This window comes from Rhinopithecus roxellana, chromosome 20, assembly GCF_007565055.1.
Source record: "Rhinopithecus roxellana isolate Shanxi Qingling chromosome 20, ASM756505v1, whole genome shotgun sequence".
NCBI classification, from domain to species: Eukaryota; Metazoa; Chordata; class Mammalia; order Primates; family Cercopithecidae; genus Rhinopithecus; species Rhinopithecus roxellana.
Window position 1 is genome coordinate 47310340 of NC_044568.1, and position 286628 is coordinate 47596967.

A 286628-nucleotide genomic window follows, 5' to 3' on the forward strand; every position below is an offset into this window, starting at 1 on the left:
AGGTCTCTAAGAGCTGCAGTATAAAGCAGACACTAGTCATGTTGATGACATAATTGCTTAGAATAAGACTGGCTACCCTCAGGAAGAAGGACTCAGGAGAGGGTCAAGATCAAATACAGGTAGTGGAAAACTCACTCTAGGCTCAGTTGAATGGTGGAGTCCGATTCTTGGAATGTTATAATTGAGTCTTAGGACTCTGGCACTTTAGTATTCCTTTCCCTACCAAAGAAAGATTGCTTGTCTTTAGTTTAAGTGGGAAGGTAACTAAGTCCTTTTAAGCTCAGGAAAGTTATAAGCTTGAGTGTAACTTGAGTTAGGAATTACCCTGAAGTAGGTTCTTGTATTACTTTCTTAGGAACATCTGGTATCCCTTCCCTTAAAAAAGGAGGGTGGGATTTCTGCCAGTAATCGTGGGTAGCTTGCTGGCTTCTTATCCTATTTAAGAGATTGTAGACTCAAGTGTACCCCCAGAGGTGGGCTGTAGCTCAGCTCTACTGTTGACTGGGAGTGTCAGAGGACTCACGTATTAGGGTTAGAGAATCAGAAGGGGCCAAATGACAGGAAACAATTATACCATGAATTTCTCTATTTGTATCTATACACAAATCCTGCCCAGAGGATTGCCGAGGTACTGCCTCTACACTGAGGAACAAAAGAAATTATCCCTTGTCATCTAATCTTAATGAGAATATAGAAGGCAAGAGACTTATTTTGACTGCTTTATTTAGAAGCCCATTTAGTGGTTTGACACAGTCCTTTTCTTGTACAGGTAACAGATGAAGCCTAGAGTTGCCACCACACCTGCCAAGGCAGCCACAGCAGCCACAACTTTGGAACCAACATCTCCAGCAGTCTTGTGCCCTTTGGTGTCCATAACATCTACAAAGGAAGATGGCATTTGAGTCTTCAGTATTTTTAAGTAAAGGTAAATTGAAGCCTTACATAAGGCTCCCCAGAAAAGGGGGTAAAACTAAGCCTTCAACAGGCTTATTTCAGAAATGTGCAACACTGAATAAACTTACCTCGTGAGCCAACCTCCTCCCCTGTTTCACTCCTACTCTTCTCCCCACTGCTCCCACTTGCTTTTAGATCAGATGAGCCAACACCTAGGAAAGAACCTGAGAGTTTAGCACAACATCTTCATGCTAGTCGATGTGGTTAGCTGTCCCCTGAGGGTGTGATCCCACAGGTTGTTCATTAAGACTATCTCAGGTAAGGATATGTGATAAAAGGAACATAAACTAATACAGACTTAAGTTTGGCCATAGCATGTTAAGATGTACATGCTCTGACCTAATCCTACTAGAAACGTACCTTGAATTTCTTGTATAGTAGTTAGAGACTTAAGAGGATTTTTTTATGTGTATGTGGCCAGGTGTGGTGGCTCACGCCTGTAATCCCAGCACTTTGGGAGGCTGAGGCAGGTGGATCACCTGAGCTCAGGAGTTCGAGGACAGTGTGGTCAACATGGTGAAACCCCATCTCTATTAAAAATACAAAAAAAAAAAAAAAGTAGCTAGGCACAGTGGCAGGTGCCTGTAATCCCTGATACTTGGGAGGCTGAGGCAGGAGAATCACTTGAACCCCGGAGGCAGAGGTTGCAATAAGCCAAGATCACACCATTGCACTCCAGCCTGGGCGACAAGAACGGAACTTCATCTCAAAAAGAAAAAAAAAGGATTCTATTATGGACTGAGGACAACACTAGAAATAAACCTATAGATATCCATGAATGAGGATCATGACTAAAGTAGAGCCACATGGAATCCTATATGGTTCTTTATACAGATATAAGGTAGATAAGACAGGTTAAAGACCAAGTTCTAGATCAGTAGGTAGAAGATATGATCCTACTTGTGAAGTGATTTCTAGAAGAGTACACAGGAGACTTAATAGAAGCCTACCTCTGGGAAGAGACTTAGCCTTTTATTCTTCTATTGTTTAGACTTACCATGGGTACATGGTATATGTAAACACTGACCGCTTGGCATAAAAAGCTAAGAACTTGAATCCAGGAAGTACTCCAAGTTTTAGGTCCATACCTCTGAATGAGGAGTCATCTGACAACAGGAGAATGGGTCCTGGGAGGCTGACTGTCATTTTCTCTGCTTCAGTGGCCCCTGTGGCTGGAGACAGGGGATCAAGTTTGTGTTTAGCCTCTGGAATAGTGGTTTGAGAGGTATGTCAATGGAATGCTTAGAAGTAGAAGCTCTCTGGAATATTTTGTCCATGTGGTTTGTCCTGCCTTTGCAGGATAGGTTATGCCCTTTCCTGTAAAAGTGGGATGGATTCTTGGGGTCAGGCATGGTGGCTCATGCCTGTAATCCCAGCACTTTGGGAGGCTGAGGTGGGTGGATCACCTGAGGTCAGGAGATTGAGAACAGCCTGGCCAACATGGTGAAACCCCGTCTCTACTAAAAATACAAAAAAACTAGCTGGACGTGGTGGCGGGCACCTGTAGTCCCAGCTACTCGGGAGGCTGAGGCAGGAGAATGGCATAAACCCGGGAGGTGGAGCTTGCAGTGAGCTGAGATCTGGCCACTGCACTCCAGCCTGGGCGACACAGCGAGACTCCATCTCAAAAATAAAATAAAATTAAATTAAAATTTAAAAAGTTAGCTGGGTGTTGTGGTGGGTGCCTATAATCCCAGCTACTTGGGAGGCTGAGGCAGGAGAATCACTTCACTTGAACCCAGGAGGCAGAGGTTGCAGTAAGCCGAGATCACACCATCTTACTCTAGCCTGGGCAACAAGAGCAAAACTCTGTCTAAAAGAAAAAAAAAAAAGATTTTTAAAGAACTCATCTATAGAACTAGACAACAACCTGTTCATCTTAGACCTGTCACATGAATAAGCTAGACTGGGCCAAGAAGTTTTGACTGGGCCAACAAGAGCTCTTGGCACTAAGTGAAGAGTAAGTTATACCTGTCTTTAAGATCTTCTATTCTGAAAAGTTGATACTTGCTTTGAATTAGACTCACAGAAACAGGAATTTGAAATTTTTACCTCGCCTGTGCCTAGATGACACAGGGCAGGTCACAGAACACAGAGGGGAGTCTGGAGAGAGTCGATTGCAGATTAAGGCACTGCAGTGGAAGTAGACCTGGTGACAGAAGAGAGTTAAATGGAATTGATGCACTAACACTTAACCTGTCCCTAGTGACTTCTGAATCACTTACCAGGCTAGAGAGCACATGGGCTTCTGATACAAAGGCAAAAGCCTTCATGTCAAACCTCTGATAGTGATCAGGATGGGTCACAGAGGAGCCGACTGGATGGAAGGTGGTCTGGTAGTTGTCCAGGTCATATGCACAGCTAGGAGGTATGCACCAGGGAGAGATGTCAGTCACATGCATCTTGGAGTCAAATTCAATGTCTGCCCAGATTTAGTCATGTGTAATGTCTTCAGGACTATTGCCACATTTACCTTCTACCAGCATCTTCGTTTTACTCAGGATTTCTTACCTGACCTATAATGCCTATGAAGTCATAAGTTGTATAGGCTAGTTGTATTTTAACAATTTTAGCAGTACCTGTTTGCCAACTAAATGAGAAGTACAAGTTATATCATTTCAGAAGACACTGGTTTCTTGGTCAGGCACAGTGGCTCACCCCTGTAATCCCAGCACTTTGGGAGGCCGAGGTGGGCAGATCATCTGAGGTCAGGAGTCTAAGACCAGCCTGGCCAACATGGCGAAACCCTGTCTCTACTAAAAATACAAAAAGTAGCTGGATGTGGTGGTAGGTGCCTGCAATCCCAGCTACTTGGGAGGCTGGGGCCGGGGAATTGCTTGAACCTGGGAGGCGGAGGTTGCAGTGAACCGAAATCATGCCAGTGCACTCCAGACTGGGGTACAAGAGCGAGACTTCATCTCAAAAAAATAAATAAATAAAAAATAAAACAAAAAACAAAACAAAACAAAAAAGGCTTAGCAACTGAGCTACCACAGCTTCAAGAAAGCAAAAGTAGTTTTAGCCAAGTACACACTATTCTGTAAGAATGAGTAAGATCCAGTTGTAGGACAGGACACGGCAGGAGAGCTATGAGGATGAACACCGATGTGTACAATTGTGTGGCTGCAACCTCAGAGCATCATAGTGCTCAGATTCTAGAGTCAGATGGATATTCTAATCCAAGCTCCATTGTGTAAGTACTGTTTTGGGCTGGTTATCTAGGCAGCAAGCTGGGGTTTCTTCATGCAATAAGATGACTAGTACAACTAGTGGATGTGGAATACATAGCACTGTGCCTGGCATATGGTAGGTGTTCAACAGATGGGAGGCTGGAGATCGGTTTTTCCGGATGATCATCACCATAGTAGAGTCAGACTTTCTGGGGCTTTGGAATTCATTCCTTAAGATTCAAAAGGTGATAGGAAGGCAGCACGTGGCCAAGCGTAGTGGTTCACGCCTGTAATCCCAGCACTTTGGGAGGCCAAGGTGGGTGGATCATCTGAGGTCAGGAGTTCCAGACCAGCCTGGCCAACATGGTAAAACCCTATCTCTATTAAGATTGCAAAAATTAGCCAGGCTTGGTGGTGTGCCCCTGTAATCTCAGCTACCCAGGAGGCTGAGGTAGGAGAATTGCTTGAACCCAGGAGGCAGAGGCTACAGTGAGCTAAGATCACGCCGCGGCACCCCAGCCTGGGTGAAAGAATGAGACCCCATCTCAAAACAAAAACAAAAAACAGAAGGCAGCGTTGAGTCCTGATTAGAAAACAAGGACTAAATCCGGGTCTAACATGGCTGAATGCCCCTCTAAACCCCAAGAGGGTTTATTTCCATTACTGGCAAGTTCTAATGGATTAGCTGGGCAAACTGATAGTACAGGGAGTACCTACCCATCCACAATAATGTTCCACTGAGGGAAAGAGTCTGGATCCATGGTGGACGTCGCCCAGCAGTCATCTAAGACCAGCTTGATGTTGGGGTCATCCCTGTTTAGGACTCTCACTTCCATGTAAATTGGTTGACGGAGGAATCTCACTAGAGGGTAATCGTTTTCCCCATAAGGTTGTTGGTAGGAATTGTCTGAAATTGAATGGTATTCAAGTAGTTAATGGCTGCAACACGTATACATAGGTCACCACCGCTCCATTAGTCTGGCAGTATCAGGATGTTCATTTTAGGGGGAAGTTTGAAATTATTTAAGCAATTTCACAGACTACAATCTCTTACCTGGGTAGCTTTGCAGGATCAAGGTAAATGGACCCAACTTCACTGAGGCCACTGGAGGAGTAAGGCTTTCAACGTTGATGTTTAGTAGCATGTCATTCCTGCTGTAAGAACACTTCACTGTCATTCTGTAACAGTTTGGAGGGAGGGTAGGTACAGAGAACTTCAGGTTAAAAAATTGCTCGAGTTTAAACTAGAGCTTAAGAGTCAAATAGCAATTTTATCTCACCTGAACTCACTGTCTCTAGATATTTTGCTTGGAGGAAGATCCGTCCATAGAGCATGTATTTCATTTTCATAGATGACTTTATCATCTTCGAACTTAAATGTCAGAGATAGTGGGTTAGCAGCCAGTTATATCAAAGATGAGTCTTAACTTCATGCCATCCACCAGTACTAACCTTATATCTCGTTCCACATCCATTCAGGGGTATGTGGAACCGTACCAGCCCCTGAGATTGAGCCTCGAAGACAGGCTGGCAGGATGAGTTTCCCACCCTCAGAGTATCCAGGTCGAGAGCTGGTTGTGTTTGGTAGCTGTAGACCTCGAAGTCCATAAACCCATCCTGGGTGCACAGCTCCCCTGTAACTAGACAGCAGTGAAAGTTTAGAGAAAATAAGGTTGTCTGTCCTGTGATACTGTCATCTCTCAACCTGATATGCTATGAGGGAGAAATTCTAACTTAGCAGGAGGCATCAGAATTTGTCTTAAGACTTTGTGAAGGAACCTTGATCTGCAGCTTTAATTACAAAGGGGGCTGAAGTTAGTTGATTGTTCTATATGAAATGAGGACTTTTCATTCAAAGGAGGGACCAGTAGACAAGGAAGAGGTGCTATATAGTATAAGACCAGTGAGAATCCTGATGAAGGGCAGAAGTTGATTTAAAATTAAACTTAATGTGACTTTAAGTACAGCACCGATGTTATTGTATCCTTTCTTTGTATACTCACAAATCCTGAGTAGTTCGGGGAGAAACTGAGGCAGGAACTGATTTTTCTATTTGATCTGACCTGTGCAGATCAGATTAAATAGAAGCACATGGTGGAGGCAATGTTAAACAAGAGATATTCACTCTGTATTTCTTTATGAATTTGTAGGAATTTCAGGGTCAGGTGGGACTTAAACTTTTAATTCTAATTAGAAGTTTGAACATTCTTACCTAGATGGCAGGTTCAGGCTCCTAAGCCAAAATATCTAGGTTACTTAACCATGGGACTGTTACCATAAAATCTACCTATGTAAGGGATCTTAAAAATATTGTACTTAGGACCCCATCATAGCAGCAAGACTGTTTCTAATCTGACTAGTCTTTAGTTTCTTCAGTCTATAAGCAATACATCAGAATCTGACCTTCTATACATTTGCCCGCATGTACAAGAAGAGCCATGGGAGAAAAAAGGTAGAATATGGTTTTAATAAAAGGTCTTTACCTATGGAAACTGGTGACTCACAGACACACTCAGGATAGATCACCATGGATACTGTCTCCAACTGAAGGAGAAAGGTCAGCTTGAGTGAAGCTAAGTAGAACTGATGGAGTAGGCATTTTTCAGATAACTGAAATAAGAAAAGAATGTCAATTAGCAGCCACAGCCTGTTGGGGCCCGGAACTATCACAGGGAAGCAGGAAGGAAGTCCTCTGAATACTTGTAGGACACACTCCAGACTTATCTGGGTTCTCTTTAAGCCAAAACAAGAGAGACCCTATCACTTCCTCACATCTGGATGTATTCCCAGGCAGATTTATTGCTTTAAACTCATGCCCTGGAATACCTAGCACTGTATTCTTTGTACGAGGCACTAAAGTTTGAATTAACAGATCAAATTCCAAAGAATAGTGGAATCCTCTGCCAAGCCAGGCCTGAGTCAAAAGGACTCTACAGATGTTATAAAATGGTAGTGCATAACATATACTCCCAACCTAAGGTTATTCTCTGGCATCCCTGGCAGTCCTAGTGAAGACTAACCTCAACAGCGACACTACGGGACCCTTTTGTTTAGATCAAGGTGTCCTGTTCGTTGACCAGGACAGATTCATCATTAGGTGTTTGACAAGTAGTTGCTACTACTCAGTTGGGGCCTTAGACGGTTTTAAGACTTAGAAACACTTAGATGATTTTTCATGGCAGAACTTAAAGAGGTTTTATGTTTAGAGAATGAACATCAGTTACTTGGTATTTCACTTATGCAAGATGATCAAATGAGGCCTTCTGGCATTTGAATCGGTTATGTTGGCAATTAGAACTCACGGGCAAGTTACCAGCCATATCAGGACTACCCACAAGAGTACACTTCAAGTAAGGACCCGGTAGAGTTCAGTGGTTGACAATTGAACATACTTTCGTTTTGAGCAGAGTTTTGCTGAAATGCAATTTTGTGCCATTTGTTGCTTCTAGATCAATTCCATTGTCATGCAGCTGGCTCACATCAATGTTCCGGTTTTCAAAGCTCACAGACTTAAGCTTCCCAGGAAACTCTGGTATGGTGAGAGTCATGTGTGTGGCATTGCAGGTCACGGGATCTAGAAGGAATGACAACAGAATGCCCATTATCAGCCTTGATTAAGCTTCTAGAACAGTGTCTCCCACAGTGAGGTTGCAGCTATCTGGGACCTTACCTGGTGCACAAATAGCTTGTGAGGAGAAGATCACCATCTGTCCAGGAGATATAAATGTAAGCTTCAGAGACACCATGTAGAGATGACTGTTACCTTGCTAGGGGGAGAAATAACATTGGTTACTTGAATCTCTAACCAGTAAGAATCCTCTCGGCAAGTATATATCCAAGTAATGGGCACTACTTTGACACAAGTAGGATTTAAGCATTTGTCTAATGACTGTTCTGGAGGTGCACTAGTTTTAACCTTGTTCTAACATCTGGAAGAATGTTGTCTAGATCACCTATAGCCAATCACTTCTAGGCAGATAAGATCTGTCCTTACCCCATATGACTGTTTTAAAGTATCAGCAGCCAGACAATGTTTTCAAGCTTCAATCCATTTGTGTTCTTATTGGGAAATAGGACCGTTCTTGAAGTGGTTGGGATTTGAGCACTTATGTGTCAGGACCTCTCCTAAGTACTTTAGGAGATTAATTCATTTAGTGCAGTGTTCAGACTATTAGGCTTGAAAGCACCAATATTTGCTATAAAATATAGGACAATGACAACCCAAACAGAACCCCTTAACCTAAAAAGTTTTTAGGAATATGCTTGTTCTATGTTGTACTATAGATTTAAGACTATGGGAAAGAGACTAGATTGAGGTAAGGATTATGTCTATTTTTGAGAAATGGTCTTGCTCTGTTGCGCAGGCTGGAGTGTAATGGCACAATCTTGGCTCATTGCAACCTCTACCTCCTGGGTTCAAGCGATTCTCCCACCTCAGCCTCCTGAGTAGCTGGGATTATAGGCACTCACCACCTCACCCAGCTAAGTTTTTGTGTTTTTAGTAGAGACAGGGTTTCATTATGTTGGCCAGGCTGGTCTTGAATTCCTGACCTCAAGCGATCTGCCCGCTTCAGCCTTCCAAAGTGCTGGGATTATAGTCGTGAATACCCAGGGAAGTGTTTTGCACCTAATAGGCATTAAAATGCTTAAATGGGTTGCATTATAAGTTAATGTGAAGACATAGTTGAGATCATGCTTGGATTTAGGAATACTGGCCTGTGCTTTGGTGGTACAAAGAAAGACTTCCACACCTACCACATAGTGAGTCACTCCGGTGGCATTGAATGGCACGTGGAAGATCATCCTGTGGTTGTCAATCAAGAGGCTGAAGCCTTCCTTCATGGCCTCTGGCAGGGTTAGAGTCTTGACTCTTGCACCATCACCAACCTCAATGCTCCATCCCATCTTAAGTTTGGTCACCTGAAGTCAAAAAGCTTTGTTTAGAGGGCTGGTGCTCCCTTAACCAAGTCTCTGGTAGCCTAATGATTGATCAGGTTGAAGGTAATATCACCTTTAACATAGAATTAAAGGTTATTAAGGTCTGATTTTTAAAATTTGCTTTCATACCTTATTGTCATCAGCCAAGCCAGAGAAGACCCGTGGCAAGGAAAACTGGAAGAAGAGAATTGTGATGTAAGACTGATTTGGAGGTAGATGTTTCTGAATTCATGTCACCTGCCAGAGAAATTGCTGTGTGGTTATCACACCAAAAGGCCTGCTTGTGGGATGCAGTGGAAGAAGCACATGAACCCTGACTATGCCCTTAGATGTCATTATACTTCTTTGAACTTCTGATCCCAAGAGGCAGCTGGAAGATCTAAGCTCCTTTCTAGTTGTAAGTTGGGACACCTTTCCCCCCAGCAAGTTGGAGTTTCACTCGTCACCCAGGCTGGAGTACAATGGTGAAATCTCAGCTCACTGCAACCTCCGTCTCCCGGGTTCAAGCGATTCTCCTGCCTCAGCCTCCCAAGTAGCTGGGATTACAGGCAAGTACCACCACACCTGGCTAATTTTTTATATTTTGTAGAGATGAGGTTTTTGTAGAGATGAGGTTTCACCATGTTAGTCGGGCTGGTCTCCAACTCCTAATATCAGGTGATCCACCTGCCTCAGCCTCCCAAAGTGCTGGGATTACAGGCGTGAGCCACTGCGCCAGACCAGGACAATGTTCTTAAACATTCACCCGTTCGACCTATGTCCATATAAATTAGGTACTATGTAAGGCCATGCAATCCTATCCTTGTTATGGAGTTGCTTTTATATCAGTGTTTTTTTTTTAGTTGTCCATGGTTGACATTAGCCATGTTAGACTCCAAATCCATGAAGATGTGATTGGGCCGTTTTGTTCACTTATTATATCTTAGCATCTAGGGTAGGGCCTAGAATATGGCATGTATTCCATTTGTCAGATGATTAATGTGAGTGCAACTACCAGTAAAACCCTATTGCCATGCATGATATGCCAAGTACCATGTATACACTCTCAGTCAATTCTTAGAGCCACCCTGAAGTTAGCATTATTGTCCCATCACTTTGGACTTGAAAACAAAGCCTCAGGGTGGTTAAAGTTAAACTATCATCACACAGAAAGTTAGCAAGTACAGGATTAAATCCTGGTCTGATTTCTAAGCCCAGCCCCGGTTAGATCGTCATCATATCCCCCCTACAGTAGCCATATACCCCAAGCAGTCAGCCCACTTCACTCACAGACATGAAATCCTTCTTGCAGATTGTAGATGCTGAAAGCCCCTGGGTCTCTTCTACTTGCATAGCTGGACAGAAGAACTGATACATGACAGCTCCATGTCTTAGAGCAGCACTGTCATTCATGACTCTGATGGTCATCTGGTATCCACCATGCTGTGTAGAAATAGCATAGTGGGAACACTAAGTGCTGTACCTCCATGGGATTCTAGAATACCATCTGACCCATCTGAGTGGCAAAACCCTTAAAGTTACCAATATCACAAGTGCTGGAAGGTACCTCATTCCTGTACCAGGAGACTAGCTAGCCCATTGCAATCTGCTAGCGAAGACTCACACTGATAGGCCAGTTTTAGCATCAGGAATGGAGTTCAGTTTCTATTTCTCTTGTGTCTGCCCTATGTCTCAGTACCATTGTCCTGGCTGAATGGGGTTGGTTTGAGGCTTCTACCAAGGTTATCTGAATACTTGTTAAGTACCTAAGTAGCTGCCATTGTGCTGGGTAGAGCCACCCTTGCTATTACCCCTGACTTTAGGGAACTCAGTCTAAAAGCAGGGGTCAGCCAACCTTTTTCTGTTATGCATTAGCAACTGTTTTAGACTCATGTGAGCCACATGAAATCCATAGCATGTTTCCTTAAAATAACTTTAAAAAGCTAAGAGCCAGTTGGGCATAGTGGCTCATTGCCTATAACCCAATCACTTTGGGAGGCTGAGGCAGACAGATTGCCTGAGCCCAGGAGTTCACGACCAGCCTGTGCAACATGGTGAGACCCCGTCTCTACAAAAAAAAAAAAAAAACCCACGAAAGTTAGCTGGGTGTGGTGGTACATGCCTGTTGTCTCAGCTACTGGGGAGGCTGAGGTGGTACTGAGAGATAGGGGATTGCTTGAGCCCGGGAGGTGGGGGTTGCAGTGAGCTGAGATTGCGCCACTGCATTCCAGCCTGGACAACAGCAAGACCCTGTCTCAAGAAGATTGAGATAAAACTCATTCTTAATTTGAAGACAAAAAAAAAAAAAAAAAAAAGACATGAACTAGGCAGAGTGGCTCATGCCTATAATCCCAGTGCTTTGGGAGGCTGAGGTGGGAAGATCCCTTGAGGCCAGAAGTTTGAGGCCAGCCTGGACAACATGGTGAAATCCCCATCTCGACAAGAAAGGATTAGATAGGCATAGTGTTGCATGCCTGTAGCCCCAGCTAGTTGGGAGGCTGAGATGAGAGAATCCCTTGAGCCCAGCAGTTCTAGGCTGGAGTGAGCCATGATTGCAGTCACTACTTTCCAGCCTGGGCTACAGAGCAAGCCTGCCTCAGAAAGAGGCCATGGACTGTATCTGGCAGTCCACAGGTTATGGTTTGCAGACCCTTGGTCTAAGGGAATGCAACTCTAAACCCTCTAATGTTGAGAAGGTCTGTTTTAGAAGGAAATTATGAGATTTTTCATGAAGGACATATAATTACTTCATTGGTTGATCATAGAGGGCTTTGGGAACCAGATGACTTACAGTTCAAGCCTGTTTACAGAGTAGGGTCTAAGAATGTATCTGCACAAAGCTTATATTGCAGACCACCTGCATCATAATCAGATGGTGTAGACTGTTAGACATGCAGATTCCCAGAACTCACCCCAGGCCTATGTCCAACTAGTCAATTAAATCCAAACTTTCCAAATTGCAACTTGCTAGCTTCTGCTTAGACAGGTTGCTTTTATTGCTCCTAATATTCCTGATTGGGCAATACTGTTGCTTGGCAATAGAAAAAACCTTACTGTTTGGCCGCTGTTTGCCTTTTAACACCTGTTTCTACATGTCAGATTTCTATTTGCTGGCACCAAAATAGCCTTCCATCTCACGTGGGGGTTTACAGATCAAAATAGCTCATGTTTGGTCATTTGTTGTATCCAGGTGCTGCACCAGGTCTTAATCTGTAGATCATCATTAGTCTTTATTACCCTCATGGAGCAGGCACCATTACTCTCATCTTCTAGTAGGCAAACAGGCTTGAAAGGACTAACTTGCTGGAAATAACACCTAATTGGTGGTAGAGCCAGGGCTCAAGAGCTCAAGTACTTGAATGCCAGGGTTTCTCATCCTCAACACTGACATCTCAGGCCTGTTAATTCTGTGTTATGGGGAGGAGACTGGGGTAATGTTTTTTTCTCTGCCAGCATCCTTGGCTTGTATCCATTAGATGCCAGTAGCAGCTCTTCTACCCCCAGTTGTGATAACCAAAGATGTTTCTAGATGTTGCCAAGTGTCCCCTGGACAGATTCTCCGCCACTACCCCCCTACCCCAGACAGTTTTGTTCTTGTTGCCAAGGCTGGAGCACAATGGAGCAATCTCAGCTCACTGCTACCTCCGCCTCCACCCCCTGGGTTTAAGTGCTTCTCCTGTCTCAGCCTCCCAAGTAGCTGGGATTACAGGTGTGTGCCACCACATCCAACTAATTTTTTGTATTTTTAGTAGAGATGGGGTTTCACCATGTTGGCCAGGCTGGTCTCAAACTTCTGACCTCAGGTGATCCACCCACCTCAGCCTCCCAAAGTGCAGAGATAACAGGTGTGAGCCACCACACCCGGCCTGGACAGATTATAATAGAAAAGAAGAACCACACACGAGACACCACCCCCTTGGTTGAGAGCCACTGCTTTACTCCAAAGAGTAAGTTCTTAGCCAAGTTTACTACCAGTAACTCTTAGGTTACTACGTACTTCCCCAAGAACTGCTCAAAGCAATGCACTTACCACTCTCCTGGTACAGTTTTCATAGGTAACCCTCAGGGTGAACTTTCCTGGGTCCAGGATGTAAGTGCAGTTCGGCATGTGGAGACCAAGGGGATCTGCCAAGACCAGAGCAGGATTAGACAGGATGACTGAGTACATTTTAGTGACAGTCCAAGCTACAGAGTTAAGACCACCAGTCCATTTCTAAGGCACTTCAGTCCCTTCACTTCCGCCCCAACTCGATGATAGGACTCGAGCTTTGAGATGGTATGACTTGCAGCCAGAAGCTTCCCAGAGATACTGATGTAAGACACTTTCAAAGAAAGATAGGTCTTCCCTGCTGGGTGGCCTCATGCAAATCAGGTATCCCCATGGCATCATGGGAGTTGGATGCCGTTGCTGCAGGAATTTGGGTACTCTGCTCCCCAGACAAACAGGATTGGCCCAAGCCAAAGGCTGTCTGCTAATCAGGACTATGATGAGATAATAGTTACTTACCCACCACAGATGCATGCCATTTCTTGGTGCCAGGACTGCTTGGGAACTCCACTGTTATTCCCCTTTCATCACAAATGACAGTGCCTAGGGAGCAAAGGAAGCATCTGGGGGCTTTAAGTCATAAATGATGCAACTCCCACAAAAATGTATAGACTCCTCTTGGATGGGAAGGATTCCAGATGAGGGAGGCAAGAATCGTCCCCTACCGTGGGAGAGCTCACAAACAAGTGAGCAAGATAACGATACAATATACCAAGAACTAAGGAAAATATCAGGCACCCAGGGCTTTTGAAGTATTCCAGGAAGAAGCCCAGGTTAGGGTTGACAAGCAGGTCCGTAGAAGCCAGGTCAACACCTTGACAGTGGAGCGGATAGAGGCAGGTCTGGAATACTGACAAAAGCTTTGTCAACACATTTTGCAAACTGGCGTTAAATGAAGTCCTGGGTAAGTCCGAGGACACCCTTTTTTTCTTTTTTCTTTTTTTTGGAGACGGAGTCTCTGTTGCCCAGGCTGGAGTGCAGTGGCGTGATCTCGGCTCACCGTAACCTCAGCCTCCCAGGTTCAAGCGATTCTCCTGCCTCAACCTCCTGAGTAGCTAGGATTATATGTGCCTACCACCACACCCAGCTAGTTTTTGTATTTTTAGTAGAGTCGGGGTTTCACCACATTGGCCAGGCTGGTCTCAAACTCCTGAACTCAAGTGATCCGCCTGCCTTGGTTTCCCAAAGTTCTGGGATGACAGGCGTGAGCCACGGCGCCTGGCTGCATTTTTTTTTTTTTTTTTTTTTTTAGATCAACTTTTGCCCATCATCTGCTACTCTGCAGCCTCTGGCTCAGGTGAACGTCAAGTGAGCAGGTCCAGTTTTGCCTGTTATGTCGATGTTTTCCTTAAGCGTGAGTTTGTGTTTGAAGTTAGTTGTGGTGGTTTGCTGTTCTGGGGATACCATAAAGCTTGAGGCAGTGAGGGATTGGGAGGCAGTGAGGGATTGGAAGGCAGTGCAGGTGTTCTGAGTTTTCATTTAGCAGGTATAGTAAGTCTACAGGTTAGCAGAGGAAAGATCCAGTAACCTGACCAAGGTAATAAAGGGGGTGAATGGAGGTTGTCTGAGCCAGGCCTGTGTCTCTTGGCCGTCTAGGCCTTCCAGCTGCAACCTGTTTTTCTCCGCTAAGAAGACTTCCCTCACCCAAGAGACATACCTGGAAAGGCAGGATTTACCAACTGAAAAACATCTATGGAGTTCACTGAAGTCACAAGGGCAAAGAAGAGAGAAATCGACCTGTAAGTGCTAGAAAAAGACAGGGAGATAGTCAAGAAGAATGGACTTCAGCAAACACAGCTATCATAGCCGCTCCCTCCACTTCCAGAATTACTCACCTCCAGCCTGCATTGAACCAGCCCCAGGGACTCCAGGAGCCTCCTCTCTGCCTGCACGCCATAGCAAAAGGCACTACCAGATCAACCGGGTAGAGGGTGGGCTGCTGTGTGTTTTTATAGCAAGAAGCCAGCTGCATCAACACCCTCTCCCCATTGTGGGCACCTGAATCTTCTCCCATTCTCCCAGCTGAAAGGGAAGGGTTGGGGAAGGAAGTGGCCTCTCTGATTCCTGACAGATTGTGCTGGGTATTCTGCCAGCTGCCCCTGTGGGCCAGGCATGAAATCAGAGTTTGCTGAAATCAGCTCCAGGTGAGTGAATTGGTGTTTTCCCTATAACTTCGGGGGAAATTAGGATCTTTTGGGCAAATTATTTACAACTGCAATGTAGAGTGAAAGAGAAATCATGGGCTTTATTGAGGAAAAAAACAAGTCTTGTTCACATCACTAAACATTTTTTGAGATACAGTTTCACTCTGTCACCCAGGCTGGAGTGCACTGGTGGAATCTTGGCTCACTGCAACCTCCACCTCCTGGGTTCAAGCAATTCTCCTGCCTCAGCCTCCTGAGTAGCTGGGATTACAGGTGTGCGCCACCATGCCTGGCTAATTTTTGTATTTTTAGTAGAGGCAGTGTTTCACCATGTTGGTCAGGTTGGTCTCGAACTCCTGACTTAGGTGATCTGCCCACCTCAGCCTCCTAAAGTGCTGGGATCCCAGCCATGAGTCATTGCACCTAAACTAAAACCTTTTAAGTAACAGCTAGTCTCCTGGCTACTGCAGAAGTTACCCTGATAATGCACATGAAGATGAATGAAGCCTTATTGACCCCAAAGTATAAAAGCTTAAGCTTACAGCAAAAAAATGCAATTACAGAAGGATACAGAGAAAAGGCAAGAGTCACTCATAATAGTGCCACTGCTAATATTTAGGTGGGTAACTTTACAGACATGTTTCTACAAACACCACACAATTTTTTAAAAAACTGGGAGGAAAGTTTAAATACTGTTTTGTGATCTGCCACTGTCACTTTATAACATATTAAACATGAAGCTCTCTGTTACCATTTTAGGGTGGCCTAGTATTCAATGTTGAGATAAATCTGTGTTTATATAACTTCCGTAATTATGAGCATTAAGGGGCTTGCAATTTTTCATCATTATAAACAATAACATTATGAGCACTCTGATACGTTTCCTTGGTTAACCCTAAAGATAAATTCCTCAAAGTAAAACTTCTGGGTAAAAGGGAGTAGTGATCTAATAAGAATGTTTTGTTGTTGTAAAGCACTTGGAAGTTTCCCAGTGGGGAAACTGAGGCAAGGAAACTTGCCCCAACAGTGTTAGGGGCCGGGTGGAGAACTCAGATTTCCTGAGGCCTGATCAATGTATTTTTTCAACATCTCTCATTGCTCTTTGAGATAACTAGATGTCTGCAGCCCATGTTCTAAAATAGGTGAATATAATGCCTAGACTCTGTACAAGTGACGGGTGACATTTGCAATTATTAGGTTGGTGCAATAGTGATTGTGGTTTTTGCCCCTACTTTTATTTATTTATTTATTTGAGATGGAGTCTCGCTCTGTCACTCAGGCTGGAGTGCAGTGGCGCGATCACGGCTCGCTGCAGCCTCCACCTCCTGGGTTCAAGCGATTCTCCTGCCTCAGCCTCCCCAGTAGCAGGGGAGATAATTTTTGTGTTTTTAGTAGAGACAGGGTTCCACCATGTTGGCCAGGTTGGTCTCGAACTCCTGGCTTCAAGTGATCCACCTGCCCAGATAATTTTTGTGTTTTTAGTAGAGACAGGGTTCCACCATGTTGGCCAGGTTGGTCTCGAACTCCTGGCTTCAAGTGATCCACCTGCCTCGGCCTCCCAAAGTGCTGGGATTACAGGCATGAACCACTGTGCCTGGCCCTTTGCCACTACTTTTAATGGCAAAAAACAATTATTTTTGCATCAACCTAAACAGTATTGATTCATGTGTTGCCTTTGAGGTGTAACCCAAGGCATCTGAAATAACACTGTAGATTAAAATGTTTCCCTGACTTCCTTGATCAAAAGGATCACATGGAGCTCTCATTAATGTCACAGATTCCTGAGTCCCACCCAAAAGCTACTGAATTGGACTTTCCAGAGGACGAGCCTGGGAAATAGTTGCTTAACGAGCACCACAGGTGATTCTTATAATCAGGAAAACCTGGAAAATACCTGGAGGGAAGGAGGCGAGAAAATCTGTGGTGGCCAGTGGTTAACCTCTTTACGGGAATTGGGTAGATTATATCCCGGCGGAATTGGGGAGAGGGAGCAAAATACAGACAAGTTTTTGGGGATAGAGATGGTAAAATGATTTCATTTTATAGCCAAAGCATGATAGCAATAGTTTCTCCTTCTATGCATATTTTCTGAAAAGTAGCACCGTTTCTACAAATGTAATTCATTACCACAACGGTTAAGACTATGAGGAGAAGACATTAGAGGGAAAAGCATAGATGTGAGACTCAGAGCCCTATTGAGAAGGTGGTCAGAGAAGTGATGGGTTAATGTGCTTATTCAGCCTCCCTCAGACCCCACCTCCCTCTCCACCCTGCTACGCACTCCCCTCAAGATGGCGTCTTTTCTCCAGAGTGGGAAGTTTTTGTCTTGGAAAGGGCAATTTTGGTCAGAGCCCCCAAATTATGGGTTTCTAAAAGGTTAAAGGGTAGCACAGAGACCCCCAAGCAGGAGATGCGGTGAGAAAGCCCACTGTGGGCTGGTGAAGCTGGTATGTGCACCAGAGATTAATTCTGTTCGTCTCACCTAACCCAGACCTGTGGTGTGCTAGGGACAGCCCCCGAACAAATGGCTCTGGGCCCATGAGCATCAATGTCTAGGGTTCTGCTCTGGAAAAAGCAGGAAGCTACAATGTGTTCAGCAGCTGACTTTGAACACAGGAAGAAATAGCTGCTCCGTAAAACAGTGTCTTCTATCAGGAGGTAGGAAAAACTAAAGTCTTTACAAAAATGATTCTTAATATTCTGTTCTCACTTATAAGTGAGAGCTGAACAATGAGAACACAGGGACACAGGGAGGGGAACAACACACACTGGGTCCTGATGGCAGGGGTCGGGGGCCGGGGGATGGAGAGCATCAAAATAAATAGCTAATACATGCGGGGCTCAATACCTAGGTGATGGGTTGATGGGTGCAGTAAACCACCATGGCACACATTTACCTATGTAACAAACCTGCACGTCCTGTACATGTATCCCAGAACTTTAAATTGAATTAAAAAAATATTGCACTAAATAAGCCCAGTGCGGTGGCTCACACCTGTAATCCCAGCACTTTGGGAGGTCAAGGCAGGCAGATCACCCGAGGTCAGGAGTTTGAGACCAGCCTAGCCAACATGGTGATAACCTGTCTCTACCCAAAATACAAATATTAGCTGGGCATGGCAGCACACACCTGTAAATCCAGCTACTCAGGAGGCTGAGGTAGGAGAATCGCTTGAACCCAGGAGGCGGAGGCTGCAGCGAGCCAAGATTATGCTCACGCCATTCTCCTGCCTCAGCCTCCAGAGGAGCTGGGACTACAGGTGCCCGCCACCACACCTGGCTAATTTTTTGTATTTTTAGTAGAGATGGGATTTCACCATGTTAGCCAGGTTGGTCTCCTGACCTTGTGATCTGCCCGCCTCGAACTCCCAAAGTGCTGAGATTAGTGGCTGATACAGTGTTTCTTGACTCATTGATTTACAGAAATAACACTGATTAGCTGGGTACAGTGGCTCACACCTGTAGTCACAGCAATTCAGGAGGCTGAGGTGGGAGGATAGCTTGGGCCCAGGACTTTTAAGACCAGTCTGGGCAGCATAGCAAGACCCTATCTCAAAAAAAAAAAAAAAAAAAGAACACTGATTAGTGATTAGCTATACATTGTTGAACTATAGGGTACGAGTAATGGCGTCCAGTGTATGGTATGAGTTATAGTGTCCAGTGTATGGCATGGTTAGGTTAATTTTATGGCTACTTGGTGTCAGTCTAGAGCCCATAAATATATATCAAGTAGCACCAAGAGATAATTACTGAGCCCTAGGAGGAAGTAAGGTATGATTGCTGTCACATTTCAATGGCTCTCTGGCCCTGATAATTTAAAGGGGCTTTGCATTCTTCAGATACAAAGTTTATTTTCTTTCTCAAACCTATGTGCATATTTATACTTTATGTGTCTGCATGTGGGTCTATACATATGTATTTGGATTACAAGTCAAGAAAGTTGTCCCAGAGAGTTGAAGCGTCATCCAGGAAAGGAGAGAGTTGCCAGGGTCTGGGGAGTCCACGTAGCTGTGCTGGGCATTTGCAACCATTGTCTATTCTGATTTGTTCATGCTTTTGCTGTATGGGTTTTAAATACATTGAATATCATCCCCGGGAATAGGATTAAGAAGATGCGAGGGTTGGAGCACAGAAAACATTTCCCCAAAGTATGGTGCCTGGGCATGCCGAGTGCTTTGGAAAATCAAAAGGCTTTAGAAATAAGCCTCAGAATCAAGGTCTCTCTATCCTTGCCTTTTTCCCTTTCCACCCACAAAGTACAGGAAGCAACTCTCTCTGGAATTTCTTTATTTGACCTAGAAAGCTTTTTTTGTTTTGTTTTGTTTTGGTTTTTGTTTTTTGTTTTTGACAGGGCTTTGCTCTTGTTGGCCAGGCTGGAGTGCAATGGCATGATCTGGGCTCACTGCAACCTCCCCCTCCCAGGTTCAAGTGATTCTCCTAAGCCTGGCTAATTGTGGGCTTTTTGTTTTTGCTTTTGCTTTTTCTTTGTATTTTTAGTAGAGAGAGGGTTTCACCATGATGGCCAGGTTGGTCTCAAACTCCTGACCTCAAATGATCCACCCGCTTCGGTATCCCAAAGTGTTGAGACTACCGGCATGAGCCACTGGGCCCAGCCAAGGCAGCTTCTTAACAGAAAAAACACTATTGCCTTCTGTCCCCTCCCTGAAATCTCATTATCTATAGCAGGAAAGAAGACTAAGTAATGCAACCACACATAGACATACTTTTCCACAAGATGATGTCAGCCTCTGAAGCTCATTCAAATTCCAAAGATAATTATGTATAAGCTAATTTCTCTCTCCCTGGTCCATTCATTCTCCCTAATAATCATTACTGCCCCTCAAGAGAATTGTCTACAGTCCCCATCTCCTCCATCCCCCATGAAAAACCTGGTGGCTCACGCCTGTAATCCCAGCACTTTGGGAAGCTGAGGCGGGTGGATTACCTGAGGTCAGGAGTTCAAGACCAGCCTGGCCAACATGGCGAAACCCCGTCTCTACTAAAAATATAAAAGTTAGCCAGGCATAGTGGTGTGTGCCTGTAATCCTAGCTATGCAGGAGTCTGAGGCAGGAGAATTGCTTGAACCCGGTGGGCAGAGGCTGCAGTGAGCCGAGATTGTACCACTGCACTCCAGCCTGGGCGACAGAGCAAGACTCCATCTCAAAATACAAACAAACAAACAAAAAACAGTATATATGCATCTGTGCCCCATTGAGAGCTTAGGAACAATCACTGTATGATTCCCACCTTCCCCTGCACATTAATATTTTTTTTGAATTTTTCTCCTATTCATCTGCCTTTGGTCAGTTTATTTTCAGTGAACCTTCAGAGTGAAAAGGTGGGAGTTTTCCTCCTTCAGCCCTTAAAAGAATAAGGAACTCTTGCCTTTCTGACTTTGAGGGAGAAGAAAAGGAAAAATCATTTGGGAAAAACAAGCTGCACCTGCACACAGATAAGCACCTTTGTCTAATTAGCGAGCTCCTAGGAAAAAGTTTCCTCCCCTTTTCAGGCATATCCATTGTGGACACTTACACAGGGAGGAGGGGGTCTTGCCTAAAACAAACCCACAGCTATCAAAACAAGAGACGCAGGCTTTGTGCTTGCCTAGATACATGTCCACAGCTGCTGTAAGATACGGGGAGTTGCACAGACAGCTTTGCTGATGAGAAGTTATTCAAACTGCTAGAGATGAGAGAGGAGTTTCTTAAAAAAGCTTTTGAATTCAGCCGTAACCCAGCAATCCACTTGGACTCCCCTCTCTGCTGCAGATAATCTTTTTCTTTCACTTATTATTATTCTTTTTTGAGACGGAATTTCACTCGTGTTGCCCAGGCTTGAGTGCAATGGTGTGATCTCGGGTCACTGCAAACTCCGCCTCCTGGATTCATTCTCCTGCCTTAGCCTCCCAGGTAACTGGGATTACAGGCATGCCCCACCATACTTGGCTAATTTTGAATTTTTAGTAGAGATAGCGTTTCCCCATGTTGGCCAGGCTGGTCTCCAACTCCTGACCTCAGGTGATCCGCCCGCCTCAGCCTCTCAAAGTGATGGGATTACAGGTGTGAGCCACCACACCCAGCCTCTTTCACTTATTAAACTTTCGTTCCGACCCACCTTTGTGTCCATGTTCCTTAATTTTCTAGGAGGTAGGAAAAAGAACCCAGAGTACTAGTTCGGACAATGAGAAATGTCTACATTAAGATGCATTGGTGAGACTCCAACAACTTTATTCACCTCTGTTTTTGTTGAATTGTTTTAGTGATACAATAACCAATTAAATAATTATAGACTGGGCATGGTGGCTCATGCCTATAATCCCAGCACTTTGGGAGACTGAGGCTAGAAGATAACTTGAGGCCAGGAATTCAAAACCACCTTGGACAGCATGGCAGGACCCTGTCTCTTAAAATTTTAGTTAGTTAGTTAGTTTTAGTGTTTTGAGACAGAGTCTCACTCTGTTGCCCATGCTGGAGTCTAATGGCACGATCTCTGCTCACTGTAACCTCTGCTTCCCAGGTTCAAGCTATTCTTGTGACCCAGCCTCCCCAGTAGCTGGGGCTATAGGTGTGCACCACCACACCTGGCTAATTATTGTATTTTTAGTAGAAACGGGGTTTCATCATGTTGGCCAGGCTGGTCTTGAACTGTTGACCTCAGGTGATCCGCCTTGGCCTCCCAAAGTGCTGGGATTACAAGTGTGAGCCACCCTGCCTGGACAACAACAAAAAAATTTAAATAATAATTTTGACTGATTTCTGAGTGAGCTACCTAAGCTATAGAGTCTAAGGCTCAAGGATGAAAACTCAACAGTATAAAGGTAAAATGTTGAAATGAATGGATCCGGAGCTTGAGGCTTTGATTTTTTTTTTTTTTTTTTTTTTGTTTGTTTGTTTTTTTTTTTTTTTTTTTTTTTTTTTGAGGCGGAGTCTCGCTCTGTCGCCCAGGCTGGAGTGCAGTGGCCAGATCTCAGCTCACTGCAAGCTCCGCCTCCCGGGTTTACGCCATTCTCCTGCCTCAGCCTCCCAAGTAGCTGGGACTACAGGCGCCCGCCACCTCGCCCCGCTAGTTTTTTGTATTTTTTAGTAGAGACGGGGTTTCGCCGTGTTAGCTAGGTTGGTCTCGATCTCCTGACCTCGCGATCCACCCGTCTCGGCCTCCCAAAGTGCTGGGATTACAGGCTTGCAAAGTCCAACTCACTATGGTAAAATTAAGATATTGAGAGGTTTAATATCTAAAGAGGTTTAGTGACTTGCTCCAGGTCAATTACCAAGTGAGTAGCAGACAGAGGTCCAGTGAGAAACCAGGTCTCCTGATGCCTCTCTCTGCCCTTTCTAATTGATTTTGATTTTCTCTCTCTTGCTGTGTGTGTGTGTGTCTGTGCATGTGGGGGTGTTTTAAAACTCTGTGCTTCTCTTGCAGTTCACTTGTCTTTTAAAAGTACAAGATGACATTAATTAGAATTTTAGCAGTATAAGATAAATAATATAAAAACTTCTACCGGTTATGCTAATACATCTCAAAATAGCTTTCAAATATCAAATATGAATTTAACTTGGAAAAATAAAATAGACTATGTCAATGAGAATGTTCTTCAACATCATATGGTAGTTCCTTTACCAATCTAATATACAATGTTAATGTTGTTTTCCCCTTAGGTTCTTTAGAGAGATCCAAGTTGAGTGAGCCTTCTGACAGTAATAAATTCAGAAAGAACTAGGATGAAAGCTTTATCGATCTATAAATATAAAGGTAGGGCGGCATCAATATATGGAAGACAGAAGGCCCAGAAGTCCTTTTTCTTTTCTATGAGACGGAGTCTCACTCTGTCGCCCAGGCTGGAGGGCAATGGCGTGATCTTGGCTCACGGCAACCACCACCTCCCAGGTTCAAGAGATTCTCTGGGCTCAGCCTCCCGAGTAGCTGGGATTACAGGCATGTGACATCACGCCCAGTTAATGCTTTGTATTTTTAGCAGAGACTGGGGTTTCACCATGTTGGCCAGGCGGGTCTCAAACTCCCGACCTCACATGATCCGCCTGCCTCGGTCTCCCAAAGTGTTGGGATTACAGGCGTGAGCCACTGCGCTCGGCAGAAAAGTTCTAAATAAAAACTCATTTACGTATAATGTTAACTAAAAACTCATTTTCATACAGATGTTAACACAGATGACGCTATGGCTAAGTAGCTAGGGCAATGGTTACTCTTAGCAATGTAGCGTATTCCTTTGAGTTGGCAGAATATAAGATATGTTCAGTATTGAAGTTCTTAGGGGGAAGCAGTAGATTGAGTGTAAAAGTCCCAATCTTGTGCCCCTCTCTGTGCTCCTACCATTTGTAATGTGCCTCTACAGTCAGCCTATTATACCACCACCACTGTAACCATAAGTCAATTGCCCAGTGCCCACAGCAAGTCAATATGCCAAGACACTGGTTGCAGCAGAGAAAGAGGTTTAATCATAGGTTCACTGAATAAAGAGATGGGAGGAAACCTCAAATCCATCTCCCTAAGGAGTTTGGGGCTAGGGTTTTGAATGGGCCAAAGTATGGAGATAATTGATTGGTGGAGTGTGGGGGTAAAGTCATGGGACAGGGAGATAAACTATTTTCATGGTGATCCCATTCCTCTGGGCAGGGGTGGTGAGGGGTCCTCCAAATGGTTGCTGGAAGGCAGAACATGGTGGCTCACACCTGTAATCCTAGCACTTTTGGGAGGCCAAGGCAGATAGATCATTTGAGGTCCGGAGTTTGTGACCAGCTTGGCCAACGTGGTGAGACCATGTCTCTACTAAAAATACAAAAATTAGCTGGGCATGGTGGTGGGCACCTGTAATCCCAGCTACTGGAGAGGCTGAGGCAGGAGAATTGCTTGAACCCGGGAGGTGAAGGTTGCAGTGAGCCGAAATCATGCCACTGCACTCCAGCCTGGGTGACAGAACAAGACTCTGTCTCCATTTAAAAAAAGAAAAAAGAAAAACACAGGCCAGGTGCAGTGGCTCACGCCTGTAATCTCAACACTTTGGGAGGCTGAGGCGGGTGGATCACCTGAAGTCAGGAGTTTGAGATCAGTCTGGCCAACATGGTGAAACCCTGTCTCTACTAAAAATACAAAAATTAGCTGGGCGTGGTGGCAGGCACCCGTAATCCCAGCTACTTGGGATACTCAGGCAGGAGAATTGCTTGAACCCAAGAGGTGGAGTTTGCAGTGAGCCAAGATTGCACCACTGCATTCCAGCCCGGGCAACAAGAGTGAAATTCTGTCTCAAAAAAAAAAAAAAAAAAAAAAAAAATTGCTGGAATTTGGGGTCTGAAAAACATCTTAAGTGATCCTTAAGCAAAAGCCTTATGATTCTAATATCAGAGAGCCTGTCTACAGGAACAAGAGAGGTGCAAATCAATTCGTAAACAGTCTCATGTCCCTAATGTCAGGGATCCTATCTGCAGGAACAATGGGAATACAAATGGTCAATATCTAGTGCTATGTGACTTTCAGCCACAAGAAAGTGGGCCAAAGTGCAGCCTGATTAATGCTTAATTATAGCTACATTTCTGTCCCCAGCCTGGCATGCCATTCTTGTCAGCCTAGGTTTCGCTACCCCAACCATCAAAATCTGGCTGGCTTTGTGACTTGCTTTGGCCTATAGAATGTGGTGGAAATGACCATGTGTCAGTTCTGTGACTAGGTCTCAAGAGGTCTTATACACCCTGCTGTCTCCATGAGAACAGGCCCAGGATAACCTGCAGATAATGAGCAGTCTCAAAAGGCAGAGACAGGGCATCTAAGCTGAGGCTATCCTAGAGTGACCAGTCCTCAGCTGACTTGCTGGTTAACTGGTGAGCCCAGCCACTCAATCATCCCTGCACTCCTGGTACATAACCCATTTGATCATGGTGGATTATCTTTTTGATATGCTGTAGGATTCACTTAGCTAGTATTTTGTTGAGGTTTTTTGCATCTATGCTCATCAGGAATATTGGTTTGTAGTTTTTTTTGTATGTCCTTTCTTGGTTTTGGTATTAGCGTTTGTAGAATGATTTAGGGAGGTTTCCCTCTTCTGCTATCTCGTGGAATAGTGTCAATCGGACTGGTACCAATTCTTTGCGTGTCTGATAGAATTCAGCTGTGAATCCATCTGGTCCTGGATTTTCTTTTTCTTAGCCTTGTTTTTATTACCATTTCAATCTCGCTGCTTGTTATTGGTCTGTTCAGAGTTTCTATTTCTTCCTGGTTTAATCTAGGAGGGTTGTATGTTTCCAGGAATTTATCCATCGCCTCTAGGTTTTCTAGTTTGTGCATGTAAAGGTGTTCATAGTAGCCTTGAATGATCTTTTGTATTTCTGTGGTGTCAGTTGTAATATCTCCTGTTTTCTTTCTTTTTTCTTTTTTTTTTTTTTTTTTAAGACGGAGTCTCACTCTGTCTCCCAGGCTGGAGTGCAGTGGCGTGATCTCGGCTCACTGCAAACTCCACCTCCTGGGTTCACATCATTCTCCTGCCTCAGCCTTCTGAGTGTAGCTGGGATTACAGGAGCCTGCCACCACGCCCGGCTAATTTTTTGTATTTTTAGTAGAGATGGGGTTTCACCGTATTAGCCAGGATGGTCTCGATCTCCTGACCTCATGATCCACCTGCCTCGGCCTCCCAAAGTGCTGGGATTACAGGACGTGAGCCACCTTGCCCAGCCCATTTCATTTCTAATTGAGCTTATCTGGATCTTCTCGATTCACTTCTTGGTTAATCTCACTAGCAGTCTTTCAATTTTATTTATCTTTTCAAAGAACCAGCTTTGTGTTTCATTTATCTTTTGTATTTTTTGTTTGTTTCAATTGCATTTAGTTCTTATTTCTTTTCTTCTGCTGGGTTTGGGCTTGGTTTGTTACTCTTTCTCTAGTTCCTGAGATGTGACCATAGATTGTCTATTTATGCTCTTTCAGACTTTTTGACGTAGGTGTTTAAGGCTATGAGCTTTCCTCTTACCACCGCTTTTGCTGTATCCCAGAAGTTTGATAGGTTGTGTCACCATTATCGTTCAGTTTGAAGAATTTTTAAATTTCCATCTTGATTTAATTGTTGGCCCCAGAATCTTTCGGGAGCAGGTTATTTAATTTCTATGTATTTGTGTGGTTTTGAGGGTTCCTTTTGGAGCTGATTTCCAATTTTACTCCACTGTGGTCTGACAGAGTACTTGCGTGATCTTGGCTCACTGCAACCTCTGCCTCTCAGGTTCCAGCAATTCTCCTACCTCAGCCTCATGAGTAGCTGGGATCACAGGCGTGTGCCACCACGCCTGGCTAATTTTTGTATTTTTAGTAAAGATGGGGTTTCACTCTGTTGGCCAGGCTGGTCTCAAACCCCTGACCTCAGGTGACTTGCCCACCTCGGCCTTCCAAAGTACTGGGATTATAGGTGTGAGCCACCGTTCCCAGCCTTAAATTTGTTGAGATTTGTTTTGTGGCCTATTATGTGATCTATCTTGGAGAATGTTTCATGTGCTGATGAATAGAATGTTTATTCTGCAGTTGTTGGGTAAAATGCTCTGTAAATATCTATTAAGTTCCATTTGTTCTAATGTATAGTTTAAGATCATCATTTCTTTGTTGACTGTCTTGATCACCTGTCACTGGAGTACTGAAGTCTCCCACTATTATTGTGTTGTTGTGTATCTCATTTATTAGGTCTAATAGTAATTGTTTTATACATTTGGGGGCTGCAGTGTTAGGTGCATATATATTTATGATATATATGTTTTCCTTTTGACTAGTCCTTTTATCATTATATAATGTACCTCTTTGTCTTTTTTTTTTTTTTTTTTTTTTTTTTTTTTTTTGAGATGGAGTCTTGCTCTGTCACCCAGGCTGGAGTGCAGTGGCATGATCTCCGCTCACTGCAACCTCTGCCTCCCGGGTTCAAGCGATCCTCCTGCCTCAGCCTCCCAAGTAGCTGGGACTACAGACACATGATACCATACCCAGCTAATTTTTGTATTTTTGGTAGAGATGGGGTTTCACCATCTTGGCCAGGCTGGTCTTGAACTTCTGACCTCAGGTGATCTGCCCATTCCAGCCTCCTAAAGTGCTGGGATTATAGGCATGAGCCACTGCACCTTGCCTTTTTGTCTTTTTTAACTGTTGTTGCCTTAACGTCTGTTTTGATTGACACAAGAATAGCTACTCCTGCTCACTTTTGATGTCCATTTGCATGGAATGTCCTTTTTCATCCCTTTACCTTAAGTTTATGTGAGTCCTTACATGTTAGATGAGTCTCTTGAAGACAGTAGATACTTGCTTGCTGAATACTTATTCATTCTGCCATTCTATATCTTTTAAGTAGAGCATTTAGGCCATTTACATTCAGTATTAGTATTGAGAAGTGAAGTACTATTCTTTTCATTGTGCTAGTTGTTGCCTGAATACCTTGTGTGTTTTTTTCATTGTGTTATTGTTTTATAAGTGCTGTGAGATTTATGCCTTAAAGAGTTTCTATTTTGGTGTATTTTTGAGGATTTGTTTCAAGATTTAGAGCTCCTTTTAGCAGTTCTTGCAGTGCTGGCTTGGTGGTGGCGAATCCTCTCAGCATTTGTTTGTCTAAAAGAGACTGTGTTTTTCCTTCATTTATGAAGCTTAGTTTCACTGGATACCAGATTCTTGGCTGATAATTGTTTTGTTTAAGGAGGCTAAAGACAGGACCCCAATCCCTTCTGACCTGTAGAGTTTCTGCCAAGAAATCTGCTGTTAATCTGATAATTTTTCCTTTATAAGTTACCTGATGTTTTTGCCACACAGTTCTTAAGATTCTTTCCTTCATCTTGACTTTAGATAACCTGAAAATTATGTGTCTACATGATAATCTTTTTATGATGAATTTCCTGGGTATTCTTTGAGCTTCTTGTATTTGGATGTCTAGATCTCTAACACGGCTAGGGAAGTTTTCCTCAATTATTCCCTCAAATATGTTTTTCCAACTTTTAGATTTCTCTTCTTCCTCAGGAATGCCAATTATTCTTAGGTTTGGTTGTTTAACATACTCCCAAACTTCTTGGAGACTTTGCTCATTTTAAAAATCCTTTTTTCTTTGTCTTTGTTGGATTGGGTTAACTTGAAAGTCTTGTCTTCGAGCTCTGAAGTTTTCTTCTGCTTGTTTGAATCTTGCTTGAGAATACCTGGATACTGATTTGGTTGTCTTTATCCTAGATGGTTATGTGGCTTTGCCTGTGCTGAGGTTGTTTCAAGAACCAAGAGAAGTCGATATTGTAAGAGATTAGTGATACGTATGTGTGTGTGTTTATGCATGTGTATAGATACATATATATGTTTTTCTAGAGTAGCTTGCATATAAAAGAGCAGTGATATAGCAAGAAATAAGCTGCTGTTTTTAACTATGGCAGGACTCTATTTGTTCACAGTGTGTAAGGTGCCCACATAGCAATGACACTATGGGACCAGGATAAAGTGTTACTAAAACACATAGCAGCTCATTTTGCTCTGTGTAGCCACTTCTGTATCCTTGGCTAACCTAGGAAATTATCCTGCAAGTGTGTGTGTGTTCTTTCTACTGATCAGTAATTCACCTGCAATTGGGCAATATGTAAGTTTGCTTAAGTCTTATAACCCTGTGAGTGCAGGTGTAAATATCCCCAAGAAAACAGCCTTTTTAATGCTTGAGAATTGACCAGAAATGCTGGAAATGGGGACTAGGAGAGCTTTCACCCAGATGCACAATATGTATTTGGTGACTGACTGGCACAGAAGGAAATGAGGGAGGGTTAAGATGTAACTGATGTGATAGGAAATGATAGGACATTGTCACACTCAAAAGGTCATTCGACATGGTTACTGGAGTAAGGCAAATACTGTACATGAGTGAAGTCAGTTGGGTGCAAGGAAATGGCTTTAGTGTGATGAGAATGGCAAGTGACTAACTATTGCCCTCAGGGTCAGGATTACAGCTCTGGGCAGCTGGGGGTGAGGTGGACTGTTGAGTCCAGGCTGCATCTAAAGAAATAACTGTTTTGGCTGGGCACAGTGGCTCATGCCTGTAATCCCAGCACTTTGGGAGGCCGAGGTGGGTGGATCCTCTGAGGTTGGGCATTCGAGACCAACCTGACCAACCTGGAGAAACCTCATCTCTACTAAAAATACCAAAAAAGTATCCGAGCGTGGTGGCCCATGCTTGTAATCCCAGCTACTCAGGAGGCTGAGGCAGGAGAATTGCTTGAACCCGGGAGGCGGAGGTTGTAGTGAGCTGAGATCACGTCATTGCACTCCAGCCCAGGCAACAAGAGCAAAACTGCATCTTAAAAACAAAAACAAACCCAAAAAAACCTGCTTCTCAGCTCAGGCAGAGGTAATTGTCATGATCTTCAGTTTCGCATCTGGAAGCTGAAAATCCAGATTCCATTCAATTTCCTCAATTTTAATGTTGATATTTCATGTTAAAAAATTTTCAAAATCCTATGCCTGCCAAACGAGACATATCTCTGGCCATATTTATCCCATCCACCACCAGCCTGTAACTTTCAAAACCATAGAGAGACCATGTATATTGTGGCTAAGCTGCTGCTCACCTTGTGGGCGTGGGGCAGGAGGCAAACCTGCGGCTCCTCCCACTCTATCCAGATCTCCCCCTTCAGCTTCTCTGAATCCTAGGCCAGGTGCATTTGCAGCTCTGTCCATGGTGAAAGGTGGCAGCTTATCCTGTAGACACCTGTGTCGTCCAGGTTGGGGGTGGTAAGAGACAGGCATGGGTTTCGTATTGTTCTCTGGGGTTCCAGTTTGTCCCTGCAGATTCTAATTTGTTCTTTTTCTTCACTTCCCCTCCATCTTTACTTCCCAATTGCTGGCCCTACGGACTTTGGGTCTAACATCTGGTGCAGAAGAAATAGCCTTACTAGACAGCTTACCTGGCTTCCAGGTATAAGCTTAATCTCTGCAATAAACCCTTTATTCTGTATCACTCAGAATGGTTCTGCTTCTCTGATGAAACTTGACTGATAACAGAATTTGGTTGCTACCTCCTTATATGAGAGGCCAGGAACCTGGATTACAGATAGGGACAATAACTCTAGGTCCTGCAGTTACTTAGTGACAGTACTGGGAATTGAATCCAGGGCTCCCCTCATCTCTGCTTTTTACTTTTCCCCCTATGTTTAAAGAGGTTGATTCTCACCTTTGTATAATCTTTTTTATTTTTTTGAGACGGAGTTTCGCTCTTGTTGCCCAGGCTGGAGTGTAGTGGCACAACCTTGGCTCACTGCAACCTCCATCTCCTGGGTTCAAGTGATTCTTCTGCCTCAGCCTCCCAAGTAGCTAGGACTGCAGGCGCATGCCACCACACCAAGCTAATTTTTGTATTTTTAGTAGAGACGGGGTTTCCCCATTTTGCCCAGGCTGGTCTTGAACTCCTGACCTCAGGTGATACACCCACCTCGGCCTCCCAAAGTGCTGGGATTACAGGTGTGAGCCACCAGGCCTGGCCACCTTTGTATAATCTTTAAAGCATCTTTTCCATAAAATGTCCCCCACCATTCAAATAACAGCTGAGTCCTGCTAAGTCTCCTTTGATCATAGCTCTATAAGCCATTCCTTCCTCATTGGGTCCTCCGCAGGTTTTGTAAGCCACATGTACATCGTTCGTGTTTCATGCAGAGTTCTGGGAAAGAGTAGGTGGTTCCCAGAAACAATGTGAGTCCATGAGTCTTTCTAAGAAGAAGGCCACCATGTATAGACCTTGTGCTAAGCACTGATTTATAAATAATCCAGATAGGAGTAAGAAAATGAAATGAAGTCTCCTTGAGGTGAATTTTCCTTCAGTTGATAGTAGTAGAAAGTTATTATGGGCTGAAAATATATCTCCCCCACCACTTACGTTGAGGTCCTAATTTCTAGCACCTCAGAATGTTACTTTATTTGGAGATAGTCTTTGATACGTTTGACTCTGTGTCCCCACCCAAATCTTATCTCAAATTGTAATTCTCATGTATTGAGGGAGGGAGGTGATTGGATCATGGGGGTGGTTTCCCCCATGCTGTTCTCGGGATAGTGAGTTTGTTCTTATGAGATTTGATGGTTTTATAAGTGTTCGGAAGTTCCTCCTTCATTCTTCTCTCTCCTGCCACCATGTGTAGAAGGTCCTTGCTTCCCCTTTGCCTCCGCCAGGATTGTGTTTCCTGAAGACTCCCCACCCATGTTGGAACTGTGAGTCAATTAAACCTCTTTCCTTGATAAATTACCCAGTCTCGGGTATTTCATTACAGCAGTGTGAAAACAGACAAACACCGCCTTGACAGAGGTGATGATGTTAAAGGAAGTTATTAAGGTGCCCTAATCAATATAACCATCTTATAAGGACCAAGTGTCCTTATAAGAAGAGAAAATTTGGACACAGACATGTGAAGAGGAAGATGGCATGAAGACCCAAGGAGAAGATGGCCATTTACAAGTCTTTCTCCAGGAGAGAGGCCTGGAACAGGTCCTTTTCTCACAGCCCTCAAAAGGAACCAACCACGCTCACACCTTGATTTCAGATTTCTGGCTTCCAGAACTGTAAGAAAATAAATGTGTTTAAGCCACTCAGTCTGTGGTACTTGGTTATAGAAGTCCTAGTAAACTAGTACAAAACCCCAGATTGAAATTCAGTTCTGTGTGACTATAAAATATATATTATTTTTATTATACCATGATAAGGGGTGGGGAAAAAAAAACTAGGTCCCGGCTGTTGTTATTGAGAATGAAAACGCAGAGAAAAGAGAAGTTTTAAGAAAATGCTGTATTTATATAGGATTGACTTAAAGGAGAAACTTTCTTTCTCCTAGTGCTAGTACTAATACTAATCTACATTCGTTGAGTACTAGCTACACACCATAAACTGTACTTAAGTATTTTACAAATATTCAGTAATTACTTTCAACAACCCTGTGAATAATTCCCGTTTAAAGAGAAAAGTACTGTCTTTATTTTACTGATGAAGAAACCGAAGCTCAGGGAGAAGTAATTTGTCCAAGTTAAGGGCAAGATCCAATGTGGGGCTTAATATCTGTCAGTCTCTGACTTTAATGTTCTCAATCATTACTCCACTCTGGCTTTATTTCAACACAGTGCTTGGAGTTTACATTTGCTTGTCTTTCCAGTCCAACCATCAGCTTCGTAAGAGTTGAACGGTTTTGATGGTATTTGATGATCTGCTAATGGGTGCTGTAACACACCTCCTTGTCGTAAATTCTGCCATCTTGAAACAGAATGGTACCTAACATAGGTTTTTCCAATGATTGTTGTTCCTGCCGTTTTTCTGGAACTTGAGTTATAGAGGGGACCTGTTGGTAGAAGAATTACAAGGATTGAAATCTTCAAGTCACAGAACCAATAATTAGGAAGGAGGAAAGACATAAGAAAAAAAAAAGAAATTTGTTCAGCTAACAAAGCCAGTTTAATCAAGTGTAGAATTTAAATTCCTAGCCCCTGCTTAGACTATCCAGTATTCAAATTTGAAAGAATTTGTTTTTGGAAGCCTTTATAAGACTCTTCACTGTTACAATGTATGCCATCTGGGACTTAGCATTTATAAAATGTGCAGTTAACAGATGCCAAGAGACTCCTCATGCAAACCAGATGGTACAATAACAGCTCTGTCTTTAGTTTTCTGCCAGAAAAATAGGCCTTTGAATGACTTGAAACTTATATGAATAAATTAAGCTCAACCAATACTTCAGGGACATTACAATTTCAATAGGCAACTTATCCACCTAAATATTTTAATAAATGTTTTCATTTAGAAAAGAAGAAACAAAAAAGGCAGACAATGGTTCTTTTGGATTGTTAAAGAATACAGACATGATGCAATGCTTTTAAGGAAAACATCAGTGACTTTCAATGCGGGAAAGAAAGTTTCTCCTTATTTTGATGGTGTTATATGTGTTTATTTATTTATTTTTTGAAACGGAGTTTCACTCTTGTCGCCCAGGCTGGAGTGCAATGGCACGATCTTGGCTCACTGCAACCTCTGTCTCCCAGGTTCAAGCGATTCTCCTGCCTCAGCCTCCTGAGTAGCTGGGATTAGAGGCACCTGCCACCATGCCCAGCTAATTTTTGTATTTTTAGTAGACACGGGGTTTCACCATGTTGGCCAGGCTAGCTGATTTAAGTTAGAAGTGAAGTTGTTGAAATTTCTTCCTAATAGGAGAAATCCATATCAAATAGATTGAACGGTTGTATCATTGTGCTAAAGAGAAAAGAATATACATGTAAGTGACATTTTCTGGATAATATATTTGAGCACGTCTTTACCTTAACAGATAGTCTCTCATAAACCCAAGTGCAGTGCATACAGCAGTGTATTACTGATGGCTTCTCTTGTCCTTGCATGGTTCCTATAAGTTTTCTGTGGAACAACAGGACTTTTGTAATACCCTCTAATTTCTCTTACTTTGTTACTGTTTTTATTTTCATTAAAATTCATAATAAGATCCTCATTAGATGAAGTAATCTTGTTAAAAGCAGTATTCTACTCTGATCTTTTCCCTTCTTATGTAAAAAAAAAAATGTGCTTCCCTACCATACAAGTGAATTTCTTCTCTAATTAGACATGAATAGCTTTAGAGATCAAACACAGGCTGCTTTTGAAAACTAGATCTCTTAGGACACAGGGGCAATCTCATTAGTAAAAATATGTGTTTCTGGGTTGCACAAGCCATTGAATTTCTTCCCCAATTAGCAGCAAATGGTTTTTCAGAACAATGAGGAAGAAGTTTGGTTTGTACTTTGCAAGTGTTGTTTTTTTTCGTGGAGGTAGACTGAAAGTATCAACTACCATCATCTCTGTCCCTTCTTTTCCTCTCCCTGAGCAAAGGGACACACACGACTCTGTTTTATAGATAGTCAGAGTCCCAGGTAAATTCTTCATCCAAATGCTGCTTCCTCTGGGCCAGGATTGGACTCCGTGGTAGAAGGAACACCTATTTAGACCACCTAGTTGTCAGCTACTGTCAGCTATTATGATGTTAGGGGAGACTGTAAAATCATAAACACAATGAGAAGCTGACAATGTCCTTGCTCTGGGGAGAGGAGAGGACCCATTCATGGGCGAATCTCTCCAAGTGCTGCCCCAGAAGTGGATTAACCATGTTTTCTCTGGGTCTTTGGCAGAAAAGAAGTGGTGTGTATGGAGAAGGCTTCTTATTAAATAAGCAAATGCTTGGAGTTCCAGATAATGGTTTGAGTTTCTAGAGTTTCAGCACAGTGCAGGAGGAAATAAAACCTACCTGTCTAAACCTAAGTGTCAGTCACGGTCAAGGGAACATAGAGGTCATGGGCAGGATGTTTCTCTAAGTTGAGATACACTAGTAGTGCAGGAGTATGGGGAGATATGAGGAGCACGGCGAGGCTCCAACAGGAAGGTTGATTAGAGCCTTGACTTGGGGTCACTGCCAATCAAGTCTGAGCCTCAAAGTCTCTCCAGTGTGTGTCTGGCAAATACTCTTCTCCGGCCTTCCAAGAGCCCATCTGTACACTGCTGGAACACGCTCAAATACTAATTTCCACAAGATCAGTACAGTCAAAAAAATCCACAACTGCCCCCACAATTACCATGACTCCTCACAAGGAATTAATGTCTACATTATATGCAAATTTATATTAGCTCTTTTTATTAATTTCTGCCCTTACCATCTCCCACCAATTTTGTTTCATTTGGGCTTTGAGGAATTCAAAAATGATTACTGGGCTAAAACTTTCTCTGTTCTCTAAGCCACAATCACACTACTTCTAGTTTGTAAAAACATACTTTATGGGTTGTAAGAAATTTTATTTCTTTCTCTTTACTACAGTAAAGTTACTTGATGATGATGATGATGATGATATGATGATATGATCACTAGCAATATCCCCCAATTTCATTCACAAGGATTTGGAGACTCAAATAGATGGAGTAACTTTCCCTGAATTATATGAACTCTAGGTCTTCAACCCTCTTTCCCAACCTCACCTTGAAGGGATGGGATAAGGAGGATCTTCAAGTTCGGAAGAATGTTTTAAATCCTTATCTCTGCCCCCACCTCCCTGCCCCACCCCCATCACCCCATTCTTCTCCCAGGGAAGAAATTTTCCCAAGGGTGTTCCAGAAGATGCCAGTATATTTTCCATTTAAGAAAAGTTTGGTTATTTCACCATTTCACAGGAGACTTTAAGTTCAAGTCCTAAGTACTACTGGAACTGAGAAATTCTCTTTCTTGACTTCTATCTCCAATCCTTCCTCATCTCGATAATTATCTTGTCTTCTTTACCCTTTGCCTCCATCCTGTGAAAGTCAATCACGCAAATTGCATCATTCTTGTCATACCCAACTAAATCAGGGTTGAGAAGCTGGGTGGCAGCACTCTTGAGTACAAAAAAAAACCCAAAAAACAAAAAGTTTGCTCCAAGAATGTAATTCTCTGCAAAACTGACTGCTGGGACTGCCTGCTGTAACCCAGGAGCAGTTTTATTTACAGCTGCTGAGATAACTTGCTGCAACTCTAAGACGAATTTTGCCCACTAATCAGAGCTTACCAGCTCTCCAAACCCTTACTAGTGCCAATGAACTTTCTTGAAGAGCAATGTGTAACATTTCTCTCTTTAATAAAACCTCTAAACTTCTCTTCTTCAGACATACTGAAGACCACCTGGTCTATGTATATATCCCAAATTGCAAGTCTTTTTCCAAATAAAACATTAAATTTAGAGATTCAGCTCTAGATTTTTACTTTGACTTTGACAATCCTCATCCTCATTTTGTTTATGACCATCCTAGTGGCCACCATTCTTCTCTTCCTCTTCCTCCTCATCTTCTTCTGAGAGCAGACCCTTTGGATGGAGTCTTAGGATTCTACTACAAATAATACATCTTTGAGAAGTTCTCTATCAGGTTATATATATTTTTTTATTTTTTATTTTTTTGAGACAGAGTCTTGACTGTCACCCAGGCTGGAGTGCAGTGGTGTGTTCTCGGTTCACTGCACCCTCAGCCTCCCAGGTTCAATCGATTCCCCTGCCTCAGCCTCATGAGTAGCTGGGCTTACAGGTGTGCACCACCATGCCCAGATAATTTTTGTATTTTAGTAGAGATGGGATTTTGCCATGTTGGCCAAATGGGTCTTGAACTCCCGACCTCAAGTGATCCACCCGCCTTGGCCTCCCAAAGTGCTGGGATTACAGGCGTGAGCCACCACGCCTGACCTATTTTTATATGTCAAAGTGCATTAATGAATGCAGTTGTATCTAAATTAAAGTGGCTCATATAAAAATTGAGGAACTACCTTACCGTTTTCTCAAAGTATTCACAATTGTGTTTGGATATGTCACTTTCCCTGACAATGTTTAATAAAAGCTAAATAATTCTGCCCTCCAGGCTGCTTCTACTGCTGTTCACCTAGAAGCCAGAAAAAGGAACAAACAGTGACTCTTGGAGCTCATTATTATTGTGAAGAAATTGCAGATGAAAGCTTGGAGGTTTTTCTGAGTGAGTAAATAATTTATCTTGGAATAAAAACTTAGACAAAAAGAGATAAGACGAATATACAGTTACAGGCTTCAAAAATAGATATTTCTCACATCAATTTAGTGGACAATTATCCAAATATATTAAAGATTGTGCAACAGTATGGGAATCTATTTATGATGGATTAAAGAGTGGAAAAGACGTAATGTAAAATTATATGTATTTGATGAAAACAATGTAAAAAATACACCACCGAAGAACATATGCATAGTTGATGAGTTATGTAAGGATGGTGGTTTCTAATTTAGTTACAGTGTCTTCAGAGAACATGGTTTGCATGAACCCTGTTGTTATTTGTTGAGAACTGCACTGCTTCTATTCAGTGGTCAGGTTTTATAAATATTCTATGTGTGCTTAGAAAAAACATACATTTACTATTGGGCACAGGGTCCCTTCTCCATGTGACTGTTAGATCAAGCTTGTTAATTGTGTTCAAATCTTTTTTTTTTTTTTTTTTTTTTGAGATGGAGTCTCACTCTGTCACCAGGCTGGAGTGCAATGGTGCTCTCTTGGTTCACTGCAACTTCCACCTCCTGGGTTCAAGCGATTCTCCTGCCTCAGCCTCCTGAGTAGCTGGGACTACAGGCATGTGCCACCACGCCCAGCTAATTTTTGTATTTTTAGTAGAGACGGAGTTTCACCATGTTGGCCAGGATGGTCTCGATCTCTTGACCTCGTGATCCGCACCCCCTCGGCCTCCCAAAGTGCTGGGATTGCAGGAGTGAGCCACCGGGCCCGGCCAAAATATTTTATAGCTATACCAATTTTTAGTCTGATATAGAACATTATGATGATGTCTGAAATCTTCCCTTATGATTGTGGTTTTGGTTTTTTTCTGTTTAATTTTTGCTTTCCCTTTTTTGCAGCTATGTTATTCAATTTATACAAGTTTAAAACCATCATGGTTTCTTGATTAGTTGTTCCTTTCATTATCATGTATTATCTCTCTTTATGCCTAGTACATGTTTTGGCTTAAGCTATATGTTTCCTTGCTACCAGTACAGGTGCTCTTCAACTTACAATTCAAAACCACCATAAGTTGATATAATAACTCAGTTGTGAGCTGAGAAGCATACTAAATTCCTGTCATTTTTGTACCATCATGAAGTTGAAAAATTAGGTCAAACTCTCATAAATTGCAGACCATCTATATGGGTACACAAATGTTTTGTTAGTACTATAACTTTTCCATTTTTTGCTTTCAATCTTTCTGCAATTTTATCTTTTAGATGTGTCTATTATAAACAAGACATGGCTGAGTCTTCCACACCATAAATTTAGACCATTTTCTTTTGTTTTTATTGCAGATAGATCTGAAATGTTTTTGGTCTTATATTGTACTCCTTATAGTCATTTTTCTATACTTTTTCTCCTTCCCTTGAGTTATTGATAATAAGTTTAAGTTATTGATTTGAGATCTTTTTTCTTTCTCATATATGCATAAAAAACTACAAATTTTGCCCTAAGCTTTTCTTTAACTGCATCCTATAAATCTTGATATCTAGTACTTTCATTTTCATTCTGTTCCAAATATATCTGATCTAGGACTTGTATCCAGAGTATGTAAATAATTCTTATGATTTATTAATAAGACAACCCAATTAAAAATTGGGCAAAAGATTTGAATAAAAGATGTAAGAATGGCTGATAGGCACATGAAAAGATACTCAATATCTTAGTCATTAGGAAACTTAAGGTTAAAGCTATAATAAGACCATTTCACATCCACTAGGATGGCCATAAACAAAAAGACAGGCAATAATAAGGCTGGTAAGGATGTGGAGAAATTGAAACCCTCATATGTTATTGGTGGAAATGTGAAGTAGAACAGTCTGGCAACTTCTGAAATTTAAATGTAAATTGCCATGCAACCCAGCAATTTCGCTCCTTGATATATATGCAAGACACATGAAAATATGTGTCCACACAGAGACTTGTATGTCAGTATTCATAGTAGCATTATTCATCATTACTAAAATATGGAAACAACCCAAATATTCACCATATTCATGAAACATTGAATGGATGAAGAACATTTGGTATGTTAGCACAGTGGAATATTATTCAGCAGTGAAAAGGAAGAAAGACACTACTGTTACATGCTATACATGACAAACCTCAAAAAAGTTGTGAACTGAAACAAGCTATACGCTAAAGACTATATAGTGTAGGATTCCATTTATCTGAAATGCCCATAAAAAACAAATCTATAGAGACAGAAAGCAGACTGGTGGTTTCCTGGGTTTGGGAGTGGAAATGGGATTGACAGCAAATGGCACGAGGGATCTTTAAGGGATGATGGAAACTGGATTATGATAATGGGCATGCAACTTTATAAATGTCCTAAAATCATTGAATTGTATACATAAAATGGGTAAATTTAATGGTGTTATACCTCAATAAAGCTGTTCTTTTTGGAAAAAACAGCTAGTGAACTAGACTAGCTCTGCACTTTTTTAGAAATGATTTCTTAGATCCTGTGCCTAGATGGCCAATATTAACTCAAGAAACTAATGGACATAGAAAAATTAAATGTGCCTCAAAACACTCAAGATGAATACAGCAGTCTTCAATAGTCAAAGTCATGTCTATTCCAGAGAGAAAAGGTCCAAGTTCAGTGGCTTGAACCTTGTTGCCTTCCACAAAAGGAAGCAGTTGGAATGAGCTTTGCCCCTGGTGACACTCTTCCTTGTCACTAATTAACCAGCTCTATAGGAAGATTGCTCCGCCAACACCCTTCTCTGCCTGGAGAGACATCTGGCCAAGTTCTGGTGAGCAGGAAAAATGTCTACTCGTTACCACCAAGCTGCTAGTGATAGTTACCTGGAACTTCTAAAAGAAGCTACCAAGCGAGATCTAAATCTTTCAGATGAAGATGGCATGACTCCCACTCTCTTGGCAGCCCACCATGGGAACCTGGAAGCCCTAGAGATAATCTGCAGTAGAGGGTAAGTTCAACCCAATGGTTTCCGTTGGAAACAGTGTTCACAGTAGGTTTAATAGCAGCAAGAGTCAGGGACGTCAATACAAATACTTTATCCTCTTTCTAGATTGTCTAAATGATTGGATTTTTAGAGAAAGAGAGAAAACTATGCCTAGAGATGCTCTCTTTTCTCACTGAGGACTGGCAATATGGGAGTGGCTCATCCCTTAGCCCCAATCAGAGGGGAGACTCTGAGCTCTAAGGCATTATCTGCATGGGAAAGAGGGAAGATATTTTAATTCTATGCCTTTAGAAATGCTTTTCATGAAATTTAAATAGTTTTCTCTTTTAAAAGAGGCCATTATTTTACTTGGTTTTAAGTTGTCAACCTTGGTTGGAACAAATGACAGTTTTTAGTTTTGTGTGTTTGTTTGTTTGTTTGTCTATGCCATCAAAATCCCACAGTCTTTTATTAACTTTCAATCCCAGTGCAAGCTCATGATTTTTTTTATTTTTTATTTTTGACACAGGGTCTTGCTCTTTTGAGTGGAGTTGCTGGCTCTACAAGGAATCTTTAGCCTGTCTTAGCTCTATCACTTGTTTGGCTAGTGGATAGACACACACACACACACACACACACACACACACACACACACACACACACCATCTCTTTGCCCAGATTTTAATGGAGGAGTCAGCTAGCTCCTCTGCTTGTTCTGCTTATTATCAGAGGGCTAGGTTGTGTTGGCAACCGTAATGCAAGAGGGTAAAGAAAGAGAAAAGGACAAGGTAAATAAAGGAGCCAAGTGAATCCAATTCAATATACCCATTTATTCAGTATCTGTTATGTGCCAGCTACTTATCTCTTAAGAGATATTTTGCTAGCCACTGGGCACACTGTGATCAACAAGACAGCCACAATCCCTGTCATAGCGATCAGATTTGAGAGGGGAAGACAAGACATCTATGATGTGTGTGTGTGTGTGTGTGTGTGTGTTTGCTTTGAGACAGGGTCTCACTCTGTTACCCAGGCTGGAGTACAGTGTCGAGATCATAGCTGACTGCAGCCTTGAGCCCCAGGCTTAAGTGATGCTCCCACCTGAGCCTCCCAAGTAGCTGGGACTAGAGGTGTGCACCACCATGCCTTGCAATTTTTGTATTTTTTGTAGTGATGGAGTTTTGCCATGTTGCCCAGGATGGTCTTCAACTTATGAGCTCAAGCGATCTGACAGCCTCAGGCTCCCAAAGTGCTGGGATTACAGATGTGAGCCACTGTGCTTGGTTCATCTATGATATTTGTTACAAAAGGGGAAACAGAGGGCACTAAACAGGCATTTACCTCAATCTCAGGGGTGAGGGAAGGCTTCCCTAAGGGGAAAGCATTTAAGCTGGGATTAGGAAAATGAGAACAAGTTGGCCAGATGAAAGAGTGTTTTCCCTAAGACAGAAAACTGCGTTCTGAGAACTAGAGAAGCTGAATATGGCTGGACGTGACTCAAGTAGGAGTGGGGTCAGGGCAAGTGTGAGAGATAAGACCAGATCACAAACAGCCTTGTCAACTCTGGTAAGGACTTTATCCTAAGGGCCCAGGAAGCCATGTCTTGGGTTTATGCAGGGAAGCTTCCAAAGTAGATTTATGTTTACAAAACTCACTGAGGTAGATGGATAACAGTCGGAGAGAATGTTTGGGGACGTTTTAATGGTCGAGATGAGTTGGACTAGGGTAGTGACATTGGGAATGGGAAGATATAGTTGGATTTGAGTGGCAGTTTGGATGTAGAATCAATAATGATTGACTGGACGTGGGCAGATAAAGAAAAAGGAGGGTTAAGGTCCCAGGTTTTGGATGTTGACACCCTTTATTAAAATAGGGGACATTTAGGAAGAGTCAGAAGAACCCAGGATTGGGAGAGTTCTCCAGTTGAAGATTGAATGAGGAAGTGAGTGAAGCAGATCTTCCCCATCTCTCTTGTCTGATGAAAGCTTTCTTTTCTCAGACACATCGATCCCCATCAGCCAGCCTTCTCTAGTCATCTCATCTCTTCTCCTACGCAGCCTAGGGTTCCCCAACTTTCTCCATCTACAGAAAGTCTACCTCATTCCACAAACTGCAAGATGTCAGTTACTTTAAAATCAATGTATTAGCCTATTCTTGCATTGCTATAAGGAAATGCCTGGGCCTGCATAATTTATAAAGAAAAGAGGTTTCACTGGCTCATAGTTCTGCGGGCTGCACAGGAAGCATAGTAGCTTCTGCTTTTGGGGAGCCTTCAGGAAGCTTCCAATCATGGCAGAAGGAAAAGACATCTCACATGGCAGAAGCAAGAGCAAGAGAGCAAGGGGAGAGGTGCTAGAAACCAGATCTAATGAGAACTCACTATCATGAGGACAGTACCAAGGGGGATGGTACTAAACCATTCATGATCCAGTCACTGCCCACCAGTCCCTACCTCCAACATTGTGGATTACAATTTGATTTGAGATTTGTTCCCCCATGAAATCTCACAGACCCAAACTGTATCAACCACTGAGTTTGTCCTCCTAGAAGAGGGTGTGGGGTTCTTCTCAGTCAACAGAGAGCTCTTGTTCCATTTGAGGACCAATTTGAACAGTAATGCTTGGGTGTTCTCTCTCTCTTGCCTGTGAAAGCATTAAATATTCTCTGACAATCACTGTTCTGCTGGTCTTTATTTCTTTTTTATTTTTAATAGAGACAGGGTCTTGCTTTGTTGCCCAGGCTGGTCTCGAACTCCTGAGCTCAAATAATCCTCCTGCCTCAGCTTTCCAAAGTGTTGAGATTACAGGTGTGAACCACAGCACTCAGCTTGGTTCTGCTAGTCTTTAATTACAAAAGTAACATGAGCTGAACTCAGAAAATTAAACCTTACATATGCACACAAAACATGAAGAAAAAATGTCCTATAATGCCATGCTACTAAGATGTATATAGTTCTCTCTATATATAATATAGTGTGTATAAATACATTTTAATATTCTTCTGTAAATTTCAGGGACTTTGTAGGACTCTAGTCAGCAAATACATTTCTTAGCCAACCCCTCTCCTGGACACATAGTTTGTTTTCCCTAGTTTGAATAGTGCTATGATGACTATCCTTGTACATAAATCTTTGCTGACATTGTCTTTTTTTTTTTTTTTTTTTGAGATGGAGTCTCTCTGTCGCTAAGGCTGGAGTGCAGTGGCATGATCCTGGTTCACTGCAACCTCCACCTCCTGGGTTCGAGCAATTTTCCTGCCTCAGCCTCCCAAGTAGCTGGGACTACAGGCATGCACCACCACGCCCGGCTAATTTTGTATTTTTGTATTTTTCGTAGGGACAGGGTTTCACCATGTTGGCCAGGCTAGTCTTGAACTCCTGACCTCAGGTGATCTGCCTGCTTCGGCCTCCCAAAGTCCTGGGATTACAGGCGTGAGCTACCGGGCCCGGCCATATTTTCTTGAGAATAAATTCTCCAAAGTGAAATTTCTGGATCAATTTGCATTTGTGTTTGTCCATTTGTACTGCTATAACAAAATACCTTACATTAGGTAATTTATAAAAACCAGAAATTTATTTCTTACCATTCTGGCAGCAGGGACATCCAAGATCAAAGCACCAGCAGGACTGGTGCCTGGTGAGACCCCTGTCTCCGCTTCCAAGATGGTACCTTGTTGTTGCACCCTCTGGCTGTGTCCTCACATGGAGGAAGGGAAGGAAGGGGCAAAAAAAGAGGCAAATTCCCTGTGTCAAGCCTTTTCATAAGGGTGCCTAACCCCATTCATGAGGGCAGAGTCCTCATGACTCAATCGTCTCCTAAAGGCCACACTGCTTAACGCTGTTACATTGACGATTAAGTTTCAGCATGAATTCTGGAGGGGACACAAACATTCAAACCATAGCAGCATATGTGCAATTTAAAGACTTTGTGTGTGTATAAATGGACATGTTGTCCTTCAGAAAGTGAGTACCCATTTTGGCCAACATGATAGGTCCAAAATGATATATCAGGCTAGGTGTGGTGGCTCACTCCTGTAATTCCAGCACTTTGGGAGGCCAAGGCGGGCAGATCACTCGAGGCTAGGAGTTCGAGGCCAGCCTGGCCAACATGGCGAAACCCTATCTCTACTAAAAAGACAAAATTAGCATGGTGTGGTGGTGCACACCTATAATCCCAGCTACGCAGGAGGCTGAGGCACAAATTGCTCCTGAATCCCTTGAACCCAGGTGGCAGAGGTTGCAGTAAGCCGAGATCAGACCACTGCACTCCAGTCTGGGCAACAGAGTGAGACTCTGTCTCAAAAAACAAAACAAAGAGAAAATGATATATCACTGTGGCTTTAATGTTCTTTTCTTTGGTTACTGATGAGTTCGAAAATTCTTTTTATGCTTAAAAAGAATTGGCCATTGGAATGCCACTTTTGTGAACTGTGTATTTATAACCTTATTCCACTTTTATATTGGGATTTTCAACATTTCTTCTTGATTGATAAAAATGCTTTTGAAAGTTAACAATATCAACTCTTGTCATATAGGTTACAACTACTTTATAATACACAGTTTACATTTTTGACAACAGATTTTTAAATATAAATATAAACAAATATATATATTTGTATATAAGTCTATCAATCTTTGTTTTGTGATTCTAACTTTGAGGTCATGACTCAATATTGACTGATCCTTTAGTGCTATTTTTAGTTTCATTTGTTATTTTAAATACTTTGTATAATTTAAGATCTGAATTATGATCTAACTCTGCATTCTCCAAGTGGCTACTCATTTGTTCCAACACAATTAGTTGTTACAGTCTCTCTCTCTCTCCACTAAATTGACATGGTAACATCATTTCTTTCAATGTAGTATCAATATGCAGCCCCCCCATTTGCTTATGTTAATATTTATTAAACACTGGCTATGGGTGCAAATATTCTTCTAATCTTGCTTTTCCTAGTCCTTCCTTCTCAATTCCTGTCTTGGATCTAGTAGATCTCAGATTTGTTTTCTTGCCCTCAAAAGCATCTCAGATCTGCTGTGTTGAGTAGACCTGACGTAGGCTAAAAAAAAGAGAAAAAGTCCTGTGAGGTCCCTTTTTGACCATAGCTAATCCTGGGAACCAGTGTGACGCCAAATTTCCAATTAGATTTAAGGAAATTGAAAAGGGAAGAAAATTACCATCTCACATCAGTCAGAATGGCTATTACAACATCCAAAATTGACAGATGCTGGTGAGGTTGAGGAGAAAAGCGAACACTCATACACTGTTGGTGGGAGTGTAAATTAGTTCAACCATGGTGCAAAGCAGTGTGACAATTCCTCCAAGAGCCAAAAGCAGAACTACCATTTGAGCCAGCAATCTCATTACTGGGTATATACCCAAAGGAATATAAATCCTTCCACTATAAAGACACATGCCTGGATCACGCCTGTAATCCCAACACTTTGGGTGGCCAAGGAGGGAGGGTCATTTGAGGTCAGGAGTTCAAGACCAGCCTGATCAACATGATGAAACCTCATCTCTATTTAAATAAAAATACAAAAATTAACTGGGTGTGGTGGCGCATGCCTGTAATTCCAGCTCCTCAGGAGGCTGAGACACAAAAATTGCTTGAACCCACAAGGAGGAGGTTGCAGTGAGCCAAGATTGCGCCACTGCACTCCAGCCTTGGGAACAGGAAGACTCCATCTCAAAAAGCAAACAAACAGACAAACGTGCACGTGAGTGTTCATTGCAGCACTATCACAATAGCAAAGACACGACATCAGTCTAAATGTCCATCAATGACAGATTGGATAAAGAAAATGTGGTACATATACTGCATGGAATAGTATGCAGTTGAAAAAGAATGAGATCACATCTTTCTTGGGAACATGGATGGAACATGGATGGAGATGGAGGTCGTTATTCTTAGCAAGCTAATGCAGGAACAGAAAACCAAATACCACATATTCTCACTGATAAGTGGGAGCTAAATGATGAGAACATGTTGGCTTAGTGCCTCAGTGACAAAATAATCTACAACAAACACTCGTGATAAGAGTTTACCGATATAACAAACCTGCACATGTACTCCTGAACCTAAAATAAAAAAAAAAAGAAAATTAAAAATTGAATTTAGAAGCTAATCAGCTATTGAAGTCCATTCCAGTCTGATGATTTAAGAGTTTATCTGTCATTACCTGATAGACAATGAATCCTATAGCAATCATTTATATAAAAACTCTGGCTTTGTTAGAAAACTATTTTCCTTTCTTTCTTTTTAAAATTTAAAGATGGAAAGCCATCATTAACATGTATTTTCCTGCACTAGGAAGCATAATGGCCCAATTACAAAAAAAAAAAAATTCATTTTACCTTTAAAGTGTATGAAATTTCTTGGTTTTATTTATTATTATTATTATTATTATTATTATTATTATTTTTGGGATGGAGTCTTGCTTTGTCGCCCAGGCTGGAGTGCAGTGGTGCGATCTCGGCTCACTGCAAGCTCCCCCTCCCGGGTTCACGCCATTCTCCTGCCTCAGCCTCCTGAGTAGCTGGGACTACAGGCGCCCACCACCATGCCAGGATAATTTTTTTGTTTGTTTTTAGTAGAGACGGGGTTTCACCATGTTAGCCAGGATGGTCTCGATCTCCTGACCTTGTGATCCGCCCGCCTCGGCCTCCCAGAGTGCTGGGATTACAGGCATGAGCCACCGCACCTGGCCAGTTTTATTTTTTAAAATGGAAACTAGACTTTTCCCCGCTGCGGATTCTCTCTTTTTTTTTTTTTTTTTTTTTTTTTTGAGATGGAGTCTTGCTTTTGTCGCCTATCCTAGAGTGCAATGGTGGGATCTTGGCTCCGCCACCTAGGTTCAAGTGATTCTCCTGCCTCAGCCTCTGGAATAACTGAGACTACAGGTGCTCACCACCACACCTGGCTAATTTTTGTATTTTTAGTAGAGACAAGGTTTCACCATGCCGACCACGCCGGTCTGATTCTTAAAGAAATACGTACTTATTGTAACATTTCACATCATATTGAATAGAATTGATAAAGTAAAAATTATACCAGTTCCCACAGTCATCAACGTTTGGGTATATATCCTTTCAGACTTTTTCCTCTGAGTACATGCAAACACATGTACATTCTCTCCCTTAAAAAGACAATCATATAAACTATACTGAAACCTTCTAATTATTTAATAATATATCATGGACCATTTGCACTTAAAAGTTGAGATCCATGCCACTATTTTATTTTATTTTTTTAATAATTTCAACTTCTTTTTTTTTTTTTTTTTGAGACAGAGTCTTGTTCTGTCGCCCAGGCTGGAGTGCAGTGGCATAATCTTGGCTTACTGCAGCCTCCACCTCCCGGGTTTGAGTGATTCTCTTGCCTCAGCTTCCCAAGTAGCTGAAACTACAGGTGTGTGCCACCATGCCCAGCTAATTTTTGTATTTTTTAGTAGAGACAGCGTTTCACTATATGTTGGCCAGGCTGGTCTCAAACTCCTGACTTCAGGTGATCCACCTGCCTCGGCCTCCCAAAGTGTTGAGATTACAGGTATGAGCCACCATGCCAGGCCAATTTCAACTTTTAGATTTAGAGGGTACATGTGCAGGTTTGCTACGTGGGTACACTGCAGGATGCTGGTGTTTGAGGTATGATCGATCTCATTACCCAGATAGTGAGCATGGTATCAAATAGTTTTTCAACTGTTGCCCTCCTCTCATAGTCCCCCATGTCTGTTGTTGCCATCTTTATGTCTGTGAGTACCCAATGTTTAGCTCTCACTCATAAGTAAGAATATGTGGTATTGGGTTTTCTGTTCCTGTGTTAATTTGCTAGGGATAGGATAATGCATGCCACTATTTTAATGACTTCATGGTATTCTGTTTTATGGTTTTTGTTAGTTTGTTTTTGAGATGGCTTCTCACTCTGTCATCCAGGCTGGAGCACAGTGGTGCGATCTCAGTTCATTGCACCCTCAGCCTCCCAGGTTCAAGCAATTCTCCTGCCTGTCTCCAGAGTAGCTGGGATTACAGGCGCATGCCACCACCCATGCTAATTTTTGTAGTTTTAGTAGAGACGAGGTTTCACCATGTTGGCCAGGTTGGTCTGAAACTCCTGGCCTCGAGTGATCAACCCACTTTGGCCTCCCAAAGTGCTAGGATTACAGGTGTGAGCTACTGTGCCTGGCCAGTTTCATTATTTTTATTAGTTAACAAAAATTGTATATATTTATGGTGTACAACATGATTTTTAAAAATATGTATACATTGTGGAATTAAATCTAGCTAATTAATATATGTGTTACCTTCTATACTTTTTGTGATGAGAACATTAAAGTCTACTTGGTAGGCAATTTTCAAATATACAGTGTATTCTTATTAACTGTAGCCACTGAGCTGAGTGGCTTATCATGATGGCTCATGCCTGTAACCCCAGAACTTTGGGAGGTTGAGGCAGGAGGATTGCTTGAGGCCAGGAGTTCGAGACTAGCCTGGGCAACATAGCAAGGCCCCATTTCTATAAAAAATAAATAGATTAACTAATTAAAAAACTATAGTCATCATGTGTTACAATAGATGTCTTTTACTTATTCCTCCTGTCTCACTGAAATTTGTATCCTTTGACCAACATCTCCCCAGTCTGCCTCTCCCTAGTTATCACCATTCTACTTTCTGCTTCTAGGAGACTTTTTCTTTTAGACAGAGACTCACTCTGTCACCAGGCTGGAGTGCAGTGGCATGATCTTAGCTCACTACAACCTCCACCTCCCAGATTCAAGCAATTCCCCTGCCTCAGCCCTCCCAAGTAGCTGGGACTACAGGCGCCCGCTACCACGTCCAGCTAATTTTTATATTTTTAGTAGAGACGGGGTTTCACCATGTTGGCCAGGATGGTCTCAATCTTTTGACCTTGTGATCTGCCCACCTCAGCCTCCCAAAGTGCTGGGATTACAGGCATAAGGCACCGCACCTGGGCTCTAGGAGACTTTTTTAGATTCCACATATAAGTGAGATCATGTGGTATTCATTTTTCTGTGCCTGTCTTATTTCATTTAACATACTGTCCTCCAGGCTCATCCATGTTGTTGAAAATGACAGGATTTCTTTGTTTCTTAAGACTGGATGGTATTCCATTGTGTGGAGCGACTGTGTTTTCTTTATCCATTCTTCCACTGATGGACACAGGTTGATGCCATAATATATTTAATCAGTTGACTATTCATGATGCTTAATTTGAATCCAGTCTTTTTCCTGTTATAAGTAAGATTGGGAGGAACATTCTTGCTCATTCATATTTGCACAAAGGTCTTCTATTTCCTTAGGACAAATTCCTAAAGGTAGAATTGTAGATTCAAAAGAGTGCCTCATTTTAAAGACTTTTTGTGTATATTGCGCCAGGAAATTTGAACCACTTTCTGCTTCTTCCAGCAGTATTTCTTTTCCCATACTCCTGCCAAAACCAAGTATTCCTATTCTTTTTAATCGTTGCCTATCTGATTGGCAAAGGGCAGAGTATTGTTTCAATTTGCATTTCTTTGATTATTAGTGAGTTCAAATATTTCTTCTTATGCAGAAAAACATTTTTGAAAGAATAGTTGTTTTCTGAGAACTTCACAAAAAAACAACTTCAGGAGGAGAAATTGGAATGGAACAGATGCTCAGAGTAATTTAAGAAAATTGCCTACTTAGTGACAATAGTGCTAAGCCAGCTTTAAAAATTAGTGCCCAAATGCACTGATCTACCAAAAATCAAGGGATAAATGGGTTATTTGAAATCTCTTCAGTGAGTTCCTCTTTTGGGGAAAAGGAGAATAGAAAAAAGTCACACTAGACTGAGCTTAGCCCAAGAAAACCATAGAGCATCAATGTTGAACTCAGATGATCAAACGAGAGAGACCAGTTTGCCACCCGGGCAGTTATATGCAATGGTTCTATCAAGAAATGTGAACAATGATAAGTAAGGAATTTAAAAGGACTCCATGCAACTTGTCTGTAGAAAATATTTTCATTTAAATTGTACATCAATTCGGAAATGTGTCTGTAAATAGAATTTTTGCAAGTTTTGTTTTGTTTTGTTTTGTTTTGTTTTGTTTTTGAGATGGAGTCTCGCCCTGTCGCCCAGGCTGGAGTGCAGTGGCGCGATCTCGACTCACTGCAAGCTCCGCCTCCTAGGTTCACACCATTCTCCTGCCTCAGCCTGTCGAGTAGCTGGGACTACAGGCACACGCCACCAGTCCTGGCTAATTTTTTTGTACTTTCAGTAGAGAAGGGGTTTCACCGTGTTAGCAAGGATGGTCTCAATCTCCTGACCTCGTGATCTGCCCTCCTCGGCCTCCCAAAGTGCTAGGTTTGCCGGCGTGAGCCACCACGCCCGGCTGAAGTTTTGTGAATTTTAATAGCTTAAAGCCACTAGGAAAACCCATGAATTGTCTTACAGTTTCATCTGTAAATCTGGAATTTTGCATTTGAAATTTTCTCAAAAGAAGACCCACCTTTGGGCTCATCTCAGGTTTACTGTTCTTCCTTCTGTCTTGAAAGCATCATTCTTAAGATTCAGTGAAATGGGTGCAGCCGTAAGAAAAAAAAAAACAATGAGATCATGTCCTTTGCAGGGACATAGATGAAACCGGAAGCCATCATTCTCAGCAAACTAACACAGGAAGGGAAAACCAAAGACCGCATGTTCCAACTCATAAATGGGAGTTAAACAATGAGAACACATGGACACAGGGAGGGCAACATCACACACTGGGGCCTATTGGGGGGTGGGGGGCAAGGGGAGGGAGAGCATTAGGATAAATACCTAATGCATGAAGGGCTGAAAACCTAGATGATGGGTTGATGGGTGCAGCAAACCACCATGGCACATGTATACCTGTGTAACAGACCTGCACGTTCTGCACATGTATCCCAGAACTTAAAGCAAAATAAAGATTCAGTGAAATGGGAAAATTCCACCACTCTATGGTCTTAAGCATATACATTTAGCCCAGACATCTTAGTGCCCTTCTGCATCCCTCCTGCAGCTCACCGCTCCCAATAATTTTGTTTTCAACTTATCCAATCCAAGGATAACTTCAGGCAAATTTAATCAGTATGTTTGTGTTTCTGTTTATAGTAATGTCTTGGGTGTTTTACAATCCCTCTTTGATGTCTAGGATACTTCAGGAGTCTTTTGCATCTAGTGTTTATTTAAAATAAAAAGTGAAACCACGTGTTTAGCGGGGAGGCACAGCGGTCCCTTAAGATGCAGGTCTGTGCCAAGGTTGAAGGATCTCCTTTCATCCCAAACAGTTAAATCAGGGTGACTGACCAGAGCCTTCTGGAAACTGGCTTCCCAGCAAAACTATGTTACTTAATATTTGCTTTCCTTAGATTTGATTTCATTTTCTTTCCTTTTCCACTCTTCTCCCTTACCCCCAACTCCACGCACTCTGGTCACGCTGATCTATACTCCTGGTTCTCCAAATATGCCTTGTAATATCAGCCATCTGTGCCTCTGCTCACACTGTTCTCTCTGCTCAGAAGGAGGTTACCAGTTGCCAGCTTATGGGCTGGAGCTGGTCCACAAATGTGTTTTATTTGGACTTTACTATATTTTTCTTTTAAATTGGAGCCAACACTTAAAAATCACAGAATTTCTCATGAAATTCTGGATTTGTGGCTTCATTTGAAAAATGGGAACTCTGGCAATATTGTTTCTGCTTTTATTCAAGGGAGCTGAGCTGTGGCTGTCCTTTCTAGGTGGAGTATGCTTTTAACTGTGACTTCGTTGACAGAACAAACTTGGCCCCATTCAGTCACTTACATGACTTGCTTGGCCTCTTTGGGTTGGGTTTGAGACTTTTGCTGGGACATGTGGGTGACCCAAAGGAGAAAGAGACACAGGCTTTGCCCTTTGGGGCATATTATCCAATTAAGGAGACAAGACATAAATATTTGTCAAAACTATAAGTGATTGATTGATTGGTTTTTATTTTTAATTTTTTTGAGATGGAGTCTCGCTTTGTCACCCAGGCTGGAGTGCAGTGGTGCAATCTCAGCTCACTGCAAGCTCCACCTCTCAGGTTCTCCTGCCTCAGTCTCCTGAGTAGCTGGGACTACAGGTGCGCACCACCACACCTGGCTAATTTTTGTATTTTTAGTAGAGATGGGGTTTCACCATGTTGAATAGGCTGGTCTCGAACTCCTGGCCTCAAGCCTCCCAAAGTGCTGGGATTACAGGTGTGAGCCACCTCACCTGGTCTATAAGTGATTTTTAAAAACCCACAAGAGTTATTGTGCTCCAGGAATTTACTAGTTGAATACAAGGAAAAATAAATACATGTAATCAAGGATTTTGAGTTTGGGGGCAAGGGGAAGGATAATAAGTAATGTTTATTCAATATTTACTATGTGCCAAGCAGTTTTCTAATGCTTTATGTAGATTAACTTATTTAATTCACATAACTCTATGAATAGGTGACAGTATTATCTTCAATTTACAGATGAGTGTTAGGAATGTTTGCTTTTTGGTGTTGTAAAGAAATAGTATTTAAGCATAAATGTAATTCTTTTAGTAAGGCTATTTTTACTTTTTGTAGAAAGGGTTTATTTGTTAGCAGTTTTGTTGTAAGAGTATAGTGAACAAAGGAGACAGGGTTATTTATAACTTCACATGTTTACTTTATTGTTGTGTTTGGTTTTTATTGGCTGGAATGGGACTTTACATTTTGTATTTGTCTTGATAGGTTAGTAACTTAGAACTTCTTAAAAGAGGCAAAGGCAGAGGAGAACAAAGGAAGGAGGAAGTAACTTGTGGAATGTTGAAAAAGGTAAAAACACTTTTAAATAAGGAAGAGGAACAGGCTATGACTTAATGTTTGTTTGGACTAGTATAAATATGTTAGGGTAAATATTTAGGCTAAATTGTGGGAGTTAAGAGTATAAAGTATATTGATTTTTTTATTATGGCTAGTCGATATTTAAGAATGTTAGTACAGGTTTTTGAATACATTTTGTTTTTAACAGAAGTTATTATCTATTTTTAATTAGATGGGGAGGAAAGTTTTTGAAGATGAACCTTTATTTTACTTTTTACATAAGGAAACCAAGTCCTAGAAAAATTAAGCTTGAGGCCATGTAGCTGGAAAAGCCCAGTTGTGTTAATCTAGGATGTATTGTGTTGGAAACAATTTGACTTGGAGACCAGCCTGATCCAAAGCATGCTGCCTGTTACCCTTGAGTGAATCAATTAAGCTCTTTGAGTTTTATTTTATTCCTGCGATAATGATTCTTGCCTGCCTTCTCTAAGAGGGAGATTGTGATGGTTGAAGGCAAAGAATGTGAAAGTGCTTCTTTGTAACTAACACACACCAGAGAGCCAGGAATTCCCATGGAGCAACTACAAATCTGATTTATCAAATTATTGGACCCTGGTTGGATCACATTAACCTGTAGCAGAACAAGCTACAGACAAAACTCCTCAGGAACCAAGTTAAAGAAGGAAGAGGCTTATTTGGCTGGGAGCATCAGCAGGACTCCTGTCTCAAGAGCCGAGCTCCCCAAGTGAGCAATTCCTGTCCCTTTTAAGGGCTCACAACTCTAAGGAGGTCCACAGGAGAGGGTCGTGACTGATTGAGCAAGCAGGGGATACGTGACTGGGGGCTGTATGTACTGGTAATCAGAATGAAACAGAACAGGACAGGGATTTTTACAGTGCTCTTCCATATAACATCTGGAATTTATAGATAACATAACCGCTTCGGTCAGGGGTTGATCTTTACCAGGCCCAGGGTGTGGCACCGGGCTGTCTGCTTGTGGATTTCATTTCTGCTTTCAGTTTTTACTTCTTCTTTCTTTGGAGGCAGAAATTGGGCATAAGACAATATGAGGGGTGGTATCCTCCATTATTCCCCCACCCCTTTGAGACTCTCACTCATTTTATTAGTGGGAGCTCTGACCTTCATTTTCACTACCTATGTCTTTTTGTATGACAGATCGATAGTGATTTAGGTAGTACACTTGTGCTGAAGCATTCTGGTGAACTAGAGTAGTGATGAACCCTTTTACTATTTGAATGAGTACAAGTAGTAAATAAGGGATCAGTAAGCAGGTTCCTATTACTACTATAATTTTTATTATAAGAGTTTTAAATCCTCATAATGCTGGGAACCATTTTCAAACATGGCCTCAGGGTCAAATCCATGCCACACTTGTACAGTTCCAGCTCCATCAATTTTAGTGGGAAGCATAGTCAGGGAAGCCCAGGATTTTGCCTGTTTTTATGGGCAGTAGGAAGAAAGATGGTTTAATAGTGGTTTAATGGTTTAAGTAGTTCAATAACACAACTACTTGTTTGCTGGACAGGCAGCTTAGCATAGGCTCTATGTCCACAGTATAGCCCAGTGGGGACCATCCAGTCCCAGTGGGATTCTGGGTGGGCCTAAACGGTCTGCAACTTTGGAAATTTACTGAATGGATTTTTCTCTGTGTGGTTTGAACTCCACCATATAGTCTTCCTACAGGAAAGGTGAAGTCCTTCTCCACTCTTGCTATACAGTATTGTCTAATGATTGAGGCTTTTAGGACCTAGACGTGATCAGGGTGATTCTTTTGGGCCAGAAATTCATCAGGAACTGTGTCTGTAGGTACCAATTCTCGGGCTTCCTATGGCCATTGATCTCCTATTACAGTTCCTCCACATATATAACATGAAGTGACATTGAGAGACTGGGCTACATGCTCAGCTAATTGCAAAAACAAATACCTTGTTTTTCCTGGAATTTCTGGTACTGGCACATTTAGTTTATCACAGAAGGTTTGAAATACTGGCTCAGGAGAGCGTTTATAAACTTTTTCTCAAACCACAATGTTTACTTGAAGATCCAGTTCCAGCTCCATCAATTTTTAGGCTTACACATTCTCCTTTTTTCTAGCGAGGATTAAGGGGGTTGGTTATTACTAGTTCTAAGGGGTTACACTGACCACTGGTACAGGAAGGGCCACTTTTCCATTGCTAAAGGTGGACAGGATTTTTTCATTTTTTAAATCTAAGTAGCCTAAATGACATAAGACCAGTATCTACATTTATTTTTACACAGTCCTAATTCATGATAAATGTACTTATTTTCTGCCATATAGCCTCTTTCCTAATTAAGAGAACCACATCCTATTTTTAACTTATTATTATTAACGACAGCATAGGCATCAAATTTTAAGGTGACTTGTTTGGGCATTTCTTTTTTTTTTTTTTTTGGCTAACACTTTACTCATATCGTTTATGAGCCCCTACCAGTCTTTAGTCCCTAATCTTATTTTAAAAACTGTGGTCATGGGAGGCTCAGATGGGTCATAACACACATCAGGTTGGTCATTTCCTGGGCTACATATCTTGTATAGAATAACATTATACAAACAAGTTCTTTTTAGAGTTCCAGTACACTTACAATAACCATAAAATAATAGGACCATAGCAACCTTTTGTCTTACTTCAGTGACTTGATGTATACACTGGGAACAGCCCTCAGTCTGAGGAAGGTCAGCTGAAGACCTTACTGTACAAATCCAGAATTTAAGGAAAATGAGTCCCGCGATGATTTTCCTTATGCTTCTGCCATGTGTGGACCAGTCAGCTTCCGGGTGTGACTGGAGCAGGGCTTGTCATCTTCTTCAGAGTCACTTTGCAAGGGTTGGTGAAGCTGCTTCCGTCCACGTGCTGCTCACGGTCTACTGATGTTTAAGGATGGTCTCAGAGGTTGGGCCTGCTAGAATAAACTGAGTCCAATATGTCTACACAGTTACGTTCAACTGGGCTCTCTGATAGTGGGAGTAAGGTGGTGGGGTTTAGGGTGTTGCAAACTTCAATGATTATGCAGGGATTTTCACAGAGCAAGCTTTGGTATCTAATTAGTCTAGCATTCATTAGCTAATGATGTCCTTTGGTATTTATTAAAGTTACCACAGCATGGGAGGACTTTATGTTTAGGTTTTGCCTAAGAGTTAGCTCTCTGCTTCTTGTGCTAACAGGGCCGTTGCTGCCAGGGCCTTTAGACATGGTGGCCAGCCTTTGGAAACCCTGTCTAGTTGTTTTGAGAGATAGGCCACTGGCCTTGGCCAGGGCCCCACAGTCTGGGTTAAAACTCCAACTGCCATTTTTTTCTCTTTCTGACACATAGGGTGTAAAGGGTTTTGTCAGGTCAGGTAGCCCCAGGGCTGGGGCCAACATGAGTTTTTCTTTTAACTCATGAAAAGCTTGTTGCTATTGGTTGTAATAGATGTAGTTTATCTAATCCACATTTTTATTAACTGTCACCCACTAAAATATTGACTTAAATCCTGTAGCTATTTTATTTCAAGCTTTAAATTGATCTGGTATTCCTTGCGGGCCTCCAATTGCATCTAAATAGATGTGAGAGTTGAAAGACCCATAAGGGGCTTCTCTCACTTTACGATGTCTTATTTTTTCTCTCTCTGATTGATGAAATCTCAGGGTGAACGGGATAGCCAAATGCACTAAAGCACAAATGCCACTCCAGTTATTCGGCAGAGTGCCCAGTAAAGGTCTACCATGATACCACCACACATTCACTCGAGGATGAACAAGGGCTGACGGATTGATAAGCTCTTGAAAATTCTTAAGCTCATTGCACCCTTTCAGGGTCTCTAAGGAATACTAAGCTTTCTCCCTGTTGTGAGAGACATGAAACAAACTTAGTGTTGGGAGACAGGAAGCTGGATGGCCCTTGGGGGCTGAACCGCAGGGTGCCGGACTTTGGGATATAGCAGAGAGAGCTTGGCATGACTTATTATTCCAGGATGTAGAATCCTGGAAAAGAGCTACCATGCAGCCTACGCCTGGTCGACTGGAGGACCACCTTAGTGGAAGGGGGACAATCTGGGCCTCTGGCCTGCCATGTGCACAAGCATAACAATTGCTTTTGTTTAACATGCAGATGGAATATTTGATCCATTTTAACCAGGCATTTGCATCTTGGTATCCTGTCTTAATTGCTAAAGTTTGTTTTAAGTCTTTAACTTCTATGATCTTCTAGTAAAGTGAATGTATGATTTTAGGAAATTACAAAAACTGGTTGGGGCAGTCCATCCTTGCTCTTTAGTGGGCCACAGAACATTGGACCAACCATGGCATGAATGCTCTACATTGGGGGACAAGACTCCTGGTTGGCACTGGGATCTTTATCAAAATCTCCCCGGATTAAATGGTCCTAGTTTAGTAATGCCCAGTCAGGAGGGACAGAAGTACTTTTCTGAAGTAGAGAGCTGTCTTTGACTTGGCAAGTCTCCACAGAGTATAACAAGGCAAGCATTAAATGCAATAGTTGGAGGGGAAATTGACTTGGTTATGTTAATAACAAGATGGTCAGCAAGAGAACGAGAAAAGAAGAAAGAGTAATAGAGATGAAAAGAGTTAAATTTTTCTTAGCTTTAGTTTGGTAGGATTTTCCTCTGGGACTATGGCCCATGACTCTGGAGGGGGTGGCACTTTCTTGACTCGGGTGTGATGAGTCCATCCTTTTTTGCTGTACGAACAGCAGTCTTGGTGGTTAGCAGCACAAGGTAGGGTCCTCCCCAGGCTGGCTCGAGATTTTCTTCTTTCCACCTTTCGATGAGAATGTGATCTTCAGGCTGGTGCTGGTTTACTGCAAATTCTAGGGGTGCTACATGTGCTAAAAGACTTAGTTTTGAGGGGAAGGAAAGTGGAAGATAAACCAAGTATATAATTTCTAAGAAATTGACCTTTTGTTTTAAATGTGGGGACCTTGGCAGTGGACTTTATAGTCCTTAGTGCCTTTTTACTAAGAAATTTCCTTTAGCATCTCTTTTTATTAGTTTTTAGACCAAAGAAAGCTAAACACCATTGTAATAATGCTTTTTCTATGATTTTTATACCAGATAAGCTAAATTTCACCTTTATATTAGTATATCATTAATGTTAAACTTAATTTTAATAAAAGCTTGTAGACATATTTAGCTAATTTTTAATCTTTGACCATAAGGTAAGATTTTATAGACTCTTTTTAACCTTTTATAATTTTTGCTAAAGAGCAGGTTGATGCTTTAAGAAAAACCTATTATGCTTTTATTTTAATGTCCAGTTTACAGAAAAACTGGATGATGCCTCTTTAACATTAGCTGATATGTTTACACACAGAATTTACACACAATTAATGTTTTAAAACTTGCTTAAAATTTTATAACAAAATATACATATTTTTAACCTTTTAATGTAGGTAAAAATCCACATTCTTATGCCTACTTATAATCCTTTTACCAAAGGTATACCTTACTCTCCTTATACACCTTGCACATAAACCGTCTCTTCAATAGTTTTACATTTAGGAGGCCTCATTACTTTTAAATTATACAACATTTCTTGCATAAATTCTTTTTTTAACACACTTTTTTTAATAACTTTTTTTCTTTCACAACTTTTACAGGCAATTTTTTGACATGCCTTAACTTTCTGATTTATTACAAACATTTCTTTCTTTAAACAACCAGGTAATTTATTTCAGGACAAGAATTTACCATATAACACTCTTTTTGTATAAATTCCGCCCCTCATTCCCCCCCCCCTTTTTTTTAATCTGTGGACTAGACTGTCTAAGGCCACAAGAATAGAAGTTACTATAATACATGTTACACTATTAACTTTTAGCAAACTTTACTTTTATTGAAAACCTTGTAAGTTTGGGATTTTAATTATCCTTTGCGATTAATAAGACCTTGTTTTGTCTAAATTAACTTAGAATTGGTATAGATGGCTTTTTTTTTTCTTTACTACTTGTACACCTCTTTCTCACTTTTTTTCTTTCTTTGACTTTGTCTCTCTTTGACTTTCCTTTTGCCTCTGTCTCTTCCTCTCTCTCTCTGCCTCTCTCTTTTTTTCTCTCTCTCTCCTTGACTCCCTCTTTGTCTCGTCCTCTCTGTCTCTTTCTCTCTCTCTTTGCCTCTTTTCCTCTCTTTCTCTTTCTTTGCATCTGCCAGCCGCTTAGGCTGCTGTTCTCTCAACCACTGTGTGTTGGGGGTGGGGGGTGTAAAACCAGCTGTAACCAACTGGCTGTCTATAGGAGTTGGTCTGGGTGCCCTGGCTTACAGGTTACCTTGTGCTATACCTTTGAAACAAGGGACCTGTCCAGGCTTCCTGCTAATGGCCAACCAACTCTAATGCTGGCCAGTCTTACACAAAGTTTTAAGTTTTCCTGGTGTCATAGTACCCCATAGTCTCCCTTAAATCCTTTTTTGAAAATTTTCGACATAGTTCCTAGTAGAGTGGGCTTATTTGTGCCTGATCCATGCTTCTTCGAGACAAAACACCACGCTCACACCACACGCACAGCACAAAACAAAGAATGGGTAAAAAGGGCACACACACACTTTTGCAGTTTACACCAGACCAAAATCAAAACTAAAATCATAGTGTCCAGAAATCCAAGCCAGGTCAAAACCAAAACCAAAGTATCAAGCAATCCAAGTCAAGTCAAAAACAAAAACCAAAGTGCCGGTATGGGCACACCGTGGGTGATCAGACCACACTTCCACTCAAATGGAATAGGCAAGTTCCTAAGACCAATCCTGTCAAGCAATTCAAACCAAGTCAAAACCAAAACCAAAGTGCCGATAAAGGCATGCCATGGGTGATCAGGCCACGCTTCCACTCAAATGGAGTGGGCAGGTTCCCAAGACTGGTCCTGTCAAGCAATTCAAACCAAGTCAAAACCAAAACCAAAGTACCGATAAAGGCACGCATGGATGATCAGGCCATGTTTCCACTCAAACAGAGTGGGCAAGTTCCAAAGACTAGTCTCACCAAGTTTTAGATGTCCAGACTCCAAGTGCCCATTCCTTCCCAGTGTTCAGCCTCTGCATTGACCCTCCACTGGGGCCTGCCACACACTGCTATGGCGAGGCATCCCACCGGGGCAAATGCCTACCAGGGAGTGTTCTCAGGATCCATGTCGCTCAGGCTGGTCAGAGTACCCCACAGGGATGTTCCACAGGGCAGGCTTAAGCCGCCTAAGGAGCTGCCTCAACTATCCACCAATCACCTCACTTCCTGGTCAGGGAACCAAGAAATGTAGCAGGACAAGCTGCAGACAAAACTCTTCAGACACCAAGTTAAAGAAGGAAGAGGTTTATTCAGCCGGGAGCATTGGCAGGACTCCTGTCTCAAGAGCCGAGCTCCCAGAGTGAGCAATTCCTGTCCATTTTAAGGGCTCACAACACTAAGGCGGTGCATATAAGGGCATCGTGATTGATTGAGCAAGCAGGGGGTACGTGACTTGGGGCCAGCATGCACCCGTAATTAGATCAGAACAAAACAGAATAGGGATTTTCACAGTGCATTGCTATACAATGTCTGTAATCTATGGATAACATAACTGATTAGGTCAGGGATCGATCTTTAACTACCAGGCCCAGGGTGTGGCGCCGGGCTGTCTGCCTGTGGATTTCATTTCTGACTTTTAGTTTTTACATCTTCTTTCTTTGGAGGCAGAAGTTGGGCATAAGACAATATGAGGGTGGTCTCCTCCCTTAAACCGGTGAAGTCCTTTTCAATCTTTAGTGAGCCCATGAATCACCTGCAGATCTTGCTAAAGTGTAGGTTCTGATTCAATAAGTTTGGTTGGGAGTCTTCTGTACTTTTTTTGGTGGGGGGGAGTGGAGAGAGAGTCTCACTCTGTCGCCCAGGCCAGAGTGCAGTGGTGTGATCTTGGCTCACTGCAACCTCCGCCTCCTGGGTTTAAGCAATTTTCTGCCTCAGCCTCCTGAGTAACTGGGATTACAGGTGCATGCCACCATGCCCAGCTAATGTTTGTATTTTTAATAGAGACAGGGTTTCACAATGTTGGCCAGGCTGATCTTGAACTTCTGGCCTCGTGATCCACCCACCTCGACCTCCCAGAGTGCTGGGATTTCAGGCGTGCGAGTCTTCTGAACTTCTAACAAACTCACAGGTAATGCTTCTGGTCTGGAGACCAAACTTGGAGCAGCCAGGAACTAGTAGAAGGGTCATGACGCACTAACAGGTCATTTGCAAGGGTGCAGATCTCTTCTGTTTCTGCCCTCTACTTCCCGGGAATGTTAAGAGGACTTCTCAGACTCACTGTCCTCTTTCCATGGGGCCAGACTGGCCAGAGTTTAGTGAGATCCTGATTTTGCAGTCTAGACTAGGGCAAAGGAAGGACCCCGTAGTATCTGTATTACAGTTCTCAGCAGTGGTACATGGCTCTGGCCATCATTAAAAAAAGTTACTCGACTTTTCATCTGTTCCTGTTTGTAACTCAAGTCCTTGTAGGAGAGGAGGGTTTGCTGCCTTGAGCAGGATTCCAGTAGGTTTTCATTCATTCCACAAATACTGGAGCACCTACTATGTCCCTGTTCTGTGCCAGGCATTGGGTTTCTGGCCTTAATACCATCTAATAGTATCTTCAATTCCTCCTTAAACTTTTGTAGAACAACACACTTATATGAACCTGTAGTCATATAGAAGTAAGTGGAGAAATAAATAGAGATGTAATGCCCTTTTAATGAATAATGTTTATAACAGAGACTGTTTGCTACCTCCCCAACATCCATTTCTTACTTCTTTTCTGCTGATGGGGACTAAGTTTGGTTCAGTTATTTATTTCCCCACATGTGACTCAATTCGGGAGGGTAGCAGTAGCATGCTGGAACCAGCTTGTCAGGAGTTATTTCTAAATTTTAGAAAGTTTGGCAGTTAAACATAGCCATTCTTTTTTACTTTTTATTATTTTTATTTAAAAAGATATTTAATGGAGACAGGTCTTGCTGTGTTTCCTGGGCTGGTCTTGAATGCCCAGCCCCAAGCAAATCTCCCACCTCATCTTCCCAGTGTTGGGATTATAGGCATGAGCCACTGAGCCTAGCCTTTTTTTTTTTTTTTTTTAAGACAGGGTATTGCTGTGTTGCCCAGGCTGTAGGACAGTGGTTCAATCATAGGTTACTGTAAGCCTGAGCTTCTGAGAACATAGCCATTCTTAAAAATAAAATTACAGGTTGGGTGTGGTGGCTCACAATTGTACTCCCAGTACTTTGGCAGGCTGAGGCGGGTGGATCACTTGAGGTCAGGATTTAAGACCAGCCTGACCAACATGGTGAAACCCGTCTCTACTAAAATTACAAAAATTAGCTGGGTGCAGTGGCGGGTGCCTGTAGTCCCAGCTACTCAGGAGGCTGAGGCAGGAGAATTGCTTGAACCTGGGAGGCAGTGAGCCAAGATCGCACCACTGTACTCCAGCCTGGGTGACAGAGCAAGACTTCATCTCAAAAAAAAAAAAAAAAAAAAAAAATTTAACCTTTAATTTAACAAATTATATTAAAAAGGTTACACAAAAGTCTTACTTTCTACTTACTTTAATACCTTTCACTCTTACCTATCTCTTAAGGTAATTCGTGTCCATTATATCTACATGGTGGAAATAGTTGATAATGGTATGCTACTGTGGATCTCTTCCAAACTCTGTGTCCAGTGATGTCACATTAGTAGCTTGAAATCTGCCATGGTGGATGTATTTACACCACAGAAATTGGCACATGCTACAAATTAGGATTTTGATTTTATTATTTTCTTGAGGAGCCATTGAACAATCCTATGCCTAGTTTCAGGGCAAAATCCAATTGATCTAAGTTAAACACAGTACTATGTTTCCCATCTCTTAGGCATGTGACCCAGTGCTGGCCAATGAGACAAGAAAGTTGTTTGGCTGGAGAATTTCTTAGGAAGTTTTTCTTGCTTCTTAAAAAGGAGACACAGCCAGGCATGGTGGCTTACACCTGTGATCCCAACACTTTGGGATGAGCCAAGATGAGCAGATGGCTTGAGTCCAGGAGTTTGCAACTAGCCTGGCAACATGGTGAAACCCTGTCTCTACAAAAAATTAGCCAGGTGTGATGGTGCATGCCTGTAGTCTCAGCTATTTGGGAGGCTGAGTGGGGAGAATAAACTGAGCCTGGGAGGTCGAGGCTACCAATAAGCTGTGATCACACCACTCCACTCCAGCCTGGGAGATAGAGTGAGAAGCTGTCTCAAAACAAAACAAAAGAAACAAACAAAAAGGAGACACAGGGTAGAGATGGACTCTGTTTCTGGCCGTGTGGTTTTAAGATGGGACGGTTTTAAGATAGCTAGACTTGCAGCCAGTATCTTATAACAATGTCAAGTCAGGATGAACATGTTTGCATTAACATGCCTTTTGTTCTTTATTTTTCTTTTGAATTTTTGGAGCCCAATTCAGAAAAAAATGTCCAACATGTTGTTTATTTATTTTTTTTGTATTTTCTCTTCTAGAGGGGACCCTGATAGGTGTGACATCTGGGGAAACACTCCTCTACATTTTGCAGCCTCCAATGGCCATGCCCACTGCGTCTCATTCCTGGTCAACTTTGGTGCCAACATCTTTGCCCTGGATAATGACTTACAGACTCCGCTGGATGCTGCTGCCAGCCGGGAGCAGAATGAATGTGTTGCTCTCCTGGACAAGGCTGCCACTGCGCAGAACATCATGAACCCCAAGAAGGTCACCAGGCTGAAGGAGCAGGCTCAGAAGAACGCCAGGAGGCAGATCAAAGAGTGTGAGAGGCTCCAGGAGAAGCACCAAAATAAGATGGCCCGCACCTACAGCAAGGAGGAGTCTGGGACTCTCTCTTCTTCCAAGGGTACCTTCTCCAGGTCATTCCCTTCAAATGCTTCTGCTCCTGGCACATTCGGGTCACTATCTAAGGGCATTAAAGATACTTTCAAGATCAAGTTCAAGAAGAACAAAGATACAGCAGAACAGGTGGGGAAGGAAGGCAGAAGTGGGCAGAGGAACGTGATGGAAGTGTTCAGAGAGGGAGAGGAAGACTCGTTCTCAGGGGACTTCGAAGAGAAGCTCCAGTTATCAGCAGAGGAGGACAGCAGTGTGCACCATGAATCCATTCTCAATCGTCCAGGTCTAGGAAGTATTGTTTTTAGAAGGAACAGGATATTGAGTCCTGAAGACATCTCAGATAGCAAGAGGGAGTTGGGTTTTAAACTGCCCAGTGAATTGTTTCAAACACAAGGAACATCAGAGGCTGATGAGGGTGCAGCTGATGAAGAGGAAGAGGAAAACGGCCTCAAAGATGATCTGCCGTGGGGTGAGGATGCAGTGGAGTGGGAGGAAGATGTGGTCGACGCCACGCCCCTGGAAGTGTTCTTGCTGTCTCAGCACCTGGAAGAATTCCTGCCTATCTTTAAGAGAGAGCAGATTGATCTAGAAGCTCTGCTGCTCTGCTCTGATGAGGACCTTCAGAGCATACAAATGCAGCTGGGTCCCAGGAAGAAAGTTCTGAATGCTATAAACAGGAGGAAGCAGGTGCTACAACAGCCTGGGCAGCTGGTCGACACCAGCCTGTGATGGAGGGTTTTGGCCTGGAGCATTGGGTGATGCTGTGGTCTGCTGGCAGCACTCCAGGCAGCACCCCCTCTTTACCTAATGCCAGATCACTGGGAATGGATTCTAGGGCATCGGAGATGCCGACTTGAGAGAGAGGCCCAAAGTTTACTCTGGGAGGTAGGCTATGCCCATCCAAATAAATCTCCATGAGAAACTTGAGGAGACTTCATAACAAGAAAATGGCATTTCTCTTCAGTTATCTTATATGTGTGTGTGTGTGTGTGTGTGTATTTTTTATTTTATTTTTATTTTTTGGAGATGAGGGTCTCACTCTCTTACCCAGGCTGGGTTGTAGTGGTATGATCATAGTCCACTGTATTCTCAACCTCCTGGGCTCAAGTGATCTCCTCCCACCTCAGCCTTTCAAGTAGCTGGGACTACAGGTGCACACCCCCACACCTGGCTTATTTTGTATGTTTTAGTAGAGGTGGGGTCTTACCACATTGCCCAGCCTGGTCTCAAACTCCTGACCTCAAGCAGTCCTCCCACCTCAGCCTCCTAAAGCATTGGGATTGCAGGTGTGAACCACCATACCCAGCCTATCTTTTTGATACTTTTGAATAAAGAAAGGGTCATATGCATGACAGGAAAATGAAAGAAACTTCCTTTACTTTTCTATCTCTGGATTTAAAATTATAATCTCATCTCATTATCCTGCTGCTTGCTTTCTGATCCGTATAACCTGGGAATTCTAACTCTTTTTCTCTCCTGAGCTCTATGACTTTGCCTAGTGGTAGAGACTAAAGTTCTTTCCTGGCCTGAGGCTTGATGCCCAACTTAAATGCATCTAACCCTTTAACAAATGTGTACATGTTTACAAGTAATGGAAATGCATCTATAATACTCCTGCCTGAGAATAGAGACAGAGTGGCGGTGGGGAGAGTGAAGAAAGAAATAGAATACAGATGGTACCTGTTGTTGACTGACTTGTGTCAAATTCGTGTGTTGGCGCTCTAACCGCTAATGTGACTGTATTTGGAAATAAGGCCTTTAAAGAAGTGATTAAGGTTAAATGAAGTCATAAGAATGGGACCCTAATCCTATAGGACTAGTGTCCTTTTCTCCTTTTTTTTTTTTTTTTTTTGAGATGGAGCCTTGCTCTGTCACCCATGCTGGAGTACAGTGGCATGATCTCAGCTCACTGCAACCTCTGCCTCCCAAGTTCAAGCAATTTTCATGCCTTAGCCTCCTGAGTAGCTGGGATTACAGGTGTGTACCACCACGCCTGGCTAATTTTTTGTATTTTTAGTAGAGACAGGGTTTCACCATGTTGGCCAGGCTGGTCTTGAACTCCTGACCTCAGGTGATCCACCTGCCTCGGCCTCCCAGAGCGCTGGGATTACAGGCGCGAGCCACAGCACCCAGCCTAGGACTGGTGTCCTAAGAAGAGGAAGAGACACGTAGGTGGAAGGGACACAGTGAGGCCACGTGAGAAGGCAGCCATCTGCAAGCCGAGGAGAGGGGCCTCAGGAGAAACTAACCCTGCCAACACCTTGATCTTGGACTTCCAGCCTCCAAAGGTGTGAAAAAATAAACTTCTGTTGATAAACTTCTGTTGTTGAAGCCACCCAGTCTGTGGCATTTTGTTACGGCAGTCCTAGCAGAATAATACAGTCCTAAGTAAGAGGGGCAGGGAGGAGACCAAGAAAAATACAGAAAAAAAAGTCTGGCCAACTGCAACTGATGAGTTTTTTAAAGTTAAACACCTACTGAAACTTAAGGAAAAAAAAAAAAAACGACAACTAAGTTCTTTGGAGGGAAGATTTGATTGTAAAAGGAAATTTCACATTTTCATACTTATTATGTACACGTTTTATTTACTGTTGTTTGTCACCACTGCTGCATATCTGAATACCTGTAGCTTCCGCGATAGAAACTGACAACACTTGGCTCACTCCTGTAATCCCAGCACTTTGGGAGGCCCAGGCAGGCAGATCACTTGAGGTCAGGATTTCAAGACCAGCCTGACCAAAATGGCGGAAACCCATCTCTACTAAAAATACAAAAATTAGCCGCGCGTGGTGGCGTATGCCTGTAATCCCAGCTACTCGGGAGGCTGAGTCAAGAGAATCGCTTGAACCCAAGAGGTGGAAGTTGCAGTGAGTTGAGATCACACCACTGTACTCCAGCCTGGGCGACAAGAGTGAGACACCATCTCAAAAAAAAAAAAAAAGAAAGAAATGGACAACGCTGCTGCTGACATTTTTTTCGTGGCAATCCCAAATTCAAACTGAAACCCCACTGAATAGCTAAGCTCCATTAGATCTCCACAGCCTGACTTACATCCAGTGGAATTTACTGTTGCTTCTGGATATAATACAGAAACAGCTGTTTATCTTCAGCTTGCTTTCTGATGCACATCTGTTTGGGTTACTTCAAGAGGCATCATGGAGGATTCAAGTTTAGGGGAGGATACAAATGCTCAAATCTGATGAACAATTGGCTTATTCTTCCTCAATGAATATATTCAGAAAGCTTGTTAGCCATTGAATAAATATGTTGCATTAGGGGATGATTGTTTACAAATACCATATCTTGTGGAATAAACTGAAGTTTTGCTTGCCTTCATTAATGTGCACAGAAGCAGTTGGCAAATAGAAAGCGCCAGAAAAGTTTGTAGTCTGAGCCTGCCACTGTTATATTTCATCATCATAGATGCCAGAATCTCCGCTTCACCTATTGTCCGGAATCTGCCTAATGAGATACTTGCTCCCCGTCCTGCCCTAACTACATCATAGCAAGAGAGCCATCACTCGGGTTAGTAGAAATGAACTTGAACATTGACTCTCATCCCTTTTTAGGAGATGTTTGTCCCTAGGGGTCTCATCAGGTACCTTTATGCTCTTCTTGGAGGTTCTTTTCTTTTATGATTGACAGAATTAATAGGTGAGGGTTCTCCAAAGTTCTCAGCATCAAGGATATAGTCTCTCCATCACAGAGTATTGCTATATAATAAAAAAGGTGGCCGGGCGCGGTGGCTCAAGCCTGTAATCCCAGCACTTTGGGAGGCCGAGACAGGTGGATCACGAGGTCAGGAGATCAAGACTATCCTGGCTAACATGGTGAAACCCCGTCTCTACTAAAAAATACAAAAAACTAGCTGGGCGTGGTGGCGGGCGCCTGTAGTCCCAGCTACTCGGGAGGCTGAGGCAGGAGAATGGCGTGAACCCGGGAGGCGGAGCTTGCAGTGAGCTGAAGTGAGCTGAGATCCGGCCACTGCACTCCAGCCCGGGTGGCAGAACGAGACTCCATCTCAAAAAAAAAAAAAAAGAAAAAAAAAAGGTTTATACCATGTTATAAGAGGTTATCAATGTTCTAAGAATTCCAGATCTTTCAAACTAAATACCAACTACAGGGGCCTAAGAGAAGATGCCAGAGCAATATAAAGGCCTTGATGAGAGACAAAGACAAGAGGATTATGAACCAGGACGAGCTTCAAGTACTCACTGATCTCAAACTTCCATCTCTTAAACTAGATGCTCAGAATAGATCAATCCAATAATATCTGATCACCCCAGCCACCTGGCCCCTCTTTTTCACCTCTATGTAGCTTGACATAAAAGTCAACAAGAAGGAAAAGCTGTTGGGAGCATTTCACTAAGAGGAGAGTTTGAGGAGTTATGGTGTGGTAAATGTGTATTGTGCTTATATTCCAGGCCATTGTGTAATACAGGTCAGTTAAATGCTCATAATTCCTAAGTCCAAGTTACCAGCCCAGACCATTGCTTTGGGCACCGAATCCATAAGCCCAAGTCTTACCTGACATCTCTTCTCACACGTCTCACAAGTACTCCAGATGCAGTGTATCCAGGACTGAACCCATTTTCTTCCAAGTTGGCAATTCTCAACTTGGATGATTTTGCCCTGTGTCTCCTAGAGGACATCTGGCAATATCTGGAGACATTTTTGATGGCCATGATAGGGGAACAGTGGTGCCACTGACATCCAGTCAGTAGAAACAATGGGTGCTAAACATCCTAGAATGTACAGGACAGATGATAACCATTGTTATCATCTGGATAACAATGAGTTATCCAGACCCAAATAGTGATCGTGCTCTGTTTCAGCTGCATTGAAACACGCAGCTCTAAATCTCCATTTTTCGTAAACGGAAAATTTAACCCAATACTTCTTTTCATCACCCAATTGGTCACCAGGCCCTTTCAACCTTTCAATATGTCTCAGAGCTAAATCCTCTTTGATGTTTGCAAGATGACCTATTGGTTCCTGCCCCCGACCATCACTCACTAGATTGCTGTAAGTATACTTATCTGTCTTATTTCATTCTCCACAAGGCTGGTTGAGTCATGTAATCTTTTTTTTTTCTTTTTTTTTTTTTTTTTTGAGATGGAGTCTTGCTCTGTCTTCCAAGCTGGAGTGCAGTGGCACGATCTCTGCTCACTGCAAGGTCCGCCTCCCGGGTTCGCACCGTTCTCCTCCCTCAGCCTCTTGAGTAGCTGGGACTACAGGCATCTGCCATCATGCCCAGCTAATTTTTTTTTTATTTTTAGTAGAGACGGGGTTTCACCGTGTTAGCCAGGATGGTCTCGATCTCCTGACCTCGTGATCCACCTGCCTCAGCCTCCCAAAGTGCTGGCATTACAGGCGTAAGCCACCGCGCCTGGCCGAGTCATGTAATTTTTTTAGTATGCAAGTCTCTTGTCATTTTCTACCTTCCTATTGCTTTTCTTTTTTCTTTTTCTATTTTTCTTTCTTTATTTCTTTTTCCTCTTTTCTTTTCTTTTTTTTTTTTGACAGAGTTTTGCTGCTGTTGCCCAGGCTGGAGTGCCATGGTGCCATCTCAGCTCACCACAACCTTGGCCTCCTGGGTTCAAGCGATTCTCCTGCCTCAGCCTCCTGAGTAGCTGGGACTACAGGCATGTGCCACCAAGCCTGGTTAATGTTGTATTTCTCCATGTTGGTCAGGCTCGTCTCGAACCTCTGACCTCAGATGATCCACCCGCCTTGGCCTCCCAAAATCCTAAGATTACAGGCATGAGCCACCGGGCTCAGCCCCATTGCTTTTCAAACTCTCACCACCACACAGGAGGCCCACATGTTAAAGAGCCCTATTCTCTCCTCCAAACCTCTGGTCCCATCCTCACCATTCCTCTCCCTGTCCCCTAATTTCAGCTATACTAGATTTCCTGAATACACGCCTCTCATATGCCTGTGCCTTAGCACACCATCACCCTTCTCCCTGGAAAAGTCTTCCTCCATATAGCCATCCTCATTGGTAGACATACCCTCTCTCTCTGCCCCTAGTCTGGGTTGAGTAACTTCCTAGCTGTGCAAGCTGTCTTTGTTTGCCTCTCCAGAACTTCTCTCTACTATTTTCCACCCTACTTTGTGTCCCAGGTGGTTGGGCTCTGGACTGCATCAAAGGACTCCTTTGCCCTTGGGATCCTGGTTGGGTTTGGCCAATGGGAGCTGCTAACAAGAGACCAGAAGGTGGAAGAAAGATTGAGGCATTTATTCCACCTGTTTCTTCTTTTCAGGGCAGCAGCTGCCTTCATCTAAGCTCACCTCTCCCATCTGGCAGCCCTCTGCTACAGTTCTAGTTGTTTCTGGGTTTCACTAACCGCTCTTTCAAGCTTAGCAGTGGTAGTGATTTCCTACTGTTGCTAACCCTGGGGTGCTTCTTCCTAAACAGTCTCTATTCTCTTCAATCGCGCCTTTTGAGTGTGGCATCTACAGACAGTTCCTGACTTACAGTGGTTCAACTTAAGATTTTTTGACTTTACGATGGTGTGAAAGTGATATGCATTCAGTGGAAACTGGTAAGATACTCTCTCTGTATGCTGGGCAGAGGCAGCAAGCCACAGCTGCCAGTCAGCCACGTGATCACCAGGATAATCAATTGCTAGTGAACAGTGTACTGTGTTACCGGATGATTTTGCTCAAATGTAGGCTAATGTAAGTGTTCTGAGCACATTTAAGGTAGGCCAGCCTAAGTTATCATGTTTGGTAGGTGTTTTAAATGCATTTTTGACACATTTCCAACTTTTTTTGAGACAGGGTCTCGCTCTGTCACCCAGGCTGGAGTGCACTGGCATAATCTCGGCTCACTGCAGCCGCTGCCTCCTGGGTTCAAGCAATTCTCCTGCCTAAGCCTCCTGTGTAGCTGGGACTACAGGCGCACACCACCACACCCAGCTAAGTTTTGTACTTTTAGTATAGACAGGGTTTCACCATGTTGCCCAGGCTGTTCTAGGACTCCCGACCTCAGGTGATCCACCCACCTCAGCCTCCCCAAGTGCTGGGATTACAGGCATGAGCCACCGTGCTCAGCCACATATTTCCAACTTTTGATGGATTTATTGGGACACGACTGTATCATAAGTCAAGGAACATCTGCATTTCCTGCAAGGACCCTGAACCATGTTCCTGTAACACCAAATTATTGTAATTTTTTTTTAACATCTGTCTTCTCTTTGGGGTTGTGTTCTCTGGGACTAAGGACTACTTTTCTGTTGTATCTTAGTATCCTAGCACAGGGTTATGACAGGGGCTCTTGTGAAAAGAATGAAAGAAAAAAATATGAATATTCTCATCATTCCACGCTCTTCTCTAAACATGCTTTAGGGTGGTGACCATTAGGATTCCCCAGAAAGACTCCATAGTCACTTGAGATACGCGGAATCAGATCATGTGGGCATTTTGTTTCAGCACAAAGATCCCTGTCCAGACAGTCTGGCAAATATGATAAACTTTTGGCTAAGCCACCTGGAGCGTGAGTCCTTCCCAGGAGGAGTATGGGCAGAAAAACAGAGCCAACCATGCTTTGCTGCTGACTTACCTGAAAACCAGCCTTGGAGTAGCAATAAGCAAAGGGGTGGGGTGAGGCTAGTGTCAGAGTGGGGTTTGAACAGGGCCTTTGGCAGGACAAGGATAACACAGTTCTAGTGATTCAGGGGCCTGGAGAAAGCATCTCTGCACCTCAGTTTCCCCGTCCATAAGTTGAAGATCGACTAGATGATCTTTAATGGCCCTTTCAACACAGATACTGTAGTGGATATCTGTAGATTTTGCCTTTCAACTATCCAGTCCTCGTTTTGGTAAGACACCTTCCCTCCGTCAGCTCATGTGGGCAGATGTGCAGATTGCACTTCTGACTCAAGGGTGAGCATGTGATTCCCCTGGAAAATGTGATGGTTTGAGAATAGGTAGAAGGCTTGAGTCTGGCCAGAGTATTCCATCTCTTTAAGAGATGAGGTCTTGCTATGTTGCCCAGGCTGGTCTCAAACTCCTGGGCTCAAGCGATCCTCCTGCCTTAGCCTCCCAAAGTGCTGGGATTACAGGCATAAGCCATCTCGACCCATCTAGTCCATGTCTTTCAGCCACAATGTTAGGCTCAGGAATAGACATGTGACCTAGATGGTCCAGTAACTCTCAGTTCTGGAACATCTAACTGTAAGAGAAGAGAATATTTATGCTCAGTTGCTCAAGAGGACAGGATATAATTCAGGAGCTGCTGACCAATGTCCTGCCACTACCAGGGAGAATTGATAATGGAGCCAATGGGGAAGAAGACCAGGCCCTGGTGACAGTTGGAGCCCCTGAATACAGCTGTAGCTGAAACCAGTTACCTGTGTGTTCCTAATTACAAGAGCCAATAAATCCCATTCTCCATTCATTCAGCTTAAGGTAGTTTGAGTTGTAGTCTCTACCACTTATGACCAAAGGAGCCCTGATCTATACAGAAATTCCATTTTTCCTTAAAATGTTAAGAAGTCAGACACAAAAGACTACATATTGTAGAATTTCACTTATAAGAAATGACTAGGCTAGGTGGGGGGCTCATGCCTGTAATCCCAGCACTTTGGGAGGCCAAGGCAGGAGGATTGCTTGAGCCCAGGAGTTTGAGACCAGCCTAGGCCACATAGTGAGATCTCATCTCTCAAAAAAATAAAAAAGTTGCCTGAGGCCAGGTGCGGTGGCACATGCCTGTAATCCCAGCACTTTGGGAGGCTGAGGTAGGCAAAGTACGAGGTCAGGAATTCGAGACCAGCCTGACTAACATGGTGAAACCCCATCTCTACTAAAAATACAAAATATTAGCCAGGCATAGTGGTGGACACCCGTAATCCCAGCTACTCAGGAGGCTGAGGCAGGAGAATCGCCAGAACACAGGAGGCGGAGGTTGCAGTGAGCTGAGATCGTGCCATTGCAACCAGCCCAGACGACAGAATGAGACTCCTTCTCAAAAAAAAAAAAAAAAAAAAAAAAAGCCGAGCATAGTGGTATGCGCCTGTCATTTCAGCTATATGGAAGGGTCGCTTGAGCCCAGAAGGTCAAGGCTTTACTGAGCCGTGATCACATCACTGCACTCCAGCCAGGCGACAGAGTAAGATCCTGTCTCAAAAAAAAAAAAAAAAAAAAGGCCGGGCGCGGTGGCTCACGCCTGTAATCCCAACACTTTGGGAGGCCGAGGTGGGCGGATCACCTGAGGTCAGGAGTTCGAGACCAGCCTGGACAACATGGTGAAACCCCATCTTTACTAAAAATACAAAAGCATGGGCATGTATTAGCCGGGCATGGTGGCGTGCACCTGTAATCTCAGCTACTTGGGAGGCTGAGGCAGGAGAATCGCTTCAACCCGGGAAGCGGAGGTGGCAGTGAGCTGAGATCGTGCCATTGCACTCCAGCCTGGGCAACAAGAGTGAAACTCCATCTAAAGAAAACAAAAACACTGAATTGTATACTTTAAAATAGTAGATCTTAGAGTATGTGAGTTGTATCTGTAAAAAGAAAAAAGAAAAGAGGCTGGGCACAGTGGCTTACACCTGTAATCCCAGCACTTTGGGAGGCCAAGGCAGGCAGATCACGAGGTCAAGAGATCGAAACCAGCCTGGCCAACATGGTGAAACCCCATTTCTACTAAAAATACAAAAATTAGCTGGGTGTGGTGTTGCACGCCTGTAGTCCCAGCTACTCGGGAGGCTGAGGCTGAGGCAGGAGAATTGCTTGAACCCGGGAGGCAGAGGTTGCAGTGAGCCAACATCACGCCACTGTACTCCAGCCTGGGCGACAGAGAGAGACTGTCTCAAAACAATAATAAATATAAAAGAAATTTCATTATAGCCAGTGGAGCTGCCCCAGGGAGTGAATAGAAGCATCTGATCCCTCTCAGTTTCTTTGTGATAGGAATAGAAGTTACCGAAGCAAACACTGCAGAATTGGAAAGTGCTTTATTTCAGGGAAATATAAAGGGAAATGAATGCTATTATAACTTGGTATAGCAGAAGAAATGGCTAGTTTTGCTTTCCAATGACAAACATAAATGAGGATCTCAGCACTTAAGGTAAAACGCAGTAAGCACAAAAGGAGAGTTCACTGGGGACTGGACTCCCTCATTTACTCTAGAAATTATGAGAACCAGCAGCAACATTCCTCGAGCATCCATCTCAACACCAAGTTCCTTTGTTTTATTTACCAGATGACCAGGAATCATAGATCAGTTTGGCTGCAACTGTGTCTTCCACTGCCATTCCTGGAATAGACAGAAATTTGGTTCACCTTTGGTCAGAACAACTTTTCCTGAAACACCCCAGGCCCCATGGCTGGCAGTTTCCTGATATGTGTCCATGTTGCCAATGCCCATTGGAATAATGAGGACTGATACTCAGAGGTGAGTTCAGGCTTAGATGGTCCACAAAGGGGCAGAGAATATGACACTAAGAAACACCCACCAAAAAATTGTGTGTCCTTCTAAATCTAGCTCAGGGCTGAGCAAACTTTTTTTTTGAGACAGAGTCTTGCTGTCGCCCAGGCTAGAGTGCAGTGGGGTGATCTTGGCTCACTGCAACCTCCACCTCCCAGGTTCAAGCGATTCTCCTGCCTTAGCCTTCTGAGTAGCTGGGATTACAGGCGCATGCCACCAGGTCTGGCTAAATATATATATATATTTGTATATTTAGTAGAGTTGGGCTTTCACCACGTTGGCCAGGCTAGTTTTGAACTCCTGTCAGGTGATCCACCCGCCTCGGCCTCCCAAAGTGCTGAGCTTACAGGCATGAGCCACCAGGCCCAGCCTGAGCAAACTTTCTAAAAGGATCAGACAGTAAATCTTTTAGGCTTTGTGGGCCACAGGGTCTCTACTACAATTATTCAACTCTGCCTTTAGAGTAGAAAGTACAGCCAACAGGTAGACAAAAGAGCCTGACTCTGTATCAGTGAAATTACGTATGGAACTGAAGCTTGAATTCTGTATCATTTTCATACATCATGAAATATTTTCTCCCCCCGATCATTTGAAAATCTAAAAACCATTTCAAGCTCATAGGCCACACAAAAGCAGGAAGGCGGGCGGGTCTGGCCCACAGGCTGCAGTCTGCTGACCCTTGGTCCAGTTCGAACGCTGCATCCTTTGGCAGCTCCCCTCTGTCTTGTAGTTTTGGTAGACACCTTAACCTCTGCACCCAGCGCAGATACATAATTAGGTGCTTGATATGCATCCATTAGGTGAAATGATGTGCCAATAAACTAATCCCCAAAAGTAAGAAAGCAAAAATTGCCAGAAAAAACAGAACAAGTTTCTGCAGCATTTTGGCTCCTTAAGTGGGGGCTGGCTGACCTCTGATCTGCCATGACCTCTGAAGCTTTCAGACAAAACTGGATCCATGTGATGTCTTTGAACCAGGCTCCAGATAAAGTTTTATTGCCTTTGTCTTCCAGTATATGAGAGATTTTAAAGACATTTACCAACCTGCAAGGTATGCATACTTAACCAATGGCATAGGCTCTGGGTGGTCAGAACACTCTTGATGCTCTGCCAGGCATTAACTCTTTTGCTGCTTGATTATGAAGTATGGAAGGTCATGAGAGGTGACAGAGGACACTCTTTTTTTTTTTTTTTTTTTTTTTTTTTTTTTTGAGACAGAGTCTCGCTCTGTCGCCCAGACTGGAGTGCAATGGCGCGATCTTGGCTCACTGCAAGCTCTGCCTCCCAGGTTCAAGTGATTCTCCTGCTTCAACCTCCCAAGTAGCTGGGATTGCAGATGTACACCACCACGCCTGGCTAATTTTTGTATTTTTAGTAGAGACAGAGTTTCATCATGCTGGCCAGACTGGTCTCAAACTCCTTAGCTCAAATGATCTGCCCTCCTCGGCCTCCCAAAGCTCTGGGATTATAGGCGTAAGCCACCGAGCTCAGCCTATTCCCATGTACTTCTGTTTCCTTCAATCTCATAGTGTGGAAGAGGACCTGGGGCAAGGGACAGACTGGCCACCGGGACCCCACCCTTTGTTGGGCTTCTATAAGGTACCTCATACAACTCAGGTGGTAGGAGGCTCCCGGTGGAAGCCCTCCTCGAAGCAGCAAGTGAGAGAGTAGGGAAGGAGGGAATGAACAGGGCTCAGGCTATACTTTCCATCTGACTCTCTTTCAGGTTGGGTCTCTGCCATTTCCCTTAAGGATCCTGTCTTTTAACATCTTAGTTCCCTGCCCGCTCCATCTCTGAAGGGTACCTTCTGAGTTTCATTAAGATCTGCACCTAACTGATTCATTTTATATGCACATCCCACCTAATCCTCACTCGTAACAGGTGGTGAAGAAACTGTGACCTAGAGAGGTCAGATCACTTGCCTAAGGACACATGCCTTTGAGTGGCAGGGAAGGGACTCTGACCCAGGACTGCTCAGTTCCAGAGTTCATGGGCTTCATCACTAGGCTAAGCCATGTAAATAATTGACCTGAATGATGGAGCACAATGATTCAGCTGCAGAGTCTGGTGGTCATTGCTCTTCCCACCAGCGGGTGAACCTGCCTTGTGCTCTAGTTGGATTTGTGCCCAGGGAGCAGTGGATCTTACCCAAAGACTTGAACACCGTGGTCTTCTCACAGTGGGCTGGCTTCACTCCCTTAATCACTTCTCCCAGCTCAGCAAAGATCTCAGCCTAGGAAACAAACATACGCTGACCCAGGCATGAAGCTAAAGTCTGTTCAGGGTTGACTTTTGAAGCCAGCCCAGGGAGTCCCTGAACTGGATAAGAGAGAAATTTGATTCAAAAAAAATTATTCTTTGTATACTGAATGATATTAGGGAAGAGGCTGGCCCCCTAAATCCTTTTGGGGTGGCATTTGCTTTTGGGATACCATAAACACAGAGATTCAAGTTGGTGTCCAGGGAGTTGTCCTGCCAAGATCATTGTGTCAGTGAGGAAATAGACATGCTCTTATCTGAACATGCATGCCAGCAGCTCCCTTCTTGTTTTGATGCTGATTATAACAGTAAAATGAGGCCAGAAGGTGGGCAACACAGTCTTATCGTGTTGGCCACATTGGGAAGGTTTCCAGGTTGCAAGAAGCTTCCAATCCCACTGCTTTATAGGACAGCCTAGCAAAAAATTAAAATCCATTGAGCTTCTTCCAGGAACACACATGTCACCACCTATAATGCCCACATTTTTCTGCAATGGAATTAAAGAGGGTTGCAAAATGTTTAGGAGCTCCCTCCCCTAAAAGTAGATGGGGTGACTGAGGTCTCGAGCAGACCTAACTGGAAGGGAAGTTAATGAAACCCTGGGATTCAGGTGAGGCCAGCCAGGTGGCAGCCCTGACCCGGGTCAGAAGAGCCTCACCCCTGACAACAGGACATCTCCAGACTCCTTCAGGGCAGCCTCCTGGGAATCCACGTACAGCACAGCTTCCTTCATGAGCTCATCATCCAGTTCTCTCCAGTCAGGTCGGCTGGCTCCGACAGCTAAGAGACAGCAAAACAGACCCTAAGCCCAGGATTAGTGCCAAAGGCTACAAAGAAAGCCAAAGCATAGGAGAGAGGTGAACAAAGGACCTGTGAGCACACTCAGATTCAAAATACCCCCTCATCCCCCAGGCCATACCTCTCCCAAGCAGTAAGACCAAATACCTTATTAAGAAATAGGCCGGGTGTGATGGCTCACACCTGTAATCCCAGCACTTTGGGAGACTGAGGCAGGCGGATCATTTGAGTCCAGGAGTTTGAGACTAGCCTGGCCAACATGGTAAAACCCTGTCTCTACTAAAAATACAAAAAATTATCCAGGTGTGGTGGCTCACGCCTGTAGTCTTAGCTACTCTGGAGGCTGAGGCACGAGAATCGCTTGAACCTGGGAGGCAGAGGTTGCAGTGAGCCAAGATCATGCCACTGCACTCCAGCCTGGGCAACAGAGTGAGGCTGCATCTCAAAGAAAAAAAAAAAATACTACCTACCATTTTGCCTTTCTAGTCCATATCCCACGTCATTGCCAAAAGATTTTGAGGCGACACAGCATTCATTTACAGGGTGTCTACTATCTGTGGGATGTTTTGCACATACTATTTATAGTTCTCACAAGTACATTTCAAAGTCTGGTTCTCACTTAACAGATGCACAAATGGAGGCTCAAAGAAGCAAAGGTGTTTGCCAAGGTGAAGGATCTAATGGGTGAATCTAGGTCTGAGAGAGCCCCTGTGCTTTCACACCTCTTCTGCTTAACGGGAGCAACAACTTCCTCACAAAAATCCTGAAACAGAGACATCACATGGAGTTTATTCATACCCCACTCTCCTCTTGATCTCCATCATTCCCATTCCTCACCCTTAACCAGTTCTTTTAATATCTATTTTTTTCTTTTTGGAGAGAGGGTCTCACTCTGTTGTCCAGGCTGGAGTGTAGTGGTGCAATCAGAACTCACCACGGGCTGGGCGCAGTGGCTCACACCTGTAATCCTAACACTTTGGAAGGCTGAGGTGGGTGGATCACTTGAGGTCAGGAGTTCAAGACCAGCCTGGCCAACATGGTGAAACCCTGTCTCTACTAAAATACAAAAATTAGAGGGGCATGGTAGCACACGCCTGTAATCCCAGCTACCTGGGAGGCTGAGGCAGGAGAATCTCTTGAACCTGGGAGTCGGAGGTTGCAGCAAGCCAAGATTGCGCCACTGCACTCCAAACCAGGCGACAGAGCGAGACTCCATCTCAAAAAACAAACAAACAAAAACTCACCACAGCCTCAAACTCCTGAGCACAAGTGATCCTCCCGCCCTCAGCCTCCCAAACTGTTGGGACCACAGGCACGTGCCACCGTGCCCCTTTCCTTCTCCTCACCCCCAGTTCTCTCTTAACTCATGACCAAAAAAAAAAAAAAAAAAAAAAAAAAAGCCCAGTATCAGGGTCATGGAGAAGTCTTAGCAGAAAGAAAACTGACTTCTGACTTCATCCTGGCCCTGAATTATCCTCATCCTCTGTGGAGTCCAGGACCAGAATGATGAATCCAAGGTGTCTTGCCCCCTGGCACTGGGACACAGGAGAATGCAGAGGCTGCCACCAAATGACTGCAAGGCCAGGGAGGTAATGAAAATGAGCAAAGCTGGTCAGAGGGACTGGATTAGATGTGGTGGAGACTGAGGGGTGGAGAAGCCAGCGGGCCCTTCCGAAGGGGACAGTCATTGTTCAGCTCCAGCTAATCATTACCATGTGTGAATGTAGATCCACTGTTACCAGATACACCCCAGTTGTTTTCGTAAAAGAGAAACAGGAAATCTATTTGCATATGTCACTCCTTGAGTTTTAGATCACTCTATGGTCCAAACCAAACACATCTGCTGACTGGATCCAGCCCCTGGCCGGCTAGTCTTTGAAAACTGCTATAAAGCCTTATACAAATATAAGACAGCATTTATATGCCTTCTTCCGCTGCCGCCCAGTTTTCTCCATTTGTTCCCTCCCGTTCTGTTCTCCTTCATTCTAATTTCCAAAGACAGTTGTGTAAAAATGTCCATCTTGAAGGTTGTTTGTGCAGAGAGTTCTATAGAACAAAAGCACTAGCTAAGGAAGCTTGTAAATAAATCATAAGCTGGTGGGAACAAAATCCCCCTTTCTCAGGCCACTCCTTCTCACTGGACTCTTTCTGCCGCATAACCACCGCTTATGAGCGGGGCAAGTTCTCAAAGGGTTGTGTGAGGTCACTCAGGCGGATGGAGGTAGGCCAGGCAGTGAAGAGAGAGAGGCCTGACTCAGACAAGCCTCTGGCTTGGCTATGATGAGGCTAAATGAGTGAGGGTCGAAGACAGGCTGACAGGGTGTAGGGGCAGGAGGAGGGAGGCATGGGGGAGGTTGGAACTGGGCCTGTCACTCCGCCGAGCTGTAAACTAAGTAGAATCTGTTGGTGTTTCCCTGTTGTCTGCGCTTGTGACACATTTTTCTTAAATGTATGTGTTGCCTCTGTGAACACATAAACCAATCTTGTCCCTGGGCCAGGAAAACAGAAGTGATGGCTTGACTCAAAATCAAGTCAGCCCTTCCTGGAGGGTGATTCCAAGTGAGAGAGGGATCCAACATAAGGGAGATTCTCTGTGGATAGATGTGAGGATGGAGAGTCCATATGACAGGGAATTTGGGTCTTCTCTGGGAGCTGAGAATGGCCCCAAGGAAAGGGGCTCCCCCATCCTCCAATGTAAGGAACTGAATCCTGCCACACTGTGGGAGCCTGGAAGAGGATCCCCTGAGCATGAGATGAGATTGTAGCCCGGGTGTCGCCCAATTTCTTTTTTCGTGAGACTTTGCACAGAGGATCCAGCTACCTACGCCCAGTCTCCTGAACCACGGGAACTGTGAGATGATAATAATGTGTTGTTTTAAGCTGGGGGAAAAAAGAATCAAGTCCGTCTTCCTGAAGGTGCAGCCTTGGAAACCCATTTCACCATGAATAGGTTTCCCTTTGATTTCCCAAGTCCTTCCAGAAATGGTCTTATTGTCCATAAACTCAGCCCCGACTCACCTCTTACCCATTCCCTGGACCCAATCTGACCACAAGTCCCATGCTGGTGGAAATCTGAGACTTTCAAATTACTTTGATCCCTTCCTCAAACATGCCATGTTCGCTTCCACACTCAAGGCCTTTGCATCTGCTGTTCTCTCTTGGGGACAGCTTCAGCTGATCTGATCAGCTATTGGCATGGCTAGCTCTTCCTCTTCATTCAGGTCACAGCTCAAAACCCACATCTTAGAGAGCTTCTCAGATAACCCTATTGAAAACACCTCTCTCTGCTTCTACCTTCCACTTCCACCACCAGCCTCTATCACTCAGGGCCTTGTTCTTTCCAGTCTCGTCTTTAGCCAGAACTATCTAATTCCTCTAGGTGTTCGTTTGTTGTCTATCTCTCCTCACTGAAATTAACCACCAGGAAACCAACGACCTTGACTGTCTGGTTATTGTGGCATCCCCAGCATCTAGAAGAGTGCCTGGCACACGGTAGAGATTCAGTCAGAATGTATGATTGAATACGTCATCATTTTACTTGGCTCTCGCCTGCTCATCTGCCCACGTGTGCAAAGCTCTTAGCTTCTGAGTTCACACCATGTGCTTGTCACTAAAACACAGGGCACCGAGACCATCTTTAAATCCTCTAGAATTTGCCTGCTGTGCTCACCAGAATTCAGTCTTCCTGTTGGAAGGCAATTATGAGTATTATTTAAAGCTTGGACTCTGAGGATAGAGTGCCTCAGTTCAAATCCCAGTTCTGTCATCAAGAACCTCTGATTTTGGGCTGGACGCAGTGGTTCATACCTGTAATCCCAGCACTTTGGGAGGCTGAGGCGGGCAGACCATCTGAGGTCAGGAGTTCGAGACCAGTCTAGACAACATGGTGAAACCCCATCTCTACTAAAAATACAAAAAATGTAGCTGGGCATGGTGGCGCGTGTCTGTAATCTCAACTACTCGGGAGGCTGGGACAGGAGAGTCACTTTACTTGGGTGGCAGAGGTTGCAGTGAGCCGAGATCATGCCACTGCACTCCAGCCTGGATGACAGAGTGAGACTCCATCTCAAAAAAAAAAAAAACCAAAAATGTGTGACTTTGGAAAAGTTATATAATTTCTCCATGCCTTGGTTTATCCCCCTGTAAAATGGGGTTTATGATAGTAGTTCCTGCCTTGTAAGTTAGTTATAAGTATTAAATGACATTATACATAGAATAATGTCATTTAATATAAACTGAATAATGTCATTTAATATACAAAGAATTATACAAAGAATTTGGGACAGCACCTGCAATAGTATTAGATATAGACCAGCTCTTGCTATAACACCCAGAGCCATCTGAAGGTCTACAGAGGCCCCAGGCACCCTCATGTCTGGAGTAGCCTCTCCTGCCCCTTGTCCTATCACACATATTAAAAAGCATATGCGTGTCACATAAAAAATTACAGAACAAAAGAAATTTAAAGTTTTATAATTCTTAGTGTTAAGAACAAATGACTCATTTGGCCTCTGTGATTTAAACTCCATCACAGTTCAGAATTGAGCTGTGAATTACCATTTACCATAATTTTACATATTATGGCCAGGCGTAGTGGCTCATACTTGTAATCAATCCCAGCACTTTGGGAGGCTGAAGTGGGTAGATTGCTTGAGGTCAGGAGTTCGAGACCAGCCTGGCCAACATGGTGAAACCTCGTCTCTACCAAAACTTACAAAAAATTAGCTGGGCATGGTAGCACATGCCTGTAGTCCCAGTTACTCGGGAGGCTGAGGTGGGAGAATCGCTGGAACCCAGGAGGCAGAAGTTGCAGTGAGCTGAGATCTCGCCACTGCACTTCAGCCTAAGTGACAGAGTGAGACCCTGTCTCAAAAAAAGAAAAACAATTTACATTTTATAGAACATTAAATATTCATTAGTTTCAGATTTGTAATTTCCCTTTTACAGTTTTTGGAGCAAATATTGTTTGTTTGTTTTTTAAGACAGAGTCTCACTCTGTTGCCCAGGCTAAAGTACAGTGGCACAATCTTGGCTCACTGCAACGTCTGCCTCCTGAGTTCAAGCCATTCTTGTGCCTCAGCCTCATGAGTAGCTGGGACTACAGGTGCAAGCCACCAGGCCTCGCTAACGTTTGTATTTTTAGTAGAGACGGGGTTTTGCCATGTTGACCAAGCTGGTCTCAAACTCCTGGCATCAAGCAATCCACCTGCCTCAGTCTCCCAAAGTGCTGGGATTACAGGCATGAGCCACTGCACCTGGCCAAATATTGTTTTTTTCAATCTCACACATTTTCAAGGCCCTTAAATAGCTTGGGCATTCTGCATGAATAAACTAACTCTACAGATGGAGCCAACTGGTCCAGTCTAGAGAGTAGCCTGGCCACCACCCATCATGCCTTATGGAGCCACTCTACTTACCATTGATGTGAGCCCCTGGCTTCACCCATTGGCCAAACAAAATGGGCTCTGTTGCCAGGGTGACTGTGATGATCACATCTGCACCTGCCACAGCCTCCTGGACCGAAGAACAGACCTGTACCTCTCCTTGCACTGTGTCTGCAAACTTCTCTGCATTTTCTTTGGTGCGGTTCCATATCCTCACCTTCATTGGGAGTAACAAGAAGGACACTAGTGCCATTTTTTGGCTGCTTATGTTACACTGAGCCCAGGGATGCGAAGGGAAAGTTGAACTACTCTGGGATAGAGGCTGATGGTTATCTAAATCACTCGTAAATCATTCCCCATGGAGAATGGACATTTGATCAGGGGTACAGCATTAACTTAGACATCTGGCCAGGTCTTTGAAAATCAGCATTCTCTACCACTTTCCCGTTTTAAAAAGGGTAGAAGTATTTCACTTCTAGGCCAAGATGCACAGCCTCAATAGCTAAATAGCTATTATATATTAATAGCATAATAATTAGCAGAGCAAGTTCTGGAGCCAGGTAGACTTGGAACCAATCTCTGCTACTTCCTGAAATTGCTTCATGTCATTCAGCCTTAGTTTCCATGTCTGTAAAATGGAAGTGATAACTGGTAAAGTCTGTGTGGAACTCACACTTTATGTCCGAGACCCCGTAAAGGAGTTGTAATGGGTGGGAGATTCATACAAAGGATTATTTATGACAATGTTTTTCATGGAATGACTTGATTGGTGAAGGATACTTAGGAAATTCAAGATCAGAAGAGTCTGAAGGTAAATGGCACAGCCAATGAAAAGGCCAAGAATGGTAGCTACAGCTGGAATCCTGAAAGCTGCTGGGGTTAGGGGGTGGGACAGTGGCCCTGCCAGGAGCTGGGGACTTGCCGACTTGCTTGACAGGTTTCGATGTTTGGGTCAAGGGCTTCTCACCCGTCAACTGAAAATAAGGCCTACAGAATTTCTTATAAGGCAATATAATACATACAGAAACAAACTTTATGTCTAAGCATGTTCACCAAGCAAGGTGAAAAACAGAACATTTTGCCCAGCCAGAAGTGCATAGTTAACCTCTTCACCCTTCTTAATAGAAGACTATGCAAATTTTATGCAAAAATTAGATAACCTGAAAAGTGATGTTAAAACATTCAGTAAGAGAGGATATAAAATGGTGCGTATCTAACATGACTAAAACTATGTTATAAAAAGCTGAAGAGGAAAGATCAGAGAACATTAACTGCCTTTGAAAACAGATAAAAGGGCATTTTTCTTTTGTTTTCTTCCTTGTATTAAAAGTAATGGCAACCGGGCGCAGTGGCTCATGCCTGTAATCCCAGAACTCTGGGAGGACAAGGCAAGTGGATCACCTCAGGAGTTCGAGACCAGCCTGGCCAACATGGTGAAACCCCATCTCTACTAAAAAATACAAAAATTAGCCAGGCGTGGTGGTGGGCACCTATAATCCAAGCTACTGGGGAGGCTGAGGCCCAAGAATCACTTTAACCCGGGAGGTGGAGGTTGCAGTGAGCCGAGATTACGCCACTGCACTCTAGCCTGGGCGATGGAGCAAGACTCCATCTCAAAAGAAGAAAACAACAACAACAACAACAACAACTGCAATTACTTTTGCACTCATCTAATTTTAAGTCTATATTTCCCAAGGCAGTGGTTTTATTTTCATCATTAAATCATACTTTGAATCTGCTCCATCCCTTTCATACACACACATAAAATAAAAGAGCATCAAACATTCCCAGAGGAAGCATGAGCCACAGAGAAGGGAAGGTGGACCAGTATGGAGACTGCAAAAGAGAGAGGCTGTGGCTTACTGGTCTCCAGGTCTCATCCCACCCAGTTTCTTGATCCATAACCTTGAATACTTAAAAACTCTGGATTCTCCTAAGAAAAACATAATAGACAGGGGCTAAAAGGACAACTGAATGTATACAAGAGATATAAAAGAATCTTTTAACCGAGTAGGCTTGCTGTATCCTCAGACAAATGCCCTATGAACTGAGGACTGGAAACAGGTAACCAGATCTTCCCCGGACTCTTATCATCCATCCCCTTCTGGGAAGTCATGAAGATACAACAATGGTCTAGGTGGGGCTCACAACTTAATTATTTCAGAATAACCTGTGGTGCAGTGAAGGAGTATAGACAGCTCAAGGACCGCCCCCTTCTTCTCTCCCACCCCCGCCCCGGGACTTACCTCCTTAAAGGAGAACTGCTCTGTGAAGATCTCATAGTGGCTGTAGGCCTGGACCCCAGCTCCAAGGATGCACAGTACTTCACTGCTGGGGGGTTTCAGAAACTATGTGAGAGAAATGAAGTGGCAAAGGTCAAGGGAGACCCTAGCAGATAGGTACAAAACTAAGACGGTTTGAGTATCAGGTGACTTCTGCCTTCTCTTCTACCGCCCCCAAGAGGGCAATCTTGCAGGCAATCAAGAGAATTCCCCTGTGTCGAGTGGGAAGAGAAGGAAGAAGGCTTCACTGAACAGCTAATGTATGCCAATGCTTTACCCCCATGATCTCATTTAGTCTAGACATTGGCCCTACAAGTGGGGGACTCCTATTATTGTCTTCTTACAGATGAAGAGACTGCGGTCCAGAAAAATGAACTTGCTCTGGGTCTTACAACTATTTTTAAAATTTATTTATTTATTTATTTATTATTTGTTTGTTTATTTTGAGACGGAGTCTCGCTCTGTCACCTAGGCTGAAATGCAGTGGCAAGATCTCAGCTCATTGCAATCTCTGCCTTGTGGGTTCCAGTGATTCTCCTGCCTCAGCCCCCCAGGAGCTGGGATTACAGGTGTGCACCATCACAACCAGCTAATTTTTGTATTTTTGATAGAGATGGGGTTTCACCATGTTGGCCAGGCTGGTCTCCAACTCCTGACCTCAGGTGATCTGCCCATCTCGGCCTCCCAAAGTGCTGGGATTACAGGCGTGAGCCACTATGCCCGGCCGGGTTTTAGAACTATTAAAGGGCACAGGGAGGCTCTAAAGTCACATCTTCCATACCCCAAAGCCCATGTCCTTTCTTCTATGCCATTGTGTCTCAGGTGCGTGCTCAGCCATACCCACTTCTCAGAGCTCTGAGCTGCTTCTAAGAGCTGCCTGGATGCTGTGAGCCCTTCCTTCCCAGGATTCTACCTATATTCGCCAAGCCCACTCTGTTGATCCTTTCGTAGCCTCTGTCTTCCTCTGAAGACGAATGTAGAATTAGCATTTGTGGCACCTCCTGAGGGTGTCTGTGTTTGAGAGCAGGGTTCTGTGATCAGCTCATGTCCAGTGCCACCTCTCCAATGAGGCCTTTCTGACCTCCTTGATAGAATGCACAAGGCTATAGCCTTATTTGTTTGTAGATTTTCTTCTACAGGCTTAAGCCCCATGAGGACAGAGGTAGTCTTATTTGCACAGAATTGGTACAAGAGGTAGCACTAGGCTTCTCAACCTTGCTACTACTAACATGTGGGCTGGACAATTCTTTGTTGAGGAGGGGCGCCATCCTGGGTATTATAGGATATGCAACAGTATCTCTGGTTTCTATCCATTAGATGTCAGTAGCATTTTCCACCCCTTCAAGTTGTGGGAACTAAAAATGTCTGCACTCTCCTAAATGTCTCTGGAGCAGGTGACAAACTCATGCTCAGTGGAGAAGCACTGGCATAGAGAAAAGACATCACTTGGCCCTCGACACCAAATATATTAAATAAAACCCTCTTCTGTCTTTTCTCTATTTCATTTAGTGAACTTTGAGTTCCCTGGGGTCTGTTCTTTCATACAATGCTACTCACTGGAATTCTGGAGTATAATATTTAAAAAGTGAAAAATCTTCTTAACTACAAATTACTAGCAAAATATCATCTCTGAAATATTAGGGATTAATTTTATCTCCTGCAGCTACCGAAGGAGAGATACCATTCTGTGCCATAAAATATAGTTCGACGTCTCTGATTTGAGAAGGTTTCAAAATGATAATATCCACAAGACTAGAAATCTTATGTTTCTGTCTGATAAGGATAATTAGATGATTGTTTTTCCTTAATTGTTACCATTTTCTTCTGTTCTCAGTTAATATGAATCTATTCTTGCAAGTACAGCTGAGCTTCAGAAATTGTTACAGTATCCCATAAAAATAACCTTCAATTTCCTAAACTAAATGTGTAATTGTGATTGCTTGTCTTACTTGATAATTTGTTGCCCTGGTAATAGTGTGATAATTGAGATTTAAAAAAATTTTTTTTTTTTGGAGACAATCTGGCTTTGTTGCCCAGGCTGGATTGCAGTGGTGTGATCTCAGCTTACTGCAACCTCTGCTTCCTGGGTTCAAGTGATTCTCGTGCCTCAGCCTCCTGAGTAGCTGGGATTACAGGCATGCACTACCATGCCTGGCTAATTTTTTTTTTTTTTTTTAGTAGAGATGGGGTTTCGCCATGTTGGCCAGGCTGGTCTCGAACTCCTGACCTCAAGTGATCCACCTGCCTCGGCCTCCCAAAGTGTTGGGATTACAGGTGTAAGCCACTGCACCCAGCCGATTTTTAATGATACATTTATAAGATTTATTAAATAGCATTAGTGGCACTTCAATCTTTTCTCATAAGCATGTAGGTTAAGTACATGTGTATGAATCTGCTAGGTTTCTCACTTAAAGAGTCTGAAAGTCTGTTTCATTTGCATTTTCCAAGGCCTTGCATGGTCTGGCCCTCCCATCTCTATAGTCCTCTCTCATACCATCATGCCATGTTCCCCTGTACTTCCTGTCTTCCAGCCATACTGGCTTCCTTGCAGCTTCCCAAGCTCATGTACTTCCTCCAACCACAGGGCCTTTGCATGAATTAATTCCTCGCCATAGGATGCTAGGCTGCTTTGTCCCCTCTGCCCCTCACAAGTAACTCCTATTATCCTTCAATCTCAGCTCAAATATCCCTTACAGAGGCACAGCCACAGACTAGATCAAGATATACTGCTTTACACGCTCATAACACTTGTCAGCATTATAGTTTCATATTTATTGGCGTGATTTTTTGTTTGTTTGTTTGTTTTGAGACTGAGTCTCACTCTGTCGTCCAGGCTAGAGTGCAGTGGTGTGATCTCGGCTCACTGTAACCTCTGCCTCCAGGATTCAAGCAACTCCCTTGCTTCAGCCTCCCCAGTAGCTGGGATTACAGGCACCCGCCACCTTGCCCAGCTAATTTTTTTTTTGTTTTTGTCTATTTAGTAAAGATGGGGTTTTGCCATGTTGGCCAGGCTGGTTTTGAACTCCTGACCTCAGGTGATCTGCCTGTCTCAGTCTCCCAAAATGCTGGGATTACAGGCGTGAGCCACTGCACCCAGCCTGTTGGTGTGATCTTTGGACTATATCTTGTCTCCCCCACTGGACCCTGTACTACATGATGGCAGGTATTGTATCTGGTTTTGCTTACTCCATGCTGAGCATAGAACCTTGCACTTGGTGGACACTCAAATATTTGTTGAATAAATGCATGTCAGTGCTAAACCCTGATACATACTGTCACCTTGAGAAAACATATCAGTCTTCAATGAAGCTTATGTGAGACCCAAGCACAAAAAATGTATTATGTTCATCAGACCCTAGAGCTCCCTATACTTATTCTACCCCACAAAAACCCTAAATAAAAGAGAAATGGTGGACAAGATTCAAGGCAACAAGTAAAATAGACCCTTTGTTCCTTATTGAAAGTGTTCATCTGAGCCCCTGGAAATAAAGCTGTGAAGTTTCAGCCTAAACTTTGAAGTGTCTAAACTTTGAAGTGTCAACCCGAGGCTTCTTGATTCTTCTGGGAGCACAGATTTTTATTAATGCAACAAAGCAGTGTTATTGCAGGCTGGGTCTACCAAAAGTGTGGTTTCCAGACCTGGTTGATCCTTACTCTCTGTGTTTTGATTCAGTAGGCATGGGAATTGGAGTTTTTAAAAACTTCCCTAGCTAATGCTGCTGCATAGCTTGCTTATGTTGGAGACTTCTCATCTGGGACAAGACCATGTGGCCTCAAAAGAACCCACAGGCGTCTGGTTGTATGACTTCAGTAAACCCAAGTTTCTATTCTTCGCTGCATAAAATGAAGCCATTAATACTTTCCCTGCCTTCCTCACAGAAACTCATGGTCCAGACAAGGGGCTGGAAATGATTCTGAAAAAGACTAAAGCTCTTTATAAATAGCCGGGCGCGGTGGCTCAAGCCTGTAATCCCAGCACTTTGGGGGGCCGAGACGGGTGGATCACGAGGTCAGGAGATCGAGACCATCCTGGTCTACACGGTGAAACCCCGTCTCTACTAAAAAATACAAAAAACTAGCCGGGCGAGATGGCGGGCGCCTGTAGTCCCAGCTACTCGGGAGGCTGAGGCAGGAGAATGGCGTAAACCCGGGAGGCGGAGCTTGCAGTGAGCCGAGATCGCGCCACTGCACTCCAGCCTGGGTGACAGAGCGAGACTCCGTCTCAAAAAATAAATAAATAAATAAATAAATAAATAAATAAATAAATAAATAATAAAAAATAAATGACAGGCAGTAATAGGAGATTCATTCCGTTCCCAAATTACCAGCAAACATAGCAAGGGGTCCTTGATTACTTGAGTCAGGTCTGGATATAACTAAAAACCAGTTCATTGAGGTGGGTGCTGTTGGTCTACTCCCTTCGTATACAATTACCAGATTAATCCTCCCATTCTTCCCCCCACCCCTCCAGGAGGTACCCTCCAGGAGGTACATAGAAAACACCTGGTCTTTGCTGCTACACCTTTCCCTGGGTTACCATGTTCCCTTTATAATAACTTAGGAAAACCAGTGTCCCAAGACCTTGTACTTCCACATTTAATGTGAAAGACTCCAGATTCCAATCGTTCCCACAAACACCCTGTTTTCTAAGCCTGATCCTCTTAACTCTAACTTCTAAAAATGCTGTTTTTCTTATAGGATGACTTGACATTGCTTACCATTCCCTCTGCCCGGAGCGCCCCTCCGCATTTCCGCATGGTTCACTAACTCACCTGCTTTCATCTTTGACTCAAATGTCACCTTCTCAGCGAGGTCTTTCTTGGATAATGTAAAATGTGACACCTTCTCCCATACTCTCAATTCTGCTTTATCTTCATCTTTCTAACATGTTATGTGACTTTTTGGGTTGTTGTTGGTTTTATTTTTTAGCAAATTCTAAGCACACTATTCATCATTTATTAATATGTGCTAATTATTTAATTACATATTATTTATTACTATTTAACACATTATTAAACTCAAAAGGTTTTTTTTGTTGTTGTTTGTTTGTTTTGTTTTGTTTTTTAAGACAGAGACTCACTCTGTTGCCCAGGCTAGAGTGCAGTGACTCGATCTCGGCTCACTGCAACCTCTGCCTCCTGAATTCAAACGATTCTCCTGCCTCAGCCTCCCGGGTAGCTGGGATTACAGGCACCCGCCACCAAGACCAGATAATTTTTGTGTTTTCATGAGAGATGAGGTTTCACCATGTTGACCAGGCTGGTCTCCAACTCCTGACCTCAAGTGATACTCCTGCCTCAGCCTCCCAAAGTGTTGGGATTACAGGCATGAGCCACTGAAGCCGGCCTGTGTTTCCCTTTTTATTGGTATTGTCTACCTCCCCTATGTGTGCCCCTCTGTTTTGCTCATTGCCATTTCCCTAACATTTAGAACAGCACCTGACACAGGATAGGAGCTCACTCAATACTTGTCGAATGAACACACGGATCTGGCTTGGCTCTGTTCAGTTCACTCTGCCTCTTGTGTAGTACTAGCTTTGGTCTATGGGACAATCATACTGTCTTAACAGGGGCAATGTGGTACAGGGACAAGAAGCCAGTCCTGGAAGCCAGAGAGGTCAGGTATTAAATTCTTACTCTAGCACTTATTAGCTGTGTGATCCTGGGCAATTCACAGAACCTCTCTGAGCCATATTCCTTGACCTGGAAGGTGGAGAGAATTTCTCATTTCTATTCTTCAAGACTGATGGGAAGATTGAGAATTATGCACGTAAGGTACTTTCAATCTGGTCATGCACATTAAATGGTAGCTAATAATTTCATGAATTACTGTGCTTACCTGATATATCTAACATCTGGAGTCCCAGCTATGTCCAACAGGAAACCAAAATAAGTTCCCCACTTCTCCTTTAGTCTCTCAAGATTGAGATACCAGACCCCACCCAACAGCTCACCTTCATAGTACAGCCAGCCATTCATCTTACCTTGGTGGCAATGGCAGAAACTGCAGCTGTTCTCTTTGCAGTTATGACATTTCCATCCATGACCTTGGAGGAAAGGAGAGACAGTGAGCAAGGGGCACCCCGTCCACTACTTAAATTAGAAGAAACAGTTCTAAAATATTAGCCTAGGAAGTTTTATAGCATCCTACAAACAGCACGGGTTTGGTGTCAGACCTGGATCCAATTCCTCCACTTAAGAGATATGCAACTTTGAACAAACACTTTAATCTTTAAGCACTGGTTTCCTCACCTGTAAAAACAAAGATAATGCCAGCCATTCAGAGGGTTATTGTGAGGATTAAATGTACTGGCTTATCTGGAAACATCTAGCATATGCTGAGCCCTCAAGAACTGCCCGTTTTCTTTTCTTGCCCTAGGATTCTCAAAACACCAAATTAAGAAGGAACACAAGAGAGAAGGTTGTCATTCGACATTTGGACAAAGGTCATGAAACTCTTAGTGGCTCTCTGTTCCTGCTGCACATGTGGAAAGCTTCGTGAAGAGGCTCAGATACCACCCTTAGATTAACCCAGTCTGTATCTCTTCTAGGAGTCAGACCGAGACAGGTGATTCTGATACACAGCGAAGGTTGAAAATTATGCCTTGCTAGTAACAGCCACCCTCTGCACCCTTCTCTGTTTATAAGTTATTCATCTCAGCTGACCATCAAAAAAAAAGCATCATCAACCTCATTTTACAGATGAGGAAGTGAATCACCAAGTTACTGAACAGATTCAGCTGTCATCTAGTTTCAAATCCTCGGGTTCTACCCCCCTGGGGAACCGCTGTTGGCAGGTGTATGAATGCCGTCTCCATTGGATGAGTTGGGAAGAGCTAGATATTCTCAAAGGAGTGTTGAACAGCCAGATTCTTTGGTGATCCAGAAATTCAGGGGAAAAGGAAGGATGTTGTAAGACCCAGCTTGGAGTGCACAGACCACAAGAGTTAACTATCAGACCTAGGATTGACTCTTGAGTCTTTCACTAACCAGCTATGTGACCTCAAGCAAAGTGACTATACTACCCTGAGCCTTGAGGACCTCAACAGAAGTTGAGGGGAAGGAGAGTTAATAAAAACACCCATAGAGGAATTTCTCAGAATTGAATATGATCAGTGTCTCCTTCTTGGCACATAAGTGCCCAATATATGGCAGTTAAAATGGCAGTGGTCTTAGGAGAGTCTGGACCGTTGACTTAGATTGAGCAGCTCTGAAGTCCAGCCATGCTAATTGTTGGTTACATAGACCTCAGTAAGTTGAACATGGTTGTTCTGACTCAATTTCCTCATCTATAAAGTGGAAGCAATCATATTACCCATCTCATAGAATGGTTTTAAGTATTAAGAGGATTAATAAATGTGAAATGTTTAGAACAGTGCCTGACACTTTAAAAAGTACTCCATAAACGAGAGCTACTGCTACCTTTTGATACTATGATTAGATATTAAAACAGGTCACACCGTATACCCCTCTGAAAAGGCTTCCAAGGATTACAGAACACCCCTTCTTTTCCATGTCGACAAGGATTCAGTAAGTAAATCTTCCCTTGGCTAATGGGTTCATTCAAGCTGTGTATTTGGGTAACTGAGTATAGGACAAGGACATATGCAAGAATGACAAGATTATTATTTCCACACTGTCACATGCTTGAGGCAGCAGTGGGCGCTGGTGCTGTGTTATGCATCTTCAGGCAGTCCTAGAAATAGATACATGAACACAGATAACCTTCACTGTTGCTGATATCCAGTCACTTGCAGAGGGGCACATGTAGTCACAATCAAGACTCCCCCTGCTTGTGGAGAACTCACTTTTGAACTTAAATCTGGGCCCAGGGGCCCCATTCCACCCCGGGACAGGAAGTTGCTCACCGCCAGCAGGGTGCCATTGCTGGGCTCAAAGAGTAGCACGGTAGCCTGGTGGGAGGGGACGACCGCGGTGATGCCGCGGTCCTCGTAGAAGGTGACCAACTTGGTGGTCAGGGCATCCTCTGCAGCACTGTAGGCGGGCATGACCCCCAGGTAGCTACAAGGAGAGAGGGAGCAGCTTCAGCCCGTTTCCATCAATGCTGGGGTCTCTTAGAAAGTACCCATATACCTTCCTTTCTCTTTCCTTCGTCACCGCCCCACTGGCCCTCTCCCAGCCCCCGCATCCCTCTGCCCTTCCCTTGGACACTATGCATAATATGTTCAGAAGTCTGATTCTGGATCAGAAAACCATTCCAGCTCTGCCACTTAGTAGCTGTGTAAGCCTAGGTAAGTCACTTAACCTCTCTGAGTCTCAGTTTTCCACCAATAAAACGGTGGCATCAATATCTCCCCAGGTGGAGAGTGCGCTGAAATAAACAAGGTAACACCCGTAAAGCGCCCACAAGGTAACACCCGTAAAGCTGTCCACCGGGTAGCGCCTATTAAAAGTGGCATCTGTTAGCAACAATTAGGCAAGCCGTCTCTTCCCTTCTTCCACCGCTTCTCTTCCTGCTCCTCCTCTTCCCCCTTTCTAGTTTCTCCTGCCCCTGGCCCCGATCCTCCTCACTCACCCCCTGTGCTTGGTCACCGGCACCACGGTGCGCACGGGCTGCATGACCCCTCCTTCGGGACCGCTGGAGAAGTTGGCCAGGGCAGTCTCTAGAGGCGGGATGAGGAGGCTGGAGCTGCGGAGGTGTTCCTCCACCTCGGCCGCGCTCAAGAACGCTGGTACGCGGTTCATCTCGCCACTTGCCTTCTAACCTCAGTCTCCGCACCGCGATCCACGTACCCTCGGCTGTGCCCTATATGAGCGCGCCCGCTGCGCTGCGGAGCCGCCTGCTGGTCACAGCCCAGCCTCCGGGGGCGGAGCAACCCTACCCCGCCCCGCCAGCTCTCTCCTCCCGCTTCACCCACCTCGACCCCTAAGGGTGGGCGAGATGGGTCCCTTCCAGCGACAGATTCCCCAAGATGGGCATCGAGGTGGCGTGCTGGGAGTCAATATTGTTCGATCCACTTTCTCAGTTCCTATAATCAGCTGTAGCCACATTCCTTGACTTTTGCATCCTACCTAACCCCTCCCCGTTAACTCGCTTTTTGCTGCTGTCTAGGTCACCGTGCCTGGGAAAGAATGGACAGGGAAAACGGTCATGGGGCTCCTTTATTCCTTAAATTACTGCCTACTGCTAGGAGATAAAAGGAGACGGAGGCTTATTTAATTTTTTTTTTTTTCCTTTTAATTCTGTCCCCATCTGGAGTCTCTTATCCTAGTCTTCCACCCACTTGTACCCCCAGATGTCTGGTCTTTGATTGCTAAGAATGCACAATTTTCTCACAGGCTAACTAACATAACAAACCTTCACCTTTAAAGGGGGAAGTTTGCAGGGCAGGGTGTAATCGTTTCCATCTCACGAAAAGCCAAATTGCAGGATCTTTTCTTCAAGGAGTTTTTACCTGAGATGGGGAAATAAAATTCGAAACAAATGATGTAAAGCTTAAGGCAATAAATCCAAGCCATCAAATCAGTAATAGGAAAAGTAAGTTAATTCAAAGAAAAGAGAGATTATTTTGACCTGGAGTGGTTAGATAAGGGCTTCATGAAAGAGTGGGGGCGAAACCAAGGTCTGAAATAATAATAGTGACAACAACAATGGTAACATCAGGTTATTGATCTTTACTATGTACCAGATACTGCACCATGCACTTCATGTATCATCTCATTTAATTATACAACAACCTCTAAGGTAGGGGGGTGTTGTTATTAGTTTTACTGTCCATTGGAGGCTCTGAGAAGGGAAGAAATTTAGTTCAAGATCATCCACCAAGTCAGCAGAGGAGTTGGCTTTGCCCCTTGGTTGGACTTCAGAATTATATGCCTAATCATTAAGCTACTTTGGCAGAAAGAGAGGAAGAGGCCATTACGGGCCAAATAAAGCCCTGGGGTGGAAGACAAGTTGAAAAGCTCTGGGAACAGTGAGTTGCCAGACGTGTTAGGCTGGAATAAGTTGCTGAGGTCTAGGAGGATCAGGAGATAAAACTGAGAACAATGCTTGGAGTCAGGCAGCTAAGAATGGTGATTCCTAGGAAAGAAATTACATGCTTCAAGAGAATAAGCATTTAGAAAGATGGATCTTCTGCCAATGCGTAGGATGGAACAGATGAGTGAGAGCAGAGCCTGGGAGACAGGTCAAGAGGCAGGACTGCTTAAGTTGTGCTTTGTGGTATTTTGGTTGGAAGATACACAGAACATTTTGTAGGAAATGGTCACATCATGATAAAATACAGTGGATGAGTAAGTGTCAAAATCAGTACCAATGAAATGAGAAATTGTACATAATGTGTTTAGCAACAGTGCTTGGCGCAGAGTAGCCACATAATAAGTGAACACTTACATTAGAGAGAGAGAGAGAGAGAGAGAAAGACACTGGTGGTTGGGAAAAGCTGATTTCAATGCACAATTTTGTTTCTTCAGTTCACCATCCCTAGAAATTTATGCCCAGAGCCGCTGGGCTTATAGAAATGTTTCTGGCCCATTATGTGTTATTAGCATCATTATTACGTAACACTTATTGGGTTTAGAAAGCACAGAGATATAGCCCTGGCATGATAGCTCACACCTGTAATCCTAGCACTTTGGGAGGCCCAGGTGGGCGGATTACCTGAGGTCAGGAGTTCGAGACCAGTCTGGCCAACATGGTGAAATCCTGTCTCTACTAAAAATACAAAAATTAGCCGGGTGTGGTGGCGGGTGCCTGTAATCCCAGCTACCCAGGAGGCTGAGGCAGGAGAATCGCTGGAACCCGGGAGACGGAGGCTGCAGTGAGCCGAGATTGCGCCACTGCACTCCAGCCTGTGTGACACGGTAAGACTTTGTTTGGCCCTTCGTTTTTCTGAATGTAAACTAAAAACAAAATCCTATGACCCCCACCTACTGAATGAACCCCTCTGGGCCAAGGGGACCCCAGCAAAATCTTAAAGACTTAGTTTCCAGCCATGATGGGATGGCAAGTCAGACATGCTTCATTCATTACATCCTCTCCCTTTTGGAGTTTAGACACAATTGAGCAGCCTTAATGTTAATACAGAGATCACAAGACTGACAGAACAGACTCCTTGTGGTAATACGATAACATACTATAAACAGGATCTAAGGCCATGCCAGGCAAAGGTTAAGTCATGCACCCTTACACTTGAAAGAAAAAGACTATGTTCTAACTGCCACAAAGTTTGTTTTCTCCAGCAGCTAAACAAGCACTGGCTTGAAGATAAGCAATATTTTTGTTTTTCTTTTCCCCAGCCCTGCTCAAAGAAGATAGGGAACATGGCTGGGTGCAGTGGCTCACACCTGTAATCCCAGCACTTTGGGAGGCCGAGGTGGGCAGATCACTTGAGGCCAGGAGTTTGAGACCAGCCTGACCAACATGATGAAACCCCATCTCTACAAAAAATACAAAAATTAGCCAGGCGTGGTAGCAAGTGCCTGTAATCCCAGCTACTTGGGAGGCTGAGGCAGGAGAATTGCTTGAACCAGGGAGGTGGAGGTTGCAGTGAGCCGAGATCGTGCCACTGCACTCCAATCTGGGTGACAGTGGTTCTCTCATTCTCTCTCTCTCTCTCTATATATATATATAGACACTCACGTATACCTATATATATATATATATATATATATATATATATATATATTTTTTTTTTTTTTTTTTTTTTTTTTTTTTTTTTGAGACAGAGTCCCTCTCTGTCACCCAGACTGGAGTGCAGTGGCATGATCTCGGCTCACTGGAACCTCCACCTCCCGGGTTCAAGTGATTCTCCTGCCTCAGCCTCCCAGGTAGCTGGGATTACAGGCGCATACCACCACCCCTGGCTAATATTTGTACTTTCAGTAGAGACGAGGTTTTGCCACATTGGCCAAGCTGGTCTCGAACTCCTGACCTGAGATGATCCGCCCACCTTGGCCTACCAAAGTGCTGGGATTACAGGCGTGAGCCACCGTGCCCGGCTGAAGATAGGCAATATTAAGACAATTACAACTCATCCAGATCACAGACATTGACTAACTGATTCCTTGTTCCACCAGCCATAACTACAGCTTGATTGGACAAGAGACTGATTTCAGTACCTTTCTCCTGATAAGACTACCAACCATAGGATAGTTCTGGCTGACTTACAGAGGTTGCACACTTCATGCCTTCATGTCCTGAAAAGACCTTTTGACGTATCAGGCTGAATTGTAATACATTTAAATGTTGCATCCACCCCAGAATGAACATAAGTTGTATGTAACATGCATGTTTGTTAAATACGCATGCATCAGGACCACTTTCATGAATATTCATAGCTTCTTCTCTCACCTGTTGAATATGTATATTTAGCCAACCTGTTCAGCATAAAGCTCCTACCCCATCCCTCCTCCTTCAAAGTGCCTGTCTCTGATCTTGGCCAAGGCATGTGATATGGTTTGACTCTATGTCCACACCCAAATCTCTTCTTGTAGCTCCCATAATTCCCACGTCTTGTGGGAGGGACCCAGTGGGAGATGGTTGAATCATGGAAGTGGGTCTTTCCCGTGCTGTTCTGATGATAGTGAATGGGTCTCATGAGATCTGATGGTTTTAAAAATGGGAGTTGCCCTGCACAAGCTCTCTCTTTGCTGTTGCCATCCATGTAAGATGTGACTTGTTCCTCCTTGCCTTCCACCATGATTGCGAGGCCTCCCCAGCCATGTGGAACCGTAAATCCAATAAACTCTTTCTTCTGTAAATTGCCCAGACTCAGGTATGTCTTTACAGACAGCATGAAAACGGAATAATACAGCATGCTTCCCAGCATACGATCCCACCTTGCAGGCTGTAACCTCGTATAAGGAAGTCTCTTCCCGTCTAAATTTATAAATTGTGTGTGTGTGTGTTTTTTAAGTTAACAAGGAGAAAAAAAGCAAAACCAAATACTCATCAACTAAAAGAGATATGAAATAAGAAAGCCAGATATGTATTTGTTTCCATAGTAAATTCAGGAATTTAGCCCTGATTAAATAGAAATCTTATTTCTAACTCCTGCATTACTAGAAAGTTTATTAATCTTCTTTCTGTTAAGTCATGATTATAATAGTAATTTCATTATTTTAACAATGCCAAAATAAGAAACCTCAATAATAGGAATTCACTCCAGTGAATCCTGTAGAAACAGGACAACTCTGCAAATCATCTCAAAGCTTCTTCCTTATAAAGCTTTGGTTCACATCACCCAGGTCCTCAGTAAAGTAGCACTGAGAAAACCAGTCTTGGTTGCATCAGTTCTGTTGAGACCAGAGGCACAGAGAACTAACTGCCCCAAGCCTCCAATAATAAGTATTATTAATAAGTAGCATATTAAATATTAGGTATTATTGAGGTGTCTTCTTTTATTACTGTTAAAATAATGAAATTGCTATTATAATCATGACTTAACAGAAAGATTAATAAACTTTCTAGTAATGCAGGGGTCAGTATTGAGAAAGCTGGTGTAAATCTCTTCCCTGCCCTTCCCTGAGACCTTGTCCCAGGACAAGCCTTGGGGGGCTTGTAAGCTCCTGTGCCTGAGCCTCTGGAAATTTCCTGCTAACCCCTAACAGACCCTGCGAAGGAGGGGGTTACTTGCATCCCCCGAGACTTCTGCCACTACCACAGTGAAGACGACAACAGGGTAGAGCTGTACCATAGTGAGGCAAGTACAATAACTGAGGTACTCACCTATGGCACAAAATTTATAGGATTCACTCAGCAGTCATGATAAATATTAAACTAAAACTTTATCTAAATGCAATATTTAAAATAAAAATCAATGCCAAAAAATCCGCAGTGAACAGAGTATAAAAATTTTAAACAAAGACGGCTCAGGATTACTGATTTTTCCTTTCGCTGTAGATGCCAACATAGCTCCTTCTGAAATTTTATATTTACATTTTATTTAAAAATTTAAAAATACTGTATGAAAGTCTTTATTTTGACTATTGAGTTGGCTTCACCTTGAATGCTGCAGCCAAGGCCGGTGTCTCATTCTTCTTATCCCTAAGCTCTGTCGTCCTAGAGTTGGGGGACTGAGCGGTGGGCCAGGAGAAGCAAGGGATTAAATATTTGGGAAGCCAGAGAAGGGTTGTCTGGGGCTCTTGGGAGCATGCGCGGGGTGGTGCGGTGGGCGGGGGACTGAGGTGGCGCTCCCGGCTCCTCCGCGCGCCCCCGGCTTTCCACGCTCACACCCAGCTCAGCTCTGCCCCGCGCGCCCTCAGTTCCCCGCCTCCTCGTGTGCCTCTGGCAGGTCCGCGCAGGATCAGGCCACAGACCTGCCCGCGGGCGGCTGCGCGGCGGGCCGCTGGCGAGGGTGTTGGGAGGAGGAGCCCCAACCGGGTGGATGCGCGCCCCGCAGCGGCGGAGGCGGCGGCGAGGCTTGAGCAGTGAGTTCCTGGGAGCCCCGGCCGGCCCTTCCTCCTGTTCGCGTCCTCTGCGCCTGCAGGTGCTCCAGACGCCGGGGGGCCCACCTGCTGCCGGTGGTCGGCGCGCAGAGCTGGAAAGCGCGCGCCTCCAACAAATGAAAACCCATAGGGACTTAGGGTTGAATTTTAACTTGTTTTGTTCGAGCGGTGTAGTCAATTTTGGTGCTAGTCTGACCTGAGGCAACGTGACAGTGACCTACGCGTCTCATCAGTAATGCAGAAATAACATTTTATCCATTTCATCGGGTTTTTCTTTTTCTTTTTTAGAAAATTGAGGTAAAATTCAAGTAAATTTCACCATTCTTACCCTTTCAAAGTGCACAGTTCAGTGACTTTTACTATATTCACGATGTTGTGCGACCAACACCACCATCTAATCCCATTTTCATCACCCCCCAATAAACCCTGTTCAGTTACATCCCATTCTCCTCACTCCACTGCCTCTCCCAACTGCCAATCTACTTTTTTGTTTGTAGATTTGTAGGTTCTGGACATTTCTTTCTTTTCTTTCTTTCTGATTTTTTTGTTTTGTTTTTTTGTTTTGTTTTGTTTTTTTTGCCTCCAGCTGCATCTACATTGCTGCAAAGGACATAATTCCATTCCTTTGTATGACTATATAGTATTCCAAAGTGTATATGTACCACATTTTCTTTATCCATCCACCATTGATAGGCACCTAGGTTGATTTTATGTCTTTGCTGTTGTGAATGATGCTGCAATGAACATACAAATGCATGTGTCTTTTAGTATAATGATTTATTTTCCTTTGTGTATATACCTGGTAATGGGAATGCTGGGTCAAATGGTAGTTCCAAGTTCTTTGAGAAATCCCCAAACTGCTTTCCACAGTTGCTGAACGAATTTACATTCCCACCAAGTGTATAAGTATTCCCTTTTCTCCACTGCCTCACCAGCATCTGTTTTTTGATTTTTTAATAATTGCCATTCTGACTGATGTGAGATGATATTCCATGTGGTTTTTATTTGTATTTCTCTGATGACTGGTGATATTGAGCATTTTTTCATATATTTTTTGGTTACTTGTACGTCTTCTTTTGAGAAATGGTTGTTCCTTTTGCCCATGTTTTATTTGGGTTGTTTTTGGCTTGTTGAATTGTTTCAGTTCCTTGTAGATTTTGTATATTAGACCCTTGTCAGATGCATAGTTGCAAAATAAATTTGGGGCTTATGATACTTGGCCTCGTTATTTACATAAAACGCAATGGGCATAGTGAATGGCCATATAGGCTTTTAAAAGTTGACTTTGCTGGGACTTTTATAAGAAATTTTGGGTTAGACTTTGAAAAGTCTTGAGGCTAGGAAGCCAAGCCACGTATTTGCTTGGCTGTATCTGAAATACCTGTATGAACTGGGTTCATTTCTCTCTTCTTGAGTTCCCAAAATATACTGAGGCTCGTGGCCCTGCCAGAAAGTGACATTCTTTACTTACTGCAAGGACAGAAACCATGTAAGGGAACTGTGTAGACAAGGAACCATGCCAGACTTTCAAAAGGGCTTTTTATCAGCACTATAAAATTGTAAAGTTAATCTCAATTCCTCCAAGCAGTCTGTAATATGCCATTCCAGCCAAAGCCTTGATAAAATAGCCAGTGTATCTAATTATGTCCTGTTATAAAATAAAACAGATCCTTATTGAACTTATGCAAATAACTATTTTGCCATAAATTAAGAATACTCACAGTTTACAGATTTTGGAGAAATCCAGTAGTGAGAAAGGCAAATGCTTCACATTTGCCCACAAAGGTATATTTACCCAATTTTTGTAAGCTATGAATAGCTCAAAAGAAAAAAGTTTTATTAACTCTGGAAACAAAACATAAAAAGAATCAGCAATGTTTCAAGTAAAAAAGTTATTCAAAATCATCTTTGTCCTCTATCAGTGTAGTCCCATGTGGTTAATTATTATCCCACTTGATGTTGGTTTAGCAACCCTCATGAATGCATCAGCTTTTTTATTAGAGCCCTGGAAGTTTTTACGCACTCCGATGGTGTGATCTCCAAAGTTATCAGAAACCTGGATTCATGAGTACTTGTCATAGTTCTTTCCATGAAGTTCCTTAAAGAAGAAGCAAATTTTGGACTGTAGCTGATTATAAACCACTTTTTGAGAAGAATCAAAGTAAAACAATAATTGAGAATGAGAAATCTCTTAGAATAGACATGGTTAAAGACAAATTTTTTTTCTTTTTTTTCTTTTTCTTTTTTTTTTTTTTTTTTTTGAGACAGTCTCACTCCATCACCCAGGCTGGAATGCGATGGTGTGATCTCAGCTCCCTGGAACCTCCACCTCCTAGGTTCAAGCAATTCTCCTGCCCCAGCCTCCCAAGTAGCTGGGATTACAGGCGACTGCCACCATGCCCAGTTAATTTTTTTTTTTTTTTTGCATTTTTAGTAGAGGGTTTCGCCATGTTGGCCAGCCTGGTCTTGAGCTCCTGACCTCCAGTGATCCACCTGCCTCGGCCTCCCAAAGTGCTGGAATTACAGGCATGAGCCACCGCACCCAGCCTAAAGACACAATTGACAAGGAAATTTGATTATTTCTGTGGCATACAATTTAACATCATTATAATGATTACTGATAACATATACCAAGACAGATCAGAATTGTAGGAATTTTTTACAATTTTGGAACATACTTTAATACTACATTTATACAAATATAACTCAAAGAAAGTCAAGCACCATTTCTTATTTGACAGTGCTTCCTATATAATTTTAACATATTAAATAAGCCTAATATGTCTCTCTTGGACATCTAGGAGCTCCTTTTGGAAAATACTTAATTTTAGAATTTGAAATTTGATTTTTGGAAGTATGTCAAATATTAAAGGCTTAAAACACTTCATCAAAAAAGGATCACAGGTCACTGTAAAATAATAGTCATTCATTTAGTCAAAGTGATAATTCAAAGATTTCAAATAGAAAAGCCTGTACTCTTTGTTAGAGAGGAAATTGTTTTCCAAACAATCATAAGACCTATTTTTTGGTAGTGTTTGAGAAGGTATGATATAATAGAAATATGTATTTGGTATTCATCTCTTGTTCCTGGCACAGAGCTCCCACAGTCCTTGGAATTTCTGGAATGAATGGAATGTCTTTTCTTATTCAAAACTTGACCATACCTGAGTTTATGCTAATGAGGTGACTCCTGGAAGGCTGTTAGATAGCTTGAGGATAGGTGCTGGTTGGCAGAGGAATCAACCATGTGACAAGGATTGAAATTTTCAGCCCACATCCTCACCCCTGATCTCCAGGAGGGAAAGAGACTGGAGACTGAGTTCAGTCACCAAAGGCCATTGCTTTAATCAATCATGATTACATAATGAAGTCTTGCTACAAACTCTCGAACAATGAGATTTGGAGAACTTCTGGGTTGGTGAACACATCCCATTGTGCTGGGAAGGTGGCATACTGGAGAGGGCATAGAAGCTCTTTGTCCCATGCCCCTTGCCCTGTGTACTTCTTCATTTGCCTGTTCATTTGTAATAAACTGTAATTGTAAGTGTAGCACTTTCCTTAGTTCTGTGAGTTGTTTTTAGCACATTATCAAACCAGATGAACAATTGTGGGAATCCTAACATTTGTAGTTATCCAGGTAGAAGTGCAGGTACCCTGTATTCCCTATTTGTGGCTGTGTCTAAAGTGGGTGCAATCTTGTGGGATTGGTTCTTTAACCCATGGAGTCCGTGCTAACTCCAGATAAGTAGTGCTAGAATTGAATTCAACTGTAGGACACCCAGTTGGGGTGTCAGAGAATAGGACAATTGGCTCTTTATTTAAAAACCAAACAGGAGGACCAATGTAAACTATTCTTTAGATGCTTGGTGAAATTCACCACTGAAGTCATCTTATCCCAACCTTTTCTTTGCTGAGAGGTTTTTAATTACTAATTAAATATCTTATTATGGGTCTATTCAGATATTTTGCTTGTTCTTGAGTTAGTTTGGTAGTTTGTGTGTTTCTAGAAATGTTTCCTTTTCATCTAGGTTATGAATTGTGTCCTTTTCATCTAGGTTATCAATTGCCCTACATTTGTTCATAGTAGTCTCTTGTAATCTTTTTTTATTTTTGTAAGATTGGTGGTAATGTCTTCACTTAGTTTCCTGATTTTAATAATTTGAGGCTTCTTTCTTCTTATTTTGGTCCGTCAATATAAAGGTCTTTGACTTGTGTTGATTCTTTAAAGGGATTGTATAGTTTCCCTGGTCTATTGTTTTTACATTCTCTATTTATCTCTGTTTTAGTCTTTATTATTTCCTGCCTTCCACCGCCTTTGGGTTTGGTTTGCTCTTCTTTTTCTAGTTTTTAAGGTGGAAGACTACATTATTTATTTGAAATAGTTTTACATGTAAGAATAAATGTGAAAAAGCTATACTGCTTTCCTTATATCTCATAAGTTTTGGTATGCCATATTTTTGTTTTCATTCATGTCAAAGTATTTTCTAATTTCCCTTGTGATTTTTTATTTGACTCATTTGTTGCTTAAGCTTGTATTGTCTAATTTATATATATTTGTGTATTTTCAGATTCCTTCTGTTACTGATTTCTAATTTTGTTCCATTGTAGTCATATAAGACACTTCATATTATTTCAGGTTTTTAGAATGTATTAAGACTTCTTTTGTGGCCTAATTAATGGTCTATCCTGGATAATTTTTTTATGTGCACTTGAGGAAAAAAATGTGTATTTTGTTATTGTTGGTTAGAGTATTTTATATATGCCTTTAGGTCAGGTGGTTTATTTTGTTGTTCATATCTGATATTTGTTTGATCTGTGTAGTTGTTCTGTAATTATTTAAAGTGGGGTATTGATATCTCCAACTACTATTGTTGAAATGTTCATTTTTCCCTTAATTCTGTCCGTTTTTGCTTCATGTATTTTAGGGCTGTGTTGTTAGGACCATATATGTTTGTTATTGTTATATGTTCTTCATGAATTAACACATTTAATAGTATATAATGTCCTTCATCTCTTGTAACAGTTTTTATCTTAAAGCCTATTTTGTCTGACATTAGTAGAATAATTTCAGCTCTCTTTTGGTTACCATTTGCATTGAATATATTTTTCTGTCTTTTAAACTTTTAATTTATTTGTGCCTTTAAAATTTAAATTGAATCTGTTGTAGGTAGCATATGATTGGGCCATGCTTTTAAAAATCCATTCTGCCAATCTCCTTTAATTGGAGCAGTAATTTATTTCTATTTAATGTAATCACTGATAGGGAAAGACATACTTCTACCATTTTGTCATAAGAATGTCATAAGAATTTACATATTAGGTGCAAACTTATCTTCTACCTCCTCACTCAGGTGGCACCCTCTCTTCTCTCCAAGTGAGAGGTGAAGCCAGCTGGGCAGCTGGCTTGGGTGGCCAGCTTTTATTCCCTTATTTGGCCCTGCCCACATCCTTCTGATTGGTCCATTTTACAGAGCACTGATTGGTCCATTTTACAGAGTGCTGATTGGTCCATTTTACAGAGGGCTGATTGCCAGTTGGGCTTCTGGGTCGGGTGGGGACTTGGAGAACTTTTGTGTCTAGCTAAAGGATTGTAAATGCGCCAATCAGCACTCTGTGTCTAGCTAAAGGATTGTAAACACACCAATCAGCACAGCTGGACCAATCAGCACTCTGTAAAATGGACCAATCAGAACTCTGTAAAATGGATGAATATGCGGTTTGTAAAATGGACCAATCAGCAGGATATGGGTGGGGCCAAATAAGGGAATTAAAGCTGGCCACCTGAGCAAGCAGCAGCAACCCACTGTGGAAGAGTTGTTCTTTTGCTCTTCACAATAAATCTTGCTGCTGCTCACTCTTTGGGTCCGCACTACCTTTATGAGCTGTGACACTCACCACGAACGTTGTCGGCTTCATTCCTGAAGTCAGCAAGACCATGAACCCACCGGGAGGAACAAACAATTCTGGTAGCGCCACCTTTAAGAGCTGTAACACTCACTGCAAAGGTCTGCAGCGTCACTCCTGAAGTCAGCAAGACCACCAACCCACCAGCAGGAAGAAACTCCAGACACACCTGAACATCTGAAGGAGCAAACTCCGGACACACCATCTTTAAGAACTGTAACACTCACCACAAGGGTCTGCTGCTTCATTCTTGAAGTCAGCGAGACCAAGAACCCACCGGAAGGAACCAATTCCACAAAAGCATCTTACAAATATACTTTTTTACTCAGACTTATAATTTCATCTTTTTTTCCAGTAATCTGAAGTCAGTCTTTAAGTCTTACAGTAACAGTTCAGAACCTTACCTCTTGAAACATGTTTCCTATTTTCTCGTATATATTCATAAACTATTATACATATTTAATTTAGTGTTTAGAGAAATCTCAGCATCAAGTTTGTTTCTCTGAAGATGTATGTCCTTTCAACTGATAATATATTTCTTATCCTTTTTCCACTGTCGAGTCCTAGGCTACATTTCCTATCACAACTTTGCTTTTTCACTGCTTACATAGAATAAAGGGTAAGAGAATAATCAGCATTGGTTTCTTGTTCACATCAGATGACAGGAAGACAGATGATATGGACATCAGCTTTCCCAAAAGGATTTTCCAAAGCTGTAATTATCAACACAAACTATGTTTCAAGAAATCAGGTGTAATATACTTTATGCTAAAAACAGAGGGTTTGTGAGAATAATGTTACAGTTTTCAATTTTCTCTGTTTAATTTTATCAACTTGGGAGACTTTTTGTTATCCTGGGACAATTCATTTCATATAAAGCATGCTAACGTTATCTTTTTCATTGCGGATTAGAATAATACTTTTAAAAACTTTCTCCTTGATTCATTCCTGCTGTTACCCGTTTATAACCTTGGGATGAGCATCAGCAAATACTGATATCCAAGAGGTGAATATGTTGTGTCCCTGCTTGAAAAGTATTCCTAACTCCATAAATTACAGTAAAGAAAGTGAGTATCTGAGGCTCTACAAGTCTCATCAGAGCTACTGGTCGTCAATTACTTATTACATGTGAATAATTCTACATACATTACTGTGAATCTTGACAATAACTCAAGTTATATGTTATCCTCATTTTGAAAAAAACTAAAGTTTACACAATGTAAAAACTTGCTCAGTATCACAAAATTTGTACAAGATAGCACTAAGATTCAAAGCTTATATGCATAATGCGTTTTCTCGGTGGGAAACAATCTCTGTGATTAGTATCTATATTGATTATACATTAATCTCAATAGAGGGGAAAGTACTTGAAAAAATTTAACACCCTTTTATGATGAAACTTCTCAGCATCTTTTCATGTGCTTATTTGCCACATGTGTATCATCTTTGGTGAAGTGACCAGTGAACTTTTCTTTCGTTTATTGTTGAATTGGTCTTTTTTCTTACTATTGGGTTTTGAGAATTCTTTGTGCATTCTAAGTATCAGTCCTTTGTCTAGTATGCCATTTGCAAATATTTTGTCCCAGACTATGGCTTGTTTTTTATTTTCTTCAAAGCATCTTTTAAGAACCAAATGTTTTTAATTGTGATGAAATTTATCATTTTTTGGGGAATTGTACTTTTAGTACTATATCTAAAAAACTTTGCCCAGTACAGTCACAAAAGCTTGATTGGATGTTTTCTTCTAGAAGTTTTAAGAGAAATGAAAGCATATGAGCGTAGAAAGACTTGTATGCAAATATTCATAAATAGCTTTAATTGTAAAGCCCCAAAATTGAAAATAACCCAATGTCCATCAACGTGTGAATAGGTAATCAAACTGTGAAGTATTCATGCAGTGGAATACCCTCAGCAATAAAAAGGAATGATCTACCAAAAAAGAGACTTTTGAGCAAAGGAAGACTAGAATGAAACATCTTCAGTTTGAGTAAGGGAATCTAGAAATATCTGTTGCTAATATCATTTTCAAGGCAATACCATTGCAGTAGCATGAAATACATAAAACATTTAGGGAAAATTTTAACAAAAGATGTGCAGTGCCTGTACACTGAAGACTGAAAACATTGCTGAGAAAAATTAAAGATAACTTGAGTTAATGGAGAAATATACCTTATTCATGGATCAGAAGACTCAATATTTTTAAACTGTCAATTGTCCTCAAATTGATTTATACACTCAAAACAATCTCAACATCCTAGAGACTTTATTTTTGGTAGAAATTTAGCTGATTCTAAAATTTATATGGAAATTCAAAAGAACTTGATTATCCAAAAATATATATTTTCTTAATTGCAAGATTTTGTGCCAACTCATTTTAAAACTTATTTTAAAACTACAGTAATTAAGATAATGTGGTATTAACATAAGTAGAGACATAGATGACAGATGGATAGATGATAGACAGTTAGATAGATAGATAGATAGATAGATAGATAGATAGATAGATAGAATAAGATACAGAGTTCAAAAGATTCACATGTGTATGGCCAATTGATTTTGGATTCAAAAGAACTTGATTATCCAAAACTGTATATTTTTTTCACTGCAAGACTTTGCATCAACTTATTTGAAACCTTATTATAAAACTATGATAATTAAGACAGTGTGGTATTAGCATGAATAGAGACATAGAGGATAAATGCATGGATGGATGGATGGATGGATGGATGGATGGATGGATGGATGAATGGATGAATGAATGGATGGATAGGTAAATAGATAGATAGATAGATAGATAGATAGATAGATAGATAGATAGACAGACAGACAGATAGATAGGTAGAAAGAAAGAATAAGATACAGAGTCCAAAAATACATTCATACATGAACGGTCAATTGATTTTAGATTAGGTGCCAAAGTAATTCAAGGGAGAAAGGATAGTCATTTCAATTAGTGGTCATGACCCTAACCTATAAAAGCTTGTGATTATTTACTACCTAGCAAACAGACAAACAAACAAAATCCCTATAACCTCTTAACCCTGTCCCAGTAGGAAGAAGGTTGTGAAAACTGTGCATTCTAAAAGACAGCGTAGATTGAAACACCCACTTTAGATGCATCTAGGGAAAAGCAAATCTGAATGCTACAGGAGACAGTGAACAAGGGAATCTCTCATAGAGGGCAGGTGAGGATTCTGCAGAAAAGAGAATACGGAACACGGTGCCAATGGTGGTAGATCCATCATGAGCTGGGAAATACTGAAAAAAAAAAAAAAAAAAAAAAAAGGCTGAGAACTAGACCTAGTCAATCAAAATCCTGGTTATAGGGGGAAATAAATAAAGAGACTTGAAAATGTGTAAAGCTATAAATGTTCATCTTGAGAGGTATTACTTTGGAGGTAGAGAGAAGCAACTTAGAAAATAGAAGTGCCCATTAGAATAAGGGTAGCAAAGAGAAATAAGGACACGGCCAGCATAATTTAACTTCATACAGATATTAGCCAGAATCACAGAATCGAGTCTCTTCATTCCCTTAGAAAAAGTTCTATTTGTTAAAGAAACCGCACTTCACTGCATTAATAGAAGAGGATGAATATGTACTAAGAAGCTTAGCAAACTAACCAAAATATTACCATTCATCCATTAAATCACTTGTTATTGTTGGTTCAGATAGTCAATTTAATATGCCATAAGAAGGAAACAGAAGAATATCAAAATACTTCAATTGATGAAAATTCCTGTCCCTCGCCTGCCAAAGAAAACTAACCACAAAGCAGAGGGAAATAGTAACTAAATATCAACATACAGGAAACTGGAGAACAATTTGTCAGCAAAATGGTAAAATAGGCATAACTTCTCATTCCCACCTCACAAAAACTTCAAAACTTAGCAGACACTGTCCAAACCAATTTTGTCAGGACTATGGAAAACAATCAAAAGTTTATAGCAACCAAATGAATACTGAACCACTAAAAAAGTCACTTCAAAACAGTGGATAGTTTTGTGATGATTTTACATGCCCTTGCCCCTCTCCCTCCCTGGCACTGGAGTGGTCGTGGTCTTGAAGCAGGGGTAGTCTGCAGTCCCAGTGTAGGACCGTTTTCCCTGGCTCTGGAGGGTGCAGAGCAGAACTTATTCGCAAATTATTTTCTTTTTTTAAAAAAAAATTTAAGTTCTGGGATACATGTGCAGAACATGCAGGTTTGTTACATAGGTATACATGTGCCATGGTGGTTTGCTGCACCTATCAACCCGTCATCTAGGTTTTAAGCCCCACGTGCATTAGGTATTTGTCCTAATGCTCTCCCTCTCCTTCCCCACCACCCACCGACAGGCCCGTGTGTGATGTTCCCCTCCCTGTGTCCGTCCATGTGTTCTCATTGTCAACTCCCACTTTGAGTGAGTACATGCAGTGTTTCGTTTTCTGGTCCTGTGTTAACTTTGCAGAGAATGATGGTTTCCAGCTTCATCCATGTCCCTGCAAAGGACATGATCTCATTCCTTTTTTTTTTTTTTTTTTTTGAGATGGAGTCTTGCTCTGTCGCCCATGCAGAAGTGCAGTGGTGCGATCTCAGCTCACTACAATCTCCACCTCCCAGGTTGAAGGGATTCTCCTGCCTCAGCCTCCCAAGTAGCTGGGACTACAGGCACATGCCATCACGCCCAGCTAATTTTTTTGTATTTTTAGTAGAGACAGGGTTTCACCATGTTGGTCAGGATGGTCTCGATCTCCTGACATCGTGATCCACCCACCTCAGCCTCCCAAAGTCCTGGGATTACAGGTGTGAGCCGCCACACCTGGCCGATCTCATTCCTTTTTATGGCTGCATAGTATTCCATGGTATGTATGCACCACATTTTCTTTATCCAGTCTATCACTGATGGACATTTGGTTTGGTTCCATGTCTTTGCTATTGTAAATAGTGCTGTGATAAACATACGTGTGCATGTGTCTTTATAGTAGAATGATGTGTATTCCTTTGGGTGTATGCCCAGTAATGGGAGTACAGGGTCAAATGGCATTTCTGATTCTAAATCCTTGAGGAATCATCACACTGTCTTCCACAGTGGTTGAATGAATTTACATTCCCACCAACAGTGTAAAAGCGTTTTATCCTATTTCTCCACAGCCTCGCCAGCATCTGTTGTTTCTTGACTTTTTAATAATCTCCATTCTGACCGGCATGAGATGGTATCATTATGGTTTCGATTTCCATTTCTCTAATGATCAGTGATGTTGCGCTTTTCTTCATGTATTTGTTGGCTGCATAAATGTCTTTTGAGAAGTGTCTGTCATATCCCTTGCCCACTTTTTTATGGGGTTTTAGAATAGGTAGTTCTTTTTATGTCAGTTTTGTATGTTGTGCTTTTCAAGGAATTCATCCATTTCATTTAAATTGTTAACTATAGTAATACAATGGTATACAGTTATTTGTAATATCAAAAAAAGAAAATTAGGCCAGGTGTGGTGGTTCACACCTGTAATCTCAGCACTTTGGGAGGCTAAGGTGGGCGGATCATCTGAGGTCAAGAGTTTGAGACCAGCCTGGCCAACATGGTGAAACTCTGTCTTTACTAAAAATACAAAATTAGCTGGGTGTGGTGGCACACGCCTGTAGTCCCAGCTACTTGAGAGGCTGAGGGAGGAGAATCGCTTGAACCCGGGAGGTGGAGGCTGCAGTGAGCCAAGATCACACCACTGCACTCCAGCCTGGGCAAGACACAGCAAGACTCCATCTCAAAAAAAAAGAAAAAAAGAAAGTTATTTTGTTGCACCCAATCTCCTATTTATGAAACTCTTTCCAAAACCAGAAGAAAATTCATCTCACTAAAACATGAACAACTTGAAAGATTATAATTGAAGTCCATAGAAAAATATCATAAGTAAAAGACCGTTTTCCACCATGCCCAGCTAATTTTTGTATTTTTAGTAGAGACGGGGTTTCACCATATTGGTCAGTCTGCTCTCCAACTCCTGACCTCAAGTGATCCACCTGCCTCAACCTCCCAAAGTGTTGGGATTAAAGGTGTGAGCCACTGCACCCAGCTGGATTTTTTAAAGTAAACATTTAAGAAACACTTTTCTTTTTTTTTTTTTTTTTTTTTTTTTTTTTTTTTTTTTGAGGCGGAGTCTCGCTCTGTCGCCCGGACTGGAGTGCAGTGGCCGGATCTCAGCTCACTGCAAGCTCCACCTCCCGGGTTTGCGCCATTCTCCCGCCTCAGCCTCCCGAGTAGCCGGGACTACAGGCGCCCGCCACCTCGCCCGGCTAGTTTTTTTTGTATTTTTAGTAGAGACGGGGTTTCACTGTGTTAGCCAGGATGGTCTCGATCTCCTGACCTCGTGATCCGCCCGTCTCGGCCTCCCAAAGTGCTGGGATTACAGGCTTGAGCCACCGCGCCCGGCCAAGAAACACTTTTCGAGAGCTAATAGTGTGGAAAGGGTAAGGGAAATGGAGATTGGAAAAGAGAAAACTAGAAAAACAATCAAATGGAAATATAGTTGAGAACTTGTCAGGGAGAAACAAAGGAATATCTATTCAAAACAATCATGAAAGCAGTCCACAAAGATGAAAAGCAAAACCAGAGAAGAAATACTAAAAACTATCATTCAAGAAAATTTCCTGAAATAAAAGAACACAAGTCTACTCATTGAAAGCACTTGACGAAACTGACCCCCTAATCACTAACACCAAGGAGTAGTCTAATAAACTGCTTCACTTTAATAATAAAATGGGGCAAGGACATTTATATATATAGATGAAAAAGACAAGTATTTCATAATAGAAAAAGTCTGATTGAGTGCAGACTTTGTAACAAGAAAGTCATATGCTAGGAGAGCAAGTCAGATGTTTGAGATACTCATTGAAAGAAAAGCACAAGCAAGGTTTTTACCTCCAGCCAAAATGACCTTCAAGATTAAAAGTCACAAAGGGCCAGGCGCGGTGGCTCACACCTGTAATCCCAGCACTTTGGGAGGCCGAGGCAGGTGGATCACCTGAGGTCGGGAGTTTGAGACCAGCCTGGCCAACATGGTGAAACCCTGTCTCTATTGATAGTACACAAAATTAGCCAGGTATGGTGGTGCATGCATGTAGTCCCAGCTACTCAGGAGGCTGAGGCAGGAGCATCACTTCAATCCGGGAGGCGGAGGTTACAGTGAGCCGAGATCATACCATTGCACTCCAGCCTGGGCAATGAGAGCAAAACTCCATCTTAAAAAAAAAAAAGTCACAAAGACTCATGAACACAAGCAATATTGTTTCCATTAGCTCTTCCTAAAAAACATGCAAATGAAAAAATTCCCATTTACTAAAAATTGATTGGCAGAGCTTGTGCATAAGAATTAATGGTGGGCATCGACTATATGTACCTCTAAAATTTGGGCTAAATGAAAGGTATCTGTGTGATAAAATATAACAATTGATACGTATTTTTAAAATGCATAAATGTTTCTGTGTCATGAATATAACAATAAATAGAATCAACCAGAGTGGGGATATGTGTCACGTGTGAGTCTTTACTTATGCATGTATGTAGATACGTGTATTTCCATTGACATGTAATTATAGAACACTGTGGGAGAACTTCTGTTGAACATATTGGTCCTCTCAATAAACATAGAAAGGCTTAATTCTCTCACTAGATGAAAAAAATATTTTTCAGATTGGCTAAAAAGCAAAATCCAACTCTCTGCCGCATACAACTAAAGCAAACTGTATCACAGAGGTTAAAAATAAAAGAATGATCTTTATGTTCTCATGCTAGACCAATACTTGGCCTTTAGCAATGCGTTAAAAAATGTTTAAGTCTTCTTACCAATTGATACGGCATTCAGCAGTGTCTGCCCGGTGTAAGTAGGTGCTCTTGTCCTGTTGCTCCCTGCAGGCACCTGTCTCTCCCCTGATGTTGGGTTAGGTGTTTGTCCAGAATTTGCCCAATCAGAGAACTGATACGTTAAATAAAAGCTATTAATTTGCAGTTTGTCCAGGCTTTTTTTATGTGAAGAGGACACTCACCAGTTCTGTGTACCTCCGAGGGAAAGCTAAAGTTGGCATAACCAGTTTTACAAAATGCAATGACCCAAAAATTCTACCTTTAGGTATATACCTGAGATACTTGCATCCACTTGTGCCAAGAGATACGTAAAATAATATTCAAATAAGTGATATTCACAAGAGTCAACAAACACTAAAAACAACCCATGTCTATTAGTAAACAAATGGAAAATATACAACATTCATATACCAGATTACTGTGCAGAAAGGAAAATGATGAATTATAATTACATGCAACATGAGTGAAGTTTACAAACATAATATTGAGTGAAGCAGGAAGAAAAGAATGAATACTGGATGATTCCATTCATGTAAAGTTATAAAGTAGAAAAAGCCAAATCACAATTTTAGAGGTGCATGTGTAGATAAAAAGATAAAAAGAGAACTTCTAGGGGACTGCTCAAATAACAAAGCAATGGCTACTTTTTATAGAGGACAGAAACTGGGAAGTAGCACATGGGAATGTATGGGTTATTATTACTTGACCTGGATAGGGTGGTTTTGTGTGTATTTGCTTTAAATAATTCATTAAGCTCGATATTTGAAATATTTCGTATTTATTTGTGTGATCATGAAGGCAATACATGCTTTAAGACTAACATTAAGAAAAATCCCCCACCATGACAAACATGTGTTTTTTCTAACATTTATAATCCCAGTTAATTTCATTTGCTATAATCTACAAATATGCAATAAAAGTGTAAATACAAATGTTTATTTTAAATTAGGAATAGACACCACCCGCTTTCCTCCTACTCCACCTGTGGATCATTACTCACCTGTATAAGAAACTAGAACAAGTGGTCTGACTTTGGTGATTTATACGTGATTTCCTGTTTCACATGGCATGGGTTGTATAATTACAAGAATAGTGTGAGGCTATTCGTACTGTGATTATTCATACTATGATTAATCCTTATGGTTATTAATCTTGTTCTTATTGTGATTATTCCTGTTGGCCTCCCCACCAAACACACTGTACATGCACACATACCGCCGGTAGGAAAACATCCCGGTTCAGATTCTCAGCACTGCGTTTAGGAATAAAGTCTCGTAGTAACATTAGGCTTTTAGTTACTTTTTTTTTTCATTTTATTTTTTACTTTTTGAGACAGAGTCTCACTCTGTCACCCAGGCTGGAGTTCAGTGGCGTGATCTTGGCTCACTGCAACCTCCGCTTCCTGGGATCAAGCGATTCTCCTGTCTCAGCCTCCCAAGTAGCTTGCATTACAGGCATGCACCACCACGCGCGGCTAATTTTTCTATTTTTAGTAGAGACAGGGTTTCACTATGTTGGTGAGGCTGGTCCCAAACTCCTGATCTCAGGTGATCCGCTCGCCTTGGCCTCCCGAAGTGCTGGGATTACAGGCGTGAGCCACTGCACCTGACCACATTACAGTTTTAGAAGGCTCAGGTGTTTTACACTGGGCAGGTGAACTGGCTAGTATTTATACTCTCAATCATTGCTATGAACTCCACATAATAAGACTAGTGCATGAGGAATAAATCTGCCAAAACCATTAACTATATCATGGATACCAAAGAGATTGGGTTAGCGGGTCATATCTCCTTTTGTATTAACCTCCTTTATCCACCCCTCCAAGTATATAATTAAGTAAATGTAGCAATATTTTGGCGATTTCAAATGAAGTCTGAAAGATTATTCACCTGTCCGATTATCCTTTCTTAGGTAGTGTCTTAAAACACAAGAACCAAGGGGTCCTTAACTACTACATTCCCAGCAAGGACTGGGGAAAGGTGATGGTAGAAATCTTGCCCTTGTAACATTGCATGTTAAGAGAGCACTAAGGGTGGGGAGTATTTGGGATTCGGGCATTAGGAATGGGAACCTGGCATTGTTGGGAGGAGCAGCAGCGTTAGGTTACTTTCCAAATACCCCTAGAGTTTAATTGCCTTGATTTCTTCCCCTAAATCCGACTATTAGTCCATGTCCATCAAGAGAATGGGAACAGAGAATGGCCTCCTCTCACTTTCTCAATTCTCTGTTCTTCCGCTTTCTCACCTCCCCCTTCTGTGCCTTTTGTCCTCCAACATACACTTAATAGGAATGGGGGAGTGGAAGAGAGGCTCATCTGAGTTGGGGGCTGAAGGGGAGATTGCAATGGTAACTGCTTTTTTTGTTGCTGTTGTTAACGGTGTTCGGCATTTTGGAGGAAGCTAAAGAGCAATTTGATTTAGAAGACTATTCCGTCAGTCAGATCACTCCGGAACAAGTCTTCTTGACCTTTGCTAACCCAGAGAAAGCATCCAGTGACGATGAAAACGAGGTGCCATGAGATTCCCTCTCAAAAAAAAAAAAAAAAGAAAGAAAAAAAGGGAAAAAAAGAAAGAAAAAAAAAGGAATGGCCTATACGTGAGTCCCAATAAACTCATCTACTCGTCAAGCTGGACTGGTATGAGTCATTCTTTGGTCTGCTGGCTCCTTCCCAGTTTGGGGCGGAGGATGTTCTATATAGTCCTGGATTTTTCCCCAACTAGAAAGAGAGCGCCTTGTCCTGCAGTGTTCCTCTAGCGCCCTCTCCTGACAAAAGCTTAACTTCGGAGCTGGAGCAAGTCGTACCCGGCATCGCAGGGGACAGTGAATTTGGCCTGTGATCGAATCAAAACCTACGATTCTAAACAGACACTGGACGCGAGAATTGGGGTTGGGAGGGCCAAGAGGAGCAAGCATTATAGAACTTGGGAGCATGAGAAATATACGGAGGTAGAAACGCCGGGGTGGCTAAGCGGGTAAAGGCAGCGGGCGCAGATGAAGCGGGCGGGGCGTCCCCCGCGCTGAACCGTCCGGGACAGAAGCCGCGGGGGCGGCGCAAGCTGGAGAAAGGAACGCGAAGACAGCGCGCGTGGCGCGGGGACTGCCCCAGGACGGAATCTTTTGAGTGGCCCGTATGAGGTGTTTGCAGGACCCCGGGACTTTGGGAAGTTGTCTGCTAAACCCCAGTAGACCCTGAGGAGCAGCGGCTCAAGAATCTTCTTAAACTTGTCATCAGTGGCTGGGCCTGCTGAAGGTGACCATGGCACACGAGGGAGAGAGGAGCCCGCGAGAGGCGGAGGATTGTGGGGTCGTCCAGGAGGGTCCATAGGCGAAGAACCTGAAAAGCATCCAAAAGGGTACCTAGGTGGGGCCCTTTCAGGGACTTGGGGCGTAGGGCAGGGCGCGTGGAACGAGATGGGTGTGCGCATGTGACGAGGTGGGTGGGGCGGTGGGTGAGGACCCCGACCCCTGTCGGGCTGTAGGGGAAGCAGGGAAGAAGTGACGTTGGGCGGGTGGGGCAGCAGGTGGGCGCACTGGAGCTGCGGCATAACAGGTGGAACAAACTGGGGACTACACTCGTGGTCGCACGTGCGGAGGAGGGACTGAGGAGGATACTGCGTGCTCCCCTGGCGCACCGCCGATTGCTTCAACCGCACCTTCCGCTGTCCGTACCGCTGACTCGTACCGCTCTGCTTACTGCGCACCCTCAGCCCTTGTGCAGCCAGCTCCCAGCCAGTCCGCGCGAGGGCCAGGCTACAGACTTGCCCGCCGGCTGCCGGCGGTTGGGGAGGGCGTTGGGAGGAGGAGCCCCGCCCGGGTGGACGCGCGCCCTTCAGTGGCGGAGGCGGCGGCGAGGCCTGAGCGGTGAGTGCCCAGGAGTCCCGGCCAGTCTTCACCCTGCGGGCGTCCCCCTGCGCTGGCCGCTGCTCCTTGACGCACTGGAGGCGGGCGCGCAGAGCCCAAAAGGGCGACCCCCCAAACAAAACTCACTCATATAAATCTCCAGAGACTTCCTCATTACCCCACCACCACCACACGCATACATACACATGATGAAATCAAATAGAAGCACTGTTTGGAATTTTATATTGACTATGCAAAGTGCTTGAACGCACTGACTTTGGAGGCGAATGCCTTGTCCCTAGTCCTGACTAGTCTAGAATTTATTTGCTGTGACCTATGGCAAATTGCTTGGTTTCTCTAAGCCTCCATTTCCTAAGGCTTATATCTGAAAATGACTATAAGAGGAAAGGATGCTATTGTATCCAACTCAGAGGGCGGTCCTGATACTTACATTGCAAGAACATGTTAAGTGTTGCATAAATGGCAGCAGGGGCTGTGGAAGTTCAGTGATGATAGGTAGTTTAATTTGTCTTAGTTTTCCTTTGTCAAAGCATAAATCCCACCAGAGAAAGTCACATATGCAAGGAATACTTTACGCAAAGATGTTGTCCTAGGGAAGGGAGACCAGAACTCAGTCTAAACTAACTCTGAAACAAAGTCGGGTAGGGTTTTTAAGCTTTAGGATGAGAGTAGAAAGGGGCTGGACGGCTGTAGGAAGCATACTGAGTTGTTTGCTGAGTTTACAAAGGTTTCCTCTGTGATTAGGCCAGCTGTGTTTGCTAATTGGCTCTCAGGGAAGTTATGCTCCTACCCTCCCATAGAAACTGGGAGATAGGGGGACTGTCTTCCTTGATGATCGCAATTCAAAGGAATGGCTCCCAGGTCCTTGACAAAGATTATTCTGGTTTGTAAAATTAGTAAGAGGCTATTAAAAAGAGTTACGTATATCTCAAGACAGAAAAATGATTTACAGTGAAAAGCTTTCTAAAGAAAATGCTCTGTATTAGTCCGTTTTCACGCGGCTGATAAAGACATACCCAAAACTGGGCAATTTACAAAGAAAGAGGTTTATTGGACTTACAGTTCCACGTGGCTGGGGAGGCCTCACAATCGTGGTGGAAGGTGAAGGTTACATATCACATGGTGGCAGACAAGAGAGCTTGTGCAGGGAACCTCCCCTTTTTAAAACCATCAGATCTCATGAGACTTATTCACTATCATGAGAACAGCATGGGAAAGACCCTCCCCCATGATTCAGTCATCTCCCACAGGGTTTCTGCCACAACACACAGGAATTATGGGAGCTACAAGATGAGATTTGGGTGGGGACACAGAGCCAAACCATATAATTCTGCCCCTGGCCCCTCCCAAATCTGATATCTTCACATTTCAAAACCAATCATGCCTTCCCAATAGTCCCTCAAAATCTCACCTCATTTCAACATTAACTCAGAAGTTCACAGTCTAAAGTCTCATCTGAGACAAGGCAAGTCCCTTCTGCTTATGAGCCTGTTAAATCAAAAGCAAGTTAGTTACTTCCTAGATACAATGGGGGTACAGGCATTGGGTAAATACACCCATTCAAATAGGAGAAATTGGCCAAAAAAGGGGGCTACAGGCCCCATACAAGTCCAAAATTCAGCAAGGCAGTCAAACCCTAAAGCTCCAAACTGATCTCCTTTGACTTCATGTCTCACATCCAGGTCACGCAGATACAAGAGGTAGGTTCCCATGATCTTGGGTAGCTCTGCCCCTGTAGCTTTGCAGGGTACAGCCTTCCTGGTTGCCTTCATGGGCTAGCATTGAGTGCGGCTTTTCCAGGCACACGGTGCAAGTTGTCAGTGGGTCTACTATTCTGGGGTCTACAGGATGGTGGCCCTCTTCTCACAGCTCCACTAGGCCAGTGCCCCAGTAGGGACTCTGTGTGGGGGTTCCAACCCCACATTTCTGTTCTATACTGCCCTAGCAGAGGCTCTCCATGAGGGCCCCACCCCTATAGCACAATTATGCCTGGGCATCCAGGAGTTTCCATATATCTGAAATCTAGGCAGAGGTTCCCAAACCTCAATTCTTGACTTCTGTGGACTCACACGCTCAACACTACATGAATGCTGCCAAGGCTTGAGGCCTGCACCCTCTGAAGCCACGACTCAAGCTCTACATTGGCCCCTTTCATCCATGGCTGGAGCAGTTGGGATACAGGGCACCAAGTTTCTAGGCTGCACACAGCATGGGTAATGTGGGTCCAGCCCATGAAACCACTTTTTCCTCCTAGGCCTCTGGGCCTGTGATGGGAGGGGCTGCCATGAAGGTCTCTGACATGCCATAGAGACATTTTCCCCATTGTCTTGGTGATTAACACTCAGCTCCTTGTTACTTATGCAAATTTCTGCAGCCAGCTTGAATTTCTTCTCAGAAAATGGGATTTTCTTTTCTATTGCATTTTCAGGCAGCAAATTTTTCAAACTTTTATTGTGTTTCCCTTTTGAAACTGAATGCCTTTAACAGCACCCAAGTTAACTCTTGAATGCTTTGCTTCTTAGAAATTTCTTCCACCAGATACTGTAAATCATCTCTCTCAATTTCAAAGTTCCACAAATCTCTAGGGAAGGGGCAAAATCCCACTAGTCTCTTTGCTAAAACCTAACAAGAATCACCTTTGCTCCAGTTCCCAACAAGTTCCTCATCTCCATCTGAGACCACCTCAGTCTAGACCTTACTGTTCATATCACTATCAGCATTTTTGTCAAAGCCATTCAACAAGTCTCTAGGGAGTTCCAAACTTTCCCACATTTTCCTGTCTTCTTCTGAGCCCTGCAAAACATTCCAACCTCTGCCTGTTACGCAGTTCCAAAGTTGCTTCCACATTTTCAGGTATCTTTTCAGCAGTGTCCCCCTATGCTGGTACCAATTTACTGTATTAGTTCATTTTCACACTGATGATAAAGACATACCCAAGATGGGGCAATTTACAAAAGAAAGAGGTTTATTGGACTTATAGTTCCACATGCCTGGGGAGGCCTCACAATCGTGGCGGAAGGCGAAAGGTAAATCTCACATGGTAGCAGACAAGAGGGGAAAGCTTATGCAGGGAAACTCCCCATTTTAAAACCATTAGATCTTATAAGACTTACTCTCATGAGAACAGCACAGGAACGACCCACCCCGTGATTCAGTCATCACCAACAGGGATCCTCCCATAACACGTGGGAATTATGGGAACTACAAGATGAGATTTGGGTGTAGACACAGAGTCAAACCATATCATGCTCTAAGAAAAGAAAGTTTTGGGCCTAGAGTCAGGAAAAAGCCTTTTCAAGTCAAGCCGAGGAGAACTTTAAGGCTGTCTTGTCTACCTCATTTTGTGCAAAGTAGGCAGAAAGTTTAAAAGAAAAGAAACATATATTTAAGTATAATTAAGAAAATTACAGTGTTTCAGTTAAAGCAGTTCAGTGATTTTTAGAAAAGGAGCTGAAATTAAATAGTATAAATTTAATTCTAATAATTTAGGGCTATGAACCATGTAATTGCTTAATTTTCAATAACTAATTGTTCTTTTGCAACTACAGTTTGGCAGGTTGCCCTAATAATTTTCAGGCATTTTAGGTTCATGCTCCTTCCAACCCTCCTTTCCCTAACAAGGGTTGCATCTAAGTTATCAGGGATAAGGGTGGGGGGTGTTACATATTTAGGACCAGGATGTTGATGTGCACTTGTTCCTGGCCAGACTCTTCTGCTATAAATAAGATCCCCAAATCTATTTTGGGAACAGTGAAAGGGATGGGATGATGCTGAGCAGCTGGACTTCGGCATTTCCTTATTGTGCATTATTTCCAATCCATTGTTTTACCCTGGAAAGGGTCAACTGAAAGAACTGGCCATTGTCTTTGTAGGTTTAAGTATTGCTCTGTCTTCCCTGAGACCAAAAAATAAAAGATTGAATGAAGGATGTTACTGAATCGAAAACTTATGGTTAATATTCTAAAACATTACCCACTAAAAGAGCAAGAGAAAAAAGTTAGTGGGAGAGTGTTTCAGATGATTCCTTCTTCACAGGTTTACCTGTTCCCCCATCTGAAGAGTTAATTAGAAAAACAATACAGGTACATCATATAAAGTTCAAACTCTATAGACATACAATTTGTAAAATGTGTAAGTCCCCCATTTTCCACCTCCTGAGGACATACTATCAACAGATCTTCTACCACTTTTCTTTTCTATACATGTACTTCTTTTCTATACATATATATTTTTCCAAACAATGTGTTTATATCATGTATAATGTTTTGCAATTTACTTTTTCTACCTTAACAATATATTATCCTCTCATGACAGTACATCTATATCTATCCCTTCTTTGTAATAGAGGAACAGGATTTTATTGAAGGTATTGGCATGATTTATGTAATCATTCTTTCTGTTTTCATTTGATCTTACTGTTTTCCAGTGTTATCATGAACATCTTTCTGCCTGAATCTTTGTTTTGCTATGGTTTTACTTTTTCAATTTTGTTTCTAGGTTTGTTTGCTCTTTTTTTTTAATCTTTAAGACTTGGATCTGCTGCATAAATTCCTTTAAAGTTTGCAGACATGTATTGAGTGTATTGATCAGCTGCACTTAGGAGTATGCACTTGATGTGACTCCCCCTTCCATGAAAAATCCTTTAAGAATGGCATAGTTGCAAAGTTGGAAGGCTGTGTGAGTCATAAACTGATTTTACCCCATCACCACATCAGCCAAACACCTGCTCTGCCAGTTTGATTAAGATTAGTCATGTATTTCATGCCTGTAATCCCAGCACTTTGGGAGGCCAAGGCGGGTGAATCACCTGATGTCAGGAGTTTGAGACCAGCCTCACCAACATAGTTAAACCCCGTCTCTACTAAAAAACAAAAAATTAGCCAGGCGTGGTGGTGCACGCCTGTAATCCCAGCTACTCGGGAGGCCGAGGCGGGAAAATCGCTTGAACCCGGGAGTTGGTGGTTGCAGTGAGCCGAGATCGTGCCATTGCACTCCAGCCTGGGTGACAAGAGCAAAACTACATCTCAAAAAAACCCAAAATTTACTCATGTATTAATTGAGATTTGCAGGGCCATGTCCTTTATATAAAACAATGTGCAATGCACTAAGCTCCATGGTGTTTGAGACACAAAGGAGAACAAGATACCATCCCCACCACTGGGTAGCTTAAGATTATTGTCTGTATCCAGTATATAGCAATTGTAATGATTTCTAAAATGTTTTCTATTGAGATACAGTTCACATGAAATGAAGTGCTCAGATTTTGAGTGACAGTTTGATCAGTTTCAAAGAATGTGCACACCTAATCAAGACACGGAACATTTCTGTAACACCAGAAAATTCCCTCTTGCCCTTTCCTAATCAGTCACAAACCCCTCCCCTATAACCATTGATGTGGTTTTTGCCTGTACCTTTATATGAATGGAATCATGCAGAAAATACTTTTTTGGGTATCTTACTTTGTCTTCCTTATACCCCTTTGTGCAAATCCTCCCACCCCTAGACCTCGACAACTTCTGGTCTGTTTTCTGCCCTTGAAGTTTTGTATGAATTCTTTATGTATTCTGTTTGCCCCAGGCTGGAGTGCAGTGGCATGATCTTGGCTCACTGCAACCTCTGCCTCCCAGGTTCAAGCAATCCTCCCACCTCGGCCTCCTGAGTAGCTAGGATTATAGGCACATGCCACCACACCTGGCTAATTTTTTTGTTGTATTTTTTATCAGATATGTATTGTGAATAACATTTTTTATCAGATATGTATTATGAATATTTTCTTTCTCCACTTACATTTCTGTTTCCTTAGCAGTGTCTTTACAAGAGTACATTTTTTTATATTTTAATGGAATTTAATTTACCAATTTTTCCTTTATGGCCCATACCTTGGGTGTGCAAAGTAAGAAATCCCTACCCACCTAAAGGTAACCGAGATTTTCTCCTATGTTTCTTCATTTCATTCATTGCTCCTGTTTTCTTTTAAATTTGTATACTTTTAGCTTTTTTCATTTAGGTCTGTGACCCATCTCGAGTTAATTTCTTGTGCCTAGTATGAGGTAAAGTTGGTGCTATTTTTTTCCCCCATAAGGATATTCAGTTATTCCGGTACTGTTTTTTGGAAAGGCTTCCCTTTGTTCCTTTGGTACTTTTGTGGGAAAAAAAAAATTGACCATCTTAGTGTGGGTCTATTTCTGGACTCTGTTCAGTTTCACTGATATATGTATCTGTGTCTTCACCAATACCACACAGTTTTAATTACTGTAACTTTATATAATAGATCTTGAAATCAGATAGTATAAGACCTCCAGTTTTGTTCTTTTCTAAAGTTGTTTTTGACTATTCTAGCACTAGAATTTCTATGCAGTTGCTTATTGGAACTTTGATGGGATTGTATTTATTTTCTTAAAGCCTCACCTACAATGTGTTGAAAGCTTCTGAAATTTTGCCCATCTGAAAGTAAGTAATGACTTGTCAGTTTTAATTGACATTACTCTTGTTATGAGTGAATATGAAGATCTTTTGTTATGTTTGAGGACAATTTTTCTTTGAACTGCTTTTTTTTATTAACATTTTTTACTATACTTTGAGTTCTGGGGTATATGTGCACAATGTGCAGTTTTGTTACATAGGTATACACACGCCATGGTGGTTTGCTGCACCCATCAGTCCGTCACCTACGTTAGGTATTTCTCCTAATGCTGTCCCTCCCTTAGCACTCCCCCTCCCTACCTCCTGACAGGCCCCGGTGTGTGATGTTCCCCTCACTGTGTCCATGTGTTCGCCTTGTTCAGCTCCCACTTATGAGTGAGAACATGCGGTGTTTGGTTTTCTGTTCTTGTGTTAGTTTGCTAAGAATAATGGTTTTCAGCTTCATCTATGTCCCTGCAAAGGACATGAACTCATCCTTTTTATGACTGCATAGTATTCCATGGTGTATATGTGCCACACTTTCTTTATCTAGTCTATCATTTGGGTTGGTTCCAAGTCTTTACTATTGTGAATGGTGCTGCAATTCACATACATGTGCATGTATCTTTATAGTAGAATGATTTATAATCCTTTGTGTATACACCCAGTAATGGGATTGCTGGGTCAAATGGTATTTCTAGTTCTAGATCCTCGAGGAATCACCACACTGTCTTCCACAATGGTTGAACTAATTTATACTTCCACCAGTAGTGTAAAAGCATCCCTATTTCTCCACATCCTCTCCAACATCTGTTGTTTCCCGACTTTTTAATGATCACCATTCTAACTGGCGTAAGATGGTATCTCATTGTGGTTTTGATTTGCATTTCTCTAATGACCAGTGATGATGAGCTTTTTTTTCATGTTTGTTGGCTGCATAAATGTCTTCTTTTGAGAAGTGTCTGTTCATATCTATCACCCACTTTTTGATGAGGAGAACATTTTTGCAATCTATCCATCTGACAAAGGGCTAATATCCAGAATCTACAAGGAACTTAAACAATTTTTTTTCATTTTTCTAATTGTTATCCCTCCCCCTTCAATTTATAGACCTCTTCACATATATATATAGGAGAGATTAGCCCTTTATCTGTGATACATGTTATTTTCTCCCAGTTTGTTATTTATCTTTTGGCTTTGTGTTGACATTTACTTCACAAAACATATTTGTACATACTATGTTATCAGACTTATCTTGATAATAGATTTTGATTCATGGAGACTTTTCCCACTCCTACATTTTACATTTTTCCAAATGGCTATTTGTTACAGCACCATTTACTATAAAGTAGAATTTTTTCCCAGTTAGTTGGGATGTTACCTATATAATAAACTAAATTTCTATATGTGTTTTGGTTCATTTCTAGACTTTCTTTTCTGTTCCATTTGCCTGTCTTTCAATTCACATACCATACAACACATTTTTAACTATAGAGACTTTGTAGTATGTTTTAATATTTGGTAGAGCTAGTTACACATTTTTTCCTATATGTTGTCTTCTAGTAGTTTTACAGTTTCAGGTATTACGTTTAAGAATTTGATCTGAATGGCCAGGCACGGTGGCTCATGCCTGTAATCCCAGCACTTTGGGAGGCTGAGGCAGGCAGATCATGAAGTCAGGAGATCGAGATCATCCTGGTTAACACAGTGAAACCCCATCTCTACTAAAAATACAAAAAATTAGCTGGGCGTGGTGGTGGACACCTATAGTCCCAGCTACTTGGGAGGCTGAGGCAGGAGAATGGTGTGAACCTGGGAGGCGGAGCTTGCAGTGAGCAGAGATTGCGCCACTGCATTCCAGCCTGGGTGACAGAGCGAGACTCTGTCTCAAAAAAAAAAAAAATTAATCCATTTTGAGTTGATTTTATACATGGTATAAAAGTCTAATTTCATTCTTTTGCATATATAATCCAGATTTCTAAACTCCATTTATTGAAGACACTGTCTTTTCTCCCATTGTGTGTTCTTGACATCTTTGTCAAAAATCAATTGATGGTAAATGTGTGGGTTTATTTTGGGGCTATCTGTTATCTTCCTTTGGTCTATGTGTCTGTTTTTATAGCAGTACCATGCTGTTTTGATTACTGTAGATTTGTAATATATTTTGAAGTCAGGAAGTATGATGCCTCCATTTTGTTCATTTTCCTCAAAATTGTTTTAGATATTGGGGTTTTGTGGTACAATAACAATTTTAGGATTTTTAATCTATTTCTTTGAAAAGTGTCATTGGGATTTTGATAGGGATTGCATTGAATCTGTAGATCACTTTTGGTAGTATGGACATTTTAACAATATTGTTTCAATCCATGAACATGGTATATCTTTCTCTTTATTTGTGCCTTCAATATCTTTCATCAATGTTTTATGATTTTCAATATACAAGTCTTTCACTCCCTTGGCTATATTTGTTCATAAGTATTTTTCATAGCTATTGTAAATACAGTTGCCTTTTTTATTTCACTTCAGATGGTTTAATGCTAATGTATAGAAACCTTTTTTTTTTTTTTTTTTGAGACAGTTTCGCTTTTGTTTCCCAGGCTGGAGTGCAATGGCGAAATCTTGGCTCACTGCAACCTCCGCCTCCTGGGTTCAAGCGATTCTCCTGTCTCAGCCTCCCAAGTAGCTAGGATTACAGATGTGTGCTACCATGCCCAGATAACTTAGTGTTTTTAGTAGAGATGGGGTTTCACCATGTTGGTCAGGCTGGTCTTGAACTTCTGGTCAAGTGATCCACTTGCCTCAGCCCCCCAAAGTGCTGGGCTTACAGGTGTGAGCCACCATGCCCGGCTGAAACTACTATTTTTGTAGGTTGACTTTATATCCTGTAACTTTATTGTATTTTATTAGTTCTAGCAGTGTTTTCACTGACATTTTAGGGTTTTCTATACATAACATCATATTATCTGCAAACAGGAACCATTTGGCTTCTTTTCCAATTTGGATGACTTCTCTTTCTTTTTTTGCCTGATTGCTCTGGCTAGGTCTTCCATTACTATATTGAATAGGAGTGGTAAGAGCGGACATCTTTGTGTCTTTCTTGAGATGCTTTTGGAAAAAGCTTTCTTTTTCTTACTCTTGTGTGTGATATTAATGGTGAGCTTGTCATATATAGTCTTTATTGTGTTGAGTTCCATTCTTTCAGTGCCTAATATGGTTAGAGTTTTTATCATGAAAGGATATTGAATTTTGTCAAATGCTTCTTCTGCATCTGTTGAGATAATATGTGGTCTTTGTCCTTTATTCTGTTAATGTCGTTATTAACATTTACTTGCATATGTTGAACCATCTTTGGATCTCAAGGATAAGTCTCACTTTATTGTGATGATTGAATGATCCTTTTAATATGCTGTTGAATTCAGTTTGCTAGTGTTTTGTTGAGGATTTTTGCATATGCGTTCATCAGGGAATTAGCCTGTAATTTTTTTTTTTTTTTTTTTTTTTTTGAGATGGAGTCTCACTCTGTTGCCGAGGCTGGAGCGCAGTGGTATGATCTCAGCTCACTGCAACCTCTGCTGCCTCCCAGGTTCAAACAATTCTCTTGCCTCAGCCTCCCGAGTAGCTGGGATCACAAGTATGTACCACCATGCTCAGCTAATTTTTGTATTTTTAGTAGAGATGGGGTTTCACCATGTTGGCCAGGCCGGTCTCAGACTCTTGCCCTGCTCATCTTGGCCTCCCAAAGTGCTGGGATTACAGTCATGAGCCACCGTGCCTGGCCAGCCTGTAATTTTCTTGTATGTCCTTGTCTGGCTTTGGTGTCAGGGTAGTGCTGGCTTCATAAGATGTGTTTGGAAATATTTTTTCTTAAACTTTTTGGAGTTTGATAAGGATTGGTCTTATTTCTTGTTTAAATGTTTTGTAGAATTCAGCCCAGAAGCCATCTGATTCTAGGCTTTTCTTTAATGGGAGACTTTTTTATTACTGATTCAGTCTTTTTTTTTCATCAGTCTGTTATCAGTCTATTTTATCAGTCTGTTTGTTTGTTATCAGTCTGTTCAGATTTTCTTTTCTTTGTGATTAATACTTGGTAGGTTCTATGTGTCTAGGAATTTTTTCATTTCTTCTAGATTATCTAATTTGTTAACATGATTGTTCATCATAGTCTCTAGTGATAATTTTGTATATCTGTAGTATCCATTATAATGTCTCCTTTTTTATTTCTGATTTTACTTAAAACTCCTCTCCTTTTTTACTAGTTATTCTAGCTAAAAGTTTGTTTTATCTTTATCACAAGTTTTGTTGATTTTTTCTATTGTTTCTCTAGTCTATTTCATTTATTTCTGTTCTGATCTTTATTTTAACTTTCCTTCTGTGAACTTTGTGCTTAGTTTTTCCTTGTTTTTCTAGTTCCTTGTTTTCTAGTTTCCAATTCCAGTTCCTATACCTAGTTTCTAGGTATAATGTCAGGGTGTTTGAGATCTTTCTTCTTTTTTGATGTAGATGTTTATTGCTATAAACTTCACTCTTAGAACCACTTTTGCTGTATACTATATAACTTACATATTTTTGTATGTTGTGTTTCCATCTTCATTTGCCTCAAGATATTTTTAAATCCCTTTAATTTCTACATTGACTCATTGGTTGTTTGGGAGAATGTTGTTTAATTACCATATGCTTCTGCATTTTCTGAAATTCTTTCTATTTTTGATTGTTAGTATAATACCACTGTGGTTGGAAAAGGTATTTGAAATGGATTTCAGGCTTCATAAATGTACTAAGATTTATCTTGTGGCCTAACATACGAACTCTCCTGGAGAATGTTGTGTGTGTGCTCGAGAAGAATGTGTACAATTGACCCCCCCTCCATATCTGTGTGTTCTACATCCACAGATTCAACTCTGGGCCAAAAATAGTAAAAATAATAATAATAAATAACAATATGACAAAAATACAAATAAAAAGCAACGCAGTGTAGCAAATATTTATATAGATTTTATATTAGGTATTATGAGTATCTAGAGAAAATCTGAGGCATAAGGAGTATGTGTGCAGATTATATGCAAATACTACACCATTTTATATAAGACACTGATCATCCATGGAATTTGGTATCCTCAGGGGTCCTAGAACTAGGCATTAGCATTGTGCCTAGTTGGGGCTTACCTGTAGCCTGTGTCCACTGGTGCCAGCCTGGAGGTTGGGTGTATGGTTGCTAGCCCAGAAGCTAGGTCTATGAAAAACTGGGTCTTGGAGCCATCTTAGGACCTGGGTTCACAAGGGTTGGCACAGGGAAGGCCTGGGCCCTGTGTTTGCAGGTGCATGCCAGGTGTTTGAGCCCAGGTGTGCCATCCTTATTCTGGGATGGGGCTGAAGCCCAGGGCCACTGGGACATGCCTAGTGCTTGGGTCAGCCTAGTGCAGGGGCAGGCCCAGAGACCAAGTCCACCAGGCTGGGCTGGAACCTGGGACTGCAGAATCTGGCCTGGCATTGGTATGGGCTTGGAGGCTCAGTTTGCTGGTACTAGCCTGGCAATGGGTAAGCCTGGAGCCTGTATCTGTAGGGGCCAGCCTGGCAGCTGGGTCTACCAGGTAGGCCCAGAACCTGGAGCTGTGAGATCTAGCCTGGTGCTAGGGCAGACGTGAAGGCTCAGTCCCCGACTTATTTTCTTGATGTTAGGTTAGATTTTGATGGGCAGAAATTTTAGATTTTGATAAAACCCCTTTTTTATGATTTGTATCCTTAGTATCCATTTTAAGAAATCTCTGCCTACCCCAAGGGCAGAAAGATATTCTGTAGCAATAGTAGAAATGTTAAAGTATCTTACATTCATCTCATGTCATATTCAGAAAAAATTGCTTGTAGGAGTAGTTGACTATAGCATTTTGTTATTTTTTTTCAGAGAGGATTCATTTTTTATGTTAGGCAGCTGTCAGTACTTGCAATCTTGGGAGCGCCCTCATCCTGTATCGAGGATTGAGATTATTTGAAGTTGGGGTTTGTAGAAGCTAAAAGGATTGAGATTATTGGCCGGGTGCAGTGGCTCAAGCCTGTAATCCCAGCACTTTGGGAGGCCGAGACGGGTGGATCACGAGGTCAGGAGATCGAGACCATCCTGGCTAACGCGGTGAAACCCCGTCTCTACTAAAAAATACAAAAAACTAGCCAGGCGAGGTGGCGGGCGCCTGTAGTCCCGGCTACTCTGGAGGCTGAGGCAGGAGAATGGCGTAAACCCGGGAGGTGGAGCTTGCAGTGAGCCGAGATCCGGCCACTGCACTCCAGCCTAGGCGACAGAGGGAGACTCTGTCTCAAAAAAAAAAAAAAAAAAAAAAAAAAAAAAAAGGATTGAGATTATTTGCAGTCCCAGGGAAGGTCAATCTCCTTTAGGTTCCTCCTTACTTACAAAGTCAAGTCCTAATCTAATCCCTTCCATTCCTGGTCCTGAATTCCAGCTCTCTTTCTCGTAGTCCCAAGAATTTAGGTCAGATATTCACGGTCACATAGTTGTGAAATCCCACATGGTAGTGGTGTGATTTCAACCTAGGCAGTCTAACTTCAGATCCTGGGTTGTTAAAAGGAAACTTCCATGTCACCCTTACCATGAGGGGTGAATTTTATTTGTTTTGCTTCCCATTGTATATCTACACCTCACATGACATGTAGTAGATATTCAGAAAATATTCATTAAATATAAGAATGAATCTTCTCTTAGACCATTTGGGATACTATAGCAAAATACCACAGACTACGTGGCTTAAAAACAGCAGAAGTTTATTGCTCACAGTTCTGATGGCTGTGAAGTCCAAGATCAAGGTGGCAGCACATTCCATGTCTAGTGAGGACCCCTTTCCTGGTTGGCTTGTCTTTTCTTTGTGTCCTCAGATGGTGGAAGGAATGAGAGATCTCTGTGGGGCCTCTTTTATAAGGGAATTCATCCCATTCTAATCACCTCTCTAAATCCCCACTTCATTTTTATTTTCATTTATTTCTTTAATTTTTTGAGATAGAGTTTCACTCTTGTTGCCCAGGCTGGAGTGCAGTGGTGCAATCTCAGCACACTGCAACCTCCACCTTCCTGGTTCAAGTGATTCTCCTGCCTCAGCCTCCCGAGTAGCTGGGATTACAGGCGCCTGCCACCAGGCCTGGCTAATGTTTTGTATTTTTAGTAGAGACAGGGCTTCACCGTGTTGACCAGGCTGGTCTTGAACTCCTGACCTCAGGTGAGCCATCCGCCTTGGCCTCCCAAAGTGTTGGGATTACAGGCATGAGCCACTGTGCCCAGCCCCAAAATCCCCACTTCTAAATACTTTGACCTTGGGTGTTAGGATTTAACATAAGAAGTTAGGGGAACATAAACATTCAGTTCATTGCAAATCTGTTCCCCTTAGCAATACTATTAGTGGTAGTTACTTCCAATCTGATAGATTATTGAATAGCATTTTGGGCTTAGAGTTGTGCTGTGATTTTATATACTGTTTTGTTGCTTTGCCATTGGTGGTGACTTACTTGTTTTTTGTTGTTTTTAAATTAGTATTTCCATGGGGATTGGGAAAACTACTGGCAAAATTTATCTGGAAACTTGCATGAACAACTTATCGATCTTTGTTTTGTGGTTGGCATTTTATCCATATTAGAAGCTCCATAGATGTTGACTAAATTAAAAATGTAGGTTGGGAGGCTGAGGCGGGCGGATCACTTGAGGTCAGCAGTTCGAGACCAGCCTGGCCAACATGGTGAAACCCCATCTCTACCAAAAATACAACAGTTAGCTAGGCATGGTGGCAGGTTGTAATCCCAGCTATTCAGGAGGCTGAGGCAGAAGAATCACTTGTGGGAGGAAGAGGTTGCAGTGAGCTGAGATTGCACCACTGCAGTCCAGCCTGGGTGACAGACGGAGATTCTGTCTCAAAAAAATATATAGGGATAAACAATTTCTCAAATACTTTAAATCCTTATATTTCCTATTTTAAATCTTTATTAAATATTTCTTGTCTTTAAAGCTTGATTATAAAATTAAGTAGTTTAAGTAATTTACTTGTCTAAAATTTACACATCATTAGATAATCTTTTCTTTTTAAAAATCTTTACTCCCTCCATAGAGTTGAACGTCCTCTCTTTTTAGAAGAATGGATTTCTCAGAGGCCAAAAAATTTATGGTTCTTCTCTGGAAGAATTTTATTTTAAAGGTAAGTTGAACTACCTATAGGGTTATTACAACAGCTCAGAGGCCACAGGGGGAAATTCTGACAGCTTGATCATTGAATTTCAATTTTTATTGTTTTACTTTTTTCAGTACGAAGGCTGGGTTATCTCTGCCAAATATAGAGTTCTCACAGAGAGAGATAATAGCAGGCTGTTATGTAGAAAGCAGAAAAAAGACAGTCCAGGAAACTGCTGCTATTATAGAGTGAAGCTGTGTTTTTGGCAACCTATATATTCTTTTATGAAGTATCTTTTATCTTAATATGAAAGAATTATACACAATATAGGACTATTCAGCCATGAAAAAGAATGAGATCCTCTCATTTGCAACAATATAGATGGAACTGGAGGTCATTATGTAAAGTGAAATAAGCCAGGCACAGAAAGACAAACTTTGCATGTTCTCACTTATTGGTAGAAACTAAAAATTAAAACAATTGAACTCATGGAGATGGACAGTAGAAGGATGGTTAACAGAGGCCGGGAAGGGGTAACTTGGGGTAGGTAAGGGGGAAGTGGAGATGGTTAATGGGTACAAAAAAATAGAAAGCATGGATAAGACATAGTATTTGCTAGCACAACAGAATGACTAGAGTCAAAAATAATTTGATCGTACATTTAAAACTATCTAAAAGAGTGTAATTGGATTGTTTGTAACATAAGGGATAAATGCTTGAGGGAATGGATACCCAATTTACCTTGATGTGATTATTATGCATTGTGTGCCTGTATCAAAATATCTCATGTAACCCATAAATACATATACCTGCTATGTACCCACGAAAATTAAAAATTAAAAAAAAATTCAAAAATGAACTTTAGGGCAATTAACACAATCTTTTTTCTTCTTCTTCTAGAGACGGCGATGTATTGCTTTAGTTGTGGAAATGGTCCTCACATTTCTGTTTAGTGCCGCACTTTTGGCAGTACGCTCTGTTATTGTTATAAAGAAGAACGGACCTTTTGATTTCGCTGCTCAGCCTGTCGATGAAGTGCCTTTCTACATCACAGCTTCCTTAGCTTCTGCTTTCCCTTTGGAATTGGCTTATGTGCCTTCCAGAAGTACTGTGGTTCAGGGTATTATCGAAAGGGTGAAAATGGATTTAAACCCCCAAATGAAAGGTTAGAACTTCACGTTTTCTGAAAAAACACACAGAATTACTAAGTTGATTTAGTGAAGACATACTTACAACCTTATTAACTGGTTCTTAACCTCCCAAGTAAAACACCATTGGAATCCTCATACTAAGTGTAAATATTATGGACTTCGTTACACTTGAAAGTTAAATTTCCAGAAAATATTTTGTTTGTAGAGCCCAGAACAAATAGTAATATTTCGAAATGAGATGACCAATTATGATGATGATTCTAAGCTGTTATCCAGTTTTGTGATACTGTTTTTTTCTATCTGGTTGTGCTTCTTGAACCTGGGTAAGTATACCTCCAGGGGTGTGTGATTTTGTGCCACAGATCAGTGGTCAGTTATTTAAAACAATGTTTTGTATTAAAATGTGGTGTGAGTAACATAGGAAGGCTTTAGAAAACACTCAAGCTGTGTAGAATTATTTTAAAAGCCTTCAATCCCTCACTTACCTTCATATTCCCAGATCAGTTTCTTATCTCTTTCTCTCAGAGGTAAATACTGTCAGAAGTTTGGGCTGTCCAGGCACAGTAGCTCACACCTGTAATCCCAGCATTTTGGGAGGCCAAGGCGGGCAGATCACCTGAGGTCAGGAGTTTGAGACCAGCCTGGCCAACATGGTGAAACTCCATCTCTACTAAAAATATAAAAATTAGCCAGGCGTGGTGGTGTGCACCTATAGTCCCAGCTGCTCGGGAGGCTGAGGCATGAGAATCGCTTGAATCCAGGAGGAGGAGGTTGTGGTGAGGCAAAATTGTGCCACTGCACTCCAGCCTGGGTGACAGAGCGAAACTCTATCTCAAAAAAAGAAAAAAAAAGAAGAAGAAGAAGAAGTTTGTGGGCATCTTCCTAGCATACCTCTCTCTACACATGTGTGTGCATGGGTGCACACACACACACTCATGCAACTTTTCCATCATTTTTTGTCTTTTAAGAGATATGAGAGTCCTTGAGAGTAGATGCCATCTCAAAGCATTCTTTTTTGTTGTTTGCTTTTTTATCAAAGCATTCTTATTTTAAAATAAAGACTGAAACAAAAGAATACGAAGTTCCCAGTAATTTTTAAATTCTACAACAAAAATATCCCAACAAATTTAGAGTCTATCATGGGTTACTCCAACAGTCTGTTTGGGTTACTCAAAATATTTTCTGATTTCTACTCTGATGTCTTCTTTGATGCATGGAATTTTAAAATTTTTAGAAATGTGTTACTGAACTTCCAAACACTGGGGGCTTCTTGTTATCTTTCTGTTGTTGATTTCTGTTTTAATTTCCTTTCATCAGAGAGTATACTCGATTTCAGTTCTTTGACATTTTGAGAATTGTTTATTGACTAGTACATGGTATATTTTGACAAATGTTTTCTGTGCATTTGTAAAAACTGTGTGCTGTAGGTTTTGCTTCTGGTGTTCTATAAATGCCACCTAGGCAAAGCTGGCTAAGTGTCATGCTTTTCAAGTCATCTGTATTCTTTTTTTTTTTTTTTTTTTTTTTTTTTGTCTGCTTATTATATCCGTCATTGAAAGAAGTATTAAATTTCCAATCAGGTATTATTAGGATTAAATAAGTTATATACTGCATATATTAATTTTTTTTTTTTTTTTGAGACGGAGTCTCACTCTGTCACCAGGCTGGAGTGCAGTGGCACAATCTCGGCTCACTGCAACCTCCCACCTCCCAGGTTCGAGCAGTTCCCCTGCCTCAGCCTCCTGAGTAGCTGGTACTATAGGCACCCGCCACCACGCCTGGCTAATTTTTTGTATTTTTAGTAGAGATGGGGTTTCACCATGTTGGCCAGGATGGTCTCCATCTCCTGACCTTGTGATCTCCTGCCTCTGCCTCCCAAAGTGCTGGGATTATAGGTATGAGTCACCGCACCCGGCCTCTATATATTCAAATTTATATATTTTTAAGATATTAAAATTTCCAACTGAGATTTAGCTATTTTTCTTTTTGCTTATTTATTTTGAATTAAAGTTCATGTGATCTTTCCATTGAATCATTTTAAAAACAATATTTTTCAGTTCCAGAATTTCCATTTATCTCTATTTTGAATAGGTTCCAGGTCTCTTAGAAAATGTACCATTTTTAAGTTTATTAACCATATCAACTGTAGTTACTTTAAAATCTCTGCCAGGAAGTTCTGGTATCTGGATCACTTGTTTATCTTTCTTTTTTTCTTTTATGTGATTGAGTTCTATTTTGTAACATGCCTTGTATATTTTTATCAAATCCAAGATGTTGCAGATGAAAACTTTTGAAGGCTTTTGGGGATATTTCTTTATCCAAAGAAGGTTACATTTTCTTTTGGATCATTATTGTACTGGTAGCTCCCCCTGCCCCCACTGAAGGCTAGTTTTAGCTTCACTAAAGACTGCCCTATTTCTGTTTTCTCTTTACTTCTGGGCATAACCCTGGTACTAGTGTGTGATTGATCCTTACTCCTAGGACATGACCATTCCATGACTCAAATGAAAGTCGGGGGTTCAAGAAGGCTCCTTACCTTGTGGGGCTTGAGCTCCATCCTGTCTCCCCAGCCTGGTGCAGCTACTGAAATCACTGCTCAGCATTTTAGCCCTCCAGCCACTGTCATCTACCTGCCTGTTCTCACTTGGAAGACTAGAAGTTCATACCCAGGCTTTCGCCCCTCTTTCTGGGTACACATGGTTAATTAAGGCAGCTGACAGTCAAAGATGAATACCCAGGCCGGACCCAGTGGTTCACATCTGTAATCCCAGCACTTTGGGAGGCAGAGGAGGGAGTTCACAAGGTTGGGAGATCGAGACCATCCTGGCCAACATGGTGAAACCCTGTCTCTACTAAAAATACCAAAATTATCCAGGTGTGGTGGCAGTTGCCTGTAGTCCCAGCTACTCAGGAGACTGAGGCAGGAGAATCACTTGAACCCAGGAGGCGGAGGTTGCAGTGAGCCAAGATTGCACCACTGCACTCCAGTCTGGGTGACAGAGTGAGACTCCGTCTCAAAAAAAAAAAAAAAAGAGAGAGAGAGAGAGAGAAAGATGAATACCCGGGAAAATAGTTTAGGTATCTGAGGAGCCCAGGAACAATGAAAGGAAGAAAGAAAATGGAACCTCCTATACCAGGAGAAGCAGAACTCGTGTAACTACTGGAGGGGTGAGGAGAAGAGCTGCTCAGGTGTCTGGAGTTTCAGCTGGGGTTCAGCTGTACCCCATCATCCTATCATCATTGTCATCATCCCAGGCTGCGGCATTTGCTTTCTTATGCATGACCATGATGGAAAGAACAGCTATCCCCAGTCTAGGCTTTCAGGACATGGTTACATGTTTGTGTGTGTTTAATGCTCTCCTTATTGGGGCTAAGCAAGTTGGGTATATGTTGGAATGAAAAAAGTTGAAAGTTAGATTCTTTTAGGGTTGGGTTTTTTGTTTGTTTTGTTTTGGCCAGGTCACTAGGATTGAAGGTGGGAGAGACAAACGAATTGAAGAACTGGAAGAGTTATTGAAGAGATGGGTCCTGGAATCTAAACTAGAAAGGAAACCAAGTTAGGAAAACAATGATTTCAGATGTCAAGTGATGGGAATGTAAAATGGCTCTTGATCAAAGACCTCTGAAACTACACATCATATGACCAGTACACCACCAGCTCCACACATCAGTATCTCTCTACAGCAGTTTCTCTAGGACAATGGTCCCCAACCTTTTTGGCACCAAGGACTGGTTGCATAGAAGACAGTTTTTCCACAGACCAGTGGTGGGGGGATGGTTTCAGGGTGATGCAAACACATCACATTTGTTGTGTACTTTATTTCTCTTATTACATAGTAATATATAATGAAATTATTATACAACTCACCATAATGTAGAATCAGCAGGAGCCCTGAACTTGTTTTCCTGAAACTAGACAGTCCTCTCTGGGGGTGATGGGAGACAGTGGCAGATCATCAGGCGTTAGATTCTCATAAGGAGCACGCAGCCTAGATCCCTCATATGCGCAGTTCACAATAGGGTTTGCGCTTTCATGAGAATCAAATGCCTCTGCTGATCTGACAGGAGGCAAAGCTCAGTTGGCAATACAAGTGACAAGGAACATCTGTAAATGCAGATGAAGCTTCGTTCGCTCACCAGCTGCTCACCTCCTGCCGTGTGATGTGGTTCCAGTCCATGGCCTGGGGGTTGTGGACCCCTGCTCTAGGGGGTCTAGGACAAACCAAAATAGACAGTATACTTCCTCACTTGGAAAATGAAAATAATAATAGTGTCTTATTTATAGGGTAGTTGTGTATATGTGAAGTATTTAGACCAGTTCTCTGCACATAGTAAGTGCTCAGTAAAGACTACATTTATTGGGCAGGCACAGTGGCTCATGCCTGTAATCCCAGCAATTTGGGAGGCCGAGGCGGGTGGATCATGAGGTCAGGAGATTGAGAACAGCCTGTTCAACATGGTGAGACCGCATTTCTACTAACAACACAAAAATTAGCTGGACGTGGTGGTGGGCACCTGTAGTCCAGCTACTCAGGAGGCTGGGGCAGGAGAATCGCTTGAACCTGGGAGGTGGAGGTTGCAGTGAGCCAAGATCATGCCACTGTGATCCAGACTGGGTGGCAGAGTGAGACTCTGTCTAAAAAAAAAAAGACTGGATTTATTATGATTATAGGAAACACAGCTTTCTGCTCTGCCAGCCTCTATGCTGAGTATCACCATAAGGCCAGCCTACCAGTGACTATTTGGAAAAGCTGTAGCATCTAGCAATACTTCCAATGTGTCTTCTATTTCACAAATAATGATGCAAAATATGAAACTAAATGAACAGTAGAGGAAACATTTTGAACAGGAAACCATGTCTATCTCTGTAAACCTGTCCATTTGAAATTTGGATTACTGCTTCTTGGATTCATTCAAGGCAATAGAAATAACCAAACTTTCTGCCTTTAACTACCTGGTCCAAGGAAATCAGCCCTGTGTTTCCTCTCTAATCTTAATCTTACCACCTGGATCTTGTGGTTTTAAGCCTGCCTAGTCATAAAGGACAACTGCAAATATTTCAGCTTTATTGGAACTCAAGAGCATTCTGGGTTTGTTCTTTGTGATTCTTCCCTTTTATTTCACTTCCACCTAACTTTTAACCTTTTCACCTTTTTTTTTTTTTTTTCCCTGAGATGGAGGAGTGGAGTGTCACCCAGGCTAGACTTCAGTGACACAATCTCGGCTCACTTGGCAACCTCCACTCCCCGAGTTCAAGCAATTCTCCTGCCTCAGCCTCCTGAGTGTCTGGGACTACAGGCACCTGCTACCACATCTGGCTAATTTTTTTGTATTTTTGTTAGAGACGGGTTTTCACCATGTTGGTCAGGTTGGTCTTGAACTCCTGACCTCAAATGATCCACCCGCCTCTGCCTCCCAAAGTGCTGGGAGTACAGGTATGAGCTATTGCATCTGGCCACTTTTAACTTTTGATGTTATATTCCATTTCCAGCATCTAGCTCTTAAATTTTGATGTTACGTTCTATTTCCAGCTATGTCCCTTTTTCTTTCTTTCTTTTGTTCTTTTTTTTTTGAGATGGAGTTTCACTCTTGTTGCCCAGGCTGGAGTGCAATGGTGTAATCTCAGCTCACCCCAACTTCCACCTCCCGGTTTCAAGTAATTCTTCTGCCTCAGCCTCTTGAGTAGCTGGAATTACAGGCATGTGCCACCACATGCAGCTAATTTTCTATTTTTAGTAGAGATGGGGTTTATCCATGTTGGTCAGGCTGGTCTCAAACTCTTGATCTCAGGTGATCCGCCCGCCTTGGCCTCCCAAACTGTTGGGATTACAGGTGTGAGCCACCACACCCAGCCTACTTTATTTTTTCTTAAGAGTGGACTTAGTTTTACCAGCTTTGATGATTTGAATTCTCTGAGGCCCTTGTCTCCTCCTGCTCCTGACCAACCGTGTAGGTGCCCCCCTGATTCCAGGCCCCAAGAAGCTACTTTCAGCTTTGAAATGTATGTGCCAGCTTTGCCTACCCCCCGAGAAAGGGAGATTATTAGATGAGGTGCTTTGCACCTGGTATTTTGCAGTTTTACCAAAAGTGATGATTATGACCCCTTAGCATAATTTCATAGCCACCAACAGTGTTCTCAGGTTTGGATGGCAGTCCAAATATACTTTAAATATTAAGTATTTGGCAGTCCAAATATACCGCCAGATTAAACTATCTTGAGAAAGTAGAATTGACTGTCATTATTTGTGGATTCTGAATTTGTGAATTCAGTGACTCACTAAAATTTATGTGTAACTCAAAATCAGTAACCATTCACGTTTCACTTTTGAGGTCATTTGCAGACATGCAGAGAGTGGAAAAAAATTTGAGTCCTCCAAGGGTGGTTCCCAGCCTTGGCCAGGTCAAACAAGATGACACCCTGTCCACCTTGTTTCAACTCTCATACTACTAACAAGTATTCTTGACTTGATATAGTTGGTGCCTTTTTTTTTTTTTTTTTTTGCATCTTTATTCTTTATGTTGGTGATTTTGTTGTTTAATGTCACCCCCAGGCATAGTGCTGAAGTACTGTCTCATGTTCCTAAGTGCAAAAAGGCTATGGTTATATCTTTTTAAAATTTTTTAAAACTTTTATTTATTTATTTATTTCTTTATTGAGACAGGCTCTTACTCTGTTGCCCATGCTGGAGTGCAATGGCATGATCTCGGCTCACTGCAACCTCCACCTCCCCCAGCTCAAGCCATTCTCTTGTCTCAGCCTCCTGAGTAGTTGAAACTACAGGCGCACATCACCGCGCCCGGCTACAGTTTTATATTTTTAGTAGAGATAGGGTTTCACCAAGTTGGCCAGGCTGGTCTAGAACTCCTGATCTCAAGTAATCTGCCCACCTTGGCCTCCCAAAGTCCTGGGATTACAGGCGTGATCCACCGTGCCTGGCCCTGATTATGTCTTTTGGAGAAAGTACCTGTGTTAGAGAAGCTTAATTCAGGCATGAGTTATACTGCTGCTGGCCATAAGGTCAGTGTTAGTGAATCAACAGTATGTATTAAATAAGGTGTCTTTAGACAGAAGCACCCCAAAAAACGGCTTATGTATTGATCAGTTGATGAAAATGTGACCAGAGGCTTGCAGGAACCTAATTTTGTATTTTCCCTAGGAATAATCATTCAGTATTCCCTAACTCAAGTGTCTGTGATGACTTTATAGAATATAACCGTGAATAATGAAAATGGATGGTGTCCAGGATGGGAACATAACATGTACAGCATCAGCACTTTCATATGAAAGTCTCCCAACAGCACAGGTGCAGCTGTACGATCCCCCAGTACACAGGGCACATGCAGTTCAAGAGCTGAGGTCGATACGGTGTAGACCCTGTAATTATAGGGAAGCCGCCACTTTTGTTTGCCAGAATTTGTGCAAAGTCCTAGTTACTTTCTTCTCAAGCCAAGTTCAGTCTGTAGATGAGATGTATTGCAGCAAACAATGTTGATAATGGGTTCCAGGCACTGCTAACATTCTATATTTTTAGCTCAGCACATACCTAGGCACAGTGCTGCCAGAGAGTAAACTCATAGCTATCTTAGTGGGTACATCTGGGTCCGGGAAAATAGGATTTATGTTTGCTATTAACCCTTTCCTCACAATAATAAATCTGCAATCTTTTTTTTTTTTTTTTTTTTTAATATGGAGTTTTGTACTTGTTGCCCAGGCTAGAGTGCAGTGGTGCGATCTTGGCTCACTGCAACCTCCGCCTCCCGGGTTCAAGGATTCTCCTGCCTCAGCCTCCCAGGTAGCTAGGATTATAAGCCACCACACCCAGCTAATTTTTTGTATTTTTAGTAGAGACAGAGTTTCACCATGTTGACCAGGCTGGTCTCGAACTCCTGGCTTCAATTGATCCGCCTGCCTCTCCCTCCCAAAGTGCTGGGATTACAGGTATGAGGCACCACACCTGGCCAAAATCTGCAGTTTTATATCAAAATGTATCATCAGTGACAGTCCCTAAGGGCAATCACATTTTTTTCTGACACCATAATTGTATTACAATATATCACAACTATTAGCATTGTGGACCAGAAAAGCAGTACATTTACTGTTTTTCAAAACTAATTGGGTTATCCTTGATACCTCCCATCCCCAGCCTGTTTGAGATGCAGTAAAGGGCTCAGGTTGGTGCCAAAATCTTGGACACACCCTCAGTCATGAGTTACTATGATTAGCGGCAAGCACAGATCAAGCCTTGTCCTGGTCTGTGCCCTGGGGTTCTTTGAAGCTGATGAGTGATTTAGAAGAACATTGGCAGCCAAGTATAAGCTGGTCATATGGAGTCACACATGAGGCTGAGAGATGACTGATTCATCTCATGATGAAAGCTGTTACTCTCACCAACATTTCGTCGATTTTGGGGAATGATTATGTTGCTGACTAGAGATCAACATGGAAATCTGGGTATAAAAAGCAGTCAGGGAGGCCGGATCCTTTCCTCTAGTGGCTGCCTCAAATCCAGCAGGCCCTTGAATAACGTCATTTTGTCCAACGTCATTTTGTTATAACTTTGATGGGAAAAAAGAAATTGATTCCCAGCCCGGACTGTTGTCTGTGTGGAGCTTGCATGTTCTCTCCATATCTGTGTGGGTTTTCTCTGGGCATTCCAGTTTCCTCCTGCATCGAAGTATCTGTTTTACTTTTGAGGTCAATTTGCAGACATGCAGAGAGTGGCAAAAAATCTGAGTCCTCCAAGGGTGGTTCCCAGCCTTGGCCTGGCATGTGCACTTTAGGGCAATTGGCATGTCGACATTGTCCCAGTCTAAGTGAATGTGGGGTGTGCGTGACTGTGCCTGGTGATGGCATTCATCCAGTCTAGGGTTGGCTCTTACTTTGTGTCCTAAGCTGCAGGGACAGGCTCTGGCCCCCTGCGACCCTGAACTGGAATAACTAGCTAAATGATTATTTTACTTGTGTTTGTTAATCTGTCTTAAATGTATATATGGCTCACATTATTTATTCCAATGTTTAATATTAGAAGTGTTTTGGTATTTATTTAGATGTTTGGTGATGTTTTTTCTGATCATAAATATACCATAGGCACTCCAGCCTAGGAGTACAGAACAAAATCCCATCCCCCCGAAAAAAGAAAACAGTAATATGCAATAAAAACTTAACTCTTTTTTTTTCCCAGAGACAAAGTCTTGCTCTGCTACCCAGGCTGGGGTGCAGTGGTATAATCACAGCTCACTGTAATCTCAAACTCCTGGGCTCGAGCGTTCCTCCCACCTCAACTTCCCAAGTAAATGGGATGATAGATGTGGGCCACTACTCCTGGGCTAATTTTTTTTTTTTTTTTTTTTTTTGTAGAAATAGAGTGTCACTATGTTGGTCAGGCTGGCCTCAAACTCCTGGCCTCAAGCAATCCTCCTGCCTCAACCTCCCAAGTGCTCGAGCCACGATGCTGGCCCTTAACTCTTGTTTGTATCAATTAGATTATGGCAAAGTTAGTTTCGTTATACATCATTTCACTTAAAGTTAGTTTCCAAGAGCCTATTGATGATGATAAGTGAGGGCTTACAGTACATGTCTTGGAGATAAATATTGTGAATGCACCATCACCCCTCAGGCTAAATAAATATTGACCCAGGAACACCAGAATCTGACCTCATTCTTCCCTCTTCCCTTTGGATAAACCTGTTTCTTTGTTTATGAGAACTATAGGAATGCCTCATTTTTATGCAAATATAAAGCGAGTGCCCAACCACCACATTTACCTAAATGCAGATGTTTTGGAGGCTCAAAACTCAAGGGTCTCCACCCAGGATCCATACATACAGAAAAGACACTTGTCCAGGATGGGGGCTAAATCTTTGGAGTTGAGTGTTACATTTTTATTTTGCTTTGTTTTTCATCGTTTTTTTGTGCAAAAAATGAGTGGAGCAAAGTAGCTGGGGGAACTGACTGTATGCTCGTCTTTTTGAGATTCAGAACTAGCGATACATTGGAGTCCAGGTGACAAGTGTGGCAGGGAGTGGAAGCCCTGTTGAGAAATGGGGACTTGAGAAGCATGGAATACTACCTTTGGTGAGGATGTTGATGTTCTCTCAAGCTATTCCGTCTACGTTGGCAATAATGAGGCTCCCGATGGAAGCTTTTGAGAATCAGATAGTTGGGGATTTGCTGCAGGAAGAGTTGTGACAATCAAGCCATTTAAATCTTAGTGATAAAACCACATGATATTTCATTTTCCCCTGCAGGTTTTTGAAGCCTTTGATATCCTGCTTACATCAAACATGTTACTCCTAAGAAAATCTTTAGTGTATTCAATTCCACATACAGATATTTTAAATGACTACTTTGGCTTAGAAGAGTACAAATGACACCCCGGTCTTTTAAAATTTCAATTAGATTAAGTTTAATCTAGGCTAAATTCATTGATTGATCACCTCAAATATTGAAACGTAATTGCCTCAAATATTGAAACAATAAAGTTGTATCATTCCTTAATTTCTTAGTGTTTTCTATAGTAGAGATTCTCTTAATGTGGATTTTGAGTAAATTTTGTGGATTTTTTCTTTTCTTTTCTTTTGAGAGGGTGTTTTGCTCTTGTTGCCCAGGCTGGAGTACAGTGGCACGATCTCGGCTCACTGCAACCTCCACCTCCCAGGTTCAAGCGATTCTGCTGTCTCAGCCTCCTGAGTAGCTAGGATTACAGGAGCCCACCACTATGCCTGGCCAATTTTTGGTATTTTTAGTAGAGAAGGGATTTTGCCATGTTGGCAAGGCTGGTCTTGAACTCCTGACCTCAGGTGATCTGCTTGCCTCAGCCTGCCAAAGTGCTGGGATTACAGGCGTGAGCCACCTTGCCCAGGCAGATCTGTTTTTTAATTTCCCTTTAAGATGGAACTTCCCTTTTTTTTTTCTTTTTTTTAAATTATACTTTAAGCTCTAGCATACATGTGAACAATGTGCAGGTTTGATACATAGGTAAACATGTGCCATGTTGGTTTGCTGCACCCATCAATTCGTCATTTACATTAGATATTTCTCCTAATGCTATCACTCCCCACTCCCCCAACCCCACGACAGGCGCTGGTGTGTGATGTTCCCCGCCCTGTGTCTAAGTTATCTGATTGTTCAGTTCCCACCTATGAGTGAGAACAGGTGGTGTTTGGTTTTCTGTTCTTGTGATAGTTTGCTCAGAATGATGGTTTCCAGCTTCATCCATGTCCCTGCAAACGACATGAACTCATCCTTTTGTATGGCTGCATAGTATTCGATGGTGTTTATGTCCCACACTTTCTTTATCCAGTCTATCATTGATGGACATTTGAGTTGGTTCCAAGTCTTTGCTATTGTGAAGAGAGCCACAATCAACATACATGTGCACGTGTCTTTAGTTTAATTAGATCCCATTTGTCTATTTTGGCTTTTTTTTGCCATTTCTTTTGGTATTTTAAACATGAAGTCCTTGCCCATGCCTATGTCCTGAATGGTATTGCTTAGGTATTCTTCTAGGGTTTTTATGGTTTTAGGTCTAACATTTAAGTCTCTAATCCATCTTGAATTAATTTTTGTATAAGGTATAAGGAAGGGATTCTACATATGGCTAGCCAGTTTTCCCAGCACCATTTATTAAATAGGGAATCCTTTCCCCATTTCTTGTTTTTATCAGGTTTGTCAAAGATCAGATGGTTGTAGATGTGTGGTATTATTTCTGAGGGCTCTGTTCTGTTCCATTGGTCTATATCCCTGTTTTGGTACTAGTACCATGCTGTTTTGGTTACTGTAGCCTTGTAGTATAGTTTGAAGTCAGGTAGCGTGATGCCTCCAGTTTTGTTCTTTTGGCTTAGGATTGTCTTGGCAATGCAGGCTTTTTTTCAGTTCCATATGAACTTTAAAGTAGTTTTATCCAATTCTGTGAGGAAAGTCATTGGTAGCTTAATGGGGATGGCATTGAGTCTATAAATTACCTTGGGCAGTATGGCCATTTTCATGATATTGATTCTTCCTATCCATGAGCATGGGATGTTCTTCCATTTGTTTGTGTCCTCTTTTATTTCGTTGAGCAGTGGTTTGTAGTTCTCCTTGAAGAGGTCCTTCGCATCCCTTGTAAGTTGGATTCCTAGGTATTTTATTCTCTTTGAAGCAGTTGTGAATGGGAGTTCACTCATGATTTGGCTCTCTGTCTGTTATTGGTGTATAAGAACGCTTGTGATTTTTGCACATTGATTGTGTATCCTGAGACTTTGCTGAAGTCGCTTATCAGCTTAAGGAGATTTGGGGCTGAGACGATGGGGTTTTCTAGATATACAGTCATGTCATCTGCAAACAGGGACAATTTGACTTCCTCTTTTCCTAATTGAATACCCTTTATTTCTTTCTCTTGCCTGGTTGCCCTGGCCAGAACTTCCAACATGATGTTGAATAGGAGTGGTGAGAGAGGGCATCCCTTTCTTGTGCCAGTTTTCAAGGGGAATGCTTCCGGTTTTTGCCCATTCAGTATGATATTGACTGTGGGTTTGTCATAAATAGCTCTTATTATTTTGAGATACGTTCCATCAATACCAAATTTATTGAGAGCTTTTAGCATGAAGGGCTGTTGAATTTTGTCAAGGGCTGTTGAATTTTGTCAAAGGCCTTTTCTGCATCCATTGAGATAATCATGTGGTTTTTGTCTTTGGCTCTGTTTATATGCTGGATTACATTTATTGATTTGCATATATTGAACCAGCCTTGCATCCCAGGGATGAAGCCCACTTGATCATGGTGGACAAGCTTTTTGATATGCTGCTGGATTTGGTTTGCCAGTGTTTTATTGGGGATTTTTGCACAGCTAAGATGGAACTTTCAAAACACTGTTTGAAGCATCCTTTATTCCTTGGTTTACTTAACTGTATTTATTATAATAATTCATTATGATTTTAAACTTGTGGTCAAATTTTTTAAAACCCCTAACATTTTTATGCACTCAAGGTATCCATTAGTTCATTATGTCAATGTTTCAGCAATAGTGTTTTGAAATTTAATAACAATATTTTGGTAGCCTTTTATCCATGTAAAATAGTCTCCCATCTTACATGTAGGAAGAGCTATCATATATTTTGCTCTTATATGGACAACTCACATATTAGACTTTTGTCTCTCTACAGTTCTAGGCTTTTCCTCAGAAGAAGAATTTGAAGATTACGTGAAGGAAGTAAATAACTCTGAAAAGGTTCTGGCCGCTATTGTTTTTGACCATGACTTCAAAAATAGCAATGATCCCCTGCCACTGAAGGTGAGAAAGTTTTATGCAGAAACCTCATATTTCTACTTCCAGTTTCCAGAGATTTAATGAAGTAGAGGTATTGTTCATTTTTCCATTTTGTAAGTGGAGAGACCATAGCTTTCCCAAGATCGTAGTGCTTATGTGTGGTACAGCAGGGATTGGAATCCAGATCTAACTAACTTCAGTGTCCGTGCCTTAATTTAGCTAGTGCCTCATGCTGATGTGGAAGGAATTTTATTAACTACCTGCCAGGCTTTATTCATAAACTGGACTCATAGGAAACGCTGACAGTTGTGGACATTGCCTCTGCTATTGCATCTGATAGGGCAGCTGTCTGTAGCCCTACAGATGATGGTAAAGAAAATGCACATTTCCTGGGACAAAACACCTGATGCAGTAAATAAAACATACGCATCTTCATTAGCAGGGAACATAACATGAAATATTTCCTTTTTCTTTTGAGTGAGTCTCATAATTTCTCTTCTAATTATAAAGAAAGAAAATAACTCGAGGACTGAAGCAGGCTGAATCAAAATTAGAACATCTGCAAACACCAAGGAAGATTCTGATAACAACCCCCCAAGAAGGAGAAGCAAGGACAGTGCTTTGAACTTAGGGTCTCTGGTGTTGAGTAAAATAACCAAAGTACAATATATAGATATGCCCAGAGCCAAAATTCTGCATTTAGGATACAGATGGTTGTCAATGGAACAAAAAAGTAAGGAAAACTGCCAGGTTTTAACTAGGGTAATAGGTATCCTTTCATTCCACCCCATAACTTCCTCCATATAGGTCAGTGTCCCTCAAGATGGTGACTCCTTGTAAACTGATGCTGATCTAGGCTCAATGGTATACACTGTGCTTGGCAATTTAAATTTAAATTGGTGCAATTGAAAACTTCACCTCTTCTGTCTGGCATGGTCTCCCTCTCCCTGCCCTATATTTGGCTTGCACATGCTTACCTTGTGCAACTGCTGCTGTGACTTTTTCTGTGTTGCCTCTTCTGACCACATGTACCCCTTCCCTCCTGCATCCTTCCATGAATACCTTAACCATGTGTCTGTCACTGAGTTTATACTACAATGTAAGTATGTTTCGTCAACTGGAATTTGAGCTCCTTGAGGAATAGGGGCTGCCTCCTTGAACATGGGATAAGTCCCTAAAACTTGTGTCTAGATAACTGAGTATATGAATATTCATCCAGACCTATGGCCTCTGCCTGTCCCTCCTACTCTTCCTGATTTCTCTGGTCTGAGCCTTCTGACTTTTGACAACTCTTGGTCCATTTGCTATCTTATTTTTTTCTTTTTTTTGAGACAGAGTCTCACTTTGTTTCCCAGACTGGAATGCAGTAATGTGATCTTGGCTCACTGCAACCTCTACCTCCCGGGTTCAAGTGATTTTCCTGCCTCACCTCTGAAGTAGCTGGGATTACAGGTGCCCACCACCACACCTGGCTAATTTTGTAGTTTTAGTAGAGACAGGGTTTCACCATGTTGACCAGGCTAGTCTCGAACTCATGACCTCAAGTGATCTACCCACCTCAGCCTCCTAAAGTGCTGGGATTACAGGCAGGAGCCACCGTGCCTGGTCCATTTTTTATCTTTTAAAGTTAGTTAACCTCAGCATGACATTTACTCAGTTCTCCAAAAGTAATACTACCTTTTCATTTAATAATTGGATTATGCAACACTCCACACTTAGATCTTATCACATTCCTCCTCTATTCTCATATCGGAGTCTGCCTTATGTTATCATTGCTTTTAAGAGAGGAAGAGATTTTCCTCTTAGAACACTACACTTGACTGACATAAAGGGAAGGAAAATTAATAATGCCGGTACATTTCATTTTAGTATGCAGCCATCTCTCTGTTTAGGGAAAAAAATTCATAATTATGTACAAATTGCCACTATATTTGCTTACCACAAGCCTGTAGTATACATCTAAGTATTGCTGACACCTCAATAAAAAATTTCACAAAATTAACAAAGGATGGATTTAAAGGAGGTGGGCTTGAGTTTAGATGTAGTCAGAGCATGAATGCCCTAGGACAAATTTGCTCTCGTTTCCTGGTGTCCAGAATATACTTCAGCCTCATCAGGCAGTCTACCTCGAAATCACATATTCCCAGTTGTACTTTAACTTTCTTTTGTTTCTGATCATTCTTTAATTATTTGCGGATTAGGGGGAGTTCTTAGATATTGATTGTTTCTTATTGCCCCTTCTAGGTAAAATATTACCTGCGTTTTAGTAATGAAAAGAAGAGCAATATGCTGGAAAATGTTTATGAAGAAGGAAGCTGGTTGACAGATTTTCTCTTTCCACCTATCCCTTCGGTGGGACCCAGAAACCAAGATGAAAATGGGGGGAGTCCTGGTAAGCAGATCTTTATTCTTAATATCCCAGTCATATAGGACAAGCCATTACATATTTAAATTTCTGTTTCTTTACTCTTGCAATGGAAGCTGCTTATTTTTAACTTACTATTTTGGTAATTTTTAAATGTGTCCAAAACCCCATATGAAGGATTCTGTATCTTTGAACAACATATTTTTATTGCCTTTTATCCTTTCCTGGTCCTTACCATTGTGTATCTTTATATTTTCATGTAGTTTAATTGTGAACTTTTGACTTACATGACGTAACGAACATTTGTAGGTACCAACACAACCTGATTAATTGTAACTGTGTGTTATACTGTTGGATTGATGAGTGATTTTTAATATAACTATAGTAATTTTAAAATGTCAACTTATTATACAGCCTACCATTTATAAGGATTTAATGTGGGGGCTTTGCTTTTACCAATAACTTTGCAAATTTACCTTTAGGAAACTATTCAACCAAAGAAATAAACTGATTGATTTAGCATAATTCTTAAAAATGTGAAATAACCTACATCTTAGGTATGGTAAGTTAATAGTACAAATATAAATATAATTTGACAGAGCATTGTGCAGTCATTAAAATATTCATGAGATCTTTTTGTAGAAGCCAAGTTCAGAACTCTGTTATCAAATTATAGCTCTGTTAACTGCATATTCATCAACATAAAACCGCGACAGATACCCAAATATAAAAACAATTGCTCTGTTAGGGTGGCAGAATTGTGATGTATGTTATTCTCTTTGAAAATAATTTCAGGCTGGGTGCAGTGGCTCACACCTGTAATCTCAGCAATTTGGGAGGCTGAAGTAGGTGGATCACTTGAGGTCAGGAGTTCAAGACCAGCCTGGCCAACATGACGAAACCCTGTCTCCACTAAAAGTACAAAAATTAGCTGGGTGTGGTGGTGGGCACCTGTAATGCCAGCTACTTGGGAGGCTAAGGCAGGAGAATCGCTTGAACCTGGGAGGCAGAGGTTGCAGTGAGCCAAGATCATGCTACTGCACTCCAGCCTGGGCAACAGAGCGAGACTCTGTCTCCAAAAAAAAAATTAATAATAATAATTTTCAAATATTATTTTTCCAGTCATAAAATTTGAAATGAAATCTTATGTTTCTTATGCATTATGTTATTGCATTATAACCTTAGTCTGCTAGTAAGAAAACATTAAACCCAAATTGTGGAACATTCTCCAAAATGGCTGACCAATATTCTTAAAAACTCTCACGGTCATGAAAAACAAGGAAAGAATGAGAAACTTTAACAGCTCAGAGGAGAGTATGGAGACGTGACAGCTAAATGCAATGCAGTATTCTGAATGGGATCCTAGAACAGAAAAAAAAAAGACATTCAGGAAAAACTGGTAAAATGCAATAAAGTTTGTGTAAAATATAAATGCTGTTGCATGCACCAATTTTTGTTTTGTTTTGTTTTTAGTTTTGACAAATGTATGATGGTAATGTAAAATGTAATATTAGGGAGTTAGGTTTCATGCAGGATATATAGTAGTATTTATCAATCTTTTTATTATTGCCTTTCTAAGGAGACCTTTAGACATTTTTTCCATATCTGCTTCCCCATGAAATATTAATACCACAGATACACTGTAGGTGTGTTCATATACTGTGACCCCATTGAGAATGCATGGTATATGGAAATTCTCTGTATTGCCTTTGCAACTATTCTGCAAAGACTATTTTTCTTCTAAGATTATATATATATATATATATATATATACACACATACACACACACACACACACACACATACACATATATAATATTTATTTATTTAGAGACAGTTTCCCTCTGTCACCCAGGCTGGAGTGCAGTGGCGTGATCTCAACTCACTGCAACCGTCGCCTCCCAGGCTCAAGCGATTCTTCTGCCTCAGCCTCCCCAGTAGCTGGGATTACAGGCATGTGCCACCATACCCAGCTTATTTTTGTATTTTTGATAGAGACGGGGTTTCACTATGTTGGCCAGGCTGGTCTCGAACCCCTGGTTTTAAGTGATCTACCCACCTCCACCTCCCAAAGTGCTGGGATTACAGGCATGAGCCACCGTGCGCAGCCAAAAAGTACCTTTTTAAAAATTTTCCTACCCGAGGTACCAAAAAATGAATTTCTTCAATCTGATAAAGCACATTGCCAAAAATTTGTAGCTTACTGATAAAATTGAACATTTCCCTCCTGATACCAGGAATGTTTGCTCTCATCAGTTCTATTCAGCATATTCCTGGAAGTTCTCATCTGTACCAGAAAAGAAAAAGAAATAAAAGGCATTAATTTTGGAAAAGAAGGGAAGAAATTATATTTCTTTGCAGGTGACAGAATCATGTATACAGATAAAGGAAATTGAAAAAAAAAAACCCTACTGCAACTAATGTGTTAACTTATTAAAATCCCAAGATACAAGTATAATACATGAAAATAAATTATAATAAGCCTACATCAAAAATAACAAAGCACTTCTAAAAGAAAAATTTAAAGAACCTCAACAAGTGGTAAAATATTTTAACTTCCTTGATTGGATGACTCAAAATTGTTACAACGTAAATTCTCCCTAAACTGAGCTACAGGGTCAATATACACACAGTCAGAATCTTAGCACGGGCCGGGCTGTGGTTGTTTATGCCCGTAATACCAGCACTTTGGGAGACCAAAGTGGGTAGATCACCTGAGCTCAGGAATTCAAGACCAGTCTGGGCAACATGATGAAACCCCATTTCTACAAAAAATACCAAAAAAAAAAAAAAAAATTAACTGGCACAGTGGCGTGTGCCTGTAGTCCCAGCTACTAGGGAGGGTGAGGCGAGAGAATTGCCTGAGTCCAGGAAGTGGAGGTTGCAGTGAACCTAGATCGTACCACTGCACTCCAGCCTGGGTGACAGAGTGAGACATTGTCTCCAAACAAAGACAAAAGCAAACACAAAAAAACTCAGCATGCTATTTTGGAGAAATTGACAAGTTTATTCTAAAATTTACATGGAAATGAAAAGGATCTGGTTTGGGAACGGGCACCCAAATCTGGCCATAAACTGATCCCCAAACTGGCTGTAAACAAAATCTCTGCAGCACTGTTACATGTTCATGATGGCCATGATGTCCACACTGAAGGTTGTGGGTTTACCGGAATGAGGGCAAGGAACACCTGGCCCACCCAGGGCGGAAAACCGCATAAGTCTTTCCTAAGCCACAAACAATAGCATGAGCAATCTGTGCCTTAAGGACATGTTCATGCTGCAGATAACTAGCCAGACCCATCCCTTTATTTCGGCCCATCCCTTTATTTCCCGTAAGAAATGCTTTTAGTTAATCTCTAATCTATAGAAACAATTCTTATCACTGGCTTGCTGTCGATAAATATGTGGGCAAATCTCTGTTTGAGGCTCTCAGCTCTGAAGGCTATGAGACCCCTGACTTCCCGCTCTACATGCTATATTTCTGTGTGTGCGTGTCTAATTCCTCTAGTGCTGCTGGGTTAGGGTCTCCACGACCGAGCTGGTCTCAGCAGATCTGAATTAGGAAAAGTAATCTTGGGAAAGAACAATGTCAGTGGACATATTCTGCCTGATTTCAAGATTTTCTGTAAAACTACAGTAATTAAGACGTTGTCATATAGGTGTGAGGATGAACAAATAGACCAACAAAGAATAGGACGTCCGGAAATATACACATATGGTCGCGGGGTTTTCTACGAAACTGCCAGTATGATTCACTGGGGAAAGAAAATCTTCTCAACAACTTTTGCTGGAGTAACTTGGTATTCCTATGGAAAGAATGAATCTTGATCACTTCCTTACAGCCTACACAAAATTAATTAATTCAAGATGATCCTAAAGCTAAAATGATAAAGCTTCTATGGCAACATTGATGAGAATATCTTTATGATTTGAGGGTAGGCAGTGATTGGTTAGGGCACAAAAGGCACTTTTGAAAAAAATTGGAAAAAGAAGAAATGGATAAATAGGACTTTATCAGTTAAATACTTCTCATATGTAAGACACTATTAGATAAAAAGGCAAGATTGCTAGGGGAGAAAATACACACAATATGTGTATCTGACACAGGAATAACACTCAGATATATCAGGGACCTATGTGAATTAATATAAAAAATAGTTTTTGGGTGCCTGTAATCCCAGCCACTTGGGAGGCTGAGGCAGGAGAATGGCGTGAACCCGGGAGGCGGAGCTTGCAGTGAGCTGAGATCCGGCCACTGCACTCCAGCCTGGGCGACAGAGCAAGACTCCGTCTCAAAAAAAAAAAAAAAATAGTTTTTAGATGTTATGGCAATGCTACATTTCTACACAAGTTTTAAGTGCTTGTCCTTAATTTCTGTGCTCAATTCATGCACCGCTAAGAAACTGTTTGCATACTGTCACCAATCAAAGGACCACACTTGGTGTATCACTGACTATCAGACGTCAGCTCATGTATGTCGCTCAGCTGTGGCACTTCAGCATCACTCACTGATGTCACTTAGTTGTATGAGCTTCATTTCTCTCTTCAAGTGTCCAGGATACAGAATCAAAGTCTTTACCTATCCAATAATTAATCCAATTCTCACTTATTTAAATTAATTGAGATTGCAGAAAGCAGCTCTCCAATTTCACGCAATATTTCACTTTTGGTAAGCTGGGGGTTAGGATCATTTTAGAAAGTATTATGTCTTTTTGTGGCAAAACCATGATAGCTGCTCTGAAATTTAGACTATCGGAAGAGCCTCCTTACACTTAGCTTTATCTCTGACATACATTAATTCCCTTTCTCTTTGTTCAGCTCAGCTGTTTTTTTGGTCTGTTGTACTTATCAATCTTTGTTTTCTCATTTAGGGTACATCAGTGAAGGGTTCCTGTTTGTGCAACACTCCCTGGATAAGGCCATCATGCAATATCATAGCGGCCAAGCTGCAGAAATGCTGTTCAGCAGTGTCAGCGTTTTTGTTCAGAGATTTTCCTACCCATCGTATTACCATGATTTCTTCTTTATGTTTTCTGGCATTTTCATTCCTTTAGTACTTGTATGTATCTTCTCTCTGAATCATCTTACCCTTGTTCAATCCCTTGTGTGGGAAAAGGAAAATCGACTGAAGGTAACTCCCCTTTTCTTGTGGTAGATGAAGCTTCTGTAGAAAATTCTGAGTGTGGGGGGCAAATTTATTTGGTGGAAGGTTCAATTATTTCTACACAGTCAACACTGATAGATGGTTGTGTTTCAGTAGCAGGCAAGAACTGAGCACTTAGGCTTCTTGGCAATATTCTATAACTTTGTTTTTAATTAGAATTCTAGGTATAGTTTTTCATCTTAGTTCTAGAAGTCTACTTCACAAGAATATTACTGTTAGAATTTAAATGCCAACTGCCCTAAAATCTCTCTGGAATAAAGTAATAATCAACTGGACTCTTGGAATTATACCTGAATGAATTAAGATACAATTCACTTCCAATATTCTATGATGCTGTGATTTTTATTTTTATTTTTATTTATTTATTTATTTATTTAGAGACCGAATCTCACTTTGTCACCCAGGATGGAGTGCAGTGGTGTGATGTCAGCTCACTGCAACCTCCACCTCCCAGGTTCAGGCAATTCTCATGCCTCAGCCTCCCGAGTAGCTGGGATTACAGGTGTGAGCCACCATGCCTAGCTAACTTTTCTTTTGTGTTTTTAGTAGAGACGGGGTTTCACCATGTTGGCCAGGCTAGTCTCAAACTTCAGACCTCAGGTGATCCGTCCGCCTCGGCCTCCCAAAGTGCTGGGATTACAAGCGTGAGCCACCGCGCCCGGCCGATGCTGTGATTTTTTAAAATCAAATTTCTGATCCCTGAATTATTTAAAATACATGACCTCTTATTGTCCCCTCCAGTATTATGTCTTAGCCCAGAATATGTTGTCTTCAAAATCCAGTCATCATGAGCCATTTAATCAATGATTCGTTCAATGATTATTTCTTTATTCCTTACTGATTTATTAAGTATCCACTTTGTTTCAGGGACTCTGATAAATCAAAGGTTTGAATCCTTGGCTATATTACTTATTATTTCTGTTACATGGCGTATATAACTTTTCTAGCTTATTTTCTCAGATGTAAATTGACACTAATAATACCTGACATACAGGGCCGTCATGATATTGGTGAGATATTACCTGGAAAATTATCACCCTCCGATTACCCAGACCTACTATTGCAAGGCAAAAAAGGGAAATTCACGTACAGTGTTTTGTACAGTGCCTGGCACATAGCAGGGGCCCAATAACTTTGGGCCTCGGCTATTAGTATCACTGGTCTCTCCATTTCACTGATCTCTTCTGTATCGTCAAAGGTCATGTCATTTTCTTTCTTTCCTTCATGAATGGCAACACCATTCTACAGATCAGGTTCACGTTACTTCTCACTAGCTCTTCTCATCTCCTTACCCACTCGCTCACCCCCTAATCTACCTCACACGTTGTTGCCAGGGTAATTATCCTGTAATGCAGATGGCTAGAAATAATTTTAGAGATTGATTTATTCTATCATCTGCTGAATGAAATCCATTTAAGCAAACAGATTTCCTAAGATTTAGCACCTAACTACTTCCCGTTTTGTTGTTGTTGTTTAGCCCAGTAACTCCCTTTTCTTCCAGTGAAAATGACCTGCTGATTTTCAAGCTTGCTTATGTTTATTTCTTCTGACTGTAATGTCTTTCTTGAACGTGCTCTCTGATTGGTGAACACAGTTAACTTTCTGCCTCATCCTTCACAGTTGCCATCTCCTTGCTGATGTTTCTCTTTAATCCTCAACTATTATTTAATCCCTTTTCCTTTGTGTCGCCCAGAGGATGTTAGACAGACTTCATTCATATGGCTTATGCTATTTATTCTTTAATTTTTTTTTAAATTTAAGCCTGTCATACACACAGAGAAAAGTACACAAATCATAAGGTTATGGTTAAATCAATTTATCATAAAGAAAGCAACCCCATTTCATTATGGCTCTGTTAAAAAATAAAACGGGGCCAGGCGTGGTGGCTCACGCCTGTAATCCCAACGCTTTGGGAAGCCAAGGCAGATGGATCACGAGGTCAGGAGTTTGAGACCAGCCTGGCCAACATGGTGAATCCACATGTCGACTAAAAATACAAAAATTAGCCAGGCGTGGTGGCGCACGCCTGTAATCCCAGCTACTTGGGAGGCTGAGGCAGGAGAATTGTTTGAACCCGGTAGGCGGAGGTTGCAGTGAGCCGAGATCACACCACTGCACTTTAGCCTGGGTGACAGAGCAAGACTCTGTCTCGAAAATAATAATAATAACAATAATAATAATAACACTGCCAGCACCACAGGTGTCCCCTTGTGTACCTTCCAAATAACTTTTCCAAAAGTAGACACTAACATCAGTTAATTATGTCTGTTTTTGAACTTAAAATAAATGGAATCATGCATTATATTATTTTGCATCTGCATGAGTCATTCAATTAAATATGTAGCTATAGTTCATTTATATTAGTTGACTTCTATGATTCCATAGTATGACTGTATCACAATTTATCCATTTAATTTTGATATTTTCATTTGGATTGTTTGATTATTATAAGGAATGCTGCCACGAACATTTTATAGGTGTCTTTTTTGTTGAATGTTACATTGTGTATAGTTGCCATTAGTAGATAATGCCAAAGTTTGCCAATAAAGTTCTATCAATTTTCACACCCACTAGCAATGCCTAAATATTGTTTGTTCCACATCTTTACCAACATTTGGCGTTACCAGTATTTTCTAATTTTATCAGGTCTTGTGAGTGTGTCATAGTATCTCATTGCTCTGGATTGTTTGAGTGCCAACACATTTATCCTGAGAACTGTATTTCCTGGAAAATTCTTCCCCATGTGGTTCCTGTTTGAAGCTGGCCAGAAGCAAAGTGGCATGAGATTTGGGAGGCTGAAATGAAGCAGTAGGCATTACATTCTAAAAGTTGTGTTGATAAGAGTTGGAGAGAGACAGATTTAGGGTTGCAGGTACATTCCAGTTTGTCCTCACTCTTCTGAGCGCTGTCGAGCTCTCCTTTGCACGGTGGTTTTAATTGTAATCTCCTTAATTATTAATAAAGCTGAGCATATTATGACATTTATTGGCTCTTTGAATATTCTCTTCAGTGAAACGTCTGCTCGGACCTCTTGATTATTTTTCCCATTCATTACATTTCTTTTTTTAAGAAATGAGGTCTTGGCTGAGCGCAGTGGTTCACGCCTGTAATCCCAGCACTTTGGGAGGCGGAGGCGGGTGGATCACTTGAGGTCAGGAGTTCAAGATCAGCCTGGCCAACATACTGAAACCCCGTCTCTAGTAAAAATACAAAACTTAGCCAGGCGTGGTGATGCACGCCTGTAATCCCAGCTACTCAGGAGGCTGAGGTAGGAGAATCGCTTGAACCCTGGAGGCAGAGGTTGCAGTGAGCCGAGATCATGCCACTTCACTCCAGCCTGGGTGACAGAGTGAGACTCTGTCAAAAAAAAAAAAAAAAAAGAAGAAGAAGAGAAAGAAAAGAAATGGGTTCTTATTAGGCTGACTGAGACTTTTGGGCTCAAGCAATATTCCTGCCTTAGTCTCCCAAGTAGCTGGGACTACAGGCATGTGCCATTGGGCCCACCTCTATTTTTCTGTTTGGTTTCATTTGGTATTCTTTTTTTCATTTGGAGGTGTAAGAACTTCTAGTGTATTTGGAAGACAGTTATTTTGGTAGTTGATATGCATTGCGGATATCTTTTCCTAATGCCTTTTACTCTCACAATAGGACCCTTTAATAATTAGGAGTTCTCAATTTTAAAGCTGTTTACCCATTGTTTTCATTATTTTAGCACTTTTCAGCCACCTAAATACTTACTTATTTCTCCTAATTGAAACCTTGCACCCTTTGACCAACATTTCCTCATTTCTTCCACCTCCCAGACTCTGGTACCCACCATTCTGCTCTCTCTTTCTGTGAGTTTGATTGTTTTTGGTTCCACGTATAAGTGAGATTATGCAGTATTTCTGTTTCTGTGCCTGGTTTATTTCTTTTAGCATAATGTCCTCCAGGGTCATCCTGCTGTCCCAAGTGACAGCATTTCCCTCTTTTTAAAGCATGAATAATATACCATTTCATCTATATACCACATTTTCTTTATGCTTTCATTTATTTATTAAAATTTCCATTTTTAGTTTTGGGGTACATGTGCAGGATGTGCAGAATTGTTACATAGGTAAACATGTGCCATGGTGGTTTGCTGCACCTATCAACCCATCACCTAGGTATTAAGCCCAGCATGCATTAACTATGTTTCCTAATGCTCTGCCGCCCCACATCACACCCCCCCAACAGGAGGGTGTGCCATTCCCCTCTCTGTGTTCACGTATCCACGTGTTCTCATTGTTCAGCTCCCACTTATAAGTGAGAACATGCAGTGTTTGGTTTCCTGATCCTGCATTGGTTTGATGAGGATAATGGCTTCCAGCTCCATCCATGTCCCTGCAAAGGACATGATCTCATTCCTTTTTATAACCGCATAGTATTCCATGGTGTATATGTACCATATTTTCTTTGTCCAATCTATCATTTCTATCATTGATGGGCATTTGGGTTGATTCCATGTCTTTGCTATTGTGAACAGTGCTGCAGTGAACATCCGTGTGCATGCATCTTTAAAATAAAATTATTTATATTCCTTTGGGTATATACCCAGTAATGGGATTGCTGGGTCAAATGCTATTTTTGGTTCTAGATTTTTGAGAAATCACCACACTATCTTTCACAATGGTCGAACTAATTTATATTCCCACCAACGGTGTAAAAGTGTTCCTATTTCTTTGCAACCTCACCAGCATCTTTGTTTCTTGACTTTTTAATAATGCCCATTCTGACTGGTGTAAGATGGTATTTCATTGTGGTTTTGATTTGCCTTTCTCTAATGATCAATGATGTTGAACTTTTTTTCATGTTTGTTGGCTGCATGAATGTTTTCTTTTAAAAAGTGTTCATGTCCTTTGCCCACTTTTTTAATGGGGTCATTTGTTTTTTCTTGTAAATCTGTTTGAGTTCCTTGTAGATTCTGGATATTAGACCTGTGTCAGATGGATAGATTTCAAAAATTTTCTCCCACCCTGTAGGTTGCCTGTTCACGTTGATGATAGTTTTTTTGTTTGTTTGTTTGTTTTTTGTTTTTTGCTGTGCAGAAGCTCTTTAGTTTAATTAGATCCCATTTGTCAATTTTTGCTTTGGTTGCAGTTGCTTTTTTATGCCTTCATTTATTGATGGACATCTAAGTTGAGTAATATCTGGACTATTGTGAATAATGCCTCAATTAATGTGAGAGAGCAGATCTCTCCTAAACATATTAATTTTATTTCATTTAAATATATAATTGGATGGGAATACCGGATCATATGGTCATTCTATTTTTAGTTTTCTGGGGAATCTGCATAAAGTGTTCCATAATAGCTGTACTAATTTACATTCCCACCAACAGTGTACAAGTATTCGCTTTTCTCCACATCCTCACTAACACTTGTTACCTTTTGTCTTTTTGCCATTGTAACAAATGTGAGGTGATATCTCATGGTGGTTTTAATTTGCAATTTTCTAATGATTCGTGATGTTGAACATTTTTTTATATATGTTAGCCATTTGTACGTCTTCTTTTGAGAAATGTGTATTCAGATCCTTTGCCCATTTTAAATTGGGTTATTTGTTTTATTGCTATTGAGTTGAGTTCCTTACATAACTTGGATGTTAACTTCTTATCAGGTGTATACATCGTGTTTTCCTCCAATACAAGGTTGTCTCGTCACTCTGTGGATTTTCACGTGTCTGTGTATGTGTGTGGGTTTCCTTTAAGAAACTTTTTAGTTGAATGCAATCCCATTTGTCTATTTTTGTTCTTGTTCTTGAGCTATTGGGGTCAAATAAAAAAAAAATAATTGTCCAGACCAATGTTACGTGGTTTTCCTTCTAGTAATTTTATAGTTTCAGGTCTTACATTTAAATCTTTAATCAACTTTGAGTTGATTTTTGTATATGATGTGAGATGAGACCAACTTCATTCTTCTGCATATGGATAGCCATTTTTCCCAGCACCATTTATTAAAAAGACTATCCTTTCCCCATTGCGTATTATTGGCACCTTTGTCAAAAATCAATTGATGGCAAATACATGGTTTTGTTTGGGGACTTTCTGTTCTCTTCTGTTGGTCAACATGTGCATTTTTATGGCAGTACCAAGCTGTTGACACTATTTCTTATTAGAAACACATTTTCACTTCTAGGTGTAGGACTTTCTTAAGCATTTCTTTTAAGTCCAGTCAGTGGTGAATTCCCTCAGTTTTGTTTATCGAGGAAATAATTTATTTCCCTGTTACTTATGAAGATTAACTTTGCTGAGTATAGTATTCTTGCCTGGTACATTTGTTTTCGTTTTTTGTTTTTTCAGCACTTTGAATATATCATTCCATTCTCTCCTGGCATGTAAGGTTTCTGCTGAGAAGTCCACCATTAGTCTGTGGGGTTTTCCTTATTTGTGACTAGATGCTTTTTCTTGTTCTTTTTGGAATTCTCTTTTTGTCTCTGACTTACCACAGTTGACTACAGTGTTCTGTAGAGAACACCTTTTGGGGATGTATCTACTTGTGGATTTCTGAGCCTTCTGTATCAAGATACCTAAATGTCTTACTAGACTTGAGATGTTTTGATTATTATTTCATTAAATAGGTTTTATATGCCCTTTGGCTTCTCTTCACCTTCTAGAACTCTCAAAATTTGAATGTCTAGTCACTTTATGGTGTTACATGTGACACAGGGGCTTTGTTCATTCTTTTATTGTCTTTTCTTTCTTTGGTCTGACTGGGTAATTTTAGAAGACCTGTCTTCAAGTTCTGAAGTTATTTCTCATGCTTGAGCTAGTATTTTTTGTTTTTGTTTCTGTGTTTTCGAGACAGAGTTTCACTCTTGTTGCCCAGGCGGAAGTGCAATGGCACAGTCCTGGCTCACTGGAACCTCTGCCTCCTGGGTTCAAGTGATTCTCCTCCCTCAGCCTTCCAAGTAGCTGGGATTACAGGTATGTGCCACAATGTCTGGCTAATTTTTTGTATTTATTAGTGACGAGGTTTTACCATGTTGGTCAGCCTGGTCTTGAACTCCTGACCTCGGGTGATCCACCTGCCTCGGCCTCCCAAAGTGCTGGGATTACAGGTGTGAGCCACTGCACCCAGTCTGATCTAGTCTTTTTTTGAAGCTCTTGAGTGAATTTTTTATTTTCTTAATTGAATCCTTAGTTCCATGATTTCGATCTGATTTTTTCTTTTTTAAAAATTTTTAGTTTTATTTTTTTATTTTACTCTAAGTTCTAGGGTACATGTGCACAATGTGCAGCTTTGTTACATATGTATACACGTGCCATGTTGGTGTGCTGCACCCATTAACTCATTTACATTACGTATGTCTGCTAATGCTATCCCTCCCTCCTCCCCCTACCCCTAGCAGGCCCCGGTGTGTGATGTTCCCCTTCCTGTGTCCAAGTGTTCTCATTGTTCAATTCCTACCTATCAGTGAGAACTTGAGGTGTTTGGTTTTTTGTCCTTGTGATAGTTTGCTGAGAATGATGGTTTCCAGCTTCATCCATATCCCTACAAAGGACATGAACTCATCTATTTTTATGACTGCATGGTATTCCATGGTGTATATTGCCATATTTTCTTAATCCAGTCTATCATTGATGGACATTTGGGTTGGTCCAAAGTCTTTGCTATTGTGAATAGTGCTGCAATAAACATACATGTGCATGTGTCTTTATAGCAGCATGATTTATAATCCTTTGGGTATATACCCAGTAATGGGATTGCTGGGTCAAATGGTATTTCTAGTTCTAGATCCTTGAGGAATTGCCATACTGTCTTCCACAATGGTTAAACTAGTTTACGGTCCCACCAACAGTGTAAAAGTTTTCCTATTTCTCCGCATCCTCTCCAGCACATGTTGTTTCCTGACTTTTTAATGATCACCATTCTAACTGGTGTGAGATGGTATCTCATTGTGGTTTTGATTCGCATTTCTCTGATGGCCAGTGATGATGAGCATTTTTTCATGTGTCTTTTGGCTGATTAAATGTCTTCTTTTGAGAAGTGTCTGTTCACATCCTTTGCCCACTTTTTGATGGGGTTGTTTGTTTTTTTCTTGTAAATTTGTTTGGGCTCTTTGTAGGTTCTGGATATTAGCCCTTTGTCAGATGAGTAGATTGCAAAAATTTTCTCCCATTCTGTAGGTTGCCTGTTCACTGTGATGGTAGTTTCTTTTGCTGTGCAGAAGCTCTTTAGTTTAATTAGATCCCATTTGTCTATTTTGGCTTTTTTTGCCATTTCTTTTGGTATTTTAGACATGAAGTCCTTGCCCTTGCCTATGTCCTGAATGGTATTGCTTAGGTTTTCTTCTAGGGTTTTTATGGTTTTAGGTCTAACATTTAAGTCTCTAATCCATCTTGAATTAATTTTTGTATAAGGTATAAGGAAGGGATTCTACATATGGCTAGCCAGTTTTCCCAGCACCATTTATTAAATAGGGAATCCTTTCCCCATTTCTTGTTTTTGTCAGGTGTGTCAAAGATCAGATGGTTGTAGATGTGTGGTATTATTTCTGAGGGCTCTGTTCTGTTCCATTGGTCTATATCTCTGTTTTGGTACCAGTACCATTCTGTTTTGGTCACTGTAGCCTTGTAGAGTAGTTTGAAGTCAGGTAGCGTGATGCCTCCAGTTTTGTTCTTTTGGCTTAGGATTGTCTTGGCAATGCGGGCTCTTTTTTGTTCCATATGAACTTTAAAGTAGTTGTTTTCCTATTCTGTGAAGAAAGTCATTGGTAGCTTGAGTGGGATGGCATTAAATCAATAAATTACCTTGGGTAGTATGGCTATTTTTATAATATTGGTTCTTCCTATCCATGAGCATGGAATGTTCTTCCATTTGTGTCCTCTTTTATTTCATTGAGCAGTGGTTTGTAGTTCTCCTTGAAGAGGTCCTTCAACATCCCTTGTAAACTGGATTCCTAGGTATTCTATCCTCTTTGTAGTAATTGTGAATGGGAGTTCACTCATGATTTGGCTCTGTTGTCAGTTATTGTTGTATAGGAAGCTTGTGATTTTTGCACATTGATTTTGTGTTCTGAGACTTTGCTGAAGTTGCTTATCAGCTTAAGGAGATTTTGGGCTGAGATGATGAGGTTTTCTAAATATATAATCATGTCGTCTGCAAACAGGGACAATTTGACTTCCTCTTGTCCTAATTGAATACCCTTTATTTCTTTCTCCTGCCTGATTGCCCTGGCCAGAACTTCCAACACTATGTTGAGCAGGAGTGGTGAGAGAGGGCATCGTTGTCTTGTGCCTGTTTTCAAAAGGAATGCTTCCAGTTTTTGCCCATTCAGTATGATATTGGCTGTGGGTTTGTCATAGATAGCTCTTATTATTTTGAGATACGTCCCATCAATACCTAATTTATTGAGAGTTTTTATCATGAAGGGCTGTTGAATTTTGTCAAAGGCCTTTTCTGCATCTATTGAAATAATCACGTGGTTTTTGTCTTTGGTTCTGTTTATATGCTGGATGATGTTTATTGATTTGCATATGTTGAACCAGGCTTGCATCCCAGGGATGAAGCCAACTTGATCATAGTGGATAAGCTTTTTGATGTGCTGCTGGAGTCAGTTTGCCAATATTTTATTGAGGATTTTCGCATCAATGTTCATCATAGATTTTGGTCTAAAATTCTCTTTTTTTGCTGTGTCTCTGCCAGGCTTTGGTATCAGGATGATGCTGGCCTCATAAAATGAGTTAAGGAGGATTCACTCTTTTTCTATTGATTGGAATAGTTTCAGAAGGAATGGTACCAGCTCCTCTTTATACCTCTGGTAGAATTTGGCTGTGAATCTGTCTGGTCCTGAACTTTTGTTGGTTGGTAAGCTATTAATTATTGCCTCAACTTCACAACTTCAGAGCCTGTTATTGGTCTATTTAGGGATTCAACTTCTTCCTGGTTTAGTCTTAGGAGGGTGTGTGTGTCCAGGAATTTATCCATTTCTTCTAGATTTTCTAGTTTATTTGCGTAGAGGTGTTTATAGTATTCTCTGATGGTAGTTTGTATTTTTGTGGGATTGGTGGTGATATCCCCTTTATCATTTTTTATTGAGTCTATTTGATTATTCTCTGTTTTCTTCTTGATTAGTCTTGTTAGAGGTCTATCAATTTTGTTGATCTTTTCAAAAAGCCAGCTCCTGGATTAATTGATTTTTTTTGAAGGGATTTTTGTGTCTCTATCTCCTTCAGTTCTGCTCTGATCTTAGTTTTTTCTTGCCTTTTGCTGGCTTTTGAATGTGTTTGTTCTTGCCTCTCTAGTTCTTTTAATTGTGGTGTTAGGGTGTTGATTTTAGATCTTTCCTGCTTTCTCCTGTGGGCATTTATTTGGTGCTATAAATTTCCCTCTACACCCTGCTTTAAATGTGCACCAGATATTCTGGTATGTTGTTTCTTTGTTCTCATTGGTTTCAAAGAACATCTTTATTTCTGCCTTCATTTCGTTATTCACCCAGTAGTCATTCAGGAGCAGGTTGTTCAGTTTACATGTAGTTGTGCAGTTTTGAGTGAGTTTCTTAATCCTGAGTTCTAATTTGATTGCACTGTGGTCTGAGAGACAGTTTGTTGTGATTTCTGTTCTTTTACATTTGCTGAGGAGTGCTTTACTTCCAACTATGTGGTCAATTTTGGAATAAGTGTGATGTGGTGCTGAGAAGAATGTATATTCTGTTGATTTGGGGTGGAGAGTTCTGTAGATGTCTATTAGGTCTGCTTGGTGGAGAGCTGAGTTCAAGTCCTGGATATCCTTGTTAACCTTCTGTCTTGTTAATCTAATATTGACAGTGGGGTGTTAAAGTCTCCCATGATTATTGTGTGGGAGTCCAAGTCTCTTTATATATCTCTAAGGACTTGCTTTATGAATCTGGGTGCTCCCATATTGGGTGCATATATATTTAGGATAGTCAGCTGTTCTTGTTGAATTGATCCCTTTACCATTATGTAATGGCCTTCTTTGTCTCTTTTGATCTTAGTTGGTTTAAAGTCTGTTTTATCAGAGACTAGGATTGCAATCCCTGCCTTTTTTTTTTTTTTTTTTTTTTTTTTTTTGCTTTCCATTTGCTTGATAGATCTTCCTCCATCCCTTTATTTTGAGCCTCTGTGTGTCTTTGCACATGAGATGGGTCTCCTGAATACAGCACACTGATTGGTCTTGCCTCTTCATCCAGTTTGCCAGTCTGTGTCTTTTAATTGGGGCATTTAGCCCATTTACATTTAAGGTTAATATTGTTATGTGTGAATTTGATCCTATCATTATGATGTTAGCTGGTTATTTTGCTCATTAAGCAGTTTCTTCCTAGCATTGATGGTCTTTACAACTTGGCATGTTTTTGCAGTAGCTGGTACTCGTTGTTCCTTTCCATGTTTAGTGGTTCCTTCAGGAGCTCTTGTAAGGCAGGCCTGGTGGTGACAAAATCTCTCAGCATTTGCTTGTCAGTAAAGGATTTTATTTCTCCTTCACTTATGAAACTTAGTTTTGCTGGATATGAAATTCAGTGTTGAAAATTCTTTTCTTTAAAAACGTTGAATATTGGCCCCCACTCTCTTCTGGCTTGTAGGGCTTCTGCCAAGAGATCTGCTGTTAGTCTGATGGGCTTCCCTTTGTGGGTAACCCGACCTGTCTCTCTGGCTGCCCTTAACATTTTTTCCTTCATTTCAACCTTGGTGAATCTGACAATTATGTGTCTTGGGGTTGCTCTTCTCGAGTAGTATCTTTGTGGTGTTCTCTGTATTTCCTAAATTTGAATGTTGGCCTGCCTTGCTAGGTTGGGGAAGTTCTCTTGGATAATATCCTGAAGAGTGTTTTCCAACTTGGTTCCGTTCTCCCCATCACTTTCAGGTACACCAATCAAATACAGATTTGGTCTTTTCACATCGTCCCAAATTTCTTGGAGGCTTTGTTTGTTTCTTTTTACTCTTTTTTTCTAATTTTGTCTTCTTGCTTTATTTCATTAACTTGATCTTCAGTCACTGATACCCTTTCTTCCACTTGAATGAATAGGCTACTGAAGCTTATGCATGTGTCATGTAGTTCTCGTGCCATGGTTTTCAGCTCCATCAGGTCATTTAAGGTCTTCTCCATGCTGTTTTTTCTAGTTAGCCATTCATCTAAAAACCTTTTTTCAAGGTTTTTAACTTCCTTGCGATGGGTTTGAACATGCTCCTTTAGCTCAGAGAAGTTTGTTATTACCAACCTTCTGAAGCCTACTTCTGTCAGCTTGTCAAAGTCATTCTCTGTCCAACTTTGTTCCATTGCTGGTGAGGGGCTACAGTCCTTTGGAGGAGAAGAGGCACTCTGGTTTTCAGAATCTTCAGCTTTTCTTCTCTGGTTTCTCCCCATCTTTGTGATTTTATGTACCTTTGGTCTTTGATGTTGGTGATCTACAGATGGGGTTTTGGTGTGGATGTCCTTTTTGTTGATGTTGATGCTATTCCTTTCTGTTTGTTCATTTTCCTTCTAACAGTCAGGACCCTCAGTTGCAGGTCTGTTGGAGTTTTCTGGAGGTCCACTCCAGACCCTGTTTGCCTGGGTATCACCAGCGGAGGCTGTAGAACAGCAAATATTTCAGAACAGTAAATGTTGCTGCCTGATCCTTCCTCTGGTAGCTTCATCTCAGAGGGGCACCCAGCTGTATGAGGTGTTAGTTGGCCCCTACTGGGGAGGTGTCTCCCATTTAGGCTACTTGGGGGTTAGGGACCCACTTGAGGAGGCATTCTGTCCATTCTCAGAGCTCAAACTCCATGCTGGGAGAGTCACTGCTCTCTTCAGAGCTGTCACAGAGGGACGTTTAAGTCTGCAGAAGTTTCTGCTGCCTTTTGTTCAGCTAAGCCCTGCCCCCAGAGGTGAAGTCGGCAAAGGCAGATAGGCCTCATTGAGCTGTGGTGGGCTCCACCCAGTTTGAGTTTCCTGGCTGCTGTGTTTACCTAGTCAAGCCTCAGCAATGATGGATGCCCCTCCCCCAGCCTGGCTGCTGCCTGGCAGTTCCATCTCAGACTACTGCACTAGCAGTGAGCAATGCTCTGTGGACATGGGACCCACAGAGCCAGGTGTGGGATATAATCTCCTGGTGTGCCTTTTGTGAAGACCATTGGAAAAGCACAGTGTTAGGGTGGGAGTATCCCGGTACTGTCTCTCATGGCTTCCCTTGGTTAGGAAAGGGAAATCCCCTGACACTTTTCACTTCCCAGGTGAGGCAATGCCCCGTCCTGCTTCGGCTTACATTCCATGGGCTGCACCCACTGACCAACCAGTCCCAGAGAGATGAACCAGGTACCTCAGTTGGAAATGCAGAAATCACCTGTCTTCTGCGTCAATCACGCTGGGAGCTGTAGACCTGAGCTGTTCCTCTTCGGCCATCTTAGAACGATCCACGTGCCACATTTTCTTTATCCAGTCTATCCTTGATGGACTTTTGGGTTGGTTCCAAGTCCTTGCTATTGTGAACAGTGCCGCAGTACACATACGTGTGCATGTGTCTTTATAGTAGAATGATTTAAAATACTTTGGGTATATACCCAGTAATGGATCATTATTTATGTTTTCTCAGTGGCAATTGTCTCCTGATCTGTTGGCTTCACTATACTTGAGTAATAATAAAATCTGCATTTTAAAACGCTTGAGATGTCTTTAATGTATATTTGCCTTAGTTTCTTTCAGCAATGTTTTGTGGTTTTTTGTGTTGAAATCTTTTGTCTTTAAATGTAATAAAACTTGTTTTGTAGAGTAATATGGTTTATCCTGGATGTGTTCTATGCACACTTGAGAAAAATCTGTATTCTGTTTTTGCTGGGTGGCATGCTCTGTGTATGTTAGGTTAAATTGTCTCTCTTTTTCCTTATTGATCTTGAACCCAGGAGATGGAGGTTGCAGTGAGCCGAGATCGCACCACTGTACTCCAGCCTTGGTGACAGACCAAGACTCTATATGCTTGTCAATCTATGTAAAATAACTACAGAGATTTTGAAAGGGATTGTGCTCAATCTGCAGAACAAATTGAGGTGTATTGCCATCTTAATAATATTAAGTCTTCTGATCCATATAAGTGAGGCATCTTTCCATTTATTATGCTTTAATTTCTTTCTTTCTTTCTTTTTTTTTTTTTTTTTTTTTTTTTTTTTAGAGACGGAGTCTCACTTTGTCACCCAAACTGGAGTGCAGTGGCCGGATCTCGGCTCACTGAAAGCTCCGCCTTTTGGGTTTGCGCCATTCTCCTGCCTCAGCCTCCCGAGTAGCTGGGACTACAGGCGCCTGCCACCTCGCCCGGCTAGTTTTTTGTATTTTTTAGTAGAGATGGGGTTTCACTGGGTTAGCCAGGATGGTCTCGATCTCCTGACCCTGTGATCCGCCCGTCTCGGCCTCCCAAAGTGCTGGGATTACAGGCTTGAGCCACCGTGCCCGGCCTAATTTCTTTCAACAGTGTTTTATAGTGTTCTGTGTAGAACTCTTGCACTTCTTTTGTTAAATATACTTTGTCATTTTAATTGTTCGATAAAATTTGTTAAGTCTGGTTCTAGCACTGATCCCTAGAAAATTTAAAAGAGACACTTTCTCTATTTTTGTCCCCTATAAGTAATAAAGTGGTCCTGTATTCATTTTTTAAAACTGGAAAATGGCCGGGCGCGGTGGCTCAAGCCTGTAATCCCAGCACTTTGGGAGGCCGAGACGGGCGGATCATGAGGTCAGGAGATCGAGACCATCCTGGCTAATACGGTGAAACCCCGTCTCTACTAAAAAATACAAAATCTAGCCAGGCGACGAGGTGGGCGCCTGTAGTCCCAGCTACTCGGGAGGCTGAGACAGGAGAATGGCGTGAACCCGGGAGGCGGAGCTTGCAGTGAGCTGAGAGCCGGCCACTGCACTCCAGCCTGGGCGGCAGAGCAAGACTCCATCTCAAAAAAAAAAAAAAAAAAAAAAAAAAATGGAAAATACGCATATTTCCAAAGATTCTCATGTTCATTCATTTATTTATTCAGTAAACATTTATTAAACACCTTTTATGTGCCAGGCAGATACAGTTATCTGCCCTTATACAGCCTAAAGCCATAGAATTTACTACTGACATATTAATAAAATTCAGTAAAAATATTTAAATTAGCCTCTGAAAACTTATATCACTTATTTGAATCTTCTTAACAGACTTACACATTATATATTCAAGTTTTTTTTGTTAAAACTTGAAATACCACATATGTCTATAAACAACTACCTCTAAAGAAAATGTATAGTTCATAAAGATTATTGCTAAAATTCTGTGAGCTTTTTCTTCCTTACCTGTTATCTTATTTTTAATGTTTGTTTCTAACCATTGTGAGTGAATTAAAATATATTTAAAATTTTTAAATTCCTTCTGGGAGAGGATATAAAAAGAAAGGAAGTGATAATATAGATGGTTTATAGCTTTATTTAACTGTTTTACATGTCTTAACAATATAAGGTGAATTACTGGGGAAATTATTTCTGGGCTTTTAAGAATCACAGTACTGCCACTCACTAGCTGACTAATTTTGATGAAGCTACTTGACTTTCTGAGCCCTGATTCTATCCTTTATAAATTAGAGATAATAATACTCATTATTTAACCCATTTTGATTGTAGACATTAAACTAGATAATATTTGTGAATGTATTTTGAAAACTCTAAGGCACTGTATGGATGTATTATTTTACATGATATCTGATTTCTGTCAACTCTCCCACAGGAATATCAGCTCATGATAGGAGTCAGTAATTGGATGCTCTGGGTGGCCTATTTCTTCACATTCCTCTGTTTGTATTCTATTATCATCATTTTTATGTGCATAGTTTTCTTTGTCAAGGCAAGTGTCTATTTGATTGCAGCATGTTGTGAATAAACTTTGAGAGGGAAAGCAGAAACGTGGTGTGGGACCAAATGGGCCTTGGGTTTCTAGGGGATGAAAATGTGGCTTTTGTTGACCCCACGGTGGAAACTCAGAGACTGCTTAGTCTCTCAGCAAAGAAAACTTTAGACCTAGAGGGATGGGCCATCTGTAAGAAATAAATTGTTAACTCTCCATTTCACTGAGCAAAGTCATCAGTTTCACTAAGACTCTTAAAATACTTATGGATGTTTCATTTTTCCTCTTTGGTTTTGGTGCAGTACCACTTAGAGCATGACTAAACTGGTTTCCTAATTGTTTTGCTAGGTTAAACCGGCACCGGTCATCCAAAGCAGTGACCCAACCCTTATCGTTATCTTTTTGCTGTTTTATGCCATCGCCACAATATGCTTCAGCTTTATGGTTAGCACTTTCTTCAGTAAAGGTGAGTCTGAGATTCCAGTGGTGAAATATTCTCAGTAACTACACTTTAGCTGCCAACTCATCTACAGCCTCTGCTTACACACTCTAACCGAAAAGACAAATATCATATACATGTGAAATGATTTGGAAGGGAATGAAGAGAGCAATGACAATTAACATAGCATAGGATACATGCGAAAAAAGACAAAAACCAAAATAAGATCATGTCTGGGTGTTCTTTCTAACCTTTAGCTGCTACTTCATGTATGGTATTTGTCAAACCCTTCCACCAGGAAGGGTTGAGATGGAGATGGCTCCTGTATATTCCGTTGGAGGGACTGATGTTTGCTAGTATCTGATGATGAGAGTGGTATATGTGAAGAGAAAGAAAACAGCAGTACTGCTTCAATGAAAGAAAGGGTTCTTGCACTTGATTAATAGATCCTCATTGTTTGTCTTCTGTGTATTTGTGTGTTTTTGTTTTGTTTTGTTTTGTTGTTTGTTTGTTTGTTTTGAGACAGAGTCTCATTCTGTGGCCCAGGCTGGAGTGCAGTGGCTCAATCTCGGCTCACTGCAACCTCTGCCTCCTGGGTTCAAGCAATTCTCCTGCCTCATCCTCCCAAGTAGATGGGACTACAGGTGCCTGGCACCATGCCCGGCTAATTTTTGTATTTTTAGTAGAGATGGGGTTTTACCATGTTGGCCAGGCTGGTCTTGAACTCCTGACCTCAGGTGATCCGCCCGCCTCAGCCCCACAAAGTGCTGGGATTACAGGCATGAGCCACCGTGCCCAGCGTATGTATCTGAAATATACTGTCTGCCCCACAGAGCTAATATTGACCTTGGGGACATGAATATTATATGCAAACAAAGTAGTTTATGAAATACATTAGCGATAGTCACATGATTTGCAGAGTATGAGCTAGGTACCCAGGAAAACCAGCGATATAATTCCAGTCTGACTCTGAAGGCCTGGGAACCAGGGGAGGTGATGGTGTAAATCCCAGTTCAAAGGCTGGAAGAGACTGATGTCCCAGTCAAGCAGGCAGCAAGGAAGAAATGAGAGAGAATTTCCTGCTTCCTCCACCCTTTTGTTCTTTTTAGGCCCTCAACACATTAGATGATGCCTGCCCACATTGGGGAGGACCATCTGCTTTACTGAGTCTACTAATTCAAATGTTTATCTCATTTGGGAACCTCCTCACAGACACACCCAGAAATAATGTTTAATCTGTATACCCCATGGAGAGTCAAGATGACATATAACATTAACCATCATAAGAAGACATGCAGAGAACAACGAAAATTAATGAAGTATAGTGTACACATTTAAAAAAAGGAAATGGATTAAGATATTCCAGGTTGAGAAAGGCCTGGAAATGCTTCAATTGAGGTAGGTTTGTGAAGGATTGGAAGAAGGGAATGAATAGGAAGTCTAGTCAGTGGATGCAACTATACATTCATTCATTCATTCATTTAAATTTTTGGATATCTGTGACCGGGAGTGGTGGTTCACACCTGTAATCCCAGCACTTTGGGAGGCTAAGGTGGGTGGATCACTTGAGGTCAGGACTTCGATACCAACTTGGCCAACGTGGTAAAACGCTGTCTATTGAAAATACAAAAATTAGCCATGTGTGATCGTGGGCACCTGTAATCTCAGTTATTCAGGAGGCTGAGACAGGAGAATCACCTGAACCTGGGAGGTAGAGGTTGCAGTAAGCCGAGATTGCACCACTGCACTATAGCCTGGGCAACAGAGTGAGACTCTGTCTCAAAAAAAAAAAAAAAAAAAAAAAAAATGTGGATATCTGACCTTGTATAGGGTCTAACATACAAAGAACAAGAAAAATCGTTTCCTTTCCCGTTGAGGGCTTATGTGCAAAGTGGTTTTATGAATTTGTAGCCTCACTGGAAGAAGATGAGAATCATCAAGCTCCATATTCTTGCCAATATTTAGAATTGCCAAGCTTTAAGTTGTGCCAAATTAGGGCTGTGAAATGTTATTGCATAGCAACTTAAATCTGCATTTTCCCAATTGCTGATGAAGCTGAGCGTGTGTTCCTAATATGAGTCATGTGTGTCTCCTCTTCTGTAACTCTGTTAATGCATTCTAATATTTTATAGTTATTGAAAATTTCTCACAGAAATTTTCTGAAAAGAAGTTGGATGTAATTATCTTTGTTCCTCTATAAGTAAGGTATTTCCTTCCTCTGGCTTTTTTCAGGCTTTTGTTTTCTTTATCTTTGATTTTCTGTAACTTGAAAATGATTTGCCTAGTTGAAGTTTTCTGGCATTTATCCTTGGTGTTCTCTGAGTTTTCTGGGTTTCTGGTGTGGCGTCTGACGTTAATGTGGGGGAAATTTGTAGTCATTATTGTGTCAAATATTTCTTTTGATTCTTTCTGTTTTCTACTTCTTATGTACTCATTATGCATTTATTTTACCTTTTGCAATTGTCACATGGTTCTTGGATATTTTGTACTGTCCTTTTTTTTTTTCAGTCTTTGTTTTCTTTGCTTTACAGTTCTTGAGATTTTTATCCATAAGCTCCGAGATTCTTTCCTTAGCCATGTCCAGTCTATGAATAAACCCCTCAAAAGCATTCTTCATTTTGGTTACACTGTTTTTAATCTTTAGCATTTCTTTTTCATTCATTCTTAGGATTTGTATCTCTATACTTATATTGCTCACTAATTTTGCATGCTGTTTACTTTATCTATTAGAGCCCTGTGCTGAGGGAAGCAATGTTGTATAAAACAGACAAGTTTCTGTTTCTCACAGCACTTATTTTCGTGCACTCATCAACAAAAATATTTGCATGTTAGATTCTTGAAGATTGCTTAAATTGACCTTATAATTTTCTTCTTAATTGCAGTGAATATTGCAGTTGCTTTGGGAGGTTTGTTTTTTTTCGCCGTCTACTTTCCAGCTGCTGGCATCCATCTTTACTATGGAAATATGACATTTATCCAGAAGCTGGCAGCCTGTCTCAGCTCAAATTTTGCAATGGCATTGGGAGTTAAATTTCTAGCTGATGCAGAAACATGGAGTGAGTATTCACCTTGTAATTTTTACAATATTTCTAGTAGATATATCTTTGGTATCTGATTGGATATTTCCAATTCTAATATTGATTGAGATTGCTAAACTCCCCTTCAAAAAACTGCACTACTTTATACCACCACCTATAGACGTGAGTGCTTCCGCATTCTGTGTTAGTATTTCCAAAATTTCCTGCAAGCCTCCTCCCACTCCTTTTGGAGTTGCCACCTGCTGTCTAATGATAGATGGAAAGTGACACGGTCTGCTTTTAGTATCCTCCTTCCTTTTACTATCAGCACAGTATCTATGCAAGAATTCTTCTAGTCTTCTGTCTTTTGGTCAGCATTCATCCCTACTTTTCAATAGTTATGTTTTTCTAAAATTTTTTATTTCCATGAACATTTGGCATGAGGAGGGGTGGAGAGAGAGGAGCCACTTTCTTAACAACCCATAAGCCTGCTTATTTTTGTTAAATATTTTCCTGACTTTTATATATATAACAAAAAAAAAATTTTTTTTTTTTGCCTATGTGCTGGGAATGTTTTTATTTAATGCTTTCTTGTATAGCCTTGTGGCCTGGTATATAGAAGCTGCCTTTCTAGGAAGCTATGGTGTGCCCCAGACATGGAACTTTTTCATATATATATATATATATATATTTTTTTTTTTTTTTTTTTTTTTGAGACAGAGTCTTGTTCTATGGCCCCGGCTGGGGTGCAGTGGGGTGATCTCAGCTCACTGCAACCTGTGCCTCCCAGGTTCAAGTGATTCTGCTGCCTCAGTCTCCCGAGCAGCTGGGATTACAGGCACCTGCTACCATGCTCAGCTAATTTTTGCGTTTTTAGTAGAAATGAGGTTTCACCATGTTAGCCAGGCTGGTCTCGAACTCCTGACCTCAGGTGATCTGCCCGCCTAAGCCTCCCAAAGTGTTGGAATTACAGGTGTGAGCCACCACACACAGCTACATTTTGTTTTTGTTTCAGTCTTTTCCAATTATTTGCTTGTTTGGGGTATAATGGAAAGCACATTACCTGATTAGTTACTGAGATGCCCTAAGGGGCAACCTAAATTCTAAGGGTGCAAGAAATGACTGACTGTAGTAGGGATCTCCAGAAAGCATCAACACAATTATTTTCTTAAGTATTTAATTTGATATAGATAAATAACTGTTTTAATCTCAGTTGGCACTAAATGAATCCTCTCGTGTTATGTCTTAGGAGTTGGACTTAAATGGAGTAACATCTTCTCATCAACTACACTGGATAACATTTTTTTTGCCCATGTGCTGGGAATGTTTTTATTTGATGCTTTCTTGTATAGCCTTGTGGCCTGGTATATAGAAGCTGTCTTTCCAGGAAGCTATGGTGTGCCCAAGCCATGGAACTTTTTCTTACAGGTAACTTATAATTCTTCTGTTATTGATAGAGGCACCATCCTTATGAACTTCATTTATAATATTTATAAAAGCACTGTCTGTAATAGAATCAGTAGGTCAGGTGGAAGAACCATTTTCATTTACACTCCAGCCATACTAATTCACTAGCCATTTCCTAATACCCTCTAAGCCCTCCAGTAAACGTAAATAGTGGTAGATGATAGCTTGTGACCGGCTGGGCACGGTAGCTCACGCTGGTAATCCCAGCACTTTGGGAGGCTGAGGTAGGTGCATCACCTGAGGTCGGGAGTTTGAGACCAGCCTGGCCAACGTGGTGAAACCCTGTCTCTACTAAAAATACAAAAAATTAGCCAGGCGTGGTGGCGCGCCTGTACTCCCAGCTACTCTGAAGCCTGAGGCAGGAGAATCGCTTGAACCCAGTAAGTGGAAGTTGCAGTGAACCGAGATCGCACCATTGCATCTGGCCTGCACAACAAGAGCGAAACTCCATCTCAAAAAAAATAAAATAAAAATAAATGAATATATGATGTGTCTTTATATGCTAGGAGAGGTTAGTTATGTCTGGGCACACACCACCTGCATTATTTCCTTGGTTAGGTCAGATCTCCTAGAGTCAGAACCACAGAGAAAGGGGGAGCATTTGCATCCTGCCCTCTCTTCTCAGTATTTTTTCATATTATCTTTCACTTCTGTATCGCTCAAAAAAGAAGATACAATAGAGTAATATAATACTGTTTGCTATGGCCTCATCTCTCAGTGATTTTCTTTTGTCTTCCTTAAGTTTTTTTTTTTTTTTTCTTTTCTTTTTTGAGATGGAGTCGCGCTCTTGTCACTCAGGCTGGAGTGCAGTGCAGTGGCGCGATCTCAGCTCACTGCAAGCTCCGCCTCCTGGGTTCATGCCATTCTTCTGCCTTAGCCTCCTGAGTAGCTGGGACTACAGGCGTGAGACACTGCGCCCGGCAATTTTTTTTTTTTTTTTTTTTTTTTTGGATATTTATTACAGACGGGGTTTCACCGTGTTAGCCAGGATGATCTCGATCTGACCTTGTGATCCACCCGCCTCGGCCTCCCAAAGTGCTGGGATTACAGGCCTGGGCCACCGCGCCCGGCCTCTTACAATTTTAATAGAATAGTCTGCTTTTCGGCTGGACACCACGGTTCATGCCTGTAATCCCAGCGCTTTGGGAGACCAAGGAGGGTGGATCACCTGAGGTCAGGAATTCAAGACCAGTCTGGCCAACATGGCAAAACCACGTCTCTACTAAAAATACAAAAATTAGCCAGGTGTGGTGGTGCACACCTGCAGTCCCAGCTACTCGGGAGGCTGAGGCAGGAGAATTGCTTGAACCCAGGAGGTGGAGGTTGCAGTGAGCCGAGATTGCGTCATTGCACTCCAGCCTGGGCAGCAAAGCAAGACTCTGTCTCAAAAAAAAAAAAAAAAAAAAAAAAAGGATGGTCCGTGTTTTATGCCCGGGGTGTTCAGACACTAGCCAATTAGTTCCAAAATTTTAATTTCAAGAAATTTTGTACAGTCCATCTCAGTACAAAAGCTAACAGACCAAAGTATTGTTTAGTACTGCCTTTCCGTGCCATGGCAGTGATTGTACTTTTCTTCCCTTCATAGCGCTCTTACTGGTTTGTGGAATCACCTGAGAAAAAAACTGAAGTAAGTCAATTTTATGAGCAAATGCAAAGCAAGTATTTTGAAGCTGAACCAACTGATTTGATAGCAGGTATCCAGATCAAACATTTGTGCAAGGTACTGTTTCAAAGATCTTTTATTCTTGATGAAACTGAAGCTTAGTTTACAGTTCATTGTAAATGCTTGTTACTGGAAATATCAAAATAAAAATGAGATGTTAATAACAGGTCATAGCCATCATGTTTACTTCCTTTGAGAAAGATAAAATATATATAGTTTATAATCAAAAGTGTCATGTTTCTTCTCCTTCCGGAATATAATTAGATTTTGTTTTATCTTTAACGTTTATTTTATGTTCAGGGGTACGTGTGAAGGTTTGTTATGTCGAAAAACTCAGGTCATAATGGTTTGATGTCCAGATTATTTTGTCACCCAGGTGACACTAAGCCTAGTACCCAATAGTTATTTTTTCTGCTTCTCTCCCTTCTCCCAACCTCTACCCTCTGGGAGGTCCCAGTGCCTATTGTTCCCCTCTTTGTATCCATGTGTTCTCATCATTTAGCTCCCACTTTTAAGTGAGAACATGCGGTATTTGTTTTTCTGTTCCTGTGTTAGTTTGCTAAAGATGATGGCCTCCAGTTCCATTCATGTTCCGGCAAAAGAAATGATCTTGTTCTTTTCTGTGGCTGCGTAGTATTCCATGGTGTATATGTACCACGTTTTCTTTATTCAGTCTACCATTGATGGGCATTTAGGCTTATTGCATGTCTTTGCTATTGTGAATGGTGCTGCAATGAATGTACACGTGCATGTGTCTTTATGATAGAACAATTTCTGTTCCTTTGGGTATATACCCAGTAATGGGATTGCTGGGTCAAATGGTAGTTCTACTTTTAGCTCTTTGAGGAATTGCCACACTGCTTTCCACAATGGTTGAACTAATTTACACTCCCCTAACAGTGTATAAGCATTCCCTTTTCTCTGCAACCTCACCAGTATGTTACTTTTTGACTTTTTAATAATGGTTATTCTGACTGGTATGAGGTGGTAGCTTATTGTAGTTTTGATTTGCATTTCTCTAATGATCAGCAGTATTGAGCATTTTTTCATATGCTTCTTGGCCACGTGTATGTCTTCTTTTGAAAAGTCTCTGTTCATGTCCTTTGTCGACTTTTTAATGGGATTTTTTTTTTCTTGTAAATTGTTTAAGTTCCTTATAGATGCTGGATATTAGACTTTGTCAGATGTATAGTTTGCAAAATTTTTCTCTTATTGTCTGTTTACTGTGTTGATAGTTTCTTTTGCTGTGCAGAAGCTCTTTCATTAGATCTCATTTGTCAATTTTTGCTTTGGTTGCAATTGCTTTTGGTATCTTCATGAAATCTCTGCCAGAGTTGATTTTTGTATATGGTGTAAGGAAAGGATCCTATAAACTTATATTTTAGTGTGGATAAAAGTGCTTAACAATTGAATGAAAAATAAGATCATTGTAGTACACAGTATATGCCATTAGGAAAATAAATAGAGTGATGATCTATTAGTTGAGAGAAGGATGGACAGAAGGAACATTTTTGATAAGTTATGTTATGTTAATGGTAAGTTATGTTAATGAAGCATCTCTGAAAATATGGCCATTGTGGATGCCATGACGCTCTCCAACAATATAACCTCAGTTGAACAGAGCCACCTCATCCCAAATTAGGCTTGTTTTCCTGGAATAGCCTACATCCAGTGATTGCTCAAGGTGGGGATATTAAGGCCCAGCTTTTTCCTCCAGCTCCAGTCAGCTCTGAATGGTCATCCAAGCTGCAGAACTCCTTGTGTGGTTGACCTAGTTGTCACTGTATGTACTGTAGCTCTACTATTTTTTCTCCCAAATAGGTGTCCTTCCTTTCTTCACACAGGTGTTGGGCCCAAGAACACTCCTGCATGCGAATTTCTCTTATGTAAACTTCCTGGATGCCAATTTTCATCTTAGAGTTTACTTCCCAGGGAACCAGTTAGTGATTACTGATACCCAGAGTTGCCAGAGAAAGTAGATGATAAGATGAGTGGTAGACTCTGATACAAGTTAGCAGTACAGTGTTCATATGTGGTGAAGTGGGATGATATGCCAGGGGAAATAAATGCATCAGTTAGTGACATCCATCAAGCATTTGAAAAATATGGGAGTATTAGTGGTTATATAGACTATAGAATTGGATAGGTATTGTTGGGGGAGAACGGATACATGGACATTGTTTACGATTAACCATCAGAGGCTAGGTGTTATAAAATCTAGTGAGCCTCCCAGGAAACATATAAAGAGATTCTCATCCTCAGTAGCCAAAGAAAAGAAAAAAAACTGAGAACTAAGCCCCAGACTTAATCAAAAGAATAGGAGAGCTCTAGAAAAGCTTAAATTCCTAATTTGTGCAGGTTTGCTTTACCAGGACTTTGAGTCGATGCTATAAAGGATTGTGGAATTGGGAGCAGGTGAAGGTATTTTGCACATGGGAGGAATATGAATCACTGGAAGCGGAGGGTAGACCACAGTTGGCAGGCTTCACAATGGTCCCCAGCGATCCTCACCTCCTGATATTCACACCCTTGTCCAGTCCTCTCCTGTGTGATCTGTATAACACAATGGAAGTGAAAATACATGCTTTCCAAAACCAGTTCATAGCAGGTATTGTAAATTTTACTTTGGTCTTCAGTTGCTTGCCCTTAAGTAAGCCACCATGTCTTTCAAGCTGCCCTGTGGACTTGCTTCTGTGGACAAGAACCAAGGCTTTCCAATATAACCAGTTCCAGCTTCCCAGCCATGTGAGTGAGCCCCCTTGGAAGTGGATGTCTTGGCTTCTGTCAAGCTTCAGGTGACTACAGTCCAAGTTAACACCTTGACTGCAACCTCAGAGAAACTCTGAATCAGTCCCATCCAACGAATCTACTATATGACTGTTTTGCAGGTGGACCCAGAGAGCATTTGTCGAAGCATTAAGAAATATTCTAATAAGAGGAACACCAGCATCATTGGGAACTGTTGCCAATAGGAGATATTATTGCAGAACTGGACTCACTGATAACAACGGAGATATGATTCAAAAATAATTGAGATCAGGGTGTGGCACAGGCATGAACAATTTTCCTAATAAGTGACAAGTTTAGAGTGGCAGTCTGGGGCACTTGATCCACAAATGATGGTTAATAAAACACAATTTCCTGGAGGCAAGATAGATGGGCAGCCAGCAAGGGCATTGCTCAAACGATACAACCAGAAGTGTGGATGAATGAATCATTAGGAGCCCGAGGCAAGGCACCCCGTAGTAATTAATGGTCTCCTCCATCCTTTTCAGTTTTCAGAGCTGACACCTATTGACTGGAGGAGGGGCTTGATTGCTAAGTGGAAGCAGACTGCAACACTAAGGCAAAGGCACATAATAATGGTTACCCTAGTCTTTCTGCAAAAGGACCTATAGCTGTTTGTCTAGGTAATACTCAGAGATGCAAAGTGTCCTTATAGTCCCCTTGTTTAACCAGGGTTATGTGCAGGCTAGGTAATAAATGAAATCCTGGTCCTTGTCCGGCTTACAGTAGATACACTGGGACCGTGGACACACCCAGTGGGCATCTCCACAGCTGTCACGTGTACAATTGGAAACGACATACTTTATAGCTGGTGTAACCCTTACATTGGCTCCATGGCCTCTAGAGAAGAGCTGCCCCTACAGGGTCAAATCAAGTTGAATCCTTTGAAACTACCTACCTCTGCTAGCCAAGATGGTAAATCAAAAGCATTGTTACATTCTGGGGAAGTGGCAGATATTAGAACCACCTTTAAAGAATATATTACTAGAGGCTAGGTTTGGTGGCTCATGCCTGTAATCCTAACACTTTGGGAGGTTGAGGCAGGCGGATCACAAGGTCAGGAGATCAAAACCATCCTGCCCAACACAGTGAAACCCCATCTCTACTAAAAATACAAAAATTAGCCGGGCATGGTGGCACCCTCCTGTAGTCCCAGCTACTCAGGAGGCTGAGGCAGGAGAATCACTTGAACCCGGGAGGCAGTGGTTGCAATGAGCCAAGATGGCACCACTGCATTCCAGCCTGAGCGAGACTCTGTCTCAAAGAAAAAGAATGTATTAATAGTGATCCCTGGTCACATTGCCATTTAAGTTACCACTCTGGTTCATGCAAAAATCCACCCAGATGAATGCTGTGGGATGACGGTGGATCTACCACAAACTCAAGTAAATAGTTGACTCAGTTGCAGCTGTGTCTAGTATCGTTTGCCTATGGCAGGAGATTAACACAACCTATGGACATCATGTAAGACCATTGATTTGGAACATCTCTCTTTCCATCACTATCAGATCAAAGATTTTTGTATTCATTTGAAATGAACACCAATATATATTTACTTGTGTCCAGAGCTATAAAGATTCCTTGGCTGTCTGTCCTAATATAATCTGAAGGGATGTGGACTGGCTATTCATCTTGCATCTGGTCAAAGATTTCTTGTATAAGACCTCTAAAGCACAGACACCAAAGCAAAAATTGGCAAATGGAGTTGCATCAGGCTTAAAAGCTTCTGGCCAGGCACGGTGGCTCACGCCTGTAATCCCAGGACTTTGGGAGGCTGAGGCAGGTGGATCATGAGGTCAGGAGTTTGAGACCAGCCTGGCCAATATAGTAAAACCCCGTCTCTACTAAAAATACAAAAATTAGTTGGGCGTGGTGGCATATGCCTGTAGTCCCAGCTACTCAGGAGGCAGAGGCTGAAGAATCACTTGAACCCGAGAGGCGGAGGTTGCAGCGAGCTGAGATTGCGCCACTGCACTCCAGCCAGGGCGACAGAGTGAGACTGCATCTCAAAAAAAAAAAAACAAAAAAAAAAACTTCTGCACAGTGAAGGAAGGAAACACTCAACAAAGGGAAGACACAGTTTACAGACTGGGAGAAAATATTTGCAAACTATTCATCCAATAAGGGATTAATAGCCAAAATATAAAAGGAACTGAAACAACTCACTAGCAAAAAAAAAAAAAAAAAAAAAAAAATCCAATTTAAAAATAGGCAAGAGATCCAAATAGGCCTTTCTCAAAAGAAGTAATTCAAAGGGCCAACAGCTATATGAAAAAACTGTCAGTGCAGCTAATCATCAGGAAAATGCAAATCAAAACCCCAAAGAGATATTATCTCAACCCAGTTAAACGGATATTATCAAAAAGACAGAAAATAATTAATGCTGGTGAGGATGCAGAGAAAGGGAAACCCTTGTATACTATTGGTGGAAATGTAAATTAGTACAGCCACGCTGGAAAATGGTACAAGGGTTGCTCATAAACCTAAAAATAGAACCGTCATATGATCCAGCAATCCCACTGCTAGATATGTATCCAAAAGAAAGGAAGTCAATGTATCAAAGATCTATCTGCACGCTCATGTTTATTGTAGCATAACTCACACTAACCAAGATATGGAATCAACCTAATGTCAATCAGGAGATGAATATGTAAAGAAAATGTGGTGTATGTATACAGTGGAAGATTACTGAGCCACAAAAAAGAATGAAATCAAGTCATTTGCAGCAACATGGATGGAACCCGGGACATTATGTTAAGTGAAATAAACCAGGCACAGAAAGACAAACATTGCATGTTCTCATTCATATGTGGCGCTAAGATAATTCATTTCATGAAAGTAGTGAATAGAATGGTGGTGACCACTGACTAGAAAGGGTAGTGCAGAGTGGGGCATAAAAAGGGGTTTCTTGACGAGTACAAAAATGCAATTAGATAGAAAGTGTTTGATGGCACAATAAGGCAACTACAGTTAGTAATGATTTACTGCATATTTTAAAATAGGAGAGAAGGTTTGGACTTTTTTTTTTTTTTTTTTTGAGACAGAATTTCACTGTGTCACCCAGGCTAGAGTGCAGTGGCATGATCTTGACTCGCTGTAACCTCTGCCTCCCTGGTTCAAGCAATTATCCTGTCTCAGCCTCCCAAGCAGCTGGGATTACAGGCACATGTCAACATATCTGGCTAATTTTTGTATTTTTAGTAGTGACAGGGTTTCACCATGTTGGCCAGGTTGGTCTCGATCTCCTGACCTCAGGTGATCTGCCCACTTTGGCCTCCCAAAGTGCTGAGATTATGGGTGTGAGCCACCACGCTCAGCCTGGACTTTTCCCAATACAAAGGAATAATAATAAACGTTTGAGATGGTGGATATCCCAGTTACCCAGTTTTGATCATTACAAACTGTATGCTTCTAGCAAAATATCACATGTACCCCATAATATATACAACAATTATGCACCTATGAAAATTAAAAATAAATTGTAAAAAGTAAAATTAACTTAAAGTTATATGGGTATACAAAACTTAATGCTTTCAAACCTGAGTAATCAAAAAGAAGTCTCATAAAGATAACGTAGGAAATTACCTTGATAAAACAAAAAATACTGTGTTTTAGGTGAGTTACCAAAAAGGTAAAGAATCTTCTGTAGTGTGACAATTTTGAAGACATTTCTATTTTTATTTTACCAATGATGTTAAAGCCAGCTTATTTGTTAAAGATATACATAAGTCACATGAATTAAAAGGAATTTGAGTTAATTACTGTATATTTTATATGCGTGCTTCTTTAAGTTAATCTGAAGAGAATTTCTTAAGGGATTTTTGGCCAGACTTTACATGTAGACACAACACATAAAATAAAACATGTACATATGTGGAAACACACCTAAACACACACATATGTACACACACACAAAGATGCTGTAGCTTTTATTTTAGAATTTTAGTCATGGGAGAGTCATACAAACTCAGAAATTTATAAAGGAGAGTTAGATCCAAATTATATGTCTGACAAAATGAGACTTGTTCACATGACTAAACTTTATTTTCTCTGCTAGGTACTTTCTCTAATTAAGACTGTGGACCAAATAGCAGTGTGATTTTTTAAAAAACAAACAAAACACTCCTTTTCTTTCTTTCTTTTTTTTTTTTTTTTTGAGACGGAGTCTCGCTCTGTCGCCCAGGCTGGAGTGCAGTGGCCAGATCTCAGCTCACTGCAAGCTCCGCCTCCCGGGTTTACGCCATTCTCCTGCCTCAGCCTCCCGAGTAGCTGGGACTACAGGCGCCCGCCACCTCGCCCGGCTGGTTTTTTGTATTTTTTTTTTAGTAGAGACGGGGTTTCACCATGTTAGCCAGGATGGTCTCGATCTCCTGACCTCGTGATCCGCCCGTCTCGGCCTCCCAAAGTGCTGGGATTACAGGCTTGAGCCACCGCGCCCGGCCACTCCTTTTCTTTTTTCAGTTTTAAATAAGTTTAGGATTAAGTATTCCAATGCTTACATTTAGCTAGGACTGGCTAAATTGTGTAAGACAACAAAATCTCCAAGTCGACTTGCATTTTTAGTAACAAATCTCCTCTCTTGTGTGCTGGCCTGGTTTGCTTACTAGTCAATGAAGGTAGGGAAGCATTCGAGCAGGTTTCTTTTTTGGCTTTTTTCGCCCTGCCTTGTAGACAAAGCAAAATGTTTATGTTGGAGAGAGATACCTTATAATGTTGATCTGAGCTCAAGATTTTGACTCGTTTGATCTGGAAGCCTAACTTTTTTGAACATTTACCTAGTTCTTTTTCTTGTAGACTAATAATCCTTCAATTAACTGTCCCATCACTATAAGTGATTGTTAGCCAGGCAATCCTAAATGGACATTTCTGAAAAATGTTCAGGTTGCTGTAATTTGTCAAGCCATTAATTTGAAAGCCCTTTAAGACTTTTTTATTCTTGGCTGGAATGCTGTAAGCAATGAGTTTTATTTCAGCGTCAGTAGAAAAGTCAGCAGATTCAGAGTAGGCTGGAAAAATCATAGAGGACTTAGAAGGCTCTACATGTCAACTCTATAGTTGGAAGTTTTTGAAAGAGTTTGAAAATGACCATTTCAGCTGTGAATGTTTTAAACATAATTTTCCCATTGGTTTAAAAATGTCCTCCAGAATGGTCCATAATACTGGCTCAAATCCCAGAAAACCTAACATTCCTTCATGTTTGAGAATCCCATTTTGTTCTTATTAATCTCTTGAGAGCAAAGACAATCCCATTAATCCTGTCAGCAAATGTCAGGAGTGTAGACTGGTGTTTAGATGGTAGTGACCATCCTAGTGGCTTTTAGAATCTGCGTCTACCATTAGGATGTTTTCTTACTCTGAGAATATTTTTAGAAGCAAGCAAGGGGAAAGAGCCAAATCATTTATCGATGCACATAAGCAAGCCAAAATGAAACCAAAATCAGAGTGTTCACAAAAACTTAAACCCAGGCATGCAGACCAAACAAAATATTAAACTAGGCATGCAGGCCATGTGAATTCACCAGAAATACATGCCTCAGACACAGGATATAAATTATGTAGAATCCAGGATACTCAAACCAGAAGGGTAGTTGTCTTTATACCAGAAAGGACTTGTCATAAAAGAAAGTCTTATCATTCTAGGAGAGAGATAAGGTTCTTTATTAAGGTGGCCTTACAACCAAAACAAACCCCATATGAAGTCATAAACCACTCACCAAAGTGAGGGAGGATGAGAATCTGAGAAGAGATTCACTGGGGCATAAAAAGTAACTCATAGAAACAGAGAATGTAGAGGCCTCAGTTGTACCACATTTGATTCCAGGGGCTGCTGATTCTTCTGAAGTGAGCTCACTTTGATCCCACTTCTGACACCATTTATATCACTAACAGAGAGAGGCTCTCTAAAAGAAAATGGTATTTACTTGGGAATAGAGCATTCATGTGTTTTGGTAAATTGTGTGTATATATATATATATATATTCATTCATGGAAGCAAAGAAATATAAAGATTTTTAAAGGAGAATTAAGAGGATTATGTGATTGCTTCAGATAATTACTTTTGGCTACAAGGATTAATAACAAGGTGTCAGTCAGAGGTCAGACAGGCAGTTGCTGGGCAGACGTCTTTACAGAAACTTTTTTTGTGTAGGACTGCAATGGCCTTTATGCAAGGTTGTGGTTTCTTTTTTCTTCCTTTCTTTCTTTTTTTTTTTTTTTTTTTTTTTTTTTTTTTTTTTTTGAGACAGAGTCTCCCTCTATTTCCCTGGCTAGAGTACAGTGGTGTGATCTTGGCTTATTGCAACCTCTGCCTCCTAGGTTCAAGCAATTCTCTTGTCTCAGCCTCCAGAGTAGCTGAAATTACAGGCACGTGCCACCATGCCTGGCTAGTTCTTGGATTTTTAGTAGAGACAAGGTTTCACCATGTTGACCAGGATGGTCTCAAACTCCTAACCTCAGGTGATCCACCTGCCTCAGCCTCCTAAAGTGCTGGGGTTACAGGTGTGAGTCACTGTGCCTGGCTGCCAGGTTGTGGTTTCTGCAGAGCCTTTTGTGATAGCCCTTGTTATCAGGCATTTGTACATGAGAACTCTCTCTTCATGGCCTTCCCTAGATGTATTTATTAAGGTGTTGTGTTTTTTTGTTTGTTTTTGTTGTTGTTGTTTTTTAACACAAGTGACCTCATTTTGATTTGGACAACGTTCATACTACATTCTAATCTTCTAATTGAGAACTGTTTCCTGGAAACCCAAACCTGAAACAGCGCCCTTGGAACTGATACTAGATGAGAATGAACCAGATGGTTGAAAAGCTGGGAACAGGCCAGGTGCGGTGGGTGGCTCACGCCTGTAATACCAACACTTTGGGAGCCCAAGACGGGTGAATCACCTGAGGTCAGGAGTTCAAGACCAGCCTGACCAATATGGTGAAACTCCATCTCTAATAAAATACAAAATTAGCTGGGCGTGGTGGCAGACGCCTGTAATCCCAGCTACTTGTGAGACTGAGGCAGGAGAATTGCTTGAACCCGGGGGGGGCGGAGGTTACAGCGAGCCAAGATCACACCACTGCACTCCAGCCCGGATGACAGAGCAAGACTCCATCCCCCTCCCCGGGGGAAAAAAAAAAAAACTAGGAACAAACAATTCAAATGGAAAAAAATCAAAACCCTTGGGTTGGAAAGCGCTTCACAGGTTGATTATGTTTTGAATCAGAAGTGGTGCCAGTGTACAATTGGACAGGCAGGACCATTCTGGCTGTTGTGAGGACGGTGAGTGGAAAAAAGACGACAAATTGGAGGCTTTGATAATAGCCGGGGTAGGATATGATGGCACCATGGACTAGGCTGGTGGCACTGGAGATCGCAGTATAAAGACTCAAAACAGGCCAGGTATGGTAGTTTACACCTGTCATCCCAGAACTTTGGGAGGCCCAGGCGGGTGATCACCTGAGGTCAGGAGTTCGAGATCGGCCTTGCCGACATGGTGAAACCCTGTCTATACTAAAATTACAAAAATTAACCGGGTGTGGTGGCGGGTACCCGTAATCTCGGGAGGCAAAGGCAGGAAAATTGTTTGAACCTGGGAGGTGGAGTTGCAGTGAGCTGAGACCGCGCCACTGCACTCCAGCCTAGGTGACAGAGTGAGACTCTGTCAAAAAAAAAAGGATGCAAAATGTGTTATAAGTTTATAACTGAAGACTTATGTATAGGTTAGATGTAGGATTGAGGGAAAAGGAAGAAACTAATGTGACTGTTGGTTTAGTGGCTTGAGGAAATGGGGGGTTAGTTGACCAGTTATGAATATTGGAGACACTGGGGAAAAGTCACAGTTTGATTAGTTTATTGTTGGTTTTTAAATGAAAGTTTGGGAAATTAAGAGCTTACTTTTGGATATAGGAACTTCAGACATTCATCCAAGTAGCGATTTCAAATAAGCAGTTGCAAGCCTGATGCTTAAGTCTGTGGAGAAGACAGTGTAAGACACCTAGGGAGAAAATACCTACCACCATTTGGGATTTTTAAAAACTTAAATCGTTTTTTTTTCTTCTTCTTCTTGAGACGGAGTCTCGCTGTTGCCAGGCTGTAGTGCAGTGGTGTGATCTCAGCTCACTCTAACCTCCACCTCCTGGGTTCAAGCAATTCTCCTGCCTCAGCCTCCTGAGTAGCTGGGACTACAAGTGCCTGCCACCACACCTGGCTAATTTTTGTATTTTTAGTAGAGACGGGGTTTCACCATGTTGGCCAGGATGGTCTCGATCTGCTGACCTCGTGATCCACCTGCCTCAGTCTCCTAAAGTGCTGGGATTACAGGCATGAACCACCGCACCCAGCCCAATAGTATTTTTTTTCTATTACACAAGATGTTTGCCTGTATTCACCATCTATAGGTTGTGTTAGAAGGAAAATATGCTTTAATTCTTAATGATATGGGCTTGAATCCCAACTCTTCCATTTAAGTATTGTGTTTCTTAAACTGCTTTCACCTCATTTAAAAAAAAAAAATCTAACCTAAACCTTCTTACTAGCTTGTATAAGTACTCAAGTTGGCTCCTAGGTACCCAAGTCTGCTCCAGACAAGCAAATATTAATATACCATCTCTCCTTGAAAGTTTAAATTTCAGGCTGGTGGGTTGCCTGGAAACCTTACCTCTAAGATGGGTTCAAGAAAAGTTATAATTTCATAGATTTTTTAGTTTCTACTTGTTGCTAGACTGGGAGTGATTCTTTTTCCACCTTCTTGCATATTAAGCAGAAGTACTGCTAGTCTACACATACAAAATTTGAGATAAATATCCTTGTGTGATTTTCAATTGACAGTTCTCTAAATTAGGCCAAAGACATTAACTGAAGAAGATTGTGGCATTATAAGTTCAAGATGGAAATTGAAACAAAGCAGTCATCCATTGGATCAACAGATGATTGGATAAAGAAATAATTATGGTATAAGCCGGGCACCATGGCTCACACCTGTAATTCCAGCACTTTGGGAGGCCAAGGCGGGTGGATCACCTGAGGTCAGGAGTTCGAGACCAGCCTGACCAACATGGTGAAACCTCATCTCTACTAAAAATACAAAATTAGCCGGGCATAGTGGTGCATGCCTGTAATCCCAGCTACTTGGGAGACTGAGGCAGGAGAATCGCTTGAACCCAGGAGGTGGAGGTTGCAATGAGCCAAGATCGTGCCACTGCACTCCAGCCTGGGCAACAAGAGTGAGACTCTGTCTCAAAAAAAAAAAATTAAAAAATTAAAAATAATAATAATTGTGGTATATACACACGATGGAATACTACTCAGCCATAAAAAAGAAATAAAATCATGTATTTTGCAGTAACATGGATGAAATTGGAGACCACTCTCTCAAGTGAAACAACCCAGAAACAGAAAGTCAAATTCTACATGTTCCCACTTATTAGTGACAGCTAAATAATATGTATACATGGACATACAGTGTGGAATGACAGACATTGGAGACTCAGAAGGGTGGGATTGTGGGAGATGCATGAAGGATGAAAAATCACTTGAAGCAGTGTTTGTTATTTGGGTCATGGTTACGCTAAAAGCCCAGACCTCACCACTATACCATATATCTGTGTAACAAAATGGCGCCTGTACCCCTTAAATTTATACACATAAAGTAAAATAGAAAAGAAAGCAGGAATGAATAAGATTGCTCAGGGAATGTTTGTATATCTACTGTGACATTCTAAACCTTGTGTTATGCCTTCAAATATTTCTTTTCATAGTTGCATTCCTTTACACTTTGATTTTTCTTCTCATAACTGATGATGTATCTTTGATAGCTGGTATGAGTGCTTGTTCTTTCAGTGTGATTGTGATAAAATTAGTATTTGTGGGATTTTTCCCACAGGTATTCCAAGGGCACAACACTACCAAAGTAGCTGTAAATGACTTGTCTTTGAATTTATATGAGGGGCAGATCACTGTTCTTCTAGGACATAATGGGGCAGGAAAATCCACCACTCTATCCATTCTTTCAGGTAGGTGTTCCACTCTGTTAAAAAAAAAAAAAAACTGTAGATAAAGCAATGAGACTTTTGTGTATCCTCTTGATATTTACAGTTTAGTAATTTCTGCAATACATACTTTAATAATCTCCTTTATTTTCAAGTTTGCAAATAATTGTTATAAAAATTAAAATTAGTATTTATTTTGGGGAAGAGGAAAGAGGACATTACATAGTGATAAAAAGGTCAATCTACCAAGAAAACATAACTATCCTTTTTTTTTTTTTTTTTTTTTTTTGAGACGGAGTCTGGCTCTGTCGCCCGGGCTGGAGTACAGTGGCCGGATCTCAGCTCACTGCAAGCTCTGCCTCCCGGGTTCACGCCATTCTCCTGCCTCAGCCTCCCGAGTAGCTGGGACTACAGGCGCCGCCACCTCGCCTGGCTAGTTTTTTGTATTTTTAGTAGAGACGAGGTTTCACTGTGTTAGCCAGGATGGTCTCGATCTCCTGACCTCGTGATCCGGCCCGTCTCGGCCTCCCAAAGTGCTGGGATTACAGGCTTGAGCCACCGCGCCCGGCCAACATAACTATTCTTAATATGAATGCTGTCAAAGAACAGAGCATCAAAATGCTGAAAGCAAAAACTGATAGACTTGAAAAAAGAAATAGATACATTTCCAATTATAGTTGGAGACTTCAACACCACTCTTCTAGCAATTGATAGAACCAGTAAACAGAAATTATTCAAGTTACTGAAAAACTTAACAGCACTGTTACTCAAAACAATCTAATTGACATTTATAGAAAATTCCACTCAGCAGAATACACTTTTTTTTTTCTTTTTTTTTTTTTTTTTTTGAGATGGAGTCTCGCTCTGTCGCCAGGCTGGAGTGCAATGGCGCAATCTCAGCTCACTGCAACCTCCACCTCCCAGGTTCAAGCAAGTCTCCTGATTACAGGCACGCACCACCATGCCCGGCTGATTTGTGTATTTTTAATAGACACAGGGTTTCGCCATGTCTCCCAGGCTAGTCTCAAACTCCTGAGCTCAAGCGATCCACCCACCTCGGCCTCCCAAAGTATTGAGATTACAGGTATGAGCCACTGTGCCTGGCCTGCAGTAAGTGAATAGTTTATAGTGTGTAACATTTTAATTCCTTTAATAATTTTTCTCACTATATAGTTTTGAGTTATTTTCTTAGTAGTAGCTCTGGGGCTTACCATATACACCTTAACTTAAGGCAACGCACAGCTTAAAACAGAATTCATAAATGTCAAATGGCTGATGGGCAATGCTGGCTGTAATATGACACTCTGTCATGTTTTTATTACTCAAATGATTTGCACTTATTCATACACATTGAGACATAGAACAAACAGTTAAATAGGAAATTACAAAATAAATTACTTCTAAGTTCATCACCTCCAAAACAACTGTCGGTGTTTTGTAGAATTTTCTTCTGTGTGAAATATTGCTAATGCTAACGAGTCATCCATATGTAAATTTCAAAGTTGATACGCTAATGAGCAGTTTGTTTCCACGTTCCCTTATGAAAACTAAGTTTCTGTTATGTTTCCTGCTTGATTCCAGGTCTCTATCCTCCCACAAGTGGAAATGCCTATATTAATGGATACAGTATCTCAAAGCAGATGGTCCAGATTAGGAAATCGCTGGGCTTGTGTCCCCAGCAGAACCTGTTGTTTAATTACTTGACAGTATCAGAACACCTTCATTTCTATTCTGTGGTAAGCAAAAGAATGTTTCCTTTTCCCCCAGTCTATTCATGTGCTTCAGGTAGATTAGCTACTACGAATATTCTTATTCTTACAAAGTTCGAAATTGATTTTAATGAATTCTTCTTTAAAGAAAAGCAAAGGGAATAAATTATTACATGAATGATGTAAGAGAAAAGCTGGTGTAATATGTTTCTAAGAGTGAAGTTGGAAGCACCAAGTAAACTCTGGCTCCTTTTTCTAGATAAAAGGAGTACATGGAAAGATGACTCCTACTGAAATTGACCGCATGCTGACTACTTTTAACCTGCTAGAAAAGCGTAACAAATTGTCAAAGTCACTGAGTGGAGGAATGAAGCGCAAACTCTCCATCATTATAGCACTTATAGGGGGCTCCAAGGTAAACAAACAAACAAAGCCAAATATGGATTCCCACTGCATACTGCAGCTACTCTAAAAGAATCAGCTGACACAAATTTGAGAACTGATATGGAGCTAACATTCTAAAGATAACCTCCTAAATGAAAATCAGATGGGATTGACATTATCGATCTCATTGGTATAAAATGGCCATAGGTTTGAAATTATTCCAGCATTCCTAATTCAGTTTTTTCTAAACATTTTTTTGAGACAGGGTCTTGCTCTGTCGCCCAGGCTGGAGTGCAGTGGCACAATCATGGCTTAAAGGAGCCTTAACCTACCTGACTCAAGCAATCTTTCCTGCTCAGCCTCCCAGGTGGCTGGAACTACAGGCACATGCCACCACACCCAGCTAACTTTTTACTAATTTTTTAAGTTTTTTGTAGAGATAGGGTCTCACTATGTTGCTCTGACTTTTGGGCTCAAGTGATCCTCCACTTTGGCCTCCCAAAGTGCTGAGATTACAGGTGTGAGCCACTGCACTTAGCCTCTAAACTTATTATCTTAGCCTAGTTGAACAAGTGAAAAAGCAAAATCAGAGTAAGCTCCATGACTGGTAAGACAATAGTGGTACCAGTATATAATATTTAATAGTGGTCATGGATGTGTTTTTCTGGTCTTCAGGTAGTGATACTTGATGAGCCAACGTCTGGCATGGACCCAGTCTCAAGGAGGGTCACCTGGGATCTCCTGCAGCATTTTAAACTTGATCGTACCATCCTACTGACCACCCACTACATGGATGAAGCTGATGTTCTGGGTGACCGCATAGCCATCATGGTCAAGGGATCCGTGCGGTGCTGTGGCTCTTCAATTTTCCTGAAAAAGATATATGGTCTGTCTCTCCTTGATTATTCTTAGGATATTGATGCCTTCATAACATTCTTCAAACATACGTTTTATTGTTTTTTTTCTTTTTTTTTTCTTTTCTTTTCTTTCTTTTTTTTTTTTTTTTTTGAGACGGAGTCTCGCTCTGTCGCCCAGGCTGGAGTGCAGTGGCGCGATCTCGGCTCACTGCAACCTCCACCTCCCAGATTCACGCCATTCTCCTGCCTCAGCCTCCCAAGTAGCTGGGACTACAGGCGCCCGCCACCGCGCCCGGCTAATTTTTTTGTATTTTTTAGTAGAGACGGGGTTTCACCGTGTTAGCCAGGATGGTCTCGATCTCCTGACCTCATGATCCGCCCACCTCGGCCTCCCAAAGTGCTGGGATTACAGGCATGAGCCACCGCGCCCGGCCTTCTTGTTTTTTCTAGGTACCCAAAACTTCAGTGATTCCTTCTGTTCTATTAATTAGTATTCAACTATGAGCTCTTTGAAATAATACTCCTTTTTTTCAAAATTATTTCCCTCTTTTGTGTTTATTGTTTTATCCAAAATTTCTGTTCAGTTTTTCCATATGGCTTCTGCTTAAATTTTAATTCGCCCAAATGCATGTGTGCTTTCCAAGAGTTAGATAGATAGACAGACAGACAGACAGATTGATGGATTATAAGGGAAACGTAGTGAATCAAACATCTGCTGTTTCTTGTTTTTCAAAGAAGTACTAAATTGCTTCTATATGAGTGGAATAATTTATTACAATATGAAAAATTTTTCTAAACTGTAAAATACCAAACATGTCCTAATAGCTTCCTTACCTTTTTAAGGCCATTATTCAAAATTACGTATACATCAGTCTTCTCTGACTCTTTAAATATAATTTTGACAGGAAATAGTTCCATGACTCTAGAAAGTTTTTTTGAGCCTGTTTTCATCAATTCACCTCTCCCAGAGGCAATTACTTTCTGATTTTATTACCATACATTAGTTTTGCCTATTGTTGAATGTCATATAAATGAATTATATGTTATAATTTTATTCCTGGTTTCTTTACTTCAGCACAATACGTTTGAGACTAATGTATATTGTTGCACGGATCAATTGCACATAACTTCAAATCTTCATAGATTTTTATGTTGTTTTAGGTCATTTCCATCATATGATGTATGAATTCAAATATCATAAGCAAATGTGCTATGAATTTAAAGATCTTTCTTGGTTAAAAATCCATCTTGTGAACTTAAAGATCTCTCTTGCTTAAAAATTCATCTTGGATAAAAATACTTAGTAGTGGAATATTTTGGTACTTACTGGTGGGGTTCTTGGTCATAAATTATGTGTGTGATGTTTTGAAAGGTTCTTCAAAGTACTTGTAATATTTTATACCAGTCAGCATGTTTGAGAATGCCACTTACTCCATACCCACACTAACATTTTGGTTTGCCTTTTGGGTTTTAGTCATTCTGGTGGGTGTGAAACAGTTATCTCAGTGTTTTTAATTTTCATTTCCCTGAAGAATAATTACATTGAGTTCATTTTCATGTGTAAGTTGGCTATTTGCATAAATTCTTTTGTGAGGTGTTTAAGTCTCCTACCCACTATTACAAGTTGTTTATCTTTTTTAACATTTGTAGTTCTTTCACATATTCTTCATGTGAGTTCCTTGTCAGATATGTGTATTGTGAATATTTATCCAAATGGGTTCCTTGCCTACTCATCTTAATAGTATCTTTTGATGAGTGTAAATGTTTAATTTTAAGGCTCATTCATTTTTTTGAAGATTTTTGTGTCCTTTCTAGCCTACGTAAAGGTTGCAGAGATCTCCTATATTTTCTTCTTGATACTTTACAGTTCTAGCTTCTAAAGGTTTATGACTCATTTCAAGTTGACTTTTGCAAATGGTGTTGATGTTGATTTTTTTTCCCCCGGTGAGTATCCAGAACCGTTTACTGAAACACATTGCTTTTTCTAGCGAATTGCTTTGGCACCTTTGATAAAAATCAGCTGACTATCTATAAGTGGTTCTACTTTTGGTTTTTCTGTTGTTTCATTCATCTGTAGGTCTATTCTTTTACAAATACAGCAGTCATGAATACTGGATCTTTATAGTAAGTTCTGAAAATAGGTAACATAAGTCTGCCAACTTTTTTCTTGTTTTCCAAAATTGCTTGAGCTATTTTAGGCCCTTTATATGTCCCTGTAGATCTTAGAGCCATTTTGTTAAATTCTACAAAAACTCTGGTTGAATATTGATTGGGATCTCTTTGAAGCTATATATCATTTTGGGAAGAATGGTCATCTTCAATATTGAGTCTTCCAGTATATGAGCTGCATATTATTTGTTGGTTTATTTAGGTTTTGTTTAGGCCATTTTTGGCTATATTTTGTTGTGTTCATTGTCAAGGTCTTTCACTGGATGTATTCCAAGGTATTTCATTTTTATATTTATGCAAATGGCAGTATTTAATGTCTTTTCCAATGTTTCTCTTGTAGTATTTATATATATAATAATTTTATATTGACCTTGTATCTTGTAAACTTATTTATTCATACATTAGATCTGATGATACTTTTGCAGATTCTATGCACAATCCTATTATTTGTGAATCAGAAGATTTTGCTTCTTTCTCATCTTTATGCCTTTTATCTTTTTCTTTTGCCTTATTGTCTTATATAGGACTTACAGCACATTCTTGAATAAGATTGATAAAAGTAGACAGACTTGCCTTGTTCCTTATCTTAGAGGGGAGATGTATAATGTTCATCATTAAGTAAGAGATTTCCTGAAGGATTACTTGGAAGCCTGTTACCAGTTTAATGAATTTTCCTTTTTTGCTAGGAGGTTTTATTCTTTCTTTTTTTTTAAAGTTTTATTTTAAGTTCTAGAATACATGTGCAGGATGTACAGGTTTGTTACATAGGTAAATGTGTGCCATGGTGGTTTACTGCATCTATCACCCCGTCACCTAGGTATTAAGCCCCCCATGCATTAGCTATTTATCCTAATGCTCTCCCTTCTCCTGTCCCCCATGACAGGCCCCAGTGTGTGTTGTTCCTCTCCCTGTGTCCGTGTGTTCTCATTGTTCAGCTCCCACTTTTAAGTAACAACATGGGGTGTTTGGTTTTCTGTTCCTGTGTGTGTTTGCTGAGGATAATGGCTTCCAGCTCCAACCATGTCTCTGCAAATGATATAATCTCATTCCTTTTTATGGCTATATAGTATTCCATGGTATATATGCACCACATTTTCTTTATCCAATCTATCACTGATGGGCATTTGGGTTGATTCCATGTATTTGCTATTGTGAATGGTGCTGCAATGAACATGTGCATGCATGTATCTTTATAATAGAATGATTTATAATCCTTTGGGCACACACCCAGTAATGGGACTTGAGGAAGTGCCACACTGTCTTCCAAAATGGTAGCACTAATTTACATTCCCACCAACAGTGTAAAAGCATTCCTATTTCTCCACAGCCTTGCCAGCATCTCTTTCTTGACTTTTTAATAATGGCCATTCTGATTGGTGTGAGATGGTATCTCATTGTGGTTTTGATTTGCATTTCCCTAATGATCAGTGACATTGAGCTTTTTTTCATATGTTTATTGGCTGCATAAATGTCTTCTTTTGACAAGTGTCTGTTCATGTCCTTTGCCTACTTTCTGATATTAGACCTTTGTCAGACGGATAGATTACAAAAATTTTCTCCCATTCTGTAGGTTATCTGTTCACTCTGATGATAGTTCCTTTTGCTGTGCAGAAGCTCTTTAGTTTAATTAGATCCCGTTTGTCAATTTTTGCTTTTGTTGCAATTGCTTTTGATGTTTTTGTCGTCAAACCTTCGCCTGTGCCTATGTCCCGAATGGTATTGCCGAGATTTTCTTCTATAGTTTTTATAAAAGTTTTAAGTTTCACATTTAAGTCTTTAATCCATCTTGCAGTTAATTTTTGTATGAGGTGTAAGGAAGGGGTCCAGTTTCAATTTTCTGCATATGACTAGCCAGTTTTCTCAGCACCATTTATTAAAAGGAGATCCTTTGCCCTTTGCTTGTTTTTGTCAGGTTTGCTGAAGATTAGATTGTTGTAGATGTGCAATCTTACTTCTGAGATCTCTTTTATTCCATTGGTCTATGTGTCTGTTTTTGTATCAGTACCATGCTGTTTTGGTTACTATAGCCTTGTAGTATAATTTGAAGTCAGGCAGCATGATGCCTCCAGCTTTGTTCTTTTTGCTTAGGATTGTCTTAACTATACAGGCTCTTTTTTGGCTTCATATAAATTTTAAAGTAGTTTTTTCTAATTCTGTGAAGAATGTCAATGGTAGTTTAATGGGAATAGCATTGAATCTATAAATTACTTTGAGCAATATGGCCATTTTCACAATATTGATTCTTCCTGTCAACAAAGATGGAATGTTCTTCCATTTGTTTGTGTTCTCTCTTATTTCCTGGAGATTGCTAGGAGGTTTTTAAAAATCTGTGGTAGACATTGAATTTCATCAATGCTTTTTTTTTTTCTTTTTCTTTTTGGATCTAGTGGAATATTTATATTTTTTCTCTTTAATTTTGTGTTCTGATTTACATTCATTTATGTTTGAAAGATAAAGCTAAGCTTTTATTCCTGGGATAAATCCTATTAGTCATTATGTATTACTTATAAATTGCAGAATTTGATTTGTAGATATTAAGCTCATCAGGGACTTTGGTCTATAATGTCTATAATTTTCTTTTCTTGAAATCTCTGTCTAGTTTGATATCAGGTTTATGTTGGCCTCATAAAATGAATTCAGAAGTGTTTCTTCTCTTTTGTCGTCTGTAAGCATTTATATAAGGCTCTACTATTTTTTTCTTAAGTGTTGGATAGAATTAATCAGTAAAGTGTCATCTGGGTCTCAAGATTACTATTTGGGAGAGTTTTACTAATTAAAACTCTATTTGTTGGCCAGGCACAGTGGCTTACGCCTGTAATCCAGCACTTTGGGAGGCTGAGGCAGGCAGATCACTTGATCTCAGAAGTTTGAGACCAGCGATCTCAGAGGTTTGAGACCAACCTGGCCAACATGGTGAAACCCTGTATCTACTAAAAATATAAAAATTAGCTGGGCATGGTGGTGCATGCCTGTATTCCCAGCTACTCAGGAGGCTGAGGCAGGAGAATCACTTGAATCCAGGAGATGGAAGTTGCAGTGAGCCAACATCATGCCACTGCACTCCAGCCCAGGCGACAGAGTGGAAAAAAAAAAAAAAAATATATATATATATATATATACACATATATGTGTGTGTTTGTGTGTGTGTGTGTGTATTTCTTTGAAAAATATAGAGCTATTTAGATTTTCCATTATTTTTTGTGAACTTTTTTATAACTTTAATTTTTTCAGATAACTAATATCCCCTTAATTATCCTTTAAATGTTTGTATTACATATGTTAATGCCTTGACTTTCATTTTGGACACTGATTATTTGTGTTTTTCTCTTTTTTTTTCTTGATCATTCTTGTTAATAATACATCTTATGAATAAGAAGAACTTTTAGTTTTATTATTTTTATCATTTTTCTGTTTTTTATTTTACTTATTTCATTGTTCATCTTTATTATTTCACTTTTGTTTCTTAGTTTGGATTCAGTCACTCATTTTCTACCTTTTTAAGATGGAATATTATTATTATTATTTACGAGAGGATCTCATTCTCTCACTCAGGCTGGAGTGCAGTGGTGTGATCTCTGCTTACTGCAACCTCTGCCTGCTGGGTTCAAGCCATTCTTTTGCCACAGCCTCCTGAGTAGCTAGGGTTACAGGCACATGCCACCATGCCACCATGCCACCACGCCACCTACGCCCAGCTATTAAGATGGAACATTAAATCATTGACTCTTAACCTTTCTTCTTTCAAATATAGGATCTAAAGCTATAACTTTCTTCCTAAGTCCTGTGTTAGCAACACCCCACAAATTTTAGTAGGTTGTACTTTTATTTTCATTCAGTTAAAATATACTGTTTCTTATGCCTAAAGCCCTTCCTTTGACATTTCTTGTAGCGTACTTTTGTGGGTAATGAATTATCTCATTTATGTTTGTCTCTACTTTTAAAATATATTTTTGCCATTTATAGAATTCTGTGTTGATATTTGTGTGTAGCAGAGACAGGATTTTGCCATGTTGGCCAGTCTAGTCTTCAACTCTTGACCTCAGGTGATCCACCCGCCTCTGCCTCCCAAAGTGCTGGGAGCCCAGCCAATTTCTTCGATTTCTGAAAGGATTTTTATCTGACTTATTTACTACCTGGCATGTAGTAGACAACCAACAAATATCTCTTTAATGCATATTAATCTTGTCCTCTCAGATTTCAATGTCAATAGGATGAGAAGCCAGATAATGAGGCTTTTCATCCTATCTCTGCTCTGTCTGGTTATATAATCCAGGTCACTATCAGTCCCTAAGAGAAATAATGAAATTATAAAAGAAGTACTTATTAGGCTCCTTAGAGTTGTAATTTAATGATCTGTGACATGCCCTATCTTCTAACTTACCCAGGTAATGAAAGTCACGTGTGATCTCACAAGTATGGGAAATACAAAATCGTTTTATTTGTTCTTCTACATGGATTTTTCTCAGGTGTGGGATACCGCATTGTCATGGTGAAGACACCTGACTGTAATGTTGAAGAAGTCTTGAAATTAATTCATTATTATATACCGACAGCCACTTTGGAGAATGATGTTGGAACTGAGTTATCTTTTATTCTGCCCAAAAATTATGCACACAGGTATGGATCCAGAGAATGCTAAATGAGTAATTCTTAGAGAGCCAGAAATCATTGTTTCTTTTCCTAGTTTCTTCAGGCTTAGCAAGTAGAGTTTATATAACAAGACAAAAATCCTGTTACAGCTGCCATTTGCACTGAACAGAGAGATGCACCTAATGGCTATAGTTTTCTGGTGTTAATTGGGATAACTGATGAATGTTTTTGGTACTCCTGGTGAATTGAGTGAAGGGAAATATTAAGATAATGAGAGAAAAAAATGGATGGCTTAATTAAACATGGCTCTTAGAGTCAGGATGACATGAACCGAGAGGAAATAGGCAGCTTGGATTCACCAGTTAGCCAAGTTACTCATGAAAGGGAGTCAAAGAATAATAACTTTTCCTGTGATAACTATCCTAAAAAAGACAAAAAGAAACTAAGAGTATTCATTGGTGACTTTCAAAGTATGATATTTTTAGCTTCTTGCCACATACAGTTATGTAGTTGCTTTGGTATTCTCTAGATTCAAGTCAGTTGTTATATTCATAAAGAATATGGGAGATGGCTGGGCGCGGTGGCTCAAGCCTGTAATCCCAGCACATTGGGAGGCCGAGACGGGCGGATCACGACGTCAGGAGATGGAGACCATCCTGGCGAACACGGTGAAACCCCGTCTCTACTAAAAACATACAAAAAACTAGCCGGGCGAGGTGGCGGGCGCCTGTAGTCCCAGCTACTCGGGAGGCTGAGGCAGGAGAATGGCGTAAACCCGGGAGGCGGAGCTTGCAGTGAGCCGAGATCCGGCCACTGCACTCCAGCCCCGGCGACAGAGCAAGACTCCGTCTCCAAAAAAAAAAAAAAAAAAAAAAAGAATATGGGAGATGGGGGACTTCAATTTTTTTTTCCAGAACAACAGGAATGTGTCATAAAAGAAACAGAAAAGGAAAAAGAACTGTGCCATTTGAGTTCTGTTCACTCAGAAAATCGGGAAGTTCAGCCTGCTGTAGTAGCTCACACCTGTAGACCCAGCACTTTGGGAGGCCGAGGCAGGCAGATCACCTGAGGTCAGGAGTTCGAGACCAGCCTGGCCAACATGGTGAAACTCCGTCTCTACTAAAAATACAGAAATTAGACAGGCATGGTGGCAGGTGCCTGTAATCCCAGCTATTCGGGAGGCTGAGGAGGGATAATTGCTTGAACCCGGGAGGCGGAGGTTGCAGTGAGCCGAGATTGCGCCATTGTCCTCCAGTCTAGGTGACAAGAGCAAAACTCTGTCTCAAAAAAATAAGAAAGAAAGAAAGAAAGAAGGAAGGAGGGAAGGGAAGGGAGGGGAGGGGAGGGGAAGGGAGGGGAAGGGAGGGGAAGGGAAGGGAAGGGAAGGGAAGGGAAGGGAAGGGAAGGAAAATTGGGAAGTTCTTGAACCAGCAGCTTGGGGCAGCTAATCAGGCAGTGGAGTAGAACCAAGACCCTAGTCATAAGTTGGAGTAGAAGAATTAAATACAGTGAAAAACTGGAAATAATATTCTAGATATGTCTCCGTAGTGATACAAGGCAGTTGACTCATTCAGCCAAGATGGAAAGCAGGTTCTACGTTGGTGCCTTAGCCCGGGAAGGGAAGGGAAGGGAAGGGAAGGGAAGGGAAGGGAAGGGAAGGGAGGGGAGGGAGGGGAGGGGGGGAGGGGAGGGAGGGGAGGGGAGGGGGAGGGAGGGGGGGGGAGGGAAATTGGGAAGTTCTTGAACCAGCAGCTTGGGGCAGCTAATCAGGCAGTGGAGTAGAACCAAGACCCTAGTCATAAGTTGGAGTAGAAGAATTAAATACAGTGAAAAACTGGAAATAATATTCTAGATATGTCTCCGTAGTGATACAAGGCAGTTGACTCATTCAGCCAAGATGGAAAGCAGGTTTTATGTTGGTGCCTTAGCCCAGGGTTGTAGTCATGATCCACCGGGAGCTACAGAATCCATCTGAAGGAGAGACACAGATAAAAAGCTTGCTTGAGCTTGCTTAAGCTTGCCACACTATCTGCCTATCCTAATTTGTATGGCCACAAACGGCATTCTCAAACAAGATCAGAAACACCATGTTAAGATTCTAAGACAGGAAATGTGAGAACGTGGAAGCAGACGATATGGTGAGACCACATCATCTTACTAATCATTTGCACTCAGATGAAAGAAATAGGAAGAAACTCTAGAAGGTGAAGAACTGATTGTAGATTTCTGGGCTGTAGATATAGAATGACAGACACAGTACAAAATAAAATGAAAGTCATGAATTTAGGGATGTATATATTTGCTCAGGATGACGTTTTCTCTAACAGGGAGAGTTGTTTTTTATATATATACTTTAAGTTCTGGGATACATACACAGAACGTGCAGGTTTGTTACATATGTATACATGTGCCATGTTGGTTTGCTGCACCCATCAACCCGTCATCTACATTAGGTATTTCTCCTAATGCTATCCCTCCCCCAGCCCCCCACCCCCTAACAGGCCCTGGTGTGTGATGTTCCCCTCCCTGTGTCCAAGTGTTCTCATTGTTCAACTCCCACTTATGAGTGAGAACATGTGGTTCTAACAGGGAGAATTTTTTATTATTATTATTATTACACTTTAAATTCTGGTGTACATGTACAGAACATGCAGGTTTATTACATAGGTATACATATGCCATTGTGGTTTCGCTTCACCCATCAACCCATCACCTACATAAGGTATTTCTCCTAATGTTATCCCTCCCTTAGCCCCCCACACCCCCACAGGCCCCTGGTGTGAGGTTCCCCTATGGGGAGAGTTTTAAGCTAAAAGAATTGGGATGAAGAAAATATAAGAAAAAGAAATACCTATAAATCTAGTTATTTCAGGGCATAATATGAAAAGAATGAAATGATGGTTAAATACTCAGTGATTTCTACCCCAGCTAAAATTTTGATACCTAACAGCAATTGAGCACTTAGTTTCTATCAGACATTGTTCTAATATGTATTTATTTGCCTGAATAAATACTATGGAACAGAAAAGTAGTAATTTTGCATCATATATACCTGTATTTCAATTCATTGAATGTATCTCACAAGGAAAGTCATCTTGAAATTTTAAAACAAACTGGGCCTGGTGGCTCACACCTGTAATCTTAGCACTTTGGGAGGCCAAAGCGCGCAGATCACTTGAGCCCAGGAAATTGAGGCTGCAGTGAGCTTAGATCATGCCACTGCACTCCAGCCTGGGTGACAGAGTGAGACACTGTCTCAAAAAAAACAAAAAAAGAAAAAATTACATATATGTATATATTTTGAGATGGAGTTTTGCTCTTGTTGCCCAGGCTAGAGTGCAATGGCACAATCTTGGCTCACTGCAACCTCACCTCCACCTTCTAGTTTCAAGCAATTCTCCTGCCTCAGCCTCCCAAGTAGCCGGGATTACAGGTGCATGCCACCACGCCCGGCTTTTTTTTTTTTTTTTTTTTTTTGTAGTAGTAGTAGTAGTAGTAGAGATGGGGTTTCACCGTGTTGGCCAGGCTGGTCTCGAACTCCTAACCTCATGATCCACCCACCTCAGCCTCCCGAAGGGCTAAGATTATAGGTGTGAGCCAACGCGCCCGGCCAGAAGAAGAAATTTTAAAATAAGGTCGTAACCTGTAAAACAATGCTGAGACTTGGTAGAATGAAACCTAAGCTTAGAATGTAATAGCGGAATGATAGATATGAGATGCATCAGAATAGTGCTGCATATCAGGGAATATTTATATGCTTACAATTCTAGATCTAGAAGGTAGAAATGTACAGAAAATAAAAACAGTGGGTGACCATAGGAGGAGAAAGAAGTAAGTTACATATCATTTTGTGAAACTCCTGCAAGCTAGAAGGAGGAAATGCATAATATATTTTGGATACAGGTTTGTTTAAGATTCATAATAATACAGGGAATAATTCAAGTGTAGACTTGTAATACAGACGTGATTACAGTGTGTGTGTGTGTGTGTGTATATATATATATATATATATATATATATATATATATATACAGAGAGAGAGAGAGAGAGAGAGAGAGAGAGAATGTGTTGCTACAGGTCTCCTGACGCATTCCTGACTTTTCTTGCCAATGATTAAACCTCCTAGAAAGATGGAGGAAATGAGAAAGAAACTGCTACTGTAAGCCTAATTCTGATCATCAAGAAAATGTTAGTTGAAGATTTAAAAAAAAAAAGTGTCAGATAACTTTGGGAGAGTTTCCCATACACCATGGTAGACTTCGTGGCAGAAAAGGAGGACAGAACTTGATAGATTCAGACACATACAAAATTGGAAGGTATGCACAAAAGCAAGATTCCATAGCATGATCTTTTGAAAAGAAATGTTCCTCAAGAATGTTTGGAAACTTCAATATGAAATTCTGACCACCAAATCCAAATCTAAAGAAAAGGGAGCAATACCCAAAGTGTAGTAAACAAGAACAAATAAGACAGGCCGATACAGAATATTACTAGGAAGTCTAATCCCCGCAATGTGTTATTCAAAGAAAGTTTTGAAAGTAGTTAATATCATTATACTCTTTTGTAAGAGTTGAGCAAAGGTTGGCTCCTAAGCAGCCCAGTTGGAAAGATATGTGAGGGTTACAAAAATCTATGTTGTGGAACAGAAACAAAGCTAGTATTTGAGATAAGGACCAGCAGGTTAATCAGGAAAAAATAGACCGGAAATTAAACGTGTACATGATAGATCCAGATGAAATTTTATGGCATGAGTTCTGCTTTGGCAATGCCTCTTTTTATGAGCCTTGATTTCTTCTAATTTTGCCTCCAATTGTATTTTTAAAATGGAATTTTGAGGTTGGGATCTGGCGGTAAGAAAAAGAAAAATCTGAAGCTAGATCTTTCCCAAGAGTGTCAAGGAAAAGAAGCTTCAACGCTGTCATCAAGGAAGCAAAATTTCTCAACTCCTCTTTAAATTCAATATTTTTGATCGAAGAGAATGATCTTTTAATTAAAAAGGGATGCACAGCAAAAAGGAAGACGAGATATTCACAGTGTTCCTCACAGCTGCAAATAAATTACAGTCTCCAAATGAAGATGTACACATGAGCCACTCAGATCGCCATGAAGGGATTATAAAAAGCATACTTATTTTTACCTTTTTACAAATGATATGACGACTCTTAAGGTCAGAAAGATTCAATCAAATCATAATAGTAGATCAAATGGAAAGATTAAATCAAATAGTTATTACTGATACAGGCTGAAATTGAACACAGGCTGAAATTGAACACGGGCCCATTTAACTCCAAAACTTTTTGCTTTTCCATCTATACCATGGTGTTAGAAAACTGGAGACATGCCAATCTCATCCTAATTTTAAGCTTCACAAATTGATACCACCAATGATACCAAAGTTGATTTTGAGCAAAAAAAGAAGAAAAGAAAAAAACAATACCTAGAATGAGAATTTAGAAGAAAAATCACTTTATCAAGTAGAATCACACCTAAGTCTTAGACATCATTTCCTCCTGAAATTGTATATAATCGTATGTCAGTCCTGGAGAAATATCAACTTCCTTTTATAAAGATGGGGGAAAAGAATGAATTGTGGACAAGATACTAAATTTAAAAATGCCAATTCTGAAAATTATTGTACTGCAAAAATAGAAAACTTCTGAAACTCTCTGCTTTGTAGCCTTGATCAAATTAAAGAAGACGCTATGAATCTAGACCCCCAGCAGTTTTGAAGAGGAAAAGTGAGATAAATTCTTGATTGGGTAATAAAAAAAACTGACCAAATAATTATGACAGAAAATAGCAGAACTGATGAAAGAGAAGACTATGTCAAAAATTCTTCCCAGAACTATGCAAAATTAACGAAGAAGAAGCAAGCATTACATTACCACTACACACCCCCTAGAATGGCTAAAGCTAAGAAGATGAACTATAACATGAACATGGCAACCGGCTCTCATCGCTGGTAGAAGTGTAAAATGGTAAAACTGCTTTGTAAAATATTTGGTCATTTCTGGTAAGCTCAGTATGTGCTTACCGTATGACCTAGTAATCACACTCCTAGTATATACCTAGGAGAGACAAGTCCATTAAAATACATGTAAAATAATGTTTATATTCACAGTCACTTTATTCATACTAGCCCCAAACCAAAAACCATCAGAATATCCTTTAGCAGGAAATGGATAAATACCACTCAGTAATAAAAAAGAATAAACTACGGCCGGGCGCGGTGGTTCACGCCTGTAATCTCAGCACTTGGGGAGGCCGAGGCAGGGAGATCATTGAGGTCAAGAGACAGAGACCATCCTGGGCCATCATGGTGAAACCCCATCTCTACTGAAAATACAGAAATTAGCTGGGCGTGGTAGCCTGTGCCTGTAGTCCCACCTACTCGGGAGACTGAGGCAGGAGAATCGCTTGAACCCGGCAGGGGGAGGGTGCAGTGAACCAAGCAAACAGTAAGCAAAACAGAATAAAGAAATAAATAACAAAGCAAATTATTTCATCAGTCAGTTGTATTATAAAGTCCTATTATGAATCTGACCACCTCAAGTATACCTGTTTTTCTAATTATATAAGTTATATGTATATCTAATTATATAAGCAACACCACTGCACTACAACCTGGCAACAGAGCGAGATTCTGTCTCAAAAAAAAAAAAGAAAATGAACTAGTAATATATGCAACAACATGAGGAAATCTCACAGACATTACGTTGGGCCAAAAAGCATATGCTGTAAGATGCTGTTTATATAAAACTCAAGAAAAAGCAAAACAAATCTTTGATTCTAGAATTCTAATACAATTGTTACCATATGTTGTGTGTATATGCACATGTGTATGTGTGTCTGTGTGTGCAGATAAAGGGGTTGTCGACCAGAAAGGGGCATCCTGGAATACCCTTCTGAGACACTGGAACTGTTCTCTGTCTTAACTGGATGTTATCCAGGTATACTCATACGGAAAAAATCATTTACCACGTAGTGCATTTTACGTATGTTGCACCACAGAAAAGAAGAAAAAAAATCTAAATTTAAAATTATATGTAGTGATGGAAAGAAGTACATCAAATATTTAACAGGGATATATTTGAGATAGTCAGATTCTTTTCATTTTTATGTTTTTCTCTATTCCCCCCAAAAGATAATATATATTATCTGGATAATATCCATATGTATTAAATATCTGTATTATATATAGCATATAAAACATATAATTAGAAAAAAGGTTTATAAACTTATATAATTAGAAAAACAGGTATACTTGAGGTGGTCAGATTCATAATAGGACTTTATAATACAACTGACTGATGAAATAATTTGCTTTGTTATTTATTTCTTTATTCTGTTTTGCTTACTGTTTGCTTTATTACTGAGGAACTTAGAGTTTACTAATCTCCTTATGGTTGCATGATGATAAAAATTAAAGAACTTATTTATTTCTGGAGTATATGGATTAGAAAGTGAAAGTCTCTCATAGTTACTCTCCATAGAAGTAATCCCTGAGAAGAGTTTGATGTGTATTTTTATTTTTGTGTGTTTATTTTGTTTTGTGTTGTTTTTATTTTGATGCATATTTTTCAAGAACACCATGTGTATATATTGACATGTATACAATCATAGTAATAGTTTTTTATTTTTTATTATTTTTTTTTCTTGAGATGAAGTCTCACTCTATTGCTCAGGCTGGAGTGCAGTGGTGCGATCTCGGTTCACTGCAACCTCTGCCTCCCAGGTTCAAGCGATTCTCCTGCCTCAACTTCCTGAGTAGCTGGGATTACAGGTGCATGCCACCACACCCAGCTAATTTTGTATTTTTAGTAGAGACGGGGCTTCACCATGTTGGCCGCCAGGCTAGTCTCGAACTCCCGACCTCAGGTGATCCACCTGCCTTGGCCTCCCAAAGTACTGGGATTACAGGCATGAGCCACCATGCCTGGCTCATAATAATAGTTTTCTAAGAAATGGGATTCCACCATACTAATGTTCTGAATCTTGCCTTGTTTACTCACCAGGATTTCTCAGCCAACTTTCTGTTAGGAATTGTAGGCTCTCTTCATTTATGAAATGACTGTGGAGAAATCTACATTTTAATTATATCTTATGCTGTCATATATTCATACTGTAATTTATTTGTTCATTAAGCTGGTGATGAATATTTAGGTTATCAAGACTTTGTGCTATATTAATACATTTAAAGCAGTACACAATTTAATTCTAACTTCGTCATATATTGCATAAAGCCAAAAGAACCAAACATAATTTTGCCAAAATAATAGTGTATTAACAGTGGTTATCTTTGATGAACGGTGTTATGATAGTTTTTATTTTCTTTATATACTTATTTTCTGAATTTTGTACAATGCACACACTTTAAATTTTTTTTTTTTTTTTTTTTTTTTTTGAGACAAATTCTTGCTCTGTCACCCAGGCTGAAGTGCAGTGGTACAATCACAGCTCACTGCAGCCTTTACCTCCCAGGCTCAAGTGATCCTCCCACCTCGTCTTCATGAGTAGCTGGAACCACAGGCATGTACCACTATGCCCAGGTGACTTTTTTTTTTAAGAGATGAGGTCTCACTATTTTGCGTAGGCTGGTCTCAACCTCCTGGCTTCAAGCAATCCTTCCACTTTGGCCTCCCAAAGTGCTAGTATTACAGGCATGAGCCACCATACTCAGCCCAAATTTAAAAATGAAAAAGAAGAAAATATGAGTGAATCCCAGTAGAGAAGTCATATATTGGAAATGAAGAAATGTAGGAGAAAATGGACTTAAAATATGTCAAAGACTGGCTGTCACACAGATGGATTAAATAACCTCAAGGTGTAAGATTGGAACTAATGTGCAAAACTAGATAGAATGTAAGCTTGAATATGGAGGCAAGTTTGATAGATTTTCTAAAAGGAAATTTTTAATTCCCCTAACACTGAGTGTGTGCAAAGACAGGTTCAACTGACCTTCACTGGAAATGGATAGAGATAGATTTGAGAACTGAAGGTTCGAGACAGATTTGAGAACTGGAGGTTTCTGAAAAAGATAATCGTTTGAACACAACATTCTGTAATGTCTTCCCAGGAAGACCATTCTTTAAAAGACTTGATGTCTCCACATTGTATCTGGCTCAACTTCCATAGACTTTTCTGGACATTTAATCACATAATTCCCTCTAAGTCTTTAAGTTTTACTGCACTTACTTCATTTTCTATTTTTTAGTATTTTTTTTATTGTGTATGATTTTCTTTTTTTTTTTTAATATTTACTGAGTAATAGGAACCATAGCATATATGTACGTGATAAGTTAGCTCATGTTCATGATAAGTTAACTCATGACTAGAGATATTAACATATATACAGTCTCCTGATCCTTGTCTTAGAAGACAAACAATATGGGTATCCAAGAACTAAGTAGAGTGGATTCACCATATTTTCTTTTTCTCTTTTACTTTAAGTATGAAATTGATATGTGTGCACTGTACAAAATTCAGAGAATAAATTGCTATAGCAATTTGCTAGTCTCTTTCTCTCCATTTGTCCCACCTTTCTGATTTACCAGAGGCATAAACTTATAATCAGCATTGAAATGTAAAATGATCTGCATATTCCCTACTGCTGAGAGGAAATTATCTTAGAAGAAAAAGACATAAATATGAAAATCATCTGGTTTGGTGCTAGCTTTTTCTGTTCCTCTTCTACTCCTAGTTTTGAAGCTCTGTTTACTGCTCTGGAACAAGAACAAGAAAACCTGGGCATTTCTAGCGTTGGTGCCTCTGTCACTACCATGGAAGAAGTCTTCTTCAAGTGAGTGACAATGTATAGGGAAAAGAAAATCTCTGGAGGGAAAAGAACATGTCTTAGTTCCCTTTGTAAGTTCTCCAGACTTTCAGGTTTCATCCAATAGAAATTTAAGGGCAACGGGGCATGTTTGGGAACCATTGCTCTACCACAAGTACCATGTTGCTTCCAAGTAATGATTTCTGCCAGGCAATGAGCACACCAAGGAGCCTTCTGAATTGGGGGCTGCAACTCACATTCTTCAAACAGGATACTTTGGAATAAGATTGAAATGAAATACTTTGTGCTTTTTTATGTAGGGTCAGTTACACGGAAGAGTCACAAACAGAAATTGAAGCTATGAAGTCTTCCTCCCAAATGGGCCAAGCATCCAACAGGAACCAGAATAAGAACATATCAAGAAATGTTGAGGGAACAGATCCTCCCACCCTGAATGAAAGCCCTACTATTAACTTTAATACTGGGGTAAGCACCTTTACCAAGAAACCTGGTGTAGATATGGTTGGAGTGCAAGAGGTACACTTCGTCGATCAGATGGCAAGCAGTCTGTGCCACTTCCTAATCAGTTTTCTAATGCAGAAATGATGGGTTTTAGATAAGATATCAGTGGTTTGCTTTCACCATTGTTATTCCTCCATCCTTTTTTTCTGTTTTAGAATTCATTTCTTTTCAAATCAGTAACCACAAAATGTGTTGGTTTATTGAGGCTAAGTTAAGGGTACTAGTGAGCCTGATTTTTAATAATTCAATATGCACACTATTTTAAGTATTCTAAGTTTTCCTATTGGGAATTGTTATTGTGTAAGGGATGGTTCCCTAATTAGTATGATCCTTCACATTGGAATTCTGAGTTGCCAAATGTTTTCTTCATTCTTCTTGTAATCATCTACTCCTTCTATAAAGCACCCTAGTTTTCTTGGCTATCAGGAGTCTGAGGAAAATCATCCTTCTAAGATTTTTGTGTGTTATATCTAAAGCCAAACTGTAAACATTTTATTTAATATATTACAGCAGAGGGCAGTAAACCTTACGTAAAGAGACAACAAATATTGAAGGCTTAGCAGGCCATCTGGTGTCTTTCACAATTACTCAAGTCTGTCATTATAGCACAAAAACAACCATGAAAATACAGAAATAAATGGGCATCGCTGTGTTCCAATAAAACTTTGTTTATAAAAACAGGCCATAGGGCCATAGTTTGTTGACCCCTGCCTCATACAAAGAAAAGATTGATCATACAGTTGTGTCCTGTCATATGACGCTTAGGTTCTATTCCAAGTACTTACTTCTATAAACTTTATGTGTTTGTAATATAAAACTTGTATATGTTCATACCACAGAATTTCAAAGCATTCGTCTTAATGGAGTTCAACATGAATGGCATGTTTAAGTCTATAACTATTGTAATGTTATGTTTTTCTCATTTTTCCTTAGTGTTTCCTCTACAGCCAGCAGTTCTATGCCATGTTCGTAAAGAGGGTGATGTTCAACTGGCGCAACTGGAAACTGCTTTTGTTACAGATACTGGGACTCATAGGCTCCCTTGCCTTTCTTTTAAGTTCTAGTAAAACTTCTTCACAGCATGAAATGATTAGGCAAATGGAGTTGAGTCAATATGGTCAAACCATTGTGCCCTTTTCTATTTCTGGGGCTTCTGATTTGACTGCAGCTCTCTCAGAACGCCTTAAGAGTATGCTGGAGTCTGATAACCAAAGACCTCAGGAAGTACGAGGTAAAGCTCACTGAGGAAAAAAAAAAAGAACTGCTCTCAGAGATGATCTTCTTGTGTTACTTCCAAAGAAGGTCTTAACTATAGTGGTTGGCTACCCACTCTATCCTTCCCCTGTTAGTCACAAATGTCTTAGAGACAGTTATATTCAAGTCAAAGAATGCCCTCATTTTTTCAGATTTTTAAATTTATTTATTTATTTTTTAACTTTTAAGTTCATGGGTACATGAACTAAGATTTTTATGTGTTTTATTTTATCTAAAGCCAAACTGTAAATGTTTTATTTAACATATTATAGCAGAGGTCAGTAAATCTTATGTAAAGAGACAACAAGTAAAGATACAAGTTTACCTTGTTACACAGTTAAACTTGTATCATGGGGGTTGTACAGATTACTTCATCACCCAGATATTAAGCCTAGTATCCATTAGTTATTTTTCCTGATCCTCTCCCTCCTCCCACCCTCCACCCTCCCGTAGGCCCCAGTATACGTTGTGCCCCTCTATGTGTCCATGTGTTCTCCTCATTTAGCTCCAACTTATAAGTGAGAACATTTGGCATTTGGTTTTCTGTTCCCATGTTAGTTTGCTAAGAATGATGGCCTCCAGCTCCATCCATGTCCCTGCAAAGGGCATGACCTCATTCCTTTTTATGGCTGCATAGTATTGCACAGTGTACATATACCACATTTTCTTTATCCAGTCTATTATTGATGGCATTTGGGTTGACTCCATGTCATTGCTATTGCGAATAGTGTTGCAATGAACATACACATGCATGTGTCTTTATAATAGAATTGTGTATATTCCTTTGGGTATACACCCAGTAATGGGATTGCTGGGTCTAACTATATTTCTGTCTTTAAGTCTGAGGAATCACCACACTCTCTTCCACAGTAACTGAACTAATTTACACTCCCACCAACAGTGTATAAGCATTCCTTTTTCTCTGCAACCTCACCAGCATATGTGTGTTTTGGTTTTTTTGTTTGTTTGTTTGTTTGTTTTTTACTTTTTAAATGATAGCTATTCTTAAAAGTCAAGAAACAGATGCTGGTGAGGTTGTAGAGAAATAGGAACACTTTTACACTGTTGGTGGGAATGTAAATTCATTCAACCATTGTAGAAGACAGTGTGGTGATTCCTCAAAGATTTAGAACTGGAAATACCATTGGACCCTGCAATTCCATTACTGGGTATATATCCAAAGGAATACAAATCATTCTGTTGTAAAGATACTTGCACATGTATGTGTAGACGTGGAATCTACCCAAATGCCCATCAATGATAGATTGGATAAGGAAAATGTGGTACATATATACCATGGAATACTATGTAGCTATAAAAAGAAATGTCCTTTGCAAGGAGATGGATGAAGCTGGAAGCCATTATCCTCAGCAAACTAGTGCAGGAACAGAAAACACCTCATGTTCTCACTTATAAGTGGGAGCTGAACAATACATGGACACAGGGAGGGGAAAAACACGCACTGGGGCCTGTTGGAGGATGCGGGGGAAGAGCATTAGGAAAAACAGCTAATGCAGGCTGAGCTTAATACCTAGGTGATGGGTTGATAAGTGCAGCAAACCACCATGGCACACATTTACCTATTCAAGAAACCTGCACATCCTGCACATGTACCCCCAAACTTAAAAAATAAAAATAAACAAATGAATAAATAAAATAAAAAGCTAATTATAATAATAATAGCTCTTCTGACTGGTGTGAGATGGTAACTCATTGTGGTTTTGATTTGCATTTCTCTAATGATCAGTGATGTTGAGCTTTTCTTTATATGATCATTGGCCAGTTGTCCTTTGCAAAGTCTTTTCATGTCATTGGCCCTCTTTTTTATGAGGTTGTTTTTTTCTTGTAAATTTGTTTAAATTCTTTGTAGGTGCTGGATAGTAGATCTTTGTTGGATGCATAGTTTGCAAAAATCTTCTCCTGTTCTGTGGATTGTCTGTTTACAGACAATTGTCTTTTGCTGTCAGGAAACTCAACAAGGAGATTTTTATTACTTGCAACAAGTAAGAACAAGTAAGGGGAACACTGGGCATAGCTTCTTTTAAAATTTTTTCTAGCAACAGGGCTGTTGCATGTTTAGTTTTCTAAAAAACTACCTAGTTGCTTTCCAGAGTGACTGTGTCATTTTACATTTCCCTCAGCAATGTATGAGTGATCCAGTTTCTCTGCATATTCACCAGCATTTGGTGTTGTCACTATTTTTGTTTTGGCCGTTGTGATAAGTGAGTAGTGGTATATCACTGTAGTTTTAACTTACCTTTCCCTGACTTGCATTTCTACATCCTTTCATGTGCTTATTTTCCATTTGAACATCATCTCCGGTGAAATGTGTGTTTATCAATTTTCCCTATTTTTTAATTTTTGGTGTTTTTTTTACTATATAGTTTTAAACAGTTTTTAAAATTGTTTTCTCTCATGCTGTAGATTATCATCACCCTAACAATTTTTTTCAGGGTAAAATTTCTTAATTTTTATAAAGTTTAATGTATTTTTTTCTTTTACTGATCATGCTTTTGATGTCAAGTCTAAGAACTCTCCACCTAGCCCTAAATCTTAAAGATTTTCTCCTAAAAAGATTTACAGTTTTCTAAAAGTTTTATAGCTTTACATTTTACATTTATTATCTACTTTGACTTAATTTTAGCATAAAGTGTGATATCTGAGTCAAGGTTAACTTTTGTGCCTGTGCATCTCCAATTGCTCCGGCAGCAATTGCTCCATTACTGAATTATAATATTCATTTAATTATTTTGCACCTTTATCAAAAAAGAGTTGGGCATGTTTGGGTCTATTTTGGGGTTTTCTATTCTATTCCAATAATCTATGTATCTATTCCTTCAACCAATGCCACACTTGAAATCTGGTAGACTAGTTCCTCCCACTTTATTCTTGTTTTTAAAAGTTGTTTTGGCTATTTTAGTTCCTTTGCTCCTCCATATACATTTTGAAATAAGTTTGTCTATACCTACATAAAAACTTGGAAATTTGCCAGAAATTGGATTAAATCTGTATAGTAAATTGAAGAAAATTGACATCTTTACTGAGTATAGTCTTTGAATCCATGAACATAGGATGTCCCTTTATTGATTTAGAACTTTTATTTCTTTCATCAGCGCTTGTAGTTTTCAGCATACAAGTCCTGCATATGGGTTGTTAATTTATGCCTAAATATTTCATTTTTCAGTTAATGTAAATGGTATTACCCTTTTAATTTTGGTATCCAGATGTTTATTCTAGCATATAATTATTTTTTATTCTTATATGGTTATCATGTATCCTGCAACTTTGATGAACTCATTTATTAGTTCTAGAAATTTTTCTTGTTGGTTCCTTGGGATTCTCTATGTAGACAATCACATCATCTGCAAATAAGAGCAATTTTCTTTCTTTGTGATCGTATGCCTTTTGGTTCCCATTTATGCTTTATTACACTGGATAGAACTTCCATCACTATATTGAATCAGAGTAGTGAGATTGATTGTTTTTCTTTGTTCCAATGTTAAGAAAAAAGGTATACAGTCTTTCTCCACTAAGTATAATGTTAGCGGTAAGGAATTTTTTAGATGCTTTATATAAAGTTAAAGAAGTTCTGCTCTACTCCTATTTTGCTCAGTGGTTTTTTTTTTTTTTTTTTTTTTAATATCATGAGTGCTTATTGAGTTTTCTCAAAAATTTTTTCTGCACAGATTTGTATAATTATGTAAGTTTTCCTTGTTAGTCTATTAATATGGAGGGTGACATTAATTGATATTCAAACATTGAACCAGCCTTGTATTCCTGGAATAGATTCCAGTTGGTCATGGTGCATAATTCTTTGTATATATTGTTGAATTCTGTTGGCTAATATTTTGTTAAGGAGTTTTGCATCTATATTCATAAAGGATATTTATCTGTAGTTTACTTTTGTTGTACTGTCTTGGTGTGGTTTCATTATAAACTAAATTGAGAAATGTTCCTGATTCTGTTTCCTAAAATATGTTGTGTCTAATTAGTGCTTATTCTTCTTTAAGCATTTGATATGATTCTTCAGTGAAAATATTGGGGCCTGGAGACTTCTTTTTTATGGAATTTTTAGTTGAGAATTACATTTTCTTAATAATTATTGCTATTCAATGATCTACTTCATATTGAGTTGTCGTAGTTGTATGTTTTGAAGAAATGGTCCCTTTCATCTAAGTCATCAAATCTATGTGTTGTATTAGAGTTCTTTAGAAAAGCAGAACCAACAGGATATATATATATATATATATAGGAAACAAAAGGCATCCAGATCACAAAGAAAGAAAATTGCTCTTATTTGCAGATGATGTGATTGTCTACATAGAGAATCCCAAAGAACAAACAAGAAAAATTTCTAGAACTAATAAATGAGTTCATCAAAGTTGCAGGATACATATATATGTGTGTGTGTGTGTGTATATATGTATATAGATAGAGAGACAGCGAGAGGCAGAGGCAGAGAGAGAGAGAGAGAGAGAAATGTATAAAGAAAATATTTATTAGAGGAATTGGCTCATGTGATTATAGAGGCCAAGAAGTCCCATAATATGCTGTATGCAAGCTGTATACCCAGGAAGCCAGTAATTCAGTCTGAGGCCAAAGGCCTGGAAACCAAGGTGGCCACTGATATAAGTCCCAGAGTCCAAAAGTCTGGGAATCAGGAGTGCTAATGTCTAAGAGCAGGAGAAAATAGATGGCACATTTTCTTTCATGAAGAGAAAAAAGTTGCCCTTTATTCACCCTTTTGTTCTGTTTGGTCCCTCAATGGATTGGATGATGGCCACTCACATTGGTGAGGCGCTTTAGTCAGTCTACTGATTCAAATGCTAATCTCGTCTGGAAATACCCTCACAGACATGCCCAGAAATAATGCCTTATCAGCTACCTGGGTATCCCTCAACCCAGTCAAGTTGATACATAAAATTATCCATGACATTTGTGTAGAGTTAACCATAGAATTCCTTTATCGTCCTTTTTATGTCTGCATGATGGGTAGTGATTTTCTCTGTTTCATTCCTGACATCGGTCATATGTGTCTTCTCTCTTGTTTTCCATCCACTGTGCTTTTGTCTGGGTATTCTAATCACTTGTCTTCCAGTGCCCTGACCTACACTTTATTTGTGCTCAACCCACTATAGTTATATATTAACTTCTTAATTGTAATTAATGTGTTTTTTAATTCTGACATGAACATTTGGTTATTTCTATGGACTCCAGTTCTCTGGTAAATTCTCTATCTTTGCTACCTGGGTCATCAATGAATCTGTTTCTATTGTCTGTGCTTTCTCTTGGTTCTCTTTCTTAGTGTAATTGATAATTTCTTAATTCAATGCCAGATATTGTGTATGAAAATTATAAAGATTCTGCATGAGATTATCTTCTCCAGAGGAGATTCAGTTTTACTTCTGGCAGGCAGTAAGATTAAGGAAAGATCTAAATCCAATCATGGATTAAAGTAATTTGAGGCTGGGTTTAAATTTTTATAAGAATGTGTCTATTAAGCTGGGCATGGTGGCAAGGGTCTGTAGTCCCAGCTGCTTGGGAGACTTACATGGGAGGGTCACACAAGCCTAGGAATTTGAGACTGTAGTGTACTATTATCATGCCTGTGAATATTTCCCACTGCACTCCAGCCTGGGAAACACAGTGAGACCCGATCTCTTAAAGAAAGAATTGGTTTATTTCTTACTCACTATTTCTGTGAGGGTATTACCCTTCTTGAGCCCCACAGAGAGCCTGAGGATTTACTAAGGTACCTCTACCATTTACAAATCTATAAAGGCCTCAAAAAAAAAAAAAGAATGTAGAATGTTGGACTCATCTCAGTGCATTTCCGTTCTTCCCAAATGGTGATGGTTTTCCTAGATGTCTAATATCCTTAATGAGGTGATATTTTTAAGTGTTTTTAGTTAGCTTCTATGCTTTCCAGAGGAAGGTTTTGTCTGCTGTAAGATTAGCAAAGCTATAAATGAAAACACTTATAAATCAGTATAAGATAGATAAGTAAGTTGAGAGAGTCTATGTTTTCTCAAAGAAGTAGTAGTTTAGGATATAGGCTATGAAGTGAGAGAGCTTGGAATTAATGATGAAGTAAAGTGCTGGAGGGGAACCGCAAATGTTTGAAGTAGTCATTATGGGAAAATTGAAGGTGACGAGAAGTAAAATTATCTGTTCCTCTTCTCTGGCATATATTATAGGTTATCTGTATTGTGGACACACTGACCAATATTGTTTTCTCATCCTAGGTGACCTACTGAAGTACTTGAGGGAAACAAAAGATTGTATTCGTTTATGTATCATTGCACTTTCTATTGAGTCGGAGGCAAATATGGTAATGCTTACTGCTCTGTTCAACAATGAAGCATATCATTCACCATCTGTGGCCCTGGCAGTGTTAGACAACATTCTTTTCAAGTCACTTTCTGGTGCCAATGCTTCCTTAACAGTCTCCAATAAACCTCAGCCACCCCCTGAGGTTGAAAACAGTGAAGAGTATGTTATTCTTTTCATTTGAATTCAATTTTACTCTTTAAATACATTCTTTCCAGTTTATCTGATTACATTTATATGATAAAAATAGCTATTGATTGAAATCTGTATTTTCTGCTGTGTTGATTTCCTGATATGTCTTCTTTTGTAGGCTTCAAAGTGGACAAAAATTGGCCATAAATTTACAATTTGGCATGGCTCTTTTGATCAGTGGTTTTTGTCTCCTGACAGTGACTGAGAGAACCACTAAGGCGAAGCACATCCAGTTTGTGAGTGGTGTCTCTGTCATTGTGTACTGGCTTTCTGCCCTATTGTGTGATTTCATCATCTTCTTTGCTTCCTGCTGCTTAGTAATGGTGAGTGTGAAATGAAGTTTCTTGAGGGTTTGTTTTCCTTTTGTACCTCTTGGAAAATTACTATTCTAATGGTTATGAAATCTAGCTCTTGTCAATAAACCGTCTTTGCTTATTATCTTGGAAAACACATTGCAAAAGTCTGGTGGTAGAAACTTTACCATATTCTTAGTTTAAAAAGTAACTTCTTTGCATAAAAATAGAAATATAGACTAATGGAAAAAATAGAGTACAGAAATAAACTCATGCATTTACCATCAGTTAATTTTTTACAAAGGTGACAAGAACACACAATGGGGAAAGATGGGGAAAGAACAGTCTCTTCAATACATTGTGTTGGGAAATCTGGATATCCACATGCAAAAGAATCCATTTAAACCCTTATTTCACACCATATACAGGTATCAACTTAAAATATAATGAAGACTTAAATGTAAGTCCTGAAGCTATAAAGCTACTAGAAGAAAACATAGGGGAAACATTCTTTTTTATGACCCCAAAAGCACGGGCAACAAAAGCAAAAATAGAAAATTGGGATTACATCAAACTAAAAAGCTTCTGCATAGTAAAGGAAACAATCAGTAGAGTCAAGAGAAAAATCTACAGAATGGGAGGAAATATTTATAAATCATAACTCTCAAAAGGGGTTAATATCCAAAATATATAAGGAACTCTTCCAACTCAATAGCAAAAAATAACCTAATTTAAAAATGGGCAAAGGAATTGAATAGATTTTTCTCAGGAGAAGATATAAATGGTCAACAGGTATATGAACATTTGCTCAATTTTCCTAGTCATCAGGGAAATGCAAGTCAAAACCATGAGATAATCACCTCACATCTATTATGATGACTTTTTTTAAAAAAAAAAAAAGATTTTATAAAAAGATAACTAGTATTGGTAAAGTTTGTACAAATTGGAACCCTTGCCAACTCTTGGTGGGAATGCAAAATGGTGCCCCTGCTATGAAAAACAATGTGGTGGTTCCTCAGAATATTAAAAATAGAACTACCATATTATCAGACAACCCTATTTCTGATTATTTATCAAAAAGAGTTCAAATCAGGATCTCAAAGATCTACCATCACTCCTAATTCACTGAACACTATTCATAATAGCTAAAATGTGAAAAAAAAAAAAAAAGCCTAAACATTCATCAGCAGATGAATGGATAAAGAAAATGTGGTATATACATACAATAGAATATTATTCAGACTTAAAAAATAAGATGATTCTGGCTGGGCACAGTGGCTCATGCCTATAATCCCAGCATTTTGGAAGGCCAAGGTGGGTGGATCACCTGAGGTCAGGAGTTTGAGACCAGCCTGGCCAACATCTAGTGAAACCCTGTCTCTACTAAAAAATACAAAAATTAGCTGGATGTGGTGGCACATGCCTGTAGTCCCAGCTACTTGGGAAACTGAGGCAGGAGAATCGCTTGAACCCAGGAGGTGGAAGTTGCAGTGAGCCGAGATCGCGCCATTGCACTCCAACGTGGGTGACAGAATGAGACTCCATCTCTCAAAAAAAAAAAAACAAACAAAAAAATAAGATGACTCTGACATTTGCTACAATATGGATGAATCTTGAGGACATTATGCTAAGTAAAATAAAGCAATCACAGAAAGTCAAATATTTCATGATTCCACTTACATGATATATCAAAAATAGTCAAATGTATAAAATCAAATAGTTGAATGGTGGCTGCTAAGGGCTTGGAGAATAGGATAATGGAAAGTTACTAATCGGTGAGCATAAAGTTTCACTCAAACAAGATGAATAAGCCTTAGAGATTTGTAGTAAAAGATTGTACCTACAGTTAACAATCATATATTTTACACTTAAAAATGTATTAAGAATGTAAATCTTATGTTTAATATTCTTTTTACATTAAAAGAAAATAAGGAGTAATTTTACATTTCCAAATTTTAAAAAAAACTAATAGACTGTTGCCAGCAGTCATGCCCTACAAGAAATTCTGAAGAGAATTCTTCAGTGTGAAATGAAAGGACACTTGACAGTAACTCAAATCCAAATGAAGAAATAAAGGATACCAGACAAGTAAAAACATAGGTAAATGTAAAATGCGGTATTAATATATTTTTGTTTATAGCTCTTATATTTTTTCATTTAAAAGGCATCTGTGTAAAGCAATAGTTATAAATCTATCATGATAGACACACAATGTATAAAGATGTAATTTGTGATAATAATAGCATAAAAGGCAGAGAGGTTAGCTATATAGGTACGAAATATTTGTATTATATTGAAATTAAGTTAGTATTAATCTAAATTGTATTGTTATGAATAGGATGTTTATTGTAATTTCCAACCACTAATATGACTACCCAACTACATGGAATCTTAAAAGACAATAGAATTAAATGGCACACTCAAAAATATCTATTCAACACAAATGGCAGAATAAATGAATGGAAAAATATAATGATGTAATACATAACCAAATGACAGAAAAACTTATAAGTAATTACATTAAATATAAATGGATTAAACTCAAATTAAAAGTAGGGCATTAGTAGAATGATTCCAAAAACATAATCTAACTGTATGATACCTACAAGAGACTCACTTTATGTTCATTGACACAAATAATTTGAAAATAAAATGATGAAAGAGCTTCTTTAAAAGATAGCTAGTATAGCTTTAATAATATTCAAAGCAGACTTTACAACAAAAATCATTAGGATAACAAGAGAAGAAATGTAAAATGTTTCAACTGTCATGTAAAACAGTTTTGTGGTTCTTCAAAAATTAAACAATTACCATATGATTCAGCAATTACACTCCTAGATTTATACCCAAGAGAACTGCAAACATCAATTTTTTAAATACTTGAAAATGAAAGTCCCAAATGTTCATAAATGGATAAATAAAATATGGCATATCAATACAATGGAACATTACTTAACCATAATCAGGAATGAAATGCTGATACCTGCTACAGCTTGCATGAACCTTAAAAAATTATGCTAACTGAAATAAGCTAGGGACAAAAGCCCATATATTACATGATTCCATTTACTTAAAATGTCCAAAATAGGTAAATTCATAGACACAGAAAGCAGATTAATAGTGCCAGGAATAGTGGTTACTTTTACAGGGATTGGAGGAGTTTCTGATAGGCTTCTGTGGGTATTGGCATTGTGGTAGTTTCCCAGGGAATTGCTTTGTGATAATTCATTATGATAATTCATTTATGTTATATATACTTTTCTGAATATGTGGTATATTTCATAATAAAGAGGTTAAAATATTTACTTGAAAATTTTGTTTGCATTTTTACTTGTAGATTAAGTTGAGTAGAATCTAAATATTCACAATGCATGAGTCTCTTGTCCAAGAACAACTATGTTGCTTACTTATCCAACAAGGAATTCAGCATTTGTTTTTGTTTTTGTTTTTGTTTTTGTTTTGAGACGGAGTCTTGCTCTGTCACCCAGGCTGGTGTGCAGTGGTGCAATCTCGGCTCACTGCAAGCTCCACCTCCTGGGTTCCCGCCGTTCTCCTGCCTCAGCCTCCCGAGTAGCTGGGACTATAGTCGCCTGCTACCACGCCTAGCTAATTTTTTTTTTTTTTTTTTTTTAGTAGAGACGGGGTTTCACTGTGTTAGCCAGGATGGTCTTGATCTCCTGACCTCATGATCCGCCTGCCTTGGCCTCCCAAAGTACCAGGATTACAGGCAGGAGTCACTGCACCCAGCCCGAAATTCAGCTTTTCTTTGAAATAGGTTATGATTTGTGACATTGAAAGATCATAAGACTTTGAACACAGGAATTCCTAGGTCACTCTAACTTTTATTTGATTTCTTTATTTTATTTATTCTTTTAGGTTTACAGAATGCTTAGGCACAAACAAAATAATTATAGCTTCAGGGACTGGATTCATCTATTACCCGCAAATCTTCTCTTATTTTTGCTACCACCACCAAGAACATCAGTCAATATAATGATTATTCTTAGCTTAATCTTCCTATTTACTTCTTGCTTGTCTTGCTACATAATCATGTAATTGCCCAAAGGGACCATCTTGTCATTTGTGGAGAAGTGATATCTATTAACTAATGAGATATAAATTTCCAGAAATTTCTTTTCACAGCTACGGGTTCCTCTCCACCACCACCATCCATTCTAATTTTTTGTTCCACTGTCTGATTTAGTAGCTTAGGTGAATGTGAGGGAGAAGTGGGGAAGCAGAAGAGAACCTGGAGGCCCAGTTTAAAGGTGTATAGCAGTGGGTAGACTGATAGGTAAGTTATGTAGTCAAAGAAAAAAATGTTTGGAGAAAGTGTGTCTTTGGAGAAATAATCTACTTTCTGGGAAACTTGCCAGTATTATTGCAATAACTGTTCCAAGTAGAAAAGAAAATAATAAAGGAAAGTGTAGTGGCTCTGCTCACTGGAATGCCCTCTGATGAAGAGGTAAAAATAACTTACTTCATCCTCGTAGGATAAGATTTTGATTTTTTGTTTTGTTTTGTTTTGTTTTGTTTTGTTTTGTTTTGAGACAGGTCTCACTCTGTCACCCAGGCTGGAGTGCACTGGTGCAATCACAACACACTGCAATCCCCACCTCCTGAGCCTTAGCCTCCCAAAATGCTGGGATTACAGGCATGAGCTACAATGCCCATCCCCAGGGCTGAAGTTTTTGTTTTGTTGATTATTCTACTTTAAGTTCTGGGATACATGTGCAGAACATGCAGTTTTGTTACATAGGTATACATGTGCCATGGTGGTTTGCTGCACCTATCAACTCATCATCCAAGTTTTAAGCCCTGCATGCATTAGGTATTTGTCCTAATACTCTCCCTCCCCTTGCTCCCTATCCTCTGACAGGCCCCAGTGTGTGATGTTCCCCTCCACGTGTCCATGCATTCTCATTGTTCAACTCCCACTTATGAGCAAGAGCATGTGGTGTTTAGTTTTTGGTTCCTGTGTTAGTTTGCTGAGAATGATGAATTCCAGCTTCATCTATGTCCTTGCAAAGCTCATCAACTCATTCCTTTTTATGGCTGCATAGTATTCCATGGTTTGTATGTGCCACGTTTTCTTTATCCAGTCTGTCATCGATGGGCATTTGGGTTGGTTCCAAGTCTTTGCTATTGTGAACAGTGCTTCAATAAACATATATGTGCATGTGTCTTTATAGCAAAATGATTTATAATCCTTTAGGTATATACCCAGTGATGCGATTGCTGGATCAAATGGTATTTCTGGTTCTAGATCCTTGAGGAATCACCACACTGTCTTCCGCAGTGGTTGAACTGGTTTACACTCCCACCAACAGTGTAAAAGCATTCCTGTTTCTCCACAGCCTCACCAGCATCTGTTGTTTCCTGACTTTTTAATAATCACCATTCTAACTGGCATAAGATGGTATCTCATTGTGGTTTTGATTTGCATTTCTCTAATGACCAGTGATGTTTTGTTTTAAGAGGCAGATTGACTTAATTAATGACTAGTTCCATGCTAAATAAAGACAGGACTTGCTATTTCCTTCTCTAAATGTTTTGGCTTAGTTTCTTTTTTCACTTGCCCTTCACTTTGCCTTTATCTCTGCACCCTTTTGTGTTTCAGGGAGTGATAAAATACCGCAAATTTGATATTTATGTCACGGATTACCACATTCTGGAAACTATGCTGATCTTCACACTGTATGGCTGGTCTGCCATTCCCTTTGTGTACCTGATAAGCTTTGTGTTTGCTGGAAGTACTTCTGCCTACATCAAACTTCTCCTACTCAGCTACTTTTCAGGCACTTTTGGTTTCCTCATAGGCGAGATAATAGAAAACAGTAAGTGTGAAGTTTCACAAAATTTCCCCTTCTCCAGAAGGCAGCAGTAAATAAGTAAGGAGTAATGGACCTACAGATACTTAAGAACATTTACAGACAACTAAATTCTAGGTTTTAGAGGAAATTTTGTACTTCATGTATAGCAATAAACTTATCTTGACTGCCTGTGATATTCTAGGCATTATGCTGCCAGATCTGTATGAGTTAAAAAAAAAAAAAAAAAAAAGAGGAAAGAGCCAGGCATGGTGGCTCATGCCTGTAATCCAAGCCCTTTGGGAAGCTGAGGTGGGTGGATCATGAGGTCAAGAGATGGAGACCATCCTGGCCAACATGGTGAAACCCTGTCTCTACTAAAAATACAAAAATTAGCTGGGTGTGGTGGCATGCACCTGTAGTCCCAGCTACTTGGGAGGCTGAGGCAGGAGAATTGCTTGAACTAGGGAGGAAGAGGTTGCAATGAACCAAGATCATGTCACCAAAAAAAAAAAAAAAAAAAAAAAGGAAAGAAACATGAAAAGCAGCTCAACAGTCAAAGACCGGTTTATTTTTGGAGAGTAAACCTGAGAGGGGCTTCTGGCCAATTTCGGTCAGGAGCCCTCTCTCTTACAGACAGAGTATATCTTGGTTTTAGGGTGAGAGAGCTTATCACAGGCTTGGAATGTTTCTGTGTGGGTGACAAGTTTATTGTGGGGTTGGAATATCTCTGTTTGGAGGGGAGGTTATCTTGGGGCTGACATTTCTCTGGCCAGAGGGGAGATTATCTCAGGACTGTCATGTCTCTGGTCAGTGTCTCATGCATCCGTGTGAAGAGATCACCAAACAGGCTTTGTGTGAGCAACATGGCTGTTCATTTCACCTGGGTGCAGGCAGGCTGAGTCCAAAAAAGAAGTCAGCAAAGGGTAGTGGGATTATCATTTGTTCTTATAGGTTTTGGGATAGGCGATAGAACTAAGAGCAGTGTTTTGGGGGTAGGGGATGGATCTCACAAAGTACATTCTCAAGGGTAGGGAGAATTACAAGGAACCTTCTTAAGGATGGGGGAAGATTATAAAGAACCTTCCTAAGGGTGGGGGCTATTACAAAGTACATTGATCAGTTAGGTTGGGGCAGAAATAAATCACAATAGTGGAATGTCATCAGTTAAGGCTATTTTCACTTTTTTTGTGGATCTTCAGTTGCTTCAGGCCATCTGGATATACACATGCAGGTCACAGGGGATATGATGGCTTAGCTTGGGCTCAGAGGCCTAACATTCCTGTCTTCTTATATTAATAAGAAAAAACAAAATAGTGGTAAAGTGTTGAGGAGGCGAAAATTTTGGGGGGTGGTATGGGGAGATAATGGGCAATGTTTCTCAGGGTTGCTTTGAGCGGGATTAGGGGCGGCATGGGAACCTCCAGTGGGAGAGATTCAACTGAAGAAAGATTTTGGGGTAAGGGGTGATATTGTGGGGTTGTTAGAAGGAGCATTTGTCATATAGAATTATTGGTGATGGCCTGGATGCAGTTTTGTATGAATTGAGAAACTAAACAAAAGACACAACATCCAAAGAAGAGAAAGAGAAAAACAGGTATTAAAGGACTAAGAACTGGGAGTACCCAGGACATCCAACTACAGTGTCCAAGGGGGTTCAGTGTAATTATTTGCTTGGTTGGCGAGTTTTGGAGCTCTATCCTTGAAGTTTTTTATGTTGTCATATACCAGGCCAGATTGATTTAGGTAAAAACAACATTCTTCATTTAAAAATATACAGAGTCGTCCCCCCCCCCCCCCGTTTTTTTTAGCAGTGAGTAAGTTCAGGGCCTTGTTGAATTTGGAGGAAAGAGAAATGCAAAGCCAGCAATTGTTTGTTAAAGAAGGATTAGAAATGGCTAGGAGAGAGTGAGTGAGATTGATAGTGTGGTGGAGATAGCTGGGGAGAGGTAGAGGGTGGCATAAGAACAGGAATGAGAATAAGAGTAAGTATAAAAGTAAAGAACAGGACTTCATCAGGGTAAATGTATTGGAGTGTACGTTGTCACTGAAGATCTTCTATCCACTTAAAGAGATACTTAAGGGTGGCAGTTTGAGGTAAAACCAGGAGCCACTGAATACCAAGAGCCTGAGAAACTGCTTGGGTGATTTGACTAATAAAGGCTGGTCCGTTATCAGACTGTATAGAGTTGGGAAGGCCAAACCGAGGAATGTATGTCTGACAGAAGGGAAGAAATGACCATGGTGGCCTTCTCAGACCCTGTGGGAAAGACCTTTACCCATCCAGTGAAATTGTCTACCCAGAGGTATTTTAGTTTCCTGACTTGAGGCATGTGAGTAAAGTCAATTTGCCAGTCCTGGGCGGGGGCAGATCCCCGAGCTTGATATGTAGGGAAGGGAGGGGGCCTGAATAATCCCTGAGGAGTAGTAGAATAGCAGATGGAACACGGAGAAGTGATTTCCTTGAGGATAGATTTCCACGATGGAAATTAAATGAGAGGTTCTAAGAGGTGGGCTAGCGGCTTGTAACCTACATGGAAGAGGTTATGAAATGACAACAGAATATAGAATGGGCCTGTGAGGCTGGAAGGAGATATTTTCCTTGGTCCAAGAACCATTTGCCTTGTTTGGGAAGAGATTGATAGGTGGAAGTTTCAGTGGGGCAGTAGGTGGGAGTGACCAGGTGAGAAGGAGAAAATCTGCCGTGAAGGATAGAAGTTGGAACGCTAGCTGCTTTTTTAGCTACCTTATCAGCATAAGCATTGCCCTGAGTGATGGGAACTGATGCCTTTTGATGACCCTTGCAGTGTATGGCTCCAGCTTCATTTGGAAGTAAAGCAGCCTGGAGAAGAGCTTTTATTAAAGAGGCATTAATGATGGAGGACCCTTGCGTAGTGAGAAAACCTTTCAGCCCATAAAACAGCATGGTGGTGCAGGATATGGGGTCAGTATAAATATTGACGCATAGTCCATTTGCAAGAGTGAGGGCCCGAGTTAAGGCAATGAGTTTGGCTTGCTGAGAGGTAGTGGAGTGGGGCAGAGCAGTAGCCTCAATGATAGATGTGGAAGATACTATAGCATAGCCTGCCTTTGCTGGTGTGTGGCGATTAGGCCTGGTGGAACTGCCATCAGTAAACCAAGTGTCATCAGGGCGAGGAACATGAAAGAAGGAAATACAGGGAAATGGAGTGAATGTCAGGTGGATCAGGGAGATACAGTCATGGGAGTAGGGGCCAGCCTAAAACAGTAAGGTCAAGTTGTTTGGACAGAAAGGCTACAGGGCATAGTCCCGGCTCTTGTGTAAGAATTTTGACCGCACAGCCATGTACTTTGCCTGTGTGTAATGAAAAGGGTTGGGATGAGTTAGGGAGAGCCAGCATGGGGGCAGCTTCTAGGGCTGTTTTTAAGGAATGGAAAGAGGAGTGGCGAAAGGATTTAGGATCTATGGGGTCAGCTAGGTTTGCTTTTGTGAGTTTACATAATGGTTTAGTCAGGATGGTAAAACTAGGTATCCAAAGGCGGAAGTAACCATGCCTAGTACGGAAAGTTTTTGTTTTGTAGAAGGGGTTCGGGTTTAGGAGATTAGCCGGACACAATCAGCAGGGAGAGCATGTGTGTTTTCATGAAGAATTATGCCGAGACAGGTAACAGATGAGGAAGAAATTTGGGCTTGACCGAAGTAATGGGGCTGTCCATGAAGTCTTGCGGCAGTACAGCCCAGGTAATTTGCTGAGCCTGATGGGTGTCAGGGTCAGTCCAAGTGAAAGCGAAAAGAGGCTGGGATGAAGGGTGCAAGGAATAGTAAAGAAAGCGTGTTTGAGATCCAGAAGAGAATAATGGGTTGTAGAGGGAGGTATTAAGGATAGGAGAGTATATGGGTTTGGCACCACAGGGTGGACAGGCAAGACAATTTGGTTGATAAGGTGCAGATCCTGAACTAACATGTAAGATTTGTCCAGTTTTTGGACAGGTAAAATAGGGGAATTGTAAGGAGAGTTTATAGGCTTTAAAAGGCCATGCTGTAACAGGTGAGTGATAACAGGCTTTAATCCTTTTAAAGCGTGCTGCAGGATGGGATATTGGTGTTGATTGGGGTAAAGGTGATTAGATTTTAATGAGATGGTAAGGGGTGCATGATCGGTCGCCAAGGAGGGAGTAGAGGAGTCCTAAACTTGTGGATTAGGATGGGGGGATAGAAGGGGAGGATGTGAAGGAGGCTTTGAACTGGGGAAAAAGGCAGCAACGAGGTGTGGCTGTAGCCCAGGAGTAGTCAGGGAAGCAGATAATTTAGTTAAAATGTCTCAACCTAATAAGGGAGCTGGGCAGGTGGAGATAACTAAAAAGGAATGCTTAAAAGAATATTGTCCAATTTGGCACCAGAGTTGGGGAGTTTTAAGGGGTTTAGAAGCCTGGCCATCAATACCCACAACAGTTATGGAGGCAAAGGAAAAAGGCCTTTGAAAAGAAGGTAATGTGGAGTGGGTAGCCTCCATATTGATTAAGAAGGGGACGGACTTACCCTCCACTGTAAGAGTTACCCAAAGTATCTTTGATGGTCCAGGAGGCTTCTGAGGCAATGGGACAGTGTCAGTCTTCAGCCGCTAAGCCGAGAAGATCTGAGAAGGAGTCAGTCAGAGCCTTGGGCCAGAGTTCCAGGGACTCTGGGAGTGACTGCCGGATGAGTTGGACAGTCCGATTTCCAGTGGGTCCCGCACAGATAGGACACTGCTTAGGAGGAATCCGGGGCTGCGGGCATTCCTTGGCCCAGTGGCCAGATTTCTGGCACTTGTAGCAAGCTCCTGGGGGAGGAGGTTCTGGAGGAACTCCTGGCAGCTGCGGTTCAGGCGTTTGGAGTTCTTGTGTGCTGGAGATATGGCTAGGGTTTGTCTCACAGTGGAGGCAAGGAATTGCAACTCAGAAATACATTGCTACTTGGTTGCCCCTACTCTATTATTGTACACCTTGAAGGCGAGGTTAATTAAGTCCTGTTGTGGGGTTTGAGGGCTGGAATTTAAATTTTGGAGCTTTATTTAATGTCGGGAGCAGATTGGGTAATAAAATGATGTTGAGAATGAGACAGCCTTCTGACTTTTCAGGGTCTAGGGCTGTAAAGCATCTCGGGGTTTCTGCCAAATAGGCCATGAACTGGGTTGAGTTTTTATATTTGATAAAAAAAAAAAAAAAAAAAAAGAGCCTAAATGCTGATTTGGGAGAGGTCAGATAAAGGAAAAGGAGCATTAACCTTGACTATGCCTTCAGCTCCAACCACTTCTCTAAGAGGAAATTGTTGGGCAAGTGGTGGAGGGCTATTCGCAGAACAAAACTGTAAGCCAGACTGGGTGTGAGGAGGGGAGGTGATAGAAGGATTATAGGGTGGGGGAGCAGAAGCTGAGGAAAAATTGGGACCTAGCTCAGCCTGGCGAGGAGCAGCCTGGGGAGGAGGGGAGAGATCAGATGGGTCTGTAGAAAAGGAAGATTCAGAAGACTCAGAGACTCTTGGGATTGGGACTGAAGGGACAGGCAGGAGGGAAAGAAGATTTGGGACGAGTCTTGTTGGAAGCAGAGACTAGGGAGGGACCAATGTGTAAAAGAATGCCTGGACGTCAGGCACCTCAGACCATTTGCCCATTTTTCGACAAAAATTATCTAGATCTTGTAGGATAGACATATCGAAAGTGCCATTCTCTGGCCACTTGGAACTACTGTCGAGTTTGTACTGGGGTCAAGCGGTGTTGCAGAAGAATATAAGACGCTTAGATTTTAGGTCAGGTGAGAGTTGAAGAGGTTTTAAGTTCTTGAGAACACAGGCTAAGGGAGATGAAGGAGGAATGGAGGGTGGAAGGTTGCCCATAGTGAAGGAGGCAAGTTTAAAGAGAAGGGTAGAGACACAGAGAAGGGGGTGGGGAGCAGCCCTGGACTGCAACATGGGTGAGCAGCCAAAGCAGGCATCCCTGCAATTGACTTGCCACCAAGGGAACGTGGGTGAATGACCAAGACAGGCATCCCCACGGAGATCAGACACCAATGGAATGTGGGTGAATAAACAGAGAGGCATCCCCGCAATAATTAAACACCAAGGGAAGGCTGCCTTCCCGAGTCCGTGACTGGTGCCAGAGTTTTGGGTCCATGGATAAAATGTGTCTCCTTTGTCTCTACCAGAAAATGAAAGGAATTGAAATTAAGAGAAGGGAGAGATTGAAGGGTGGCACCAAGATTGAAAGGAGAAAGGTTGAGGGATAGTGAGAGAGGTTGGAGAAGAGAGTAAAAAGAGGCTGCTTACCAGATTTAAAATCAGTGAGATGTTCCTTGGGTTGGTTGGTCTGAGGACCCAATGTCATAGGTGGATCTCTTCACGGAGTGAGGATGAGAACAGGGGACTGGTCTCCCGAAGAAATCCCGCTGACCGGGGTCTTTGGCACCAAATGTCTCATGCATCCCTGTGAAGAGATCACCAAACAGGCTTTGTGTGAGCAATGTGGCTGTTTATTTCACCTGGGTGAAGGCGGGCTGAGTCCGAAAAAGGAGTCAGCAAAGGGTGGTGGGATTATCATGAGTTCTTATAGGTTTTGGGATAGGCAGTGGAGCTAAGAGCAATGTTTTGGGGGCAGGGGGCGGATCTCACAAAGTACATTCTCAAGGGTAGGGAGGATTACAAAGAACCTTCTTAAGGCTAGCGGGAGATAATAAAGAACCTTCCTAAGGGTGAGGGCTATTACAAAGTACATTGATCAGTTAGGGTGGGGCAGAAATAAATCACAGTGGTGGAATGTCATCAGTTAAGGCTATTTTCACTTTTTTTGTGGATCTTCAGTTGCTTCAGGCCATCGGGATGTCTACGTGCAGGTCACAGGAGATATGATGGCTTAGCTTGGGCTCAGAGGCCTGAAGGTCAGGGAGGGATTTATTTTATGGTTGGAATATTTCTGATGGCAGATGTCATTTGTGGTTTATGGTCATGCTGACCTTAGCCACGAGGCTGATGCCCTTTGGATTTAGGCAGTTTTTGATCAAGGTGAACTTTAAAATGGTGGTGCTTATCCAAGATGGCAATGCTCCTGCTCTGTCAAGATCTAGAATCCTCATATTGAAATGATGAAACCCAATCTGAACTACAGGTCCTCTCTATCCCTACCTCCTCTATCTCCATCACATGAATCAAGGAATCAGTCTTGCAACTGAGTTTTGAAATTTTAGGAGTATTTGTCACTGAGAATCATTTGTCAAAGAGAGAGAACAAAGAGATCGCCTTCTTTTTAGAAAAGAAGGTCTTAGAAAGTTAGAGAGAGTTATATCTCAAATATCTTAGTGTTATCCATTTGACTCTTTCGAGTGAAGTGCAGAGAGAGGAAAGAGTGAAGAACCTCGAGTTCTTTGTGAGATAACTAGCTGTTCCGTTCACAAGAAGTTTAACTTACTAACAAGATTTTCCAGAAAGAAGAAAAACTCTATTTACCTCACATACAAATAACTAAGCCAGTTTTCCTTGCTTCCAGTGAGTCTGAAATTTGTATCCCCTCATTTTCTTCCTATCAATATATTTCATTATATATTTACTAAATTGACTATTATTATTGCCAACAAAAAGAGTCAAACTCTGTAAAATATTTGAAGAGATTTATTCTGAGCCAAATATGAGTGACCATGGCCCATGACACAGCCCTCAGGAAGTCTTGAGAACATGTGCCCAAGGTGGTAAGTGTACAGCTTGGTTTTATATATTTTAGGGAGGCATGAGACATCAGTCAAATACATTTAAGAAATACATCGATTTGGTTCAGAAAGGCAGGACAACTCAAAGCTGGGGCTTCCAGGCTATAGGTAAATTTAAACATTTTCTGGTTGACAGTTGGTTGAATTTATCTGAACACCTGGGATCAATGGAAAGGAATGTTCAGGTTAAGATAAAGGATTGTGGAGACCAAGTTTTATTGTGCAGAGGAATCTCTCAGATAGCAGACTTCAGAGAGAGATCAGGTTGTAAAGTGTTTCTTATTGGACCTAAAGGGGTTCTTGGCTCTTAGTTGATTATCTCCTGGATCTGGAAAGAAAGGAAAGAAAACATTCTAAAGAATGTGGACTTTTCCCACAAGAGACTTTGCAGGGCAATTTCAAGGTATGGCAAGGAAATATATTTTGGGGTTAAATAGTTTTTCCTTGTCTCATAATGTTATGCCAAAGTCAGATTGAAAAGTAAGTCATGATATACAGGCCAAATTAAAACCCATCTGATGAGAATTTATGGTTTGTAATGCATGACTCCCTAGAACCCTTAGGTAGGAATTTGGGCAAGATAAAAAATTAGAGCTTAGTCCTCATTATGAAGAGAGATTTTAAAAGAGACTATTGTCACTATTCTGTTGAATCACTTTATAAGTATAAATTTGAACTGTGTCAAGCACTTGCTATCTCCCTGCTGTTGTGTTATTAAGAAATTATTTTAGGCAGATAGAAAGGAAAAGGGGTCCTTGGGAAGTTTTTGTTTCCTTTAAAGCAGTTCCAGAAACATTTCTTCTCTAGCAGGAAAGCCCTGGTTCTTAGAGCCCAGCTGGGAAGCTTTGATATGCAAATGCTGGCCATTAGAAACTGGGTCTACCCAAACATGGTGATTCCCGCCATCTTCTTGTTGCTCTTGCCCCCACATGTGCCTGGCAACATGGCCACCCCCACATATTCCCCACGTGAGTAGAACATCTTGGGAATCTGCATTTGCATATTAAAGGCTAGGGTGGGAGGGACAGTTTTTTCTCCGGCTACATGAATGACATGCCTGGTCAAACTGAGAGGTGACAGCGTGTTGGCAGCCCTTGCTCGCTCTCAGCACCTCCTCCCCCTCGGCGCCCACTCTGGCTGCACTTGAGGAGCCCTTCAGCCCACTGCTGCACTGTGGGAGCCCCTCTCTGGGCTGGCCAAGGCTGGAACCCGCTCCCTATGCTTGTGGGGAGGTATGGAGGGAGAGGCCTGGGCGGGAACCGGGGCTGCGCAAGGCACTCGCAGGCCAGTGTGAGTTCCAGGTGGGTATGGGCTCAGAGGGCCCCGCACTCAGAGTGGTTGGCCAGCGCTGCTGGCCCCAGGCAGTAAAGGGCTTAGCACCTGGGCCAGCAGCTGGAGGATGGGCTGGGTCCCACAGCAGTGCCTGCCCTCCCATGCCATGCTCGAATTCTCCCCCGGCCTCAGCCACCTCCCCATGGGGCAGGGCTCCGGACCTGCAGCCCTGCCAAGCCCAAACCACCCCCAGCCTGTCCTGGCCCGCCATGGGCTCCCGCAAGGCCTGAACCTCCCCGATGGGCACCGCCCCCTGCTCCATGGTACCCAGTCCCATCTACTGCCCAAGGGCCGAGGAGTAGGGGCACGTGACCTGGGACTGGCGGGTAGCTCTGCCTGTGGCCCCTGCGTGGGATCCACTAGGCAAAGCCAGCTGGGCTCCGGAGTCCCGTGGGAACTTGGAGAACTTTTATGTCTAGCTAAAGGATTGTAAATGCACCAATCAGCACTCTGTGTCTAGCTTAAGATTTGTAAATGCACCAATCAGTGCTCTGTGTCTAGCTAATCTAGTAGGGACTTGGAGAACTTTTGTGTCTAGCTAAAGGATTGTAAATGCACCAATCAGCACTCTGTGTCTAGCTCAGGGATTGTAAACATACCAATTAACACTATGTCAAAATGGACCAATCAACTCTCTGTAAAATGGAGCAATCAGCTCTCTGTAAAATGGACCAATCAGCAGGATGTGGGTGGGGTCAGATAAGGGAATAAAAGCAGGCTGCCTGAGCCAGCAGTGGCAACCTACTTGGGTCCCTGTGACACTGTGGAAGCTTTGTTCTTTCGTTCTTTGCAATAAATCTTGCTGCTGCTCACTCTTTGGGTCTGCACTGCCTTTTTGAGCTGTAACACTCACCACAAAGGTCTGCAGCCTTCACTCCTGAAGCCAACAAGACCATGAACCCACCAGAAGGAATAAACTCTGAACACGTCCGAACAGTGTCAGAAGGAACAAACTCCAGACACCCCACTTTTAAGAACTGTAACACTCACAGTGAGGGTCCGCAGCTTCATTTTTGAAGTCAGTGAGACCAAGAACCCACCAATTCCAGACACAAAACCAATACCCTGAGCCCTATGCAAATTAGACACCACCTCCTCCAGCCTCCTCATATAAACACCCACTTTTCCACCACACGTGGAGTTTTCTTTTTGTTGGAATCCCCCCTCCCTCTGTCTCTGTACAGGAGAGCTGTTTTCTTCTTCTTTCCTTCTTTTTTGCCTGTTAAACTTTTCACTCCTTAAAACCACTCCTATCGGTGCAAGACCAAGAACCCTGCTCTTCCTCCAGTCATCTGAGCCGTATCAGTTGCAGAGCTCCACAAGCACAGGCTTCCTGCCTCATTCCCTTAACCTTTAACTGTCAAAAGGAAATCCCCTGAATTAATTCAAGATTGGCTTATCTATTCCTTCAAGGATAAATCTTTCATGTGAGGAAGACTTGAGCCTCTGCATAGAAGACTAAAATACTTGCAAGAGCTATGCCTGGGTGCTCAGTCTCACAAAAGAATCCCCAAATTATGGAAAGCAAATGTCTATATATTTTTGCGTACACCTCCAAAGGGAAATACTGTGTGATGTGAGGAAGACTCACCTGAAAACATTGGAGTTTGTGAACCCTGACCTAGAATGAAATTTTAATTAAGAGACTAGAGAGGAGTAGTTGTGGCAGAATGAAAAATAAGATGAGATTACTGTTTTAGAAACTCAAAAAGTCATGTTTTAAGAAGAATATGTTGCGAAGAGTCATGTAGGGTGAGGATAAGAAAAGAAGAAAGTAGATTTGGCAATTAGAAAGCGAAGAGGCTTCCCCTTCTCAGCTACATAACAAACACTGTGAATAATACTTTGACAAAAATAATGAACTGAGAAGAAAATATGGAATTGGCATAGACCAGCAATAAAGTGAAAGCCAGTATCCTTGGAAGTAAGCAAGCATTTGTTTTTTAAACATAAAAGAAAATGAGTTTTCAAAGTTATGCAAAATATTAAGACAGACTACAATTTACCGGAGGGTTTATTTGTTTTTGGCTTTGTAAGTACATGGGTATAATTGCAAATTAAGTTTGTGTTTATATTTTAGCTTATACATTGAGGATTGTATTTATTTTTTCAAATTTTCTAATTGACAGATAAAGTTGGATATATTAGTAATGTACAAAATGTTTTGAAATGTTATCTATATATAGTAGAATAGATAAATCTAGCTAATTAGCATATGCATGACCTCAAATATGTATCATTTTTGTTGTGAGAGCACTTACCCAATTAGCTGTAGTCCCCATGCTATGCAATAGATCTCTTGAACTCATTGCTATTATCAAACTGAATTTGTGTATCTTTTGCTCAACAACTCTCCCTCTGGTAATCGCCATTCTACTCTCTACTTCTATGAGATCTGCTTCTTTGGGATTCCATATATGAGTGAGATTGTGCAGTATTGTCTTTCTGTGCCTGGCTTATTCACTTAACATAATGTCCTCCAGGTTCACTCATGTTGTCACCACGGAACAGGATTTCCTTCTCATTATGGATGAATGGTATTCTGTTGTGTATATATACCACATTTTCTTTATGCATTCATCCGTTGATGAACACAGGTTGATTTCACTGTGAATAGCACTGCAATAAACATGGGCATGCAGCTATCACTTTGACATACTGATTTCGTTTCCTTTAGCTGTATATCCATCATGGGATTGCTGGATCGTATGATAGTTCTATTTTTAATTATTTTAGCAACCTCCATACTGTTTTCCCTAATGCCTTTACTAATTTACATTCCCACCATCTGTGCAAGGGTTTTTTTTTTTTCCCACATCCTGGTCAACACTTACCATTTGATAATAGCCATTCTAAAAAGAGTGAGGTCATATCGCATTGTGGTTTTGATTTACATTTCCCTGATGATGAGTAATGTTGAGCATTTTTTCATATACCTGTTGGCCATTTCTATATCTTTTTTTGAGAAATGTCTCTTCAGGATTTTTGCCCATTCGTAATTAAGTTGCTTTTCGTGCAACTGAGTTGTTTGACATCCTGGTCTTTTATGGACATTAACCCCTTATCAGATGTATGCTTTGCAAGCATTTTCTCCTATTCTGCAGTTTATCTCTTCATTATCATTTCATTTATTTAGCAGAAGCTTTTTAGCTTAATATAATCCTATCTATCTATTTCTGCTTTTGTTGTCTGTCATATCTAAAAAAATCATTGCTTAGACTAATGCCATGGAACTTTTTCCCTGTTTTCTTCTGGAAGTTTCACAGTTTCTGTCTGGAGTATTTATGACTTTCTATATCAAAGAACACATCTATATCTAAGAACACATGCCTTTTCTTTCTTTTTCTTGTCTAATTGCTCTGGCTAGGACTTCTAGTGCAATGCTGAATGTAAATGGTGAGAGTGGACATCTTTGTCTTATTTTAAAGCTTAGAGGAAAAGCTTTCAGTTTGTTTTCCCCATTGAGTATGATTTTAGCCCTGGGTTTGTCATATATGGCCTTTATTGTGCTGAGGTATATTCCCTCTATACCTAAGTTGTTGAGAGATTTTTATCATTAAAGAGTGTTGAATTTTCCAAATGCTTTTTTTGTATCTATTGAAATAATCATATGGTTTTTGTCTTTCATTCTGTTAATGTGATGTATCACATTTATTGATTTGCATATGCTAAACCATCTGTGCATCCCTGGAATGAGTCCCACTTGATCATGGTCAATGATCCTTTTAATGTGCTGCTGAATTTGGTTTTCTATTATGTTGTTGAGGATTTTTGCATTTATGTTCATCAGGAATATTGGCTTGTAGTTTTTTATGTGTTATTGTGTCCTTGTCTGGTTTTAATATTAGGGTAATATTGGCCTTATGAGTTTGGAAGTATTCTTGCCTCTTAAATTTTTTGGAAGTGTTTGAGAACAATTGGTATTCATCCTTAAATCTTTGGTAGAATTTAGCACTAAAGCCACTAGGTCCTAGGCTTTTCTTTGGTAGGAGACTTTTTATTACTTATTCAATCTACTGACTCATTATTGGTCTGTTTAGATAGTGTGCTTTTTCATAATTCCGTCTTTGTAGGTTGCATGTGTCAAAGAATACATACATTTTTCTATGTTATCAAATTTTTAAGGTATAATTGTTTATTATAGTGTCTCCTGATCCTTTGTATTAATGTGGTATCAAATGTTTCCTTTTTCATTTATAATTTTATTTGTTTCAATTTTCTCTCTTTTTTCTTAGTCTAGCTAGTGATTTGTCAGTTTTCTTAATCTTTTCAGAAAACCAACTTTTACTTCTGTGATTTTTTTCCTGAACGCTGTGTTCGTCACAACCTATAAAAATAAGAGATTTGGCTGGGCGTGGTGCCTCATGCCTGTAATCCCAGCACTTTGGGAGGTTGAGGCTGGTGGATCATGAGGTCAGGAGATTGAGACCATCCTGGCCAATACGGTGAAACCCCGTCTCTACTAAAAATACAAAAAACTTAATAATAATAATCAGTCTGGCGTGGTGGCACACACCTGTAGTCCCAGCTACTCAGGAGGCTGAGGCAGGAGAATCGCTTGAACACGGGAGGTGAAGTTTGCAGTGAGCCGAGATCATACCACTGCATTCCAGCCTGAGCAACAGAGTGAGACTCCATCTCAGTAAGTAAGTAAGTAAATAAATAAATAAATAAATGACTAAGGTCAACAGATGCAGTCAATAACTTCAAATAAAAGTCACTTTTAATGCTAGCTTATAAAGCTGGGGCAGGAAAAAGGTGATGCAACAAGATTCTCCAGTGATTGTTCCCCTACAGAACCATCAATTTGAATAACTATTCACACACATGTACACAAAAAAATACCTTCAGAAGAACTAAAGAAATCAGATGAGAAATCACAGTACCTTATTATATAGCACAATAATAAGAAAAAAATATTGAGGATGGTAGGAAGGACAGTTTGTTATTATCCATGTCACCCCTCTCTGAAGCTCAGAAAGCACAGGTGGAGAAAGATAACATTAGCTTGAGGGAAAGATGGAGAAATAAAAGGATGACTTTGTCTTAAACCTTAATAGCATCTCTGCTACAGTAAAACCCAGCACTGGGCAGACCTCCCCTGTCCCTAAATCTAAGTCAGTACCTGCAAATTGGGCAAACCTGCATCAGCACTAGGTAAGAACCCATAGTCCCTGCAAGGTGGATTCGATCTCCAGTCTGCATCAACACCAGCCAACCAAGTGATCTTGGGCTCTGGATAGTTCTCAGTGGCAGGCAGTCCTCAGTGTCCATCACCTTCAGTCATGCCTCAGAGCTACATCAGCCTTAGCAGCCATGATGTTCCAGCCTGGCACTGTGTTGACCATGGTGGTCCAGGCTTAGAGTGCCTTCTAGTTTTTCAGTGGCTTCAGCAATCTCAGGCTTAGGGACTACCCTAGGTGGCCTGCCCAGAATCTCTGTACAGAATTACTGTTGAAGCGTGTTCCTAGATGAAGCCAGTCAGGGAAGACTAGAATAAGTGCTTCTTCAAATGTGCAGACCTGCAACAACAAGGATCATGAATAATCCAGCAAGCATGACATCACCAAATAGACAAAATAAAATGCCAATGACTGACCCTAAAGAAGGTGATACATGAATTGCCTGACAAAGAATTCACAATAATGGTTTTAAGGAAGCTCAGCAAACCCCCCAAAAAATACAAAATACAGAGAAACAGTCCAAAGAAATGGGATAAACAATAACAAGAACTAGGAATTTAATAGAGATATGGAAATAATTTTTTAAAAGAAATCCTGGACTTAAAAATATAATAGAGAGCATCAACAGTATAATTGGTCAAGCAAAAGAAAGTCTGTGAACTTAAAGATAGGTTTTTGAGAATATATAGTCAGAGGAGGAAAAAGAAGAAAAGGGAATGAAGAGAACTTATGGATTTTATGGAAAGCGTTAAAGAGCAAATGTGTAAGTCATGGGTTAAAAAAAATGTGAAGCAAAAGACAAAGGAGTAGGAAGTGTATTTAAAGAAATAAGAGCAGAACACTTTCCAAACCCAGAGAAAAATATAAATATCCAAGTATAGGAAGGTCAAAGGTGTCTAACCAAATTGAATCCAACTGAGGCTTCTAGAGATCAATTTAAAAGACTGAAGAAAGAAAATAAAAAGAAGCAAGACCTTATGAGCAAGTACTAGCAGAAACCACAAACTATAGAATCAAACCTGCGTATATTTCAGATTTATAATTTTTTAGAATAGAAAATAAAACATGTATGTTTAAAATATCTAAACAGAGTCTCAGAAATATGAGAAAATAATATAATACACACATATACACAAGTATTGGGATCCTTTTAGATTTGAAAAGATCTAAATAGAATCTTGAGAAATGAGAAAGAATTATAATTTAAATTAAGAATCAATAGATATTGTAGACAGTTGGCATGAGAATTAGTGATAAATGGAAAAATATTTCATGCTCATGGGTTGGAAGGATCAGTATCATAAAAATGGCCATACTGCCCAAAAAAATCTACAGATTCAACACTATTTCTATCAAACCACCAATGCCATTCTTCTCAGAATTAGAAAAACTATTCTAAAACTCATATGGAACCAAAAAAGAGCCTGATTACCCAAAGCAATCCTAAACAAAAAGAACAAAGATGGGGAGGCATCACACTACCTGACTTCAAACTCTATTATAAAGCTATAGCAATCAAAACAGCATGGTATTGGTACAAAAACAGACACATAGACCAATGGAACAGAATAACAAAAATAAAGCCACACACTTAAAATCATCTGATCTTTGGCAAGACCAACAAAAACAAGCAATGGGGAAACTCTTCCTTATTTAATAAATGATGCTGGGATAACTAGCTAGCCATATGCAGAAAATTGAAACTAGACCCCTACATTTCACCAGGTACAAATGTTAAATAGATCAAAGGTTTAAATGTAAGTCCTCAAACTACGAAAATCCTAGAAGACAAGCTAGGAAAATCTCTTCTTGACATTGGCCTTGGCAAAGAATTTTCAGTTAAGTCCCCAAAAGCAATTGCAACAAAAACAAAAATTGACAAGTGGGATCTAATTAAACTAAAGAGCTTATGCACAGTAAAAGAAAATATCAACAGACAACCTACAAAGTGGGAGAAGATATTCACAAACTGTGCATCTGACAAAGGCCTAATATCCAGAATCTATAAGGAACTTAAGCAAATTAAGAAGAAAATAATAATAGCCCCATTTAAAAAGGGCAAAGAACATGAACAGAAACTTCTTCAAAATAAGACATTAGAAGCAGCTAACAAACATATTTTTTAAAATACTCAGCATCACTAATCATCAGAGAAATGCAAATCAAGACCACAATGTGACACCATCTCAAACCAGTCATAATGACTATTATCAAATGATCAAAAAGCAGCAGCTAGTGATTTCATAGAAAAAAAGGGAATACTCTTAGTGGGCATATAAATTAATGCAGTCATTACAGAAAGCATTGTGAAGATTTATCAAAGAACTTAAAATAGAACTACTATTCAATTCAGCAAGTCCATTACTAGGTATATACCAAAAGGAAAAGAAATGATTCTACCAAAAAGACACATGCACTTGTATGTTCATTGCAGTACTGTTCACAATAGCAAAGACATGGAATCAACTAGGTGCCCATCAGTGGTAGATCAGATATAAAGAAAATGTATATATACACCATGGAATACTACACAGCCATAAAAGAAGAATAAAATCATGTCCTTTGCAGCAACATGGATGCATTTGGAGGCCATAACTCTAAGCAAATTAACACAGGAAGAGAAAATCAAATACTGCATGTTCTCATTTATAAGTGGGAGCTCAACATTGAGCATAAATGGACATAAACATGAGAACAATAGATACAGTAGACTCCCAGAGTGGGGAGGGAGTGAAGGGGGCATGGGTTGAAAAACTACCTATGCTGTACTGTGCTCACTGCCTGGGTGATGAGATCCATACCCTAAACCTCAGTATCACACAATATTCCCAAGTAACAGACCTGTACAGGTACCCCCTGTATCTAAAATAAAAGCTAAAATTGTTTAAAAAAATTCTTCAGAAATAATTGCAACAACTGATAACAAAAGAAATATATTTAATGTATCCCATGAGATTTAAAAAATGGAAAATATGAAAGAATGTTAAAAGTCATGGAAGATAGACATTCCAATGTACAGTCAAAAAGAGTTCAAAAAGAAATAATAGAAGACAAGGGGTTCATGTTGGGCTGAGAATTTCCAAAATTATTCAAAGACAAATCTTCAGTTTCAGAAGCTCACTGAATTGTTTTAAATTCTCACCTAGACACATCATTGTGAAATGTCAGAACACCAAGGCTGAAGAGATCTTTGAGGCAACCGGAGATAAAACTTAAATAGGCAGGTTAAAATATCCTGTGTAACCACTGAAGGAATATTTTTAAAGTATAACTTCTGAAACACGTAAATACTAGCAATGCAGAAGAAAAGAAAACTAAGTCACATCCAAAAGATGGGTGAAGGGAGAAAAATTGAAATAGAAAAGAATACATGGCAAAGCAATATGATGATAGTAATTAACCCAAATATATCATTAGCAAAATTAAATGGCAACAAAATATGCTCATTAAATAAACAAGATTGCATTCTGGATTCTCCCTGACCCCAAATTCTAGCTTCATGCATTTTACAGGAGGCATAGTTAAAAAAATAAAGACACAGAAAGTGCAAGAATGGCAAAGGATGTATCAGGAAAAATACAAAAATAAAACAGTAGTGACTGAAAATAACCATTTTCATATCTAATTTTTGCCACTTGTATTTTTTTAACCAGTCTTACAAGAGGTTCATCAATCTTGTTAGTCTTTTCAAAAAATAAGCTTTCAACTTTGTTGATTTTTTATTGCATTTTTAAAAATAAAATCTATTAAGAGAAAACATATTTTTAACATTAAAAATTACTAGAGATAAAGAGGTTTACAACATGATAGCAGATTCAATTGAGCATGAAGTTATAAGAATTCCAAATTTTCACTTATATACCGATATAATGTAGATATATATATAGTCAAAATAACCAGTTGGAATAATAGGCAGACACACAACATTACAGAAGGAGATTTGAACATACCTCTCTTGTAACTGATGGATAAAGCAGTGGGGAAAATCAATGAATGTTATATATTGAACAGTACAGTTAATAAACTTGTGTTAACGGACATACATAGAACATAGATTCCCAAACCATGTTTTCAAACACATAAGTCTCAGAAACTGACCCAGATGATACATCATGAAAATTAATATGTAATGATGTATTTACTGACCATTAGGCAATTAAATTAAAAATGAGTAACAAAATGATAACTAGAAAAGGAACACAAAATTGAGAATTTTAAAACACATTTTAATAGTTAATGGGCCAAAGAGAGAATCATAACAGAAATTAGCAAATATTTAGAACTGAAGAGAAATTTAAATACTCTGAAGCAAATGAGTTATTGGAGGAAATTTTATACCTTTTAACTGCTAACATTAAAAAGCCTGAAACTTAACTAACAAACTATCCAGTTTAAATAGTTAGAAAAATAACAGCCTAACAAATTCAAAGACAGTGTAAAGAATGAACAAATAAGAGTAAAATTTAACCAAACAGAAAATGGGGCCGAGCGTGGTCACTCACGCCTATAATCCCAGCAATTTGGGAGGCCGAGGCGGGTGGATCACCTGATGTCAACAGTTCAAGACTAGCCTGGCCAACTTGGCAAAACCCCGTCTCTACTAAACAATACAAAATTAGCCAGGCGTGGTGGCGGGTGCCTGTAATCCCAGCTACTCGGGAGGCTGAGACAGGGAGAATTACTTAAATATATATATTTATATAGCTGTTATATAAATACATATTTGTATATATATTTGTATAGCTGTTATAACATTGAAATCTAAGAAGATATGACAACTTTAGGCCAACAAATGTGAAAAATTTAAACAAACTGTTACATTTCTAAAAAATCCACTTCACTAAATTTGATTTAGAAGAATTAGAAAATTTAACTTGTACTTAAGTATTCAAGTAATTCAATTAATAGTTAAAATTATTTCTACAAAGAAAACACAAGGCCTAGATGGCTTTACTACTGAGTTCTATATATTCTTCCAGTTAGCACATAAAAACATAAGATGCTACTTCTTAACTCCTCCTATGAGATGAGCAAAAGCCCCATGCCATAACCTAGCAAAATCATCACAAACTATTCTCATTCATGAATATAGATTCAAAAAATTCTGGACAAAATATTAGCAAATTGAATCTAGGAAGTTTACTTTTATATTAAAATATCTATCAACAAAATTCCCATTTTAAGGGATTAATGAGGAAACATAAAAATCTTAATAAATACAAATAAATCATTGATACATAGTAAAAAAAATTTAGTAAACAAAGATTAAGATGAAGAAAAGTTGCTGAGCTTTATGATGGACATATGCATGTACAGAAACCTATAGCAAATATAGTATTCAGTACTGGCTCTTCAAAAGCATTTCCTTTAAAAATGGGGAACTAGATGAGGATGACAGCTATTGCCACTTCTGTTAAACATTATACATCAGTCTTAATTCCATTCTGTAATATAGAAAAGTAATCAAAGCATGTATAGACTGAATATAAAGAAACTACCATTAGTCAAAAATGCTATAAAATCTGAGGAAGTGTTACCAAAGTATAAGAACAGACGTGCCGAGGCAAGCCAAAAAAGCATGTATTAAATATGGTCTTCCCTAGAATTCTTTAGAGAGGGTTTATAGAGTGTTTCCATAATGATGTAAAGTTCTATTGGACAGTTCTGGTCTATAGGGTTAGCCCTTGATATTTTTTGCATCTGTACAAAAAAGCCAATATCCAGAATTATTCATTCTGTGTCAATTTTTCTCTATATCAAGTTAAGATCTACTTAGGACTCTTATATCAAGTTAAGATCGATTTGCCATAATTTTAGCACTTGAGGGTTCACGTCTTGGCCATCTCTCCCTGCTCAAAGTGTTTTATGAGAACTTTTTGTTTAGACCTGTCTTTTGTCCTCTTCCCAAATGTGTGAATTCATTATCAAAATTCTACACTGGAAATTCCTAAATTAAACATGTTCATATCCCCAGGAACTTAGTCTCTAATTACTTATATGCACTTCATTCTTGGGAAAGACATTAATTAACTTATCAGCTTGTTTCTTTGAAATTTTCTTGAACGCTCAAATGTTTCAGAATTTGCCCTATCCATTCTCTACTGTTGAATTCTAGCCTCTATCTCCTGGCTGTACTTTACTCCCTTAATCAATTCATGTTATAAGTGTTGAAAAATAGCACTAGTGACTTCCTGACCCTATCAAGTGCCAGGAAGACTTATATGGATACCCACTTCACCAAAAATACTTCAGAATTCTATAATCGTCAGCACAAACTGTGTCACTGATGGCAGTGGCCACTCCAGACAGCCACTGGAATGTTCTTCAAAGACAATCATCTGGTTCTCAATTTTCTGAGCTTGATTTGATCATCACTGGAGGATTTGTTGTCCTGGGGATAGTTGATTTCCTGTAATATTACCTAATCTTATCTTTTCAGAAAAGCTAACCAACATCTCAAACACCACCAGAACCGTCGTACGTAATTCATTGCTGTTCCTTCCCAATTACAACCTTGCAAAGTGCATTAGTCAGTATACAGCTATCTACGAGATGAAGATATTGTGCACCACCTTAAAGAAGCATCCTATCTACCTAAATTGTAGCAAAGAAAGTAAGTACCTCAGGGTCCCTTAGTCTAGCAAATTAGCTTCAGGTTCATGCTGTAAAACATGTGGGGAATCTGCCCTTCCTTCATCAGAAAGAGTCAGGATACATGTTTGGTACATAAGTCCTTTTACAAGGCTGGAAAAAACCTCCTTAAAAATAGTAAAGCCTCAGTCTGGGTGTGGTGGCTCACGCCTGTAATCCCAGCACTTTGGGAGGTCAAGGTGGGCGGATCACCAGAGGTCAGGAGTTCGAGAGCAGCCTGGCCAACATAGAGAAACCCCATCTCTACTAAAAATACAAACATTAGCCGGGCATGATGGTGTGCACCTGTAATCTCAGCTACTCAGGAGGCTGAGGCAGGAGAATCTCTTGAACCCAGGAGGCAGAGGTTGCAGTGAGCCGAGATCGTGCCACTGCGCTCCATCCTGGGCGACAGAGCCAGACTCCATCTCAAAAAACCAAACCAAAACAAATAAATATAATAAAGCCTCAAAAGCAAATCCAGGGTAAGTTTAAAGTGGTCATCAGATATACAATAAGAAGTACTAATTATCAACCATGTACTAACTTTACCTGCATTATTGTTAAGTCTTCACAACAATCTCAAGTTACCTGTTTTTATACCCATTTGAGGAAAATGACCGTGTGTCATACAGCTCTTCTGGTCCAGACTGGGATTCAAAGTTTTTATTCTTCCACTGCATAATGCATTCCCATAAGGAAGGATTTGTTCTGTCTTCACCGTTTTTATTTAATACTGTTTAGTGGTTATTAGTTTAAAAGTGTTGCAACTATGTTGCTCATTTTATTCCTATGTATCTTTTGATGCTATTATAAATGATATGGCTTTTTGAAATGTCATTTTTGTTTGTTGCTGATATAGAGAAATACAGTTGAAAAAGTTCATTTTCTGTATATTATTGAACTTGTAAAATTATTTTAATAATTTAGGTGTATATTTTTTATTTTAATGGATGTATTCAAAGCTGTTAATAACATATTTATTTTCCAATCCATGTACACTTATTTTTTGTTCTTGACTCCCTGCTTTGTCAAAGACACATAGTTCAAATTTAATCAAATTGGTCATCATAGACCTTCAGTTTCATTTCAATTTAAAAGATATCATTATAATATTTTACTATCAAGAATGATGCTTTCTATAGAAACCCTTTATCAGAATCGAGAAGTTTCTTTCTATTCTGTGTTTAGTTTATTTAATTATGAATACATGTTCAATCTTAACATGTTTTTTACTGCTTCTATTGAACTTTTCTTCTTTGTTCTCTTGAATTACATATTTGTTCCATTGAACTACATGGTGAATTATACAAGCTGAATTTGCAATGGTACATGATAACCAATCAAGTAATAAATTAGGTAAAGCAAGCATTATTGTGATATATTAAATGTTATATATTGTGGATTAAGTTCACTAATATTAATTAAGGATTCTTGTGTCTATGTCTATTAAAAAGATTAACCTAAAATTACTGGGAATTTTTAGTGAAATACTTACCAACCTTTGGTATAAAAATTAAACAGGATGGGCATGGTGGCTCATGCCTGTAATTCCAACACTTTGGGAGACCAAGGCAAGTGGATCACCTGAGGTCAGGAGTTTGAGTCCAGCCTGGCCAACATGGTGAAATCCTGTCTCTACTAAAAATACAAAAATTAGCTGGGCGTGGTGTTGCACGCCTGTAATCCCAGCTACTTGGGAAGCTGAGGCACAACTATCGCTTGAACGTGGGAGGCAGAGGTTGCAGTGAGCCCAGATCATCCCACTGCACTCCAGCCTGGGCAACAGAGCGAGACTCCATCTCAAAAAAATAAATAAATAAACTTCATAAAATAAAAAATAAACAAAGTAAGAAGTGCTTCCTATTTTTTATTTGCTCAAAGATTTTGTGTATCTACCAACATATCTTCTTAAATGTTTGGTTTATTTCCTCTTAAATAGGGTGTAATTCATATGTGAAGTTAATTATGCATGGAGATTGTCCTTTGGGGAGGTTTTTAATTGTTCACATTTCTAAGTGAGAATTATTTGGGTATCTTATTAATAATCTGGGTGAGGAGTTGTTGAGTTTTTATAGGACCATTTCACTCCATCTAAATTTTCCAGTTTATTGGAATACATTTATTCACAATACCTTATGGTCTTTTTAACATCTGTAGGATTAATAATGATGTCTCCATTTTCATTTCTGTCTAATTTTTGCCACTTGTGTTTTTTTAAACAGTCTTAAAAGAAGTTTATCAATCTTCTTAGTCTTCAAAAAATAAGTTTTCAACTTTGTTGATTTTTTATTGCATTTTTAAAATTTATGTTCTACATTATTTTCTTCTTCTACATTCTAAATTTGGGGGATTAATTCTCTAACATCACAAGATGAGCCCTTAGATTGTGTATTGTCACTCTGCATTCTTTTTGTGACTAGAATGTATCTCAGTGTGGTTGGAGGGATTGGCATTTTTTCTACTTAGATGCTCTAAGCTTCTAACATCTGTGATTTGATGTCTCATTACTTTTGGAAGATTGTCATTCTTGGGAAGACAAAATTTCTGGGAAAAGTCAGTACAATTTGGAAGATAGAATTGTCCCTTGGAGACTTGAGACGTAGAAAGAAGAAAACATACAGCATAAGTTAAGGGTCCTGAAGAACCAAAAGACTATCAGGAAATCAGAAAACTATATCCACACTACTACCACCACCCCATCACACACTCCCCAGTAAAAAGACATTTACATGTAAAGAAACTTTATTTCACTCTACCAACAGAAATAGCTGTCATAAACCAAGCAACCATGTCATCTTCTCAAACCATTAACACCATTTCATAGAATTACTATTTTTGATGGTCCATGAGAATTCAGTTCACACCAGAAAAAGGTAGGACACATACAAAGTATGAAAGGAGGACAAAAAGGAATAAAAACAGTGCACATGACAAAATAACCTTTAAAAATCACAAAGGCAACATACTTACGAATACACCTATGGTGGTGGCAGAAAATGTGTCAAAATGTTAGCAATGTTGATACTATACAGAGGGAACAGTGTTTATTTTATTACTATTATTTCGATTTCACTTTATGAGAATTTTAGAAATAATATAAGGAGAAAATGGGCTTCAGACAACTATATGAGAGTACGATACTGTTTTTATAAAGCTCAAATTTAGAAATTAAAATATTGGTAGTGCATACATGTAAAGGTCAACTTGTATGTAATTAACACAGGAAATCAGAACACAATTCATCGTAGCAGTTACCTGTGGAGAATAGAAAAGTGAAGGATCACATAAGTATTCTGTTTACAATATTTGTAAACTTTTCATTTTGAGGCTTGGCTTATAGATGCCATTATGATATTATTCTTAAAATTTATAAATAAGGCCAGGTGCAGTGGCTCACACCTGTAATCCTAGCACTTTAGGAGGCCGAGGTGGGCAGATTACTTGAGGTCAGGTGTTCGAGACCACCCTGGCCAATGTGGTGAAACTCTGTCTCTACTAAAAATACAAAAATTAGCCGGGTGTGCTGGCATGCACCCAGCTATTCAAGAGGCTGAGACAGGAGAATCGCTTGAACCTGGAAGGCGGAGGTTGCAGTGAGCCAAGATCATGCTACTGCACTCCAGCCTGGGTGATAGAGTGAGAGTGAGACTCAGTCTCCAAAAAAAAAAAATATATATATATATGCATAAATATTATACCATATAGTCTTTGGTATGAGTCAAGTATTTTTAAAACATAATTCTAAAGTATGAGAAATGTAAAAGATGAAATAATAGTAGATATAATGGTCTACCCAGAAATCTGAAATAATCCCCTAATGAACTATTAGATTCTGTAATAATTAATGTGGTTGCTGAACTCAGAATAAATACAAACATAAAATTCAACTGCATTTCTATACATCAATGACAAAGACTTATAAAATGTGATTCCAAATAAGGGAGAGTTCAGAGGCCAAAACTAGAACAGTTTGAGCAACAAAATAAAGTAGTACTGGATTATAACCCAAAATATAACAAATAATATCTGTAAGTCTATTTTGATTTATTAAAGTAATTCTGATATTTAGTTTGACATCTATTTAAATGATGTTCAAATATATCTATTCGAGTTCAAATATATAATTTCTAGTATATAAAGGGGGAAGAAAGGAAAAACTTTATAGCAGAGAAAACTGAAAAACACCACCTCAATCAAGTGACCAAGAGCAACGTCAGCAGTAAATAATTCGCTTTGAGTGTATGCAGCTCTCCTTTTAGATGTGATAAAGATTGAACTTTACCTTTGCGGTATTCCTTCCAAAAACCCATAACCTCATTCTAATCATGAAAAAAAACCTTATATAGATCCCAACTGAGGGTCTCCCAGGTCGTATTCTACAAAATACCTGACCCCCAGTACTCCTCAAAAATGTCAATGCCATTAAAAATAAGAAAAATCCAAGAAACTATCACAGCCAAGAGGAACCTAAAAGACATGGCTATTAAATGTAATGTGGTATCTGGATTGGAGCATGGAACAGAAAAAGGACATTATATTTTAAAAACTAGGAAATCTGAATAAATTAGATACGTTAGTTATAATGTATTAATATTCATTAATTGTAACATGTATCTTACTAGATATGTTATTAGGGATATTGGGTACAGGATATATGGAGCTCTCTACTCTCTTTACAATTTTTCTGTAAATCTAAAACTATTCTAAGATATCCTTTTTTAAAACAAGGAGAGGAGAGTTTATAATTTTCTTATAACAAGATTTTTTTTTTTTTTTTTTTTTTTTTTTTTTTTTTTTTTGAGATGGAGTCTTGCTCTGTCATCCAGTCTGGAGTGCAATGGCATGATCTCTGCCCACTGCAACCTCCGCCTCCCGGGTTCAAGTGATTCTCCTGCCTCAGCCTCCCAAGTAGCTGGGATTACAGGTGCCAGCCACCACACCTGGCTAATTTTTGTATTTTTAGTAGGGACGAGATTTCACTATGTTGTCCAGGCTGGTCTCAAAGCCCTGACCTCAGGTGATCCGCGTGCCTCGGCCTCCCAAAGTGTTGGTATTACAGGCATGAGCCACTGTGCCAGGCTATCATTTTCTTATAACAGGAATTCTGTGCCTTTTATTCATGAACTTTCCAAGAAAGTTTTACAAGTGTCAGCTAATGGTCAGTTTTACATTGTTTAAAGGCAAGTGTGTCTTCTTTTCCAAGAGTATTTGTACTTCAAAGCTTTCTTCTAATTAGCAACTTAAGATTTCACATTTCTGAAAGGATTTGGGATATATTGTTCATAGCAAGCAATGATTATTAGACATATAAATAAATATATTAATATACATATGCTTACTTAATTACCATGCATTATGTTAATGAAGGCCGATCTTCAAAATTTATTGTTCAAATGGCATTTTTGTAGCAGGATAATTTCTTCTCACACTAAATACCTTGCCTCAATTTAGTCTAATATTTGATTTTATCCTATATTTTTTCTTTGTTGTTTTCCGAGTTCTTGTTCATTCATAGTATCAATGTTGTGCACTAAGATTAGCTGTCTTGCATTTTCTTTTTTGCCAATTTCAGATACTGAGAAGAATATTTATTCTTTGGAAGAGCCTATGATTGGAAAGTATTTGATTGACATGAGTACTGCAGGCTTTATTTTCCTTCTGTTGATTTTCTTTTGGGAGACTACTTCATGGAGACTAAGAACATTCCTCAATCAATACATTTACTTTGGTATCTACAAGCGATACAGGAAAGTAAGTACTCAAGTGTGGAATAATTTAAGAACAACTCTAAGAGAATTGAAAATTAGGTCTGAGAAGTATGTATCTATATACTGTTACCTTAGCCAGCCTGGTAGCATGCTCCTGTGGTCCCAGCTACTCAGGAAGCTTGGAAGTTATTTGATGAAAGGAAAATCTGTGTCTACAAGAATGTATTTTCTTAACCTATATTGAGATAGAATTACCTACACTAAACTGCATTCTTTTTGTTGGTCATTTCAAAGGTCCAGATTTTGTCTTTACGAATTTTCTCTAATGCTATTTTCTATTTCACTGATAATCTAATTCTTTTTCATGGCTGAAAAGTACTCCATTCTGTATAAGTACCATATTTTGTTTATCCATTCATTCATTGATGGGTAGTTAGGTTACTTTCGAATCTTGGGTATTGTGAATAGCATGCCTGCTATGGGTCTGTCACATATGGCTTTTATTATGTTGAGGTTCGTTCCTTCTATACTCATTTTTTAGGGTTTTTATCATGAATGGATATTGAATTTTATCAAATGCTTTTTCAGCATCAATTGAAATGATTATATAGTTTTTGTCCTTCATTATGTTGATATGATGTACCACATTGATTGGTTTCTGTATCTTAAACCATCCTTGCATCCCTGGGAGAAATCCTACTTGGACATGATAAAATGATCTTTGTAATGTATTGTTGAATTCAGTTTGCTAGTATTTTGTTGAGAATTCTTACATCAATATTCATCAGGGATATTGGTCTGTTGTCTTCTTTCTTTTGTTATGTATCTTTTTTCTGATTTTTATTTCTGCCTTAATTTCATTGTTTACGCAAAGTCGTTCAGGAGCAGATTATTTAATTTTCATTTAATTGTAAGGTTTTGAGCAATCTTCTTAGTAATGATATCTATTTTTATTGCACTGTGGTCCAAAAGTGTGGTTGGTATGATTTTGTGGGGTTTTTTTTATAATATGTTAAAGACTGTTTTATGGCTGATTGTGTGGTCAATTTTAGAGTATGTGCCATGCACAGATAAGAAGAATGTATGTTCTGTTTTTGGGCAGAAAGTTCTGTGGGTGTCATTTAGATTCATTTGGTCAATGTCAAGTTCAGGTCCTGAATATCTTTGTTAATTTTTTGCCTCCATGATTTGTCTAATACTGTCAGTGAGATGTTGAAGTCTCCAACTATTATTGTGTGGTTATTTAAGCCTCTTTGTAGGTCTCCAAGAATTTGCTTTATGAATCTGGGTGCTCCTGTGTTGGGTGCATACATATTTAGGATAGTTAGGTCTTCTTGTTGAATTGAACCCTTTGCCATTATGTAATGCCCTTCTTTGTCTTTTTTGATCTTTGTTGGTTTAAAATCTGTTTTGTGTGAAATTAGAATAGCAGCAACCCTTCTTTTTTTTCTGTTTTCCATTTGCTTAGCTTTTTCTCCATCTCTTTACTTTAAGCCTGTAAGTATCATTGCATGTGAGATGGATTTCTTGAGTGTAGCATACAGTTGAGTCCTGCTTCTTCATCCAACTTGCCACCCTGTGCCTTTTAATTGGGGTATTTAGCTTATTTATATTCAAAGTTAATATTGATATGTGCAAACGTGATCCTGTCATCATGTCATTGGCTAGTTGTTATGTACACTTGATTGTGGAGTTGCTTTATAGTGTCAAGGCTCTTTTACCTAAGTGTGTTTTTTTGATGGTCTTTCCTTTCCATATTTAGCACTCCCTTCATGATCTCTTGTGAGGCAGGTCTGGTGGCAATGAATTCCCTTAGCATTTGCTTGTCTCAAAAGGATCTTATTTCTCCTTTGCTTATGAAACTTAGGCTGAATATGAAATTGATGGTTGGAATTTCTTTTCTTTACCAATGCTGAATATAGGCCCCCAATCTCTTCTGGCTTGTAGGGTTTCTGCTGAGAGATCTACTGTTAGCCTGATGGAGTTCTCTTTGTGGGTGATCTGTTCCTTCTCTCTAGCTGCCTTTAACATTTTTTCTTTCATTTTGACTTTGAGAAATCTGACGAATATGTGTCTTGAGGATGGTTATCTTGTATAGTATCTCATAGGGGTTCTTTGCTTTTCCTGAATTTGAATGTTGGTGTCTCTAGTGAGATTTGGGAAATTTTCATGGATGATATCCTGAAATATATTTTGCAAGTTTCTTGCTTTCTCTCCCTGTTTCAGTGACAGCAGTAAGTCATGGATTTTATTTCATTACGTAATTCCATATTTCTCAGGTTTGGTTCATTCTTCTTTGTTGTTTCTCCTTTATTTTGTCTGACTCAGTTATTTCAGAGAACTGGTCTTTGAGGTGAGCTTCTTTCCTCAGCTTGCTTGATTCTGCTGTTAATCCTTGCAGTTGTATTATAGAATTCAAGTGTGTGTTATAGAATTCTTGAAGTGAGTTTTTCAGCACTATAAGATCAGCTTGATTCTTTCTTAAAATGGCCACTTCATCTTTCATCTCTTGTATTTTTTTGTTATATTCCTTAGAGTCCTTGGATTGGGTTTTTACTTTCTCCTAAATTTTGATCATCTTTGTTCCTATCCATATTCTGATTTCTATTTCTGTCATTTCAGCCATTTCAGCCTGGGTATGAACCATCACTGCTGGGGAACTAGTGTGGTTGTTCGGAGGTAAGAAGACACTCTGGCTTGTTGAGTTGCCAGAGTTCTTGCACTGGTTCTTTCTCATCTGTGTGGGCTTATGTTCCTTCAATATTTGAAATTGCTGTCCTTTGGATGGGTTGGTTTTTTGTGTTTTTTGTTTGTTTGTTTTTTGCTTGTATCTTTTTTTATGCCCTTGGGGATTTGATTGTGGTATAAGGTGGGTTCAGCTGACTGCTTTGTTTCTGGAAGACTTCAGGGGGCTAAGTCTCAGCTCAGCACTCTTGGGCTGCATGCTCTATCACTGAGGAGCTGGTCCTGGGCCCACAGCTTTGTTCTGTGGCCCCTGGAAGGTAGGAATCTGCTGCACTGGAGGGGCTGAAGTGGTCCCAGTTCACTGGCCAGAACACTCCAACGAGTGGCGTGGGCCAAAGCACTTCACTGGGGTAGGGGCAGCAGGATCCATGCTTGCTTGCCTGTGCCAGCAGCCTCAGTAGTACAGCGAGGTGCACACGCCTCAGCTGATTGGGGTACTGTCGGAAGCAAGGCTGCCGCATACCTGCTGAGCTTGCACAAGTTACAGTGGTGGTGTAAGGGCGGGGATTGGGGGCTTCCAGTGTTGGTGCTCACACTCATGCTTGCAACAGTGATGGCGAGAGTGGGGCACTGGTGAGCATGGCGCTGTTGGCCTCCGTGGTGCTTGTGCTCCCAAAGGCAGCATTGGCAGCGCAGGGTGGATGAGGCTGCCAATATCCTTGTGCGCATTTGTAGCAGCGGTGGGGCGGCACCATTGCGTGGGGTTGCCAGTGTCTGCATGTTCGCGCCGGTGGTGGTGTCACCGTTGGGGGTGTTGAACATCTTTTGTATACCTCTTGGCCATTCATATGTCTTGTTTCAAAAAATGTCTGTTCAGGTCCTTTGCCATGTTTAAATCAGATTGTTTTCTTACTATTCTGTTGTTGTGATTGCTTATATATTTTGGATATTAATCCCTTATGAGATAAATGGTTTGCAGATATATTCTCCCAATCCATAGGCTGTCTCCTCACTCTATTGTTTATTTTACTCTGCTGAAACTTTTTAGTTTCATGCAATTTTATTTGTCTATTTTTGCTTTTGTTGCATGTGCTTTGTGGATTATTTGAAAAAAACCTTTGCCAGACCAATGTAAAGAAGCTCTTACCCTGTATTTTCCTCTAGGAATTTTACAGTTTCAGGCCTTAAGTTTAAGTCTCTAATCCACTCTGAGTTCATTTTTTTTATATTGAGTGAGATATAAACTTCATTCTTTTGCATGTGGATCTTCAAATTTCCCAATAGCATTTATTAAGGAAACTGTCTTCCTCGTTGTGTCTTTTGGGCACCTTTGCTGAATATATTTGACCTTAAATGCATGATTTTATCTCTGGACTTTCTGTTCTCTTCTGTTATTCTGTATGTCTGCTTTTGTACCAGTACTGCAGTGCTTTGATTACTGTTACTTTGTGGTAGATTTTGAGTTCAAGTTGTGTGATGCCTGGAGTTTTGTTCTTATGTGCTCAAGATTTATTTGGCTATTTGGAGGTATTTTGGGGTTTCATATGAATCTGAGAATTGTCTTTTCTATTTCTGTGGAAAGGGCCATTGGAATTTTGATAGGGATGGCATTGAATCTGTAGACTACTTTGGATGACATAAATATTTTAACAATATTAAATTTTCCAATCCATGAACACAGGATATCTTCCGTTGATTTTGTCTTCTACAAAATATTTAGTCACTGTTTTATAGTTTTCAGTTTGCAGACCTTTCAGCTCTTTCATTAAATTTATTGCTAAGTATTATTATGCTATTGTGAATGAGATTTTTTTGGATTTTTTGATAGGTAGTTATTAGTGAATAGAAATATTGATTTTTGAATGTTGATTTTGTATCCCACAAATCTATTAAATTCATTTGTTAGTTCTAACACATTTTTGGTGAAATATTTAGGGTTTTCTATTTGTAGGGTCATGGCATCTGCAAACAGGGACAATTCAATGTATTCCTTTTCAATTTGGATAACTTTTATTTCTTTTTCTTGCCTAATTGCTCTAACTAGGACTTTCAGGACTATGCAGAATAAAAGTAGCAAGAATGGACATCGTTGCCTTATTCCTGATCTTAGAGAAAAAGCTCTCAATTTTTCTCCATTGAGTATGATGTTTGATGTAGGTGTGTCATATATGGCCGTTATTGTGTTGAGGTACATTCTTTTAATACCTAATGTGTTGAGAGTCATTTTATCATAAAGGATGTTAAATTTTGTCAAATGTTTTTTCTGTATTTATTCATATGAATCATATGTTTTTGTCCTTTCTTAGATTAATGTGGTATCACATTTATAGATTTCTGTTATGTTAAACCATCCTTGTATTCTTGGGATAAATGCCACTTGGTATGGTAAATGGTCCTTTTGATGTGCTATTGAGTTTGATTGAGAACTTAATCACATTGCTAGTATTTTGTGAGAAATACTATTTGTGCTAGTATTTTGTTGAGAACTTTTGCATCTATGTTTTGTTATGCTGTGTTTCCACTTTCATTTATCTCAAGATTTAAACTTCCCTTTTAATTTGTTCTTTAACTCATTATTTGGAAGTATATTGTTTGATTTTTATGTATTTGTGAATTTTCCAAAATTACTCATGTTATTGATTGCTAGTCTGATATCATTGTGGTCAGAAAAGATACTTGGTATGATCTCAGTCTTTTGAAATGTGTTAAGATGTGTACTATAGCCTAACATATGAACTCTCCTGGAGAATGTTCTGGGCACACTATAGAAGAATTTGTATTCTACTGGTATTGGATCAAATGTACTATATATGTCTATTAGTTCCACTTGGTCTAAAATGTTGCTTAAGTCCAATGTTTCTGTATTGATTTTCTGAACGTATGAGTTGTACATTGCTATTTAAGTATGGTATTGAATTTTCCTACTTTCCTATTCTTGTATTACTGTCTATCTCTCCCTTCAGATCTATTAATACTTGCTTTATATATTTATATGATCTGAAGTTGGGTGCATGTATGTTTATTATTGCTACATCCTCTTGATGAATTGTCTCCTTTATCATGATATAATGATCTTCTTTGTCTTGTTTTACAATTTTTGACTTAAAGCTTATTTCATCTAAGCATAGCTACTCCTGCTCTTTTTTTTTTTTTTTTTTTTTTTTGGTTTCCATTTGTATAAAATATTATTTTTATCCCTTCATTTTCAGTCTAGGTGTGTCCTTACAGGTGAAATGAGTCTCTTGTAGATAGCATATATTTCAGCTACTCTGTATCTTTTGATTGGAGAATTTAATTCATTTAAATTGAACATAATTATTGATTGGTAACTACCTTCATTTTGTTGTTTTATGATTATTTTGTAGATCCTTTGTTCCTTTTTTCTCTCTCTTGTTATCACCTTATTGATTAAATAATTTTCTCTACTGGTATGCTTTAAGTCTTTATTTTCTATCTCTTTTTATCTGCTTTGTTGTTTTGCATGTACCATAAGGCTTCCCAAGAAATTTTTATAGTTATAGTAGGCTACTTTAAGGTGATAATAACTCAATTTTGATCACATTTTAAAATTCCACAATTTTACTCCTTCACTTTCCACATTTAAAATTTTTAAAGTTACAGTTTACTTTCCATTATATTATATATCCCTTAAGAACATACCACATTTTGTCTTTTAACCTTTATACTAAAGTTAAAAGTGATTCATACCACAATTACAATATTGGAGTATTCTGCATTTGACTGTATGCTTACTTTTACCAGTGCGTTTCATATTTTCATATGTTTTTCTGTTACTCATTAGCACCCTCTTCTTTCATCTTGAAGAAATTTTATTAGCATCTCTTGTAAGTAATCACAATCTTGAGGTCTGGTGGTAATGAAATCCCTTAGGTTTTGTTTGCCTGGGAAAGCCTTTATCTCTCCATTTATGAATGACAAGTTTGCAGGGTATAGGATTCTTGAATGACAGTTTTGTTTTCCCTTGAGCACTTTAAATACATCATCCTACTCTATTCTGGTTTGTTAGATCTCTGTTGAGAAATTCGCTGCTTGCCTTATTGGATCTCCTTTATATATGTTATTTGCTTTTTTCACTTGCCACTTTCAAGATCCTCTTTTTGTGCTTGACTTTTGACAATTTGATTTTCATATGTCTTGGTGTAGTATTGTTTAAATTTAATCTGATTGAACATATTTGACCCTCCAGTACCTGGAAATGTATAACTTTCTCCAAATTTGTCAAGTATTATGCTATTATTTCTTTAAACAAACTTTCTAACCATTTACTTTTTTCTTCTCCTTTGCTAACTCATATTTGCTCTTTTGATGCTATCTAATAAATCCCATAAGATTTCTTTATTCTTTTTCATTATTTTTAATCTTTTTCCTTTTCTGTCTGTTTTCAAATAACTTGTCTGCATGTTCAAGTGAATTACAGATTCATTCTTTTGCTTGATCAAGTCTTCTGTTCATGCTCTCTACTGCAATTTTTTTCTCAAATTTGTTGTATTTTTCAGCTCCAGAATTTTTGTTAGATTTTTTAAAAAAATAATTTCAATCTCTCTGTTAAATTTCTCATTTGAGTCATTATTGTTTGCCTGATTTAATTGACTTGTTCATTGTTGTTATTATATTGAAGTATGTTTGACATTCCTTAAAACGATTATTTTGAATTCTTTGTCAGACTATTTGTGTATCATTTTGAAGAGTGTCAGCTCCCGGGAGAGACTTGTGTTTTTTTGTTTTGGTGTTGGTGGCATTATGATCTCCTTTGTTCTTTATGTTTGTTTTGTTTTGTTTTGTTTTGTTTTGTTTTGTTTTGTTTTTTGCCTTCCTTTGATGTATGCACATTTGAATAAGTAGGAACTTATTCCAGTTTTTGTAGATTGGCTTTTTCTAGGAAAACCTTTTACCTGTCAGCTGTTCAGAGATTCTGAGCAGACTGTTTCAAGTACAGATTTGCTGCTGGAGTCTTTGGGCAAGCTGTTCTTTTGCCAGGGATAGCAGCTGGGTAGGTATGGTGCCTGGGACCATAAGGTTGGTCCTGAAGCCTGTATCCCCTGGTGGTCCAGGTTATTAGGTCTACTGGGAAAAGATTGAACCCAGGGTCTGCTAGAGCATGGGACCATAAGGGCCATCCTAGAAGGTGAAGCCAGCCTGGTGCTAGAGCCAGCATGGAGCCTGGTTCCATGGGCGCTGGTCTGAGTTCTAAGATCATGGATGCTGGCCTAGTACCTGGAGCCACTGGATCTGGTCTGGGGCTTATGACTATGGGAGTCAGCCAAGTTCTGGGTATGGTTCAGAGCCCAGGGCCACTGGCACTGTCCTGGCCCTGAGGTAGGCCTGGAGCCTGCATCTGTAGGGCTGACCTGGTATTGGAGTGGGTCCAAAGACTGCCTGGTTTGGAGACTGGTCCATAGCTTAGGTTCTTTGTGGAGATCAAGTCTATTTCACTGGACTGGAGCCTGTGACCACAGGGGCTGCTCATCTGTGGCCTGTATCCACCAAGTAAGGGCTGAAGGCTCAGTCTGTGAGTACCAACTTGATGACTAGGGCTATGAGGGTCAGCCTGGTGTTGGGGAAGGCCTGAGGTGTAGGGCTGTGGGAGCCAGCTCTACGCTGTGGATGGTGGGGTGTTCCAGGGACAAAATATGGCCTGGATCCTGGGACTTTGGTATCTGTCCTGGTGTCCGGGCAGGACTGGAGGCTCAGTACTGTAAGTACTTAAATACTTGGAGTCTGGAGGATATAGGGACCTGACTGGTGCTGTGGTTCTTTTGGAGTGTAGCACAGCTCCTCATAAGTCACACTTTGTACCTCACCTTTAGGGGCCTGGTAGAAATGACTCTAGTTATGGCTCTAAAACCAAAAAGGTGTGGAGGTGGGTCCTGAGAAGAATCAGCAATGTTTTGCAAGACATCTACTTCAGGGGAGGCCATTATAGTTTTCTCAGACAAAGCAGTGTTAATTTTTTTTTTTTTTTTTTTTTTTTTTAGATGGAGTCTCGTTCTGTCACCAGGCTGGAGTGCAGTGGTGTGATCTCAGCTCACTGCAACCTCCACCTCCTGGATTCAAGCGATTCTCCTGCCTCAAGCTCCTGAGAAGCTGGGACTACAGGTGCTTGCCACCACACCCAGCTAATTTTTTTTTTTTTTTTTTTTTTTTTTTTTTTTTTTTGAGACAGAGTCTCACTCTGTCGCCCAGGCTGGAGTGCAGTGGCTGGATCTCAGCTCACTGCAAGCTCTGCCTCCCGGGTTCACGCCATTCTCCTGCCTCAGCCTCCCGAGTAGCTGGGACTACAGGCGCCCGCCACCACGCCAGGCTAGTTTTTTGTATTTTTTTTTTTTTTCAGTAGAGACGGGGTTTCACCGTGTTAACCAGGATGGTCTCGATCTCCTGACCTCGTGATCCGCCCGTCTCGGCCTCCCAAAGTGCTGGGATTACAGGCTTGAGCCACCGCGCCCGGCCAATTTTTGTATTTTTAGTAGAGACGAGGTTTCATCACGTTGGCCAGGATGATCCCAATCTCCTGACCTCGTGATTCACCTGACTCGGCCTCCCAAAATGCTGGGATTACAGGCGTGAGCCATCGCGCCCTGCAGTAGTGTTAATTTTTTTACATAGGTACAGAGAACCTGCTTCTACTGGCAAACAAGTCTCATAAGAATGTGGGAGTTCATCATTCCCAGCTTCATCAGAATCTTCTCATTTGTCCTCATTCCAGTCTTCAGGATATCATTCTTTCCTAAGCAATGCCTTCACTTTAATGGTAGTTACTCTGCAAAGTTGGGAATTCAATTTGTATTGTAATCCAGCCACCCACAGAATGAGGCTGTGGGGTTGTTTTTTAGCAACCTCAGCCCTGTGGCTGTGTGAGTCTCTTTCTTGACAGACGTACACATTTAAGGACATTTATGTAGCCCTTCATCTGGAAATTTGAATCCCTAAGCTTATCCTTTTCTTTCCCTATTTTGTCATGCAAAATTAGAAGCATCTAGCTAATCTCATTATGCTTGTTAGTTTGACAAAAATGTTCACCAGTATCATACATATGGATACCTGGTCACCCAGTATCTTACCTCTTGTAAGAATTTGATTATGAGTGTCCAGTGGTTTCAGATCTTTGTTGCCACATCAGTCATGGACTATCAGAGAGAGAGAGAGATTGATTGAGATTGAGATTTTAAGAAATTGGCTCACATGATTGTGGATGCTGTTATGTTTAAAATCTGAAGGGCAGGCTAGCAGGCTGGAGACCCAGGGAAGATTTTAAAATATTGTAACCACCCAGCGAGTTCTCCTTTCCCATAGCCAAGACCGAGCTGATTTATCAAAACAGGAGAATTGCAGTAGAGAAATAGTTTAAATCACAGAGCTTGCTGAATGGGAGACTGGAGTTTTATTATTACTCAAATCAGTCTGCCCCAAAACTCGGGGATTGGGATTCTTAAGGATAATTTGGTGGGTAGGAGGTCAGAAAGTGGGGAGTGTTGATTGATCAGGTCTGAGATGAGATCTTAGGGAGTCACAGTTGTCCTCTTGTGCTGAGTTAGCTCCTGTGTGAAGGCCGCAAGACCAGATGAGTCAGTTTATCAATCTGGGTCGTGCCAGCTGATCCATTGAGTACAGGGTCTGCAAAGCATCTTAGATTTTAACCTAAGATCAGTCATGTTACCCCCAGAGCAATTTGGGGAGGTTCAGAATCTTGCAGCCTCTAGCCGAATGACCCCTAAACCATAATTTCTAATCTTGTAACTAATTTGTTAGTCCTGCAAAGACAGTCTAGTCCCCAGGCAGGAAAAGGGTTGTTTTGGGAAAATGCTGTTATTGTATTTGTTTTAAAGTTAAACTACAAACTAAGTTCCTCCTAAAGTTAATGCAGCCTATGCCCAGGAATGAGCCAGGACAGCTTGGAGGTTAGAAGCGTGATGGAGTCTGTTAGGTTAGATCTCTTTCACTGTCATAATTTTCTCAGTTATAATTTTTGCAAAGGTGGTTTCAATATCTTTACACCAACATCTAGATTAGTGTTTTACCAAATATCTGCCTGTTATGGCCTAACCAAGTTGACATGTAAAATTAACCATCACAACAGCATATAGTTGCGGCTTTAAAAATCCAGTCTGACAGTTTCTGCCTTGCGTTTGCATTGTCTAATCCATTCACATTTAATGTCGTTATTGATATAGTTGGATATATTTCCATTTTACACTTTTTCTGTATCATTTGTTTGTTCTTCTGTTCATCCTTTGCTGCTTTCCTTTGCAATTAGTGAAAATTTTATAAAGTAACATTTCAATTCTTTCAATTATTTTTTCACTATGTTTTTTGAGTAATTTCCTTAGTAGTTGTTTTAGGACTTGCAATATGCTTCACTTATCAAATCTACTCAACTTCTTAAAATCTACCTCAGTTTAATGCTAAATTAATTTCAGTGAGATATAAAAACTTTATTCCTATATATCGGTATTGTCTATTATTCCTCTTTTTTCTATTATTATACATAGTACATCTACATGTTATAGACCCAGCAATACATTATCATACTTATTACTTTATGTAATGTTTTGTCTTTTAAATAAACTAAGAGAAGAATGGACAGCAAGTATGTATTTTTAGCCCTTGTTATACTAACCATTGTATTTACCATTTCTGGTTTTCTTCATTTGTTCCTATGTATTTGAGTTACCATCTAGTGTCATTTATTTAGAAGAACACAGATTTGCTCACTCCCACCTTCTTTGTGCTATTATTGGCAAATATATTATATTTCTCTGTGTTATAGGCCCAAACATACAAAAAAGTATATACATATCATTTTGTACAGTTGTTCTTTAAGTCAGCTAATGGAAGAAAGGAGAAGAAACATGCATTTATGCCATTTCTTAGTTCCATAACTGTCTTTATAAGCACTTTTAAAATATGGATTCGAATTTCTGTCTGGGGTCAATTGCTTGTGACTGAACAACTTCCTTTAGGATTTCCTGTAGAGCAGGTCAGCTAGCAACATTTTCTTAAAATTGTTATGTGTTAATGTCCTTATTTTGCCTTTATTGTTTAAACATAGCTCTGCTGGACAGAAGATTCTTGGGGATAGTTTTCTGTTTGTTTGTTCTTGTTTTTTCTTTCAGCACTTCGTACATGTCATTCCCCTGCTTTCTGGCTTCTATTGTTTCTAATAAGAAGTCAGTTGTCAACCTATTGGGGTTCTTTTGTAGGTTATGAGTGTTTTTCTCTTTCTTATTTCAAGAGATTTTTTCCTTGTCTTTGGCTTTCAACAAATTTACTGATATGTTTATGTATAGACATCTTTGTGTTTATCCTGCTTGGTGTACGTTAAGCCCCCTTGATGTGTAGGTTAATATTTTTCATCATATTTAGGAAGTTTCCAGCCATTACTTCTTCAAAAATGTTTCTGTTCCTTTTTCTACTTTCTATTTGGCATACCCATTATGGGAATGTTGATATGCCTAATGGTGTCCCAAATTCCCCTGAGACTTTGTTTTTCTTCATATGTTTTCTTTTTGTTCTTCAGACTGCATTATCTCTTTCTGCCTGTCTTCATGTTTGTTAATTCTTTCTTCACATCTACTATTGAGCTCCTCTACTGAGTTTTTCATTTCAGTTATTGTGCTTTTCAACTCCAGAACCTATATTTGGTTCCTTTTTAATAATCTGTATCTCGTTATTCTCTGTTTTATAAGACATTGCCATAACACCTTTCTTCATTTCTTTAAGCATGGTTTCCTTTACTTTTAGAATATATTTGTAATGGTTACTTTAAAGCTTTTGTCTGTTACAACTGATGTCTGGTCACTTTTTCACCGTTTCTGTTGCCTGGTTTTTTTCCTATATGTGACACAAACTTTTATTTTTTTTGCATATGTTGTAATTTTTTTTTTAACTGAACTCTGAACTTTTTTGATAATATATGTTGGTAACCGTGGGTACTACTCTCACCAAGGGAGTTGTTGCTGTTTGCTAGTTTATTGTTTAGTGACTTGCTGAGCAGTTTCAGTGAAGTCTTTCCCTTCCTGTGTGAAGCCTCAGATGTTGTTCCTCAGAGGGTGCAGACCTAGGCATGGGCACAGTCATCCCTGGATGACAGTGATTTTTGCAGGGTTCTTGACTGTCTCTTTTCATTACTACATCCAGCTATTAAACTCCACTAAGTTTAATATTAATCCAGCTATTAAACTTGACTAATCTCTTACTTCTTATTGGTTTCAACAATGCCCTGGGGTGTGAATTTCTCCAAAAACTGATCCAATTAAATTATATGAGTAATTTGAAGTCAGGGTTTAAGCTTCATCTTTACCCCAGGAGGGCTCTTCATAGCTGTCTTTTTCCTTGGTTCTCTTCAGTAAACTACCTAGCATATGGTTTTATTTATACCTGTAATGGAGCGAGCTAGCAGTCACCTCTTAATTGCTTTCCATCAAAACTTCCTTTTCTTTTTTTTGAGATGGAGTTTCACTCTTGTTGCCCAGGCTGGAGTGCAATGGTGCAATCTCAGCTCACTGCAATCTCCCCCTCCCAGGTTCAAATGATTCTCCTGCCTCAGCCTCCCGAGTAGCTAAGATTATAGGTATGCACCACCATGCCCAGCTAATTTTGTATTTTTAGTAGAGACAGGGTTTCTCCATGTTGGTCAGGCTGGTCTTGAACTCCTGACCTCAGGTGATCTACCCGCCTTGGCCTCCCAAAGTGCTGGGATTACAGGTGTGAGCCACTGCACCTGGTCTGTTTTTGACAGCATCCTTAGACTTTAACTTCCTCCATCCTCTGTTTCAAATTAAGTCAATTAAATTGGGGAGAGCAGAGGTATTCTCTGTCTTATGGCCCAACTCTCCCCCTGGGCAAAACCTCTGAGCTGGGATGATGGAATGCTTTTCTGCTTCAGGGCTGGATGCTCAGTGGAGGACAGTAGCCTCTGGCCTTCTTGGCTTGCCTCTCCAAGCATAAAACCCTTTCCCTATGAATGAGCCAAGGCCCAGTCCCCAGTATAGCACCTCATGCCCAAGGTAGCCTTCACCTTATGAATAGGGGCTGAGTCGAAGAAAGGAGACCCAAAGTCATAGCTATACTTACCCAAAACATAACCTCTGCAAAAGGTTGCTAAGGATAGGATGAGAAATGCTAACCTTCTTCACCTTATAGAAATATACCTTAGCCCTTGATTGGAAGCTGGGGGAAAAGGGAGTCTAATATTTTTGGCTGAACTTGCCTAGAGTAACATTCTGTCACACTGGCCTGTGGGAAGGGAGGAGAGGATGTGGACCATGGATTTCACTGTTCTTAACAAGTCTAATAGATTTCCTTGAATAAATGTTTCTTCATTTGCTGTATGCCCTTAGGATACGCTATGATTTGAATATGTTTCCCACATTTCATGTGTTGGGAACAGAACCCCCAATGTGGCAGTATTGAAAGGTAGGGCATTTAAGAGGTGATTGAATGCTGAGGGCTCTGCTTTCATGAATGGATTAATCCATTGATTAATGGATTGATGAGTTAACATGGAGGTGGAACTGGTAGCTTTATAAAAAGAGGGAAAGCAACCTGAGTAAGCATGTTAGCATGAGATGAAGCATGTCAGCTCTCTCACCAGGTGATGTTCTGTGCTGCCTTCAGACTCTGTAGAAAGCCCCCACCAGGAGTAAGCCCTCACCAGATGCTGAGCCATGCCTTTGGACTACCCAGTCTCCATAATTGCAATAAATAAATTGCTTTTCTTTATATAAATTACCCAGTTTTAGGTATTCCGTTATAAGCAACAGAAAATGGACTAAGGCAGGATCATTACTAAAGGCTTTAAGTGGTTATATTTTAAAATAACTTTCACCAGTTTCACTGGGGTACAGGTTTACAGACCTGTTAAACTGTTATTCTGAAAGTCTCAAAATTATTCCATATCAAGTCTTACTGACTTTTTCTCTCTCCTTCATAAAACAGAGTCAGTTCTTATTATTCTTTCTATGTGTTGAACATTCTGTGGTTGTAACAAATCATATTTATTTATCTCAGTGTGGCTTCAATTTTTCATGAGGTGTCTAATTCACCTCATGAAAAAACAAGTTATGTAATCCTAATTTCTTAATCTATAGAAAACAGAAATCAATGTGTTCTGAAATAACTGGACAAAAATGTCTTGAAAATTATGCCAAATTTCTGCTCTAACATGTTTGGATCAGTTTCCTGAAACTACTTGGTCTAGTCAAGGTGACTAAAGAGCATTAATATTTGCAACATTTATCTTGAAAACATAGACCGTGGGGTCCAGTGAGTTTCTTAGGAAAAGTCCTTTTAAATCTTGCTGAACTTCTTAGATCCCATTCCCTTCAAAGGGCATTTATCATTACAAACTCATTACTGTTATGTTTAAAAGCTTTTTTACTCTCTTGAGATGATTTTCTTCTTAAAGATCCAGGTGATAAAATCGTTTTTCTGTTTTAAATGCTTTAAGTTGTCTTTCAAAGTATTAAAGTACACATCGTAGCATGTTAATTCATAGTCTCTCTACCATCTGAGTGCCTTTTTCCTCTCCTCTGGTCCTCATTCTTCTTTCTCTGGTGAATTATTCATTACTCACAACTTATCAAATTATACGTGAGCGCTGAAGTGCTATTCAAGAAGTCTCTTAGAAACAACTCAAACTTTCTGTTTTAACATCTTTTAATATTATCCCTCAATTTAGCTTTTATGAAGCCACCCAGGCTAAAACAGATGCCTAAAGGGTATCTACCTCTATAATTTTTGTTTTGAAAATACAGGATATAGTGTCCAAGGAATTATCTGGGCAATCTGAAGATGAAGATGTACAAAACGAAAGAAAGAGAATCCTGGAGCAGCCTCAGGAGTTGCTGGATTCTATAGTACTTATTAAAGAACTCATAAAGGTAATATAATTCAATGGCTAACATACACTGGCTTCATTTCTACTTAAGAGTGTACCACTGGTGCCAAGGGCTCACTGTGGTTCTTTGGGCTCTATATGTATTCTCCCAGTAGAACAGAAGCGTTATCATGAAACTATCTCAAGTCGTGATCCATAGGGGTCTGAGATATTACTAATTGTATTTTACCTATAAGTATTCTTTACTGAATTGTGTTTCCTGGATTTTTTTTAGATATATTTTAAGTGCCCAGCCATTCTGGCTGTAAAAAATATCTCCCTTGCAATCCAAAAGGGGGAGTGCTTTGGATTGCTTGGATTCAATGGAGCTGGAAAAACAACTACTTTCCAAATTTTGACTGGGGAAGCGAGCCCTACCTCTGGAGATGTGTTGATTGATGGCTTTAGCATCACAAAAGATATCCTACAGGTAAGAGGCTGTTACAGTCTAAGATGTGAGAAGCATAAGGAATGACTCAGGTTCAGGTAACAGGTAGATGGCTAGGGAAGGGAGATGGGAAATATTGGATGTATTGATATTTATTTTGTTGATGCAGTCAATGGATTCTGGAGAGGGAAATAAACTTTTGAAGAGAGAGTGAAGCAGTAAGAGCAGAATCTAAAACAAGAGTGTCTTCTGTGTTCTTTGTTAAAAGTAAAAGGCAAGTTCTTTCAACATTACATCTAACATATGCCAGACAAGGTATGGTAAAGGTGTAAGAATGGTAAGGCTGGGCAGAAGGAGAAGATGACCTGCAATTCAGTTGCACCTGAGGCCTTGCTCCGTCTTACTGAGAGCTCTGCAGCAAGATGGCCTTCAACAAGTCCCCCAAGTGAAGCAAAGTCACTAGCCTTTGTATCTCTGCATCTGCCAGTCATTGGCCACACATGCCACCTGGAAGAGAGGGTGTAACCTTGGAAAGAAGCTAGGTGTGGGAGAATTTCAAGAATAAGAGAATTAGCAAATGTGTCAAACACCAGGAAGACTAAGGCAAGGTAAAGCCTGGATAATGTACATTGGCTTTAGTAAGTAGAACTTCATTGACGAGGCTGGCAAGAGCAATTGCACTAGGGTTAAGTGGGTGGTAGTAACAAGAGCGTGAATAGTGAATTCATTTCTCCTCACTTCATCACATCAGCCACTATCACCATAGAAGTAGGAAAACGGAGTTGGCAGAGTCTGCATCCTGCGGGATAAACAGTAGTCTAGTTTATTAGTCCGTTCTCATCCTGATAATAAAGACATACCCGAGACTGGGTAATTTATAAAGGAAAGAGATTTAATTGACTCACAGTTTCACATGACTGGGGAGGCCTCACAATCACGGAGGAAGGCAAATGAGGAGCAAAGTCATGTCTCACATGGCGACAGGCAAGAAAGCTTGTGCAGGGGAACTCCCATTAAAACCATCAGATCTCATGAGATGTATTTACTATCACAAGAACAACACAGGAAAGGCCTGCCCCCGTGATTCAATTACCTCCCACCGAGTCCCTCCCATGACAAGTGGGAGTTATGGGAGCTACAATTCAAGATGAGATTTGGGTGGGGACACAGCCAAAGCATATCATCTGGTAACCAGAAGTGAAGCTAAAAATGTGGATTATACTTTGAAGAAAGTTAGCTGTGAGGCAAAATGAAGAATGAAAATTCACCCAGATTTGTAATAAGGACAGAAAATATTTCATAGGGTGAATAACTGAAGCACATTTATACTAGAAGAGGAGGAGTTAAAGAAACAGAGGAGGGAGTGATACATGATGGCAGGAGGTGATCTGTTCCTGCCAGGTGGTCCTTGCAAAAAAGTCAGGGGACATGAGGTCTCCCCTAACTATCTTTGTTCATACTATTTGTCCCCTTGGGGAACATAAGGGTGGCATAAAACAGTCCAGTCTCCTGACTGTGAGTAATGGAGAAAAATTTTAAGTGAATCTGGTACCAAGGAGCAAAAGCTAAATTGGGAACTAAAAAGACAGTTAATACAAAATGTCGTATTTTAAAAAAGAACAGGCATATGGGCAAAATGTCAGCCTTCTGCAAGGACTGATTCAAAGTTCAGTCAATCTGAGGGAACTCTTTCAAGCCTGAGAGAATCTCTCCAAATTTGCTATTCTAAAACATTTATCATATTTTATGTAACAGATGGTAATATTTTCATTTATTCAGACCTTAAAATTTTTTACATTGTCTTTCTATTGTGGTAAAAATGCATAATGTAAAAATTGAAAAATGCATAATATAAAAAAGTTCATCTTCAGAACTTTCTCCTTAAATTAAATATCTCTACTCATTAAACAACAACTCCTCATCCCTTCATTTACTCCTTTGAATTTGACTATACTAGGTACCTCATGTAAGTAGAGTCATATAATATTTTCCTTGTATATCTGATATACTTCACCTAGCACAATACCTTCAAGGTTCACCTATGTATTTGAATTTCGTTCAGTTTGGCCAGGCACGGTGGCTTATGCCTGTAATCCCAGCACTTTGGGAGGCCAAGGTGGGCGGATCACTTGAGGTCAGGAGTTTAAGACTAGGCTGGCCAACATGGTGAAACCCCATCTCTACTAAAAATACTAAAATTAACCAGGTGTGGTAGTGTGTGCCTACATTCCCAACTATTTGAGAGGCCGAGGCAGGAGAATTGCTTGAACCAAGGAGGTAAAAGTTACAGTGAGCCAAGATTGCACCATTGCACTCCAGCCCAGCCTGAGCAACAAGAGCGAAACTCTGTCTCAAAAAAAAAAAAAAAAAAAAAAAAATACAAAACAATTCATTCAGTTTTATGGCTGATAATATTCCTTTGTATGAGTATACAACATTTTGCTTTTCCATTCATCCATTTATGGTACATTTGGGTTGTTTGTACCTTTTGGCTCTTGCAAATAATGCATCAACATTGGTATACAAATATCTGAGCCCCTGCTATTGATTATCTGGGATATGTACCTACAGGTGGAATGCAGAATCATATAGTAATTCTATGATTATTTTCATAAGAACTTCTATACTGTATTCCACAGCAGCTGCGTCATTTTACATTCCTACCAGCAATGCGCAAGAGTTCCAATTTATTCACGTAATCACTAACTCTTCTTAATTTTTGTTTTAATAGTAGCCATCCTAATGAGTGTGAGGTGGTATCCCCTTGTAGTTTTGATTTGCATTTCCCTAACAATTAGTGATATTGGGCGTTTTTTAATGTGTTTATTGGCCACTTGTATATCTTCTTGGAGAAGTGCCTATATTAATCATTTGCACGATTTTAAATTGTGTTGTTTGGTTTCAGTTGCTGTTGAATTAGAGGAATCCTTTATATATCCTGGATATTAATTCATACATGATTTGTAAATATTTTTTCCCATTACATATAACATATGCCAGACAAGGTGCTATAAGGGTGTAAGGATGGCAAGACTGGGCAGAAGGAGAAGATGACCTACAATTCAGTTGCACCTGAGGCCTTGCTCCATTTTACTGAGAGCTCTGCAGTAAGATGACCTTTCACAAGTCCTGCAATTGAAGCAAGGTTGCTAGCCTTTGTATCTCTGCATCTACCAGTCATTGGCTGCACATGCCACCTGGAAGAGAGGGTGTAACCTGAGAAAGAAGCTTTTTCTGCCTTTTCTGGTATCCTTTGGTGCACAAGTGTTTTAATATGAAGTTCATTTTATCTAATTTTTCTTTTGCTGCCTGTGATTTTGGTGTCCTATCCACAAAATTATTGTCAAATTCGATGCCATGAAGTTTTTCCTCTATTTTTTTTCTAAGAGTTTTATAGCTTAACTAACATGTTTAGGTCTTTGATCCATTTTGAGTTTATTCTGGTATATGGTGTAAGGGAAGGATCCAGCATCAATCTCATTCATGTGAATATCCAGTTTTCTCAACACCGTTTGTTAAAAAGTCTGTCCTTTGCCTATTGAATGGTCTTGGCACCCATGTGTGATTAATTGATCATTTCCTGAGGATTTATTTCTAGATCTCTGTTCTCTCTTATGGATCTATATGTGTGTATTTATGCCACACAGTTTTTCATTACTGAAACTTTTCAGTAAGTTTTGAATTTATAAAGTATGAGTCCTCTAACTTCATCCTTCCTTTCAAAAGATTGTTTTGGCCATTTGGGTCCCAGAAGGTTCTACATGAATTTCAGGATGCATTTTTCTACTTCTGCCAAAAAAAAAAAAAAAAAAAAAAAAAAAAAAAAAAAAAAAAAAAAAAGAAATTATCAGGATTTTGATAGAAATTGCATTGAATCTGAAGATTATTTGTAACAACAATAGTAAGTTTCTCAATCCATGAACATGGGATATATTCCTATTTATTTATGTCTTCTTTAATTTCTCAGCAATTTTTATAGTTTTCAGTGTAAGAGACTTTTAACTTATTGGTTAAGTCTATTCCTATGCATTTTACTCTTTTTGATGCTATATAAATTGAATTGTTTTCTTAATTTCCTTTTGGGGGGTTTTATTGTTAGCATATAGAAATGTAACTGATTTTTTAAAAGAAAAAAATAGATCGATCTATTAATTTCCCTATACCTTGCACAATATGAACAGAATAGATGAATAAAAATTCAAGAAGAACTAAAAGGAAAATAATAAATCCAGAGAAGAGAGAACTGTATAGAAAAACTCACTTTGATTAACTTGGAAAGTGCCACAACATTACCACTAAGCTTCTTAGAATCTATATTAACTATGAGATCTGACTTCATATCAAACGCAACTATCTTTTCCAAATAGAAGTCAGGGTCCAAGCAACCTGACTGAGTGAATATTCAGGGATATAAAACTGGATCATGGTTATAATTTGCTAGGATGCTGCCTTTTTTGTCATTGTTGTTGTATTGTCATTCTCTGCCTGGAGAAAAAAAATTGGATGGTTGCTATAGTGGTTATAATAGAGTCAAGAGACAGATGACTTGGTCTCCAGCACCATTAAGTTATGGGAGGATAGGGAAAAAGAACTCCTAGTCAGGGCTATGAAGGTATTACATAGAAGGCCATATTGGTGACCAAACTAGTTCAAATCTATGCATATCAGTCAACTTTGTGCTTGATATTTTGTGGTTTTTCCCACTCAGAGACATGCTGAGCAGCAACTATGGCTCATGGGATATTGGCAGATCTCATTTTAAATACAAGGGTGGCACTCCTTTTTTAAGTGTAGAAGTAGCAAGGTCTATGTGAATTAGTCACTTTTTCATGGTGCCAGAGTCCATGGAAACTTGACTTACATCCAGGAATCACACAGCTGGTTTCCGTGTTTATTTTTGTTTCTTTGTTTTTCAACGTAAGCACTTATAGTTTGTATGGCCCCCAGTTCCCCTGTTTTCTATCTTTGTGCTGACTGAGAAAACAGAGTGCCTTGACCAAACTGAGTTGCTGTTCAAGGCCAGCTTTATGCCTTCTCCTACAGGCTTGGACACAAGCCAGGGCCTGGAAGGTGCCAAGGAACATTCCAAGACACTGATAAAGTTCTTTAAGTTGTTACCCAAAACTGAAAGGTCAAATATCTTGCTAAATACATAGAAAGTAGCCCTGGCCCTGAGCCAAATTCTTTAAACACTCTCTAAACCAACTCCCTCCTTATAGCCATACCCAGGTAGAACATCTTTTTTGCTATCCATCACAAGGACACCACAACTCTCATATGTAAATTTTCCTAACAAATGTTTTGGACTGTTATCTAGGGTTTCTTTCTTTGGAATCCCAATTGGCCCTACCTCAGGGTGATGTGGGACAGTCCACTATAAGAACTCCTCAGCCACCACTTTTGGGGCAACACTGACCATTGGCTCCAAGGACAGAACATAGCTATAAATTTCCCCCGAACACTGCTTTTGCTGGGCCCCATGAGTTTTTGTGTAGTGTTTTCTTTGTTTTCACTCATCTCTAAGCATTTTCTAAATTCTCTTATGATTTCTTCATTTAGCCATTGGTTGTTTAAGAGTGTGTAGTTTAATTTCTGCAAATTTGTGAATTTTCCAGGTTTTCTCCTGTTAATGATACCTAAATTCATCCAATTATGGTTGGAAAAGGTGGTTTATCTTTTCAAATCTACTGAGATTTAATTTATAGCCTAAAATATGGTTCATCCTGGAAGATGTCCCATGTGCACATGAAAAGAGTGTGTACTCTGTTTTTTGTTGATTAGTGTTTTGCATATGTTAGTTAGATCTAATTGGTTTGTTGTGTTATTTAAGGTGTCTATATCCTTATTGATCTTCTGTCTGGTTGTTCTATTCATTAATGAGAGTAGGCTATTAAAATATCCAACTATTATTATAGAATTGTTTCTTTAATTCTGTCAGTTTTTTCTTCATCTATTTTGAGGATCTGCTATTAGATGTGTAAATGTTTTTACTTTTTACATCTCCATTCTGAATTGAACCTTTTATTAATATGTAATATTCTTTGCTTCTTCTAAATTTTCTTGATTTAAGGTCTATTTTATCTGATATTAGTGTAGCCGCCCTTATACCCCATTTGGTTACTAAATGCATGAAATATCTTTTTTTCCCTCCTTTCATTTTCAGTCTACTTATGTCTTTTGGATCTAAAGTGAGTCTCCTGGAGATGGCATCTAGTTGAAACATTTTTTTTTTTAAATTCATTCTGCCAATCTCTGTCTTTTGATTGGAGAGTTTAATGTATTTATATTTAAAGTACTTATAAGGAGAAACTTATTCCATCATTTTGCTATTTTTTCTATATGCCTTATAGCTTTTATATCCCCAATTTCCTGCATTACTTTTTTTTTTTTTTTTTTTTTTTTTGAGATTGAGTCTCACTCTGTCACCCAGGCTGGAGTACTGTGGCACAATCTCAGCTCATTGTAACCTCCGCCTCCTGGGTTCTAGTGATTCTTCTGCCTCAACTTTCAGAGTAGCTGAGATTACAGGCTGATGCCAGCATACCAGGCTAATTGTTTTTTCCTATATTTTTAGTAGAGATAGATTTCACCATATTGGCCAGGCTGGTCTCAAACTCCTGACCTCAAGTGATCCACCTGTCTCAGCCTCCCAAAGTGCTGAGATTACAGATGTGAGCCACCACGCCCAGCCAGCATAACTATTTTCCTTTGTATTTAGTTGATTTTTTTGTAGTAAAACATTTAAATTTCTTTCTCATTTTCTTTTGTAAATATTCTATAACTATTTTCTTTGTAGTTATCAGACAGTACATTTAATATACTAATGTTATAATACTAATTTGAATTTATATCAACTTAACTTCAGGAACATAAAAAACTCTGCTCCTTTACAGCTCCATCACCACCCCTTTCAGTTGTTGATGTCACAAAATTACATCTTTATACACTATGTGCCCAAAACATAATTATTTTAAATGCATTAAAATTTTAAATTACATAGAAAACAAAATGTAAAGTAACAAACTTTTGTTACGATACTACTAGCTTTTATAATTCCCTGTGTATTGACCTTTATTGAGATCTTTACTTCTTATGGCATTAACTTATTGTCCAGTGTCTTTTCATTTCACCTTGTAGGACTACCTTGAGCATTTCCTACAGGATAGGTCTATTGACAACAAACTCCATCAACTTTCATTTATCTGATAATGTCTTAATTTCTTCTTCACTCTTGAAATAGTTTTACCAGATGCAAGATTCTTGTTTGACAGTTTTCTTCATTTAACAGTTTTGAGGGTGGATGGGGAAAGGCTTTTCTTCTGGTTCAGCCCACTGCCTCTGGTTGCTGAAGTTTCTGATATCTGCTGATAATCTTCAGAGATTTTTTTAAACGTGATCCATGGCTTCTGTCTTCCTGATTTCAAGATTCTCTCTCTGTGTTTGGCTTTTGCCAAATTTATAATAACATGTCTTGATGTGGGTCTCTTTGAGTTCATTTTACTTAGAGTTCATTGGGCTCCTGGATGTTTCTATTAATCAAATTCGGAAAGTTTTCAATCATTATTTCTTCAAATTATCTCTCTGCCCTTTTCTTTCTTCTCCTTCTTGAATACTGCAATGTGTACATTAGTCCACTTGATGGTATTCCAAAGGTTCCTTAGGCTCTGTTTACATTTCTTTGATCTTTTTTCTTTTTTTCTTTTTTTGATCTTTTTTCTTTCTGTTCCTCAGACTAAATAATTGCCATTATCCTACAGTAAAGTTAATTAATCGTTTCTTCTGCCTATTCAAACATGACTTTTTTTTTTTTTTTTTGAGATGGAGTCTTGCTCTGTCGCCCAGGCTGGAGTGCCGTGGTGCAATCTCGACTCACTGCAAGCTCTGCCTCCTGGGTTCACACCATTCTCCTGCCTCAGCCTCTCGAGTAGCTGGTACTACAGGCGCCCGCCACCACACCTGGCTAATTTTTTGTATTTTTAGTAGAGACAGGATTTCACCGTGTTAGCCAGAATGGTCTAGATCTCCTGACCTCATGATCTACCTGCCTCGGCCTTCCAAAGTGTTGGGATTACAGGCGTGAGCCACCACGTGCAGCCTCAAACATGACTTTCAATCCTACTAGTTAATACTTTATTTCAGTTATTGTACTTTTCCACTCTAGAATTTTTTTTGTTTCCCTTTAGAGTTTTCTACCTCTTATTGATATTTCCATTTTGTTTGTACATCATTTTCTTGACTTCCTCCACATCTCCCTTTAGTTTTTAAAGCATCGTTAAGACAATATTTTAAGGTATTTTTCTAGTATATCTGCCTTCGTGTCTTTTTCAGTACAGTTTCCATTCATTTTTTTTTTCCTTTCATCCTTTGATGGGTCATACTTTCCTGTCTCCCTCTATGATTCTGAGTTTTATTAAAAACTGGACATTTGACTCTAACAAAGTGGTAATTCTGGAAATTATATTTTCCTCATTCTCCTAGGTTTGATCCTGTTTGTTACTTTTTATTTATTGTTTTTGTTTTTTGGATTGCTGTCTCTGTGCTTAGGATCAGCGTGGGGTGTGAGAATAAGTTCTTCTCAGGCATTTTCTGAGCCTGTGTCTTGCCCTGAGCATGTGTGGTTACTTTATAGTTTTATTTATGTATGCAGTTGTGTTTTAATGCCCTAATACTTAATGTATGAATCCCAAAAGAGGAAAATGAGAAAAATGAAGGATGGTGTCTAAAGGGAGCTAGTCTTTTAAAGCCCCTGTCACTTCAAACAGAGGGGCAGGGGCTCGTGCCATGCCAGGAGTTTAGGGGGCATGAATAGTTTAGAAACACTGTAAATTAATTAGCAATTTAATTTAATTTAATTTGATAGCCTTTTCTCTGGCTCTTAGGCTATGTGCACCTCAGTGTAAATCAACAGAAGAGTTTGACTAATTGGTAAAGCAACATTTATTGCAGTCTCTGATTTGGGGATGAATGCGGAAAGGCTTTGCTTCTGGTTCAGCCTTACTCTGGAACAAGATATACATATGGCTCTACAGGTTAAACAAAGCCAAAATATCATGGTGGCCATGCTCCTTGGAGTTCCTGATTAATGAGAAGAGCATCTCATATTCTAATACTCCTCCAAATTGTGTGGCTCTAGAATTTTATTTCTAACTTCTTTATCCCCAAGATCATTAAAACTGAATTATGGAAGCTATTATCCCAATGTCCTACAACAGGTCTGACAGCTATAATTTTGTAGCCCTTTAGGAAAAAAAAATAATCTTGGTAGGACTCTTAGAAGCATGGCTTGGAGGACTGCAGGTTTGCCATCTCATCCATGGATGTGTAGTGGGATGGATGACTTGGCTGTTTACTCAAGGCAATTTTCGTTATTAGGTGAGGTCAAGAATTGGCTACTGTCCTCAATTTGATGCCTTGCTGGAATATATGACTGCTCAGGAAATAATGATTATGTATGCCAGAATATGGGGAGTCTCTGAGCCCCAGATTGAGCTGTATGTGAACAAATGGTTGAATTCACTGGAACTGGAGTCTCATGCTGACAGGCTTATCAACACCTATAGGTGAGTCACTATGCTACCGCTCTTTTCTGTTGATGCTGCTGACATTGAGGTGCTTCCTTTTGTTCTTGCTGTTTGAAATGAAGCTTACAGCTCTACCTAAGCTCCGCTTCCCACAATTACCTACTTGTGAAACTATCTAATGTTCTGCTAGGCTTCAGATGCCAGTAATAAGGCAAATCAATACAGTTCCACATCTTCCCTTTGCAGAGATGAAACACAAAGTCTTGGTTCTATTTGAACTATATCCTCTGAACCTCAAAAAAAGGAGTGTCTTCTCTTTCTAGGGTCCCTGTAGTTCTTTGTCTACCAAGTAAGGAGGAATGTAGGCCCTTTGAATTATGATGTGATTTATGTGATTTGGAAACTGTAACACTCTAAGAACATGGGTAAATAAATGCCACTGATAATGCTGCCAAAATTTATTACATAAAAGTCACTCCTCTATATCTCAAATTTAAATGAATTGATATACACATCTGTAATTGGGCCTGCTACCTAATCAAAGTCACATGTAATCAGCATTGCGGATGTCCATGTTAAGTGTTTGCTGGGACGCTCAGCATTTGGGAAATTTGTACTAACTCTTTGCTATACATAACTGATATGTATAGCCATTTCGTCTCTCACTTTTTCTCTTCTTCTTTGGCCATGAAGTGAAGGAAACAAACGTAGGCTGAGTACTGCTATTGCCCTAATGGGAAGGTCTTCAGTCATCTTCCTGGATGAGCCATCAACTGGCATGGACCCAGTAGCCCGACGCCTGCTCTGGAACACAGTGACAAAGACACGCGAAAGTGGAAAAGCCATCGTTATAACCTCCCACAGGTGTGGCTCACTGGGAGGCTTGGTTGAGGGCTAGTAAGAGTTGTAGTGGCTATAAGAGGGAATTATTTAGGCCCAGTGGATAATATTGGACAGTAAACTTGCCTGAGTATGTTAGTTCCTCATTAGGAATTAGGATTCATGTTAATCCTAATAAATCAAATGACTAAAAATCCTCACTGAGTTTAACAAAAAAAGTGAGGAAAAGACAGGACTTTAGAAGATGCTCTATTTGAAAATTGGGCACTATGTTCTTTTTCATTTGAAAAATTCCCACTTCCCATCGATGAGTTTTATGATTGGAAAAATAAAACTTCTGATTGAAAATAGGGTCACAAAATTCTGGCTCTGATTGAACTACACAGTGTCCTCCAAAAGAGAACTTTTTATTTTTACCCTTACAACATTCTGCCCTTTTGTTTTGCAAGTATGGAGGAATGTGACGCCCTCTGTACCAGTCTAGCCATCATGGTGCAAGGGAAGTTCATGTGCTTGGGCAGCCCTCAGCATCTCAAGAACAAGTTTGGCAACATTTACATCCTGAAGGTCAAGGTCAAGACTAAAGATGAATTAGAGGATTTTAAACGTTTTGTTACAACAACATTTCCAGGTAAATTAAGTTGTGCTACCTTTGTCAGAAATATATTAAATTGGCCCAGTGCAGTGGTTCACGCCTATAATCCCAGCACTTTGGGAGGCTGAGGCGGGCAGGTCACTTGAGCTCAGGAGTTTGAGAAATGTGTTAAATCATATTTGTTGTTCTCACCATCCATATGATTTATGTCTTCAATACCAGTTTTCTGTGAGTTATTGATAGGTATTGATTTTCTATAATGTTCCTTTGGCAACGTTTGATACTGTAAGTCTCTTGTGGCAGATTATGCTAAGTTTCACAAAAAACAGAGGTTCTCACAAACTCTTACATCACCTAACAAGGCAGTTTTATGTTTGTGCTGTCCATATAAATTAGTTGGGTGCAGTAGCTCACGCCTGTACTTCCAGCAACTTGGCAGGCTGAGTCCAGAGAACTGCTTGAGCCCCAGGGTTTAGGCTGCAATTAGCTATGATTGTGCTGTTGCACTCCAGTCTGGGTGACAGAGCAAGACCCCATCTCTAAAAAAATAATGATAATAAATAAAAACTAAAAATAAATTATATATCTAAAGTCCTATTTTAGCATAATTCTCAATCATTTTCACAGATTATTCATGCCAAATTTTAAGGTTTTTTCCTTCACACTACACATGCAACTTTATGCTTTTGCTGTCTCAGCTAGGATATGGTATTGAAATGCAAATAAGAACGTTGCCAAAGGAACATTATAGAAAATCAGTAGCTATCAATAACTCACAGAAAACTGGTATTGAAGACATAAATCATATGAATGGTGAGAACAACAAATACAATGTAACACATTTCTCAAGAACATATTTCTCTCCTTTCAAGAGTAGTTTGGTTTCTGAGTGCCGTTTCTTCATGCTAAATTCAGTAAGCACCTCTCTGCCTACATGGAACAGTACAAGAGAGACCATCCATTTCGATCTGTCTCTTTTCTCTCTTTCCTTAACCTAAAGCGTGGGCAATGGCAAGGCTTTTAATAATTCTGGCTTTTCATCTTAGTTTGTGGTATTAGGCTGAGCAAAATACCACAGAAGTTCCTGTTGTGTGTTAGGCTAAGGGGTTGAAAATTTGTCTCCTAGGCAATGGAAAATAGCAAAATTGATTACACAGTAAGAATGAAAATCAGGGCCAGGTACAGTGGCTGATGCTTGTAATCCCAGCACTTTGAGAGGCTGAGGTGGGTGGATCACCTGAGGTCAGGAGTTCAAGACCAGCCTGGTCAACATGATGAATCCCCATATCCATTAAAAATACAAAAATTAGCTGTACATGGTGGCGTGCACCTGTGGTCTCAGCTACTCAGGAGGCTGAGGCAGGAGAATTACTTGAACCAGAGAGGTGGAGGTTCCAGTGAGCAGAGGTCATGCCATTGCACTTTAGCCTGGGTGACAGAGAGAGACTTCATCTCAAAAAAGCAAAAAGAAAAGAAAATCAGAAAACAGATATGGTCAAGCATATGTGAAGAACGAGCTGTGTGGAAAAATTATCACCTTGGTGTTGGTCATAGTGTTTATGGTGTGCTCTTGATACATGTAGATGGATATGTCCACTAAGAAGTTGAATATTCACTTATGCATTTGTGTGGCAAATATTTTTGAGGACTTATTGTGTCAGAGTTCGATTTGATGTGATCAATAAATCACTTTAAGAAAGCTCTATAGGCTAAGGCACAGTGGCTCACACCTGTAATCCCAGCACTTTGGAAGGCCAAGGGGGGTGGATCACCAGGTTAGGAGTTTGAGACCAGCCTGGCCAATATAGTGAAACCCCATCTCTACTAAAAATAGAAAAATTAGCCAGGCATGGGGGCGGGTGCCTGTAAATCCCAGCTACTCGGGAGGCTGAGGCAGGAGAATCGCTTGAACCCGGAAGGTGGAGGTTGCGGTGAGCTGAGATCGTGCCACTGGACTCCAGCCTGGGCAACAGAGCGAGACTCCATCTTAAAAACAAAAACAAAAAGCTCTGCACACTTCAAGATAATACAGAAAAACAATTCAACAAAATCAGGTAAACAATAAATTACCCAGACTAGTAACTTAATAGAAACATAGAAATTTCTTCTTAAAAAATCAAACAGAAATCATGGATATGTAATATACAGTGAATAAAATGAAGAATGCAATAGAAAGCATTAACAGCCGAATTTATCAAGCAGGGAAAACTATCTCAACTCAAATAGGCTTTTTGAAAACATACAGTTAGACAATTAAAAGAAAAATTAAGAGGAATGAAGAAAGCTCATGAGATTTATAGAACAGCATCAAAAGAGCCAGTGTTTACATTATTAGAGTTTATGAGGAAGAAGAAAAGACAAATTGTTAGACAGATTATTTAAAGAAATAAAAGCAGAAGATTTTCCAAGTATTAAGTAAAACATAAATATCCAGGTACAAGAGGGTCACATATCTGCATTCGCATTCAATACAAACAAGGCTACATCAAGACATTTTAATTAAATGGTCAAAAATCAAGCACAAAGAGAGGATCCTGAAAGCAGCAAGAGAAAAAACAAAAGCAAATAACATATAAGGGAGATTCCATAAGGCTAGCTGCAGATTTCTCAGCAGGGACCTCATGGGCAAGGAGAGAGTGGGATGACATGTTCAAATTACTGAAGAGAAAAAAACCTGCCAACCAGGATACTGTATCCAAATACTATGTTGAATAAGAGTGGTAAGAGAGGACATCCTTGTTCTTGTGCCAGCTTTCAAGGGGAATGCTTCCAGCTTTTGCCCATTCAGTATGATATTGGTGGTGGGCTTGTCATATATGGCTCTTATGAGTTTGAGGTATGTCCCTTCAGTATCTAGTGTATTGAGAATTTTTAACCTGAAGGGATGTTGAATTTTATCGAAGGCCTTTTCTGCATCTATTGAGTTAATCATGTGGTTTTTGTCTTTAGTTCTGTTTATGTGATGAATCACATTTATTGATTTGCATATGTTGAACCAGCCTTGCATCCCGGGGATGAAGCCAACTTGATCATGGTGGACAAGCGTTTTGATGTGTGGGTGGATTCAGTTTGCCAGTATTTTATTGAGGATTTTTGAGTTGATTTTCATCAAGGATATTGGCCTGAAGTTTTCTTTTTTTGTTGTATCTCTGTCCGGTTTTGGTATCAGGATGATGCTGGCCTCATAGAATGAGTTAGGGAGCAGTCCCTCCTTTGGTCACCAGCCTACATGTACCTGTAGGAGGTAGCTGGAGACCTCTGTTGGAAGGTTTCACTCAGTCAGGAGGAAAGGCATCAGGGACCCACCCAAAGCAGCAGTCTGGCTGCTTTTTGGTATAGCAGGTGTGCTGTGTTGTGGGGGACCTTTCCTTTTTTGGACCGCCTGTATTCTTCAAAGCTGACAGGCTGAAGCAGCTGAGTTGACCAAACCACAGAGATGGCAGCTGCCCCTCCCCCAGGAACTTGGACCCATCTCAGGGAGACTCCAACTCACTGCCATTGGTTGGCTGGGATTCCAAGCCAGTAGGTCTTAACTTGTGACGTGACATGGAAGTGGGGCCTGCAGAATGTACTGCTTGGCTCCCTGGATTCAGCTTCCTTCCTAGGGATATGTACAGATGGACCTCCCACCTTGCCAAGGATCCCAAGGCTGGAGTATATAAAACTCCTGGGTTTCTGTGTATACCTGAGTGGATGCTCTGTCAAGACTTCACACAGCTCTGTGTATCAGACCCAAGGCCCTGGTGGTGTGGGCTCACGAAGGGATCTCTTGAGCTGTGGGTTGCAAAGACCCATGGGAAAAGCATGGTTTCCTGGGCAGGGTCTCACAATCACTCGCTGCTTCTCTTGGCTAGGGGTGGGGGTTCCTTTGGTTCCATGGGGCTCCTTGGTGGGCCATCTCCACCCCGTGCTCTTCCTTGTTCTCCATGGGTTGAGGTTTTAGCCAAGTTGGTCCCAATGTGAGAACCTGGATATGTCAGCTGAAGGTGCTAAATTCACTCACTCCTCTCCATTCCTCTCTGTGAGTACTGTGAACCACAGCCACTTCTAAGAGGCTGTCTTGGATTGGGTCCCTCTGCAAACATAAGACTTTTAGAAGGCTCAGGTTTTTCACATTGGGCATGTCAGCTGACAATTTATTGTACCTCAAATCCTGCCTTCAATAATTGCTATGAACTCCACATAATAAGATGATTTCATGAGGAATAAATCTACTGAAAGCATTAACCGTGTCATGGATACCAAAGAGAGTGGGTTAGCGGGTCATATCTCCTTTGATATTGACCTCCTCTATTCACCCCTCCACAGTATATAATTAAATATAGTAATATTTAGGCAATTTCAAATGAAGCCTGTAAGATTATTTGCCTGTCCTATTTTCCTTTTTTAGGTAGTGTCTTAAAACATGAGAATCAAGGGATCCTTAACTACTACATTCCTAGCAAGGACAATCGCTGGGGAAAGGTGATAGTAGCAACCTTGCCCTTCTAACACTGCATGTTAAGAGAGCACTAACGATGGGGAGTATTTGGGATTCGGGAATGTGGAATGGGAACCTGGCATTGTTGGGGGAGTAGCACCATTAGGTTGCTTTTCAAACACCCCTAGAGTTCAATAGCTGCAATTTCTTGTCCTGAATTCCATTATTACTCCATATCCATCAAGCGAATGGGAACAGAGAATGGCCTCCTCTCTCACTTTCTCAATTCTCTGTTCTTCCACCTTCTCACCTCTCCCTTCTGTGCCTTTTGTCCTCCAATATACACTTGATAGGAATTGGGGGAGTGGAGGAGAGGCTCACCTGAGTTGGGGGCTGAAGGGGAGATTGCAATGGTAACTGCGTTTTTGTTGCTGTTGTTAAAGGTGTTTGGCATTTTGGAGCAAGCTAAAGAGCAATTTGATTTAGAAGACTATTCCGTCAGTCAGATCACACTGGAACAAGTCTTCCTGACCTTTGCTAACCCAGAGAAAGTATCCAGTGATGATGAAAATGAGGTGCCATGAGATTCACTTACAACCAGTGACCCTCGTGTCTTTCATAGATGACACCTGGATGCATAGGGGGACCTTCCTGTGCATGTATATCTTGGTGTAAATATATTTACATAATAAAGATTTTCCCAAAGAAAGTTTGTCCCCTTCATTGCAGATTTAGATGAGCAGCCTGTGTATCCAGCATGCTCAAATCCGAAGACATCTGGTGAAATTCCTGTTTTCTCTCCTTGAGATATGAAAGAGCAGCATTTGTCAGGGTTGGGACAGGAACCTGTTCCTGAGGGTTCTGGACATTTGAACAGAAAGATCCAGTAATGATGGAGCTGTCAGATGGAACAGCCCAAAGAACAAGAGCTTCATGTTTTAGCAGTTGAGTTATGGATAAGAAGAGCATAAGGCCTGGATCACATTAGCTTTCCCATGGATACACACACACACACACACACACACACACACACCACACACATTCACACACACAGGTGCAGATACACATGCACATACACGTATATCTAATATAAATCATCAATGTTGGAGGGCTGAGTTGGGTTACTATTTCAAACATCCAAAATAAAGTTAATATGCTTCAGTTGAAAGAGAATTTTTGCACCAAGAACATTTGGGAAAAAAAAAAAAGGATTATTTAAAAATAATGTGTTTTCTTTTCTACCATTGTCACCCCTCTAATAAAGAAGAAAAGAAGAAGAAATAAAGTGAAGAGGGAGGGACACAGAGATATTTTCTTCTGATTCTTGCCTAGGCAAATACTTGGAGTCCCCCATAAATAATATGAGAAATCTAATCACCTCTTCAGGATTCATAGACAACTGAGTAGAAAACTAGGATGGTTCTTGTAGAATTGCAAGATGAAGAGTCTATAAAGCTGCTCTATTTTGGGATGACTTGTTCAATGTTTTCAAATCCTTACTTGGATATTGTTGATTATAAAGTGACATCCACCAGATGCTTACTGTTCTTTCTGGTTTTTTGTTGTTGTTGTTGTTGTTGTCGTTGTTGTTTTGTTTGTTTTTTAGATAAAGAGGGAATTAGAGTTTGTTTCTATGAAGTGTCTAGGAGTATAAGAAGTCTCCAATTAAAACAAAATTGAATTTATAGCTCTTTCTCTGGTTCGTAGGCTATGCTCACCTGAGTGTAAATCAACAGAGGGGTTTGACTAATTGCTAAAGCAACACTCACTGCAGTCTGCAGGTTGGCAGGGTGGTGAAAGGCTTTGGTTCTGGTTCAGCCTTTATATGGACAAGATGTTGTACAGGTTGAACAGTGCAAATACATCCATGGCGGCCATTCCCCTTGGAGTTATTGATTAATGAGAAGACCATCTCATAATCTAGTACTCCTCCAAAATGAGTAGGCTCTGGAATTTCATTTCTAACTTCTTAATCCCCAAGATCATTAAAACTGAATTATGGAAACTACTATTCCAATGACCTACAATAGATCTGACAGCTATAATTCTGTAGTCCTTTAGAAGAAAATATCTTGGTAGGACTCTTAGAAGTATGGCCTGGAAGACTGCAGGTTTGCCATCTTATCCATGGTTGTCTACTGGGATAGATGACTTGGGTTTTTACTTAATACAATTCTTGTAATTAGGTTAAGGTCAAGAATTGGTTATTGTCCTGAATTTGATGTCTTGCTAGAATATATGACTGCTCAGGAAATAATGATCATGTATGCCAGATTATGGGGAGTCTCTGAGCCCCAGATCCAACTGTAAAGAAATGGTTGAATTCACTTGAACTGGAGCCTCATGCTGATGAGCTTATCAACACCTACAGGTGAGTCATTATGCTGCTGCACCTTTTCTTGATGCTGCTAATGTTTGAGCTGCTTCCTTTTGTCCCTGCTGTTTGAAATGAAGCCCGTAGCAACACCTAGGCTCCTTTTCCCACAGTTACTTAATTATGAAACTAATGTTCTACTAGGTTTCAGATATGAGTAATAAGGCAAATCAGTGTAGCTTCACATCTTGCTTTTGCAGAAATGAAACAATAAATCTTAGTTTTATTTGAACTGTGTCTTCTGAATCTCAAAAGCTGTCAATTAAGAGAGAGTTTAGGATTGCTAAAGCAGCTAGAATGTGAAGAGCAGGGTGCTGGTAAAGAGGAAGCGAGGGCCCAGAAATTTGAATGGGGTTTGCTGTGAGTCATGAGCTGGCCTGTGCCATGTGCAAAGGGAGAAATGCTGTGAGGCCTATCAGAGAATGGCACCTGCTGGACTGAGAACTGAATGTGTTACCAGTGGAAGATAGCTGAGTTACTGGCGGTGAATCTGTGTGCAGCTGCAGCTACCTCAATTCTTGCCTCCTCAGAAGAAAGAATTCAACAGAGGGGGCATAAGGCAGAAAAAGAGACCAAGGCAAGTTTCAAAGCAGGAGTGGAAGATTATTTAAAAGGCTTTAGAACAGGATAAAAAAGGAAAGGAAAGGAAAGTATGCTTGAAGAGACCCAACCAGGCACCGAGGTCAAGCACCCTGTTTAACAGTGATCCTAGGACTTTATAGGCTGGCCTCTTTCTCATGATTCTTCCCTTAGGGTGGGCTGCCCGCATGCCTGGTGCCCCCCTCACACTTTGGAGGTAAGCACGCGCAGCGTGTTCAGGAAGTTGTCCACATGCCCATCTGAGGCTTTCTTCCCTCAAAAGTTCTGGTGGAGTAACCCTGGAAAGTCATACTCCGCCATTTTGTTTCTTAATGCACATGCCCAGGAAGTTGCTTCTCCCTGGTGTCTGCATTCAATTAACACCGTTAATTTCGTGCAACAGGTGTTGACTATCAGGAAATGGCCTCTCCAATTTATTGGTTTTTTGGTTTTTTGGTTTTTTTTTTTTTTTTTTTTTTTGAGACGGAGTTTCGCTCTTGTTGCCCAGGTTGGAGTGCAGTGGTACAATCTCAGCTCACTGCAACCTCCACCTCCTGGGTTCAAGTGATTCTCCTGCCTCAGCCTCCCCAGTAGCTGGCGCCCGCCACCATGCCCAGCTAATTTTGTATCTTTAGTAGAGACAGGGTTTCTCCATGTTGTTCAGGCAGGTCTCGAACTCCCGACCTCAGGTGATCCACCTGCCCCGGCCTCCCAAAGTGTTGGGATTACAGGTGTGAGCCACCGCACCTGGCCCAATTTATCACTTTTAGAGAGGCAATGTGGTAACTGCCAAATCATCACCCGACATTCCTGGTGGGTGGGGGGAGAGCCCTCTCCTGCCCTGCTCATACCTGTCTACCTGTAACAAACGTAGACCCGGAGTTTACATAGTGCAGAGAATGTCAGAATTCTTACTGAGCTACAGTAGAGACACCTTACTGAGCACCCCTTACAGTTTTAACTCCAGAAAAGCCATGCCTTAGAAATAAAGATCATGTCCTAGAATAAGATCAAAAACCTAAACAGACCCACCCTAACAAAGAATAAAATAAAAGCCTGACAAAATCAAAGGGAGCATGTGAAATATACGAAAGCTGGGAAAGACGTTTACTTCTGTGAACCAGAAGTATCTGAGACAGGTCTCAATCAATGTGGAAAGTTTACATTGCCAAGGTTAAGGATAAGCTCCTGACAGCCATGTCTATGCCTTTCTCCAAAGGTGATTTTGAGGGCTTCAATATTTAAGGAGAAAGGATTGATATGAGTGAAAAGGAAGAAAATTTAAAATGTTAATTCCAGCTCTTTGGGAGGCCAGTTGGCCTCAGGAGTTTGAGACCAGCCTGGGCAACATGACAAAACTCCATCTCTATCAAAAATACAAAAATTAGCCAGATGTGGTGGCATGCGCCTGTGGTCCCACCTACTCGGGAGACTGAGGTGGGAGGACTGCTTGAGTCCAGGAAGTGCTGGAAGCACTCAAGCCTGAGTGACAGAGCGAGACTCTGTCTCAAAAGAAAAGGAAAAAAAAAAAATTTAAAAATGTGTGGGTAGACAAGAGACCAAGGGTTGCATCCTCTTGAATCTTTGATCAGCCTTTCACTGAATATACAATTTACATGTGAGAGGATGGGCAGAGGAATAGTCACTTGCGTCCTTGTCTGGCTCAGAGAATCTTCATTATTTTTACATAATAGAATGTAAACAATAGGGCAGAGGAAGCAATCAGATGTGCATTTAAGATGAACTTTCAGTTCTGTCCTTTGTCCTGAACCTATGAAAATAAGCTATCAGGCCTGGTGCAATGGCTCACGCCTGTAATCTCAACACTTTGGGAGGCCAAGGTGGGCAGATCACCTGAGGTCAGGAGTTCAAGACCAGCCTGGCCAACATGGTGAAACCCTGTCTCTACTGAAAATACAAAATTAGCCCGACGTGGTGACCCATGCCTGTAATCCCAGCTACTGAGGAGGCTGAGGCGGGAGAATCCGCTTGAAACCAGGAGGTGGAGGTTGCAGTGAGCTCAGATTGTGCCATTCCACTCCAGCCTGGGCAAAAGAGTGAAACTCTCAAAAATAAATAAATAAAAATTAAGCTATCAATTTACATTGCCAGGGTGAAATTCAGCAGAACTGTTTTAGGGTAAAGATCTTCAGAAGCACATGGAATTTCCCTGTGGGCAAATTGTGAGGGAGGTTATGTAGCTTTTTATCCTTATAGCTGTCTTATTTAGCAATAAAACGGCAGGCAGGTTTGTCTGACATCATTCCCAGCTTGAATTTTCCCTTTGGCTTAGTAATTTGGGGTTCCTGAGATTTTTTTTCCTTCTACACTTCCTAACTCATTTTATCTATGATAGAAAAATGCATGAATAGGGGGAATGAAAAGTGAAAGTTAAAGCCAATATCACTCTGGAACATAAATGCACAAATCCTAAACAAATTAGTAGCAAATTAGGTCTAGCAGTATATTAAAAGAATAAAACATCCAGACCAAGCTGCATTTATAACAGGAAGGAAAGGTTTATTTATAATTTGAATCAATATAACTTAACACAGTCTTAGAATGAAGACCAATCTGTTCACCTCAAAACATGGAAAAAGTGTATGTGACCAAAAACAATAATTACAGCATATTATAAATTTATGTGAACTTTCTTTTTTCCTTTTTTTTCCCTGACACAGAGTCTCACTATGTTGCCTAGGCTAGAGTGCAGTGGCGTGATCTCAGCTCACTGCAACTTACACTTCCCAGGTTCAAGCAATTCTCCCTGCCTTAGCCTCCCAAGTATCTAGGATTACAGTGACCCATCACCACACCCGGCTAATTTTTTTTTTTTTTTTTTTTTTTTCAGTAGAGACAGGGTTTTGCCATGTTGGCCAGGCTGGTCTTGGACTCCTGACCTGAGGTGATCCACCCACTCAGCCTCCCAAAGTGCTGGGATTACAGGCATGAGCCACCACGCCCGGCCCCGGGAATATTTCATCAGAGATAATACTTGACAGGGTAGGATTCTGAAAGGAATGGGAAGGAAATGCCAACATCGAAATTATGCATTGGAGAGCCATGATTAATGCCTCTGGCCCTAAGATGGCAAGGTAATGTTCCCAAGTATAAACCCACATCACTTTCCTTTGGTGTGTTTTACTCCTACTGTTGCCTCCTTTCCCTTTACATTCTCCCACCCCATGCACAAATCACACTCACCATGAGGGCTCAGGCTAGGTAGTTGGGCTCCATGGAGTCAAATTGGACTGCACATTAACAAAACTAACAATTCGAGCTTTCCAGCAATGAACTCATCTGCTCTTCCATGTCTACTCTTCCTGTCTGCTGGTTTCCACTCCCAGGGCTTTCAATGTGTTCTACACAGAAACCAGTTCAAGGACTGGGTTTTCTTCTGCAATAAAATGCTAGAGTTGTGGCAGAGACCTCCACTGTGAGAGCAGCCATGGAATTGGCTAGGAAGTGACATGATGTGGAAGTGGTAGATGTGTCCACAAGATGGCACTCCTAATTTGTAGTTTAATGCTTAATAGGACCTTTTGCAATGGACAAACGGGATTTTATGATTTATGTAGCTGGTGTCATGAATTATGTTTCAAATCCTGCCTTATTTTGAAAAGAATTTATTTTTGCTCCTTTCCTATATTGGGTCATAACCTAAGAATGAGAGGACATTATAAGCAGGTTGTGTGTGTGTGTGTGTGTGTGTGTGTGTGTGTGTGTGTG

The 286628-nt window shown here is 40.5% G+C and overlaps 5 protein-coding genes across 6 annotated transcripts; 3 read left to right on the forward strand and 2 right to left on the reverse strand.

Moving 5' to 3' along the window:
* Positions 1-708: 708 nt before the first annotated feature.
* Positions 709-15005, reverse strand: ZP2 (zona pellucida glycoprotein 2). 2 transcript variants are annotated; one of them, XM_010388589.2, is made up of 19 exons: positions 14925-15005; positions 14747-14835; positions 13549-13632; positions 13072-13166; positions 10332-10484; positions 9192-9236; positions 8880-9044; positions 7795-7891; positions 7517-7698; positions 6608-6734; positions 5577-5764; positions 5405-5496; positions 5179-5276; positions 4842-5031; positions 3180-3315; positions 3007-3103; positions 2043-2126; positions 1023-1106; positions 709-879 (listed from the first exon to the last, which is right to left on the reverse strand). In XM_010388589.2, exons 1-19 carry the CDS (start codon positions 14984-14986, stop codon positions 737-739), a joined length of 2211 nt encoding a protein of 736 aa, XP_010386891.1. In that variant the 5' UTR covers positions 14987-15005; the 3' UTR covers positions 709-736. The 2 variants fall into 2 exon arrangements, with proteins under 2 accessions (XP_010386891.1, XP_010386890.1); XM_010388588.2 differs by having other exon boundaries at positions 5179-5303.
* LOC115895308 (putative uncharacterized protein CRYM-AS1) lies at positions 774-147891 on the forward strand. The gene is made up of 6 exons (XM_030925619.1): positions 774-925; positions 36605-36715; positions 131004-131090; positions 131964-132228; positions 145358-145485; positions 147706-147891. Exons 3-6 carry the CDS (start codon positions 131031-131033, stop codon positions 147889-147891), a joined length of 639 nt encoding a protein of 212 aa, XP_030781479.1. The 5' UTR covers positions 774-925; positions 36605-36715; positions 131004-131030.
* Positions 39496-64283, forward strand: ANKS4B (ankyrin repeat and sterile alpha motif domain containing 4B). The gene is made up of 2 exons (XM_010388590.2): positions 39496-39702; positions 62983-64283. The coding sequence occupies exons 1-2, from the start codon at positions 39539-39541 to the stop codon at positions 64070-64072; spliced, it is 1254 nt and encodes a 417-aa protein (XP_010386892.2). The 5' UTR covers positions 39496-39538; the 3' UTR covers positions 64073-64283.
* On the reverse strand, positions 73284-93310 carry CRYM (crystallin mu). The gene is made up of 8 exons (XM_010388591.2): positions 93035-93310; positions 92367-92520; positions 90483-90545; positions 84464-84565; positions 82251-82434; positions 76694-76815; positions 75925-76009; positions 73284-73604 (listed from the first exon to the last, which is right to left on the reverse strand). Exons 1-8 carry the CDS (start codon positions 93202-93204, stop codon positions 73540-73542), a joined length of 945 nt encoding a protein of 314 aa, XP_010386893.1. The 5' UTR covers positions 93205-93310; the 3' UTR covers positions 73284-73539.
* Positions 147892-216094: 68203 nt separating the features above from the next.
* LOC104682105 (ATP-binding cassette sub-family A member 3-like) lies at positions 216095-280530 on the forward strand. The gene is made up of 11 exons (XM_030924370.1): positions 216095-216256; positions 221847-222063; positions 242701-242874; positions 248467-248645; positions 264061-264186; positions 264418-264612; positions 273943-274130; positions 274785-274955; positions 275381-275562; positions 279917-279990; positions 280390-280530. The coding sequence occupies exons 1-11, from the start codon at positions 216095-216097 to the stop codon at positions 280528-280530; spliced, it is 1809 nt and encodes a 602-aa protein (XP_030780230.1).
* The last annotated feature ends 6098 nt before the right edge of the window (positions 280531-286628 follow it).

What these genes read in the sequence shown, in the direction of transcription:
- ZP2 (XM_010388588.2), bottom strand. Translation starts at nt 14,986, where the DNA reads ATGGCGTGCAGGCAGAGAGGAGGCTCCTGGAGTCCCTGGGGCTGGTTC. An exon ending in CCGGAGTGACTCACTATGTG is followed by an intron (nt 7,892 to 8,879) that starts GTAGGTGTGGAA and finishes TTCTCCCCCTAG; the next exon opens with CAAGGTAACAGTCATCTCTA. An exon ending in AGATGACTCCTCATTCAGAG is followed by an intron (nt 1,107 to 2,042) that starts GTATGGACCTAA and finishes GTTCTTTCCTAG; the next exon opens with GTGTTGGCTCATCTGATCTA.
- ANKS4B (XM_010388590.2), top strand. Translation starts at nt 39,539, where the DNA reads ATGTCTACTCGTTACCACCAAGCTGCTAGTGATAGTTACCTGGAACTT. An exon ending in GAGATAATCTGCAGTAGAGG is followed by an intron (nt 39,703 to 62,982) that starts GTAAGTTCAACC and finishes TTTCTCTTCTAG; the next exon opens with AGGGGACCCTGATAGGTGTG.
- CRYM (XM_010388591.2), bottom strand. Translation starts at nt 93,204, where the DNA reads ATGAACCGCGTACCAGCGTTCTTGAGCGCGGCCGAGGTGGAGGAACAC. An exon ending in TTTCTGCCATTGCCACCAAG is followed by an intron (nt 84,566 to 90,482) that starts GTAAGATGAATG and finishes TCTCTCACATAG; the next exon opens with TTTCTGAAACCCCCCAGCAG. An exon ending in GAGATGTCCTGTTGTCAGGG is followed by an intron (nt 76,010 to 76,693) that starts GTGAGGCTCTTC and finishes TTTGTTTCCTAG; the next exon opens with GCTGAGATCTTTGCTGAGCT.
- LOC115895308 (XM_030925619.1), top strand. Translation starts at nt 131,031, where the DNA reads ATGGATTTCTCAGAGGCCAAAAAATTTATGGTTCTTCTCTGGAAGAAT. An exon ending in GGAAGAATTTTATTTTAAAG is followed by an intron (nt 131,091 to 131,963) that starts GTAAGTTGAACT and finishes TTCTTCTTCTAG; the next exon opens with AGACGGCGATGTATTGCTTT. An exon ending in TTTAAACCCCCAAATGAAAG is followed by an intron (nt 132,229 to 145,357) that starts GTTAGAACTTCA and finishes GTCTCTCTACAG; the next exon opens with TTCTAGGCTTTTCCTCAGAA.
- LOC104682105 (XM_030924370.1), top strand. Translation starts at nt 216,095, where the DNA reads ATGGCTCTTTTGATCAGTGGTTTTTGTCTCCTGACAGTGACTGAGAGA. An exon ending in CTTCCTGCTGCTTAGTAATG is followed by an intron (nt 216,257 to 221,846) that starts GTGAGTGTGAAA and finishes TTTGTGTTTCAG; the next exon opens with GGAGTGATAAAATACCGCAA. An exon ending in TGTTACAACAACATTTCCAG is followed by an intron (nt 275,563 to 279,916) that starts GTAAATTAAGTT and finishes TTCCTTTTTTAG; the next exon opens with GTAGTGTCTTAAAACATGAG.